This window comes from Python bivittatus, unplaced genomic scaffold (genome assembly GCF_059951505.1).
Source record: "Python bivittatus isolate LINGU-HERP-01145 unplaced genomic scaffold, Pbiv_v1 ctg000410_np1212, whole genome shotgun sequence".
NCBI lineage: Eukaryota > Metazoa > Chordata > Lepidosauria > Squamata > Pythonidae > Python > Python bivittatus.
Genome location: NW_028277067.1, coordinates 1099563 through 1351717, shown reverse-complemented (window position 1 = coordinate 1351717; position 252155 = coordinate 1099563). Strand labels below are relative to the sequence as shown.

Below are 252155 nucleotides of genomic sequence, written 5' to 3'. Positions count from 1 at the left end.
CCATATGCAGAAATAGGATATGATCGTGGAAAACAAAATATGCAAAGCCCCGAGCTTAGTGACTGGTGCTTCTTAATTCCAGTATGGAATGATTTGAAAATATCTGTCTTTAGCCATTTTCTCTCTACTTTTCTTCGTATGCTTTTCTTAACAACACTAGCAGTGAAAATTATAGTCTGTACTGGTTCTCAGACATTAACAACTAGGTAAGGGTCTCTGACTGATTTTTTAAAAAATAATAATATAAATAGACATAAACTTTGGACTTAGGATTCTTTCCAGCATGTGGGTGCAAAGTGAATGAAATGGAATAATATTTGAGATAATGGCACAGTTTAGGAACACAAAACTGCAATGTCTTAAACATGGTTGTTTTTTTATTTCAATAATTTGAGCAGGCTTAAAAAAAGATTTTTGTTAGAAATGGCTGAAAGTCCAACTAAGTCTTAATTATATGTACGCTACTTATATAGTTTCTTTCTTTTAAAGAAAAAAGATCAAACATAATGTGCTAATCTGTTCTCAGGGTTTATTGTCAACTTCGTAATTTTTTCTAAGTTAATTCTCAGCTCTATAGATTACCTTGGAATGTGAGCTGCATTTTTTATTTGCCAGATTGCTGTTTTCTTTTTCAAAGGAATGTCTGAAGAACTCTACTTTAAAATGTGAGAGGCATTGCATTCTGATTCACAGTCCAAATATCTAGTAGTTTGCATCTTCCCTTCCTTCACTTGTCCATAAAATAATCAGGAGCAGCAGAATTCCCATGCCCAGCGAGGAAAGGGCGTCCCAGGGGAAAAAGGGACATTTCCCAGGAGATGACGTGTGCCTCAGAAGTTGGACAGGCAGGAATCTGACAGATAGGTATGCCAACAAAACTTCCCTAATCGATTCTGTTGAGATTAGAGTACATCGTATATGCCAAGCAAAGTAGTATTGTGAACGTTTTATTCATTTTTAAAGCATTTGCACAAGAAGAGTTTCTCAACAGTTCATGCCTTCATCAATGTGGAATCAGCTTAAGAGAAATAAAACAGGAGAGAGAGTGTTCCTCAACTTCATTCTCCAGAGTGTCCCTTAATCAAACAGGATTCCTTTTTACTTGTCCCATTATTCAAATTTTGCCTTGATGGCAGCCATTGCTGCTTTCTGTTGGTAGCAGAATATTGATCATAATTCTACAAGTAATCTCTAGGTTTTATGTGAATTTAATCAAGCTTAACTAGAGGATGCTAGAAATCAACATTTAAATTAGCCATAATTTCATACCCTATAAAGGCAGTAAATGAAATCAGATAAATGACCTGGGATGTATCCAAATGGAAAAATGTAGTGGTTGCAAAAGGCATTGTCCATTTTCCTCTCTGTTACAGATATATGTACTATGAAAATAAAGGTAAGTCTGGAAAACATGAGAGGGTTATAAATGGAAGACAATGGCAATCATGGCCCCCAACACATTTTTCTAATTGAATAGCAGACATATATTATTAGATGTTCCTGGAATAGTCGAACCAGTTTAGACCTTATCTTTCCTGTTTTGGTTACCTTGTAATCCTTTCAGACCAACAGATCCCTTTCTTCTGTTAGTTTCAGCACAAACTAAGAGCACTTTTGTGCAAATGCTGTCTCACTTTGGGACTGACTCTGGGTCTTTTAAGTACTATAAAGTAATGATGGCTTTGTGCACTGGGAGGATTTCCTCATAATAACTGCTAAGATTTTTTGGTAAATCACTAGATAAATACCCAAGAAATGTACTAAGTATGTGGAGTAGGATGGAAGTACTAGCAAATTATCTCTGTTTTGAGTGAAGTGGGGTGGAGGGTATTTTTTTTTAAATTCCAGGAATTGTGGTAAGTAAGGAGCAGGGTACTGACTGGGAGACTTTTTAAAAAGGTAGAGGGAAAGAGGATGAGCGCTGATTGCTCTCTGCATTTTGAAGTCAGAAATGAAACCACTTGTGAATTGGTTTCAAATTGGTTTGTGAGAAATTGAGAAAGTGGAAACTGGTAGTTGGACATGCCTTAATTGTGCACAGTGCTGATTGTACTATTTACTGTAACATCATGATGATATCTCCTTACCTTCCTGAGAATCAATTTTTCAAGTTTTAAAATAACTCATTAAATCCCTCTAGAACTTTAATTGCTTTATATATTGCATTTGTTGAATCAGAATGTCTGCTTAGTTCTTTTTACTTGACTGAGTTTATACCAGACATTAGAATTGGGTTTCAGGTCTAAACCCTGATGAGCTTTGGTTCAAGTCTTAAACCTTTCAATCCATGGAGATCTATAATCTGAAATGCCAGTTAAAATTTAAATGAGATGGCCAAAGTTTTAAAAAATACAATTTTGCATTTTTGGAATCCCAAATTCTTTCTCAGCTTATCATCAGCAATTGCTGACCTTGGTTCAGTTTTGCACATGCCTTTGGGGATGAGAGAAAAATGCTGCTAATGGATACTTGGCTCATTGTTCCAGTTAAATTAATCTTTCTCTCTGTTAAAGGCAGTTTCTGACACACAGCCCCAAAGATCCCCCAGCTCTGATTTCCCCAGTCAGAAAGCACAATCCTTTAGGATAGCCTTTCTCAACCTGGTACCCATCGGTGGTGTTGTTCTCAGGCACAAGAGAGAGAAAAATCAGATGTACAAATGAAATGTATTCCATGTCAAATGAATGTTGAAACGGTCCTTTTGAGCGGAACACATCCAGTAACTATTCTTAGTAGCAAGTACTTCTTTCAACTGTTTTTTTACCTGTATCCTTGAGAAGAAAATTTGTTCTAAAGCGTGCAGAACTTGGAATGGATTTCATTTATTTTTTTAGGGCAGTGCCATCTCAGTTTTGTAGATTTTTCCTTTATGAAATAGTTCCCACACTTTGAAGCTATCCAGTAAAGGAGAGGTACTAGGTTGATGAAGGTTACATTATGGACTGAATTGAATTATATTTTATTATTATTATTGTAATAAAATAAATGTTAAAACAATGTGTTGTTATTATTTTGCAGAGGAGATTGCTGGGGGTTAACCTTGTGGTAAACTGCCCCAAGTCGTTTCACGAGATGGGTGGTGACAAATTTGATAAATAAATAAAAATAAAATAAAAACAAATACCCAGCACTCTAATGTTGGAAATTCTTCACTTTGCCAGTGGCAAAACTGAATTGTTAGTTGGAAGATTAGTTTTCAACTTCTGCTCAGGGCAAAGGGTGGGGGCATCCAGCAAATATATTATTTGAGATAGGCTTTCAGATTGCATTTACATACAAACAGCTGTGGGAAAAAGACTGTTCTCTTTCAAATGGACTCTGTTGCTTGTATATATAGATATACAGTATATATATGATATTCTATACTACAAAGAAAAGGCTTATTAGACAGCACAATATTTTCTTGTACATTTCTTAAAATAAACTTTGTAAATGAGTAATTACTACATTCAGAACTGTAGATCTGTTTTGTTACTAACGGTCCTCTCTCTCTCTCTTCCCTGTTTCTGTGTGCATATGCTTGTTTGTTTGTTTATTGTTCAAAATAAGCTGGGATAAATCAACCTTAAAAACAAGCCCTCTGATATGAATGTTCTGTTTCTCTCAGGAAGGTCACAGCTGTTTGCTCATACAAATCTCAAACACACTTTTTATTTATTTATGAGCACTCCATATTCTTATAATTTGTATTCAGCGGTAAATCCCACTTCCATAATTTCCATGCCCCTCAGTCTACCTTGGTCTCTGAAACACTGTGCTGTCATCTTTCCTATTTCCTTGAAATGGATGGATGGATGAATGGAGAAAAAAGGTTACTGATCTTGGAGATTATGGATCCTGGAACCCAAATAGACCTGTTGGATCTTACAAGGCCAAAAGTCATATATTGGGTTTCTTATCAAATGCTGGCTAGAGAAGGAAAAAAATCCTAAAGTTGGGGGCTTAATGTTCATCTACTGTATATTGGTGGTTTGAAAGGATCAGGCATCCCTACCCCAGTGCTTCAGGCAGGAGCATCACGTCTCCCTTTAGCTGGATAGATGTTAACATAAAAAAAGAGACACATTATATTATAATAAACGTGGGCTTAAAAATCTATAGTCAGTGAAATGTCACTAGGAAAATGGAATAGTATAATTAAGCAATAGAATACAAAAATTTGCTCTTCCCCATTCTCATGACTGAACTTACTGTATACAGGTAGTCCCCACTTAGTGACCACCATTGGAACTGACAACTCTGTCGCTAAGCTCCACAGTCACTAAACAGAAAACCATGTGACCACGATGGGCTTACGATGTCACTTCCTGTTCGTTCATTAAGCGAGACATCACATGGCCAATTTTACTTCTGTGTTCTCCATTAACTCTGCTTGTCAGAAGCCAGTTGTGAAACACACAAATGGTGATCATGTGACTGCAGGACACTGGACCAGTCATAAATACGAGGATTGATCACAAAGCTGGTTATTTTAACATTGTCGTAACTTTGAATGGTTGCTAAACGAGGCAGTCAGTAAGCGAGGACTAACTGTATTTGCACTGAGCTACCAATATAAATCCAATGGAACCATTCCCTGATATCAAAACTGTTCTAAGCCTTCTAATATTTTGCAATCTGTTTCTTTGCAAAAGTTAGGATATTATCAAAACAGTGCTATTTTTTTATCTACATCACATCATTTAGCATTGGTAGGGGAATCTTCAGCCTAATCCTCCTCTTTCCTTTGCATCTTGTAACACTTTATATTTAACTCATGGTTTTTCCCCTTGGCATATAAATTTAGATATGTCTTTTTGCCATTGTTTAAATGGTATATCCGTTGTCAAAAGGTATTGTCTGAAACAAAAACATTATTCTTGGCAAAATATTCATTTTTATCACAGAAATTCTCCCCAGCAGTGACAATTTTAATTTCTCCCATTTTAACATATCCTTCTTAATTTCAATCCATGTGTTAACATAATTATTTTGAAATATCATACGATTCATATTTAACATAGTAATACCCAAGTATTTTACTTTTTTCTCAATCTTAAAACCAGTTTTCTCCATCAGTTCTATTTGATCTTCTAATTTTATATTTTTTGTTAACATCTTTGTCTTTTGATTATTAATCTTGAATCCTTCTAATATACAAAAGTCCTTTAATTTTCCTATTAATGCTTCTACTCCCTCTAGTAGATCTTCTAAAATTAACACCAAATCTGAGGTTCAGCCCAAGAACCACCACAAGACAGTCCAGAATTCAGCTCAGCTTCTTTATTAGCCTGCAGATAATAGACAGAATCTCGCCAGACTAACTCTAATCCCGCAATGACAGCAACTATAACATCATGCCCTTAGGGAGGGGCCAGTCTCCTTCTCTTGACTTTCACACAGTCCAGCTGGGGGCTGAGGAGACACTTGCCCTGGAATGTCTCTCCCTCCTCCCTGTAACCTTGAAGCTCCATTCCAGAATCCTCCCCACTCATGCCTTCCATCACAAAATCATCCACAAATGTCCTTTACTTATAAGTTTCTTTTTTAATCTTAACTCCCATAATTCTCTGATCTTGTCTTATGTCTCTATTCAATACCTCAAGAACCAACATGAGCAAAAGTGGAGACAGTGGACATCCTTGTCTTGTCCCTTTTTCAAACTCACAAGGTTTGTTAGTTCTCCATTAACAAATATTTGTGCTTTCTGAAAAGTATAAATCAACCTTACCCATTTAATAAAATTATCTCCAAGGTTCATATGTTCCAGAACTCTAAACAAAAAATTCCAATTCAAATTGTCAAAGGTCTTCTCTGCATCTAATATCAATGTAGCTTGTTTTTCATTATGTTGCTCCAAGGATTCCAGAATATTCAAAACATTTCTAATATTATCTCGTAGTTGTCTTTTAGGTAAAAACCCTCATTAATCTTCATAAATAAAGTCCTGTAAAATTATTTTCAACCTTTCAGCCAAAATCATGGTAAACAGTTCATAATCATTATTCAATAAAGATATTGGTCAATAGTTTCTTGTTAAAATCAATTCTTGTCCCTCTTTAGATATTAATGTTATATTAGCCTCCTTCCAACTATCAGGAATCTTTCTATTCTGCAAAATAATATTCATCGCTTGTTGTAAAAGTTGTAAAAATTCATCTTCAAAACATTTATAGTAAGAGGCCAGCAACCCATCTGGACCAAGTACCTTTCTTGTTTTAGTCTTTTTGATAGTTTCACACAGCTCCCTTATTGTTATAGGTCCACTCGAAATTTGTCTCTGATTGTCTGTAATTTTCATTAAATTCTGTTTATCTATTCATCCACTTTTTATCCATTTATCTGTTTATTCTATTCATCCACTTTTTCCAAGGAAATTTCTTGACCTTTTTATAAAGTAGTATAATATTGATGAAACACTTTTCGCATATTCACACTTGTTATTACAGTATTCCCTTCTTGTAACTTTAATAGCACTTCTTTTTCTTTCTTTTTGCAACCGGTATGCCAACCATCTCCCTGGTTTATTTGCAAATTCAAAATTCCTTTGTTTTACATAGTTGATCTTTATTTCCATCTCTCACTGTTAACATAGATAATTGCCTCTGTAAAAGCTTAATTTGGTGAGTTACAGTTATCATCCCTAGAGATTTTTTATTCTTCCTTTTTTTTAACTCTCATCTAAAATAATTTGCATTTTCTCTTGCCTTTTCTTTTTAAATTCACTATTGTGTTGTATATATCCTCTTACAAAAGCTTTACTTGCATCTCAAACCATTCTTACTTCTGTACCTTTATTAAGATTATTCTCAAAAAATTCCTTTAACTTCTTTTTGCAGTCCTCCACCATCATTGCTTTTTGCAATAATATCTCATTCAATCTCCACCTAAAAGATCCATTTTTCCTTTTAAAAGTTAAAGTCACTGGATTATGATCTGAAAATGTTTTTGGTAATATCTCTACTTTATAGACATTATTAGCCAAAGTCTTAAAAACCCAAATCATATCTATTCTTGAAAAAAATCTGTCTTTCAGAAAAAATAAGTATATTCTTTTGAATCTCCATTTTTATGTCTCCACACATCAACAAGCTCCAAAATGTCCATTAAATAAATATATATATATGGTAATTTACCCTGCATTATTTTAATCTTTTTCTCAGAAGTTCTTTTTGTGGGGAAACCACTCCATTCTAATCTCCCAAGAGACACCAATTTTCATATGTAAAATCCAAAAGTTTATCCATAAGTCTTCTGTAAAATGCTGTTTTATCTTCATATGGGGCATAAATTCCCAATATCAAAGTTTTAGCCCCCTGTAGAGTAACTTCCACCCCAACATATCTGCCATAATCATCAGTCAATATAAGTTTTGGATACAGATGGGAGTTTATATACAAAACAACTCCATTTTTTTTCAATCCTGCTGAAATAAATTCCTCTCCCAGATTTTTGTGACTTAAATATTTTACATCTTTTTTCCTAATATGCGTTTCTTGTAGACAAATCATATCTTGTTTTAACTTTTTCAAATAGTGAAAAGCTTTTTCTCCTTTGAGAGGCATTTGCCCCATTTATATCCCACATTAAGCATTTACAATCCATAATTAGTCCAAGATTTTGAAAAGTCAATACCTGTAGCGCCCAATGTGGAATCTTCTTCAGGAATCTGTTGTGGTATTTATTTAGTCTCATCTGTCATTGTCATTTCCCTTTGTGTCTCCTCCAGTTCTTCTTTAATTTTTTTTTTCAAAAAATCTCTTGCTTTCTGCATGGAAGTCAAACTAAATCTCTGTTGTTAAAAGTAAAAATCACCCCTTCCAACTTGTCCCACCTAAATGGAATTTTCTTCTGTTTAAGTTTGTCTTTCAGAAAAAAGTACTCTTTTCTCTTGTGTAGTATTCTAATTGGGATTTCCTTAAGTACGATTACATCTGTATTATCAGTCCTCAGCCTAGTATTAAAATGCTGCTGTAGAACTTGGTCTCTTGTCTTCTTCCTGACAAAGCACACAAGGACATCCCTTGGAACATTTCTTAATTTTGCAAAACATGTATTGATCCTATAGACCTTATCAATCTCTGTATCAGTATCATCTTCCTCCCAATCCAGGAAATCACACAGAGACTTAACAATCTTTTCTCTGATAGTCTCTCCATGTCCTTCTGGAATTGCTCTAAATCTTAAGCAGAATTCTTTTTCTCTCTGTTCCAATAATAACAAATTGTCCAAATCCTTCTGCATCTCTCTATTTATAACTTCTATCTTGCTTTCCAAAACTTCCACTTTGTCAGTAATTTGTTTTAAATCTGCAGCCAGTTGCCCTATAGTTTCTTCAATTTTCTTAGCTTCTTCTTTCAGATCTTTTTTCATCCCTGCAAATCCTTCTTCCATTTTTTTAACTGTTGCAGTCATTTTTTTGCCAAATTCTTCAAACATTTTCTGCAATAAATCTAGTGAAATACTCTTCTCTGTCATTTGCTCTAGTGAACCTCTGCATCCTTCCCCCGGTTTGGCAGCTTTCCTTGTGGCTGCCATGGTGAAAAAATGGAAAGTATGTCAATTATTGCAGAGAAAGTAAAAGGCAGGCTTCTTTTTTGTTCGTTTGTTTTGTTTTGCTTCTCTTGATTTTTAACACTTTAGTCCCGATTGACTCTCTGTAGTCACAGTCATACAGACTGGCTCATATTACTCTTATCTTCTTGTTTTGTAAAATCCACCAATCATCTTTGTCCTTAAAAATAATCAACCTTCCCACAAAGGCCCAGTCTGTTAGTCTACTTAATTTAGTATTTTCAAAGGCACTTTCATCAGAAAAAAAAAAATTATTCCTTCTATTTTTTTAAGATGACTCTCGCCCTTGTCTGTTTGAAACTTTCTTATATCACAATCTTGTTAGGTTCTTTGCTTTTAAATTAAAATCCTTTAAGATAGCATTTTTGTCCTCTTAATTTCAAAAAGAAGGCACTCACCAAGAGTTTTTGATTTTGTTCTTTTTCTTTTTTTCTCATTTTATATTAGTTTATATTAGTTTTTATCTTCTTTTAAAAAAATATTTCATAAAATTATACCAAAAAAAAGAACTGGTAAGAAGCTAAAAGGTTGTAATGAGCAACAGTGACACCATTTTGCAGGGGAGGGCTAGCTCTGACATCATGGGTAAGTGAGCACATCACAAGAGTTGTGTATGGGAAAGATTAACGGATTAGGCATTGTGCTTAATTATAGGCACTGGCTCCATAGCCATTGTGGCTAACCACAGATAAGAGGGGAGGGGAACTTCATATGAGATGTCCATGCTCAGAAAGTATAAAGAGGTGAAGGGAATATATGATAGGTCAGTGCCTTACACCCACATCGTTAATGATTGGCTTAAACTTTTGAATTAGAAATCTATAAGAGAGGTGGTGAGGAATGGCCCAGTGTGGCTACCGCCTATCTCTGCATGCTTGCTGATTTGGATTCTACTGCAATAAACAATTTCCTGATCCCTCCACAAGTGTCTTCCTGCCTTTTATTGTAGCCTGGCTTAGGAATGAACTTCTTAACTTCTAACACCGCAAAGGTCATAAATGCGAGGATTATTTTTTCAGAGTTACTTTTTCATCACCATCGTAACTGCGAATGGTTGCTAAACAAGGACTACCTGTTGTGGCGATCCAAAATCTGCAGCCCAGAGGTGGCAGCCATACTGTGTAGATGCAGGTTGTCGATGCCTAAGTCTCTTCGTACTGACTCTGAATGTCCAACTGCTTCAGGGGATGGCAAGTGCGTACCCCAGGATGTGGCCAAGTTTACTGACTCACTTCTACCATGCACCATTCAGATCAAACCTTGTCCAGGGTGAAACTGAGCTATTCACTTGAGTCTATTTGCTTCCAATGTTGAGTTTATTTCTCACGTGGAGGGAAACTTTTGTATTATAAACATTTCACTTAATAGTTAAAGGACATTGTTTTACCTATTATCTGATTCTTATATTTTAGAATGGTATGAAGGGAAAAAGACCCTCCTATAAGACTGAACACTAGATCTTGGAAAGAAAAAGTCTGCTGATAAGGCAGCCAAGAAAAAGTTTGCTTTTCTATTAAGAGTAGCCCATCTTTCCATTCAGCCTCACATTTGGCTTCATTAGGTAAAACTCTTACCAGTCAAACAAAATGCCTCTGAAGGGCACCAGATTGGGAAAGCCTACTTTAAGGAGACTCCAGTCCAAATCACCTGCTTCTGGCCCCCCGTTCATAAATGTGCTGTCAGACCTAGCTCCATCCTCTGGAGAGGGATGTTTCAAAACCAAGCCTAGCATTCTTGGCTTCCTCACTGGAAGCAAGTCCCATCTAAGCAACTGCTTGCTACTCTCTATTATAAATTAATGTTAGCCAGTTGCTGAGACAAAAACCAATCTGGGAAAAATTACAGAGATTGGTCAAAGGGCAATTAATAGGCATCTGTTTTCCAGCAGTGTTCAACAAGATGCAATAAAAACAGTCAAAAGCACACACAGGAAACGCAATTAACAGTAAAAAAAGATTGTATTTCTTAATTTTAAAAAATTAAACTAATTCTTACCTATGAGAAAGAGCATTGCTAAAACTCATTCAAGATAATGTGGTATCTCCAGTTTCATTAAAAATCCATGATAATACCTTCATAGCAATCAAGTACAAAACAATCTTAGTCAATAGCCCATACATAGGCAAAATGTTCGCTATTTTCCAATGTAGCTTCGCAGGGTACTACATTATTTTTAAAACAAGCAGTGTAAAATCTCTTTCTATGAATATTCAGTGATGTCCTTTGTTTCCTAGTTTCAAGCTTTTTGCTAATACATCCATGATGTAATGTTTTCTTTATTAGTGGGAACGGTGTGTCCCTGTAGAACATTCATTCTGAATGTTCAAGAAATGTCCCATTAGAACAGAAAGTGCAGGCAACAGAGTAAGAGGGGGAGATTCATACAGTATATGATCTGATACAATACCTGTTTTTGCTGGCCCCAAGAAGTTAACATGAAACTCGATTCAGTGATGAATAGGGATGGATGATAAAAGGGCCATTTTTCTAGGTGTGTGGGTGGGTGTGCGTGCATGTCAAGCTGACCCTATAGCAGGCTGCCCTGATCAGCATCAGGTATGGGTAGGAGTTGCCTTACAGGGACAGGTTTATTTCTCCCTAATACAAATGCAGAGGCCCATCTAAACAGCTACAACTATGGGATGGCCATAGTAACAGACAGAAGGGAAGGAAAAGTACACCTTTCCACTCTGTGAATTTTGTGCAGGAGAAAACCTACATAAGCCACCACTTTGGAGCCTATAGAAAGAAAAAAATGGAATCTTTTCAATCCATCTGCCACAACATATGTGACAACTCTCTTTTATTTAAACACATTTTTAAATGATACCTGCATTCACAAAGAATAGCCAGACATTGAATTGGAGCCTCCATATTTCAGAGAGCCTGTTAGATGCAGGTTTTGCCCTTATCTCCTTTTGGGGAGTTTTCAGAAATATTTCTGGCTGCTTCTGACACCAGAGTGATGAGTTAGACACCACCCCCTGTCTGATTCAAGAGGTCTGTTTTTACGCTCACGAGTCCATCCAGTGTACGGTTGCTCGAGTGTGCCTAGCTGGTTGAATGCATTCACTATCACATTCAATTGTCAGCATGAATTCAATTAAACAAATGTAGATTTGCTCCAGGAAAAAAAGGCCTTTAAATGACTGAAATGGTTGCTATGTGTTCGCTATAATAAATTATTTTCAATTATTATACTCAATGGATGTTCTTCTTTTTACTGTTGCTTATGTTGCGATTCTTCTGTATACTGCTCTGGACTTTTTTTGAAAGGAACAGCAGGGTATAAATAAAATAAAAATATTCAAGGCACAATATCTACAACAAGAGAAATGGTGGCAAACCAGAACAACTTACTTCACTTTCCATGTGACACCCAGTTGCTAAGTGCAGCTCTTGCCAATGAAACTGCTCAGCTGAAGCACCCCTGCCCACATGACAGATTGCCCCCCGTTCAAAACCCACCCTTGCCCACAAGTCACCCAAGGGACTGCCCCTTGACAGCTGAATTTACATGGGCAGGAAACCAGAGCTCAGCCCAGGAGAGCCTCAGCACTTTCATTTTGTCAAAAGAAAGAAGAAATTGAGGGCCGGAGGTGTTTTCGCAAAGCTCTAATTAAACCCAATCCAAGATACATTCCTTTCATCTCAGCTTTTGACCAGCTATGGCAGCTTCTTCATTCCAGATTTGCAGGGACTTTGGGGCCGCACTGGGGCTCTTGCTTGTAGTCACAGGTATGGTTTCTTCCATCTCATCTCCTTCTTCAGCCAAATCTATTGATTAAGATGATTTAAAGTCCTAGGTAGTTTAATGATGTTCGTTGCCTTTTTGTCTATGTCTTCCCTCTCTCTCTCTCATGAGCCAATTTGATTGTCTTTTGGATAGAAGGGCAGGGCCTAAATAAGCAAATAAATAAAAGCTATTTTTATTGGCCTTTCGAAATTGATGCTCTCCAGATGCTACCACTAGAAGTCCCAGAATTTCCATACTGCCAAGTTGACTAAGAATTGTATTCCTAACACATGAAGAGGTTACCATGTTGAGAAGGCTGGTCTGTTTTCATAGTGGGCTGAGAGTTGGATCACAGGTGACGGGTTGTCTTATAAGAAACAAGGTGCACAACCTGAAACCCAGCTGGAAGAGACAGAGGGTGGCTTTCCAGTTATTCTGTGAGATTGCAGAAAAAGGTACCAAAAGAGAGGGGAGGGGAAAAAATAAAACCAGATTAAGAGAGGGATCAGCAGAAAATTCTGTTGAGAATTCAATGAGAAGCAATACTAAATGAGAGATAATGACATCCTCTGAGTTATTGAGCACTTTATTTTAGAAATGAAGTTTTAGAAAACTGCAACACCTGAAGCCACTCTTTAGAAAGACACCAGTACTCCAAAGGCTGTGCGGTCTTTTCTGGATGGTGGAGATACTAGTTGGGATCTTTGATAATCTGTGTGTAGGGGCTGGAAATGTCTAAGATGGAGCCCAGGACATTCTGCTCCAGGGAGGACCTTCTTCGGCCCCCTGCTACTCCCCCCCCCCCAAGTTGTTCAGGGTGAATTTCATAGAAACAGGAAAGAAAATTGTGTTCATTGGACTGTGTTACCAAAAAATACAACACTTCCTGTCCAGCTGCTTTGAATTTGGGGAGAAGAAGCTGACACGTTGGTGTTAGCTTTTTAAAACAAGAAACCTTCTGATTGAAGCTCACCAGAGAAAAGGAAAGCAATGAAGATGGGCTTTCACATACTCTCTCAGGCTGAATAAAAGGATAGTAGTACTGAGACTTCTTTATCCAGCTAGGATAGCCAGATGTAGTTGAGGGCAATTTAACTGTTGTATAAAAGAGGTTGTTTCAGCAAATGTGAGTGTAAAGTGGAATCATTTGAGCTTTTTAATTCCACAACTAATATATGGGTCCTGTCCTTTTCTCAAACTGCCCTCAGGGCTAAAATAGGGCTCTTCTCAATTTAAGACCAGGAGTACTATAGAAAAAAATTGCTCAGGTCTAAATGTTGTAAATCATATTTTTCTCTCATCCTACTTCTAAAGAGCTTAAGATGGCATGCACAGGAGCTCCACAGTTTTGTAGGGTAATAATGCAATACTAGGTATGTCTTCTCAGAAGTAAGTTTTATTAAGTGCTTTCTTCCAAGTAAGCTTTGCATTTCAGCCTTGAACTCAAGGTACCTGGCATCATAGATTGTACTTTTCAGCACACATGACTAGAACTGACAGCATTTCATCTTCCTAGGCAGAGATTAAGCATAACAGGAAGGGATTTTACCCCCATCTTATACTGAAAAAGTATGCCTAAAGCATGGTCAAAGGACAGGAAGTAAAAGGATGAACATTATTATATTGTTTCCTTTAATTATTTAAAAAATAGTTATTCTGTAGAGAGAATACATTGTTTTACTTTCAGGAAGGTTGCTAGATTCACACATCACACTCATGTTCTATTTAATCATGGATTATTGAACAAATCACAATTTGCTGGGTTCACTCAACACATTAAATCAAAGTCAAATAACATTGTGGCTTAGTATGATGCATGAACCCAGTCAATGGCTAGGTTTACAGACCATACTAAGCCATAACATAGTTGGTTTGATTTTGGCTTAACAAATGTGATGAATCCAACCAATTAAATCATGGTTAAGAAAACAAGATTTGCAAATGTACCACAGTGGGCGGCAGACACTGAGTCTTGAAAACATAGAAAACCAGGAGGATGTGGAATACAGTAGAAGCTCTCATACCCTCAACAGGTGTGAATACTCTACTCTGCAATACTTCCCTGCAGGTCCTAACTCCTGGATTAAGATCTCACTTAATCTCTTTCTGCCACTTGCTTTTCTCAGGGCAGCATATCCAGACAGCCAGTTTAACGTGCTGTCCTCAGTCCATGAGGTAGCACAAACTATGTCAATATCACACCATCCACATCAGGAACACAAAAGGGAGAATGATGAAGGGCAGGGCAAGTTAAGGTGCAGAGACTGGTGGGTTTTCTTACCCATGAGAAAAACATCCGATTGCCCTTATGGGGCTAGGAGAAGAGGCAGGTTCTGACAAATGGATTACAGTGATGGATTTAGCCATCTGTCAGAAGCTGATTGGGGGTTATTCAGTCAAGTAGGAGAGGCTCTCCTGTCCTGCTTTCCTTAAATCCTCTAGATACAACTAGGACTGTCACCTGATCCCATGTATTAGGTGCTGCAAGTGTCCATGGGATGGGTAAAAGCTGATGTGGGCTTGAGGTGTCAATAGGAAAATTGCCCTGTTGAGTGCCTTTGCTATTATGCACTGACTGTCAGTAGGGGCTGAGAGGCAGGGCGTTCGGCACAGTGCTTTTGTTGCTGGAACCTGCTTGTTTGCATGTGTGGCTAGGGCTCATAAGAAGGTCATTCAGCCCTATTGAGCCCCCACTGGTCAGCCCCTGCCCACTTTCTGGGTTCTGCAGCATCTGAGCTACACAGAAGACATCTCCCACATCCCCCACCTCTGCATACTTGCTGACCCACCTGCTGACATGGCGTGCAGAATATCTGGGAGTTCCCCGGCCCATGACAACAAAGGTGGGGGTAGCAAATACTGAAGTGGAAAATTCCGCCAGTTTCAGCCAGCACATCATTGTGTCTGACCTGCTGACAACTGATCTCCCACTTCAGCACCCACCATTGTGTGTGACCTGCCAATGGGGCTGCCAACACACCATGTAGGGAATCTGGGGTGGAAGAGGAACTATGACTTCCAGCAGACTCTCCCCACCATGCGACCTGCCTGTCAGCCACTTCAGAGAATGTGCCCACACTGCAGCCAAAAGTGGCCCATAGGAGCTGGATAGAGACCCTCATCCCGATTGTTGCAACATCATCTCAGTGATACCCAAGGTACAACATATCATGGCAAATAGCAAAGCTTATTTCAAGGAAGATGGAAAACACCACTTCAGCTTTGGTGGTTCAGAAAAACCCAAGGTCATCTAGCCTTGGCTATGGACTGGGATGAGAGGAAGGCCGTGACATGTAGAGAAGTCCTAAATAGCCAACCAGCCAGCCAGCCATCTTCAAGCTGAATTTAGGTGGACCTGTAGATATCAAGCCTGCCCTGGGCTTTTTATTAGAAAGCCCTGGCCCATCTCCATAAGCCCTCTCCCCCAATCAAATTTTGGATTTTAATGTTAAGATTTGTTCATCAAAATTTGTACTCTCATATCTGAATTGGAATTCAGCAACAACATTTTTAAAAATGTCTTATTGAATACTTGACTTTAAAATGACTACTTGCACATCTCAATTAAACAGTCAGTTACTGAGGGGTTACGTATCAGCAAGTGATAGATATTAGTGGCTGGGTCTACATATTGTACTAAGTCATAAATTATGGCTTGCCCATTACAGGGACTGGGCTTACACAACTCAGTATAAAACTTATTTGGCTTAGGGCTCATCCTCACATCCTCTTCATAGGCCCTGATGACAGCATTTATATGCAGTGTCCTCATGATATTTGCTTTCCTATCATTCTCCAGCTCACAGCTGAGGCAATTTAAGGCCATCTTCAGCTGTTCCAGTTTTAATGCAGGTTTTTCCCTCTTCTCCCAACTCAATATTTCCCATGGATCTGATCTTAGATGTAGCTGATGATACCGTCAGGGGTTGGTGGTCTGCCTAGAACCTCTTGGCCCTGTTAGGGTGCTACAGGCAGCCCTCCCCATTTCTAGTTGCTGTTCACTTCCATTTCCTTCATGACCATTTTGGCTTGGATGGCAGGAGATGCCAGACCCCCTGACTTCCACAGAGGCATCTGCACGCAGAAGGCCTGGCCATCACTTTCCACCTGTGGCCTGGTGTTGCCCCACAGCTCTGGCCCTTTGTACATGCATACAAATCATAGTGCATGTACAAAAGGATCATAGGGCTTTCATGGTGTTTCTGCTTTCACTGTTTTGCCCCCTCCCTTGTCCCCTCCACAGACACCACTATGGGGCTATACTTTCTATTGTTTTTATTACTTGTGGAGACACCATTTTACCTTCTCCACAGGCTGCCTCTGCATGCTGCCTATCACAGCCATTGCCATTCCCTTGCAGCGTGAGCTGAAGGTGGAGTTTGCTCATTATCAGTTATGCTTTCTTCTTCACCCTGCACACCTCCTCTGGGCCTAGGACCTATCTGATAGGCTGCTTTGGACATAGGCTTCATGCTTGACTTGGGCAACTTAAAAGGAAGGTAAACCCTCTCCCTCAGGTGTCCAGATACACTCACCCAACCCCACTATACCACACATTAAGGAGAGCAACTGGTGGTTGTTTTTTGGAACAGTAATAATGCTTGGTGATGGTAACAGAAGTGAAGCCAGGAGAATCCACGTATCAACCAATTTAACTTGTTCCGCATTAAAACTGTACAGAGAACATTCACCATCCTTGTTCCAGAGTCAGAATAGGGCTTGTCTGTGATGGCAGTGGAACTGATGCCAGTATATTTTTCTGCCAGCTCAAGGGCTGGAGGATACCATGTTAGCGTGGCTGCCTGGTTATGTCCCTTGGGAGATGCACTGGCTCCTTCTTGTCAGATCCTGCCAAACACCAGCTTCTGCCCACCATTGCAGCCTTTGTCAGATTGCATTGAACACTGATTAGAACTGCTGAATCTTTGGATGTAACATGCAAAACATCCAGCCTTCACCAAACATTGACACACCCAAAGACTATTCAGAGCATATCCACCATCCAAATTTAGAGTAGCAAATTTGGGGGAGGCAAATGTTGCTTGATTTTATTTTACATTTGTTTAGACCATCCTGCCTAAAGGCGTAGAAGACAGAAAGAAAATCAAACAGCACCAAACTATACAACCAATTTCAGTTCTAGTTGAATGGGTAAATTGGCCCTTTTTTCAGAGTGTTTTTCCTCTTCCCACAGGTATGACAATCACCAAAGCCTCTAGTGAAAGAAACACCACTTCTCAGAAACAAGGTATACGAGCACTTTCGAGATAATATTGTCTTCCAGTTCCTATTTCTGAAATTCCCTTGCAGAATCTTTTTTCCAAGGTTTTGTTACTTGTTACTTGTGAACAAATTGCTTGATTTGGGGCACAACCACACCTGTATGACTGCTATTTTTGGAACAATTTAGGGTCTGCAAAGCAATCCAATGTTCACATTTGTGTCAGGCCACTGGGTGCCTTAGAGACCTTTGGCCATCCCATCCTTGGACCAGTCCAATGGATTGTGTTTCCACTTTTATCTTGTTTGATTAAGAAGCCCTGTCAATAGCTTCTCTCCTCCACTTGGCCCGCTTTTCAGCCAGAGAGGACTCCATAAGAGGATGAGGCCTTCAAATCCCAAGAAGCCAGCCTGAACTGAGAAAGGACCAGCCAGTGCCTGACTCTATCCAGCTCCCTGCTCCACCTGTCAGGCCCACCCCAAGGGTGAAGACGAAGCAAACTAGGTTAGGAGCCCCAATCTATTATACTCTGGTAACAAATGAAGACACAAACAAAATATGTATCCCAATCAAAATTAGCCCTCCCCACCCTGGAACTCTGCAAGGGTGCTGGGAAACCTTCACCTATCACATAACTGTTTGTCATTAAGCTTTCAAGGGTACAAGGACCTTCCTAGAAAAGGCAGCTCCACACCTCCAATGAAGAAGAGTTGACAGCAGTCTGCCACTAGTCAGGAATTAGCTGGAACATGATACATGCTTCAATACCTTATTTAGAGAGACCTGCCTTCCTAGCCTGCAGCATTCCTGGAGGGGACCTGGCTGGGGAAGATTGATAGAAAGTCCAATAAAGATATTTACCCTTCTTTGCCATCCTGCTCTCCACTTTCTCTCTTCACTGTGGGCTTTTCTTCTTTTATACAGGTAACACTTTCCTGAACGTGATAAATACACGTTTTGTTGCTGCAAGATGGGGGGCCCGAATTTCCCTTAGCTGTTCTTTTGGTTCTCTGGCAAGTTGGCATAAAGAGACTGAGCAGGGCAAATATCAGGAGATTATGAACAGCTCCAGAGTCCAGGTGACCGGAAATACTTCAACAGTAATGATGCAGATCAACAAAATTCAGCATACTGACAATGGCATCTACTACTGTAAGATCAAGGACTCATTGAAGCAGTCCTGTGGCACTGAACTCAAAGTCATGGGTAAATCTTTAATCTTCTAAATATTCCCCTCTTTGACGTTGTATGCTTGGGCACTGTCATCTGTGGGCAATGCCTAAGCAAAACTCTGGATACCTGTTGTTCTTGGCCACAAGGCCATACATTTCATTCCCAGAGAAAATATACCAGCTAACATCTAGCATCTTAGCTAGATATATAGTGTTATACAAGCCAAGGATACTTAAGTACATGCAGGCAGTATCTGAACCACATCATGGGGTCTGAATTCTATCCTAGGTACAGAATTCCACTCCGTTTCAAAGAAAGAAATGAAAACGGTGACCAAAACTGATACTTCTGTCAATGTAGTTGTTCCAGGACAGTGGGGTTCACAATTGGTGGGAATATGACAGGGTGGCAGTCTACAGACAAAGCAGAGAAGTGAGGTGGGTTCTTCTTGTTTTTTGAAGGCATCAGCAGTTATGAGCAAGTACAGAGTCGGCACAACCTAAAAGATGCTATCATCTTAATCCAGACAATTCTTCTCGTCCTTTTTGTGAGCATACCTGTGTTCCTAACCCAGGGGAAGGTGAGTGAGTGGGACATTTGTAATAACAGTTCTGTTGGGGCCTTGACTGATCACTAGAATACAACAGTAATTCTTGATATGATTCCATGCGGGTGGCTTCTCCCAGAATGCTGATCCAAAGGGACTCTTTGGCATATTGAAGAGCTGCAGGAATATGGTTCAAGACTTGGATAACTATGGAACTGCTTTTTCAAGGTGGAATCTGGGGGGAGGCTTCCTGCAGACTCATCCCCCCAGGAAATGTCACTAACAAGGATCTGAGGGTGAGCCTTCTTATTCTCAACCCCCTTCTCTGGAACAGCTGACTCCAGATACAAGGGTGGCCTCTTCCTTATTTTCATTCTGGAGAGTTACTAAGATCTGGCTCCTCTGGAGGACCTTTGGGGAAGAGCTGACATTTAATGATAAGTAGCACCAGCATTATAATACATCTGGCATAATTTTGTTTCTTTTTTAATATTCTGCTGTGTTTATAAATGAGCAAATATAAAATATGGACAAATAAATGAGAGAACATTTGAAACAATAACAGAAAAAGCATACAAATATTTGAAGACTGTGGCCTCCAGAAGCAACAATCTGAACAAACTCAAAGGTCTGCTTCCAACAATGCAGGCTGAGAAGACTCCTGCTGTTGAGCTTATCCTAAGCTGTGGCTCCCCGCCCCCCCACTTCACCTCACCTATCCCTATGGATAGCACAGTCTTATCCCTGGCACCCTCCAGATTTATTAGACTACAATTCCCATCCTTCCAGACACTGGAATCCTCAAAATGGAAGCTGGGAGCAGTGAATGGGCTGAGGTAAGGTCAAGTGCTATTTTTTAGGATGAAAAATATATACTGTGAAAAGTACCCAGGTAAAGCCTAAGGAGGAAGATAGGAGAAAGTAAGGAGACCTTATAAAGCAGATGATAAACAGAGTATTTTCTTGGTTTTGCCTTTAATCAAATGGATTTCAGAAACAATCTCAAATATTTCAAAATCAGATGTGACCATAAAGTGTCCACAGAGAGACTAAGAAGCAATTCATCTTTCAAATCATCACCTTTCAGCTAAAAGGATCTTCTCCAGTTACTCAGCCTTCTCTCTGTTGTCCATCTATAGAGAATAAGATTTTCTAAATATGGCATTTTTAATAAAACATTAAGATTGCTTGGTAAGCAAGCCCAGCAACAAATAAAAGGAAAAGGATGAGGAATGCTTGGCCAAAGGATCTCAGGTGATTATCAGAGGAAATATCAAGCTAACTGACGTTTGATTATTCATCTCTTTTCCATTTTAGGGTGACAAAAAAGATGCCTCTGGGGAGGAACACACTTACGAGGTAAGCAACAGAATGAGAGATTCTTAGTGATAAAGCAGGAAAAGGGTATAAGACTGTAATCAGTTCACAGTCAAGATAGGGAACAAACAGAGTCTACCTGTAAGAGGAACAGGAAAGAATTTGCCTATTGAATTGTACTCAGTTTCTCATTTCCCAACCTCAGCTTCACATCCTCTTAATTCAATATCAATCTGCAAAAAAATTAACCACATGAAAATGTATGCTTTTCTCTTGATATTCCATACTGGGCTGTTGGCTACAATTCTCAGACCAGAGAATTGTAGCCAGAGCAGTTTGAGTTCAGTGGAGGAGTCTATATTTTATATGCAGAAAGACCCATGTTCAATTCCCCTCTTCTCCAGGCAGGGCTTAGAAAAGACATATCTGGAACTCTGGGGAGCCACTGCCAGTTAAAGATGGATCAAGGATCTGGTTCAGTACAAGTCAGCTTCTTCCATTCCTGTCTTCTGATTGAACATATTGTGAATCAAGAAGCTGGACTAGATGGGCCTTTTGTCTGATTAAGGAGGGTTCCTTTTATGTTCCTGTAGAGTATCTTTTGGCCAGTTCTTTTACTGGCATACAGAGAGGATCGAATTGAGTTGGAAAGCATGTTTCTACCCCCCAGAACAAAGTGCTTTCTTGCCCTGGCTGTCACACTTTCCATCCATAGGTTGATTCCATTTTTGTTCTTCAACAGGGGCTGATGGTTGAACTAGCTGATACGTATGAAGACATTGGTACTTACCAAGACAGAGTGGAGAAGTGGGATTTGGGGGAACATCCGTGTGAAGAATGAAAGGGCTTGCAGCTTGATATGCCACAGCTGACTTAACCAAAGGGGCACCAATTCCTGGGGCAACCAGGATCCACTATAAAAATTCCACTCTAGAGAAGCTTAGGAAAATTTGCTTATCTCTTGCTTTGCAGCTGAACTGCTAGAACCTACTAAAAAGCAGCATTCACGAGCTCCAGATTCCCTGGGGTTGTTGAATCAAAGGCATACAAATCAGGAAAAGGTAGAAGACAGGTGGACACAATTTGAGGTACACCATAAAAATGAAAACAAAAACAGCTGAGAAGAGAGATGAATTTGTGAGTAGATGGGTTTTCTGGCTTGAGTTTGCTCACACACTCTCTCTCCCAAATTTCATCTTCTTAACTGAATAGGTTTCTGGCCCTCACTCCCAACTGCTAGGCAATAAAGTATTGAATCTGATAAACTAATGTCTAACATCACATTAGTTCAGTTTCTTCAACCCGATACCCTCCAGATGCACTGGGACTACTACTCCCAGAATTCCTTGCCATGGTGGCCATGGGGAAAATATCTGGAATATACAAGATACAGGGCAAATTCTACTGACAATAAGAACTACAGTTTTGCAGTTAGGATTTTCCTTCCCAAGACTCATGTAAAAAAACTTTCTAGCGTCCTTATGAAAGAATTCCAAACGTATCTGCTGAACTTTTCAAAATAATAAAAAGTTTTAATACTTTAAAAAAAATTTAATTTCTCAAATTTTGAATTAGCATGTTACTTCTTTGTTTCAGGGGCATGAAAAAAAATATATGCAAGTGCTCAATTTCTACATTACGGAAATCTGAAGATGTAACATTTTTAGTCTAATATACGTGACCAATTTCTTAGGAACAGCATTTTCCGTCCAGACTGCTTTGCTAAGAGCCGCACAACCACTTGTGAATAATTGTGCAGTTTGGTCTGTGACAGCTCTCCCAACCAGGTACCCTCCAATTGTGTTGATTTCAATCAATCAGCATGGCCAATGGCCAGAGCTGGGTAAGGATCATGGGAGTTTAATTCCAACACATCTGGAAGGCACCAGGTTGGGAAGAGTGCTACATGGTAAAGACTACAGGGGTGTTTATTCCTGGGTGGACCCATCTGTCAACGAGGAGACCTACAGAGGTTACATTTTGAAAACAAAGAACTTTTGAACCAGGAGACCTGGTCACTGTTGGCAGGCACCGAGCTGGGAGAGATGATTCCTTTTCTAAAAACAACCTCTCAGAAATGGCCCAAGGTATTTTGCTGCCTAATATGATCTCATAGGCATCCATTCCTAACACAAAAATGGCAAAAGGTATGTTGTGAAATCGCAACACAAACTCTACCCTTTTGTACTAATATTGCACACATGAATATGTAAGGGGCAGAGCTTGTGTTGTGATGTTCTAATGCACGTTGCTCCATTTCTAAACCCTCCCCCAGAACACCTGCGTGTCACTTGTTCCCTCACCCAGCTCAAGTGTTTCCAGCCATTCTTGAGGCAGAAAATACCACAAAGCCTTTTTTCCACTGCTTGGCGAGAAAAAAACATAAGAAAAAACAACCAACCGTATATTGTCCTTTCATGGTATCCCAAAACAGCTTGTTAAGGTCACCCTGCCCACCAAGCGCTCTCCTCACCAAGAAAGTGGTCATTCAAAGCCACATTGCACATATAAAACATGTATACAATTATTATCAAGATACTGGTCCAAATGGCCTTTTATCTGTGACAGGGATGTTCTACTTCATGCCATTCTGAGCTTGTTTTTCTGCAAGTTACTGAATGGAACCATTTCCTTCCTGTTTTTTCACAAAACGAAGCTAAATACCTCCTCTTTTCACAGTTGGAAAATGGGTGTGGGAAGCAGGGGGCTGAGGGGAAGCAGCCTCACGCACAGACAAAAGCAGAAAGGAGAAAAGTTAATTTTCATAATTCAGTTTCAGTTCTGCCTACTGAGTCCCCTCTGCTCTGGTTCTACTTCTGAGGTGTCATCCATTCCAAACACTGTGTTTTATTTTTCTATTTAGAATGAATCTCAAAGATAGAATTCAAATTCAGCTGCATTTAAAAGTCAGTATCCCACTTCTTCTTTCCAGTTTGTAAGATTGTCAGAACTTGTTCTGAGCCAGCTAGACCCAGAGCCTGTTTTATGCAAACTGATTTTTTTTTCATTTCAAAATAAATTTATATTTATTTTATAAGGGAGCACAAGGCTATCAATGACCATTAGTCACGACAGTCATTGCAGAGGCAGTATTCTGGGGATCTCAGGTAGGAAGATGCTCCTCCCCGCCACCATTATTTTTGCCATCCTTTGTCTGAGTTCTACCATCCCCTACAATCCTCATTATTTACAGCAGGGACAAGGGATTGGCCAATTGTGATAGCTCTATGGAGAAATGGGAAGATTCAGAGCCACATCTTCCACTATGACACAGGTAAGCAACAGGCAGCACCTCAGCAACTATTTTGTGCCCCCGGGGCTTCTTCTGATTACTGCTTTTGAAAATTAAAACAGAAAACACATGGAAATTGAACTGTGCTACAACAAATAAGAAAAAAAAATGGAAGGAAGGCCCTCCAAATCATTCAAATCCCATTGCCCTGCCCACTGCAGCCCTTGAGCACCCCCGAAATATAAAGTGTGGTCGATCCATAGATAACAAAAGGTTATACAATGATTTCATTCGATCAGGTGCCAAGTTCTACCACAGAAACAGAGTTCTAAAGCTACGTCTTTATAAGCTCCAGCTGAAAGGAGCCCTTAAATGCTCGGCACTGTCCTTTGGGTCACTACTTAGGATCAGACCCGTGCATCGGCTGTTTTGTTTTGTTTTCCCCTCTCAGCCCGACAATAATAAAAGCTTTTTCACTGAGGTTGGCTCTGAAGTAGACTGCCACAAGATGTTCTGCTGCTATCTTGGTAACTTCCACAATCTCCCCAAACTTTTAAACTCATGCCCCATTACATATATGAGTGTGAGGAAATGGGCCATTTTGTGAACAGTAAGTATGCAGCGTGTCTCCTTCCTCTGGCTCTTCCATCCAGTAACTCCCTTCTGAGTTATAAGTAAGCAACCACAGACAAAGGCCCAATACAGAGTGAAATCACCAGTGTGAAGAAAAAACATACTGGGCTCATTCAGAGGTAGACTTGTATTATGTCCCACCTGACAAGGCTCAATCTAGCCTCCGAAATAAGGCACATGACTGCTTCCTGCTTAATCTGATTTTTATTTTAGTTATTTAAAACAATTTTATTCCATTCTTCATTGTTACCAAATATTTTGGGACAGGAATAATAAAGTGTCTCAGGACTAAATACAAAAAAAGAAAATGAGTTAGATATTGACTTAGTCATATTTAGAGCAGACCTATAAAATCAGTGAGATTTTAATGATTTTGTCTGATTAATCCAACCAGGTCTATTCTCTTGATTCTACAAAAAAGTTGCTAAGTTTTATTCAAGTCTTGACTCCTGATGGGCAGAGTCCATGATGGCGATTGGGACAGCATCTTGCCCTATTACCTAGGACTCCTTTTGACCTGTGAAAAAGTTCACTTTTTACTTTTTTTTCACTTGTGGGTTCAACCTATGCCCCTCTTGGCTCCTGCAGGGGGGCAGGAAAGGGCATGATGAACTGGATCTGGGAAGTTGTTGGTGCCTCCCTTCAGGAGAGGTTATGCAACAACCTTGAAGGAGGCTGTGGTGCACCACTCCTTAAGAGATGCTCTCAGAATCCAACTGTATTTGATAACTATCATGGATTAAATATAACCCTTTCTGTTCTGTTTGAGGGCTAGACATGGGACTAAGATGGCAATGGTCACTCTAGTGCAGTGTTTCTTAAACTTTTTTTCTCTCAGGACCCCTTCCCACTTTTAAAAGTTATGGAGGACCCCAAAAGAGCTTTTGTTTGCATGGGTTATAGTTACCTATATTTACCATATTAAAAATTAAAATTGACACATTTGCTGCCACTACTGCTTCTCACAATTGTTTGATGGGATTTTAATATTGTATTGTTTTTCAACATAAGGTGGCAAATAATTTTGATTTTGCAGACACCTGAGAGGGTCTTGGGGGATTCCCAGGGTCCTCAGACCACACTTTGAGAAACACTGCTCTAGTTGATGACCTTATCAGGACCAGGATAGGATAGTGTACCTCTCCTAGTCCTTTTGAACCTTTCAGCAGCCTTCAGTGTTATTAACTATGGTATCCTTCTGGACCACCTGCAGAAGTTGGGAGTTAGAGGCCCTGTTTTACAGTAGTTCTGTTCTTTCTTCAATGGGGAGTTCCCATCAGTGGTGGGGGGAGAGGAGAGGCTGACCGTATGGCCACAGTTACGTAGGGATGTGGTAGGGATCAATCTTCTTTCCCTTACCATTTAACATTTCCATTAAGCTGTTGGGAGAGGCCATTCAGAGGTTCCAGGTGAAGTATTATCACTATGTTCAATTTTATATCACCACTTTAGGCATGGCTACAGATGCCATGGAAGTCTTCTCTTGGTGCCTGGAGGCTGTTAGTGTCAGGGCTGTGTTAAATTATTTTGTTGTTGTTGTGTGAGCCTCCAAGAGTCATGAAGTGTGATGGTATACAGCTAGTCCCCAGGTTAAGAACACCCAGTTTGCAGACCTCCAGTTAACAGAGCCTATTGTAGCAAAATTCAAGTTAAATGATTCGTGTTAAATACACAATGATTCGAGTTAAATACAGAATGGTTTGAGTTAATTACGCAATAATACTTATACAATACTACACAATAATTCTGTTCTGGCTTACATACAAATTCGACTTACAGACAGATCTTGGGAATGGAACTCATTCTTAAACTGGGAACTACTTGTACAAAAATAACAAAACAAAACATAATAACAAAAATATAGCAAATAACCATTTCAATTATACTTTTGTAGAGTAATCACATGGTAGCTTTATTTTGCTGCCAGGAATATTGTAAACTAGAAATCATGCAGGGCAGCCCAGAGCTGGGGGTGGGAACCCACAGAAAAAGCCTCCTTTGTAATCATCTGTAGCACATTTCCAATAGCAATCTTGGAGCAGAGTCTCAGCAGAACATCTTAAGATATGGGCAGGCTGGCATGGGGAGAGTTATTCTTTACTTTATTCCCAAAGGTATTTATTGCTTTAACAGTAAGTAGAACCATCACTTTGAATTGGGCCCAAAAGCAAACAGACCACAAATATAATTGAAGGGGGTGGCTATTTGATGAGGAGGAAAACTATCACTTGAAAAGAAGGTACAGGTTCACATTAAATACCCCTGTGTAAATTTAGATGTACAGATACACATTCAGTAAGTGTTTCCACAGGGCTAGTTGTGTTAAACTTTTCCAGCAAAACCTGCACTGAAAAAGCACCTGATGAAGTGGACTGATCCACAAAAGCTTAAGTGAGAATAAACATGGTAGCCTTTATTTTTATTTTTTTATTTTATTTATTTACTTATTTTTGGTGCTTTTGAATCAGTTTTTGACTCCTGGCGACTGCCTGGACAAGTCAGTCCCTGCAGTTTTCTTGGCAAGATTTCAGAAGTGGTTTGCCATTGCCTCCTTCTTAGGGCTGAGGAGAGAGTGACTGGCCCAAGGTCACCCAATTACTTTTATGCCTAAGGCAGGACTAGAACTCATGGTCTCCTGGTTTCTAGCCTGATGCCTTAACCATTACACCAAACTGGCTCTATTAGTTTTTAAGATGATCACAAAACTGTAGAAATAATGGCTATATTGAAATATGTTGCCAGGTTCCGTGCAGCAGCGCTCAAAATTTATCAGTTGATGACCTGTGCTATAAACTAGATTTAACGAGCACCTAGTCTGCCTTATTCGAGTGCTTTGTAACTTGATTGATACAGTCTTCCTCATACAGTACTAACCTTTTATGCTCATCTATATCCATCTAATGCTTCTACCCCTTCTTTTAGATGCTTTTAGATTCTCGCTATATATATATTAATTTTTAATTCATATATCTTTTGTAGCTGCTAGCTTTTCATATTTTTAAGGTTTAGATTTTTATTCTTTATGATTTTTTAATGACTGTACCTCACCTTCCTTGTGATGGTCTATGACCGTAATAAAGATTTGATTTGATTTGGTACTTAATGCATCTCACCACAGTACAACGCCTTTGCAGTTTGCTGTCCAAAGGCTAAGTGCTAATGGAGAACACTGAAGCATTTCCCTTACCCATTTGATGCTCTTAGATGGCTCCTTTCCTGACACTGATACTTCTCTAAACCACACTGTCTTCCCCAGCCTAGTCCTCTCTACAAGCATTTAACTACAATTCCCAGCATCCCCAAAGAGCAAGCCACATAGTCCAATATATTGGAGGCTGTTAAGCTAGGAAACATTTCTTCAAAGAAATTGTGCTCCATTTTGTCTTTTGTGTAGTCTCCAGCTACGATGCAACTTCAAGAGGTGCAAGTGACCAGAATTTCATAAGGTATTCTAAATATGGTCATTATCCGAAATCAACTCAGAAGGAAAGGAAGAAAAAAACACACCCAGATGTTTCTGCCTCTTCAGTTACTAGACATCAAAACTAGATGGGACGCGCACTTCTTTCTTTCCCTCCCACAATGGCTTTCCTAGGAGATGACCTTTATATGATGTTATCATCATGCCCATATGAGCCAAAGCCCAGAGGGGTTTCTGAGAAGAGGCCCACAACTCACCTCCTAAATCGGTGTTTATTAATGGAGTGACATCAAACCTTTTCTCGAAATGTCACAGACTGGAAGATTCCTGGGCTGGGTTGCATAAGCTGATGTGGGTGTGTTACCAACAACTCAGCAACTGATGAGCAGACAATGCACTTGGCATCTAAAGATTAGCATACTCACCATCATGACCTAGGGAACAAAACTTTACCCTCAATTACTAAATCCTCCACATTCTGAACATTAAGTGTTTTATTTTATTTTCAAAAGAAAAAAAAAGTTTTTAGTCCTCAATGGGAGTAAAGCCTAAAAGTTTCATTCAAGTGTACAATGAGCTACATCAGTGCCATAATTGTGCCTAATGAAACATTATACAAATGGCAGTAGCTGTTACCGCTGTTTAGGATCCAATAGGGATTTTTTAAGGAATGGACTAAGAACTAAGTCTTCTCTACCACGCTGACAAAAATTGAGTATTAGCAACTTTTAAATTATGTTAAAGGTATTTTAAAGTTGTACACTTTATGTATTGAAACAATTTATATAGCCACCCAATCAACATGTGATTTAGGGCAGCACACAAATGGAAATAGCATATAATAACAAAACATACATTAAAAATAATAAAACATAGCATGATCAGCTTCATTCAACCAAGAACAAATCAGGATGGACACAAAACCTCCCAACCCAGTTACTAGGAGAAAAGTCAGGCCTTAAAATCCTCCTGAAAGACAGCAGAATCAGGGCCATCCACATTTCAAATTGTTCCATAAGGCAGACACGGCGATAGAGAAGCACGTCTCTGGGGTCCCACCAGATGAAACTGCTTAAGTGATGGGTCCTGGAGAGGTATATAGCATAATAGGCAGCATAAAGGATAACATTTTCAGGAAATGAATTCTTAGTACTTTTCTTATGTACTTGTTTTAAAGAACATTTAGCATGTAATTAGATGTAATTGCACAATTGTTCTTGTAAAAATGTTTTACAGTGTAAGGGTGCAAAGCTAACAAATGTATAGACTGGTTTTAGCATTAATTAAAATCAGTATAAAAATCAGCACAGCAGTAAATGGGGCCTTTTGGAAAGGCAAAGATGTGGCAGAGTTCATCCACTTGAATACGTAAGTCTTGTGTCAATACCAAAGAATCCACACACTGGGAGTTCCATTCCTTCTGAAGAGTTTGGAGTACCTGAAATATCAGAAACGATGGAAGACATGCAGAAATGACAAGAAGAAAGAATTCCCTTTCCCTACAGACTGAACCTTGGAATCAGTGCTACTTTCCCCTGGATTATGAAATAAAGAGATAGGCCTCTAATATTTTCAAATTCATACACACACGCGCATGTGCACACATACATACACATACATACACATTTTGTTCATAAAAATTTAATACACTAGCTTAAGATTCTATTGTCCATAGAAACTACTTTTTCACACGATAAGTGGCAAGAAGATGCATACATACAGACAGACATGACAACCTTTCCACTAGTCACCCTGCCACACATTCTTAAATAGACACCTGCACTATTCACCCACCTAAAATAAACCAGAAATCAGAAACATATACATACATGTTCTTTCCCTTGCACATATATTTTGAAAATATGATTTTTCCTTTTGCACATGTTCAGGTCCTCAGAATGTGGGAACCATGGCAGTGAGAATTCCTGACTTTTTGAAGTGTCTTCTTGACGGGATGGAGGTCACCCTTCTCTGCCATGAGAAAAACCATGTAAGCAGCTGGGATGAGCTAGAAAAGCAATAAAGAGCAGCAGAGAAGAATAAAATAATACAAACTACAAACTACAACATACCCCAAAATGCTGGGGGAACAAAATTAAAGTTCCCCATCCTGGATCTTTATGAAGATTCCTGTCCTGCTGTTGCTGTTCATCTCTTCCCCAGCATCCAGCTGATGGCTGATCAGCTAGATGAGGACTGGCGATTTGCGGGCCCACACGCAACTCCAAGAACCTCCTTTCCAGTCCCAGAACCCCTCCAAAGCTGGCAAGCCAAAATTGGAGGTCCTTTTAAAAGATTTGAGAGAGGGAGGTGGAAAGCCAACACGAGTGCTTTAAGCTACCCATTCCACACCTTAATAACTCTTTCATACATCCCCCAGAGAGCAGGTTTATTTTTCCCAGTTTGGAAGGAGGTTCATATGTCATCCCAACCTGTTAGCTACACCCAGGCAGAGCATAAAGGCTCTGAGGCTTCCAGGCAGAGCATAAAGGCAAAGCATAGCACCCCAGGGCAGAAACAGCTGCCCACTCCTGAAGTAGGATTTGGGAAGCGGGTGGGGCTCCCTAGTACCAGCGAGCCACACAAAGAGCGGCTTGAACTAGTGGCCACATGAAACCTGCAAGTGCCCTGTGATCTAATCATTTCCTAAGATTGCAAGCAGGGAAACTTTCTCATTCCCTGCCATTTGATCCTTTTAAATGGAGATGCCAAGGTATGGCTATGGGACCTTTTGCTGAAGTGTCACTCTTGGCCTAGACTGGTAGCCTAAGGCTCCTTAACACTACTTGTATGTCCAAGAGCATTTCCATAAATTCAGGGAAACTGCTGGGTAGGAAAATGGTTTGCACATGGGAAAAACAGGAGGGAGAGCTATTCTGCCACCTTGAGCTCCTGAATGAATGGTGGGCTATTAATATGATCAATCAATCAATATTTCCCCCATGCACAGTATTAAGCAAAAACATTCAGTTGAGAAAACCAGACGTATTAACAGTGCAAAGCAATCTGCTTGAGGCAGCATCATGTCAAGGAGATGGTTTAGGATGAAACTGGTGCCCAACTGGTATAATATATACCTTTTCACACATTTGAGGTCTGTTTTAGTTATCAAAAACAGATAACAGATAACAGACTGAAAATGGAGCCATGTTCTAATGCAAACCTTTGCTGGGCTGGACCTACAAAAATTATCATGCCAGTTCTTGCAGCAGTTACTGTTGGTTTGGTCAGTTTCTGAACACAGTTCAGTTCAAAGGACTGGTTCTGATCTACAAAACCCTAAAAACCAGTTTTTTTGAAAGAAGTCGTGATGAATGTCCCTGGGTGTGAAGACTAGTTCCTGTGGCCTTGTTCCTGGCCCAGCATTTGAAACAACATGGGTGATAATGGGAGACATGGCCTTTTGCTGCTATGGTACCTATCTCTGAAATTCCTTTTTCCATGGAACATACAGTTGCTCTCTTGGGCTTAATTTCAGCATCAAATTATTATTTTTTAATTGGCACCTTTTAAGGGGATGATTTATGTTGTCAGATTATTTTATTGCTCAACTATGGTATATTTTCTGTGGTGATCATTGTAATTTATTATTAATATGCCATCCGTGATTACAATCCTGCGATGGTGCTGCAACCAAAAACCCAGGGGGCCACAGCTGAGACAATTTCCCCATCAGATCCCTCCAAGTGATACAATCCAGGTTTCAACATTTACGTTTCATCAATTCACATGGTTTACTCCTCCATATACGCATCAGTGCATGTTGATGAGCTTCCAAAGATCAATAAACATATGTTCGTGTATAAAAACAGCTCAGAGGGGACAGGGGCAGCATCGACAAGAAAAGTGTTGAACACCTCCGTGATTTGCTAACAGGACATGGCTTCAGGTAAGCTTTTGCACATCAGTAGGGAGGCCGCTACTTTTTAAAAGACGGAGACCTGGAATCTTTAATAGCTGTAAAACCACCTGAACTCATTGGGTCCAGCTTTTACATTGAAAAAATGCTTATCTATTAATTTTCCATGTGATAGGTACCCGTCAATCATAATAGAGGTAGCAACCCTGGTTGTTATTAAATTTTGGGAACTAGCAGGGTGTATTTATTTTTATTTCCTTTATTGGTATTTTAAAAATTTATATTGGTGGGTTTCATGGGGACAGAAGCAACAGTGAGACCCAGCTGCCCCAAGGGAAAAACAAACAACAAAAAGACAATGCCACTAATTGTAGTTTACTTGGCACATCCAGGTATCTGAAAAAATTCTCAGCTAACAAACTGAGAAAACAGGAACCACAATATATATGAAACTGCTGCAATGGCAACTAACTTGTAAAGCCTCCTATTTATCAACTTATCTGGACACATTAAGATGCTCAGTTTGAAGAGAAAGAGGGTGCGGATGTACACATCATGCATCCTCTGTGGTCCGTATGTAGTAGTGCTTCTGTTTTACATGGGTTCCTTTTTGCTTCTGTTACCCAGAAAGTCAGTGGGTGCACTCAACTGAAGCATCAGCAGAGGTGGAGCCTTTGTGCATGCGTGTCTTTTGTATAGGTGTAAGCTTCCAGTCTTGCAAAAAACTTGGATTTAGTGCTTCACTATTTTAATTAATCTGCATTAGAGCTGAGGACTTACCAATAAGTCAGCTTTTAGTTAAGAAGCCAACCTCCTTCACCTTCTTCTGCAGAAACCAGTAGACCTTCTTCTTTGCTCATCATTGGTTTCTTTATCTTGGCTCTGCAATGGCCAGAAGGAGGAGCCTTCCCCACAATACCACTCTCCAGCCTGTTTGCCAATGCTGTACTAAGGGCTCAGCATCTTCATCTGCTTGCAACAGATACCTTCAAGGAATTTGTGAGTACTGTAGTAGCCCATGGCTTGGGACAGCTGAACATTGCATCATCGTTCCTTCTAATAGCAAGCTAGAGTGTTTAGCATTTTGGAAGCAAAATAGGTTCATCTAAACATAACTTAGGGAACTCTCTAGGCTTGCAGTATATATTGAAGCTAAAAAAGAAAAAGGTAACCCTCATCCAAAGCTTGTCAAGTAGCACTTTAATTTACTATCTGCTTGCTCTCCCAAGTAACATCAGTACTTGATTGCTTCTGATTTTAAGCATCTTTGCTCCAAGCTAATGACTTTTTAGATAATTTTGTGTAAAGCTCTGCTCACTGTCACCTTTTCCCCTTCTTTGTGAACTGTGGCATCTTATGAAACTTGTATAGGAGCGTTCCTACATCCCAGAAGACCAGCGATACTCCAACAAGAATTCTCAGTCTGCATTCTGTTACTCTGAAACTATCCCTGCACCCACAGGGAAAGATGATGCTCAACAAAAAACAGTAAGCTGTCTCCTATCATACTTTATTCCATGCAATAATTATTTTGATGCCCAAAATATATAATCTTGGGTTGCCTACGTTAAAACTTTCCACCCTCACAAAGTTCCCAGGAAGTATTCAACAAAGAGTAGTAAGGCTGTTCTAAACAGTGGAGGAGTGTCAGACAACCAGTCAGACACCCTGGTAGAAATTAAGGGCAATAGATGCTGCAGTCAACCATCTGCAGGGCTGATTCCTCATTCCTATGTTGCAGGATCTGATTCCTTGTGAGGACAGAGCATTAGAAACTCTTTAGCTTTATAACACTTGCAAATTTCAAATACCTTTGGCATAGATTCAGGCAAGGATGATCTAGACATAGGCTGTGCCTTTCTTGCATTTAACCATGGCACAGACATGTCCTGGCAACACCTTTTTTCTGATGTTTCCCTATGATGTTCCCTTTATTTTAGCTGCAACCCATGAGTAAGGCATGCTTAAGCCGTCCTTTATCTAGGCATACTATCCAGGCTGCACGAGTCAATTTTCTGTATCTGAGATAGAGATTCTGTACAGAGATACAGAAAACTCTCTGCCATCGTTTAATTATTTTTTAATTTATTTTTTAACCCCAGAGAGAATATGCCTGCTCTTAGCTGTATTGGTGTTTGTGTTTTCTCCTTAAGCCGATAGCATCCAATAGCCATAAGGTTGTGTAAAATCTGTCATGCTTCACCATCCATTCCATCAGAGGCAAAGTTAGGTGACCAGCAGTGAGTGGGATTAGAAAGGTGCTTGTTGACTGGTCCAGGATGATGCACACATGCCCTTCCCTTCAGTCCCTGGTCCAATTCCTCTGCTGATGTTCTGCTGTTGTCTCCCTTAAAGAATTTGACATAGCAGCACTTGGCAATGGTCTATCACAATTGCATGATAGGGCCAAACTGCTTAGCCAGCAGTATTATATAGCAGCATTGCAGTGGAATGGTGGGACCAACTCACCCCACACCCCCATTGTCTCCAGATAGAGCACAGAGGCATCTGGAAGTTGCCAATATAAAAAAAGGGGGTTGCAAGGGAGAGGAATGCTAAGCAAAAGTTTTGTTTCTAATTCAGTTCCCTTCATGGCTCCAATCTTTCTTTCTTTTTTTTTTTAATAAGAACTTTATTCAGCTTGGAAAGGCAACACAAGAAAGAGCCTAGAGATGCAACAGTTCTGAAATTATATCCATCCTCTTCTCGCTGCAGTGCTATGAGCACATAGTGTCTGCAGAGAAGGGGGTAAGGGGGTCAGGCTGACATCACAGCATCATGATGCAAGCCCCATGCCTTTTTGATGTTCACTGTGATGTCACACATGTCCCAAACAGGAGGAGCTTGCAGGGCAACAGCGTGAAGCTGCTGCACGATTAAATGTTTTTCCAACCACCCGGTGATGTGAAGAGGGAGGGCAACAAAGCCAGAAGACTAAACCAATCCTTTTGTTTTCATGAGCTATACTCATAATCAGGATAGCAGAGGCAGAATGAGGATCAGCATTGGAGGCAACAAATTTTATGCAAGTATAGTTTTCTGTCAATGCAGGGCTCCATGGATAGCATTTTAACTCAACACTGAGAAGGACCCAAAAGCTAAGGTCACATATTACACTAAGCCATAAATCACGCTTTACAAATTGCAAGGCTAGATTCATACAGCACACTGTTAAAACCAAACAATGTACATTATGGTTTTGTACAATGAATTCAGTTGTACTATGCCAATCCATAACAGAGCATGCTATTCTCCAAATGGTACACCTACAACTTTTCTCCCTATTGCTTCTTTCATTTAACCAAGCATTTCATACTTAAGCTAAGCAATAACGTGGTTTGTTTTGGGCTTAATTAGATGTCTGAAACCCATTTACCGTGGCTTCAAACAATTATTTCCTATATAGAGAAGTTTCCACATTAACCCAAAAAGAAATCAGATCCCATTACGGATTAGTTTTATGTGCTCACGTTTTCATTGGAGCAAGAGAGACATATTCTAGCTAGAAGTATCTAACAACCATCCAGGAAACATTTTTTATCTATTATTGTCCACAGATGTTCTTATGATAATGAAAAGTGCAACAAGAAACTAGGTTTAAGGCAAGCTTAAGGAACTGATCTGAAAAGAGATGGTCTGCACTGGCTGGAATGTTGCTTGTCTGTTGAACTTATATTCCCATCCATTTATCTTAAGATAGATAACAGAATGCTATTATCCTTGATCTCTTTCTTTGGGCTCTAAGAGGTCAGGGTAGAAAACAGAAGTTGCTTTTTAAATTGCTTTTTTTTAAAGTTTATCTATTTTTCTAGGACATGGAACTGCTGAGGTTTTCACTGATTCTCATTCAGTCCTGGCTAAGTCCTGTACGGTTTCTGAGCAGGGTGTTTACGAACAGCCTTGTGTTTGGGACTTCAGACAGAGTCTATGAAAAACTCCAGGACTTGGAAGAAGGTATCCAAGCTCTTATGAGGGTAAGCAGCTATTTTTAAATACTCTCACAGATTGAACTGTACCACCTGGCTAATGTTATTATGAAACTAGGAAAGATAGACATCTCTACTCATAAAACCAGAACAATCAATCCCAACCCGCAAAATCATTGTCTTCCAATGAGAAAGCCTTCTTATTATGGCTTCTTAACATTAGAAAAATGTAAAACTGTAATGTGAATGGGGGGATTGATAAAGGGTGGGGGAAAAAATTGATTTTGAGATTGTAACAGGTACGCATAAGGAATTAAGGTGTTCTGTAAAATTAAAAGAAAAATAACCCCCAAAATGAATCCACAAGGACCTCTATTCAGTGATCATGTAATCAATGAAGAGATTAGCCCTTCAAAGTTATAGTAGTCTTCTTCAACTCAGTGTCTTCCAGACACATTTAACTCTAACTCCCATTAATTGCAACCAGCACAGTCCTTGGCCCTCTACTCCAGAACTAAAAAAAATGCTAAAAAATATGGAACCCAAGCTATACACAGATGCTTTCCCAAGGTTGGGCAGTGGGAATTCTAACACTCTACAGATGTACCCTCACTCATGGATCAGGCTAGAATGGAGTTCAGAGGGTTACAATAATGCAGCTATGGATTCACTATCCCTTTTATGTACATATATGTGTATGTAGTATATCTTAGTATATTTATGAATATACAACATACATACACAATGATCAACAAAATATTCGTAACAAAAATATAGCCAAAAAAAGAGACAGAAAACAGAAACTACACATAAACACAAAAATACAATATAAGTAGCCCCTTATACTTAAGTAAATGCTAGGAAATTTTCAAAATCTGCCAAATTGAATGTGTGTTTGTGTGTGTGTGTGTGTTTAAGCGAAATGACCATGCTAAATGGTTTTGTGGTACTCTTTCCACTTACAACATATATTTCCAGGAGCTGGAGGATGGGAGCTCCCGGGGCCTTCAGCCGCTTACACCCACCTATGAAAAGTTTGAGGTCAATCTCCGGAATGAAGGCTCTTTGCTGAAAAACTACAGTCTCTTGTCCTGCTTCAAGAAAGACCTGCACAAAGTGGAGACCTACCTGAAAGTGATGAAATGCCGGCGCTTTGGAGAAATCAACTGTGCCATCTGAGGGCAGAAAAGACCTACCTATCCACTCCACTTTTCTTATGCAGTTTTCTAGGACCCGAGAAAGTGAATATGCTATCACTGCTCTAACTGCCCACATGCCTGAGTCAAAGAAAGAGCAACGCCTATTGCATTTTAAAGCCTATCGCATTTTATAGCCCTGCTGTTTGTGAGGACCCTCAATGCTCCTTTACATCTGTGTAAAAATAAATGCAGTTTTGCTGCTGAAGAATTAGCGCTATAAGCTGTCTGGCTCAATTAGGTCTGTCTCTTCAACTATAGAAACTGCAACCTTAAAGGCACTGACCTTATTTTACACAGGTTCACAAATCCATCAGAACAGCAATTCTGCTCAAAAAAGATATCTCTAAACCTATTTATAAATGTAATTTTCCTTCACTTTATGATTATGACAAACACATCCAAAGAAAAGATTACATAAAGAAGCTCATAAAAAATCTCAACTTATATAATCTTATTAACTTGTACTTTTTTTTTCATAATATGTTCTCCAGAATATGAGGAAAGCAAAAAGGAGGGGTTTTTTTTAATCACTCTCTCCTTGTTTTTTCCATTGAAAAGTCACACGAACACATTCTAACAATTTTGTCTTGCAGTAAACAGCCTTATCATATTCTAACATGCAACTTTCATGTTATGATTATTTGGGGATTATTTTCCAGACTATCAGAATTTAGGCCCATCCTGGCTGTGTAGCTGGCTTTTTCCAGCCTTGTAAATATATTATAAGGGGGGGAAGTAAGCGTTGGCACAATCCCAGTTCATAATGAAGGTAATTTCCCTTCCACTTATGCCAATTTCCACTTAAGGCAACAAAATTATCAACCAGCACTAGTGGGACTCAATAGGATCTAAAATATGTTTCCACCTTTATTTTTTTCACATCATATTCTTAGACAGTCTGCCTACTACCACCATTTTATGGCTTAGTCTATAAGGGAAGGTGGTTCACTTAAAGCCCATTGTGGCCAAGGGAAACTTCCACATTCAGAGGTAATGTAAGGGGACAAGTAACAGGCTTGTGATCATGCACAAGGTATTTGCTTGGCACAGCTGGAAACAGAATGTCAGACTAGAACAGTGTTTCTCAACCTTGGGAACTCTAAAATGTGTGAACTTCAACTCCCAGAATTCCCCAGCCAGTATGCTGACTGGGGAATTCTGGGAGTTGAAGTTCACACATCTTAAAGTTCCCAGGGTTGAGAAACACTGGACTAGAGGGATATTAAATCTAACACTCTTCCCCCCCCCCCCCGAAAAAACTAATATCTGGGGTAAGGGAGGTATGGCAGCTAACAGGGAGTCATCTGCTGCACACTGTGGTTAATAATGGAATGGGACATGAGCATTACTTGTAAAAAAAAAAAAAAGACGTTGCTACACATGGTCAAGCTTTCAGAATTAGAACACCTTTAATTTCTGGCTTTCATAGTGAATAGATGTTACACTTATTGAACAGTGTAAAAATGACTGTGTTCATTCTCAGATATATGCACCTCCTACAGCTCTTGCGGTATTGGAAAACCATGCCCTACATTAGTCCTAGGTTGGAAAAAATCTCCCTATACATGTCAAGGTAGTTCTCACATTATATGTAGTGGTAATGGGTTCTGCCACTGAAACCAACAAGGTCTAAGAACTGAACTGGGGTTGACTTACAACTGGACATCTCTTTCCCTGGCGACTTTGGTTACCTTGATCCTCTTCTGCTGAGTACTTCCTTCCTTCTGGCCAGTGCGGTGTTAATCGTAATTTATTAAATTTGGATGACATCCATCTCCCAACAACTCTGGATGATTTACAAATTGTTAAAAATATTTTTAAATGAGTAACATTCAAAAAACACAGAACAAAGATGGCAGAGAAAACAAACCTGGATGGGAACAAGGAGACGGAAGGAAAGGATGTCAATCGTCCTCACCAAAGATCTGCCCAAAAAGTCACGTCTTTGAGGCTCTCTGAAATACTGGGGGGGGGGGGGGGGGGAGGGGACATTCAAATCTTTTATGGACTAGGCCTACAGATTTCCATAATGGTATTTTCTTTCATGTGTCCCCCTTGTGCTGCAAAACATTCCTCAGAACACATTTTATATGCTAAAAGGCAATCAGGTCCAATTTATATATGTAGTTTTAAACTCAGATGCACATCTGAAACAAAAGCCCTTAAGATGTAGTGGCATCAATGAGGCAAAACCATATTGATATGGGAAAAATAATCACATTTAGTTTAGCTACCTAACTCTGTCAAATGTACATTTCATTTCTCGAATAAGCCACAAGTAGCTAAGTTTAGACTGCATGTTGTGTGAACTCAATCATATCATTTGTAATCCAAAAGGCTAACAAACTCAGTCAACCCTGGCTTAATTCATACACTGCTAACCATGGCTCAGCATACCATGTAAACCCAGCAGAAACATGAAGTCCTCTATTCTTTTAATTAAGTTAATGAGTTACCCTAAACTGTATTGTTGAACAAATTAGAGTTGGCTTGGGTACAAAGATCTATGATTTACAAACCACAATGCCTTGAATCACACAACCAACAGGTGGCTTAGCAAGATGCGGGAATCGATAGCTGAGTACTTTTTAAAAGCATTTCAGAGCCGATGCGTAGGTTAGATAGGATAAAAAAGAAAAATTACATATTATAAGTGAAGAGCCGCATCCAAGCAGAAAAATGGAATGCTTTTCTTACACAAATAAAGCAAACCCAGCCATTTGGTAGCGTTTGTATATGCGTTTCTGATTTCAATTCTAGGTAAAGACAAACGAGGGCTTCAGTACATATTGTCCTTCGTGTAGGAATCCTTTTTCCCCCTTCATCCTTGCTTTGTTTTGCTTCGCTTCCAAATTATTCCAGAAAATGCATTCTGCCATTTGCTGAGAGACCGCGCGCGCGCCGTAAAGCCTACGCCCTCTGACTCTTTAGGCTCGCTGCGTTGAAGCAGGCTTCCTCTTACGTCACGTGCGTTCATTTTCTCCCCCCAGCTCAGCGTGTTGCTGGCATCTCCGGGGCTGAAACCCGATGCGGCGCAGAACTACTGAAGTCCTCAATTCCATTCCCCACCTCAGTCCGCCAATAGGTCGCTCCCCGCGCGGCGCCTTTCCCTTCGCGCTCGTCCCTGGCATGGCTGAGATTCTGGAGTTCCGTGTCCCCCCTGGGAACGATCGGACTCTGCTCGTCTTGGGGCTGGAGTCAGATGCGTCGGAGGCAAGTAGCGAAGAAGCAGGGGGTGCCTTTTCCTCCAACCCGTTTCGACATCTTGTCAGAATTTCGGGGCGCTTTTTGAGTGAATTTGCGTAAGCCAGCAAAAGTCGCTATCCGTACCTCTGAGTTCGCTGCTTCGTGTTGGCATGTTTATTGCCGAGGAAATTCTTTGAGCCTGTTGGAACCGTGTTTGAAAAATGCAGTCTTCCCGCCTTAAGCGTTGGGGCCGTGGCAGCAACCCTGCCTTGTCTACGCGGGAGTGGCCAGTGTCTAGGCGGCATTTTGCTGGGTTGCCCCCGTGCGGACAGCGGGAGTGTTTTACCGTGGCGGGAGAGGGCCTCTTCAAGTGCGGTCGTGGTAAGACTGTACAGTATGCTTTGCGCAAGCACAGCACCTCTCTGCTGTTCGTTAAAACAGTTCATCTTTTTTCAGGCTTCAATTCATTGAAGTTATATTACTCCTATAACATATTTAGGTGCCTAAATTTTGCCTAAGCCAATTTTCAAAACGTGCAGAGCCCTAGTAATAATTCTGGAGTTCCATTTCCCTTTTAAATTACAGTATACAGGTCTGGCTCTTCTGATTTGTGCAGTCGGGCACCTGTTTCTGAAACAAGGCAGCATCTTGGAGCAAGGCTGACCCATATATTGTGGCTTAAATTTCCATGTCATCAAATTTATTCTATTGAAAATGAAAATAAATTTATAAAATTCATTCCAAACAAGTCAGCCACTGTCCAAAAACATGGGCTTTCATACATGTACAAGGCTTGATTTTTGTTGCATCACACTAAATGGCTACCTCTTTGTTATCTTCCTTTTTAACAAAGTTTATAACAAAACATTACATTCCTGTTAGAAACAAGTAGTGAAAACTATTGGGAAAATATCCTTAAGGAAGTAGACTCTGCTTGGAAGCAATGCTCAGGATCTGATTTATGGCAGGGACTTGCACATACAGTGGGGCAAAAAAGTATTTAGTCAGCCACCAATTGTGCAAGTTCTCCCACTTAAAAAGATGAGAGAGGCCTGTAATTTTCATCATAGGTATACCTCAACTATGAGAGACAAAATGAGGAAAAAAATCCAGAAAATCACATTGTCTGATTTTTAAAGAATTTATTTGCAAATCATGGTAGAAAATAAGTATTTGGCCAATATCAAAAGTTCATCTCAATACTTTGTTATATATCCTTTGTTGGCAATGACAGAGGTCAAACGTTTTCTGTAAGTCATCACAAGGTTTTCACACACTGTTGCTGGTATTTTGGCCCATTCCTCCATGCAGATCTCCTCTAGAGCAGTGATGTTTTGGGGCTGTTGCTGGGCAACACGGACTTTCAACTCCCTCCAAAGGTTTTCCATGGGGTTGAGATCTGGAGACTGGCTAGGCCACTCCAGGACCTTGAAATGCTTCTTATGAAGCCACTCCTTCATTGCCCGGGCGGTGTGTTTGGGATCATTGTCATGCTGAAAGACCCAGCCACGTTTCATCTTCAATGCCCTTGCTGATGGAAGGAGGTGTTCACTCAAAATTTCACGATACATGGCCCCATTCATTCTTTCCTTTACACGGATCGGTCGTCCTGGTCCCTTTGCAGAAAAACAGCCCCAAAGCATGATGTTTCCACCCCCATGCTTCACAGTAGGTATGGTGTTCTTTGGATGCAACTCAGCATTCTCTCTCCTCCAAACACGATGAGTTGAGTTTAGACCAAAACGTTCTACTTTGGTTTCATCTGACCATATGACATTCTCCCAATCCTCTTCTGGATCATCCAAATGCTTTCTAGCAAACTTCAGACGGGCCCAGACATGTACTGTCTTAAGCAGGGGGACACGTCTGGCACTGCAGGATTTGAGTCCCTGGCAGCGTAGTGTGTTACTGATGGTAGCCTTTGTTACTTTGGTCCCAGCTCTCTGCAGGTCATTCACTAGGTCCCCCCATGTAGTTCTGGGATTTTTGCTCACCATTCTTGTGATCATTTTGACCCCACAGGGTAAGATCTTGCATGGAGCCCCAGATCAAGGGAGATTATCAGTGGTCTTCTATGTCTTCCATTTTCTAATTATTGCTCCCACAGTTGATTTCTTCACACCAAGCTGCTTGCCTATTGCAGATTTAGTCTTCCCAGCCTGGTGCAGGTCTACAATTTTGTTTCTGGTGTCCTTCGACAGCTCTTTGGTCTTGGCCATAGTGGAGTTTGGAGTGTGACTGTTTGAGATTGTGGACAGGTGTCTTTTATACAGATAACAAGGTCAAACAGGTGCCATTACTACAGGTAACAAGTGGAGGACCGAGGAGCCTCTTAAAGAAGTAGTTACAGGTCTGTGAGAGGCAGACATCTTGCTTGTTTGTAGGTGACCAAATACTTATTTTCCACCATGATTTGCAAATAAATTCTTTAAAAATCAGACAATGTGATTTTCTGGATTTTTTTCCTCATTTTGTCTCTCATAGTTGAGGTATACCTATGATGAAAATTACAGGCCTCTCTCATCTTTTTAAGTGGGAGAACTTGCACAATTGGTGGCTGACTAAATACTTTTTTGCCCCACTGTACAGTACACCAAGCACCCCCTAGTTCCAGTGTTTTGTGAGCATTTGGTGGTACAGCATATACATTCTAGCTATGCGGAGACACTGATAGTTTTATCTGTTTTTATAAATGGCATGGTTCAAAAGAGACATTTTCCTAGGGCAGCTTACAACACAATATAAAAACAGGTCTAAAAGTTTAAATTAAAACAGTGTCTATCAATAAGCAAATAAGAATGTCTAAGTAATCCCCCCCCCAAAAAAGCAAGACTAAAACTAATTAAGAGGCTCCATTGGCATAACCAAGTTGTTGAAATGTTTACATGTTAAAAAACGGAAGAGAAGAAAAATACGAATTATTATATAGGCACCAGGCTTTCCCCACTTGGGAAGGATCCCAAAGCTAGGAGGCCACCATTGAGAAGATCCATAACTCAGTGGGGGAGCACATGGAGCAAAACCTCCAAAGATGACCTTAGGACAACTGTTCTCAAATCACAACCCCCTAAAGTGACAGATGAATTTGAGTGATCCTCCTCATGAATAAAATGATTTAAATGTGTTCATAGATAAGTAACTTTCATCACACTTTCTGGATTTAGGCTTATTTTATCAACACTGCCAGTAGATTGTTCCTCTTTACCATTTCTCTTCCCACCCAACAAAATCTTTTTGAAAAGCTAGATATGTTTTAAAAAAACATAAAAACAGTGAACTTCACTGACAAGTATACTTTTTGGAGTACCTTTAGAAATTTGGAGTACCTTTAGACTACAGATATGCACGTTGGAAGTCACCAGCCAGCATGAAACCAAATCACTACTACAGGTTTGCCTGGCAAAGCAAAAATGAGCCTTGACATTATTCTTCAGTTTGCCTCCTGTGCAAGCCTAATCAACTTTCAGGAGAATAGTGACCTCCCCCTCTACTTGCTCATAATCCACAATCTGAGACCCTCTGGGTACAATCATGTAGGACAATCATGAAAGACTTCATAGGTAAATACTGTTAATAGTATTCCTCTGCATTAGTTGTTGAGAAATTGAGCTATTTACTTTTACCTGTGTGTGCTTATATGTGTGTCTGAGTAAGAGGGATAAGTCTACACTTTTTATGGCATATATAAGGAAGGTGTTGATGGTAGAAGATTGAGAGACTTCTTTTATAGCAGTATCTTGTCCTGAACTTTATTACCGGTAAAGTAATTATAGTCAGATTTGTTAGTACTAAAAAGAAATGGACATTGTCCTATGAAAAAAGGTTTCCAGTGGGGCTGTGCAAAGTTTGAGGCAAAAAAGTGCTTCAAAGGTGCTCACCCAGGTAGCTTCTGTCTGCAACTCTTTAAAGCAGCTGCATCTTTTCCCTGGATTGTACAGCTGCTATCTGCAGCTTCAGAACAGTCCTGGGGAAAACATATTTTATATGTGCCCCTTTGCACCTCTTAACACCTTGCCATTGAATCTGAAGTGCTTATAGAGCACTTGTTTTTAAGGAGTATTCAGGATTTATTTGAGCTGAGGGCTCAAATAAGTCAAAGGTAAACAGGGTTGTGCCTCGGGACATTTATAGAGTGCCTTGCCTTCACAACTGAATTATGACACCCACCCCTTCATTCTTATAGAATTAAGAAGAAGAGCAATGTTTAGTAGGTATGATTTTTAAGAAAGATTTGAGCTGGGTCTCCAGGTTGATGATTGGAGTTGAAAATCCAAGCAGCACTTCCTTTCTCTCATAGAATGAATATGGAACATGATCCACCAGGAAGGTTCCTGAAAGAAGCTTAATTGACCTGAGCTAGAGCTGTATCATCATGCAATTGCCCTCTTGCACATCTGGGATTTGTAGTGGTGTTTGAGCAGGAAGTCTTCTAACAGATTCTGTCCCAAGGATCATAGATATTTGCCTCTCAGCCCTGCCATCATTACTACTATGCAGACTTCTCTGCAGCAGCAGCCTGACCTTGTCTGATGCTTTAATCCTTTATACTAGCCTTCCCCTAACTGGCCACTCCAGATGTGCTGGGCCTGCAACTCCCAGAGATTTCCAGCTAGCACCAGAGCAGATGGTAATTGTAGAGAATTGCAGTTTCAACACATTTCCCACCAGCTGGCTTTTTCACAAATATACCTGCTCATTGTCTTTTCTAATAGATGCCTTTCTTCCTTCCAGCATGCTCTGTATCTTGCCTTCTCTGCATTTGGGCCACTCTATTCTGTAAAACTGTACAGAAATGCTCTGGTTGCTGGGCCTGGCTATCACGCCTTTGTCAAGTTCTACTCTGCCCGAGATGCCAGCCGGGCACAACATGCTTGCAATCAGAGGTCACTGTTTCAGAAAACTGCTCTGAAGGTATGTCATTGCATAATCTAAGACCATGGAGTTCACAGCTCACACTGGTTTGCTTAACAGTGTTTTACACAATGAAATACAATTGACTGCAGTTTACAGATCTCAGCAGCTATGTTCATACAATACCCTAAGCTAAAACCTAAGAAACCACACTGTGGCCTAGTGCAGTATGTAACCAGACATCGCAGCTGAAAGCCTCACAAAGTAATGAGGTGCTGCATTGGGATAGCTTTTGGTGATTGGAAGCCTGGTTTTATCAGGATCCTGAATAGTTCTTAGCAGATAACCAAGAATGGGGTGCTAACTTTCTCCTTGGCAGGCAAATTGTTTAACCCTGCCAAGGGGTGAGGTGAACTTTCTTTGTAGTAAGTAAATGTCAAGGTCACTAAAGATATTCTCTGAGGCAAAGAAGAAAAGGGTGTTTCCCCCTTGTGTTCCATATACAAAGCAACCCTGTTAATGGTGGGTCTTATTTCAGTACTATTGATGGTGTAGCATCCTTTAGCCTTACGTGGTTGTCGGGGAAGAATTTCATCCTGTTGGCCCTGAAGAAGTGGATAGGAACCTTGAAGCTGTAAGCATGCCCACCTGTATTTTAGATTCATGCCCCTCATAGTTATGGCCTCACAGAAGGTGGTATATGGCTAAGTTCAAGCAATGGTGATGCTTCCTTGAGAAGGGATTGAGTCTGCCTGCACTTAAGGAGGCAGTGGTCCACCCCTCCCTCAAGAACCGGCTGCACTGGATAACTTTCAGCCTATCTCCAACCTTCCTTTTTAGGGATAGTTGTTGAGAAGGTGGTTGTGTTGCAGCTCCAAAGGGCTCTCATTTAAGCAGATTATCTGGATCCCCTTCAGTCAAGCTTCAGACTGAATGCCAGCATGAAGGTGGCATTGGTTGCACTTGTTGATGGCCCAGGATGCAGGTGGTACATCCATCCCGGCCCTCCTTGAGCTCTGGGTGGCCTTCAATACCACCTCTTTTTAAAGTCTCTGAAGTATCCTAGGATGCTGAATTGTGGACTATGGTCTGTTTAGGCAGTGCAGTTGCAGAATTTGGAAATACATACAGCCCTGGCACTGCAATGGTTAGCTGTCTTGGAATATTAAATGCTACAGTATCCAGATGTGTTAGCTAGAAATTATATGGGTTGAAGTTCGGCACATCTGAAGACAATCAGTTCAGGAAAGGGCGCGCTGTCCCATTCTACTGCTGTGTCATGGAATGAGGTTTTGTTTTTTCAGTTCCTATATTGCCAACAAACATGGTTTTCTTTCCCATTCCTACATATTTTATTGAAATATAAATGCTAAAATATACTTACGGAAAGCCTAAAAAACAGTCAAACGGTATAAACATTTCATGTCCATCTCTTTTTACCTATTTGTAGAAGAAGACGTGTGGGGTTTGGTGGTAGTTTCTTTCCTGTCAGGTTCTTAGCAGGGCTGAAATTCAGCTTTTGGTGGCTTGCATTTCCTCTAGGAGAAGAGAGGACTGCTTCTGTCTATCCCTCTAACGAGACGTGGGGTTCTTCTTTTTCAGGTTTGCCTTTGTACCAGACAACGGGCACCTACAAAGCAAACGTTAGCTTTGAACAGCCACAAATGCCAGGAATTAGCCAATCACTACCTTGGTTTCAATGGCTGGTCCAGTCGCATCATCACTGTAAGAATGACTTGTGGTTTTCCTTTTGTTTCTTATTGTTCTATTCTTTTCATAAGGATGCTAAAACGAAATCTGTCGTTCAAATGTCTTTGGCCGTTCTACAAAGACAAGAGAAAACGTTGCTCAGTAGTTGACCGCTTGTGGCAAAAGTGGCCCAGAACTTGCCAGTTGTTGACCACTTGCGTAAATTGGCTTACCTCAATCCAGTAACCTCCAGATGTGGCAGACAATTCCCATCTTCCCCATCCATGCTGGCTTAGAGGGTGAAAGATATTCTAGTCCAATGCATCTAGAGAACATCAGATTGAGGAAGGTCTAAGTAAATTGTAGGTGATATTTTGCTATACACGGGGAAGTGTTTTAACTGATTCTTTCTGATATATAATTTAAATTGTCCATTTTCTACTTACAGGACCATGATGTTCCAAGAAGGGTTTTGGGGGGAAAATTAATTCAGGCAAATCTATATTAGTTGTTGTACTTCTTTTTCTCTGGACGTTTATTTATTTTCTTGCTTACTGTAGCTTATGTTCCCTTGTAAGCCTTGAACACTGACTGAATTTGGCCTAAGCATCCATTTCTTTTTTTCTCACACTTCTGTCATTGCTTTTATCTAGTGTGGGCCCTTTAGTCCTTTTCTCTCCTGAGAAAATATTCTGAGGAAAGGGAGAGGCCATGTTCCCACTTTGTAGTGGGCTGGAGAATGCTCAGAAGCTATGCCAAAATCTATTTTTTGGAATGCCTTCAAACCCCAGTGAAAGTGATGGGTGAATACATTCAACTTCCCTTCCCTACCTTGAATTCCAGAGGGCAGGGGAGCAGTCTCCCACTTGTTCTAGCAGCTTCTGATCAGTTTCAGACTTTGTCTCAATGTGAGAGACCAAGTGCTTCTTTTTCCTTGAGTGTAGGGAGCCGCCAGGGATTCGAGGCAAAGCAAGAACTGTACCCATGGTGCAGAAGACTGGATAGAATGCAAATAATGTGCCATGGAATCAAGGGAAGGGGAATGAAGAAGAATCAACCTAGGATGGATAAAGGATGAACTCTTGCTTTCCCTTTCTGTATATTACTTGCATAATCCCTGCTGGAACAGCTGCAGAATATACCTGGTTTTGAAGATGATGAGAAAGAAGAAGGGGGAGCTTTGCCCAGGCACCATCATTCAAAGTATCTGTGTGTGCAAGAATTAAGCATCCCTGATTATGGAATTCATACCAGAGGGATTGGTGTGGCTGAACTTCATGTGAACCCCAGTCAAGGTACCATGGGAATAGAGAGTGTAGGGGAGGCTGGAGTGAAGTACCCACAGCAGTATAAAAGTAGTATTACCACTCACAATGCAGTTCCAAAATAGAGTTATTCCCTGCTTGGGTGGGGTTTTGCCCACCCATAAAGAGTCACATTTAGGGATGATTCTTGATCAAGGGCTGTTATTTAAAATGGGTAGCTCTGGCTACAAGGAGATTTCCATTCCAGTAAAAAGCACAACTGCCTTTGGTATATGTTTAGTTATTTATGTATAATCTTTTTCAAGAAAACCATCTCAAGATTCATGCTTCATTACCTTTTGTTTATCCATCACTAAAGCCAAATTTTTAAACCATGATTAGTTGTACCACCCATAGTGGTTTGGTTTGTACCTAACACTAAGCAGGAATTAGTGACTTCACACATGGTAAATCATCAGCAAAGAAATTACATAACAATTTAATGTTAAGCATGGTCTGAGCCTATGGGTTGGAGGGGTGGCCCCTGATGAATGGTTTTTGGAATCTGCAGCTGGTTAAAAAGGGGCTAAACGGTCTGACTGGGATTAGGTCACTACAGTAGCCTCCCTTAGCCCTATATCCTCCAGCTGTGTTGGGGGGCAATTGCCTGAGGTCCCATCTAGCAAGCTGCTTGGGAATTCTAGGAGTTGTAGAACATTGGAGAAGGTGAGGTTAGATCTACCCTGATTGTAGATAGATAGAAATGTGCTCCATTATATTTATTCTGCACTTCCTCTAAGGAGCTCAAAGTAGTTCCCACAATTAAAAAAATAGGCGATTGTGAGTTCTAGTCCTCCTTTAGGCATAAAAGCCAGCTCAGTGACTTTGGCCTAGTGACTCTCTCTCAGCCCAACCCACCTTACAGAGTTGTATGGAAAATAGGAGGCCAGAGCATTACATACACCACCTCGATGGGATATTATCACCATCATCATCATAATCTTGAAAGTAGGTTAAACTGAAGTGAAGACTGACCTAAAGTCTCTTGATTAAGATCATACATTGCACTATTCAACGATCCATGATAATAATAAGGCTTAGTTTAGCATAATGTACAAACTCAGTTATTGAGTTTCATAGCTATGTAGGGCTTGAATGCAGGTCTTTCGGCTCCAGACTTCGACTCATGATTAAATCTGCTACACTGGTAAAAGGCTGCTAAGCCAATGTTTTGCCACATAAAATGACTAGTGTAAATGAAATATTAGTAGACCAATTTTTATTAACCTTGTTTATTTCCGTATGTCAAATAAAGTTTTTAGATGTTAAAATTTGAATTAAATCTGACTGTTGGTTCAAAAATGTTCAGCAGTGCCTGTGCTGCCAGTAGATCTTGAACCAATCTGTTATTTTGCATTTCTGTTTTTCAGAGTTTCTCACGGCCACCCGCAACACTCAGAAGCTTGCAGTGCAACAGGCACTCTCAGATGCATTTCAGAAAATACTCTTCATAATCCTAGGCAAGGCCATTATGCTTCCTTTTAATTTCTTCTTCCATGGCACTTCCATACATTTCCCATCCAAGGAAATGATCAAATATTTGTGTAATTAAATACCAGGCACACCAAATTATTTATTGGCTCTAGGTCAGATTTTCCTTTTCTTTTTTCCCATTTGGCTTGTTTGAAATCTTAAGCACACTTGCTGGATTTATACTTTGCACTAACCCCTTATGTGGTTTGTTTGTAGCTTAACATACTACAGGAACTCAGTTTGGCTTATTCAATAAATAATGGTTATGTGGACCATGGCTTAGTGTAATTTGTGATCCTTTTGTCAGTTGAACAATAACAAATTGCAAGTAAGTAAAAACAGAAGTGTATTTCCATGAAGTGTGCCTGAAAGCCTTGCTGGAATAAGAAAGAGAAGCAAGAATGTGCAAAGCCAAGGCTTGTTGTATTCATACTCATCATGCTAAATTGCAGTGAAGCCGTCTCTGACTTCTGTTACATGCACTTTCTCTAAAACCTCTTTCCTCTGTCTCAGATTGTTCCTATCACCTAATCTAGCCCTTTTAACCTGGTGCCCTCTAGATGAGTTGGACCACAACTTCTATCATTGCAGTGAGCCATTGGCCCACTGGGGGGTTCAAGTTGAGTCTGACCTAATATATTTTTCTCATTGTTGTGATTACATTATTTGCTCTGCAGTTTGACTTTTTTCCTTCCAATGTATTCAGTTTCATGCTTCCATGTACCCTCTCTCTGTGCCTTATTGTCTTTCTATTTACCTTCACAGAGACTTTGTTTTTTTTAAGATCAATAATCATAAAATGACTTCCTCCATTCCCTGGCTCTTCCCTTTCTCTCATGTTTCCTGCATCAGTGGAACTCCTGAACTTCACCTGGTTCATTTTGTTGGTATATTTACATTGCTGATATTCATGCTCACACCAGTATTTTCCAGTTGATCTTTCCTTTTACTGAATGTGCCATTTCTGGGGCACATTACTGTTGATTGTTACTGAGGACCAACTTTAGTCATAACTCAGGAGATTTTATCAACAGATCTCCCATATCACATCTAAATTGATTTTAAATCTTACCTTCAAATAGATTATAAACTGATTATAGATTATAAATGCTCTGTAACACTTTAGAAATAATAAACAGTACTGTTAATTTTAGTTCAAAAATCCTAAATTGAAAATCTATAAAATCCTAAATAAATTTCAGAAATGTTTCAAAATATTTTATAAGTTTGTTTATCGTTGATTTGTTCACAGTTGGCCTTCTTTTTTATTGCTTGTTTCAGAGAATGGGAAGTTGGCAGTGGAGTACAGCTCTCCTGAGAAGGACCCCATTGATTGTTTATCAGAAGAGGAACTCAGGGGTCTCATTCAGGTGAACAGAAGCCTTTTTTAATGCATTTGCATATCCTCAAGTTGCTTTGAATTAGCATCCTTAGCTCTTGGGCATCATAAGTGTGTAGAAGCTGGAAGGAATTAATATAAGTAATTATCCCTCACAAGCATTTTAGATCATAGAATGCAATTGTTGCTGTGACATTTATATCAATTTATCAAACTTGGACCAAATACTGATGGTAGACAGGTGGGCTGGAAGACAGAGGTGCTGCAGTACATAACAGGTCATTCATCTGAAGGAAATCGACCCTTCTTAGCAGCTCAGATTGGCCCCCCAGCACTGCTGACTTCCCAGGCTTGAAGGATTATGAGTGGTGAATTCTTAGGAAGAATTGTCTCTAGTTTAATCAGCGTCCCTAGAGGCATAGGGTGCCTTCTATAGGCTTGCTTCTTCAACCCGTATTGCACTGCATAGGTCAACATAGAAGGACCCAAATGAAATGACTTAACTTTTGCAGTTCATTTTCTAAGGATGCCAAGAAATCCATTGACACGTGCAATCCTTGAAGTGTTCTTTGGCTGCCTCTCTTGTACACAGGGTCTGTATACATTTCAAATAGTGAGGATATGGCAAAGAATGTATGCATCTTTGACAAGCTGTGATCACTCTAAAGTGATGTTGGCAGTCCTCTTAGAAAACATATAGACCTGCAGATTGGAAATTCTGGAAATTGCAGCCCTAACGTATCTGAAAGGTGCCTGGTTGGGAAAGGCCATTTTAAGCAAAATCATAAAGCCATGATAGCTAACTATGGACCTTGCATATTTAGAGGAAAAATATCACTAAGCAACATTCACTGGAGACAAATGGATGAATGGGAACAGTTGTCACCATTAACATTCCTCAACCTGCAATCCTCCAGATGTGTAAGATTTCAATTCTGATAATGCTGGTAAAATGAGAACTGAAGTTCAATAGGGTGGACAGCCCAAGAGCAGAGAAGATTGATCTTCATCAAATCTGAGCTTCTTAAGGCATCTGTCCAGCCTTTCATGAAACTCTCTAGAATTAGGTGCTCCTTTGATCTGACCCCATAAGGCTATTTTTATTCCATTTCAAAGATAGGACTGTCCTTTTACCAGATCTAGCATTTTTTTTTCAGTTGAGAGTAGAAAAGGGCAAAGGAAGAAAGAACAAAAGAAATAGTGCATATATGCACACACACACACAAATATATCAAATCTAGTTGCTAAGCCAGCATGTAAGCATGATTCAGAATAACCAGTACAGCACAAGACAAAGCATATGGTGAAATGTACCCAGGAGATCAGCCTAGGCTATAATATTACTTCCTTAAGAGGAGAAAAATGAGACTAGCCTCCTACTTGTGAAGAGAGGACTCTTTGGAAAAGACCCTGATGCTGGGAAAGATTGAAGGCAAAAGGAGAAAGGAACGGCAGTGGGTGAGATGGTTAGATAGCATCACTGAAGCAATGAGCATGAAACTGAGCCAACTCCAGGAGGCAGTGAAGGACAGGAAGGCCTGGCACGATATGGTTCATGGGGTCATGAGGAGTCAGACATGACTTAACAACAACAACAACAAGCCTCATACTTGTGAGTAGGTAATTACTGTACTTATTGTCCAGATATTGTGGGATTTGTTGGAGCTAATCAGAGCAGAACATTCTAACAACAAGCAGTTAGTCTCTTTTAGAGGAGAATGTGTTTGCACTGTTAAACTATGACTTTTAGACAGGATTTGCAGATTGCACTAAGCCATGGTTTGTTTAGCTGTATGACTCAGCTACAGTTGGCTGGGTTCAGTGATCACATCTGCTACAGTTTATAAACTACAGTGGCTGGGTTCATACGTGCTAAGTGAACAAAAACAACTATAACTCTGCGATGTCTTAACCAGACCTTTACTTGAGAGATGGAGAACTTTGTGTTTCATTAGGTAACATCCTGTATCAATCCTAGAGGGAAAGACAGTTGCTGAGAAGAAGAATGAGATTGTATGTGGGAGGAACCCATTCTAGCAGTTTGTTCTGGGCTTCTATAAAAATATGCAGAGAACACCCAATACTGAGATTGGAATTTTTCAAAATGTATTCAAAATCTGTGAGATTTGAAGAACTCAGTCTGTGCAAAATAATTGTCAAGGTGCTCCTTCCCTCTCTTCCCAGGTGACCGAATTGCCACTTTCACAGCTGAACCCTGTAGAAGAAGAGGAGATCTTGTGTGATCTTAACATGGATGGAGAATAACAGTTGATTGGCACAGATTCTGTTTTCTTCTCGATCTGGAAGTATATCCTGTTCCCTCCTAAGCACGTTATCTGACCTGGAAGTTGGGTCTCCTTGTTTTTAGAGCATTTGGGTGATGAGGCTACCAAGTGAAAGCTACCAGTCAGAAGACAGAACTCTTCCAAGAAAATTCTAATTGCCTATTTATGTTTAGTGATGATTGGAAAGGCAGTATGATTTTTCTGATTTTTATATTTTTCTAATAAATGACTTAGTAATAGAAAAGGATTGGTTGGCTCTGTACATCTTTTTTCAAAGGCAGCAAATGTTTTCAATAAAATATCAGCTTTCTACCATATATACCCAACAGGATGATTATTTGCCCCCCCATCCCCAAATCATTATTTGTGAATTGAGGGAGTGGGTTGATAAGAATAGAATAAACAGTTGAAAAGAAAGGAAGAAACAAGAGTTGCAAATGCTGGCAAATACTGCTCTTGAAAAGTATGGATGCCCTTGAAAATTAGGCTTGGTAAGGTCAGTTTGTCTGGTGAAATTCCCTCTTCTGTAACATCTTTTCTCCCTTTCCCTTTCCAGTTGCTTTTTCCTTTCCCCACCCTGCTATCCAGTTTTTCCCCCCACCTTTCTCTCCAGTACAGCTGCTGCTAGTACTCACCCCATCCCATCCCTGTTCTGCTCTTGTTGGAAGTAAGGAGGAAATGTGTGGGGATGTTAGGCTCTGTCTGCTTGTGTTTCTGTGAGAGAGACAGAGGGAGTTTGTATATAAGGGAATGGTCAGTGGATATAGACAGGGATCAGTCAGTATTATAAATGGGGCATCCTATTTTACAGGCAAGTAATTTAAATTCGTTTTTAAATGAACTTATTTATTTTTATGCTGGCTCTTCCTATTCTTCAAGGATGGATTCTGGGAGGAGTGTGTGTATCAACAGCAGCCATAGCAAACCACTGTACCAAAATGATAAGTGTGTGATAATCTAATCATGCAAAAGCCACCTGCAATTATGCACGTGTATTAGGACATCTGATACAAGTATGTATGCCGTGGCACTTAATGCACATGCCATCATTTGTCCCCTCTCCCCCCATAGACATCCATGGTGTTTATCACATCCAGGTATGACACATGTGAAGCCAGGAAGCACTGCTTTTCAGTTCACCTGGTTCTTTGGAAGAGTCTTCCTGTGGAGATCAGGCTGATTTCTCCCAATTGCATTCAGGCAGATGTTAAAGACCAAGTTGTGCTGGAGAGCATTTTAACTCATTTGGGGTCATTTTTTTGTTGTGTTGTTGCTTTTTTTCCTGAGTTGTCATTTTTAGTATTCTCGAGATTGATTTTATGTTTTTGGATTTACCATGGATATTGTAAATTGTACCATTGATGTGATCATGTAAGCCACCAAGTGTTGGACTGGTTGCAGTGGGATACAAATGCAATAAACACCTACATTTTCTGAAAGCTGGATGTTGCACAGGGAATTTCTGTTTATAATTTATTTTTATGTACTCTTCTGAGGAGGATTATCTTCTTAAATTCAGGATCATCATCTTTTGAGGTAAATATGATATATTGTAAATAACACTGAATGGATAGATGCACTACCCTAAGCCATAATAAGATGACTGGATCCTAGGTATAGCAGCCAAGATATATGGCTTTCCAGCACTACCCTCCTTCCTCCACCCCTTACCCCCCTTATACACACACACTTTTTTATAGCCTTAAGTAATTTGCATTGACATATTTTAGTAGCTGGAGAATGATAGCCAGGCCTTACAATCTGATTTTCCAGTTGAAATATATGGCATTCCCCACTGTGGCTCTAATTGACTCATACAATCCAAAAATTAGGAGAATCACAGATGTCTGAGAGATCTCATGAAACCATCCCATTATCTATAAAAGAGGCAACTACCTATATTGTTGCCATGGTTCTGGCAATTCTATGATGCCAGGAATCATGGTAAAATGATGTCACAACCAAACGGAACCCTTGGAATGCACACACACAGAGGCTTACTGTGAAAAGGTTAAAAGATCAGGGAACCCAGACATGGGGTGGTGATGTGGTGGCCTTCTCCACCAGCCTCACTAGTGCAGCCTCCATATGGAGAGGCATGTGGATGTGGTTGCTTGGTAACCGCATGGAGTCACCTCCAGTGTTGGCTGCCATTTTCCAAGGCATCCTTTACTGGGGTCAAATGAGCAAGAGGGGAGCGGGGCCTGGAATCCGCTCTGTAGCATGGGACGTGTCGCCACCTCTGCTACCCATCTTTTCTTCCTTGGGATCCTATTGATGTCTTTTAAGAGGTTGGACGCAGCCATAGAGCCTTGCCCAGCCTCGTGCCGTTGTACCTTAGAAATCCTCAACTGCAGCAGGACCGCCAATCCTCCTGGTCTCCACCGTGTGCCTATTCCGGAGCCATTTGGTCATCCCTATGTTTTTGTCTTATTGTGAGTATTTAAGTCTTGGAGGCAACCACTCACTCCCATAAATTGGGGGGGGGGGCAAGGCCACTTTAAGGGAGGGACTTTTCTTACAATTGGGAGGAAGATGGGGTGTAACGTTCCCAGGTGCAGTAATCATATAGGTAGAAAGTTGTATATCTTCTGAAATGTGTAAGCCTTGTTCATAATGCTTTGGCACAATGTGGCTTGTTTTGTTTTATCAGCAATTTGGGTGAAGCTAGCCACTGGTTTGTAAGCTATGGTTTAGGATTTAAATGTGTCGTGAAATCAGCTGACCTTTTTTTTTCAGGTTTTGATTTGGGTTTTGTGCAATACAGGGATGCTATCATAGATAAGCTTTAAGCATTGCATAATGTAGATTGTGCTTCATTTGGCTCTGCGTGTTATGTGAACTCAACCATAGTAGCTGATAAACCTACAAATCTAGTTCATATATCATGTGTTACATGTGAACTCAGTCAATTCAATAAAACACTGTAAAAGCATGTTTTAATGTAATATGTGAATAAAGATGTAGGATACCACTGTGTCGTTAGATAATGTTCATCCAAAGGAGAAGGCCAAAGAAGTGAAGTGAAAAAAACCTGATATGCCTACATACCCAGTGGGTAGCATTGCATCTTCCTCTGTCAGGGATGCTGTAACTACACGTCGTTTCAGATAGTACTCTTCAAAGTTTAGCAACAAATATGCAAGGCTGGAATTCATAGTGCAGTCTTTCCCAGCCTGGTCACCTCCCTCCAACACACAACTGTTTGACCATAGCTCCAGCTTTGATGGACAATAAGGCTGTGCTGACTGCAGGTGATGAGACCCCCCCCCCAAAAAAACCAAGCAAATACTGGTTGTTCTCTCTGAGTAGCCTACATCCACAGTTGCCCACAGTTGTCTTAGTGATGTAGAAAATATACTTACACTCCTGTCTGGTTTAATAATTTTTTTTGCTATCCCCTTCCCTTATCCTTTGGCCAAAAGTGAAATCCAGAGGCCAGGATAATTTTTAATTTTTTAATTTATATAATTTAAAGGCCACCCTACTCTAAATGACTCTGGTGGTGTGACCTTGGGCCAGTCACTCTCTCTCAGCCCTAGGAAGGAAGTAATGGCAAACCACTTCCTAAATCCTGCCAAGAAAACTGCAAGGACTAGTCCAGGCGGTCACCAGGACTTGAATTAATGACTTGAAGGCATATACAAACAGAAGAGGTAGCAACCAGCTTGAATTTTTTTGTAACAATGGACAGTGGCAACATTATAATTTGTTGTTGCATTACAGCCTCAATCATCCCCATTTAGCATGGGCATGCTAGCTACAGATAAGGGGAAATGTGATCCAACAGCTCTGGAGGCATAATGGCTGTTGTAGTTCAACATATCTGGAGGGCATCTAGTCCAAAAATTATCTAAAACCAAAGTAGGTATTTATTCTGAACACTATAGGCAGGTGGGGGTAAAATAAAGCTTTGGATTCATTATTAACTTACTCAAAGGTTAAATTTCAGATTAAGCAAAGAGGTTTATTAGAAAGAAAAGCCCAGGGCCTTTTTTAAAAAAGTACTGCTCATCAAATAACAAAAACAGTTATCAAATTTGAAGAATTCTGTTCACAGAGAAACATCTGCATATTTGTATATGTAAAAATCATCCAGATAGATTCAGTGGGCAGTATCAATACATATTAGAAGGAGGTGACAAAATAATAAAACAGATCTTCATTCATTTTTATTACATAAAAGAGCCAGTTTGGTGTAATGGTTAAGGTGCTGTCCTAGAAACCAGGAGACTCTGAATTCTAGGCTCCCCTTAGGCATGAAAGCTGATTGGGTGACTTTGGGCCAGTCAGAAGAAAAAATCTATATAGAAGGGTTGTTAGGTTCTCAGTTTTCAATTTGGTTTTGTTTGGGTTTTAGCATAAATTGCCAAGGCAGCTCTTTGCACCAGTGTAGAGCCAAATCAGGAAATACCATAGGATCAATTTCTTCCTAATATCTCATTTTATAGTCTAGTTGTAGGCAACCTATGACCTTTCAGAGGTTAGTGAACTGCAACTGCCAGCATCCCTCACTGTTGTTTGTGCAGGTTAGAGCTGCCAAGAGTTGACAGGCCACAGATTCACCACTTCTGTGAATAACAAAGATGAGAATGTGTCTAAAGGGAAGCACACCTGAAGCTCCTTCCCTGCTCTTCTTTAAATAGCTGTGGCTGGTCCTGAGAAGGTTCTATGGTGGCTTGAGTTGTGTCCTCTTCAGATATTATCTCCATTTAGTGTGTCAGATTAATGTGGTTTGAAAATCAGAGATAGAACATGCTGTTTATTTCAAAACATTCTAGCCTGGGAGTATCCGCTTGAATCATATTCTCCTATATTCACTTTTCCCCTCCAGGGATTTCACCGAGAACGCAATTTCTTCCATTGGCAAACAGGTGTGGAGGGCCTATCCTTGGACTGAGTACTTGTGAGTATACTCTCATGTTCAGCCTCTTTCTTCAGGGAATGCTTTTCTTTGCCTTAGGTGGACCAGGAACAAAAAAAAAATTGGTAGCCAAAGAAGAGAGAAAGAATGTACAGTCTTTCTTTTAGGTTTAATTCATCAGTTGCTACCTTGAAAAACCATATCTACCCAAAGAACTCCAAAATTAGTTTTAACATCCCTCACTTTAATAATCATACTCTGTTACTGCCCCACTGTAGCCCGTGTTGACCCCCCCTTTTTTTTTTCCTAAATGTTGCTTAGCACTTTGTCAGGTAGCTCAGCTATGGTTGCAAATTCATTGAAACTTGAATGGTTGACCAAGGTCTTCACGGCCTTCAGCAACAGTGCAAGTTACCGTATTTTTCCGACTACAAGACGATACTTTTTTCTAAAATCCTTACGCTAAAAATTGAAGGGCGTCTTATTCAAGGAAGTCAGCCGAGGAGAGAACCGCGCGGTTGCAAAACTGCCCATACTTTGTCTCTGCAGACAGGCTTCCTCCTATTGCTAGCCTCCAATCACGAGTGAAATAGCTTGTCTCCCAAACAGATTTCCTCCAATCACAAGCCTTATGTAACTGACGTCAGCTGATGTTGAACAAACCAATTGGAGGAAGTCTGTTTGCAGAGACAAGCTATCGGCAGTTTCACTCGTGATTGAATGTAATCAGTTATGCAAAAGAGCATGGAAATAGAGCTGCAGAGAGACGGTTTGGACCTCCTCCCACCGAGTGTATCAGGTAAATGTTAACTAATTACTAAATAAAAATGTGTTCTGCACTATCTTTAAAATATTGATTTCTTAATTTTGGGTTGGAAAAGTGGGGGTCGTCTTGTACATGGGGGCATCTTATTGATGGAAAAATACAGTAATAAGGATGCATTTCATTAAAACCCAAAGCAGTGATAGCTCAAATCTAACAACAATGACAGATTATTTAGAAAGAAAATCCAGGTTTCCCAGAATTTTTTTTAAAATATTGGTTACATTACATAATGTCATAACTATTTTTCACATTTACCTTTTAGAATGTGATCAAAATGAGTGAGAATATTTAAACTAGTCTTTGCTAACTTGGCAGTTCCAGATGTGTTGGATTACAGTTTCATAATCCTTGGCATAACAATGCTGACTAGCATGATGGATGATAAAGCATCTGGAAGGTGTCAGATTTTTTAAAAGCTGGTTTATAATATCTACTTTGGTTTTCTTATTTTTTTCCCAGAGAAGGTCAGGGGATAAGGAATTCAGAATGCAAGGGGAAGCCTACATTTCCTGTTAGCGGTTAAGGCTATAAATGTGTCACTGTCAAGACTTTAAGAGTAGGAACTGGATGTAAAGAATAGATGTAGTCTACCAATGGTAACCCACTTGCTTAAACAACTTCTGTCCATGTAACTAATGTGGAAGGAATATGTGTTCCCATCCCATTCTTTACTGTGACCTGGGCTTAGGCCAGTGACGGTGAAACCTTTGGGCTCAGTGTGTCAAAAATTCAGGAAATGCCTAACTTGACTCTGCTGGCATTTCCCAAATTTCGGGCTCCCCCCCAAACAAAAGAGAAGCGATTCTTTACATATTCATTTATTAAAAAAAAAACAGTCCAATCATGTGTGGTGTTATGTATTATATAAAGAAACGTCAAATAATTACAAAAATGAAATACACGTAAAACAAACTCAGTTTCTTTGGTAACTCAAACAGGGAGAATAGTTGTTGTCATGTGTTGGTGAACACTGGTGTGTCACCCAAAACATTGTGGCGTGTCATCTTTGACACACGTGTCATAGGTTCACCATCACTGGTTTAGGCCATCCTTGAGCTAACTGGATGCAAAGGGGGAATGCTGCCTCCCAACTAGGGCCCCTGGTGGTTATGCATGACAAGTATCTCACCACTGAGTGAAAAGGACAGTGTGGTGACTATCTTCCACCATAGTTAAAGGCTATGATTTTGTCTGTGTGTTGTTCTAAATTTTCTTCTATCTCTTTAGGATTCTCAAGAACAATCACTTGAGCGGACTGAGCAATAAGTCTCTGGATGGCTTGCTTTCACTCACACACTTGTAAGTTTGTTTCTAGCAGTATCTTTCTTGCTATCTCCCATGGGGCTGTCCCACTTACAGCGAGTGAGACTTCTAATGATCAAGTTTCTAACAACTAGGGGCATGCAGTTTTAAAGTTCATACTTTATTCCTATTGTTTCTATGTGCTTGAATGTTTCCTTTTGAAGGAGTGATTGGCTTCCCTGCATTTGAAGCCTTATTCCTGGCTCCCATTTGAAGTGATTGTCTCATCCGGTCTCCTTGGTACTGAAATTGCACAGTAGGGTGGGCTGGCATTCTTAGGTAAAGAAGCAGAATTATTGGCATGCCCCCATGATGAGCACAGAAACATGGAGGAACATTAGACTTTTTAAAATTATTATTTTTCTGAGGAGGGAGAACCAGTGTGAATTGACCTTAGAAGGCAGGATGAGACACTGAGTATTGACCAGCGAATGGATGTTGGTTGGCTGAGAGTTCTCTGTGTTCAGCTACTGGCCAAAACAGGCCAACACTGATTAGCTCTTCTCTACAATCTCTATAATCTTATGTGCCTACAATCATGTCTTGGTGTTGAAAATAGTCAAAACAGTCCAAATCAGCCTTAGGCAAACTGGAATCAGAAAGGTTGGCAAAAAAAAGCTTGGTTGACTAGAAATGTCCTCAGCCTTCTAGAAAATTAACTAGAAAGTTAATTTGAACTGGGTCAGCATCTGCCAGCATTGCACATCTTTTGAAGTACAGATTCTTCAGTCAAGCTCTGTTCCAGGAAACGTCTGGGACATTGTGACTGCTTTGTAAATTGTGGAACAGCTTCACTCCTTGCTGCATAGACCACGTAAGAATTTGTAAGACCAAGTAAGAATCACACTCCATTAGCATTGGCTCCCATGGGGTCTGTTCCTCACATAACACTTTTTTTCATTATTGGAATTGGGGGGGGGCTTGAGGGCTACACCCTGGGTGAGAGCCTAAAGGAGAGTAGCCATCGTGGTTTGTTTGTGACTCAGTGCCTGGAAGAGGAAGGCAGCCATTTCTTCTGCTTCAAGTCATGAAGGGATCTGAGGATACTAGGGCAGCCAGAATGGACACATGTCCAAAGTTCTCGTAGCCTTTTTAAGATTTTGCTACACTGCCTCCTGGAGTTTCAGACAAAGACTGAAGAGACTTTTGGATAGAAAGTCTTGGCTATAATGGGAATTGTTTGGATTTTACAATGGTTTAAATGTTACAGAGGCTTTGACTTTCTAGTCCAGCCCTTGATGGCATTTGAAGGAGAACAGGACTTTGCCCTAGTTTTGGGGTGGTTGGCTATTGTTTTACCTTCAACTGCCTGGTAAGAGCAGGGGACTTGGGAGTGGGGTGGATGGTTAGGGGGTTGGGGGGAAAGGTGGTGTGGTTTGTGCTTAAAAATACTGAATGCCTGTCAAAAGCATCCTAGTACCAATCATCTGGCATGGGAGAGAATATATAACTTAGTCGTGTAAATAGGACCCTTAACCATGATGGAGAAGGGCAAGGGCCAAGGATGAGGAGAGAATGGGGGGTGGTTAGGGGCAGGTAGAAATATTGTGATGGTTATGGGCAATGAGATATAGGGCTGGAGCTGAGGAGTGGGCTACTCACAGAGAACACAGGCTCGATGTATTGTATTGGTTCTGGATCCTGACCCCCTGTGGCCATCCCTTTGGGTGGCTCTGGACTCTGGCCAGTGTTCTTGAATACCACGTTGGCCTCTAATAAAGCCCTAATCCTAACCCTCACTTAGGGTTTAATCCTAGCTGAGAGGGCCAACTTGGTGTGTATTACTAGGACCTGGCTGAGGATGGAGAGGGGATGTGGCACCAGCTGTGACCCAGGGCTACGCTGAGAGGGTTGCTATGGTTTTTTGGGAGACTGAGGGTTGTCAGTGGTGCTGCCCCATAGATAGCTGGATATGAGACCCTACTTAAGAGGTTGGACCTTAGGGATCAGTTGGGATTGCTGGTACCAAGTTCCCTGCTGTATAGCAGCCTCCTTGCCCATGCTGCTTGATGCCATATCTAAATTGGCAGTGAAGTTCTCCAGTCTTATGGTCCTGGGGGACTTCAACCTGCTCTGCTTGGCCATAGCATCAGAGGTGGATTGGGAGTTCATAGCCAGACATTACAGACTCAAACCACAGAAGGTTACATGCCGGCCCTGGTCTTTGTCTCGAGAGAACGGCAATGTGATCTGCCATTGGGTATATTACCATCAATCCCTTGTCATGAACAGATCATACCCTGTTAACCCTAAGTTTACTGCAGCATACCCCTTCTGTAGGAATGCTAGACCTATTCAAAAAATCTGCTCCAGGTACCTGATGGACCCAGTTGGGTTTCAGATGGAAGGGGATTGTCTCTGAGGCTTTGATACATGGAATGAGGCAGTGATGGTGGCCTTAAGTTGGATCGCACCTATGTGGACTCACTGTGTGCAGGCCCAAGTGTACTTAATGGTTTACTGAGAACCTCCGGAGGATGAAGCAGCAGAAGAGATACTTCTGCTGATTATACTTAATTGTATTTCTCTGCCCCTGCCACCTAAGTGAAGCTGTCGAGGTTCTGTCCCAGTTTCTAGACACTGTGGAGGTCTGGATGCTGAAGAACAGGCTTTGGCTCAAACCCTCTGAGAGGCTATAGATTTTGGGCCTACAGGTCCTGGAACTGGAGAAATTTCATCTTTGACTCTGGGCATGACTATCCTGCTTGAGTTCAGTATGCACTTTGGGAGTCCTCCTGGTCTCAAAGCTCCTGCTTGAAGAGCAGGTGGCAGCTGTGACCAGGAGGAACCTTTGCACAATTTCATCTTGTGCATTGACCCATTCCTGGATCATAGGGACCTGCTCATGGTCACTCATGCCTTAGTAACCACCCAATTGGATTATTGCAATGCCCTCTGCATCTGGCTCCCTTTGAAGAACATCCAGAAGCTTCAATTCAGAATGCATTGACATGGGTAATTATGAGTATTCCTTGTTGCACTCATGTAAAAGTTCTACTATGTGAACTGCACTGGTTCCCTGTAGGATTCCGGGTACAATTCTGAGTGTTATCACCTATAAAGCCTTGCATGGCATAGATCCGGGTTATTTGCAGGACCACCTCCCAAGGGTATCTGCCTATCCCATCCCACATGCTTCAACAGGGAGGGCACACTCTGGGTCCTTTCTCTGAAACAATTTCATCTTGTAGGATCAGGAGCCCTGTATATGTTGGCTCTGATTCTGCAGGCTTTTAGAAAGGCAATTAAGACCTGGCTCTTTCCCCAGGTGTTTGGGTCATGATGAGTGGAGTTCCTATTAGCAGAACTCCTATTTGGTAGGATACAACACATTTAATTCTGATCACCTTATATTTGTTTTTAGTGGCATATGCTGTTTTTCTTTGGTATTTTTAAGTTTTGTATACCACTCAGAATCATATTGAGTTGGGCAGCCATATAAATGTAATAAACAAACTAATTAACCCATTTGGTGGATTTGTTTATTTAGACCAGGGTTTAGAGCAGGATAGCTAATTGGCAGCTCAGGTGTCATAGCAATTTCTTGATAGCCCTGTCAAATTTTAATCACAATGATAAAAAGTTTGTAGATGCTCATATAAAAAGAAAAATGTTTTCAAGATATGTAAGAGTATCCTCTACTTCAGTGATAGATCTCTCTTGTTGATTCTGGATATAAGTAATTTTTCATATATATATTTATATATAAAATACTATGTTTTACTTATCAAAGTTGTATGCCACCACAATCATAGGACTCTTGGTGGCTAACAAGATACAAAAATACAATAAAGTATATAAAAAAATAAGCACAGAATAGATAAAACCTAAATAAAATATATACCATCAGTCCCCAAAAGCCCTCCAGAAATGCTCTAGTCTTCAGCCTTTTCCTTTTTTTTTTTTTGTCTATCATTTTTATTAAAACTTTTAAACAAGAAGATAAAACCTAATACAAACTAATATAAAGTAAGGAAGAAAAAAGAAAAAGGAAGAAATCAAAGAAAAAGCAAAAAGTGCAAGAAAAGGAAAGGAAAGGAAAACAGCTTGAAAAATAGGAAAGAAAGAAAAAAGATATGAAGAGGCGGCTTCTGATATTCTCCATAGCAGTTATGAGTACAAATATATTTTAACCTCTCTCTCTACAGTTACATCACATTACTCTTCTTTCTATAATCTATCCTATTTAATCAAAACCATAAATCACAAGTTCATTTTTTAAATTTTTATGCAAAAGGTCCATAAGAGGCTTCCAGTCACCAATAAATGTAGATAATGTCTTCTCTCTAATCAAAGAAGTCAATCTATCAATTTCAGCAAAATCTGTCAACTTCACCAACCATTCCTCCATAGTAGGTAGTCTTTCCATCTCTGTGTATATAGTAATCTCGCTGCAGTAATCATGTATTGAAATAATCTTCCATGGTTTTTTTCTAACTGTTTATCCATTAATCCTAAAAGGAAAAATTCTGGCTTAAGTTGAATATTAATCTTTAAAATCCTCTGTATCAGTGTGTTGTATTTGAATCCATTTTTTTTTAGCTTTTTTACATGTCCACCAAAAATATGATAAAATGTCCCTTCATGTTGTTTATATTTCCAATATATATTTGAAATGCCTTTATACATTCTAGATAAATTCTCTGGCATCATGTACCAACGATACATCATTTTATAAAAATTCTCTTTGAGATCATAACACAATGTAAATTTCAACCCTTTTAACCACATATTTTCCCGTTGATCCATCTGTATATTATAACCAAAATCCTTAGCCCACTTTATCATACTTTCTTTAACCTGTTCTTCATCTGTTTCAAATTTCAAAAAAGTTTGTACATTTTAGCAATTACATGTTCATCATCAGTACACAGTTGTATTTCAAATTCTGTCTTACTTTGCTCTACACTATAAGTCTTTTTATCCATTTTAAATTTTTCAAGTAATTGTACATGGGAAAACCATTGACAACTATATCCTTCTGCTATTAATTGCTCTCTTGATTTCATTTTAAATTCCCCTTGATAGTTTTCCAATAAGTCCCAGTATGTCAACCATTTATCTTTGTCTGCCAGTTCTCCTCTATAATATGCTTCTTGAGCTGAGATCCATAAAGATGTTTTCCAAAAGGGAGGCAATGTTGGAGACAGACAAATCTGCAATGTCTTAGTGCAACCTTCACCAACCTGGTACCCTCCAGATATGTTGGGGCTATAATTCTGAGTCTTGAACATTCTGTTTGGCTGCCATGACTAATACTGCTGCAAACATGAATTAAGTGTAAGGGGCTGGATGGAAAAACAATGGCACAAGGAAGCTTCCTATGTGTGAAGTACTGTGCAGATCTCATCAATGCACCACATGTTGGCTTGTTATCTTTTATTAAAGCTACATGTTATAGGCTAGTAAATAAATGAAAAACACATCAAGCAACTGTGAGAGGTGAAGATGGAGTTGGGCATCTTTTTCCATCTCCAACGTAATCAACTATGTGTGCTGTTTTAAACAGGGATGTCTCGTGTAATCAAATCCAGACCATTGACAGAAACGCATTTGAACCTGTTCCATTTCTGCAATTTATGTAAGTCATTAAACATAAAACAGTCTAAACCATGGTGGAAATTGGGAAAGGAGGCAATTCTCTGCTGTTGCCCTGTGGAATATTCTCCCCCCAGGGGTGAGGCAGGCCCCCATCCTCCTGGCTTTTTGGAAAGAACTGAAGACCTGGCTCTGCTGTCTCGCATGGGGCAAGAAGAGCCATAACCAACCCTGGGGGTGGCTGGCACCATGAGGATGCTCCCCGAGCCTAATCATTTTACCATCAATCTTGAAAGATGTTTATTATTTATAGGTCTATTGTTTTATTGTATTTTATTTAATATTTATCTCAGAGTGGATCAAGATTCAGTCCTAGGCTTGATTGTCAGTGCCAAACCTGAGTCCTCAGAAGTGGGAAAACACTAAAGTGCCTTTGTGGAGTTACAGGGCTTATTATGAGCCTGAAATTCCCAGAGTCAAGACTATATTGCTTGCAGGGTCTTCCAGCAGGTCTATATGCACACTTTTGCCCTTTGAATCATGAGTTCTGAACAGTCCTATTAAGTTATGGCACCCCAACCCAAAATATGCACTGGAGCTGCTGACTGGAGAACTAGTATGGTAATGGAGGGAGCCTGGAGTGTCCAGAAGGTCAGAGTGGTAGTATCCAGCTACTTCATTAGAAAAAGCAAGAAATCAGCCTCATATTTGGCTGCAGTGATTTCATGCAGCAATTCTCACATCCCCATTCAACAAGGAGAAAAAAAAGATCCTTTTTGGTCTGCCTTGTTTTGTGTGTTGTTTATTTTATACAATGGAAGATGCCCTACATAGCTCTCTTGTTTCTGTTTCCTTTCCAGCAATCTCAGTGGCAACCTTATTGAGCGGATAACGCAGGGGGCATTTCAGGCCTGGCACGGGATGCAGTTTCTATTCAAGCTGTAAGTGAAAGTGAGACTCTTTCAGATAGTGGGTGAGACAGCCCATTGCTAGCACCAGGGCACAAATTCTCCATTAATGCCTGCAGAAGATTAATAGGTTTGTTTGATGGATTTCAATCCCAAACACTATTCTTTTGAAAGATGAGGAGATACAATTTCTGAGAAGGGACCGCCAATAGGTCTCTAAGTTGGTCTCCAAGCCAGATGTCTTGATCTCCAAGCCCACCAGGACATATCTGGGATATTTTTTTTACAGTGTTGTTATGACCTCACATCCCACTTTTCCACTAACACTAGTTCTACCTATATTTATTCCACATTTGCTTTCTTGGGGTAAGAACAGACTAGCGTTTTGTGGTAAATTCTTACTTATATATACAAATATATAACAGCTAAACACAAGTGGAGACTCATGGCACTATTAGCATAGCCGAGATCCTTAAATTCATTGCTGCCACAATATATCCTTAAGACAGCTCCCCAAAATAGCTTCAGAGCTTTAAGGCAGCCCTCTGAGATGCGAAGCATTTCCTCAGAAACTCTTTTTTCACACAACGTTCACACAACTCATCCTTAGAGGAGGGAGGGAGGAAAAGATGCCTCCCTACCCCACTTTTTTTTAACCTTAGTTGTAACAAAAAGAAGGTACAAAGCGCTGTAGTAAATTATTAGCAAATTTAAACAAGCGAGCCTTAGGTAACCTATACTAACAGGAACCTCATTCTCAAAATCACTAAATGGGAAGGTGTTCCGTGAGAACATCTGGATTAATCTCTCAACCTTAGGTAGTATTAAGTTAACTGTTTAGTCTGTAAAATGTGAGAAAAATTTTTTGGTGGAATAGGATCATTTTGGGAGAAGACTGAAAAAAGAATTTAGGCACAGGTTCATGTTTGTCTTATGAACAAAAAGAGGCAATAGGGACGGGGCTGGTGAGTTTGTGGTGCTGAGCAGCTGCATTTAAGGAAAGCTGTTCACCTTATTGGGTGAAGCAGTGCTGTTTTTCTGGCTGGCTTGGCTGTGTATTTGTTTGTTGAGCACATGGTCTGATGGGAGGGGTTATGGCTGCAGCTGATTGTTGATCACATGATTGGCTTCTGGGTGGAATTAGTTCCTCAGCCAAGAGCTTAGTCCCAGGCTGCGCTCTTTGTAAACAGGAGAAACAGGTGGAAACTCACGTCCAGAGTGAACAGGAGGGCAAACAGGAAGAAGAGTTTTTGCAATTGAGTGGCCTTAGAAATTGAATAAGTTAAATAAATATACATAAATATGAGGGAGTGTAATGGGGAGGAGCACATGAGCTTCCTGCCTCCTGAGACTAAGTGTCAAGAGAAGTTTAGCAATTGCGCCAGAGCTCCAGACTCTACAGAAGTATAACATAGGAGCTATTTTGATTTGAGCAATTCCTAAATAACTCATAGAGTATGAAGGTAGAAAGCTGGCAGGTGAGATGGTGTTTTCCAGTTCATTGCATATAGAGCATAAAAAGTTTTAGTGTATTTTTAAGGTGAAATGAAATGCTTAGAGAACCAAAGAGGTATCTGGAGAAGACTTACATAGTGGGTTATGTTTGCCCTACTCCCATGATGACAGTTTTGTTGTCAGAAGAACAAGAGCCTTGGACAAGAAGGAAAATATTTTAAGGCTTAGTAAGAGCTGTGTTCTTTTAGAAAGGACTGAGCTCCTGGGTGATAAACCCACATCTTCTTGTACCACGAATGTGAGTGATTTGATAATTAGCAACACAGTTAGGCTAATATGAAATTGGTTTAATGGATGCAATGAATATCAGGAGATGAGAAGGAGACAAAAGGCTGTGAAAAGGGCTCACATCAAAAAGACCATGGGGTATAAGTGTTTCTGTACTAATGCTAGAAGCCTCCAAGTCAAGACGGAATTAAAATACTTGGTTTTAAAATGAGGACATAAATCTAGTAGATATGCTCATTCCTGGATCTGACCTTTATAAAAAGGACAGGAAAAGGTGCACTGGAGATTCTGTTGCTCTTTGTATCAAGGACAGCATAGTCCAATATGCTAGAAAGAAATGAAAGACCAGATTTCTCCATGGAATCACTATGGATGGAAATGTAAATTACTGTATATCCAGGGATATATTATCACCCATCTAATGAAAATGTTGATGGTAATATTGAGATGGTAAATGAAATAAGGAAGGCATGCAGAGGAGAAGTTGTAATCGTTAGCCTCTGAGATACTAGGTATTCATGCTCAGGCCATGACAAAGAAACCAAATTTCTAGATACCCTTAATGACTTTCCTTAGAATAATTGGCCTTGGAACCCACTAGAAGGAAGACTAATCAAGATTTAATCCTAAAAGATAGCTATAATCTAGCACAAGATGTTATGGAATGTGTAGGAAACAGTGGTCATAATCCAGTTATATTTAAAATACATGCAAATAAAAAAAATGCTAGCAGGCCCCAATGCAGTCATATATGACCACAAAGGAGACTGCTCAAAAATGAGGGGACGGATTAAAAAAGAGGCAAAGTTCCTTATCAAGGGCTTTTGAATAAACTTGGTGATAAGAGGAACCTGTTCATTAACTGAGTGAAAAACAGAAAGGGAAGAATAGGACCAAATGGGCAATAATCAGAAATAGATTTAGAACACATGAAAGATAGCATTTCATCTAGTGCAAAATAAACCTGTCAAATTCCTTACCATAAGATTTGCCAAGTACTAACTTGGACAGCTTTAAAGGGAAATGGAGGAAAGATCCATCAAAGGCTATTAGTCTTCAAGATTCAGTGAATGCTTGTAGAAAGAAGTGAAAGTTGATTGAGTAAAGTTGACTGGAAGTGAGAACTAGGTATGTCAGATAAATATAAAAAGTTGAATGCAGTGGGAATGGGTTCCTTAAGAAGTGTGTATACTTCTTGAAAAGAAAATATAAGGCCCATAATGAATTGATGATGAACGAACATGGATTAAACACAAAAGTGATTGGACAGTATGAAAGAGGTACAATAAGTTGAGATGGTTTGGTCATATAGGGAGACTGAATGAGGACTGAAATGCAAAGCAAATACATGAAGGAAAATTGAATGCACTGAGTGGAAAGGAAAGACTATGATTGGGTGGAGTTCATGAGGTCCTCAAAAGAGAGAAGTGACAAATTTAAAGGCAGCATATGGGCTAGGCATGAGCGTGATGGAAACAAGGATGCTTGGCAGGGTAGGAAGATATGGAGAGATATAGTAAATGGGGCTGATATAAACTAGATTTATGTTTTCTTTTCTCAGGTCTCCTGCCTATAATTTCTTTTGCTTACTACTTACTAGTAGGATTAGTAATTAGTAATGTTATTTAAGGTCAAAGACCAAAGGAAAACTTGAGTAACGTTGCTTTATACACTGCCTGAATTCTTCTTGTTTTGTTCTCCTACCCTCAACAATGCCAAACTGATAACCAGCTCTTTTGTCCTTCAGGGTTCTCAACCATAATCCACTGAGAGTCATTGAAGATTCCTGTTTCTACAAATTGCCCTCACTGAAATTCCTGTATGTGTGAAGTTGCTTTTAGCTGTATTAAGGGTTTGTTTGCTCTGGAAAAAGTCTTCAGTTTTTTTCCTGGGTTGGGTTGGGTTATTATGTCTGAAGATCAGTGTGGTCCTGGATTAGGGTCAGAAAGACCCAGGTCCAGATTTCTATTCAGCCATGAAATTCACAGCATAGCCATGAACCAGTCACTAACTCTCAGCCCTTTAAGATTGTCCAGATCAGGAAAAAGATTCCACAAGAAGACTGGAACTATGCTTTATTGAGACTCTCAGGTAAATTGCATTGAGCTTTCAAGGAAAAGATGGCATCTGTTCAATAAATAAATCCTTCAACGGTTATTTTTATGAGGAGAAAACAAAATGGGCATGAATTATATGTATTATATGTGTATATGTAAAGAAGAGGAAAAAAGAATAGGCAAACATTGTATATATTATATTTGCAGTTGGCAGCATTTGATTACATTAAAGACAGATTTTAATCCTGGATACTGGTTCTCATACCTAGGCTGGAATTTATGAATGAATACATGGAACTGCACGGAGTTGCTTTAATTCTATATTTGCTTTTGTGTCAGCACAGAACAAAGGGAATCATCCCTATATATTTTGTACCCACTGGAAGACTTTAGGCCAAGTTGATTTTTAAAGCAAAATTTTAAAATAAGCATTGGAGCTCAAGTCTTGATCAAAATCAACAGTATTTTTATTTAGTGTGTGCTTCTATCTAAGCATATTGCAAGACCTATTTATTCCCCTATGACAAAAGCCCTATGAGGTAGATGGGCTGAGAGTGAGTGACTGGCCCAAAGTCACCCAAGGAGTTTGGACAGCTGAGGGGAGACTAGAACGTGGGTCTCCCCACTCCCAGGCCAGCACCTTAACCACTGTATCTGATGCTCTTGATATGGAAGCCAGTGCCAACCATCTCAGTGATGGACTGTGATTATTTGATAGCAAGGAAAATCTCTGTGTGTACTTCTATTCTTTCTAAGGATTGCTTGATCTGTGGCAGGACTGATCTGGCATTTGAAACTCAGCTCCAGGGCTGTCATGGCAACTTTGCATTCCAACTCTGCGTGATATAGAATTGTACACAGTATTGTTCAGCAGCAACAATCCCTTTCTTACCTCATTACAGCAATTGGTCAAATCATTTTATTAATTTAAAAATTAATTTTACTTTTAAATTACCTTATTGTTATTTGTGTCCCATCCTTTCCTCAAGAAGCTCAGAGCAGTGGACATAATAATATTGATTCATTTTATATCTGAACAATCCAGTCAGATAAACTGGGTTTATAACACTTAACCTGGTTATTGAACATGAAAGATGGCTACTGAACATGTATTGGGTTTGCACAGTGCAATGAACCATAAACAGGCTGGAATCATACATCATGCTAAGCCACAAAAGCACAAAGTAAGATTTAAAATAACCTAATTTAGCAGATTCCGTGATTCTAGATGTTAGGTCTTTAACTGACCTAGTTAAGTGTGTTGTAAGCCCAGTCATGGACTAGGCCAAGAGATAACCAATGAGATGAGGTCCCCCACTCAACTTCATAAATTTATTCTCCCTCGCTCTGTTCTGCAAGTTGTCTATCTCTCCCTCTCTCTGGAAAAGTCTGCATGTCCTTTTTTGCAGGGACCTTGGTTCTACAGAAATATCCCCAGATATACTAGAGAATTTGCTCAAAATCTCCTTGAAGTTGAAAACTCTGTAAGTACCTCTGACCTTTTTCTGTAGCTTCCAAGGACAAAATGGGAAGAAGGCCATGTTATTGTTCTTCCCCCTTCTCTTCCTTCTTTTCCCTTTCATACTTCTGAAAATGGCAATGCAAGTATTGTCATTTTCTTCATGGGGAGCATTTGCTATGGACGTGGTGGTTGTCCCAGAACATTTCCTTTCCATATTGCTTCCCAAAATACGTTGGAGTTCCTTAGAAACCTACCAACTGAAGTTTATTAATGTCACATCAAAACAGGCAGCTAAGATTCCCTAGCTTGTACACTGTTGCCACATATGTACAATATGAATTGCAGGTAAGGGGGCAGAGACATCCAGGAATTGCTCCATTAATGTGCACTGATAGGGAGTTTAGGATTAAAAGTGCCATCAAATATTTGCAGTACGCATTGGCTTTGTGGCAGATGTGCTTAGAGGTCTGGAAAAGCCAGTTAATATGGTAAGTATTCCCTGAGAACAATAAATTTGCAAACCACAGTATGAGTCATGAATTCATAGAAATATAGAAAGCATAAAAATCTGTCTTAACTAAATGACCTACAATAGTACTGGCTATACCAGCTTTCCCTAATTTGGAGCCTTCCAGATATGTGTACTTCATATCTGGCTGGCTTATCAAACAGTTTCAGAGCTCACTAGGAGGGAAAAGTTGGTTTATATTGGTTGTGCTTGTAGGACATTGAATTACAGACAAGCCAATCATATTTTAGCCTAGTATGTTACACTTTAGAATTGACAACGAAGACGTTGAAGTGGTAGACAGCTCCTGCCTTTTAGGATCAACTATAAACAGTAAAGGAACTAGCTGTCAAGAAATATGCCACAGACGAGCACTTGGTGAGGGAGCAATTAAGGGCTTGGAAAAGATGTTCAGATGTTGTGATGTGTCTCCATCTACAAAGATCAAGTGAAAGTTGGACTTTGAAGAAACAAGGTAGAATATTGATGCTTTTGAACATTGATGTTGGAGAAGATTCCTGAGAATATCACAGATAGCCAAAAAAAGAAATGGATCATAGAACAAATCAATCCAGAATTCTCACTCAAGGCATAAATGACCACGCTCAAATTATATTTTGGATTCATTATGTGAAAACCCAGCTCCCTTGAGAAGTCCGTAATGCTGGGAAAAGTGGAGGGAAAGAGAAGAGAATGATCAGCAGGAAGATGAATAGACTAGATTACCGCAGTGATTGATGTATTGTTGGAAGACCTGAGGAGCCAGATAGGGACAGATCTTCCTGGAGAATAAGGTTGATAAGAGCTGACACCAACTTGATAGCAAATGATCAGTATTGTGCAAACCTAATCTGTGCAGTTGCTTTATGAGTCATGGTGTCATGTGAGCCCAGAAATTGATTTAATTAAGTCAACTCTGATTGAGTTTGCTGTGGAAGAATGTGCTGTGAACACAACCACTGACTGACAGTAGCTTTAAAGTTTTAAATGGGTCTTTCCCAACCCTACCTGAAATTATCAGGGATTTAATTGATGTGTACTTCTTTTTCCTTTTCATCTGTCACTACAAAGCACATTACAACTTCATCCTTTCCTCTCTACCCATTATGAACATTAAAAAAAGTTTCTTTGTGGAATTTCTGTTTTCTGACATAAAAATTTCAACATACAAAGCATATACTTTAGCCAAATGCTAAGTTCCTTTCTAGTTAAAAGGATCTCAAGAAGCAGGGCTGAAGAACTACTGCCAGTTAAAGTTAGGCAGAACTGGTGAGCTAGATGTACCAAGAATCTGATAAAGCCGGACTCCAGCAACATATTACCTCTGTTTCTGTAGCTGAATTCAAGAGCAGTCTCCAAGATGAAGTACCAGTCTGCATAAGTTTCTGGTGTGTGGAGAATCCCAGATACACAAGGCCCTAAGAAACTTTGGCCTCAATGCTTGTTTTCCTGCCTGAGCAAATTAACTCTAGTAATGAGGCCCTTCTCCTGATGGCATTTGTGTTAGCTATTTGCTTCTGGTCCTCTTGATTCTCTAATGCTACTTGGAAATGTAATATCTGACTAATCAGATATTCATACACTCCCATTCTGGGGTGCTCCTATCATCCTTGTTTGCTACTCTATCTTGACTCCTTATTACTTCAACCCAGTTCTGGGCCACATGGACAGAGAGATCTTTCCTTGTAATCCTGGAATCTGAAGGTCTAGAGCCTGATGACATTGACAAATGAAGAGGAAGCCAGCTTCCCATAGTCTCCAACAAGTAATGATTTAACCAAACCAAATACTTCCCTCATCACAAACTAGAATTACCTTGTAAAGCATGCGGGGGGGGGGGGGGCAGCAGAAAAGAGAGTTTTCATCAGGCAAAAGACTATCTGAAAAACCTAAAAGTCACCAATAGAAGTGAATATGCGTAGCTCAGGGTTGAACTGTGGAGTCCTTGGGGTTCTCTGAGCTTGGTTGTTTTCTTGCAAACGTTGCTAGCACTGAAGATGTTACCTAGCCAGGTACTGAAACGTTTGCAAGAAAACAACCAAGCTCAGAGAACCCCAAGGACTCCACACCTAAAAGTCAATTTCCCCAAACTGCTGCCTTCTAGAAGTGCTAAGCTACAATTCCCAACATAGTAGGGGAAGATTGTTCTAAATTGTGGCACCCAATTGAAAGGGCTAGATTGAACTTGGAAGTTACAGATCACTGTAGCTTGTAGAAGTAATAAAAGTTTATGAGGCCCTTGTCCTTTTTCATCCACAGTATCTTGCCTAGGAAGATGTCCTGCTGCCTTTGCAGAATTCAGGATGACATTGAAGTCTTGTGTGAGACTGTCAAATTGGATTGCACCAACAAGTGTGCCTCAAACATCACTCAGTGTGGTAGGCCAAAAGCAGTTTTCCAAAATATTTTATTTGTATCCATTCAGCCATTCCAATCCTTTCACAATCTGGATAGATTGCTTTAAAAAAAAAATCCAGTGATAAAACAGTGAGTGTGGGAGAAGTGAATGATTTATTTACAAATTAATGATTACATATTAAATGGGTGCATAAGTAAGCATTGGCATGCACCATAAAATTGACCTACAGCTGAAGCCAGAGAGTTGGTTTTTTTCCTTGAATTCTCTTGTCATTTCTGGCATCCAGTTCCAAATATCAACTCTTGGGGAAGTGATAAGCGCCTCCCATCTCTACTGAAAATATCTTAGATTGTGTCTTTGAGACTTGTCTCCTTGGAACCATTGGTCACTTAGTCCAGTACTCTGTTTCTCAGGCTAGGCAAAGTAGACTAGGGATCTCTCTCACTATTAGGCAGCTAAAGGCCTGGAATTCAGAATGCGTCTTCCTACTCCACCTTGTGACTTGTGATAACTGAGATGTCTCATTCTCAGGTTGTTGTTTTTTAACTTGAGTTAACAGAAAATAATAGAAACATAATTTAAAGGGCTTAATTTTTTATTTTAATCCATAGATTAGTGGTCTAGCCTTGCCCAGTCTGATGCCTTCTAGATAGACGTTAGCTAGGAATTCTGTAATCTGTAGTTCCAGTCTTATCTGAAAACACCACATTGGGGAAGGCTAACGTAATCTATGGATGAGACCTGAACTATTGGATCTATGTAATGACCATATACTGTCTGTAGGGAACTCTACTTTTTTAGTTAGAATTCCACCATGGGTAGCTATATGGTTCTAGTTTTCAAGCAGATTGTCACCACAATCTGTGTTGGGCCAAACAAGCCAGTTATATAGCATCTTCTCTTGGAGGCTGATGCCTATTTATCCAAATGTCAAGATGATCTCCTGTACTGATTACTCATTATTTAACATCCATTGTATAACCTGATACATGTCTACTTAAAAGTAATTGGAACCAATCCTGGGTAAATGGGTACAGGATTGAACTGCAAACCACATCTAACTCTAATTGGATAAGCTGATTTATACCCAACAAACTCAGTTATCTGTTTTACCCATACAATTTGCTACCTGTAGACATAGGTTAATTCTGATTTCTTTTTTTTTCCCCCTTTTCTTTTTCTTCTTTCTGAGCAGAGAAAGAGGAACTTTTGGGAAGTATGCAAGATGAAGTAATGAAAGTACTAGAAACCAGGAAACTGAATGCCAGCAGCATACTGAATATTGTGCCTGAAAAACTTTTACACCATAATGTTACTCTGTCACTCTTGGTGACCCACGGACACTCTCACTTAGGTATCCGTTTTCATAAACACAGCCCGCACCTTTTCAAATCAGTCAGTCGGTTAAGTAAACTAATACCTGATGAATATGTGGATGTGAAGTGGGCTGATAAAAATGAGCTGGAGAAGCTGTACAAGTTAGCCAATTTGCTACAGGTGGCTCTCAAAGCAAAAATAGCAGAAAATGAAGAGGAGACTCAAGAGATAGAGGTTCAGAAGGAATTGCCTATAGAAGTTTCGGAAGATTCTGGGGACATCATCCTGATGACTAAGAGCCATCTGAAAAGGATAAAGAGCCATCTGAAAAGGATAAAGCGAGATCGCTGGCTTGGAAAAACTCCAAGGGGAAAAGAGTCATTTCTTAGGTTGCACAGAAAAAGGCGAGAATTTGCAAAAGCCACCAGACAATTTGCAGGAGAGCAAGGAAAACTAGATTCACATATCATGGCTGAAAGATGGAGGAAGCTAGCAAGGGGACTAGAACCTCAGAGGTTTGCTTTGCCTAGCAGGCTTCATCAAGCAGCGCTTCATTCCCTACAGAAGCGCTCCATTTTCCATCTTCCAACTAAGCTGCCTCCCTTGACTGCTTCTGTCATAGTAGACGATGGTGCTGAGGACCTGGCAGGTAAAGTGGTCATTATTCTGAAAGCTGCCAACAGATCGGCAAAGCCCAGCAATGTAAAGCACAATCTGATCAGTGAGCAGGAGAGAGAGGAAGATACTCAGAATGAACAAAACACAGAGAATGTTTTGGTGAAAGGTCTAGAGCCTCAGGTATCAAGTAAGGAAAACCTGCTCAACCACTTAATAATTGGAGGGAGCAAATCTAGAATCCCTACTGATGACTCGGAAACTTTGAATGAACTCTCACCTGATATAACATTGTCCCATGAGACACATTGGGAGCATCATGAACAGACCACCTCTGCTCCCCCTTCACTTGATTTTTTGCCAGCCACTGATGACTATTTGCTTCAGGGTGATCTCTTTGAAGCTGAGTTGAACAAGCGGTTGGCATCCCTCATCCCAAATGAGCCTGTCAGGAACCTCATCTCCCATGTGATCCGTATCCTGAAAATGGACTGCACAGAACCCACTATCCAGATGGCTTGTGCTAAACTCATCTCTAGGACGGGCCTTCTCATGAAACTCTTCAGTGAGAGAGAAAACATCCAGGAGGCATCTGCTCTGTGGAAGTCCTACTTTTGGCCTGCTAAGAATGAAGCCAACATGACTACAGCAAGCTCCAGAAAAATGCAGAAACCTTCTGATGAGGTAAGGCCAAACCTAGATAAGCAGTCCTAGCACGTGTACTATTAGGAGCTTTACCAACATCTGGTTATCTGGATCTTTTTGTTTTTCCAGGAGACCAAGTTGGTGTAAATTAACTGCACATCCATTTCTGTAAAGGCAGTTACTGTTTTTGAGTAAAAGCTATATTGGGTCGGGCTGTTTATAGTAATGTGTATGTGTGAAGACCACTCCTATGCCTGACTCCTATGTCTATACTCAGGAAGGTGACATGTATGTATGTAAGGTTCTTACAGATGGTGATCACCATCTGGGGAGAATGGCATATAGCACAAAGCCAAAGTAACTGAAGAGTGAAAAGCAAAGAAAAAGAGGTTCATCAGAATTAAATGGGTTGTGATGGAGAAGAAACAATTCAGAGACTTCAGATACAATAATATGGTTTTAAGAAAACTGGATTGGTAGAACTATTGTTGCTTTTAAAGTGTTAGGTGGTCTGTGTCAGACAGGCCCAAATGCAATTTCTTTTTTTCTGGGAAGGAGAGCTTTTATATGGATTAGAAGAACCACAAGAGTCTACAATATTTCTTTTATAAAGATGATAGCTGGCCATTAAAGAAAGTGGATGCACTGAATGACAATAGTTTAGTCAAATGTTCCCTGCATTAAAATGATAATGATAATGATGTATCATTGTCTCTGGCCTAAATTATCAACTTAATTTCTGCTTTTCAAATTTGACAGGCTATTTTAAAGGAACAAAAGGGATATTGTAAGAAAGAATGTATATCTGAAGATTTTTTACACTAAATGTTGCAAAAACTTCCTAAACAATAGAGATGAAAATGAAATTTAGGCAATAATATCATACATATTATCTGCATTCACATAATACTAAATAAGATTTGCTTTAATCATGTTTTTTTTTAATAATCCAGACACAGTATTGCAGATAAAAAAAAGTAATCATTGCTTGTTTACCTAATTCCTGCTATTTCTTTTTTTAAATATATGGTATCTCCCATGTCCTAGCAACAATAAGATTTCCCCCATATATATTTATGGGACTACGTTTTGTCAATGATTTATGAAGATTCGGAAACTTCAAGCTATGGGTTCAGGTTGTAGTTGTTGCCAAAAATTGCATAGGTGGGGTGATATGGGCATTCAAATTAAGCAAACAAATTCTAGCTTAGCATTATCTGAGTATCTATAGCTACTAAAGGGCAATCTGGTATATATATATATATGAGAACAAGTTGTCCTCAATATTGTTTAGTCAGGATAGAGAAAATGTTAAAATACCTGAAGGCCCATCTTCCATTTTCCTTCCCTTTGTCCAACTTTGCAGATAGCAAGGCAGGGAATTCCACAATATGGGTATGGCAACAAGTTGCTGTTGGCTATTTCGGTGACAGCGGTGATAATGGTTATTATTGCAGTAATTTGTCTGATTGAGGTAAGCTGAATTTTGTTTAGAGATCCTTATCTTAATTTACTAACCTACTGTATCTCAAAGTCCAGTAATGAGAGTTGGTAAGCTAAAGAGCCTCGGGGCACCCAGCTTCCTTCCCAGCTATGGCTGGTAAGGACAGCAGATGCTCCCCGGTCTTGAGAATTGAGGGGCTTGGATATAGGGATGGGGGTGCTGTTGGGGGGATGGGGGTGGGCCAAAATGGGCATGGGGAGATATGGTGGGAGATGGGGAGCAGGCCATTCCTGGGGACTGGGGGGCCGTTGTTTGTTATCGGTCTTGCATTCTAGCTCCTCAGTCTCAGCCCTGGTACCCTGTGAGCAGACCTTCTGAGGCTGTGGTCTCCAGCTGCTGCTTCTAAATGCCAGGTCAGTCTGTAATAAGGCCTCCCTCATCAGTGATTTAATCTGACCTGGCATCCATCACTGAGACCTGGCTGGATTCAGAGGGGGGAGTAGCCCTCTCGGAGTTATGCCCAGCTGGGTTTCAAGTGTGGCATCAGCCAAGAGTCTGGGGCAGGGGTGGAGGTATGGCGATTGTCATCTGGGAATCTCTTACAGCCTTCAGGGGCGCTGCACCACAGGTCACCAGATGTGAGACCCTGTTCATTAAGTTGGGCTCTAGGGATCAGTTGGGACTGCTGTTGTTGTACCAGCCTCCCTGCTGCACAGCAGCTTCCCAGCCTAAGCTTCTTGATGCTGTTTCTGGGTTGGCAGTAGAGTTCCCCAGGCTTATGGTCTTGGGAGACTTCAACATGCCTTCTCTAGGGGTGGGGTCTGAGGTGGCTCGGGAGTTCATGGCCACCATGATGGCCATGGGCCTATCCCAAATCATTCATAGCCTGACACAGAACAGTGGTCATACACCGGATCTGGTGGTCCTGTCAGAGCAGTGGCTATGTGATATGAAATTGAGGGAGCTTTTGGTGTCCCTTGTCATGGTCACATCATGCCCTGATTGCAATGGGATTCTCTAGCACCACTATCCACTGTAGGAAAGCCGGACCCATTAGATCGGTCCACCCCCAGCAACTAATAGACTCTGATGGGTTCCAGAGGGAGCGGAGGATTGTTCCTGCTGGTCTGCTGCATAGTCAAAGCCTTGGTTGCTACTTGGAATAAAGGGGTGGCTGAGGATCAGATTGTGCCCATGTGACCTCTCTCCTCTTGGGGATCCCGGCACTCTCCATGGTTTACAGAAGTGCTAAGGGAGAGGAAGTGAGAAAAGAGATGTCTAGAGCATCACTAGCACTCGATGAAGGATAAACTCAACCAAACATGTGTTAGAGCTGCTATTCATGCCTACTTAGTGGCAATAAGGGCAGCGAAGCATCATTACTCCTCCACTCTTATTGCGTCCACAGATAGCCACCCCGCAGCCCTGTTTCGGGTGACACAAGCCCGCCTGGGTAACGATGGCTCGGAGAACCTTCTGCAGGGACGTGCAGAGGAATTTTCCTGGCATCTGTCAAATAAAATTGTTTGGATTTGTTCTCAGTTGGATGTTGGCTTTGCTGCAGGACCTGTGGAGATGCCTAGGGAGGAGTCTTGCCCTGTTATCTGGGAACAATTTGAATCTGTTGGACCTGAGGAAGTGGATGGGTTCCTTGAGGCTGTGAGCTCAGCCACCTGCTCTTTAGATCCATGCCCCTCCTGGCTGGTTAAAGCGGCCTGGAGGGTGTCATGTGAGTGGGTTCTAGTGATGCTTAATGCATCTTTGAGTGAGGGGGTTGTTCCATCTCCTCTTAAGGCCTTGGTTCACCCCTTCCTCAAGAGGCCATCGCTAGACCCCACTATACTGGACAATTTTCATCCAGTATCTAACCTCCCCTTTTTGGGGAAGGTGATTGAGAAGGTATTGCACAACAGCTTCAGAGGACCTTGGATGAAGCAGATTACCTGGATCCCTTTCAGTTGGGATTCAGGCCTGGGTATGGGATGAAAACAGCATTTGTCATGCTTTTGGATGATCTCTGGCAAGGACAGGATGAGGGCTGTGCATCCATTCTTACCCTCCTTGATCTCTCTGCAGCTTTCAATACCTTCGACCATGGTATCCTTCTGGATTGGCTCAGAGGATTGGGGGTGGGCAGCAATATGTTGTGCTGGTTCACCTTCTTCCTCCGAGGCCGATTCCAGTCAGTGGTGGTTGGGGAGGAGAGATCCCACCCTCAGACCTTGTTATGTGGGGTGCTGCAGGGTTCGGTGCTCTTCCCCCTCCTATTTAACATCTACATGAGGCCGCTGGGTGAGCTCATCGGTCACCATGGGGTGAGGTATCATCAGTATGCATCTCTGCCCCTGGCGAATTAAGCAATGCTGTGAATGTCTTATCCCGGTACCTGGAGACTGTGAGGGTCTGGATGGGGAACAACAGGCTTTAGCTGAACCCTGGCAAGACTGAGTGGCTCTGGGTTTTGGGGTCTTGTGGTGCTAGGGCTATGCCACCTTTGGTACTGAATGGGGTTGCACTGCCCCAGACAGACCCTGTGCGCAAGAGCAGGTGGCAGTCATGGCTAGGAGGGCCTTTGCACAGCTTCGTGTTGTGCGCCAGTTGCATCCATTCCTAGATCAGAGGGACCTAATCACTGTCACTCATCCCCTAGTCACCACCCATTTGGATTTCTGTAATGCGCTCTACATGGGGCTGCCCTTGAAGAGTATCAGGAAGCTTCAGCTGGTACAAAATGCAGTGCCCCAGGCAGTTATATGTGCCCCAGGGCGGTACATGTTACACCTCTGCTCTGCGAGCTTCATTGGTTGCCAATTTGCTTCCAGGTCCAATTTAAGGTGCTGATTTTGATCTTTAAAGCCCTTCATGGCATGGGGCCGGGTTACCTGAGGGACCGCCTCTCCCCGATTACATCTGTCCGTCCCATCAGGTCTGGCAGAGAAGGCATGCTGCGGGTCCCGTCTGCAAGAGAATTACATTTGATGGGTCCCAGGAGGCGGGCCTTCTCTGTTGTGGCCCCCGCCTTGTGGAATCTTCTCCCCCTAGAAGTTAGATTAGCTCCATCCCTCTTAACAGTCCGCAAGTCCCTCAAGACCTGGCTATGTGATCAGGCCTGGGGTCCCAGGGGACCGGGGAGATTTTCCAGTGGCTCCCTTGTGAATTTTATCCCCTCCTGTTCTGTGTGCATTTATAGTTTTTTATTTGTAATTGTTTTTTATGTATTTATTCCTTTTAATTGTTGTACACTGCCCAGAGTCACTTTGTGTGAGATGGAAGGCTATGTAGATAGATAGATAGATAGATAGATAGATAGATAGATAGATAGATAGATAGATAGATAGATAGATAGATAGATAGATAGACAGACAAACAAACAAACAAACAAACAAACAAACAAACAAACTGCTTCATGGGAAGAGCTAACATTTCCTTGAACACTGTAACTCAGGAGGGCCACATTATTGCAGCCAGGGTTTAATATAATATATTCAACCTCAAAGGCCACAGCAGATGTGGCAGTGATATAGTAACATCACAGGAAAGGGTGGGACTGATTTTTAAAAAATTCTTGGTGGGGGAGTTGGGCAAATAGGGGTAACTAAATGGGTATATTGAGTGTGGATTCATTCCACTTCCAATTCTGATAGGAAACCTCTGGCTGGTGAACTTGATTTGGTCCATAAGACCTTATGAGGCTTACCTAGACCTTGCTGGAGGCCACATACTTCTTTACAAACAGAAGATGAAAAGGAAGAGTTTCTTATTAAGAAGCAGAGAAAGAGACATTGTTCTCTGTGCCAGTCATTGATTCTACCCCACTGTGAAAAACCTTTGCATTTATTCCTCACAACCGCGCCTCTCTTTTCTGATTAAACAGATCTGCTCTCAACGATCTGCAAAAGGAAGGGAAGGAACCCCTCAGGAAAGACGGTAACTCTTGCCTGGAGATGCTTAGTTATTTGCAAGTCTCCTCTGAAAATCCTGTTCATAAAGGCCAATCTCAGGATTTGGTGCCAAGGAACCTATTAGTTTCACTTTTAAAAAGCAACATTTTAGTCCACAGGATGCTGCATGTAAAAGTTGAAAACTCTGAGAACGTTGCTCAATCCTCTGTTCTTTTGCTGGCTGAATTTGTATGTATAGCATTTGCTTCCAGCTACGTTCCTCAACTAATCCCATGTCCACTGTACCCCTAAAACTCTCCTCTTGGCAACCTTGAACCGTTTTCAGTGGTTAGGGCTCTTCTCTGAGCATACAGCAAACTTGAGATTGCCAGCAGCGCATGCATACCAACAAAGCCAAACCCAAGTAAAACCCTAAACAGATCTGTGGTTATGTGCAACATGCACTCCTAAAGCTTTGGAGGCAATTACAGGCGTGTGTTTCAGCAGAAGAGGGAATGAATCCTTCCATTGCCTGCACATTCCTTGTACATGCACAGAAGAGCCTTGTGACTGAAAAGGCCTTTTGAGTAGTCCATTTTGAGAAACAGAAATATATATCTTCCATTTAAATTATAAGAGTTTGTATACTCCCCCAGTACTGAAATGTGTGCCACAGTTGGTTTGAACACTATCAGAATGGTTCTACCCAGGCTAAGATCTCACTATTTTTCCTTTGTAATTGTCTCTTAAAGGACTTTTCTGGGTAGAAAGAAGAAAGGTACACCAGAGAAACAGGTATGTAAAGACAGAAGCAACCACTGGTGATCTGGCTATTCAATCTTGTTGGATCTGAAAAACATGGGCCCACATTTCCATTAGTATTACAGACTGGCTCAGACAAGCCTGAATTTCATTATCATCATCATCATCATCATCATCACCACCACCACCACCATCATCATCATCATCATCATCATCATACCATTTACAGTGTGTGACCTAACTAGATAAATCTAAGGATCGTTTGGTTCAACACGCCTCTAACAAGCCAAATGTCCTCCAGGAATAATAATCTACTATTGCCTGACCCTATTACTGTCACTAAACATTGAGGTTTCATTCTTTGCTATCACAAGTAGTAGCCATAGAAGAGAAAAAGCAAATAGGCTGTCAGAGCAGCATCAGAATATGGGGAGTGGGGTGCAGGGAAAAAAGCTGAAGTTGCTATCAACTATTTATTGGCTGATGAAGGTTGATATATTCCTGTCATCCTGGAGTATCATTAAACTCAGTGGGACTTACTTCTGAGTAAATATGCTTTAGGATTGGGCTGCAGTGTTTAATATAGATTAGCTTTTGCTTGATAACAGATGTCTCTAGCCATTTGTTGTGCTTTCTCTAAATATATCTTTTCCTGTTTTAAAGTCATCTAAGCCAGGTGGGATAATCACCCCATGTTGGCAATTCTATGGGTAAAGACAGCAGCTTCCCAGTGTTCCTCCTGAATTTGCCAGCTCCCCCTTCTCATCACTTGTACTGGATCCTCTAAGCCAACCAGCTGGCTTCAGGAATAGGAGATACCCTTGTCTTCCGCTAGTGTAGAAGTAATTCAACACCACTCTAGCTTCTCTGTATGGAATGGAAAGAAGGCAGTTCTAACAGCCAGCAGTCTTGAGTCTATCCTGTCCTGGACCTGTGATTTTTAGATGACTGACAATTTGAGATGGTCCAAATATCTACTGTAGCACTTAGAAAAAAGTAGTATTTGGAACCATTTTTAATAGACATTTAGTGACATAGTTCATAAAAATGTTCAATTCTTTATGGAATAAATCATAACTGGCTGGATTCATCAAACTTTAAGGCAAAATCTGACTAGTTTGTGATTTAACGTGTGATGCATATTGAGCCAAGTGTGTAAACCATGTCCTACAGTTTTGTGTGTTTGAACACAGCCAGTTGTGGCTTATTAAATATACCAAGCTTAACAAACATGGCTTTTTGTAAGTTGTGTACATGTTGTTGTTGTTCAGTCGTTAAGTTGTGTCCAACCCTTCGTGACCCCATGAACCATATCGCGCCAGGCCTTCCTGTCCTTCACTGCCTCCCTGAGTTTGCTCAGTTTCATGCTCATTGCTTCAGTGATGCTATCTAACCATCTCATTCTCTGCCGTCCTCTTCTCCTTTTGCCTTCAATCTTTCCCAGCATCAGGGTCTTTTCCAAAGAGTCCTCTCTTCGCATTAGGTGACCAAAGTATCTGAGCTTGAGCTTCATTATCAATCCTTCCAATGAGCAATCAGAGTTGATTTCCTTTAAGATTGACTGGTTTGACCTCCTAGCAGTCCAGGGGAGTCTTAAGAGTCTTCTCCAGCACCACAGTTCAAAGGCATCAATTCTTCGGCGCTCAGCCTTCTTTATGGTCCAGCTCTCATGGCCATACATTACTACTGGAAAAACCATAGCTTTGACTATGCGGATCTTTGTCAGCAAGGTGATGTCTCTGCTTTTTAATATGCTATCTAGGTTTGCCATAGCTTTCCTCCCAAGCAGCAAGCGTCTCTTAATTTCATGGCTGGAGCCCAGATAAATGAAGTCTGTTACTGCTTCCATTTCTACCCCTTCTATTTGCCAGGAATTGATGAGCCCAGATGCCATGATCTTAGTTTTTTTAACGTTGAGTTTCAAGCCATCTTTTGCACTCTCCTCTTTCACCCTCATCTAGAGGCTCTTTAGTTCTTCTTCACTTTCTGCCATTAGGGTGGTATCATCTGTATATCTGAGGTTGTTGATGATTCTCCCTGCAATCTTAATTCTGGCTTGTGATTCTTCCAGCCTGGCATTTCTCATGATGTACTCTGCATATAGGTTAAATAAGCAGGGTGACAGTATACAGCCTTGTCGTACTTCTTTCCCTATTTTGAACCAATCGGTTGTTCCATGACCAGTTCTAACTGTTGCTTCTTGGCCCACATTCAGATTTCTCAGGAGACAGGTAAGATGGTCTGGTACCCCCATCTCTTTAAGAATTTGCCACAGTTTGTTGTGATTCACACAATCAAAGGCTTTTGCATAGTCAATGAACCAGAAATAGATGTTTTTCTGGAACTCTCGTGCTTTCTCCATGATCCAGTGAATGTTGGTAATTTGATCTCTAGTTCCTCTGCCTCTTTGAAACCCAGTTTGTACATCTGGTAGTTCTCAGTTCACGTACTGCTGAAGCCTAGCTTGTAGGATTTTGAGCATAAACTTGCTAGCATGTGAAATGAGTGCAATTGTGCGATAGTTTGAGCATTCTTTGGCATTGCCCTTTTTTGGAATTGGAATGTAAACTGACCTTTTCCAATCCCGTGGCCACTGTTGCGTTTTCCAAACTTGCTGGCATATTGAGTGCAGCACTTTAACAGCATCATCTTTTAGTATTTTAAATAACTCAGCTGGAATACTGTCATCTCCACTAGCTTTGTTGTTAGTAATGCTTCCTAAGGCCCACTTGACTTCACTCTCTAGGATGTCTGGCTCAAGGTCAGTGACCACACCAGCATGGACATCAGGGACTTTAAGATCTTTCTTGTATAGTTCTTCTGTGTATTCTTCCCACCTCTTCTTAATCTCTTCTGCTTCTGTTAGGTCCCTGCCTTTTTTGTCCTTTATCATGCCCATCTTTGCACTAAACGTTCCTTTGATATCTCCAATTTTCTTGAAGAGATCTCTAGTCTTCCCCATTCTATTGTTTTCCTCGATTTCTTTGCATTGTTCATTTAAGAAGGCCTTCTTATCTTCACTGTGTACTCACAAGGAATATGATCTAAGTCATACCTGTGTGGTCTAGTGGTTTTCCCTACGTTCTTCAATTTAAGCCTAAATTTTGCAGTAAGAAGCTCATGATCTGAGCCACAGTCAGCTCCTGGTCTTGTTTTTGCTGTCTGTATAGAGCTTCTCCATCTTTGGCTGCAAAGTATATAATCAATCTGGTTTCGGTATTGACCATCTGGTGATGTCCCTTTGCCTTGCTTCATTTTGTACTCCAAGGCCAAACTTGTCTGTTATTTCGATTACTCCTTGACTTCCTACTTTAGCATTCCAATCCCCTATGATGAAAAGGACATCTGTTTTTGGTATTAGTTCTAGAAGGTGTTGTAGATCTTCATAGAAGCAGTCAACTTCAGCTTCTTCGGCATCAGTGGTTGGGGCATAGACTTGGATTACTGTGATGTTGAATGGTTTGCCTTGGATTCACACTGACATCATTCTGTCGTTTTTGAGGTTGTACCCCATTACTGCCTTTCCCATTCTCTTATTGACTATGAGTACTACTCAATTTTTTCTAAGGGTTTCTTGGCCACAGTAGTAGATATAATGGTCACCTGAATTAAATTCACCCATTCCCGTCCATTTCAATTCGCTGATTCCCAAGATGTCGATGTTCAATCTTGTCATCTCATGTTTGACCACATCCAGCTTGCCTTGGTTCATAGACCTTACATTCCAGGTACCTATACAATATTGTTCTTTACAGCATCGGACCTTCTTTTCGCTTCCAGATACGTCCATAGCTGAACATCCTTTTGGCTTTGGCCCAGCCGCTTCACTCTTTCTGGAGCTATTTGGAATTGCCCTCCGCTCTTCCCCCATAGCATATTGCACACCTTCCGACCTGAGGGCCTCATCTTCCGGCGTCATATCTTTTAGCCTTTTGACATTGTCCAGGGGTTTTCTTGGCAAGGATACTGGAGTGGGTTGCCATTTCCTTCTCCAGTGGACCACATTTTGTCAGAACTCTCTGCCATGACCTGTCTGTCTTGGGTGGCCCTGCACGGTATAGCTCATGGCTTCACTGAGTTATGCAAGCCCCTTCGCCACGACAAGGCAGTGATCCATGAAGGGGAAGTTGTGTACATAGCAAGTATCTTTTCCAACTTTTCAACTCTGTTCAAAAAGTGATGATGTACCCATCAATTTGGGAGATTGGGTGTGCATAGCAAGACTTCTCTTTTGAAAAGATCCCATAAGAATAATAGTGATTCACACAATTTATTTAAATCAGAGTTGTATCTATTAGACCAAGTGATAGAAGCCTGGTTCACATATAACATTAAGCCATACATTCAGTTCATTGATCATAATTGAATCCAAATTAAATAACATGTGTTAAACATACACCACATGCAGACTTTAGGAATGACAGGGCTGGAGGAATTTTCTAAGTGCAGCTATTAACTAGTAATGTTACTAGCTACTAACAGTAATGAGCAAAAGTGCAAAAATGTATTCCAGGATTCTTTGTCATAGGTAGAGAGGTAGCTAAAACTGGTTTGTTTTTTTTTCTAACTGGTGACCTAATTAGGAGTTAACAATCAAGCTTGCTCTAATTTGCATAGCCACATATTCCTTCAACTGGATCCTCCATTCCAGGATCTGTATTATTTGAGATACAAATAGAATGATAATGCACCATGAAAATTTAAGCCTCAGGCTGAAGTTTTGTGATCATTTCTCATACCCTTTCCTCATGCTCAGACTTCAGCATCTTCATTTGATAAGCCTCTTTGGCTCAAAGACATGTATCAGCCTCTGGATGAAATACGGAAAAAAGATATGATTGATAAATTACATGATGAAGAATCCTCAGAAGAGGAAGACATATTCAACTGGGCCAGTGCAAGGTATTTCTTTTCTTTCCTTTTCCTTTTCCACATATTTCAAGAAAGAAACTGAAAGGACTACAGAGGGAATAGCCCCATTTCACTAGTTAGAGGGCAGGATAAGCTGTTACATTTTTAATTACAAAATTCTTGGGACATACTTGGATTTGTCCAAATTTAGATTACTGTAATGCCCTCTACATGGGGCTGCCCTTGAAGACCACTTCAAGTGCCCTTGAAGACAACTCAGAAGCTACAAATGGTCCAGAATGCAGCAGTATACACAGTATTGGGAGTTCCTAGGTTCGCCTATGTTACACCTCTGTTGCATGAGCTGCACTGGCTCCCATTTAACTTCTGGGTGCAATTCAAGGTGCTGGTTATCACCTTTAAAGCCCTACATGGCACGGGACCAGGTTATTTACAGGACCACCTCTCCCTGAGAGTATCTGCCCATCTTACCAGATCTGATAAGGTAGGCATGCTCCAGATTCCTTCCCTGAAATCATACCATCTCATGGAACCTCAGAAGTGTGCCTTTTCCATGGCTGCCCCTAGCTTATAGAATACCCTCCCCCCCCTGCAATTCAGCAGCCCCCCACTCTTTTAGCCTTTCAGAAGGCCATCAAGATCTGGGATAGGATGAGGATATCTGGGGCTGGTAGTGGGGTATCCCAAAAGGATGATTGAGGTTCTGGGTTTTTGTTTTTGCTTCATGGTTTTATTATTTATGATTTTATAGTTAGTGGCTTTATTGTTGTGAGCCCCCCAGAGTTATGTTAAGATAAGCAGCCATACAAATCTTTTAAATAAATAAATTGAACAGAGGTAAAAGTGTGGCATTCTACAGAAATCCTTATTTTCTTCTTCCATTGACAGAAGCCACAACATGTGTGCGAGAATGAATAATGTGTGAAACTGCAGATGTTGCCCCTGCAGATGCTGACTGCAAAATTTGGGTGTTCTATTAATATGCCACTTGTATAGTTTGATGGGGATTCTAATTAGCTTTTCTAGCTGTGGCTATCTTCTCTGAACCATTAACAAAGTCTTGACCTTGGTATACACCGTTGCAAAGGCAATGTATGTAATATTGCTTTGAAAATAAAGTACAGTGTTTGTTTACAACCTTCATGCACAAGAGCTGTAGGTAAAGAACAAACTATACAAGCTACAAAAAAAAAAAATTCTCAGATCTGATTGTCATACAACAAACTCATTGTAATTTCTGCTCTTGGTTTATCAGGCCCCCAGAAGTCCCTGAGCCTCTTCCTGTGGAAATAGTGTAAGTAACTGCATGCACTACAAAAGGATTACTAATGTTGTTCTCCTACTTAAAAGTTAGAGCGCCATAGCAAGCCTTCTGCATTTTTGATGAGATAAAATGATTAGGTATTTCTTAGAGTGCTGCTTCCAAAAGGATTGAGCTATTGAGCAGAATTTGAAACCTTGTAACAATAGTTACGGTACTTCATTGAATTTTTAAATTTTCAGTATGTTAGCTATTTTTAGACTATGTTTATAGGGGCTTACCCTCTACAATAATGTATTTTATTTTTTAAAATGTATATGCATTTTCATCATATTTTAACAATCCAAAACCGGGGATACAATTCAATTAACATTTTAGGAATAGCTACAATTGATAGAGAGACAATTTGATGCAATGGTTAAGGCATCAGGCTAGAAACAGGGAGACAGTGAGTTCTAGTCCTGCCTTAGGCACAAAGCCAGCTGGGAGACCTTGGACCAGTCACTCTCTCTCAGCCCTAGGAAGCAGGCAATGGCAAACCACTTCCAAAATTTTTCCAAGAAAACTGCAGGGACTAGTCCAGGCAGTCACCAGGAGTCAACATTGATTTGAAGGCATGCACACATACAGTACAATGATGGATAAATACCTCCAAACATCTTCATTTAAATCTCTCAAAACTTTGTTAACTTATAGCAATGCCATCTGGATGGAAACATGGCAGAACCAATTGAACAAACACCTGGGCAAATAGATGTGCCTTTAACTGGTAGAAGCTTAAAAGGCTCAGCATCAGCCATTAAGGAACTGCAAAGAAATTGCAGACCTGGAAGGCTGGTATTGAGAATGATGTCTCATCACCTAACAAATTCCCGGTAATGAGAAGCATCACCAGACATCCCGTTCTTCAGCTGTTTAGGGCTTTGTATACTACAACAAATACCTAAAATGCTGCTCAGTAACATACTGGGGGTCAATGCAATTCTTTCAGGTCTGGTTTTCACAGCAGGTTGCCTGCTAATTATGGGATTTTACAATACTCTCAAGGGTAACCCCTCCCCCACTCCACAGACAGAGTAATTCAATCTTGAGATTACAAATACGTCAGGTTGCTCTGACCTGGTCATCCCTGATCATTCCTCCCCAACCATTCATTCCCTGATTATTTGGACCATGAACTGCCTGGAACTGGGAGCTGGGACTTCTACTGCAGCCATTGATAGTGATGCTTTAAGAGCATCACCACATAATCAGATGCAAACCTACAAGCCTCAGGAGCTGAAACCAATTCCACAAAATTGGCCTAGACAAGACATTTTAACATCTCACTGGAACTGCATTGCAAGTGGCATCAAAATCCGGAATTTTACCCGTAAAGTCCATTATGAAACAAGCATATCTATCTATCTATCTATCTATCTATCTATCTATCTATCTATCTATCTATCTATCTATCTATCGGCATTTTAGACTATGTTTATAAGGGCTTACCCTCTATAAAAGGGCATTCCATTTATAGAAGAGGTTTATATGTGTTCAGGAGCCCCTTTGCTCCTTTTTGGACTTTGACTTTGGCCCCAGTCAAAGCAAGCTTTTATTCCATCAGATCCAAATCTCACCCTCACTCCTCAGAAGTATACCCGGAACAGAAGGAAAAAAACTACACAGTTCTACAAGTTCTGTAGCTATATTCCTTTATGTTGGGATCAGAAGCAAAAACAAAACAAAAAAGAGCTTATTTTGTTCAACGACAAATACAAATCTCATATTGGCTAAAACGAGTTTGTTACTCTGTCCTATCCTATCCTGTGGGATTGTCTCTGTTGACGGTATAGAAGAGACATGAACCACTCGTGTTTTCAGAAAGCTAATCCACCTCTGCTGCTAAAGCCAGAGAAATGTTTGTTTATGTATTTATTTGTTGGATATATGTCTCACCATTTTTTCTGGGGGGCTCAAGGTGGCATACATGAGAGTCCCCCTCATTTTATCCCAACAGCAATAATCCTGAGGAAGTGACTGGCCCCAAAACACCCAGAGGAGTCCATGACATTTGTGGAGAGTTGAACCTGGTTCTCCCTCTGCCTGATCCAACACTTTAACTCTGTTATCCTTTGACTCACACCCTGAATTATGAATAAACAAGCAGAAGCAGAATAAGAATACATAAAAGGAATAAATGTATATAAGAATCAGAGGCTTGAAAAAAAAGGAAGAAGAGTTTCCTTGGGCATTTTGGAAAAGCAAGACTTGAAATTCCATGAAGTTAAGGCCATGGGTGCACACACGCATTCTCTAACATTCAGACAACACCTAGTTTTGCAGCAAAGCCACCTTGGGATGCTCACGAGCAACTATTTGTTGCTCTCTTTGAAGAGAATGTGAAATGCTGGGATCACATAAGGCAGTGTTGTCCAAACCTGGGCCACTTTAAGATGAGTGGACTTCAACTCCCAGAATTCCCCAGCCAGCCATGCTGTCTGGGGAATTCTGGGAGTTGAAGTCTACTCATCTTAAGGTGGCCAAGTTTGGACAACACTGACATAAGGAAACAGAAGATCACAACTGTGGTCTTTATTTATTAACCTTCTTAAACTTGGGTTAATCTCAGTTTCTGTTTTCTTTTCCTAGAGAGTCGCTGCTGCCGCTACCAGCTCCAGCTCCAGCTCCAGCTCCTGCTCCCGCTCCAGCTCCCGCTCCTGCTCCTGAGCCTGTTAAAAAGGCCAGTTCAAAGAAACTGTGAGTACCTGTAGAGTTATACGTGGGATATTATTTCTTTACTTGCAATCATAGATTCTAATTCATTCAATGTATGAATCATATCTATATAAAATGGTTGCACCTCATAGCTGCTACTCTAAGAATGGCCTCTCCAAATTCCCTGCCCTATCTATAGGCAAAGAAATTGGGGAGGAAGGATATTTCATTTAATTTCTCCAGGAGGAGAACTTCTCCGATAGATTGCAGCTCACAATAGCCATGTTCTGCATTTTCCCCTCATAAGGGTTTATTTTATTGCTGTTGCTACTGCTGGAAGTGATGGGCAATAACTGCTACATTGGCAACATGGGCACAGTTTTGAACCTTCCAGCATAATGTGGCATGAACGATTTACTCAACATTCCAGAGGGCAATCTACAGTCTGCCACAAAAAGGAAGTTGGAGAATACTCTGAGAAAATTCTTCAAAGATACTTCACGTGAGACAAAGGAAAATCTCAGATTTTTTTCTCAGAATAAATAGAATCTGCTATAGGGTCAGCTTTAAACTCTACAGCCGAATGTACTGCACGCCAGATAATTTAGACTTTTTTTGACTTACAGAACAGCCCCCCCCCACACACAAAACATTGCAGTTGGAAATTATCCAGGTCAAGTGGACAGACATTCTTTGTCCAATTCTTTTTCCCCATCCTTTCCCAATTTCCACCTTTTTTCCCCCTGCCAGTCAGCCTTCCATGCTTACTGAACAAGTCCAGTTCTGTAGTTTACTAGTGAAGGGGGGGGGGAATTTTCTTAGCTTGGCTCTTGCTCTCTCGCTTCTGTACTTTGCGCTTGCGCTAGGAAGACATCATTATCTTGAAGCAAGAAGGACATGAACACAGAAGACCTTGAGGGGAGGGCGCAGGGAAAAGGTCTTGAGGGTAAAGGGGAAACTGGTTCAGACTGCCTTAAACTGCCTTATGCGTTGCAATCTATGGTCCTTGCAAAGCTATAAAAACTGCGTTTGAAATTTTGTTGGGGTGGCGCCTCCTAGCACTTTCTGCCGCCTGTGTCTTGGGATTGCTGCCCACCCAGCTCCTTCACTTGGCCGAATAAAGGGCTGATTTTTTTATGAGCCTCCGCCTGAATTTTTGCCATCAGATTCCCTAAGATACAGGTCTACAAACCTTACACTAGCATATATGATGATTTCATGAAGGAGAAAAGATGCACAAATCTTACCAAAGGGCAGTCCTCTTTGGTTTTCTCTTTTGACTCTTCTCTTATCTGTTCATCTCTCCGCTCTTAAGATTCTCCCACCTTAACATGTCTTTTTAAACTTCATTCCATGTCTTAACATAATTATTTTGAAATAAGATACAATTCATATTTGTCGTGGTGATACCCAGGTATTTTACTTTCTTTTCAATCCATTTTATTCATCAATTCTGTTTGATCTTCTATTTTCATGTTTTTTGTTCACATCTTCGTCTTCTGTTTATTAATCTTGAAACCTGCTAATGCACCAAATTCTTTTAATTTGCCCATTAATATTTCAATTCCCTTTAAAAGATCTTCCAGAACCAACACCAAGCAATCTACAGGAGCTTATAAGTTTCTTTTTAAATCTTTCCTCCCACAATCCTCTCATCTTGTCTTATATGTCTATTCAGTATTTCAAGAATCAAAATAAACAAGAGAGGAGACAGTGGGCATCCCTGTCTTGTTCCTTTTTGTATTTCACACGGTTTTGTTAGATCTCCATTAACAATTTTTTGTGCTTTCTGTGAAGTGTAAATCAATCTTACCCATTTTAGAAAATTTTCTCCAAAATGCGTATCTTCTAAAACCTGAACAAGAAAACCCAGTTCAAATTGTCAAAGGCCTCTGCATCTAAGAAAATCAATGTGGCTTGTTTTTCATTAAGTTGCTCCAAATATTCCAAAATGTCCAACACATTTCTAATATTGTCCTTTAACTGTCTTTTAGGTAAAAACTGACATTGATCCTCATGAATAAACTCTTGCAAAATTATTTTCAGTATATCAGCTGGAATCGTTGTGAACAACTTGCAGTCGTTATTCAATAATGATATTGGCCTATAGTTTCTTGTTAAAGTCAAATCTTGTCCCTCTTTACGGATTAATGCTATATTGGCCTCTTTCCAACTCTCTGGCATCTTTCCTCCCTGTAGGATGGAGTTCATCATGTTTTGTAAAGGTTGTAAAAGTTCATCTTCAAAACATTTATAATAAGAACCTGATAATCCATCTGGTCCAGGCACCTTTCCTGGTTTAACCTTGTTATAGCTTCAGAAACTTCCCCTATTGTTATAGGTCCATTCATAACCTGTCTCTGTTCTGTAATCCTCGGTAAATTTTATTTCTTTAGATATTCATCTATTTTCTCTAGAGAGATGTCACTTTCTTTCTATAAATTGGAATGATATTGATGATATGCTTTTTGTTTGGCCGCATTGTTCATTAATACAGTATCTCCCTCGTGTAATTTCAATATCATATTATTTTCTTTTTCTTTTTGTAATGTATATGCTAGCCAATTCCCTGGTTTATTTGCAAACTCAATTTTTTTTTGCTTTACATAATTCATTTTTATTTATATTTCTCTTACTGTTAACATAAATAATTGTCATTGTAAAAGCTTAATTTATTGAGAAATACTTATGTTCCCTGGAAATTTCTTTAATTCTTCTTTTTATTTCATCCAAAACAGCTTGTGCTTTCTCTTGACTCTTCTTTTTAAGTTCACTATTATGTTGTATAAAATAACCTCTAACAAAAGCTTTACTTGCATCCCAAACCATTCTTAAATCAGTGCCTTTACCTACATTATTTTTTAAAAATTATTTTAATTTCTTTTTACAATCTTCCACTATTGCTTCTTTCAGTAGCCACATTTTCTTTAGCCTCCATCTAAAAGAATTAGATTTTCTTTCATAAGTCAAGCTCACAGGATTATGATCCAAAAAAGTCTTTGATGATATCTTTACTTCAGAAAACTTAGTAGCCAAGTTCTTTGAAATCCAAATCATGTCTATTCTTGAAAAGGATCTATGTCTTTCGGAAAAGTAGATATACTCTCTTGAATTGCCATTTTTCTGTCCCATATATCAACCAGCCCTGAATTGTCCATCAGATCAAAGAAAACTTTTGGTAATTTGCCTTGAGTGATTTTAATTTTTTTCCAAGAAGTTCCGTCCAGTTGTGGGGAGATCACTCTATCCAAATCCCCCATCAAACACCAATTTTCATAAGAGAAACCTACTAATCTCTTCATAAGTCATTTATAAAACAATACTTTATCCTCATCTGGGGCATAAATTTCCAGTATCAAAATCTTAATCCTGTGCAGATTAGCTTTCTTCCCAACAAATCTACCATGCTCATTGGTCAATACAAGTTCTGATTTTAGTTGGAGATTTATATACAAAACAACTCTTTCTTGTTTGTTTGTTTGTTTGCTTGTTTGTTTCTGTTAAAATAAATTCTTCACCTAAATTTTTATAAATCAAATATTTTATGTCCTTTTTTGTAATATGTGTTTCTTGTAGGCAAATTATATCTTGTTATAATTTTTTCAAATAATGAAATATTTTTATCTTTTTTGAGGAGCATTTGCTCCATTTATATTCCACATTAAGCATTTGTAATCCAGAATCAAGCCAAACATTTAAAAATCAATACCTGTAGTACCTAATTAGTATCATCCCTTTCAGTTTCCTGTTGTACCTGTTGGAGTTTTTGTGTAGTCTCCTCTGACACCTCCAACTGAATCTCCTCCAATTCCTCTTTATATTTTTCTAGAAATTCCCTGGCTTTCTGGACAGTATTTTATTGAACCCTCTGCTGTTTAAAAGTAAAAATCACACCTTCCAATTTGTCCCATCGAAATGGGATCTTTTTCTGCTTTAATCTCTCAGTCAAAAAAGAATATTCTTTTCTCGTATGCAAAATTCTAATAGGAATTTCTTTAAGAACAATTACATCTGTATCATCAATCTTCAGTCTTGTACTAAAATTCTGCTAAAAAAATTGATGCCTTGTCTTCTTCCTGACAAAGTGCACCAAAACATCCCTTGGAACATTTCTTATTCTTGCAGATCTTGTATTTATTCTATATACTTGATCAATTTCTGCCTCTGTATCCTCCTCATCCCAATCCAAAAAAATTGCTAAGACTTTACTAATCTTTTCTCCAATATATTTACCAGAATCCTCTGGGATTGCTTTAAGTCTCAAACAAAATTCCTTCTCTCTCAGTTCCAATAGAGTCAGATTATCTAGTTCTCTTTCCAACTCTCTTTCTATAATTTCTGTCTTACTCTCCAAAATTTCCACTTTGTCATTTATTTGTTTTATATCTGCAGACACTTGTTTTACATCTCCAGACATCTTCTTAACTTCTTTAATCTCCTCTTTCATCTTTACAAGTCTTTCATCCATTCTTTTTTCAAAAGCTGTCAATTTAGTATCAAGTGATTCAGCTAACTTACTGCCCAGTTGCTCAAACACTTTCTGAAGCAAATCTGGTGTAATTCCTCTCTTTGCAGGTTGCTCTAGCAATCCTCTCCTCCCCTCTACTGTTTTTTGCTGCTTTTCTGGTGGTTGCCATTATGATATTATAATCCAAAAATTAAAGTGTCTCAAACAAGGGAAAGAGAAAAGGCAAGTGGCCCCCCCCTTTTTCCTATTTTGTCTTCCTGTGCCCTTAATAGTTTTGTCTCAAATGGCACTCCATAATTACAGTCAGCATCACAGTCAACATCTCCATAGTTACAGTCAGCATTACAGTCTGGCTCATATTACTTTTATCTTTTGTTTTGTAAAATCCACCAGTTGTCTGCACTCTTTAACAGAAAACAGAAAACATTGCCACAAAGGTTCGGTTCGTGTGTCTATTTTAATTCCAATTTATTCAAAGGCACTTTCACCAAAAAGTCATCTTTCAAAATAACTGTCCCCTTTATCCATTTTAAACTTTCTTACATAGACTCCTTGTTAAGCTTTTTGCCAAAAGTTTTTAAGTCTTTGGAACCTTTTTTTCCCCTTTATTCCTTTGTAATCCAATAATAACTCACCAAGTGGACTTTTTATCCTGCCGTTCAGAAAATCTCTCTTCAGCTGTAAATTAGTTACATCCAAAAGTGGTTAAGAAATAAGGTTCGTGCAAACCTTCTGTCCATATAGGCTGCATTATGGCTGTGAGCTTGATTGAAATCCCCCGACTCCCAGCCACTCGACTCATGAGCAGACCGCAAAAGCCTCAGTTCCAGCAGTCTCCTCACAAGGAGTGGCTGTCCGGAGTGCAAGTGGGTGATCTCACGATCTCTCCTTTTTCCAGAGAGACTTTGTTGGCCAGACTTCACCATCTAGCCACCGCTCTGGCTGCAATGCCGTTCCTGCCCCTTCAGTCTAGTTTGCCATGAATCTTCACTGGAAGCTCATTGAACTGCTATTGCTAAATAAAAGTTAGTAGTCGGAAAAGGAGCTACCACCAGACTCCTCCTGACTTTTTGCCACTATAGACTAACGTGGCTGTCCTCCTACAACGTCTATAATTAGTAGCATATGGAAACCGCAGTTGTTTGAAAATCGGTTACAAAAACAGCTGGGAGGGAGGAAAAAACTCACCATACTTTGAATGAAAATATTATTAGCAGAAAGGATTGGAGCAGATTGCGTATATTCTTGAAGCCTTTCTTACGTGATGGGGAATAACGCATGTGTAGATCTGCCCTAGAGAGCCAGTTTGGCGTAGTGGTTGAGGCACCAGGCTGGAAACCGGGAGACCGGGAGTTCTAGTCCCGCCTTAGGCACGAAGCCGGCTGGGTGACCTTGGGCCAGTCACTCTCTCTCAGCCCTGGGAAGCAGGCAATGGCAAACCCCCTCTGAAATCCCGCCAAGAAAACTGCAGGGACTTCTCCAGGCAATTGCCAAGAGTCAAAACTGACTTGAAGGCACCAAAAAATAAAAAATAAAAACATCTGCCCTTGCTTCATTTGATATATGACAGACACCTGTGTATTGAATAGTGTATTGAATAGCTGTGTATTGAATAATGTAGTGAACAGCCTTATTGCAAATATTTCTTTGAAATATCTGATGAAGCAGAGGATTCCTGGGCCAAATGAATACATGCTCAGTTAAGACCTGGATTGTCTAAAGCAGTGTTTCTCAGAGCCTTTAAGATATGTGGACTTCAACTCCCAGAATTCCCTAGCCAGTCATGCTGGCTGGGGAAGTCTGGGAGTTGAAGTCCACATACCTTAAAGTTGCTGAGGTTAAGAAACACCAATCTAAAGCCTCCTTCAGTTTTAAGAGCTTTGAAAACAGATGAGCTATCAGCCTTCCCATCCTGAGAAGAAGACAAGCTTAGCTGCAGCAGATTTCTTTTTAACTTCTGTTCTGTTAAAACTTCTTTCTGTTCTTTGCCAGGACTTCTGAAAAAGAGACTCCCACTACAGCTACAGCTACTGAAACTACTACAAAGACTGAGTGAGTAGTACAGTCAATCAAGGGTTGTTTTGTCTTCTCTTTAACTTAGCTGTTTTCAAGATATTTCTAAGTAATGCATTTGTTTAAAATAACATCTAATTTACACAGTTACTATTGCAGTTTCATGGTTATTAAAATTAACATCCCTACACACCCAAGAGCCTACTCCCTTGCATATACAAACTAGATAGAGAATACACTGCATAGAATTGTAACACATTGATTTCTCCTGTTTAAAAAAAAAGGAATCTACTTTTATAAATAGGTGAAGGAATAAAATTGGAAAAGACAGAGTTAGCATGTTTTATATGAGTCTCTACCCCCTCCCCCTGTATTCTGATTGCATTCTGTAATGGTATGCAATCAGCTGGAAAAAATAAAAAGTCCATTTCCACTACCTGAACCTATTTCAGTTTTTAAGAGGATTCTGAAATAAAATATCCAGGTCAGGGAAGGCAGAAGGTCAGTCTGAGGATGCCTCCAAGTTCTAGCACTCTCTAACCTGATTGAAAGTACAAGGCAAAGAGCAGCATCATTTCCGGACCTCCAAAATCCAAATGAGAGTTTCTAGCTGAGTGCATGGAACCAACCAAGATCTTTTTGCTGCCCAGAATTGAGCAGCAGACAGTACCTCCCACCACCACCACCCAAGGAGGCCTAATTTATTTTGGCACCCATGGAAGAAGATCATATGAAAGCCTCTCTTTAACCTCTCTAGCTTTAATTGAGTTTAGTGAATGAGCCTATAAAATCTATTGCTTGGTGGCAGAATAGGGATGGAGAACTGCTTTGCAAAATGCTTTTGATGCTGGGCACAAAAGAGGATTGACCTCTTCTGCCAAATTCATTTACCTGCATAGCATGTTCCAAGTTGTGGCTTGGATAAGAATGCTTAAATATGAGGATGACTTTCCTCCAATTCCCAACAGTTGAGACCACATTATTGAGCCCACAACGTGAGATGAAAGAGTGCCTCCTTGCTGATGTCTCATTCATAAAGTCCTCATGACTGCAGTTTGAGGGGCAACAATTAGCAAGTGTAAAGGCAATAATATTTGGAAGGGAAGGACTAAAATGATAGATCCAACGCCTGGAGAAGCCATACAAGAGGAAACGACTTGGCCAAGCTGTCCAGGTAATGATAAAATATTCAACTGCTGTCTGAGCAAAACTGTACTTAAATTCTGCTTTTAATTTTTTACCAGGGCTTCAGGGACTGAAGAAGAGGGAACTGAAGGCACTTCAAAGAAAGTGTAAGTAGTTTCAGAGTGCAAGTCAGGATTATTTCTCTTTAAGGACTTCTGAAGTGGTTCAGAATGCATCTGCAGATCCACATTTACAGGATGCCTAATTTGTGAAATATCTCATAACTTGCTTATTTCATTGTTCAACAGTAGAAAGAAGTAGTTCTACTAGAAAATAAGAAAAGGAAGGAGAAGAACTAAGAAGAAAGAAAAGTAACCCTGGTATTAAAGGGTTGGCCATTTCAGAAAGAACTGTGGCACATTTTTGACAACATCAGATGGAATTTTTTTTCATTTAGGGCAGAAATTAAGGAACTAAGACAATATTTCTGTTTTCTTGAAGTTGGACCATAGCTTTTATTGTCCTCTGTTAAGGACTAGGATGATGGGAACTATAATCCAATGCATCTACTGGTTGTGGATTGGAGAAAGTTCCATACTTACTTCATAATATCTATATTTATCTCAGATGCTTTTTATCCTTTAATCTGACAGTTTTAATTCAATAGATTTTCAGTTACTGCCTTTTCCAGTTTTGTAACAGGAGTATCAAACACCTGTTACAAAATGGAACAAATGCTACTTTCACTGTACATTTATTATATGTTTCTGTTGCATCCTGTGGATGTAATTTGCTATAATTTTTTTATCTGTCTGATTCTAACAGATTGGAGGCTTTTTCAGTTTTGCTTTTGTGTTTAAATCGGGTCCCATATTTACTCTTTGAAGAACAGTCAGAAAACTTGCAGAAACCCATGGACAAATGGCTGTTATCAGAATCGGAAGTGCTTGGTAAATTAATAAAGCACTCTGCTAGAGCAGTATATAATTAATATAGCATTAAAACGAAAATAAAACATAAAAACAATAAAACATAAATGTTAAAAATCACATCAATTTGAGAGTGGCATTAAAATTAAAAGAATTCCCCTGAAGTCTTTACTGCCTTTATGGCCTAAAACAGTGTAAGGAAGAGGCGTGGGCGGAGAATTGCACAATCAGCCCGCTACCTCCAATCAAGTACTGCAGTGTCTTGACATGACCAGGGAGCTTCTGTAAATTATGGGATGCAGAAATGATTTTTCTTTCCAGATAACATGCATACATTTCTCCTCTGATCAAACAGGTTTTGCAAAGTTGTGTGTTATATTTACTTGTAAAACCTGCACGGCTGTGGACCAAAAAAAATAAGTGAAGCATATATAAATCATTAAAAGTAATAAACATTTTAATCTGTAAAAAAGAGCTATTATTCTTCTCTAGCTCAAATGGATAAAAATATAAAGAGGGAATGGGGATTTTTTTCTAAATGACTTTCTTTTGTGACTTCTTTGCTAGAATACAGGACATACAAAGCAAAGGTATATTTTTAAGTTTCCTATTTTGGTCAGACCTAGATCTCTTCAGAGAAAACATAAGTCCTTTCTGAAAAAATCTAGCCCAGCAACATTGCAATTCAGGGAGGGAGTGGGAGATTCTTCATATGTACATCCCAGACTTTCTTAATATATCCACAGTTTTTGGGATCATATTTTCCAATGTATGCTAAAATATATAATGATGTTTTCATATTAGCTTGATTTAACTGTATCTGGAGATGCAGATTTAGAAGTCTCTGTTTGCTTTCTGGCAAAGAAGCTAACTTCTTGCAACAGAATTAGCTGTACTACTCAGGACAGAAAGTACTGCAAGGTGCCTTGTGTAATATACGGAGAGACATAAACATGAGGAATGAGGCTGAGTTGGCAAACTAGAGAAAAAGATTGCAAGACTGTTGAGAAAGAATGAAAAACAAACAGAAACTCAAAGGACTCAAAGTTAAAATATCTCAGTAGGCAAGATAGTATTGTGTTCTGCCTGCTACAATTCTGATGTTTTGATACAAAAATATGCATCCTGATCTATATAACCAATTCACAGATAAACCCCAGAGATTACAGCGTGTTTTACTCCTAAGTAAATTTGCATTTGGATGCCTCAATAAGTCAGAATCCTTTCAAACACTGGTTTGCTAACGAACAGTACTCTGATATATGCTGTTCAGTCACATCCATTTTATTCCTCCTACCTATTGCAATAACTTTGGTGGTTTATTTAGCACAGATGTTTATTTACTGGGGCACAGGAATACTCTTACATTTCCTTCAGTCATGCCAAGGAAGAGAAGCCAGAGCAAAGTGGCTTTTTCCTCAGGCTTGTTGGAAGAGATTAAGCCAGAGTTCCCAATATGACGCCTCTGGAAGCTTGTTTAATGGCTCGCCTTAGGGTTTCAGTTCTCTCTTCTCCCTGCCCCTACCATAGTTAGAAAGTGTTGCTACTGGGCCTTGAAGCAGCTGCCATGACAGGATTCTATGGGTTGTCCTCTCCTCTTAGGGTGGCTGGTTGCCAGAGTGTTGCTGAAACTGCCACTCTGACTCTGCCTGTACTGTATTAGAATCCTCTTAGAGCAGCTTCTAGAATGGTTAATATTCTCAGGACCTGAACTGTCCTCTTAGCAACCACATTTAGGTTGGGTTCACATGAGATGCTAGGCCAAAATGCGGTTGGCTAGTTTATGGCTCCATGTGTTGTGCCAACCCAGGAAACTGGGCTAATTCAGTAAATGAGTTCACTTCCCATGAGGCACTGTGTTCTACAAATACAGCTCTTAGCAAGATCAGCGTCAGCAGTGCTGGTGGCAAAGCAAATAGTGGGAATGTTGCTGATTCTCTGATTTTTAGCAGAAGGTAAACAGCAACACGTCCATTCTACTCTTTGGACTTTCAGCTGGAAATATGGACAAAAACACCACTTGTGCTTCAAACTCTTGCCATCCTGCCTAGTTGTTCATAATCCCTTGATATTCTTTTCAAGCTCTCTCTGGCAGTGTCGTTGGTTCCTACATGAAACAGAAGAAAGGGATAGTGATTATCCTACCTTTAGCTGCTTGAGCAATTGAAAAAGCCAAGAAGGAGTAATCAGGAAGCAGAATGAAGTGTGACAGGCCTGTCTTAGGACTCTTTCGATCCCTTATGTGTAGTTGCTCTCTTCTGCTCTTTTCTGCATGGTAGCTACTCAGCATGGCAGAAATTCAACAGTTATGAAATACTGTATTAATTTCTTGCCCTGCTCAGAAAAATAATGGCACGACAATACATGGATATTACTTTAGAAGCATTTAGAATATATATATATATATTTAGAAGATCTACTATAAGTTGAGCAGACTAATTGGAAGAAAATCTAGTTTAATAAGTACATTGTAATGTAATCTTTTATTCCTTTTATATCTGCAGGAGTTCAGGAGAGGAAGAGGAGGAGGAGGAGGAAGACTGACCATACTTTTGTGAATACAGCTGTATATTATCTAGAGCACTGTACAAATTTCTATTGTTGTTTATACTGAATATTATTAAATACATTCTCTGACATGCACCTCTTTTATTGTTATCCTTATCCTAATAGTTAAAACATATCAGAACAGCCATTCTCCCATCTGGAGCCTTTCAACTGTGTTGGGCTAAGGTTCTTATTACTCCTGGCCATAGTGGCCACCATTGATGAGATTATAGGTTTCCTGGTGCCAGAAGGATGTTTTACAAAACACATTACATGTATTCACACGATATTTGTACAGTGCCAAGATTACTCTGGTATGTGTATGTATTCATTTATTTATTGCATCTCTATAAAATGTTCAATAATATTGTTTTCAGATTCTCAAATACAGAATACAATATCAGATCTGTATCTTATAAAACTATAAACTGTAACATAAAAAAGTAGCAGGGAATGAAATAAGTCAGTCTCACAGTGTGACTAAGAATCTACAACATTTGCAGTGCAAAATGAAAGCATAGCAGATCTTAAAAAGACTGGGGAATAAAAAATCTTCACTTGATGGCAAAATAACAAAATTAGCTGTATAAGACTAATCTCCCGTTTTAGTGAAAGCATTCTATTTTCCTCACTTCGCTTGGCAGGAGCACCTGAAAACATCCTTTCAGTAGGCTTTCGTGGTTCAAACAGAGAGATGTGAGAGTAAGCACTCTTTCTAAAATTTTGGTCCCAAGTCAAAAAGAATGCTCGATGTAGAGCCTAGAAGCATCCTGCGTAGCTGATGAAATACTGGAGTAGCATGGCCAAATTGTCTCCAAAAATCTTGTAGCATTATTTCAGGGCTCAACTGAAATTTCAGGGCTCTTTCCAAAGGCAGCCCTTTGAAAACAATACCCTGTGGTAGATTACCAGAGCATGAGTGTAGGCAGGTTGCCACCTCCACAAAAGTGGCAACTAGCTTATCAGCCAAAGCTGATGAAGAGATTTTATTTCTTGTCACAGAGCCTGCTCAAGCTTTTAGGGACAACGCTGGATCAGGAAGCTCTCTCAAAACAACTGACAACCCTATTCAGATCAGGATGAATACTTTAAACACCCACACACACCCATATTCTCTTCATGTCTGGTTAGTTTTCAGTTTCCTAACCCTTCTTCTGTCCATTACCACATAATTCTCTGTCTTTGTTGAGAAAAAGATAAAAATGTCGCCCACCCTTGGTGGTATTTCAAACGATCTCTGGATGATCTCTCTCAGTAGTTTCCTGTAAATAAAAATTAGGATGGAAGAAAGGAGGAAATTCTTTATGGGAGTCTGCTAATTCCACCCTCTGGAATTAACCATCCAAGCAAGAATGTGACAAGTTCAAGCCTAATCTCCAGTAACCAACTCGTATAGCCTGTCCAGAACAACAGAAGGGTTGATGGTATCAAAAGCTGCCATGATGTCAAAGTGGAATCTACAAGGGAACCTTGTCTGTTTCTGAGGCACTGCTGTGCTGCTGCTGCTCTTTTAAAAATGCAGCTATTGATCTAAAGGCACGTGCTAATGCATGGGGTCTGCAGTGGCGTCTGGGTTTATAATATGATAAAGAGCCATACCCCAACAAACATTCTTGCAGCTGTGGGAGAGTTGGAAAGACCATATGTATTTGCACTTCCTTTGTATTTATAGCAGAAGCCACAGACAAACTGAAGCAATTTTGTTATTTATTTTTACACTGCGCAAGGAGTAGACAAGGAAAATTAACATGATTGAAAGAGAACATTACCAATTACAATGAAAAATAATAAAACGCATATTAAAAATGAAGGCGGAAAGGCAACATTCACATAGTAAAGGCCTAGGAAAAGTGGTAAGTGTTCAGTAGATGCCTAAGAACCATGTCTGGGGATGTCTCATAGATATCAAGAGAGAGACCATTCCAGTTAAGGTAGAAGTGGGAGGTTACACAGTCATTTTGGCTTCCCTTTTTTAAAAAATCAAACCTACTTGGCAGGATTAGAGGTTAGTCAGGGATATGAAAAAAGTTAAAATGGCAGCCATAACCATGCAATCAAGTCCCTGCCTCCTGATTTTTTATGTTGGTTGGACTGGTTATGCATATTTGTGAAGAAGATAGACATTACTTGGCAGTATGCCCAGTCATTAGCTAAAGATTTGAAAAAAAAATATTTTAAACTGATGATAATGATAGAAGTGATATTGTCCATCATCACTTCATTGCCTGAAGACAGAGTTAAGCATCTAGAAAAACAGAAGTTCCATTAGAAAAGCCTCAGTGGTGGGTAGGATTTGAAATGTTTTCATTTACCCCAATAGTGTATGCAAACCATAGAAGGGAAGTGTATAAGATTTTGCAACTTCACAGATTTAGCAAGAGCATGTGCTTTATTAAAGCTTTTTGATTTATCCCCTTAGTGAAATCAAGACAGATGGATATTTTGTTCTACTTAGGATCTCATTCCAACCAAGATTTTGTCTAAATCTGTACAAAAACATCTTCACAGAAACTGAACAATAATATCTTTTCATAATGGGGATTTTGTTAATATGTTCAATTTCAGTTTTGAAAAATCAGCTAGCAGTGAAAGAACTCTAAAAACTTTTTTTATAAACTCTATCAGATTACTTGGATTAGGGATAGATTTTTCCTATGTAACTGAGAATCTGGAAAACGATTAAGATAATTCAAAACACTGTGACTAGCAAGTACTGTAATTTCCTGGGCCTCTCCAGGCTAAAAAGTTTGTCTTGGATCAGTTTAAGGGTATTATTAATCCCTGTAGTTAATGTTTGGAGAAAAGGGTTAGATTCTTGGATTGGCTTCAAAGCCTTTAGCAAAGAATATATGTTCATAAATTAGCTATCACATCATCTCCCATTTTTGGTCCCATGCATGGGGTTGATGCAGCTAATATTGGAGCTGCAGCAAAGCCTTTGTGGGCTCCAGGGAACATGATTGGAACATAATACTTGGCTACAATGAGATAGTATAATGTCAATTTCCTTAATTTATTGGCTTAATGAAATGTCCACACAGCACAGCATTTATATTTATTTATTCAGTTTAGAAGCTGCCCAATTCTACAAGAATCTGGGTAGCTTGTACACTACAGCAAAAGCAAACAAAACAAAACAATGAAAGCAAAGATCATAAGGGACACTTATTTGGGTAAAATTCCAGATAAAATTCCAGAGGGGTTTAATATCACTTTACCCCAAGCCCTGGGGGAACAGCCAAGTTTTCATGACATTTTTGAATGTCATGAAAAAGCCACATGGATCTCTGGGGAGAGGCTGTTCCAGACCACAGGTGCTGCAACAGTCAATCAATAATCTGGAGAGAAGAGAGAAATTACTGTTCACATTGCCTTCTCTAACCAGAAGTAAGTTTTTGTAAGCTTCAAGACTGGCACATATATCATTCACGGGTACAGGGAACTCTTAGTTAATTTTTAAAAGTCCTCTTTGCCATGGAAAATTCAGAAGTACAGAGCACAGCAGAGAAGGCACCATGTTTATTGCAACAATTATTGGGTGCCTGCTTTGCAAGAAAGAGGGATCCCCAAACAATGGAAAATCAAAGGTTTTTATAGTAGTTGAGGGCTGCAAGGTGGAAAATCCTAGGAATCTGATTTGCTGGCAACTTTGGGGGTCTGTGTCTTGTCTGTGTACTTAGGGTTATTTCTATTGTTAGGCAAAGCGACCCTTTCAGGGAGGCAGCAGAGGTCGGAAAGTCCATTGTTAAGGAGATGGAACCTTGAGGCAAGGAGGCTGATTGAAGATGGAAGTTTTTCACCTTAAGGGCTTTGTTTTGTTTTTGTGCATTCAAGTCAGTGTTGACTTCTGCTGACTGCCTGGAGAAGTGGTTTGCCCTTGCCTCCTTCCTAGGGCCGAGAGAGAGGGACTGGCCCAAGGTCACCCAGCTGGCTTTGTACCTAAGGCAGGACTAGAACTCATGGTCTGATGTCTTAACTGCTACACCAAACTGGCTCTCTTTTCACCTTGTTCTTATGTTGCAATTCCCTTCTTAGGGTCGTCCTTGACCTGGTAAGGAGGCTTCTATTCTTTGGTTTAGATGGAATTGCAGGGGGCTTTGTGTGGGGGGCAGGGAGGGTCAACAAAAAGAAAATCCAGGGTAAAGTGGTCCAAGAATCAATAGGATCACTTTCCCCTTTTTTTTTCTCCGTGGTAATCCAGCTACATCATTTCTGCCCTGAAACTAAGCCTGAATCCCAATCAAAGTAGATTATTAAAAGCCGATTAACTAAAAGGCAACTGGAGCTGGAGGTGACCGTGACTTTCTCATGCTTTCAATCATCTAGCCTAGTAGAGGATGGCAGTCCCCAACATTGTCTGCGTGAAGAGCAAAAATTCAGTACCTGGCACTCTTAGCCCACTTAGCAAGGCTGTAGTTGCCCCTCAGATCACTAGATACATCTTTTTGTAACCGGACTGGGTGGTTGCTGTCGTCTTGCTTTATAAATCAAGGACAGCATTCCTTCACTGTGCGTACCGTATTGCTGCCTGGCAGGTATCTTTTAAAAGCATAAGGATTCCCCGAAGAAAGAAGAAAAAAATTGTCGAAGCTGAGCTTCATTTTATAAAGCAAGACTGTCCTGCTAACTATTCTTTGACTTGGAAGCCTGTAACAGTGAGGAAGGGAAGACACTGCATCGTGAGCACCTTCTTGCTTCTTATTCGTATGTTCCAGGACCCAGATTGCAGCAACGACATTAAGAGCGTGTTCAGTTTCATCCAGGTCGAGTTTGGCCTCAGACTGAATCCCGCGCTCAGCATAGCTCAGCTCAGCTAATGTCATCTGATCTCTTTTGCTGAAAGCAGTTCTCAGGGCAGCTCTTGGAGCTGCCAGCTTTCTGAACGCGCCCAGGAATACTCTTTCGGAACAACAATTTCAAAGACGTGTGTCGAGACAGATCTCGTCCCCCGCGCCCCTATGTTTGAAACTCAATTTGGGGGGAATCGCGTAACTCCCGCACTCTCCTCCCCGAGTTGCGGGCTTGGTCGGTTTCTTCGCTCGTCACGAAGCTCATCCTCGCCACAAAAGGGGCGGGAAGAGGCGGGAGCGGGGAGGAGAGATTAGAACGCCCGGAAGCGAAGAACGTGCCCCGCTCAGCCAACAGCCGCGACCAAAGCCCTGCCCCTTTAGCGCCTCTGATCTCTGATAGGCTGTTATTTTTCCCCGCCCACCACTCCTTCTATGCACAGAGTTAAGAATTAGAGAGACACTCTCGTGGCTAGAGTGGGGCCCTAATCCCTTTTGATTAGCGGGTGCAGACCATCAGAAATAATGTCTAAGATGCCTCACAGAAAACGAGCTTTTTCTCCGTAAAGTATGACAAAGAAGTCCAGGACAGAATCAGAACTTTAATGGGGGGACCTAGTATAATCCTCTCTCCCGCCGCCTGAAAACCATCAAAGGGAGAAATTCCTGTTCATTCTAAATGGCTCTTCTGGGGAGGGCAGGAATGGGTTGATTTCCTCCTATAATTTGACCTTAAAAAAAAAAAAAAAACAGGCTAGTCAGTGCAAATCTCGCGTATGCCTATGAAAAGCGGCAAACGGGGCGGGAGCGCAATGGCACTTCTCACCTGCATTCCCCAGCAATAGATACTGAAAGGCAGACACGCCGCTTCGGTACTGAAGGTAATAGGAGCCATTGATAGCTGATCCTTTGTGAATTTGGCTAATCATGAATTTTTGTACCCATCGCTACGTTCCGTGGCATTGGTTGGCAGGACACTTCAGAATTCATACTGTATGCTGTATGAAGTAGTATTTTTTTTTTTTTGGTCTTCGACGGATCTAAGAAAGGAGGAAGCAAAATAACGCTACTGCCCAATTAAACTGAGATACAATTTCTCCACTGGAAGCTTCCGTTCTCGATCTCAGAGAAAGAAACAGCTGGTGAAAGTTAGGATTAGTTCACTCTATTCTTTTTCCGTTTTTGAAGCTCTAAGTGACACGGTGACGTTGGCAGGCGCGCTCCTGGTGAGCGCGGCCGCTGGTTCAGCTCACTTCCGGGTTTTCCCGTCGAGTTTCGTCGGGGTCGCGCCGCGGAGCTGGTGAGATTCTTTTCCCCCCTCCCCTGTTAAGGCCCCGCCCCCTGGTGGGGGGAACGAGTCGGTAGTGATATTTTGGGGGAAAGAAGGCGAGGTGGAGTTGAAGGGACGCCAGGGGGGAAAGCTTTGGGGAGCAAAACCGTACGGAAGGTGTGGGAAAGAAGGGTGAAAAGGTAGGTTGTGGGAGAGAAACGTTGCTTGGGACAAGATTTTTTTTTCCCCCCTCTGTCCCGAAATACAGCAGTGGGAAAAAGATCAAAACCTGGAGTGACGCTGTGTTAGTTAATTGGTGCGGTGCCGTGGAGTGGAGTGGGCTTTTACTCTTGGTGACGGTATGGACAAATGCTCGCTGTGTTGATTCGTTCCGATAATAACTGGCAGCTCTTCCAGGGACATTCCAGGAATCTGTTTGATCCTCTATGCACATTGTCCTCCCTGCGGTCTATTTAATCCCGCTTCGCTAAGTGCAGTCAGTTTTTCTAGTCCGTCATCCCCTTGAATCATGCCCAAAGTCTGTGAAATTGTTTGGTTTTTCTTGCAATTGGGAAGTGTTGTCTTCTTTCTCTCATTCTTTCTCCAGCTTTCATAGCCTACATTACTACTGGAAAGACCACTACTTTAACAAATCGATGTTGTCATTATTCTTATTCTTTAGGGTCTTGTCTAAGTTTGTGGTTGTGTTGCTTCCTAGGATTAATCTTCTATTTATTTCTCCTGTACATGCCTAGGCTTATCTATTTTTGAGCTCAAGAAATAAAATAACACCTTGACTTTTTCGCCATCAACTGCAAGTTCACTAAGTAAGCAGGTTGACTTCTTTTGTTGGTTTCATAATAATTAATATTAACTTAGATGTTTCACTTTCCATTTGTATTTTCATAATTATGTTTTCTAAGTCTTCGTTAAACTAACAAAGTGCTGTTGTCTGCGTATCTGTTTTAACACCCTATTTTGATTATGTCATCTCTTCCAGTCCTGACAGTCTTATAATATATTCACTGTGTAAATTAATCAGATATGAAGACAATATGATTCTTGTTTTTCTACCTTTTTTATTTCTCCAAATTCAGTTTTTATAATAGCTTCTAGTTCATGTAAAAAATCCTCAGAAGAATAATCAGATGTTCTGGGCTGCTGTCAGCCTCCATATGTTCCACCCTGGTGTAATTTACACAAAGGCCTTGCTCTTTTCAAATGAGGCAAAAATTTCTTTCTTCTCTTGCTATAGACAGAGAAGTAAACCACAGTGTTTGGCAGCACAAGTTAGAAGTAGGCAACACACCCGTAGCAGGTTTATCCACAAACACTTTGGGGCCTTAGAGTTTACACTCTGTGGTTTCTCCCATGCCAATGAATAATTGTTCATTTCTATGAGAAAAAGTAAAGCTCTGTTTGGGGGGACTTTTCTATCAGGACAATATTGTTCCTCCCATTGTAAGGGAAATTCTGCAAGCCTTCTCTATTTCACCCACAGCATCTCCCTTTTCTAAGGGCAGCAAAGAGACATGAAAAACTCTTTTGCTACCTTCTCATAATTATCTCAGTTCTAGCAGCCAAATCTGGTAGTTCTCCATTCCTTTCCTGAGTTGAAAACAGCTGCGACTATTTGTACTGAGTTAGGAAGAGAGAACAAATGTCAAATTTCCATCTCCAGAGTTGCAGGTCTCTTTTAGATATCAAAAAGAGAACTCTGATCTGACCTAAGGCTCCCGAGGCATTGCTTTAGGGACCATAAGATTGCATACTTAATCAAAATTGTATGAATTGAATGAATGGTTGTTTGATAGGTGTAGAATTCCCAACAGGAAATAAAAGGAAAAAAAGCATAGCTGAGGTACCCATGTGTCCCAGCAGGCTTTGGCTTTAAGAAATGGGGTTCTTTGAAAATAATACTTGCAATTGCAGTTTCAGAAAGCAAAGGAAAAGTATCATTGGGGTCAGGTTTAACTTTTGAGCCAGTTTGGTTGTAGGGAAGGTTTAAGAATTTGTCTATAGATAAGAGATGTGATATGGGATGAAGAGATTATTTGTTGTATTTTAAGAGAAAGCGATAAGTTGTTAGAATTGTTTATGCTTGTTGAGATGAAGGGGGAGGTTACTTCTGTCCATTTTTTTTCTGTTATATTCTTATTTTTTCTTTATTCTTTTATGTTCTTCTGTTTCTTTTTTCTTTTCTGCACTCTTTATTTTTTCTTTCTATTCTTTTATTTTTTGTAGTTTGTATTAGTTTTTATCTGTACTATATAACTGTAATACTTTATAAAAAAAAAATTTTTTTAAAAAAAAGATGCTGGCCTAGAAACCAGGAGACTGAATTCTGGGTCTTCCTTAGGCATGAAAGCTGACTGGGTGACTTTGGGCCAGTCGCTCTCTCTCAGACCAACTCACCTCACAGAGTGGTTGTTGTGGGGAGAATAGGAGGCAGGAGGATTGGTATGTTCGTGACCTTGAGTTTTATGTAAAAAAGGAAGAATGAAAATCTAAAAAACAAAACCTCTTGCAATTTTCATGGATGCATTCCTGAAGTTATTTCAGCAACAGTATGGGCGTAGTTTGTCACTGGCTTTGTCCAGGATGTTTTTCCAACTTCCCAGGTATTTCCTGGTGGTCTCCCATCCAAATACTGACCTGTGTAGCTTTTCAAGATCATTCAAAGTTGGCTTCCTTTTTGGGCTTTTATCAGTATGTGTATTTAAAACAGAAAGTAAACATACACTTCTTAATAGACACATAGGATTGTACTGTAATACATACTTATATAAAGTATTTATGTAAAAGTAATATCATGCTATAGTTTAACTCAATGTTTTTCAAACTTGGCAACTTTAAGGTGTGGCTGGGGAATTCTGGGAGTTGAAATCCATACATCTTAAAGTTGCCAAGTTCAAAAAACACTGGTTTAACTCTTTGTGTAGGGTTTTTTTTCCCCCTCACAAATGGTCAGGGTGGATATTGAAACAATGCAGGGAGGGGGGATTTAAAACTTTGGCTGGTGCCACAGTTCCAGTCAGAAGAGGCTTCCATGCTGGTTACTGGTAGCGGGAGCAATGGCTTGATTAGCAGCAGGGGCTTCAGAAGCAGGGGAGGTTATTCCAATTGGCAAAGCATATTTTGCAAACCCTCCTCCTGTCTTACTGCTTCTCCTAGGCCATCTTTTTGTGAAAAGACCCAAATAAGCTTGGAAGGGCAAAGTCTGTAGTAACATCATACCTACTTTGTTCCTGAGAAGCAGAACACACCTAGATTGGAGGGTTTTATTTCACTAATCTTGTATTACCGTTGCATCAATATGTCTTGAGTACTGCAAGCTGTTTCTTACCAAAGAGAATCAGATGTTCTACTTGAAATTGTAGTGCAAAAACACTTGTAAAGGTGAGTGATCACAGGAATTTTATTCTGCTCCCTGTTATTGGGTAGAAAAGTCAAGCTTCTGGGCATTTGAGGACACAGCTGCAAATGGGCACAAAACATCTTGCTTTCCACATCCCAAGTCAGATGACCCAGCCCTCCCCAACAGGATGCCACAGGGATGCAATGTGACATGCTGTTCCTAGTATATTAGCCATCTCTCCCCTCCCCATCTACTCCATCTATCTGGAAAGGCAGTTTGTAAATATTTAGGTGCCAATTTCTAATGCTCTGAAACACTTGAAGTCCTATTCGGGCTTGAATAGGATTCCGAAACATGTATAAGGAGCACAGGGCTATATGAAGTACTCCTCCTTCAACATTCCTACAACCTAATGTTTTTTGCTGGGTAGTCTGAAAGACTTTTCCACTGGTTTTTGCTTTAGACATGCCTCCTGTACAGACGAAAGTTAAGGACTATCTTTGGACAAATCCTTTGCAATATGTTGAGTCTCATAGAAAACACATCTCTTTGAATTCTTAAAGCAGCTGCATCTTTTTCCAGGGCAGCTGCTTTGTAAGATGCTTCTGTCAGTTGCTTACATGTACGTTTTTGAACAACTACTTTGCCTTGGGGGGGGGGTTCCCAGCAAAGCAATAAGGAGGAAAGTGCTTACGAAGCAGCCACAGAAGTCTGGAAGAAGATGCAGCTGCTTTAAGAGTTTAAAGAGAGGTGCTTTTTATGTGCTTGCAGAATTGGCACTATGCTCTCAGAGATTTAGAGGTTGGGACTGGAATACACAGAGATGTTGGAAGGAAGTCCTGCGATCTGACCAGTTCTCTGGTGAGTCATAAGGCCCAAACAGACTATTAGTGGCAGGATTTGCATCACACACTGCGACACAAACTAGATAATCACATCTTAGCTTAGCAAGTTGTGTAAATGAACCATTCTTTGTGGTTGGGTTATGGTTTGATGTGTCATACAGGCTCAGAAAATCAGATTTAGTTTAGTAAGCTATTGTTACTAAACATGTTGTAAACCTGGGTATGAACGCAACAAAGTGCTCAGGAAGTAAAACCCAGGATGGGGCAAGGCTGTGGAAATGAATGGTTGGATAGTCTGTTCCTAATTTTATGCTGTTTCAGCTTTTGATGTGTGTGCATATTTTTGAATGAATTGTTTGCTTGTTCCATGGATCTTGAGAGCATTTAAGTCATGGATTGTGGCCATGACTTATATTGAGGCAAAAAGATTTCCCCCCCATTTTAATGGGTCTAACAAGCCATCCTATGTTAAACAAGGAAATCACAGTGTGAGCTAGGAATTTGTGGATTCTGACATTGGCCACCTTCAGTCTCAGACACTCCAAGATAACAAATTGGGGATTTTTAGACAATCTCCTCTCATTAATGTGTGTGCAAGATACAAAGATTGTACAGCAAGCAATGTTAAAAAAAAATGGAGAAACAAAACTGCTGAATTGCTTCATTTCAAATTTTTCTCCCCTGCTCATCCCTGAAGAGACTAAACTTGATACTTTATTAAATGTCCATTTGCATTTTTGTATGTTTCTTTGTAATGAGAACTGTGAGGCCCCATACAGATTTGGGATCATGAGTTGGTTAATTTTTTTTTCTTTCACAGAATTTCTGATTAAAATCTCCCAGCCCAAAAGTTTGCCAGGAAGGAAGGAAGATATGCGATCTATCTGTTTTGGAAAAGGAATATCTTCTAATCAAAGGATGCAGCAATATGTGTTATTATGGCAGAGATTTTGTGATATCTTCCAATAATACCTTGTATTGTTCATATTATAGTAGTGAATTCATTGGTAAACCAGTGACTATTGATAAGTATAAAATGTAAGATTTTTTTTTCTTTTTAAAGAATAAAAGAATAAGAAAATTTATCTTTTAAAAAATATTCTTTAACTGTTAGGAAGGAAGGAAGGAAGGAAGGAAGGAAGGAAGGAAGGAAGGAAGGAAGGAAGGAAGGAAGGAAGGAAGGAAGGAAGGAGCCACTAATGTCATCCAGGTATAAGCATAGTTTTAATGATGATCTCTTTCTCCAGACTAGGGAGCTATTAGTTACTTATCTACTTCCCTCAGTGGTGTTGAATGTGTATGCAATATAGACCTGTTCTCTCTTAGGTGGGATGGGAGGTGCTGATGGTGAGAGCTTGTTGAGAACTGTTTAGTTCATCCTCATAACAGTGTTGGGAATTCAGTTTATGGGGAGAAAATTAGGTATTTAGGAAAGAATAAAAGAAGAACTAAATCATAGCTTTCCCATTAATGTCTTCCTTTTGACTCTTTCTTTAACTCACACTCACATGTTATTTTTTTCCATTATCTTCTGTTTGAGAAAGCTGTTTAAACTGAGGGGATGGAATGTAGTATTTCTGTCCTGTAATGAATGGATGGACAGGTTTGTCCATTTTCTTCCTCCTGTATTGCTCTCTGTCCTTTTCACCTCTGTGCATCCTGTGCACGGCAAAACATTTTTTTTAAGTGGGGAGATAATTTGACGTGCCAAAGGAAACAATACAACTCAGAATATATACAAGTATTCCATGGAAAATAAAGCTATCCATGTCTCCAAAACAGGATGGGCATAGATTAACTTCAGTATTGAAGCAGTATGCCTCTGAGTACCAATTGCTGTGGAACAGGAGTTACATGCATATCCTGCTTTTGAGCTTTCCTAGGAATGCTGGTCTAAACCTCAGATCTGATCTATCAGGGCTCTTATGTACATTGAACGGCTCTCTCTACATCACTTTTCCCTTTTCTGCATGACTGGATAAGAAATTTTGAAATAAATAGACCACAATCAGTGAAGCAGATTTCCTAAAAAATACAACTTTTCCAATTTAGAATTTACAAGCTGCTTGCAGTAGGCAGAACCATGCCATATACCAATGGGTCTTTACCACTAGCATGTGTTGAGACACTGCCTCCATTCATGCCTTAATGCCTTGCCTTCATAATTCACACCCACATGCCATAGTTTATGTGCCCACAAAATCCTCTAGCTGGCATGGGAATAGCTTATCTCTCTGTTTTCTTGCATAAGGGATCCTTTCAATGCAAAGAAGAACAAAAAGGTACTATTATATGCATGTACTCCTTGGGGATTTTCCACTAGTTGGCCATTGTAGGAATATAATGTGAGAGTAGAAGGGCCTTTCATCTGAACCATCACAGCTTTCCTTCTGTTTCCCATGCTAAGTGAGTTGTGTGAAGGGCTAAAAATGTTGAGTACTTTGTGGGATCTTGACCTGCCATTAGTGCAGTTTAGAGGAGGAAAGAGGCCATTTTTCTCAGAAAATGTATAGTTGGATCACTGCTTTGTGTAGCAGGGAAGATATCAGGAAATTTTCTCCAGAATTACTTCAGGTCCTATAGAGTTTATAACGAAAGCAAGCAAGGGCAGGTTTAGATACAGAATGCTACATTCAGGAGTCTTCTGAGTGTTGGATGCTGGTTTGTTTGTTTTTTTTTAATATTTTCTAAGTCTGTTGGCTCATGGTTGTGGAATCTTTTTTCCTTTCATAATAGTCTCCCTGGACAGGTGATGGAGAATAAGGTACCTGTCGCTTGCAGTGTTTAGAATATTTGTCACACTCTTTACTCTGTGGTAATCAAAATTGTCTGAAATGCAAAGCTATGAGCAACAACAACAAGCTGTCAATCCACTGTGACTGCTGTTCCCACCATAGATTCATTTCAGCAGAAAGCAGCTACAAAGGCTTTTCAGGTAGTAGGTACTTCACAAAGTTTTGGCCTAGCTGTGGTGTTTTAATAACATCAAAATTACTGTTGAAGTCTGAAATGAGTAAGTAAGAGTATGGGAGTAGGGAAGGTTCTGAATCAGTTGAAGAATGTCAAACTATTAATTTAGCTTGTAAATCTAAGTCTACCTAAGTCTAGGTAAATTCTAAGATATGTGTCACTGCTGTATGCTTGGGTGACCTTTGAAAATGCTTGGGAGAGGAAAAGTCTGTCTGAGATCAGTTTAAGCTCCGAAGCACTACATTACAATCATTACAAAGTTTTCCTGAAATGTATTTAATTTTCTGGAACAAATGTTAAGCCTTCTAAAATAGGGGTCTCCTGCCACTTGTATGCTAATTTTATTCTATTAGTAATAGTAGTAATAGTAGTTATTGTCCCCGAGCTTTCCAAGCTCCAACATGCTTAGAAACAATATTTAGGGAGAAAGATCTTTAAAAGAAAGGAAAGTAAAATGATCTCTAGACATCTGTTTAGAAGATGTCTCATGCAAAAATAAAGGAGTATTAGAAAGAAAGAACAGGAACCTTCAGTTTATCACTGGGATAATAGGCATGAGGGTTACCCAGTCAGTTTTCCATACTAAATGAAAAAAATATATATTTCTATTTAAATTATAATAATAGTTTCCATATCTGTATCTGGAAACACATGAGTGCATATTTGCATGCATGATTGCATGCACATTTTATGCAGATGGGTGGCCTGTTCTTTTTGATGGGTTAATACATGTGTTCTTTGGGTAAGCAGACTTAGTAGGAGATAAGAATTTGCTGTCGGTCTCATTTTGTGTAAAAAGATGGATTCTGCCAGAGGGATTTTTTTTATCCTCAGTGATTGAGTGGCTTGAAAAGGTTTTTTAAATTTTTCGCCATCATCATAGATAGGTCAAGCTCAGCACCTGGTAGATTTCATTGTTCAGCATTCTAAATCAAGACTTAAAATGCAAGGAGGCAGCATCAGTCAGGTGATGAGAAAAAGCCTTGTCATTCATGTTATGTGGAACAATACAACCATGCCTGGGAGATGGATGGCCTATAAGTTTCCAGGTTCTGAGTTAGTCACCGTGTGACTTGGCTCTAGTTGCCAAAGCTTTCTGTCCCAAGATGATGACTTGGTGTCTGTCATCTCCTCCTGTCTGCCTTTTCTTAAAACAGCTGATCCAAAGAAGGAGGAACTGGATCATCTTTGAGACTTGTTGTTTCAAAGAACTAACTTTGGGAGAGGACTAGTAGCCATAGCTAATGCTGTTCTGTAGTCTGTGAGGTTGCCTCACTGTTCATATCAAGGTAAATGGGTGGAATAATGTGACTACAGTTTGCTGCCATGCCAGAATCTCTGCTTGCAGTACAGGATCTGCAGGTCTAATTGTCCATACGTCGTACATTTGGGTGGGTTTTTTGCCTGTCATGTGTTTGGGCTATTTTATTTTTAAAGACTGCTCCAGTTTGCCTTTGAAGGTTTCTGCTTTTAAATCAGAGGATTGTGTCAGGTAAGTGCCAGCATTTTTATGCTCTCTGACACTGGTTTTATGCTAGCTGCTGAGATATAGGCAGGCTGAGGTTGAGGCAGGTGGCTTTGCTTCTCTTGGCCATTCCCCGTCCATTGTTGTTACTAGTGTACATTGAGATCCACATTTGCTGTTTGTTCCAGGGAACTGTGGCTCCATTGAGGTGGGAGCTTGCCCTGCTCTGTGCTTCAGTATTTGTGTGCTGCGCTGCTCTTCACCAAGATGTTTCTGCTCCCCCCTCCCCATTCCCAATAGGTTTTCTTCCAATGTTTGTTTACCAGGACATTTTAGGGAACTGTGCCTTGGAGCTGTTGCTCATGCTGGCACTTCGCCTGGTGTTTTTCAGAATTCTGTTATGAGAAGTGCAAGGCAACAGTAAGGGATTCCAGATTTGTCAATACAAGCAGCCGTTCTCAGGCAGCAAGTGTTTGTGTCAAGATCATGTCAACAGCATGTGTTTTCATCCTTGTATATGTGTAAACATGGGTATTCAAGAGGGGCCCCCACATGTTCCTGGAATGTGAAGGTAGGACCTAAATGCATCCTGAAAGCAAGCTTGTTAAGTGTGATAACATCTGTGAAATAATGAAGGAAAGTTGCTGGTTTGCTTATTGCTTTGTGTGTTTCAGGACAGAGTTTCTCATGCATAATAGATTTGTGTGTGTGTTTTATACCTGGATCATAAGTTATAAAACATAGTCTCTTTCAAATTGGGGTCTCAGGATCCATGTTGTTGGCAACAGTATGGAAATGGCTTACCAGATGCTTTATTCCGGGATGTTACCTCAACTTTCATGTCCAGTCTCAGTCTCTCATCCGAATATTAACTGAGTCTGACACACACACACACACACACACACACACACTCATGGGCATTCAGTGTCCTTTCTTCCAAATGGATTTGTTTGGGTTCTGGTCTTACGTTACAGTTGGCTACTTTATAGTAACGTAACATTAAATATAAGTATTCAGATTCAGCCCTTGAGAATAATAAAGAAAAAAAATTGTGTGTGTGTGTGTGTATGAGAGTGTGTGTATGTGAGAGAGAGAGAGTGAGTGAGTCCAGGAAAATATACATGGTGGAGACAATTTAACTCCACCATGGGTAAAATGAAAATGGTGGGGGGATGGAGGAATAAAATCATTCTGTATGCTCGCAAACCATTTATGATACAATTTTCCATATTAGAACTGAGACCTGGAAGTGAAAATAGAATTTGGAGCCATGTCATTAAGCACCAACCATAGGTTTCACTGCCTGTTTGAAAAGAGATGTGACTGTCTTTTGCTAGTGGTCTGTCTAAATCAGTGTTTCTCAACCTTGGCAACTTTAAGATGTGTAGACTTCAACTCCCAGAATTCCCCAGCCAGCCATGCTGTCTGTGAGCATGCTGGCTGGGGAATTCTGGGAGATGAAGTCCACACATCTTAAAGTTGCCACAGTTGAGAAACACTGATCTAGATCAATACTGGCTAGGTCTAGCTAGGCAGTTCCTGCCATTTAGTATAAATGACTCCCACATTCCCTTGCCATTGACCAGGCTGACTGGTTTGACAGGAGTTGAAATTTAAAATATCTGGAGATTGCCAAAGTGCTTATTTGTGCAGAAAATCTCCATTATGGCTGGAGATGCTAAGTATTGAACTCAAGGCTTTCTGTTTGCAAAGTAGTGTCCCAATTCTTCTCATAACTCCAGAAAATCAACCTTATCACCAATTAATTCTGCTATGAATATATTTTTAGGAAGAAGGGAATGTACTCCTAAAAGGCCACCCAGTGAATCTAAGCCAGGATAAGATTTTAATTTGGATTTATGAGGTCCCAGAGGTGTGATCACTGTACTATATTATTTCTTCATGCAAACATGAAGAGGTGAAGTTCCTCTCCATTGATAGGAAGTCAAAGTTTAAAGGAATGCACCTTGTAGTTGCTGTGCTCAGCTTTTAAAACTGCAGTGTTCAGAGTTCTGGAAGTCTTGTGACAAGCCCAGCCTCGAGATCAGGGGCTTATTTTCTCCATTCCACCCCTTCTCCAGAGTAGCAATGCAATTGTTGCCCTTGGTCTCCTGAGCCCCTGTGACCCTGTCCAGCCAATCCACCCACCTCAACGGAGCAGATGGGTGTTTGAGCATCAACGGTATCAGTTTGTGTTTTGCTTTATGGTGGGGAGGAATTGCTTACTTTCTGGGGCTCTAACTGCAGTGACTGGTAAATGGGCTTCAGAGGAAATGAGGGGAAGGAGGGATGGAAATTAATAATGTAATGTGACATTTAGAGCTTTGCTAAGTATTGTCGGAAGTCAAGTTCCCAGGAATTCTGGGGAATTCTGGGGAAGTATGTTTGTACATATCCAGATCTAGATGTGTGGTGAAGTTTGGATGGTGAAACAATGTTATCACTGGTTGGATTTGGGGTTAAGCTATATAAGGCAATGTTTACTTGCCTGAGTCACCTGGATCTGTTGCTTCATAAACGTGTTTCTGTGGCTGACTTTTTTTCTGCTTACAGAGTTGTGGCATCTGCATGTTTTTAGGCCAGTTTCTTTTGTTCTTCCTAAAGGAGAGGGGAATTATTACTGACCATTAGAGGCTGGATTAGATAGCCTTTTGGTTCTTTCTTAGGTTTTTTAGCCATTACCATCATGGAAAACATTTTTTTTATATCCCTCACGGATAAAGATGCTTTCGTCATCATTCAGCAAACCTAACTAGTGGGGATCAGGGGTAAGGAACATTGCTTGAAGGACAGTTGGAAAGATCTTGCCAGCTGTTCTCTCCCCCTCCATACTCAGATGTGTCTTCACTCGCCAATTTCTGCTTTTGAGTAAATAAATAAGAAAGTGACAGATAGCCCAGACTAGTTATCAGCAATTCTGCTTTGCTTATGTTGGGCTCTGCTAAAAGCTGTGCTCTGTGTTTATTTTTCTCCAGGTTATGTGATGTCAGTGCGAGACAGAAGCAAAGATAGACATGCATTCCAGCCACACAACTGGGAATGGCTGCCGAGCACAGGAAGTTACCCAGGTGAATACAGACTCCTGAACCGATATCTGGAATTAAGGTTGCATTGGCTTTGGGGACGCATATCCAGTAGCTGGAAAAAAGTTGTCAGATGAAAGGGCTGAGCTTAACATGGAAGTGGTATAATGCTTATGGATAGATGGTGTATAATTCCTTTCCACCCTGTCAGAAGATGCTGCTGTTTCAGTCAACTATAGACAACAGCATTCAGGTTTAAAGTCCTGCTCTGGGACTTCTTCTGGACACGGCACATAGGGTCACCTTCCTATTTTCAAAGCAAAGCACAACATTTTGGTAGTTGCTAGTGTTTCTTTCTTTATTTTTCTTACATTCCAATTAATGCCTTCATTTATTTTTCCTTTAAGAGTCCATCTTCATCATCTAAACCCACTTTACCCAACACTGTTATGTTATTGGGCTTCAATATTATGGTAGTGAAGAGCAACAGATTGAAGAAAACTGTTTTAAATTTGCAGCATATAGTTGGTATTAATTATTGATCACTGCAATATAATATCACAGTGTGAACAGAGGAAAATTAAGTACTGGTAAACTCTCAAATAAAATAATCTTTACGGCATGAAATAGCAGACATGAAAAGTATCTGTGATCAAGCTTAAAGCAAAACAGTTAGATCATGGTCAAGCGATGATTACAGAATTATGGAGTCCCCCCTCCCCTTTTTTTTCCACTGATTAGCTGTCAGTAAAAACAGATAACTGGTTTTCCACTAGCAGGAAATGAATGAATTGAACTGGAACTTTGGAAGGAAGGGGGAAGCTTTATAGTAAAAACATGTTGCTGAATAGGATATTTTAAAAGTTATTAAGTAAGGCAAATTGCATAGTTTAAAAGAGTAGATCTTGAAAATAGTGCTTTTGGGCAAGATCAGCCTTAAGATAATAAGAGCCAGGGATGCTTTGAGGGTTAATTATGAAATGTCTTTAATCAGCCTCCTGTCTTCTCCTTCAAGGGATAATTCATAATATAACAACTTTTAAAAAGTATTTTTATTATCTGAGACCAAAGTTTTGAATGTTTCCAAACAAGTGCTGCACCAACATAGGAGCAGATGGTCTATTTCAAACAACACAGTTTCTTTGCTGCATTATTATTTTTCATATCTTTTCCAACTTTTTAGCATCTTTCTTGAACTGCATTGCCCAGAACTTAATACAGTATTCACCAGTTGAGATCTGCCAGTGTTTACACAGCATTAATTTGGGAGTGGGGTAGTTTATATAATCTTGGTGCAACCTAAGACAGCCTGTGTCTATGTTACTTTAGTTAATCAAGAAACAGCTGGTGAACTCCATCAAGGCCCTGCAGAAGCATTACGTGACCTCTGATGCTCTTGTAACAAGTGATGATCGGGATGCTAATACACTTTGCTGTGTATTGGAGGCCGTGTTTGTGCATGGTTTGAAGACCAAGCACATCAAAGCAGAAGTTGGAGCAAAAGGGAGAAAACATGGGGGGCGCCTTCCCCAGCCAGTGTTCTGGGCCCTGCTAAAATCTGTCACGCACAGGTGAGACTGAGAGATGCTGCAATTTTGATTTGGGAAGTTACAATAGTGTTCAGTGTTTATTTACAGGGTGAGTATATGATGCAGGAATGAGGTTTTTTGGTGCAGAAAATCATCTGATGTATGAAATTCTAGAGAACTTGTCTCCTCTTATGCAAGTTCAGTAGATAGAGAAGCCCCATGGTACAATTATGTGTGGCTCACTTATCACCTGGTATTTTCACCAAAAGAGAATGCATCAAACCCAGCTTTTTCCAGTGGTCACATCCATTGGTAGCCTCCTTGCTTTCCATTGCTTTTTAGAGCTGTCCTTTTAATGGACGTTGTGTTCTCCCCTTCCTGGCTATTTCTCCTTTTCAGAAACATAATTTCTGAGCTGGAACAATTGGACTTCATCAATACAGATGTGGGGCGTTGCCGTGCATGGTTGAGGCTGGCTCTGAATGATGGCCTGATGGAGTGTTACCTAAAACTCTTGCTTCATGAAAAGGCTCAGCTCTCTGAATATTACCATTCACCTGCTCTTCTTCTGGACACTGAGGAGGTTGAATTTCTCCTCAGCTATCTGCAGGGCTTGTCTTCTCTGGCCTTTGACCTCTCCTATAAGTCAGCAGTTTTGAATGAGTGGACCATCACACCTTTATCCTTGTCAGGCCTTTGCCCTGCCTTGGAACTGTTGGACCCTCTTGTGGGGCTGGAACCTCGAAGAAAGGAATCGCTTAGTTCTCTCTCGCAGTCTTCTGGCTCTGATGAAGTTGAAGCTCACCCAGCCATCCTGCCTGTCCCTAAAAGTCAACAGGCAGATAAACTCACAGCTTCCAACCTGAGCATCAGCACAACAGGTTCCTCACAGCTCTCTTCCAGCCTTGGATCTGACAGTGTTCTCCCAGCCAATTCTGCCTGCACCCACAGCCCTGGCAGGGGTGAAGAGCCCATCTCCAATGACTCTGAACCTGACACAACAAAAGCAACAGCAGACCTGGACCGGTCCCTCCAAGAGTGAGTATGATGGTGAAAGCGATATACCATATTATATCTTAGCTCTGCAAGCATTAAAGCAGACTTTCAGTGGGATTCAGCATAACATTAAAATAACATTTATTGGGCTCTTAATAATGTGATTGGCTGATCAGTATGGGAAGTCAATCTGCATTTCTTTTCTGCCTTTTTTCCAAGCCTCAAATAGAATATTGCTTTTCCTATTATTAATCCTGTTTCTGAGATTTTTCTACCTCTTTGACTGTGTGTGAGGTTCTCCCTTGGTTAAACAGACTTTCCATTTTATTCATGACAATTGTTCTGATTTTCCTTTTGGCATTTACTGTATGTGACATTACAGCAGCATGGATTTGTTCACAGTATGTTACATTATCTACAAGCTTAAACATTGAATGTGTTTAATGTTTCATTATATATCTGACAGTCAGAGTTTATCAATTATAAGTTTGTCAGTGGTCCTATTTTTAGAGCTTGAGGAAGCTGTGGCTTTGTCTGAATGATTTACTCAGTAAATCCACAACTATGGAACAATTTGAACTCATGGCCAAGTTCCTATATATTATCCCTATGACTAGAAGCCTCACTTCACTCCCAAAATACTGTGTATGATGAACACTTAACTTCTCCATTCTAATCCTGTAGTCCAACTCAGTACATAGAATGCATCCATTCTATTCATGTGTTAAAGTACCTTATTTTGATCTTGAAATGACGAATTAACATTTATTCGATACATTGAATTATATGTAACTAACCTCAGTCATCTTTGATTACCTTATCACTGGACCCCATGTGGTACATTGAGAGATGGAATTACTGGAGACTTGTTGTTCTCTCTCTTGCAAATGTTTTAAACTTTTATTTTTCTTTCCAGGGTCTTAGCAGAATTTAGCAGAGCACAGAAAAATTTGGAATCTGTAGGAGTTCATGAAGCTTACATCCTCTCTCAGTCTTCCCCACCAGAGTACCCCTGCCCTGCCACCAGTTTCCGCACTGTGCACCTTCCTCGTACTGTAATGGCAAAATGCCCTGTTGATGTCACACCACCTGCAATGATGACAAATTCACAGCTTCCCAATTTACCCAAGACTGGAGAACCTATTAGTAGTACCAGTGTCCAGCAGGCTTCCATGCTAGCCACAATACCTGTGGCCAAAGAAGTTGTGGATATGTCCCAAACTCATCGCAACATCAAGAGAGGAGCTAAAGGCCGGACGAGTGAAGTCAGTAGTTATGAAGGGAGCCTTCCAGGGACAGACCAGCTTCTTTCACCAGTCTCACCAGTGGTCTGTCCTGTAAGAATTGCTTGTTTTGTTCTGTTCTGTTTTGTTTGTTTTTGCAGCCACTGGAGCTCTCTCTGGCCACATTGCCAAAAATTGGTAATAACATTGCCAAAAATGGTCAGCCTGGTTCCCCATTACTTTGAAGTGGGGAAAACATGGAAAACTTTAGTCTAACCCTAGAATAAGCTTAGCGTGGTTTAAAGAATTGTTAAACTTGATAAAGCAAAGGAAAATCCTGGCTCATTTTGTATCATTACCTCATCTGGAGAGGCCTTTGACCCTCCCCAAATAGTAAGGGTGGTCCCTGGCCACCCCTGGTATTTCTGCCACAGTTCAGCAACTTCTGGAGAGCTGTTTATGTAGCCAAAGTTTGGGCATCGTGCATGCAAAATAGGGCTTTAATTTTTAGTACCCCCCCCAAAAAAAAACCTTTAGGAAAAGCATTAATTTTTAAAAAATAATTTTTAAAATCTCCCTGAAACATCCCATTGGAGACTGAGCCTGCTATTCACTATGGGATGCTAACTCATTATTTGGAAACCTGAGGCCATCTTACCTGCCTTCATTTTTTCTTTTTAATTTGTTTTTATTGAATTATGATTAACAAACATTATCAAGTAACAAAATTAGCATAAACCCAAGATGCATAGAAAAAAAAGATATAGAAAATACAAACAAATCTACTAAAATGTAAATAGGCAGGTACTGTAATGGTATCCATACAATCCATAAACTCCATCCAGGATTGGGGAGTTAGGCTTACCTGCCTTCATATTCAATAGCTGGTGATTACCAGGGTTTTTTTTTTATAAAAATGAGAAGTGGCAAAGCCTGTCATGTTCACGAGTGAGGGGCCTCACAATGAATGAATGATATTGATGAAGCAGTTCCTTTGCACCTCCGGAAATGCTTTTCCTGCAGCTGCACCGAAACTTCCTGTCCTTGGCTTCATTTCCCTCTAGCTATAGTGCCTCATTCCTGGCTATGAGCCAGTCTGTGTTTCATACTCAGCAGGAAGTGATGTCACCTTGCCCAGATTGCTTTTCCCAAATATCAGCCATCTATTCCGCAGACATCCAGAAGAAAGACTATGGAATATCTCTGTAAGATATAGTGTCCAATGTTTTCCCAGCCATCCCCAAATTTCTATAAGAATGATTCATGATGATATGAAAATTAAAAAAACAGATTTCAATTTTGCTTATGTTTCTCCCTCTCTGTGTATGTATGTGTTTCGATTGTTCAAAATTAGTAGACATTTAAAAATTAAATGCTTGATTTGTCACAGGCTGCATTTCTTTTTACATCAGGATGTTTAAATTGGTTGACCATTTTTCTTGATGCTTCAAATGGTAGGCTTGAATCATAGTGCCTTTCAGATGATCAATCCTTCCAAATGCAGGTCATAATAATGACCTGTGTTTAGTGCTAGCTCTCAGCCCAAGAAGTTTAAAATAATACTCAACTACAAAATGGCTGCTCTGCTGGACACTTGCAGTAAAAGGCACTCAGAAGGATATTGCTATTATCGACCCTGAATTTTACTCCTGTTTAATCTAGTAAAGCTCAGAGTCATCCCATCAGTCCTTTCCCATTACTCACATTGTAGTCCTTCTTTTCACCTGTTCTTGCTCCCATCTCAGCCTTGGTTCCATCAAATCTGAGCTCTGTCAAAAGCTCATACATTTTGTACAGCACTTCCATGATAGCAACAACAGCAGGCTGTCCTGCTAAGGGCAATTTATTATTTTCTTGCATCAGCCCAGCTGTTTTGAATTCAGTAAACTCCAAGCCAGAAGAATAGCTTGTTTGGATAGTAGCACAAATATTATCTTGCTTCTTGTGTTATTTCCCAACAGAAAAGAAGCTGGATCACTGAGGATGATTTTTACCTTCCTTCCCCTCCTGAGGAAACAGGAAAAAGCCTCTCCAGTTCTCCCAGCACCTCACTAGAGAGGCTTGCCAGTGGCCAACCTGCCATGCTGTTGAGTGTCCCTGATCAAGGCGAGCTCTCTGTGTCCTCCGCAGAGCCCAGCAAACACAAACTGTCTCCTGGGAGGGAGCGGAAGGGCTTTAGTGTTGTTCATCGGAGACAAATAGGTAACTTGTGTTTTGCCTAAGGAAGAAAGATGAAGTGGAAGGGGAGGAAAAGATGTGTATGGTGGTTAGCAGAATTTATAGCAATGGAAGCATCATCCTCTTTGCTGTTTACAGAAACATCATTCATGCTAGAGAGTGCCCTAATACAACTATTCCTCTCTCTTCCCACCTGCAGGTCTTTCCAATCCATTTCGGGGTCTCCTGAAGTTGGGGACCCTGGAACGTCGAGGGGGTATGGGCATCTGGAAGCAGTTCTTCTGTGAGCTCTCCCCTCTAGAGCTGCGGCTATTTGTAGACTGTGAGGAGCGAGTATGTGTGGAAAACTGTTCCCTGTTGAGATGCGAGTCCTTAGGACGGTCTCACAGTGATGGCCGCTTTGACCTGGTCTTTTCCAACAAACGACTGTGCCTTCGGGCTGCCTCTCAGGATGAAGCAGAGGACTGGCTGGACCGGCTGCATGAGGCCCTGAAAAAGTATAGGCCACAACAGGATGAAGGGTGGGAAACTCTAGAGTGCCCTGAGGCTGTGGAGGATCCCGAGGATTTCTCAGCAGGTGGACGGCCCGGTGATTTGTCTTCCTTGGTGTATGGTGGAACTGGCCCAACTGAGTTGGACTGGTCATGTGCCTTGGCACCTGAGCTAGATGCAGTCAAGGAGTCTGTCCTGTACTTGGAGGCTGAAAAAGCATGGGTCCCTTTCGTATTCTCCTTGTCCTTAGAAGCCTTGAAATGCTTCAAAGCCAGAAATGATGAAAAGATTCTGAGCAACAGCTTTGGAATTGAGACCATCCAAGATATCCTGCCAGATGTGAGCCTGGGTGGACCCGCATTTTTCAAGATCATCACTTCAAAAGCAGTGCTGAAGCTGAGAGCTGAGAATGCAGAGGAGGCAGCTGATTGGCGAGACCTGGTCCGCCGGGTGCTCATGTCCTACCTGGAAATGGCTGAGGAGGCCCTCACACTTGGAGGCAACCTGGATGGCAATTCACAGGCAATCCTGAAGAATACAGTTAAGGAGAATGGATACTTGCTGCAGTATCTGGTTGCCATCCCCATGGAGAAGGGCCTGGACTGCCAAAGTTTCATATGTGCAGGTAAGAATGTGTGGGATGGCTGCAAAAAGAAAACTTAGTTCAAGCTTTTTTTTAATAAGTGAAAATATATTTCCTCTTCCAATTAAACAACTAAGATTGAGGGTTTTAGTTCTCCCTGTTTTCTTTTGTAGTTAAGGTGATTTTAGGATACAAGATGGTTGGTGGCCTTTGTCATTACAGTGCTAATTCTAACATAGTTCCACATTTAATCATGTGTTGAGGAAAGTCATTGGAATGTGCAAGTCTTAAACAAGTCATTATTAACTTAGGCCTCTATTTCAATGAATCTCTTCCAGGTATGACCAAATATCAGTTTCACTAATGGAGATAACAAATTCTTAAGCTGGAATGGCGGGGGGAGGCAGTCCTGAAATGTCTAATTGTTCTGTTTTTTGTAATTTATGCATTGTTTCATTTTATAAATGCCAAAACCACACTTTATTTTCAGGGCTATTTGCCAAAGAAGATGATAAAGTAAAACTTGAAAAACTTTAAAGGAGCATGCATAGAATATTGGAAGAAACTTTGTTTGGGGTTCTTTAATTAGCATGAACTCATCTCTGGCTCAGTGAAAAGCTGGTCTTTTTACAGTTCAGAGGTTGTGAGCACACAGGAAGAAGGATGTAGGAAGGGCAGACAATGTGTGATGGGCAGGTCTTATGTGTTGTGAAGCAAGCTGCTGCTATTGTTCTCTAGTTCATAATTTCACTGTCATCTCTAAATAGACCACAGATTAATCCAGCTGGTGGCTTGGCTGCACTTTTCTCTGTTTGCACGTACATTTGGCTTTTAGTTTCTCCTTGCTCCTATAGATACACATTGAACTACTCCTGTATCTGTAATTATTAGACTGAAATTCAGCAAATATCCAGTTTTTGCAGTTTGGATAAATCTGAAGAAGTAAACTGGCAGATGTCCAAGAATCCTTCAGTATAGGGCTCCAGAAACAAGATGGTGCCGATGAGCCTCTTACAATGAAGTGCAGGAATTTCAGAATACTTCCATTGACCAGAAAATCCGGGAATCCATTTTGCTCCTTGCCAGAGAAGTCCTAAGACATTTTAGCACACAAGAGAAAATCTAAATGTTATACTTTTAGTAGTAAATCTGATAATAAAGACAAGTGATTGATAGTGGGCTACCCTTTTATGAAAGGTCAGGCAACACTTCCTGATTTCTGAAGAGATTTATCTTACCTTCCAGCCATGGGGTGGGACGCATTATTATATTTTTACCCAGCTAAAATCAGAGTAACAAATAGGCTAATAATGTGTTCCAAAACATTCTTGGCCTTGGGTTTTCTTCATCTTAAAAATGAAGAAGTAACACAGAAGAAAGGAGGTTTCTTGCCTGGAGTATCTAGAGACTTCAACTCCCAGAATTCCCCAGCCAGTCCACACATCTTAAAGTTGCTAAGATTGAGAAACTTTGATCTAGAGGATAAGGCTGAGTGTTAGCTGCTTCTTAGCTTTCCCACCCAAGGCTCTTTGGGTATCTTGGACTTCAGCTCTAATATCCTCCTGTTAGTAAGGTCAGTGGCCAAGCAGGCAAATGAACTATGGGAGTTGAAGACTGACTTCTTCGACTCCCCCACTCCCAAACCCCACTCCATTCTAGAACTGAAGATGTTACCTAAGCCAGGTAATGAAGTGTTTGCAAGAAAACAACCAAGCTCAGAGAACCCCAAGGACTCCACTGACTTCTCTGGAGACCAGCAGCTGGGAGTAGGCTAGCTCAATGCAAAAGGTTCTCCAGTAGTCAGGGGTTAGATTCTGGCAGTCTGAGATGCCCTTACAGTTTGTGCTTTCCTTTCCAGGCTGCTCCAGACAGATTGGCTTTTCCTTTGTGAAGCCTAAGCTGTGTTCATTCACTGGCCTCTATTACTGTGACAATTGCCACCAGGATGAAGAGTCTGTGATCCCTTCACGTCTGATTCATAACTGGGATCTTTCCAGATATCCGGTATGCCCAGTAATGGTGGGAGGGGGGCATAGAGCACACAAGTCCTGTGTGTGAAATTGTCTCTCATGTCTCTTTTAAATCCCAAAATCAAGAGAAAGCTGCACAACTATGGTCACAAAATGAGTGTGGTCTTCATTATGAAAGAGAAAAGCTTGTGAATATCTTTAAGGATTTCCTTCCCTTGTGCCCTACCTGCATTGCAAGTTAGCTCAGTTAGGTGCGGATTTTACAAAACAGACTGGTTAAATGTGACTCCCTCCCTTCCTCCCTCCCTTCCTCCCTCCCTCAGCATTTCTCATCCTCAGCAACTTTAAGATGTGTGGATTTCAACTCCCAGAATTCCCCAGCCAGTGCTGGCTGGAGAATTCTAGGACCTGAAGTCCACACCTCTTAAAATTGTTAAGGTTGAGAAACACTGTTCTAGCTGGAGGTGGCAGGGACCCCAAAGTGTGAAATCTCCTAAGGGCAAGGTAGTGCTCTGGTTAGGATTTTTCAATTCATGAGCTGCTGCTCTGCTTTCTTTTTGTATTCCCTATGGCTGAGCTCAGTAAACAGAGAGAGTATAATTTCTCTTGAGATTGTCAGAACATAAACCCAGCCCCCAGTCCAAATTATAAGAAAATACTTACTAGGAAGTGAGCCGATGAGAATTGCACTATCTGGATTTCCTTTTGTAAATTACATAATTTTTTTGCATTGCTTTCCTAGATGTCACCCAGGGATTTTTACAAGAACATTCTCATCTTGTTGTATCTGTTAGATTTGTTGCCAGGCCCTGAAATTCCTAGCCCAAATTCGAAATCAACCCTTGATTGACCTGAAGCTGGTGAATGAAACCCTCTATGACCATGTAGACCAAATGAGTCAGATCTACAAGAGACGTGAGCAGCTGAAGCTGCTTGGAGACTACCTTGTCCTTTGTCGCAGTGGAGCTCTGAAGGAGATCAGCAAGAGGTGAGTCAGAGGCATAAGAGGCCCCTCTCCAAATCAATCTATTAAGTCTGAATTGACTCCAGCCCTCTGCCTGCTTCCAAGAGCTACAAATGATGCTGGCTAATCAGTCAGGGATTGTACGTGGGTATGGATGCACACAGCCACTTACAAATGCTTAGTGCACCACATTCATTCATCAGATAGACACAGCTGCCTCCACAGAAGTTGTTTTATGCGCACGTTCTCAGGCCCTCTTCACACACAGTTAGTCAGCAAGAGCAGCAGTACCCTTACTTTTGTTTCAGTGTTGGCTGTTTGGGACATAGAAGAGTTCTGGCCTTTAGCTATTCTTTTTTCTCTCTTTTTCTGTCTGAAGATTGGTCTGGCTCCAAATGGATCCCAGAAGCACTGAGAGAGAGAAAAAGGAGGAGGGCAAGGTTGTTTCCATCTCCCCATGTTGGGAGGGTAGGAGCCTTTGTTGGATATCACAGGAGACTTCTGGGGGTGTTGTTGTCTCTGCAGCTATCAGTTTCCTAATCCCAAACCTGTGCAGTCTGATATGTATAAAATGTGCATTTTCTACAATTCTCATTGTAGAAAAAATGTTGCTGGAAAATTTAAAAAAAAAATCGCAATGCATCAGTAACCAATTTGGCCATGGTTCAGTACCATCAGTGTGTTGTCTGTGATCCCTGAGAAATGGAGAGAAGCCAGCAAAAGGGTAGAGCAATGGTGTAAGAATCAGTTTTAACTGAGATCAAAAACCGTGGGTCAGGTAAAAAGTATCTTGTGTTACAGTGGTTTGATGGAAGCAGGGAGTGGGGAAGAGAGGCACGCAGTAAAAGAAGAATGGATGAAACAGCCAAGAGAGACCAGCTTGTGTGCAGAAATGGAGCAAGAAGCATTTAAGAGTCCTTGTTGTCTCATCAGGGTTGTATTTCTTCTATGTCCTATAAAACTCCTGGGATGCTGTGGACAACAAATTTTAATAAACTCTCACTAATGATTTTGTTCTTTGAAGGCTTGACCACCGGCACTACCTCCTGGAGTGTCCCCATAAATACAGTGTGGCTGACCTGAGGCAGGTAGGAGATCTAGCGAGAAGAAGCTTTTCAATTTTGAGGCAGGTGGAAATTCAGCTCAAGAAAATGTTACCCATCCCTTTGCCCTCTAAACCAGATTCCCCACAATCACAACTTAGCAAACCCCCATACAAATTATTTTACCCACCGTGAGATGTTGCAGCAGTCAGTGCAGAGCAGGAAGCAAAAAGCCCTTGAAAGTTGGTCTGTGCATGTTCAGAGGCAATGTTTTTCTTTGCCCTTTCTGAACAGTATTGCAAACAGACAGCTAAACTCTCCATGAATTCTCTACCCAATATGTATCCTGTGCGTCAGTTCTTTCTCCTAGTTCTGTGCGTTGCAAATTCTTTGTTACCTGCACTGGATCTGCATTAACACCTGCTGAAATGCTTAAACATAGGAATGCACAAAACGGAAAATCTAAGTTGTTTCAAACTCAGAACGAATTTTGCTGTGTTCCAGAAGTTCTGTCAAATCATTTTGGATCAGTTCAGCAGAAACAAAACCCAGCACTTTTTTTTAGTTCCTCTGGGGTTTGGATGAAACAAAATCTGGAGGGATGCCAAAATCTTTTACAGGACAAGAAGGGCACGTTCACCCTTCCTTTCTTCCTTAACTCTCAATATAGTATGTCCCACTGCCCTCAACCCCTCCCATCTTTCCAGCGCCTTCCCTTGCTTGCCTCCCCTGCTGCTGCTGCTGCTGCCAGTGTCCAAGCACAACATGTCTCACTGGTCTGCCCACCCACCCCCCGCCCATGATCCTTCCTGTACTTTCCCTTACCTCCCTCCTGTTGGCTGTCACTGCCAATGTAACGTATCTGTGCGCCTGTTTCTTATTGTGATAGTCTTAGCTGTAAGGAATAGTTATCTACCATGGCATATCCTGCCCACCCCCTCGCTGATCTTCTCAGCACCATCCCTTCCCTGCCAGCCATCAGTTGCTGCCAGTGTCCATTCCATATTCCTGTACCTAACCATCTCCAAACCACTTCTGCCCGGACACAACCATATACATTGCAAAGCAAGTCTATTTAATTTTGTGCATGAACCAAAACTTACGAAACACACGTATTCGGGTTTGGGCATCGATCAAACCTGGGTGCAAAACCAGCTGTTCCATGCTGAAGAGTTTTAAATCAGATTGGCATCACAGGGGCCTTGGCCTTTTTTTTGCTGAATGACAGAGGTTGTCATGCTGTTTTTAAATGCTGTTCCATATTTTGAGAATTCCTGTAAAAACAAAAGTAGAAGTACAGTAGTTTCCCTCCTCCCCACCAGCTGCTTATGGCCCTTCTCTCTTCTTAGATATCAGACGGTGTGTTTGAAGCTTTTCTCCAGTCACTGATCCAATTTGCCTCCCACCATGTCTACAGTTGTGACCTTTGTACTCAGAGGGGCTTCATCTGCCAAATATGCAACAAAAATGACATCATCTTTCCCTTTGAATTTGATACAACCACCAGGTGAGTATTACTTGCCCTATGTCTCTCTTCCTCTAGATTTGAATACACGTTTTAAAGAAAAAATAAATAAAATTGAGTTCTCCTGTATACAGTAGTGTGAAAAAGAAAGTACACCCTCTTTGAGTTCTGTGGTTTTACGTATCAGGACATAATAAAAATCATCTGGTCCTTAACAGTTCTAAGAGTAGGTAAATACAACCTCAGATGAACAACAACACATGACATTTTACACCATGTCATCAATTATTTTACAAAAAGAAAGCCAAAATGGAGAAGCCATGTGTGAAAAACTAAGTACAGTTTATGATTCAATAGCTTGTAGAACCACCTTTAGCAGCAATAACTTGAAGTAATCGTTTTTTGTATGACTTTATCAGTCTCTCACATCATTGTGGAGGAATTTTGGCCCTCTTTTCTTTGCAACATTGGTTCAGTTCATTGAGGTTTGTGGGCATTCATTTATGCACAGCTCTCTTGAGGTCCCGCCACAGCATTTCAATCGGATTGAGGTCTGGACTTTGACTGGGCCATTGCAACACCTTGATTCTTTTCTTTTTCAGCCATTCTGTTGTAGATTTGCTGGTGTGCTTGGGATCATTGTCCTGTTGCATGACCCAGTGTCGGCCAAGCTTTAGTTGTCAGACAGATGGCCTCAGATTTGACTCTAGAATACTTTGGTATACAGAGGAGTTCATGGTCAACTCAATGACTGCAAGGTGCCCAGGCCCTGTGGCTGCAAAACAAGTCCAAATCATCACCCCTCCACCACCGTGTTTGACGGTTGATATGAGATGTTTGTGCTGATATGCTGTGTTTGGTTTTCGCCAAACGTGGCGCTTTGCATTATGGCCAAACATCTCCACTTTGGTCTCGTCTGTCCAAAGGACAGTGTTCCAGAAGTCTTGTGATTTGTTCAGATGCAACTTTGCAAACCTAAGCCGTGCTGCCATGTTGTTTTTAGAAAGAAGAAGCTTTCTCCTGGCAGCTCTTCCAAACAAACCATACTTGTTCAGTCTTTTTCTAATTGTACTGTCATGAACTTTAACATTTAACATGCTAACTGAAGCCTGCAGAGTCTGAGATGTAACTCTTGGATTTTTTGCAATTTCTCTGAGCATTGCACGGTCTCACCTTGGAATGAATTTGCTGGGACGTCCACGCCTGGGAAGATTGGCAAATGTCTTGAATGTTTTCCACTTGTGAAGAATCTTCCTCACTGTAGAATGATGGACTTTAAATTGTTTGGAAATGGCCTTATAACCCTTCCCAGATTGATGGGCAGCAACAATTGCTTCTCTAAGATCATTACTGATGTCTTTACTCTTTGGCATTGTGTTAACACACACCTCAATGCTTGAGACCAGCAAACTCCTAAAATTTTGGCTTTTATAGAGGTAGTCATACTTGCTGATGATAATTGATCAAGGACATTTGATTAGCAGCACCTGGCTGCTACCTAGCTTATTCATACCTATGGGAGAAGTAAGGGTGTACTTAGTTTTTCACACATGGCTTCTCCATTTTGGCTTGCTTTTTGTAAAATAAATGATGACATGGTGTAATATGTCATGTGGTGTTGTTCATCTGAGGTTGTATTTACCTACTCTTAGAATTGCTAAGGACCAGATGATTTTTATTATGTCCTGATACGTAAAACCTGATATGCAGAACTCAAAGAGGGTGTACTTTCTTTTTCACACAACTGTATATTCACCATATCTTGGAGCTCACCATGATAGAACATAAGGAGGTGGCTTTCAATCCTAGGGTTTGCACAGGACTGGGTTATCTGTGGCACTGCATCTCCCTAAGGAGAGCTGCCTGTTCCACTTGTTCTAATAGGGTAGGCACACATTGGGACCCCTCTTTGAAGCTGTGCCATCTGATGGGGCCTAGATGGCATGCCTTCTTAGTAGCAGTGCCTGGCCTTTGGTATGATCTCTCCCCCAACCCCCTGCCTCACAGGATGTTCAGTTGGCCCTAATCCTGATGGCCTTTAGGAAGACTTTAAAAACATGGTCATTTCATTGGGCCAGGGTGTGTATGTTCCCATCGGAAGAGGGTACAAATGTGAGCCAGGTTGCATACTACCAATTATTGCTGTTCATTGTGGTTTTATTTTAGTTGAGTTTTTTTTTTTTTTTTGTAAGCCTCACAGAGTTGCATTGTCCGAGGTGGGCAGCCATATAAATTCTTTAAATAAATAAATCCATCCATCCATCCTTTCATTCATTTATGTAGCACAGTCAGATCTAGTCTAGGTAGGACCCAGGATAATTAATTGAAATTTTAATGAAGTCCTTGAAACTTACCATAATGATAAGTAACAGAATGCTTGTAAATATATAAATGTCCTTCTTAGAAAAGGTTTCTTTGTTCTAGTGGGGGCCAGGCCCTTTGACAGAGAGATTATTGAGGAAATATGAAAAGTTAGGAGTCATAGAGTAGCCTTAGTCCACCGTGTTTTTTCCAGGTCTGTGACTGTAGGACATCCTTTTCCAGCTTGGCAAGACTTTGGCCCACTAGCTTAAGATTATGTAAGCAGTAACATAGCACATCCAGAGGGTGTCCAAGTTGGGGAAGGCAATCAGAAGAAGGCTGAGAAAGGCACATCACAGTGCCATAGAGATCCGCCTTCTATGAGACAGGATCCTAAAAAGATTTCAGTCACCGGCTCTGCCTTTGTAGCCTTTACATATAATTGTTCATCCCCCAAAGCTATAGCAATGCAACCACACACATGCCTATCACAAACATTGCCAACGTTTCCTTTTTGCTGTGTATCAGAGCAGGAAGAGTGCCTCCAAGCTCAGACGAACTGACTTCCTGCTGCCTGAGTCAGGCAATTTACCCTGTGAAACAGGATGTGCCTGGAAGTCTCCTGACAGTAGCTCTAGGGAGTTTTCTGATTCTGGCAGCAGCAGCGGCAGGCACTTCCTGAATCATCATCCTGCCCAGGTGGCAGCCAGGGATCATTTGCTTGTGCACACCTAGCCAGCCACCGAGACACCCACATACAGTGGCCAGCAAAGTCAAGCAAGAGTATTCACCATCATTTGAGGTGTAGCCTCTGGAATGACAGGCAGTGATGATCTGTTGCCTTAATAAACAGAAGCTTCAACCCAGGAAGTAATCTCAAAACCCCTTCTTAGCTGTCAGGCAGAGGAAGAAGTCCCAGAGGCAAAAAAGCTAAAGCAACATGCAAGCCTATATAAGTCTAAACATGAAGAAAGAGACAGATGTAGAACAACCTAACTTCTAACCCTCTGTCTGTAAACTAGCTTTAAAAGTTGCCTTATAGCTAGTGAAATTACTTAACCACCTAATCCACTGCTTTTCAAACTTGGCAACTTTAAGGTGTGTGGACTTCAACTCCCAGCATTTTGGCCGGGGAGTTCTAGGAATTGAAGTCCACACATATTAAAGTTGCCAAGTTTGAAAAACACTGACCTAATCCAAACCAGGAGGGTGCAACTTTCTGTGCTCCCAAAAATAACCAAAATTAAATGCCATCACGTTTTATTTCCATGTCTAATGTAATTAAAATGAATTCTAACTAATGTAGTGAATCTCCAGTTACCTACTTAATATCTTTCCCCTTATGCCATGTTAAAAAATGCAATTTGATAACTTTGGAGGCCTCAGCATCATACCCAAGGCTTTGGCAGGCTGTCTACAATCCTAGACCCTGCCTTTTCTGCTTTGACCTGCTCCTTAGGGCCTCTTTCCAATTATCTGCTCTCTGGTTCCTTTGGAACTGATGATGGCTGGGACAGAATCTGGGACCAGTATGTGCAATGTATGTTGTACATACAGCTCTCTGCCCTCTCCTGAGGAATGATCTCTGAGTACCTAGGGAGAAAAGCACAGTTCTTCAGCCTTTTTTGTCCTGGTAGAGAATTGGAATCTGTGAATGGAAAGTTGTTTCCAAGAGTCCCATTGAGGAGGACTGGCAGCAGGGACACAACCACTTTACTTGTAGTTCCAGTTGCTATATTTCATGCTTGACATACAAAGATATTCCAAGAGGGAGGCTGGCCCTTGGAGCCAACAGCGCTGGATGAGAATATCTAATGCCTTCCAGCTGTATTGGACTACAACTCCAACTTGGCTATTGAGCACTAATGTGACCTTCTCAAGTAGCTTACTGCTCACAGATGATGGCTTGCTTCTAGAATTGATCTGCCTATTTCTCTTACAGGTGTAGTGAGTGCAAGACCGTCTTCCACAGTGGTTGCCAGGCAAATACCAGTTTCTGTCCTCGTTGTGTCCGCCGGCAGAAATACCACCAGCAACTGCAAGAATCCCTTTAGAAATGGTCTCAGCTGTATCAGTCCTCTGGATAAGAGTCTGGAGTTGGATAAGATTTTGGGGTACTCCAGAAGGCAATTGGGAAAAGGGCTTAATGGGCAGACGCTTAGGAGCAGTGGAAGGGCACTGCCAGCCACAGACTTTCTTCCATCTGGGTTGTAGCCCTACAGCAACCAGTACAACCTCGCCGTCAGCTCTGGGGAAGGAACCCACAGAGATGCTTCCTTGAACTGACCTATTGCTGCCATTAATCTTCATTCACTCTTGCCTTCCCAGCAAATTCATCCTTGTCCTTAAATTTGGTGAATACTGGATATATTAAAGAGATGTGTAGCAAGGACTCCCAAGGAGACCGAATTGTAGTGGATGCATCTTGATTTACATTGCCAGAGAAAGGGAGTTTTGTTTTGTTTTTAACTGATGCACTTTGCAGCAGAATTCTCGTGCCTTCTGCACTTTACAGACTACTATTGAAATGTCCTGTGCCAAAATGGCTGCTGCATTCTTTAGAAATGCATTCCATCCTGGGTGTCCTCCTCAAGCAAAGTGACCTTCTTATAAATAAGCTACCATTCTTCTGTTCCTTTTTTTTAATGCTAAGTCCGTGTATTCCAAATGTGATTTTTAATTCTTTTCTTTAATTCTCCTATGCAGATAATTAACTTTATTTAATAAATAACTGATTTCTTTTATGAGTCTGTTACTTCTGCACAACAGCTTATTTGCATACTGACTGTTGACTTCTTGTAGGTTTATGTTCACAGAGAGATAAATAACATGGTGTATTCAGGAAGATGTTCCACAGAATATCTTAATAACACTGAGGAGGAAAAGTTGAAGCCTGTAACTGGGAGGAGCCTTCATTCATTCATTCATTCATTCATTCATTCATTCATTCATTCATTCATTCATTCATTTTGTATAGCTGCCCATCTCAACATTGACTCTGGGTGGTAAACAAAATTCAAATAAAAACAATTACAACAATGCAAAAATTAAAATACATAGCAGCTGAGAAATATACCCCATAATCACTAGCATGACCAAGAAAACAGGTCCCTGCACGTGCTCAGAGCCCCAGGCAGATGGTGGTGTTCATTCCCAGCAGGGAATGCATTCTCTTAGAGGGGGATTGTAGTAAAACAGATGGACAAAGATTTCCAGAGGTATAAGGCACATATTTTGCCTCTTAAAATCTGTGAATCTGGAAGAATTGATGGGTTATTTGTGATGAGAAATGTACTTAAAGCCTTAACAAAGCCTGAAAACATTGGCCATGCCCATTCCAACGGGTCTCTAAAGGCAACAAAAGTAGCAACCTGTGATGAAATGAAAATGAAGTCACGATGTAATGACTCAAAAGCTGTGATTATGTACTTGCATCAGAACATCTGACACAAGTACATCATTTTCAGCATTTGCATGATGGCATCATCATGGACATAACAAAATTTCTGCTCTTTCCCCCGTGATCACCCATGTAATTTTAAAAGATGCAATGTAATTTAAAAAGATATGTATTTCTATAAACTTCCCTTTTTCCATAAAGCAAAGCTAATTACATAACTTCAGTCAAGAAACAGGGAATGCCATCTGATACATGACCACATGATACAAGTCGGGGTTCCAGTTCAGTGTTGCACTATCAACATCTTGTTCTTGGAGTACAATTTTCTCAAAATAGGATCCTTAAGACACAAAATAATCAATTTACTGTATTAACTTTAATTTTGAGTCAAAGGAAACAGCAGAGAAAAAGATACTTTTCCACAGATGTTCCTATGTACAAGACACTCAAGTTACTTGTTCCACTCCCGTAGTTAGATCATGTGTTTAAATTTAGTTCCAAAGTTGCTTTTACTGTTGTATTGCAGAGTTAATTGTTGGGACAAATTTTCCAGTTCTTCCAGGAAAGAGAGAGGAAGATACATTGAGAATTGAGCAGTCAATTATTTTATATCAATATTTTAGTTGACTTTCTATGAAAAGGACTCCCAAATGGAGTATGGATGTCAAAATTGATTAGTATATGTTGCCAATCTGCACCAATAATTAAATTATATCCCAAAACAGTAAAAAGAATCAGTTTTTCTAAAGCAGTGCAGGTTGTCCCTGGGTTAAGAATGCCCAGTTCACAGACAACCCATAGTTAAGAATGGAGTCTATTGTAGCAAAATTCGAGTTAAATACACAATGATTCAAGTTAAATGCACAATGGTTCGAGTTCATTACACAATACGACTTATACAGTATTATACAGTAATACTGTTCCGGCTTACATACAAATTTGACTTAAGGACAGACTTTGGGAATGGAACTTGTTCTTAAACTGGGGACTGCTTGTATTAGGTAATCCACAGGCTGCACATCACACGCCCCAAATTCATTGGTGAGAAACTGCTCTAATAATGACTCTCTTGTTATTTGGCTCTTGTTCCTTTTTTTCCCACCAAAAGGTTTTTGCTGGCTGGTGAGTTTTGGCCACTTATTTTGGTCATTATGTACTGATGCCATAACTCACAAGAAGGGTATCTTTGAATGCATTCTACATGACATCTGTGCAATATTTATGTGACTGAGTGGTTGGTTAATAAAAGTTTGCAAAACCTGAATGTGTGAATTTATCTGCTGTCAGGAAAAAACTATTTGGATGTCATTTTATCACTAGTGGCAGGCAAAACAGGAACAACATTCTGCTATTTTGTTTTGTTTCAATAAAGGGGATGTATGTTTGGGGCAAGGGGTTTGATTGTTCACTTATTCCCATCAATACTTGCCCACAATTCTTTTCCTGCCACATCTCTTTCATCCCCTAGATTGCCACTCAACAGCAAAGTGGCCCTTGCCTCACAAAAGCTTGCCCACCCTGCTCTATCTGCAAAAGTGGTTGATCTGCTTACAACTTCAGTTTTTAAACTGAAATTGCATCAGAGAGTTAATTGGGACAGGCAATCAAATAGACCCATTGCATAGGTCAGTGTTTCCCTTAGGTTACAGTTAGCAACTTTAAGACGTGTGGACCTCCAAGCATGCTGGCTGGGGAATTCTGGGAGTTGAAGTCCACACATCTTAAAGTTGCTGAGACTGAGAAACACTGCAGGGGGGAGGGTGATCCTTGTATATGTGGATAAGACTCAATATTACCTAGTTAGGAAGAAGTCTCCAAAGTAGCCTGTGAAATTATGGAACACACAGGGGAAAAAATTAGACTTTGTGATAAAAGCTAAAATCTGAGAAATATTGCATGCTAGATAATGTCCCTGGGAAGTGACAGCAAATTTCAGGGACAGCAAAGATAATTTGTCTGTTAAAGTGGCAGTATCTAGCTGACTTCAGCTGGTTTGAAAAGCTAAGCAGAGCTGGACCTGCATGGGAGACTGCTAAAAATACCAGGACTGTAGACTAGACAGAGAAGTTGGGAGAAAAAAGCTCAGAAAGCAGGCAGTGACAAACCACTTCCATGGCATTGCTTGAAAACAATGTGGGCGCATCCATGACGGCACTAGAAGTTGAGCTCAGTTTGAAGGCAACTGCACTTTTAGCAGTTCCGTGTTACTGTCATGACAGCAAGTCTACTTTTAACAGAGAGATACCCAAATAAGCATTTGGAAAATGCCACATTTTTGCTATTAAATAATATGAAGAGTTTGGGGAATACAAAGAAGCATTTATTAATATTGGCTTCATACAGCATTGTGTTAGCTGGCAAGATGATGTGGTTTTAATGACAACACCTGCCAAACAAATATAGACAGGAAGTGAAGTTTGTGGGTGCAGACTGGAGGAAATGCCTCTTAAGGCTGGGCTGGAACTTTTTATTGCTGTACTGAAAATGGTATGCAGGCTAAAACTGGAAACTGGAGATTAGATCCATCTGGCTGGGAATCAGTGAACCTGTAATATCGGGAGGCTACCAGGTTGAAGAAGGCTACAGAGTCCTAGCTGCAAGTGTACTACAAGCAGAGAACAAGCAAGTCTTTCAGAGATGAGCCAGCCCTGTTCCCAGGGTGCAAGCAAAGCACCATAAACTGGCTAGAACGAAGATTTCCTCTGTGACTCTTCACATGGCTGCCAATAAAAACCTGAGCACAAACTGCATTCTCCACCCAACCGTTTCAAGGCAACGTCCCTGGAGACATTTCACAGCCAGCATTACAGTTTGATGCTATGAGACACAGCAGAGGATATACAGTACAAAATGCAGGCTGAATGTACTATAAAAGCCTTGTTGGGAAACTTCCTTTCACCTGAAATGGAATCGTTTCCAGCATTGCTTTTATCCTGCTGCTTGTTTATTATCAAATGGTTTGAGCTTGATTTTTGTAGGTGATTCTGGAACTGACATATTCCTCACAATTCCATTTAATCTGCCTTCAGTTTGTTTCTCTTATGCTATTTATTTAATTTAAATTCCACCCTCCAGTGTTATATATCTCCTTCCCAGCATGCTTCCAAAGACTGCTAGAGTAGGCCACAACGTCTCAGTTGCAAACATTTAAATAGCCAATAGATGGCTGCAAAGAGATATACAGAACTTAACTTCCTGCAGCTCAGATAAGGTAGCCTAATCTAATACAGGAACACTCTGTCTTCAACAGACTTAGTAGAGATGTTGCCTTCAGGGAGTTTGGATTTTAACTTTTCATGGTTTCTGTCAACTAGCATTCCCCTGCCGGCAGGGCCATTACTGTGAAGGCTGGGTTAGATGCCCAAGGTGGGAAAGGCTGTCGTATACATTCATTCTTTTTGTATGTAAATTGCTTTACATGTTCATGGAGCAAAGAGGAGCAGTTAAGGGGGGGAAAAGACTGAAGAAATACATAAATACAAAACTTCCCAGTGTACAGCCATAGCCCGTTCCACACATCCACTGTCTTGGCCACTGCTGAGAAAATGGGGGTGGAAAAATCTCTAGCCTTTGCTACCAGAACAGGACCGCTTTTTGCATCATGTGTAAAAATCCACCCTGCACATGCTCTTGTTTTCCAAAAGCACCGGTGGACTGTCCTGTAACAATAACAAGCACGAGAGGCAGCCGGTTGCCTTCCTTTCGTTTCTGGCTAAGCAAATAGTCATCTGGATGTGGAAAAGCTGCATGACCCCAGTACAGTTCATTCCATGCTGGGATCCCGTGACTCGAGGCAGGCTAGGTTAGGGAAGGTGAAATACTGAGGCGGATGGAAATCGTGCACATGCAGACAGACAATCTCCGTGTGTGAGTCACTGCCCACTAAACAGTGCCTCCCCCCGCCCCACCGCTGCCTAGAGGAGACTTCCTCTGAGTAGGAAAGCTTCCTTCCTCCATCCAGTGCAGTCTGATGGGAACACCCAACTCACTCTGCGTGCTTTCTCAGGCACTCAACCTCTTCATGACTGCGAGAGGCACAGGGAAGAAGGGGAACTAGCTGAGGTATTTGTGGGAGAAACCCGTTGCCCGGCTTGGGCTTGAATGCAAGGGGTCTAAATCTGTGGGGCTGTAAACACCTGTGTCGGCTGGATGTGACCTGAATGAAACAGGCAGCCCAGAGCAGGGCGTGGTGAGCTCGGAGTGCCTTGATGTTTCTTTTCCCTCAGCAGTGTTTTTCTGACTCTGTCACGCTGGACTAACATCAGTGCTTCCCTCGGAGCCCAGAGTGATGCTCCGGACAGGATGGCTACTTTCGATCCTCCCACGGGCCCCGCGCCTCAGGATGCTTGCAACAGGGAAGGACTGAGGGGAGAGCGTCTTGCCTGAGCGTTTTTCCACAAAGCTTCTGCTGTTTTCTTAACTTGCAATCTCTTCTCGTGAGGAAGTCAAGAGGAGCGATTGCTTTGAGATTTTCCTCCCCACCGATCCTCACAGAGTTTAATGTGGGGGAGGAGGACCAGAGGCAGGTTCAGACCAAACACACAAGTCCAGGCGGGTTGATGCGGCTCCTGACACAATCAACAAGGAAGAGCCAGGCCACACCTGAAGAGGCAGGACAGAGTGTGTGGCCAGAGACAGGAGAGAAATCTGGCAAGATGTGAACCAGCAGGTAAAACCAGGGACACAGGTGGGGTCCCAGCGGGGCAGGCCAAGGGGAGGCCAGCTGAGGTGGGAATTTGGCAGCATGGGAGACTGATCCTGGAGTCTCCTCTTCCAAAACATTGCTCTAACAGCTGGAATCTTAGCTGTAGCTTCTGAGTGCTTGGTTCCAGGCTTCAGTGCGTGTCTGGGCAGGCCTGTCTTGTGGGTTGGAGAAATCGAATTTTGCCCAGTGCGTGAAATGCACTGCAAAGGTTGGGAAACTGCTTGCCCACAGCTTTCTGCTAATCTCTGCCATCAGGAGAGCCCCCAGCGCATTCAGCTGATATGCTAGAGTAGATAAAGGGCGCCTTCTTTGAAAGTCTGGCCTCTTTGACCCGCAAGGCCTGTCCAATCAATCCCTGGAGTGTCAGGGATTCACCCTGTGGGGTGAAGGGCAACGAAACCATGATTCAGATTCCAGCTGAGCCACAAGGTTGCCCTGAGGCCTTGGGAGATTTGCCAGGCTTCCTTTTTCCTTGTCTCTAAACTATTAGGATCAATGAGGCTGCCGCCCTACTGCAGGTGTAAAATACGATAAACAACAATCTGCTCTTTGGAAGCACGAAATAAAATGTAGGGGCACCTGTTGATCCGAGCACAGTCCCTCAAGCTCTGTGGTGAGGCAACAATTGCAACCACAGCAGGGTAGAAAACCAAAGACCTTCCCAGGAAGTTTCTCCCCAAAGTCTAGAAAGAAAAGACATTTTGGTAATTCCTCTCCAAGCCCTCTTGTCTAGCAGCCACTGATACTTTTGCACTTGATTGACTAAATCAGTGTTTCTTGACCTTTTTTCGCCCATGGCCCCTTTTTGACGTTTTTCTCCTAGGGCCCCCTGTTCAGTTCCCATTGCCAGTGATAAGGATTGCCACTTGCACACTGTGTAAATAGAATATATGTTTCTATTTATAATAAAGATAGTATTTGCAGCATAATACATTTTGCTTTTCTGTGGTCCCCTTGGCACATGCCATGGCCCCCCAGTTACATGTTTTTCACCTGTGACTCCCTTGAAATATCCTAGGGCCCCAAAGGAGCCATATGGCCCCTAGTTCAGAACTGCTGAACTAAATAATAAATCTGTTTTGGTGGCATGGGCAATAATTGCTGGTCTTTGATTTAATAATACCTCATCATATTTTTCATCATGTCAGGGGAAGCATGTTCCTGAATACCAAACCTTGTACTCAGGCAAGGCCTCTCTGTACTACTTGTTCTTTTACTCTGAGCAACAGACATTATTCTGGGCCAAGTGCAGTAGCTGTAGTGAAATAGGCTGTATTGCTGTTCAAGTACTGAGTATAAACCTGACTTTGCACCAGCAGTTAGCCAGATACATTTTTAACATTCCAGCCTTCCAGGGGTGTGTCTTTGTACATGTGCAGAGAACCTTTTCCTCCTCACTGAATAAGTGAGGAGCCCAGACATGTGGTTAATTGCTTAGGTTTTCCTGGGAAATAATGGGTTCACACAAATAATGGGGAAACGTTACTGTGTGGGGATCAAGACCATCTTTCCTCTGGATAAATGATCCAGGATAGATAGAAGCTGTGTTTTCCAGTACCGAAGTTGCGAGGTTTTCGACTAGGAAAGAAAAGCATTTTTTCCAGGAGATACTCAAATCGAGTATCAGGAATCAGTCAGTGTTTCTCAACCTTGGCAACTGGGCTGGGGAATTCTGGGAGTTGAAGTCCACACGTCTTCAAGTTGCCAAGGTTGAGAAATACTTGATGTAGACAATAAAGCAAGGGAATAAATTCCTTGTGAGCAACAATGCATAACTGGTGGTATCCATTGTATGTACTTTAAGCACTTTTCTTATAAATCTGGCTGTTAGATAAGTGCTTAAAGAGTTATTTTTGTATATGACTGTACATTTTCTGTAACTTTCAAGCCTGAGTATGTTTACTAATTTATTTTTACCCCAGCAATACAGAACTATTTCTTTCTTTAATTTCCCCATTTGAAGGCATGTGTTTTCTGTCTCCACATTAGGCAATTTCACTTCATTATTTGATGAAACTAACAAAGCAATACAAGGAAAGCAGTGTTTGCTATCAGTAACCTTCCCCTATGGCAGGGTTTCTCAACCTTATCAATTTTAATATGTGTGGACTTCAACTCTAGAATTCCCCAGCCAGCATGCATGCAGACATCATGGCTGGCTGGGGAATTCTGGGAGTTGAAGTCCGTATATCTTAAAGCTACTGAGGTTGAGAAACCCTGCTCTATGGAGAAGTGATTAATACTTCTGCTTCTACTTCTAACTTCAATGTTACACATTGATCTCAAAGAAGTTCACAGATTTGTAACTTAAGTACAACAGCAGAATAATAAACTTTTATTAACTTTTTGTTCAAAATGTTTATTTCAACGTTTTACATTGTTGGGGAAAAAGTAGTGAAAGAAAAAGAAAAGTATTTTTCTGGGATATTTTATTATTTCTATTTTGTTTCTCCTCCTGAATGAAGAATTTTTATTGCAGTCATCCATAAAACACTTTATATACATAAAAGTGATATTGATTCACCAATAAGATAAATAGATCAATCAAACTGCTGCACATCTTACATGTTAAATGACAAAATTTGGGCACACTTATGGAAACAGAATCATTTGAATCTGAAAGTAAATGTTTTAAATAAAACTGATCTGAATGATCAGGATATTTAGGTGTGAGGTTAACAACTCACAGCAATTATCAACATGAAATGCAAAGTATATAATAATATGTCTTTGGCATTTTTGATACACAGCTATAATTGAAGGGCATATTTACTACTGTGGACATGACAAGAAAGACTATGTGGTGACTGTAGATTCTGTAGTTAAAAATGCACAGTAGATTTGCAATCCTAAACTCTGTTTTAAAAATAAATGGAAAAACTAAGGGAGTTCATTATCTTGCTTGTGAATGTCCACTGGCATCTAGTCAGCCAGAGTTTAAAACAAACTTCTGGGTCAGATGGAACTTGGTTCTATTCTGGCATGCAAGACCATAGAGGAAGACTCAACCCAGCCAATGTCAGAAACCCCTGCTCCAGATGGTGGTGAAAAAGAGATTCCAAAAGAAATTAATTTTAAGCACCACAGAATATTATGGCTGGATGATCAGAAAATCTATATGGAAGGAATTCCAACTCCTGCTTACTGACATTTGTTATTTTTGCCACTGTAATGTATGTCTTAGATTACACTCTATTGTAAGGATTTTATTTCTTATCTCTTTACAAGCCAGCTAGAGATCTAAAAGACTATTCCAAAACAGCTTCAATAAATGAATGAATAACACCAAGAAAAGGGAAGGGTCTTCTAGGCATTGGAAGTAGCTTGGTAGTAGAAAGTACAAGCAGAAGAACAAGTTAAGCAAGGGAGGGAGAAGTCTGAAATGCTAGGAGGGAAGAAAGTAAACAGATTGGGCTACTTTCACCTATTTTAAAGGTGAAAACAAAACAACTTCAGGGCAGACCAGAAATATTTTGCTGTGTGAAGAGGACAAAATGGCATCTCTGACCCCCTACTCACATACATCTGAGGTGGCCAGTAACATAAGGAATATAGAGCAGCCGTGGAGCAACCAGCGATTTCTTCTCTAGTACTTCCTTACCTACAACCCATTCAGCCTCTGCTGCCTGAGAGAACCATCTCAGTCTATCCTGTCTGCCTGTAGACATTACAAGTATGGTGGAAGTGGTTTGAACCCACATGCTTTGCCCTGAAAGCACAAATGTGTCAGAACTATCTGCATCATCCTCAGCAGTATTTTGCAGAGATAGCCCTATGCATCTGCAGCCACAAAGATATGTCTTGGTTAAAAGGCAGGAAAAGAAAGCAACCCTGGCAGAAAACAAAATGATAGAGGCACCCTGAGATCACATTGCGAAAGAGAGGGAGTCTGCATAGAACACAATATTAGTTCTGAAGCACAATGTGGAGTAGCAAGTTCTCATGGAACAATAACAAACAGCTAGTTACTGATTAATTGCAATTATGCTTATGCCAATTCAATTATAATGCTCATCCACACTTACCATTAAGGCACAAGAAGGCATCAACAAGCTGTGGTTTGGCAATTGCCCCCAGATTCATCTCTGAACCAGATCAGTGAAAGGCAATTTCTTGTTTCAATGACAGCAGAGAACAAACTGTTCATGCCAACCTGATCCTTCACAAATGTGTAGTCACCCTGTAATGCTGGCATTGTTTGAAGCTGAAAATTAACTATCCCACTATGCATTGTGTAGCTTGCAACTGAACATTAGAACAAATTATTAATGGGAACTGTAGATCTGAAGAGAATTAGGTTAGGGAAAGCGCGTCAAGGATGAGCAGAATAATGATGTAAAAATAAGTGAATGTGTATCACTTATTTGGACAGCAAAATTCTATCACAAAAACAAACTCTATCTTTCCTCCTCAAATTAAGTATGCACAGGCCTGTGTAAAGTCATGCTTGACAATATTTTTCTTCTTCTTTCAGAGGGAAATAAATAGTCCACTGGAAGCCACTTTGGGACACTAAAGATGGAGTCAACAGGCAGAGAGGAGGAGACATACGTGTTGGTGGAATATGCCTTTGAATACACCTCCAAGGATGGCCAGCTTATCACAATCAAACCCAATGAGAGATATATGCTTTTAAGGCGAACCAATGACCATTGGTGGCATGTTAGGAAGAGCAAAAATTCCCGGCCTTTTTACATCCCAGCTAAATATGTCAGAGAGCTGAGCCCCTTCACGCCTTCTGAGAAGCCACCTTCCACCACACGGCTGGAGACTACCAATTTAGGGACCTCCATTGGAGTTGGCAGTGATCAATTGCCAGAGTATGAATATCGATTTGTGACAGCTGTTCAAGAATGCAAAACAGATACCTCACAGCAGTGTTCCAGCTCCTTAGGGATGGAAACAGTGGTGTCTCCTGAGGATAATGGGAAGATTCTACCCACTTCTGGAGCAGTGAGAGGCACACGGCCCCCTCTCAGTGCCTCATACGGTTCCCTTAAGCCTCCTTACCCAACAGACTCTAATCTTCCTCTGGCAGGTCATGGCCATTCTGCTGACCACATGAGGCCTGCTGTATCCCTGGATGACTTGGCAAGGTTCACAGCTCCCAGCCTGGCAGGTGTGGGGAACTCTGGATTGTACAAAGCTGCCTCATGGGCTCACCCTCACCCGCTTCTGAAGAACAGCTCTGAAAACATCTCCAAACTGATGAAAGACCGAGTGAAACAGGACATGCAGGAACACTGTGCCAAAGAGGTACTCTGACAATTTCTTATCATAGGTCTGTGTTTCCTATGTCCTGGATGTGTTAGACTACATATCCCTTTTGTTCCAAGACAGGGGGCTATGGGAATTGTAATCTAATAGATTCTGGAACATATTCGTGTCGGGAGGGCTTTTATACCCAGAACCCTCCAGAGCTCACTGAACTACAATTTCTATGATTCCTGACACCATGTCTATAGTGTGGAGTGATGGGAATTTTAGATTAATTGGATCTGACAATGTCACATTGAGGAAGGCTGTCAAATGTGAGACTAGAAATGACAGTTGCTTAAAAACCATACTGGGGCAGCTCTAGCCATGTTGAGGACAACTCATTTTTAATTTCTGGTCTTGTCTCTGGCCTATTATTTAACCTTACCACCTGCAGGTTTCCCCAGAGTTCACTGTTCTGCAGTCGAGTTGGTTGAATCCCTGCTAAGGGTTTGTTGAAATCCCCAGTTTTCCTTATTGGTGATGGGATGACATTTCTTCCTTACTGACATTCTGATCTCAGTTTTACTTCCAGATAATTTTGCCAAACTTCATTCTTTCTCTGCAATTGATATTCCCAGTTTGCTAAAATACCTTAGCATAGTTTGTCTCAGATTCTGCCATTTCAGACTGGAGATCTTAAAGTGGAATACTCCCAGGTTAAAGCCCCTAATGTCTGATACTGGAAAATATAATATTAAGGCAAAGTCTTGCTACAAGCATTCAGTTATGTGTGTATCCGCATACATTCTGACATAAAATCATTCACTTACTCTCCAAAGTGGTATTATCTGAAAAAGGTAACCAACTATGATTATTTACAACAAACATAAATGACAGTTCAACTTTCACCTTTGATACACACAAGCTGGCTCCACACAATGCGCTGGGCTAGGGTAAAGTGTGGTAGGCTAGTTTATGGCTCAGTATGTTGCACAAATGCCAGCAATTATATTGATTCAATAACTCAAAACATGGGTTCACATCTTGGGCAAAATACAGCCTTTGCCTGGTGGTGGTAGATGAAAGGGAGGGATTCTACACCTTAGAATCTGATGGTTTGTCAGAATGATGAAATGAGTGTCCAACATCACGATGCAAACTCCAACTCTTACATATGGGTGTGCAATGTCAGAACACATAAACATACATACATACTGAACAACATACTAGGTGGCCACATTTCAGCCTAATGAATCCATCCAAACAATACATCAAGGAACAGTTTAGCAGTTTTGGAGATAATCCCAGTAGTACAGACAAATAAGAATGCTCCTTTCAGAATATGTAACAACTTGTCAGGCAGAAGAAACAAAGGGTTTTCCACATAAATCTATCACTTTGGGACAAATACTAAAAGTAAATCAAGGAGCTGTTGACCTAATCAAGGAGCTGGTTCTCATGGTTAGCATTCTTGGGAGTGTGATTTGAATAACTTTCAATTCCCATTTTCTATGCAGAGACAAGCAGACAAACAGGAAAAGGCAGAGATGTCTCAGTTCTGCACAGTGCAAGAGAGACATGAGCTGGGCACTTGAGGTTCACATAATAAATGATGTGTAACTTCAAATGAAACTCCTGACAGCTTTAGTTTCACAGCTCTACTTCCAGCCCTTGGCAACTTGACCTACAGTCCAGCTTGGCCGACAGATACCTTGAGCTGCAGATTCCTGCTGATCAAACTGCAGTTTGAAGACACATGAGCCAACCAGATCGTTCCTCTAGTTAACTATCAATCCTTACTGCTACTGAAAATCTTTACTTTTTCTTAGCATACAGTACATGTAAAGCTACGCTAGCCTGTATTTGGTTCTTCTAGGCTTAGTATATATGTGAACTCCCCCATTAGCGCTTACTATTATATATGAGCCAGGCTCCCTTGTTCAACAGCCCAAGGTTTAAAAAATGCTAGCTTAGCATCTGAACCACACCACAGCATTGGAGAGGATCCAGTGCAGTGTTTCTCAACTTTGGCAACTTTAAGATATGTGGACTTCAACTCCCAGAATTCCCCAACCAGCTATCCCACGCATCTTAAAGTTGCCAAGATTGAGAAACACTGATCCAGTGACATCCACAGAAGCTTGCCGCTTTGAGACATGCTTGTGATGTCATGACACATGTAGAAAAAGGTCGGGCTTGTATCATGACACTGCCGATGTCAGTCTGACACACACTCACCCCCAGCTGATGCCATTGAGGAGATCTTAATAGACTAAGAGTGTGCAACTTCTATAGGGCTTTTGAGAGGCAGCTCTAGAGACACCCTCCAAAAATGGGTGGGAAGAAGTCAAAAAATTAGATTGGTTATACTTATGGACTAGATCCTGTGCAGTGCTCCTGATTCAATTCCAGAAAGGTATTTCAGAGCACGAATGTTACTGTCTGCCACTCTTTAAAGCAGCCACATCTTTTCCTGACTATTGCCATGAAATTCAGAGAATCAATATGGTTGCTTTAAAGAATGGCAGACAAGAGTGTTACAATTGTGTCCTTTTTTTTTTTTTATCTGCGCTCAGTCGTTACCGACTGCAGTGACTGCTTGGACAAGTCCTTACAATTTTCAAGGCAAGTGTTTCGGAAGTGGTTTGCCAGAGCCTCCTTCCTGATACCTACAACCTTCCCTCCCTCCTTCCCGTGATATGGGGATGAGGTAGAAAGAGCTGGGGGGGAAACAGGGAAATGATTGGTAGGAAACAAGGCACATGCTGTTTATACTCTGTAAGCCATCCAGCTCTTTTTCTAATGCAGGGAAGTCACTGAAACTTGGCTCCTGAAGGCTGAAAATTATGTTCAACACAATTATTTTCACAACAACGCAACAATTATTTTCAATGGAGAAAAAAGATCATGATAGTGAACAATGCTGGATTGCATAGGTTGGTTAGAAAATGTCAACCAATTTAATTGCTACTGGCTCTCTGACTAGCATGAAATTGGATGTTATCAGAACACTTTTAGCAAGTCAAGGTGCATGCTCAGGAAATGCAAAATAAAAAGTGAGTGCCATAAACAGTTCTGACTTGGTGGAAGATTGCTTTTTAGTCATCAGTCAAGTCACAAGTCAGATTATGAACCTGAATATTTCAGTTTCACTGTGTGGTGATGTGGCAGAAATATTACTGGAGTCAAATTTTAAATATACAGATTAAATACACACACACATATACATACATCCCTTGTTGGCGTATTTGTATCACACTATATTCCCAGCTCAAGCAGCAGTGCTAACACTGCCTTGGTAAATTTTGAAAAGTTAAAGGGTCCTAATTAGTTCTTGGATGGAGAATCACCAGGTAACACATCAGCTGTAAACTAAACTAGGAAGTTAAAAAAAAAAATCCTAGGAGATAGCAGTGGCAAATCCCTTCTCCATTATTCCCATAGTTCATGTAGTCCCCAGGAGTTATGTTCACCTTGAGGAAATCTTTACCTTTTTACCTCACCACATAAGATCCATCTACTCTTACAGTAGAAAAGAAAAATGATTGAATTGTCTTAGTTGACTAAATTGAAACATAATTTCTATACACTGGCTAAAATGAACAATTATGTATGGCTTACCCCTTGTAAATTAATTTCCTATCTCTGATTCAGTAAGCTTTTTTGAACTACCATCATTCCTCTAACTCACTTTTCCTTTATAGCCTTTACTGCTTTTTTGGTGTAGCTAAATATAAGCATGCATAAATTACAGTACAATGATCCATATTTTGGTCCAGATGAGCCATGAGTTGTTTTTTTTTAAGATCATATCCCATATTTTATAAGTACGTAGAAATGTAGCAGGCATAGAGTACACTATTTCTTTACCACGGTGAGGCATGTTGGATTGCCACATCAAACAGAACTAGAAAAATATTGTTTAAAGCAACCTGGCCCCTTCCAGATATATTGGAACTAAAATTCCCCAGCAGCAGAGTGAAAGCTCCAGAAAAATGGAGTACCGTACCTGTGCTAAAATGCATGGAGTATTACTGTACTGTATTTCCTACCACTTAAGCCCCAGTAGGGGGTAGTATTTCCCTAATGCTTGGTCTGTAATGGGGCAGAAGGAAGGGATAAGAAATGCATAACAAAACAGTGTACCATTTTCTAATGTTCCCCTACATTAAACATGCGCAGTTCCCGGCCAACAGAATACTAGCTCATTGTGAAAAACAGCTGATTTCACTATCAATCTCCTATACTAGTTTAGCATTTGGAGTGAGTGAGTTTTAGATTTGTATGAGTGTTTTCACTCTGCGATGTTTTGTTCCTCCCATTTGCATTGAGAAGTGAAGGATTCCCCCCTACCTTATTTATTTATTAATTAAATTTATAGACCACCCCAATCTATACAATTTAAGCTGCCCAGAATGCAATAGTAAAAACAATTAAAAAGCAGAAATATAATCTAAAAGAAAGGAGAGAAAAACAACCATCAATTAAACAAATGAAAGATCTCACAAAGGGGGCTACTGCCCATTTTAACCCAGGGCCTGGGGATAGAGCCAGGTTTTAAGGGCTCCCATAAACAGGGTCAGGGTAGGGATCATACAAATCTCATCTGGGGTGGTGTTTAATCAGTGGGATCCAGAACATGGCAATTTTGTTAGACCATATGGGACAAGCAGAAACTACAGGAGATTGGTGGTCCCTCACATAACAGGCCCTATGCCACAAAGGGCTTTTTAGCACCTTGAATTGCACCTGGTAGTTTACTGGTAACCAGTGCAGCTCACAGAGCAGAGGTTTACATGGGCCCATCACTGCCTATTCCACCACATTCTGGACCAGCTATAACTTCTGAGTGGTCTTCAAGGGCAGCCCCATGTCAAGTGCATTGCAATAGTTTAATTGCAAGATGACCAAAGCATGATTAGCTGTCTTAAAGGCCTCCCAGGCTAGATATGGGCGTGACTGGCACAGCTGCCAACTGCTGCTCAACAGACCTGTCCATTTCTCATTTTAATCAAAAACTTAAGGTAGCACCAAAAAAAAAAAAAAAAAAAAAAAGCACCTAGCCAGGATGCTAGGCAGCTACCAAGCAGGGCTCTAACCTGACCCTCTAGTATGTAATTAAGGAGTCCAGACTTCATCTCATTTGAACCTGGGCTGCCTGAAATCTACCTTGGAACTCCGGCAAAGAGAAAGGAGCGCTAGAATTCTGAACATTCACATTTTGCATCCCATATTGTATAAGGCCAGAGAAGCCACACTAACATTTAAAGAAGAGGCTTCAGTGCCAGCAGTTCTGAAGTTTCTAGGGTTTTTTCCCTGCAAATAAAAACAAAAGACATAGATCTTCAGGCATAGATCCTTGCTTTGATTCAGAGTGTGTGTGTGTGTGTGTGTGTGTAAATATATATATATATATATATTAAAAAAATCCCCTCTCACCCCTATGGGTGGTATGTGTCTTCCTCAATCTCGGGTCCTCTACCAGAGGCCTGGGAGTTTGAGCATTCTGCACAGTATCTTCACTGTTCCTAGCACTGCACTCTTCTGGACAGAGAGCTCTGATGTTGTTCCTGGGATCTGTTGGAGCAACTCTCCCAGCTTAGGAGTCACAGCCCCGAGTGCTCCTACCACCACTGGGACCATTTTGGGCTTTACTTTCCACATCCTCTGTAGTTCTTCCTTCAGGCCCTGGTACTTCTCCAGCTTCTCATGCTCCTTATTCCTGATGTTGCTGTCACTTGGCACTACTACATCTATCACTACCGCTATCTTCTGGTCTTTGTCTACTACCACGATGTCTGGTTGATTGGCCAGTACCTGCCTGTCCGTCTGGATCTGGAAGTCCCACAGGATCTTAGCCTGTTATTCTCCACGACCTTCTGTGGAATCTCCCATCTGGACTTGGGAGGGTGTAGCCCGTACACTGTGCAGATGTTCGTGTACACAATGCCAGCTACTTGGTTGTGCCATTCAGTATATGCTGTTCCTGCCTGCATCTTACATCCTGCTACTATGTGTTGGACTGTCTCTGAAGCTTCCCTGCACAATCTGCACCTTGGGTCCTATCTAGTCTGGTAGGCCCCTGCTTCTATGGATCTGGTGCTTAGTACTTGTTCTTGTGCTGCTATGATCAGTGCCTCAGTGCTGTCTTTTAGTCCAGCCCTAGATAGATAGATAGATAGATAGATAGATAGATAGATAGATAGATAGATAGATAGAGTGTGTGTGTGTGTGTGTGTGTGTATACATACATACATGTGTATATACTTCATTCATTCATTCATTCATTCATTCATAAAACTTCTGGCAAAATTCTTGCATTATTCACAGCAATGTGTTAGGCAGAAATTTAGCAGGAAACACATCTCCTACTAAGGAAATGCTTATGGGGAATGAAGTTGGCACTTTTCTTTTCTTTTTCCCACTGCCTGTCATGTAGCTTTTCAAACAGCTTAGGAGTCCTGCCAAAAATAAGCCCCATGTCCTCACGAAGGTAGGTACATTCCACTGTCTTTAGTCATTCTCCTGTTGAGGTGTACTATTTCCAGCTTAATCTACTTGGCTGTACTATAAATAGGAGGGTGGAGAAGAATGCATACCAGAGACCACACCCTGAAGGGACAGTGGCCCTGGCTGAAATAATTGGCAGCAACTGGTAAATGCCAAATTAATCTCCTCTCAGGTGACTGCCCTTGTGATGTAGCTCTGGATCCAAAAGGCCACAAGAACTGCATGAGAGGAATGGACTGTATTTCTTTTGCAGATGAATATTTGGGTTGAGAGGATTTGCATTTAATTACCATATTTCTTTCAGCTTCCAAAGGTTCAGGATAGATTTTTGAATTGTTAAAGAAACAAAGCACAAATTTAAAAATTAGCCAAGCAACTTAATGGGCCAGGGTGTTTGACATAATTTCCTGAGGAAATTTCTGAAAAGAGATAAGAAAAAGTTGATACGGTCTTGTTTGAATGATCTGATAGGTTCATGGACATATCCATTACGTTTTCTTACCAACAGCATAGGAGTGATTTCCCATTGCCTTCTTCCAGGTAGCAGAAGGTAACGTATCTATATGCCAGTCCCAAACACAGAAAAATGGGGATGGTTAATCCCCTGCTGAAGGATCATAAAATGAGGCATGAATCTACAGAACCATGAGACAGAAATGTTTGCTTAATAATGCTACCACATCAGGAGTTTCAGCTGGTGCATTGGCACTGTTAGATAACCAAGAACAGGGTACCAATGAAAAGTTAGCTGGTCAAGATGAACAATGGAAAATTCTCAACCCAAAGAAAAAGTTGACACTAGTCGCTGGAATGTCCATACTGGCTTAAGTGCTGACCAGCTGAAAGAAATCACTGCATTTCAGAATATCGATAACTACATTATCTAAACTGTGACTGCCCATCTTAGGCAACATGTGAATCAATGTTCTAGACCAGTGCTTCTCAACCTTGGCAACTTTAAGATGTGTGGACTTCAGTTCTCAGAATTTCCCAGCCAACAGTGAAAAGCAATAATATTATATTACTCAGGAGCTGTCCAGGACACAAAAGGCATTGGTTTCATGTGGACCAAAGGGTTTTCCAATCTATTTTGAGTCAACCTGCTGTGTTCACATTATAAGAAACTATTCAAATGCACTTGATCATTGTCTATGCACTGACAAGGTGAGTGCAGATGAAGCAATTCCCAGCTCCAAGCTTCCTTGGACTCCCTACCACACAGCAATATGATAATCACTGCAGGAGACCTGAATGCCTGTGTTAGAGTATATCAGCAAGAATGGGAAAAGACACTTGGAAATTCTGACCAGAGAGTACTAAGTGATACAGATGCACATCTATTACCATTTGCAGCAGAAAATGGGCTTATTATTGGAAACAGCATATTCCAATACCCTACACAACACTGATTTACATGGTGCACTCTGTGGAAAGGATACTGTGGACCTGGACTACTTTATAATAACCAGTTGATTCAGGACCTCATTTAAAGACATTCATGCACTACAGGGAGCAGACTTTGGGCCTCAACACCATCTTGTACTGTACATGCAACTGTACAGATCCAGTTGAAAAGACCCACACCCAAGGGAAACCTCTCACGCCCTAGAGAATAGTCTCAACAGGCACCCCTATCTTTAAGCAACCATTTCAACTGGCCCTATCCAACTGCTTTGCAATGCTTGCAGAACCAGAAAATATTGAGATGCTGCAATTCCGTTTACAACAACTGTAAGTGAATGAGCTAAATCTCTTTGCCTTGTGCCCTGTAAACACAACCAGGTCTGAATGTCAGATGAAAATGTGGACATGATAGACCAAAGGAAGAGAAGTAAATTAGTTCATGCATCTCAATACCAACAACTCCAAAGTGCTATCTACCATCATCTGTAATTGGACAAAGACAGCATTGAGATAATATTGCTGATGAATTGCAAGAAGTTGCACACTAACAAGAATCCTGGACACTGGACACCATATTGTGATATCTTGGAGTTCATACATATACAGTCAGGTCCAGAAATATTGGGACATCGACACAATTCTAACATCTTTGGCTCTGTACACCACCACAATGGATTTGGAATGAAACAAACACAATGTGCGTTAACTGCAGACTGTCAGCTTTAATTTGAGGGTATGTACATCCAACTCAGGTGAACGGTGTAGGAATTACAACAGTCTGCATATGTGCCTCCCGCTTGGTAAGGGACCAAAAGTAATGGGACAATTGGCTTCTCAGCTGTTCCATGGCCAGGTGTGTGATATCCCCTCAGTACCCCAATTACAATGTGCAGATAAAAGGCCCAGAGTTCATTTCAAGTGTGCTATTTGCATGTGGAATCTGTTGCTGTCAACTCTCAAGATGAGATCCAAAGAGCTGTCACTATCAGTGAAGCAAGCCATCATTAGGCTGAAGAAACAAAACAAACCCATCAGAGAGATAGCAAGAACATTAGGCGTGGCCAAAACAACTGTTTGGAACATTCTCAAAAAGAAGGAACACACCGGTGAGCTCAGCAACACCAAAAGACCCGGGAGACAATGGAAAACAACTGTGGTGGATGACCGAAGAATTCGTTCCCTGGTGAAGAAAACACCCTTCACAACAATTGGCCAGATCAAGAACACTCTCCAGGAGGTAGGTGTATGTGTGTCAAAGTCAACAATCAAAAGAAGACTTCACCAGAGTGAATACAGAGGGTTCACCACAAGATGTAAACCATTGGTGAGCCTCAAAAACAGGAAGGCCAGATTAGAGTTTGCCAAACGACATCTAAAAATGCCTTCACAGTTCTGGAACAACATCCTATGGACAGATGAGACCAAGATCAACTTATACCAGAGTGATGGGAAGAGAAGAGTATGGAGAAGGAAAGGAACTGCTCATGATCCTAAGCATACCACCTCATCAGTGAAGCATGGTGGTGGTAGTGTCATGGCGTGGGCATGTATGGCTGCCAATGGAAGTGGTTCCCTTGTATTTATTGATGATGTGACTGCTGACAAAAGCAGCAGGATGAATTCTGCAGTGTTTCGGGCAATATTATCTGCTCACATTCAGCCAAATGCTGCAGAACTCATTGGACGGCGCTTCACAGTACAGATGGACAATGACCCAAAGCATACTGCAAAAGCAACCAAAGAGTTTTTGAAGGGACAGAAGTGGAATGTTATGCAATGGCCAAGTCAATCACCTGACCTGAATCCCATTGAGCATGCATTTCACTTGCTGAAGACAAAACTGAAGGGAAAATGCCCCAAGAACAAGCAGGAACTGAAGACAGTTGCAGTAGAGGCCTGGCAGAGCATCACCAGGGATGAAACCCAGCAACTGGTGATGTCTATGCGTTCCAGACTTCAGGCTGTGATTGACTGCAACAGATTTGCAACCAAGTATTAAAAAGGAAAAGTTTGATGTATGATTATTATTCTGTCCCATTACTTTTGGTCCCTTAACAAGTGGGAGGCACATATGCAAACTGTTGTAATTCCCACACCGTTCACCTGAGTTGGATGTACATACCCTCAAATTAAAGCTGACAGTCTGCAGTTAACGCACATTGTGTTTGTTTCATTCCAAATCCATTGTGGTGGTGTATAGAGCCAAAGATGTTAGAATTGTGCCGATGTCCCAATATTTCTGGACCTGACTGTAGCATCATCAGTGACAACAATCTTAGCAGCAGTGGTATCTTTGTACCAGGATTGATTTCTTGAACCAATGGAAAGAATATTTTCACCACTATACAACCACCAATAACCCAATATACCATCTGCAGAATCACTCCAAAAGTTAGGCCCTCATGATGAACCAGTACTAAACGAGGTGCCAAGCACTGGAGAGATCAAAGAGGCTATAAAACAACTAAAGCAAGGCAAAACTGCTGGATGCAATGAGGTCAAAGCAGAAGCACTGACATCAGGAGATAACCCTTTGCTATGACACTGCACTCACTAATTCAGTTGATCTGGATATCTGGAGAACAAATATCAAACACATGGAGGCAAGCCATCATAGTCCCCATTTTTAAAAAGGAGACAGTCATATGTGTGAAAACTGCTATGGGATTAGTCTGCTCCCCATAGTTGATAAAATATTCATGCAGATAATCCAACTCTGAGCATAAGAACAAAGAGAACAAGAAGTTCACAAAGAACAGCCTGGTTTCCATCCAAAATGAGGCTGTTGTTATCAGATATTTATACTACAACAAGTCATGGAAGAACAAATCTGATGTGTCAAACAACTGATCATAGTATTGACTGATTTTGCAGATGTCTTTTATTATGCTTCATCCCACTGTTTGGAAAGCAGTTGCCCCTGAGGGAATGCCAGGTAAGATCATACAGTTCCTATAGCAGGCTTATGATGGCTCAACCTACAGGAGTCATATCAAAGGTGAGCTGTCAGAGGGCTTCCCAGTCTGCTCTGGGGGACTCCAGGGATGCGTCCTATCTCCATTTCAATTCAATACTACAGCAGACATCATTATGAGAAACATTTTCACAAATAGGTGTGGAATTGAATTTGGACAGGGTCAGTTCAACACTGAACTCGTGTGAACAAATGGCACTGCAATTTTTGCTGATAGCCACTGATACTGTACTCTGTAGTGACACTGGGGATGCAGCCCAATCATTTCCATTGGTGATCAGGGTGGGAAAAAAAATACGGACCACCGATAGCTCACCAGTAGTCATGCACCTAAATGGAGGGCAATTAGAACAAGTACAAAAATTCAAATACCTCATCTCCATAGTATAGGAAAAGCAGGTTGTCTCAACAGCTGAAATGAACACTGAGTTGGTGTCACCACTGTAGCTTTTGGTTCATTCATCTGGTGCTTATGGCAGAAGCCTAACATTACCATTTACACCAAAATACAAATGCTTTGGTAACTGATACTACCAGAGCTACTATATGAGTTGAATCATGGATACTTCTACAGACAGAGATCCAAAATCTGGAAACTTTCCAAATGTGCTGTCTCCATAGGATCATTAACATCACACTGATAGACTGCATAAGAAATGAAACCATCTGTCAGCAATACTGCAACCAGCCAACAATAGCCAATGAAAACCAAAAACAGCAGCTAAGATGGTTTAGCTTTTCACAGAATGGATCCAGTTCATTACCACACAAGCTATAAGAATGATTTGTGCTATGAGCTATGCTTTTTGTAGGCTTGATATGCCTCACATGGTTCCTTCAAAAAGCATGGGAGGATGAAGGGATAGATCAGAGGTGGTCATGCTGTCTGCCTTAAAGGAGATGGTGGTGTACCACCTTTATGAAAAGGTCCTTCCTAAATTTGGCCAATCTTGACCATTATTACCCAACTTCTGGGGCTCCAGCTACAGACTGGCATATAAGCAAATTATCAGGACAAATTCTAGTCAGGATTCAGATCTGTGCATGGTTATCCTGGTGAATAATCTATGGTTCAGACTTGGAGAAGTGTTCCCTCCCATGTCCTTTTAGACCTCTTGGTAGGTTTTTATACCATTAACTATGGTGCCTGTACTATCTGAGCAAGTTGGAAGTTGAAGGCCATGGTTCTACTCCTTCTTGAGTAAGTAGTACAATCAGTGGTAGTAATGGAGGGAAGGTTATCCAAGCAGCTGCTTATTCATGGAGTGCCTGAGGGATCATCTCTCTTTACTGCTTAATAATCTCTATTATTTAGCATAATCATGAAGCTGTTTGGGGAAGTTAATTGTTAGTTTCGGGTGCAATAATGTCAGTATGCTGATGATACCTAATTATACATCACTGCTTCATGTGACACTGAGATGTGGTAGAACTTCTGATGGATTGTCTGGAGGCTGTTGGAGTCTGGATAGGCCAAAACAAGCTTAAGTTGAAGATGGAGGTGCTGTTTGTTCAGTAACAATTTGGCATTTTGCCTGATCTGATAAAAATTGAATAGAGAGGCACTCCTCCTAAAGCAGGGGTGGCTGGGGAATTCTGGGAGTTGAAGTCCACACATCTTCAAGTTGCCAAGGTTGAGAAACAAAGCCCAAAAGGAAGAAATCTGAGGAAGCAGCAATCTGGGAGTCCTCCTAGACTCATTGCTACTGCTAAATAGGCAGGTAGAGGGTATGGCTATGGGGTCCTTTGTCCAACTTCAGCTGGTGCGTCAGTTGCAGGCTTTTCTGAAGCATGATACTGGCATGGTGGAAAACATACCTGAATAAATGCCAGCAACTGGAGAGGATCCAACAGTCATTTTATTTTCTGAAGTTAGCAGATTATAGTGATTCACTGATCTCTTGCACCCAGACAAGCCAAGAGCAAGAGCCCCAAAGGTTACATAGGTCTTATATAGAATGTTGATGAAAGACAGTTTTGAGCATGCATGTACACTAGTAGAAGACCCCAAAGACATAAAAAGTTGATTTACAACTAATAAGAATAAAGGAGAACAGACACACTCTTTGAAATGTAACATAGCAGCTTTGATATATGTGCGGTGCCAAGGCTCTAATTGTTATTTTAACAATTCAACGTATGTGTGTGCATATAAAAACACACAAACATCATTTAAAGTGAAAAGAACCTATTCAGTATACAACATTCTTATATCAAATACAACAAGCTCTTGTGAAAAAAATAGTGGAAGAGAACTTGGAATTTGAACTTAGCTCTTTTTATTGTATATAATTATTTTAAACTCTGTTTCAGAAAAACACCAGGAACTAACTATAAAACAATTCATACATAATTACAACTCCTTAAAATTGCATTCTAACAGTCTATCTAGATTTCCAGGGTTGTAATTATATTGGCACATATTAACTTTTGAAGTGTCAATGCCCTTTTTAATTCATTGCTGTTGAAAATTTTAAGGACATTGGAAAAACACAAAAGTGCTTAATAATGAACCTTATGATAGCTTTATTGTCCATTTTCTCCTGGGCATATAAAATGGTGGAAAACAATTCAACTTTTGTTGTTAGCTGCCAGGTTTATATTTTTTTTAAAAAGCTAGGAAAATAAAAACACATTTCTTTGGTTCAATAGCATTTAAAAGTACAGGAAAGAGCATTGGCTGAAAGATTAACACAGCACAAAGATGCTTGAAGAATCCTTTAATTAAAGATTGTTTAGTTCATATTTCATTTTTATTTTTAATTATACCAGAAAGTCATTCTTAATTAAAACTATCTGTAGTTTTCTATAGTAAGTCTGTGTAATTTAATAAGCCTGTAAAAATAATTGCCACCAGATATTTTAATAGTTATAGGCACAAACAACTACAAAGGAGGGATAGTATTGATTTTTTTCCTGAATAACCATAGCAGCCTTGAGTAGTTAGGAGTAGTGGCAAAATTTTATGAGGACACCGTCCTGCTTATGAGATTCCCTGAAGCAACTGGGAGACCACAGTGAGTAGAAGGGGAAGCATGGGGAAAGACTGGCCTGAGCCAGGATGGCAATGCTTTATTCTTACAAATCTTACAACCTCAAGAGAGACCTTGCAGATGTGCAAATTAGCAGAAAATGTCAAGCAGTGTTGCTGTGTAATTTGGTGAATGCAAACTTTGTCAGGTTGGGCAAGCTACTATTTGCAAACCCTTTCGAAGTGTTGTCTTTGGGCAGTAACCATGTTTTCTCAGAAAAAGAGGAAAATATGTTTATATAACACTAAACCATAGTTTGTTTATTGAATAAACTGTAATTTGCTACATCTAGACAAACTAAACCATAAAACTGTATTTATAAAGTACAATGGCTCCATTTGCACAAGGCACTAAGCCATAAGCAAGCAAACCATTATATACCTTAATAAATTGTACAAATGCTGTCAGATCTGGCCTGCAAAAAAACCAGATGGCCATTAAAGGGCAGCAAAGTTAGATTTGTTTCTGTACATCTCTTTTCTGCCATCCCTGGTCATCTGGCATTTCTGTAGCCCAGATTCAGTAGCCCCAAATTTTTAAAAAAAAGCTCCTTCGGGGTTAAATCTTGCAAACACATTTTCCTCCAGCCATTCTTTCAGCTAATTTTTAATTTGTAATGTGATTGAAAATTTCTGGGGATCCTGCCTGGCTAGCAACAACCACCTTGGGTTTGAAAAACCCATTCTCTTATTCCTAGATTTGTGGTTGGTAGCCTAGGAAGGCATTGTGCTACAGCCTCATATTCTGCTTTTTCTCTCCAAAGCCAACCATGTCCTCTTTTCTTGTGGTAGTCTTGCTTCCTAGCCACAATTTACAGAAATGATTCATTAGCAAAAAAAGGAGCTGGTGGAGCATGAGGCATCGAAAGGGTTAAGCTAAGGAGGCCTCACCCCCTTCCTTCCCTTATGCAAATGGACGGTTTGCTTCACCTGTCCCAAGAGGTAGAGGGGGGAAAAGCTCAAGGGCAGGGTAGAGCTGTTGGCTAGGAAAAAAAAGTCCAACTAATGAGATAGCCAGGAGTGAAGAAGTAACTTGTTTTTGCTCCTTGGGTAAGTAATAGTCTGGATATTAAATACCTGTGAAATACTTGTTGAAGGCTTGGAGAAGGCTGAGCAGCGGGCGGCTGGGTGCAGGGAGTCAAGGTTACTTTCCTCTTGCTGAAAAGGAGTCCGGGGATAGCCGATTACTTCATTGCACGCAGTGCTCTGGGAGGGTTCCTCGCAAGATGTTCCAGGATTTTTGAGCTTTCTCACGTAAGACTTAAATGTGGTTAACTGTCTGCAGTCTCAGTTTTGGTAAGCCTCAGTCCTTCACAAACTTTTGGTTGTACGTTAGTTTGTGGCAGAGCAGCTAAGATAGAAACTTGATAGTATCAAATAAGGTAATTGCCCATGTCTGACTATCTTGCTGAAAAGAACTTTATTTGCACTGGAATAGAATGATAAACGTGGAAGTTTCCATCGTTGCACTTTGTAGCTGCACTGTATGCTGTTCCTAAGAAAGCCTGATTGAAGCTTCCTACGGGGAGCATCTGGAGTATGTTCAAAGCCCTTTGCATATTTACTAGGAGTTATTCTTAGTAATTCCTTGATACTTTCAATACATCTGCATTTAATTTTTGTATACTATGCTAAGCCAGAAATGTTAAATGTTCATTTGTTAAGCAAACGTAATAGCCTAGTTTGTATAAAACGCTACACCATAATGCTTGGGTTCTCATATCACATCGAACCAGAAGCAAAGCACATTATTTTAGATTTGCAAAGAGCCTCCTATGAAGTGGGCCATGCCTTCTTAAAGGAGGCAATTAAGACAAGTGTCTGCCTCTCACACATTTGTTAAAATAAGACAGTAGTCCTTGCTCCTTTTGAGCTAGTAAGGACATTTTGAAAGTGTGTTGTGGGAACTTGCACAAAATGGCTGCTGTGGAATAATTTGCCATTAAGATTATACAATAATATGTAGGATATATCCATATCCATTTCCCAAAAGGCAAAGTGATGAGGCTGAAGGAAATGTAATTTCCTAAGAAACATAAGGGCAAAGCAGTACAGGTGGTCCTTGCTTAACGACCACTCATTCAGCAACTGTTTGAAATTACAACGGTTCTGAAAGAGCGGTACCTATGACCGGTCCTCATATTTACGTTGGTTGCAGCGTTACCGGCGTCATGCAATCATGATCCAGGTGCTTGGTGCCCAGCTCACAATTTTTTTTTTTTTTTTTTATCTGCGCTCAGTCATTACTGACTCTGCAGTGATTGCTTGGACGAGTCCTTGCAGTTTTCAAGGCAAGGTGTTTCGGAAGTGGTTTGCCAGTGACTCCTTCCTAGAGCAGAGCCCAGCTGGTGAGCGCAGGAGGCGGGGTTTCCGTTGCTTCGCGCCCTTTTCAGGTGCGTGCGGTTTTTTGCGCTTACCGGCAACTGCTCCCGACTCCTTTTGCAAGGCACCACCAGATTTTTCCTCCCACCGGAGTGAGAGTCCCCATTTATCTACTCACGTGAGTTTTCGAACTGTTGGGTTGACAGGAACTGGGGAGGAAACGAGCTCACCCTGTTAACATGAAGGCTGGACTCGAACCACTGAAGCGTCTACCATTTCTGGCTGGCAACTTTCAGCATCATTAAGCCGCTGCGCCACCGCGTCCCCCTAGCTCACAATTACAACGTTGCAATGTCCTGCAGCCACATAATCGCCATTTGCAACCTCCTTTGCTGGCTTGCTATAAGCAAAGTCAATGGGGAAGCTGGCAGGAAGTAGCAAATGGTGACCACATGATATTCTTGCTTAGCGACCTGTGGTGATTTGCTTAACAACAGGAACCAGAAGCGCCAGATTTTCCATCACTAAGTGGTGCAGTCATGTGACATTGTACTTTACGGCTGCATTGCTTAGTGACTGAAATTCCAGTCCCAATTACTGTCATTAAGTGAGGACTATCTGTAGTGGCAAAAAAAGTGGAACAAGTCAATGAATTTGTGTTCCTTAATAGCATGCTGACTGAAGATGGAAAATAGATGGACAAATTTTAAGAAACATAGAAAAATAATGAGTGATATATGGTTTGCTGTGAGGAATAAATGTTTGTCAGGAGAAGCTAAAATTGTGTATAAGAGTGTGCTTCTGTCCACTTTGCTATATGGGAGTGAGAATTGGATCAGATAAGAGATAGGGTCAAAAATGGATGGAAATGGATTTGTGAATAAAAACAAGGGACTTATAAAAGAAATAGGTTGGGATGGATTGGTGATAAACACTGAATGAAGATCAAATCATAGAACAGGAATATGAAGGAAGGAAGAAAGAAAGAATAGACTGAGAAGATCGAGAAAGTAATGGCTAGATGGAGTTTATGAGTTCCTCAAAAGGAGAGGTGCAAGAAACATAAAGAGCAACAGGCAATGCCTGAAGCAGTATGTGAATATGTTGATAGAGACAAGGATGGCTGAGAAGGTATGAAGAGGCATAGTAATGGTGTTGCTGTAAATTAGGTTTAGCTACATTTTTTCTTATCTCAGGTTTTTAATTTCTCTTGTTATTTCTTGCGCCTTTTCTGCGCTTTGCATATAATTGCTTATCCCAAAGGCAATGGTATGGTGGATATGCATGTATGTATGTACGTATGTATGTATGGAAACCAATGGTGCTTTGTGGCCTTCTTTAAATTAAAGCTGCCGGTTTACATTGATGCTTTGTAGCATGCCCATTAATACTTTTTTTTTTTTTAAGTCAGGGAAGGGAAAGTTGCTTGGCAGATGCAAGAGTCCATGGCACCACTTTGGGGACCTCAGAGAGTATTTTGACCTAGAGGCAATAAAGGGACAGGCTATTTGTCTTAAAGTGGAAATTGTAATTATTCTACAGTCATGTGAAAAAGTAAGTAGACCCCGTGTAAAGTTTTTTTCCCTTTTTTAACATATGTGGACATATTAATATTTTATCTTCCTTTGAACAATATAGAAAGATAAAGGTGATGTAATTGGACAAAATTATGAAAAAATGATTTTGCAATAATTTATTCAACGAAAAGTTAATAGATACGCCATTTCCTTCTGTGGAAAAAGTAAGTATGCCCTTGGCTCTAATACCTGGTATTGCCTCCTTTGGCAGAAATAACCTCGAGTAGGCATTTATTATAACTGTCTAACAGTCTCTGACATCGACTGGGTGGAATTTTTTCCCACTTGTCCATGCAGAAAATTTTCAGCTATGTGATGTTTGAGGGGTTTCTTGCATGTATTTCAAATCACCCCACAGCATCTTGATGGGATTTAGATCTCGGTTTGACTTGGCCATTCTAGAACCCTCCATTTCTTTTTTTTTTAGCCATCCCTTGGTGGATTTATTGGAACGTTTAGAGTCATTGTCATGTTGCAAGGTCCACTTTCAGTTGAGCTTTACTCTTCTGACAGATGATTTCACATTATCCTTAAGCACCCTGTGGTACAATGAAGAATTAATAGTGGATTCTGTGATGGTGACCTGCCCAGATCCTGATGCAGCAAAGCAGCCCCAAACCATAACATTTCCATCACCTTGCTTTTCAGTTTGTACCAGGTTCTTCTGATGAAATTATTGTTGTTCTTGGTTGTTATTTTATCCCACCTTTTTTATATATAACCCAAGGTGGCAAACATACCTAATGCTCCTGCCTCCTATTTTTCCCTTCAACAACAACCCTGTGAGGTAGGTTGGGCTGACAGAGAGTGACTGGCCCAAAGTCACTCAGCCAGCTTTCATGCCTGAAGAAAGCCTAGAACTCACAGTCTCCTGGTTTCTAGGCCAGCACTTTAAATAAAGAAATGCTGTCTTTGGTCTTTTTCTAAATATGTCTTCTGGTACTGTGGCCAAACAACTCTATTTTTACCTCGTTTGTCTAGAGCACATTGTTCCAGAAGTCCTGGTCTTTGCCTAGGTGTTTATGGGCAAACTTTAGTCTTGCCCTTATGGTCTTTCTGGACAGCAAAGGTTTTCTCCTGGCGCACCTTTCATGTAGATCTAATTTATGCAGCTTCTCTCTAATGGTAGACTCATGCACTTTGACATCAATACGGGTAGTCCTTGCTTAAAGATCACAATTGGGACCAGAATTTAGGTTGCTAAGCAGTGTGGTTGTTAAGCAAAACATCATGTGACCAGACCTGATTTTATGACCTTTTTTGCAGTGGATGTTAAGTGAACAACATGGTTGTTAAATGAATCACATGGTTCCCCTTTGATTTTGCTTGCCGGAAGCTGGCTGGGAAGGTCGCAAATGGCAATCACGTGACCCCAGGATGCTGCAACCACCATGTGAGCTGGTTGCCACACGCCAGGATCACAGTCACATGACTGCAGGGGTGCTGCAATGGTCATAGTTCTAAATCACTTTTTTAGCACCATTGTAACTTCAAACAGTCACTAAACAAACAGTTGTTAAGTGAGGGCTACCTATAGCATTGAGAGCTACCTGTAGGTCACATGAAATTCTGGGGTTCTTAGAGACTTCTTTCAACATCTTGCGTTCTGCTCTTGAGCTGAACTTACTGGGACGGCCTGTCCTGGGCAAGTTGGCAGTTGTTGGAAATAATCTCAGCTTGTGGAATTATTGATGTCCAATTGTTTGGTGATCTTTTTAAATCCCTACCCAGGCTTATAGGCATCTATAACCTTCTTTCTGAAGGCCTCACAGAGCTCTTTTGATCTAGGCATGGCAATACCACCCACTTCAACAACAAAGAGCAAATCAAACTAAAAGTCTGAGGTTTAAATAAGGCAGGTTCCTCCCAGTTCCTCTGTAACAATGTTCTAATTATTTGCACCTGATCTGGTGCACCTGATTCTAATTTCAGGTATTTGAGGTACCTGTAGTGATAAATGTATGGGTATACTTTTTCCACATGCAAAATTTGCATTTATGTTTATTTAAATTACACAATGGACTACCAGATGTAAATGGTGCATGATATTTGTTATATCCCCTTTATCAGTATTGTTGAAATGAAAGTCAAATATCTGTTGAGAAAGTAAAAAAACAAAAAGTGGGGTGCACTTTTTCACATGATTGTGAAGCAGAGCCACACTTACCTTGTCCAGCCTGTGGCTACAGCTGAGCTTCTAGGAAGATCCCCCTGTTCCGTGACTTCATTTCTTGTACGTATTGTACTGCCTTGTAAACCACACCCGTGTGATTGAATGCTACTGTAGTTTCTGTACCCAGGTCAAGGCCAACAGTAATGCAACAGAAGATGTTTATTTCTCTGGCTGCTCTTTAAAGTTTCTCGTTTGATTTATCTTTGTGTGTGTGTGCATCTGTGTATATTATTCAGAGTTGATTACATCAAAAGTGACGTGTCCTTTCCTTCCTTCAGTATTAGAATGTGATTTTGCTATTGGATTGCTTCTACCTAAGATTTGCAGTGGAGGAATGAATGGGGAGAGAGAGCACAACAAAGATGCCTGAATTAAGACATTTTTGTTCTTTGAACAGTTGCTTACATATCAGATCCTCCCCAACAAGGCAAGCATATTTGTTATTTTGATATTTGGTGGTCATCATCTCAGAATTTTCTCCTTTTTCTGTGCCCTAAAGCAACAACCCCAGTTTGCCTGTGGGAAGAACTAGCCTTGTCTTATCATCCAGCCACAACAGAAAAGTACATTTGGCCAACATCTCTCTTCCCTTCAGCTCTTAAAGCCTGATGAGACACCTCTGGATTGCTACCAAGTTCTTGTGTCTTAAGAACTGTATCATCTATAGTTGTCCCTTAGTCCTCTTCCTTGCCGCCTCTTTATATCCTGGAAAATAATTTTCCTCTTGGTTTTTGGAAGGTAAAAAAAAATAAATCTCAAAGCCTACATAGGCTGCTTTGCCTGCTTCATTGAATAATTGCAACCAGCCTTCATTCAATTAGAATTTAGGCAAAGGGCTCCCTCATTAAAAAGTGTTAGGTTTTTGGTGTTCTGACACATGGGTAAGCCTTTCTTTTATTTCTACTAAGGTAGAGAAGGAGGAAGAGATTTTAGTGAGTTAGAACGAAACACTAAAAAAAGAACATTAGCTAGGACTCATTACCACACTAACTATTTTATCCCACAAACCCCAACAGGAAGCATGTGAAAGGCGAAGGGCTGAGTTCTTGTTTTGCACTTTATGTTGTGTTGCTTTCTGTCTCTTGATTGGCCTGTGGTTGAGAAAGCAACATTTTTTCTCCACTCTGCCATTTTCCTTCCGTTAAGGCACTGCTTCTAAGCTTTAGTCGAATCTACTTGGGTTGTGTTAGCAATGGGTGACTGGGTTCCTAGATCACTTTCCTGGCATAAATCATCCCGGACGTCAGACTCATCTAAGGTATGGCAATGGGAAGGGTGGGAGTTTGCCCTTTAAGTCAAAAGACTGCTAAGCTTTGCCCGAAGACTGTCCAGAACCTGTTGAGAGGCCTGGACCAGAAATGGATGAATAGATTCAGGCCAATTCTTAGTGAAGAGACATCACGCTGCTTTTCAGAGTGCAGGAACCTAGCAAAAAACCTGCAAGAGTGGCTCTCAGTTTAATTCCTCAGGAAAGCTCCTCTATCCTGTACTAATATACCTACTCAATTTCTGCCTATCACCTTTGTTATCCAAAAAGCTGAATTTTTGCTTGTCAGATAGTTGTAGAAAGTGCTCTATAAAAAATGGGGAAAAACCTTTAACTACAACTAAGTATGCTGTGTAATAATTGTAATGTTGATGAATTTACATGCTGCCTTTGAATATTTTGGTTCCATATGTTCTTTGTAATAGCTAGTCATCAAAGGAGGTATGTTGCCTCTTAAAGCCATCTAATAAATGGCTGTCACCACATCTTGGTGGCAGCAAAGTCCATATATTAATTATGCACTGTGTAAATACGCGCTCTCTTTGGCATACTAGAGTGTTTAGAAATACAGTAGCTCATGATAAAGAGTTGTAAATAGATGAGCAACATGCAAACTGGTCTTGTGTAATGGACTGTTAGAATAACCTTGGGAGACAGGAGGAAAAGCCACAGCCTAGACAGTCTGAAAAACAAAATCTGAATCTAAAGGAGGAATGAGGGGTGGAATAAGCATCTCAGAAGGGACACCCCCCCCCCAGCTCTGGAAAGTAAAGGCAGGAGAGGGGGCAAGTGCTTTCAGACTTGCAAGATTCTGTTACTGTACTCTTACAATAAAGGTAGTATTAGTACTCATGGTTTTGGTATCCTGTCTGGACTATCTCGAAGGGCTGACATCTCCAGATGTTTTGGATTGTAATTCTCCAGTTTCTTGTCTTTGCTATGCCCTATATCCAGAAGGTGTTCAGGTAGGAATGGTTGCTCTTAACTGTGTCTTTCTATAATGCACAAATTGGAATATAGCATGATTTATCCTTATCGCCAAACCCCACATGAAACCAAAAAACCAAAATAGAAATTGCTTGAACAGGATAGTCAATCTGTGATGTCCTTTAGATGTTTTGAATAATCCTCTGTGATTTCTAGTTAGGGTGACCACTGGTCAAAGATTATTAGTTTAAAACATCTAGAAGGTGCCAGATTGTGTGCTCCCTTACCTGATCATTGCAAACTGTGCTTGAAGAATAGTGGCAAAAAGGAAATTGGCATGCAAAAGGTAAAAAAGAAGGAATAGCTTGAGAGCTTGATCATCCTTACAGGAAGTAAGAGAAGAAGCAAGCCAGTTATTTTGGGCTGTCACTCTATGCAAATGAAGAAAAATGAACTCAAGGGGACTTACTTTTTGAACAAATATACATCAGAGTCTCTTTTCAGGTCTGCCTCTCCTGCATAAAATCTGGTGCCTTCATGTCTTTCCTTTCTCTGAACTGTTTTTTTCCAGGACACAGCTTTTGATGGTAACTCTGGGGGAGAGAAATACTGGCTATGAGCATGTGCAGAAAGAAAAGGAGGGAAAAGAATAAGATCAGAATGTAGGAATTCCTCCTTTTACCACATGATCAGGTCTTTAAAGGTGTGCAAAAACAATTGTAATACATGTAGTCCTCAGCAAATTACAGCTGGTCCAGATTGGGTTTAAGTAGGGGAGGTTGTAATTGAGAATACTGTCTTACCTGACTCTATGACTGAAAACACATAACCCACATGGAGGGTTTAGTGTATTAACAGTTGGGTTGCCACATGTCCAAATTTCCTTGAATGTGTTTTCTTTTTGCCGTATCATGCTCTTTCAGGCCAGGAAGAAAAACTATCCCCTGAAATTTGAGCAGAAGCAGCAGGTGGCATGTAGGATTTGGGGAAAGGATGCTACTGTATACAATATGCTAAGATAATGATTGAGTTGCCACAGCAAGCTGTACTACAAACTATGACATTGTGCAAACCCAGCCTATCTTTGAATGAATTTATGTTCAAAAAGACACAGGATATCCCCAGGTTGTAGCATGTTCGGCTGGTGTACTAAATATAAATCTGCAGACTTCGCATTTAGAGCTTCTGGTTTTCTCCAAAGCATGCTCTTCTCTGAGCCTGGTCCTGGTTATTGACATTATATACTCCTTTTTATTCCCCAAGTAAAAACTACATACAGTGGGTGGAGGTATAAATATATATTTGTACTTTCAAGTCAGTGTTGACTCCTGGCAACTGCCTGGACAAGTCCCTGCAGTTTTCTTGGCAAGATTTCAGAAGTAGTTTACCATTGCCTCCTTTCTAGGGCTGACAGGGAGTGACTGGCCCAAGGTCACCCAGTTGGCTTCGTGCCTAGGGCATGACTAGAACTCACAGTCTCCCGGTTTCTAGCCTGATGCCTTAATCACTACACCAAACTGGCTTTTCATACAGTGGATGGCCAGGGTTAATGTAAATGTCTGCCACATATCAAACAAATGTAACAATCATATGATTTGTAATTTATCTTCTGTCCATGTCCACCTCTGGAATGTGATCCTCTCTAATAGATTTTGATGGAAGGAATAGGAAGTAAATGTTTCTCTGCTACCCTCTCTTATAACTTTGGCTGTGTATGGTGAGTCACAGCATCATGAATATCCATGAGCTATGGAGTTGAGCATTCTGCTTCAGTATGACAGATTTTCCTTTGGCCGGCAGTTCTGTCTTGGTAGCACTTCTGCATTGAATTGTTGAGCAACTTGGATCTGTTTTTGTCTCCAAACCCCAGTACTTACATGCCCTAGAATAAATCAGTAACTTCCCCATTCAGAGATAGTCCAGAATCCGTTGGCTTGCTTGTTGCCCTTGAGAGTAATTTGTGTGTCCGCTCTGTGTGCCAACACATAGAATCATGTTAGTTCTCTTTCCATGTCACCCATTTCTAAGCCTTACCTCTCCAATGTCCGTGACTTTGTGGCTCCACTTTGTTAATCTTGATTCACCACTTTCTTTTTGTTGGACTTGTCCTCCCTGGTATCTTTATTTCTAAAGACTTTTCCTACTTGGTACTCTCCAAAAATGCTAGATTACAATTCTCCTCATCCTCTGCCAGTAGGGCAAATTACCATGCTGAGTGAAGATGGTAGGAGCAGAGCCCACCAGTTCAAAAAGACATTAGGCTGAGGAAGACTACTCAAGATTGTAAGCAAGGTCTGATCTATGTCATAGCCCTGAACAATTTTAGACACTTTAGAAGTAGGTAATCATCAGATTAATTCTCACCAAACTAAATTCCAGAGGATTGAATCTGACCAATATTTTTTTGGTCTTAATTCTAATCCAATCCAAAAGTTAAATCTTGATTTCAATTAAACTTCATCTGGGTGGCGTGGTTTATTTTTCTTGTCATAGTCCAAATGGTAGAAAAAAAATTGAAGGGGTTAAAAAAAAAAAAAACCTCTTCATGTAACCAGTCAAGTGCTTTCTCACTTCTGACCAGGAAAATAAAATCATCTAAATTTCTAGTTTCTCTTCTGTGTCTCTCTTATATAGTGGCTTAGAATTATGGGAATTGGAGTCCAACCTATCTAAGAACCGGATTTGGCAAGGTTACCATAACACTGCATTTAGTGTAGAAATATTGCACTTAGCACATACATATGTAAGACAGAGCAATACAGATTCCAATGACAGCATCGAAAGTGAACTAAAATCACTTTGAAAGGAAGGAGTGATGATCAGAATTAAAAAGCAGAATCCAGAGAAAAGCCTTTTTGGTCCAAGTTTTCCCCTTTATTTGGATTCCAAACTTATTCAGTTTCTTTGTTCCAGATCTCAGAAATACAAAGTCTTATATATATTTCTGATTGCTGAGATAAATCTTGGGATTGCAGTATATTTAATATATAACTAATATTTACTGGAGTTTTATTTTGTCAGTTTGGCTATTTAATAGAGTTAAATAGCAAGAAAAAACTGGCTTAAGCTGAAAATGATGCATCTTTTTTGGCAAAACAATTATGCATGTTCATTGCTAATTGATGCACACATGGCTACGATTAAAGGACACAAGTTCACAGGTGAGAACAGAGGGGTTGGATGGAAGACAGCCCAACTTTGTGGAGTATGTTAACTGTCAACTTAAAGATCAGCTAAGACTAGGTCAGTTGACAGGGTGAAAACAAAGGAAGGTGGAAGATGTAAGCTGTTCTGTAAATATTACTTTGTTTTTGAAATATTAGGTAGGGTACCAATAAAAAATGTAATGAGTCATCAAAAGGAACAGTGACAGGCTTGAGGGATACATTGCAGGTTTGATTTATTTTTGAGTAAACAGCACAACACATTTGTGTGGGTGTGGGAATGTTTAATGAACTGTTTGCTTATTAATATAAAATGTCAGGCCATTGCGAGCAAGCAGCACTACATCTCAAAATAATTGTAGTCCTGGTATTTTTGCCAAGGCTGTTTTCCACACTTTAAAATACATTTATTTATGCACAAAGAGCCTTGAAGATTCCTTTAATTTGTATAGTCTTTCTCTATACAAATGTCTTCTGGAACAGAAATATTGAATATGGAATAGTTAAAACTTTGTATCTCTCCTTAAATTGTGTATTATCTGATTTCTTTTACTCCTTCTTAAACTGTTATTTTTTAAATGGAATTTGTTAGAGGTATTAATTATTAATTTTTAAATGTGATTTTTCAATCCTGGCTCCTTAGCAGCTAGCTAGGAATTATAGAAGTTTAAGCCATTCAGAGGGTTGGTTAAGGGAAGGGTCTCATATTATGATGTGCCTGGATGACTTTTCTTTATTGTTTTCACAGTCGCTTGAAGAAGTGGCCACAGATCCAGTATATGTGAACCTACGAGAACTTCGGTTGGAGCACAGTACTGCCACTGCGAACAATGCCCAATCCTCGTTCCGACCGTGCCTTAGCAACCCCTTGAACCCCTGGGAAACTCACACTGACACTGAAAGTGGTCGCTTGTTCTATTACAATTCTGTGACTGGTCAGACAACATGGGAATCTCCCTTTGAGGCTTCCTTGAATAGCGTGAGTCCTTCCCATTCTCACTCTCCCAGCCCTGCCACACCTGCTGAGTGGAACCAATATGTAGATGAGGCCAGTGGGCAGATATTCTTCTATAACGCAGCCACGGGTGAGACATCGTGGGATGCACCCCAGGTGAATGAGATTCTCAATCCTTCAGAGATGCAGCCTGCATTTACTCCTTACAACTCTCTGGATCAGAGGGTAAGTGGATGGGAGGGGATTCCTAGATGTTGAGTGAAGTCTTGTTGGCATTGGCAAGCCATGGAAGGCGCATTCAATTAGTGGTAACAGAGGATGGCTCGCACCCCAAGACAGTGAGAGGCCACATTCTGATGACCAAGTTAATGCAGCTTTTTTCCAGTCCATAAAGTAGCATAAAAATATGCTGGCATAATTTGTTCTGTCTGTAATTTGCTCTGCCTGTATGAGGGTTGAGAGGGGTACTGTCCTAATTGATTGCAGGGCAAGTTAAAGTTCAGTAATTGGTGGATTTACCTGCTTGTGGGAAAAACATCCAGCAATATCTCTCCCTGGTATAGTTGGGGGTTGAAGGTGAGTTTTAACAAGTGCTAGAACAGCAGACTGACCTGTGTGACAGAACCTTTAAATACAAAGAATCTTCTAGCTGCAGCACCCCACAAAGCACCCTGCGTGTCAATTGGGCCATTTTTTTCCTACATGGGCCACTTTAGAAAGGTCCTGATCTGCTGTTTTCTATAGTGAACTTGGAGCTGCTAGTTCTCTTTTGGTGTTAAATCAGTCCAGCAGCACAAACAAAAATGGTCATGTAGGGAAGTTGGCAGTGGCCAGAGAGGAGGGGCATGTCTGCAGCAGCCAAGAGGAGTTGGGCTGTTTCCATCCCCTGCCACTTCATCACTGTGGTCACCACCCATGTGAGCTGGCTTTGGCTGTAGGCTGGGGTTGAGAGCAAGACCACATCATGCATACGTGTTAGGAAACAATTAGCAAGGTGTCTTTGAGCCAAAGTTAGGGTGAGCTATAGATGTATCCTGTGACTCAGGAAGCTTAGTGAGCATTGCCATGTTAAAGACCAATAATAGGTTGTCTAGGATGACTACATAATGGAGAAAGAGATTTTTGTGGTTGTCCATGTGCCCTATCTAGCAGTTCCCATTCTCAAATAAATAAATAAATCTGGATTTAATTAAAAATAATTGACAGAATAGTGGCTTGACTTCACAATTATCTTTCTGGCACAGAAAATAAGCTAAATGCTGGGACATACCACAAAGTATTTTAAATAGGAACCTAACTTTATTGCTAACAGTCATCTGTTCCTGGAATAGTTGTCCTCAGCTTAGTGGTTGCTTACAGATGAATTCAATTATATGTCTGATCATCCTTATACAGTGTGGCCAAGCAAAAGGTATAGGGATGATGGGAGCTAGAGTTGTGCTTATCTGGAGAGCCTTGGGGAAGGCTGCTACAGAGAGTTGGGCTAGATCAATGGATGCTACCACATCCATCTTCTAAGGAAAAGACTCAACAAGCCTGGAAAACAGCAGGAAATGGATTTATAGCCCTTTCAGGTATACTATGTAGCTCTTTTAGGTGGTTTTTTGTTTGTTTGTTTGTTTGTTTGTTTGTTCATTCAGTTTATATGGCCACCCACTCACCAAGTGACTTAGGGTATCTAAGAGGGGTTAAAAACATCAAATACAAAGGAAAATGATAAAAAAATAAAAATACTGCGGGGAGGATCAGGCCCACAACTCATATAATTATAACCGGGCCAGTACCTGGGGAAGAAATAGGCCTCCAGGACCTTCTTAAAGGTCAGCAGGGCTGGGGCCAACTGAATTTTGGGGTGGAGGGGTTGTTCCATGGGGCAGACACTGTTCTCCAACCTTGGGGGAATAGACCTCTAAGTCAGAATCCCCTGAATTGTTTGGGGAGGAGGAAAAGTTGTTTGTGTATTGTTGACCTCTTTACTGGAATTTTTTTTCAGCCACCAACTCCAGAAACTGACTACTCCAACCTTTCTCCTGATGAACTTGAACACTACCCAGAGGAAGATTATTCTCCAGTTGGATCCTACAAGCAATTTGACTATACTGGTATTCCTTCAGGATACCAGGGCTGGACTTCCCATGGCAACCAGGAAGGACCAATGTTTGATGGCAGCCATTATGTCTCAGACATGGTAAGGATAGCTTGGAAAGACTGGGAGTGGGAGCACACATGGAGATCCAAGTTCAAAATAAGGAGGATTTCCAGACCATGAGAGCTATTAAGCAGTGGACCAATGTTCCTCCTGAAGTCATGGATGCTTCATCACTGGAGGTTTTCAAACAAAAGTTGGGCAGCCATTTGTTTGGGAAGATCTAAGAATTGCTGCCCTGGGCAGCAGGTTGGGCTAGAAGACCTCCAAGGTCCCTTCCAACCCTAGGATTCTATGAGTACAAGGTTAATTTTACTATGAGGCTGAGTGAGGCATTCTAGTGGCAGAATCAGAGCCCTGTTAAAATAAAATGTCAATTATGTAATCACATAGAACAAGGGATTTACTCTACTATGTCCTAATTTATTCAATAAACCATGGTTAAGCAAAACAGCATTTAGTGCAGTGTATGATCCCAGTCACTGAAGGAGATGGACACAGTGAAAATGCCAGCCTGTAAATCAGACTTTTAAAACTTAGTCGATTGGCATACAAGTTCATCATCTCCAAGCAGACACTTAAGACAGGCTGCTATAAAGAGTAATGCATTTTCCAACTCCCAACAGCATTTGTTTATGGTTCTGAAAGCGGATGCTGTAGCTAGGTGCAAATCTTAGCATTTTCCTTTTCTGTGGCAATTCCCATTTTTCCCCTCCTTTCTCTAGGGAACCCAAGTTGGAGATATTAAACTGGACCTTCTTCTAGGTAGTAGGTATATCTTGGCTGGTAATAACAGTCATTTACCACACACTATAGAAAAAATATCTTTGGGGTTTTAATGATTATTCAGAAAAATGAGTCAATTGTCACTGAGTGTCAACATATATAAATAATATTTGAAGGAAAAAATAAAAGCATTTGTAAAAATAAGGTTGTTTCTTAGAATCCTATACCTATTCAATATTTCTCAAGGCTGGCTTTGAGATCAAGCTTTGAGAAAAGGGTGGGGGAGGGGTGTAGTTGAAATTCTGCCTTTTTTATTAGAAACAATTTAAAAGTGGCATGGGGCCATCTGCTGAAAGTCACAGGAGGTAAATGGGTAAATACCTATTGATAGGTATAAATACTGTACAAACTTGAGTGGGTCAATATAGTAGATCAGGATACAGGAGAACTGTGGTATGCATGCCTCCATGTTGTTTACTGCTGATGAAGTTATTCTGCTTAGGTGACCACATCTGGCCATCACCAGAGTACCAGTAGTGGATCTAGTTTGGGCAGCAGCCCTTTTGCAAGCTGGTCCCCCAGCCTGTCAGCTCATCCTGGCTCAAAAGAGGAGCAGGTAAGGAAAAAGGGTCTCAGCCTGCTGATGGAGGACCTGAAGTAGGGTTTTTATAAATGAATTAAAGGGAGAGGCAAATTAGCACCTGGATCCCTTGCATAGTTTGAACCCTGAGGACCTTTTGGAAAGATGGAGGGAATCATGGGAACAGGATGGCAAACCAAGCACCAAACGGGCTGCCACTTCCGAACAGCCAATTAACTCCTGCAGCTACATCTTCCGCTTCCTGACCTCTTTTTCCTTAAATTGTCACTGAGAGCCCAGGCCTGTCAATGTACAGTCAGGTCCAGAAATATTGGGACATCGACACAATTCTAACATCTTTGGCTCTATACACCACCACAATGGATTTGGAATGAAACAAACACAATGTGCTTTAACTGCACACTGTCAGCTTTAATTTGAGGGTATGTACATCCAACTCAGGTGAACGGTGTAGGAATTACAACAGTTTGCATATGTGCCCCCCCACTTGTTAAGGGACCAAAAGTAATGGGAAAATTGACTTCTCAGCTGTTCCATGGCCAGGTGTGTGATATTCTCTCAGTACCCCAATTACAATGTGCAGATAAAAGGCCCAGAGTTCATTTCAAGTGTGCTATTTGCATTTGGAATCTGTTGCTGTCAACTCTCAAGATGAGATCCAAAGAGCTGTCACTATCAGTGAAGCAAGCCATCATTAGGCTGAAGAAACAAAACAAACCCATCAGAGAGATAGCAAGAACATTAGGCGTGGCCAAAACAACTGTTTGGAACATTCTCAAAAAGAAGGAACACACCGGTGAGCTCAGCAACACCAAAAGACCCGGGAGACAATGGAAAACAACTGTGGTGGATGACCGAAGAATCCTTTCCCTGGTGAAGAAAACACCCTTCACAACAGTTGGCCAGATCAAGAACACTCTCCAGGAGGTAGGTGTATGTGTGTCAAAGTCAACAATCAAAAGAAGACTTCACCAGAGTGAATACAGAGGGTTCACCACAGGATGTAAACCACTGGTGAGCCTCAAAAACAGGAAGGCCAGATTAGAGTTTGCCAAACGACATCTAAAAAAGCCTTCACAGTTCTGGAACAACATCCTATGGACAGATGAGACCAAGATCAACTTGTACCAGAGTGATGGGAAGAGAAGAGTATGGAGAAGGAAAGGAACTGCTCATGATCCTAAGCATACCACCTCATCAGTGAAGCATGGTGGTGGTAGTGTCATGGCGTGGGCATGTATGGCTGCCAATGGAACTGGTTCTCTTGTATTTATTGATGATGTGACTGCTGACAAAAGCAGCAGGATGAATTCTGCAGTGTTTCGGGCAATATTATCTGCTCACATTCAGCCAAATGCTGCAGAACTCACTGGACGGCGCTTCACAGTACAGATGGACAATGACCCAAAGCATACTGCAAAAGCAACCAAAGAGTTTTTGAAGGGACAGAAGTGGAATGTTATGCAATGGCCAAGTCAATCACCTGACCTGAATCCCATTGAGCATGCATTTCACTTGCTGAAGACAAAACTGAAGGGAAAATGCCCCAAGAACAAGCAGGAACTGAAGACAGTTGCAGTAGAGGCCTGGCAGAGCATCACCAGGGATGAAACCCAGCGTCTCGTGATGTCTATGCGTTCTAGGCTTCAGGCTGTGATTGACTTCAATGGATTTGCAACCAAGTATTAAAAAGGGAAAGTTTGATGTATGATTATTATTCTGTCCCATTACTTTTGGTCCCTTAACAAGTGGGAGGCACATATGCAAACTGTTGTAATTCCTACACCGTTCACCTGAGTTGGATGTACATACCCTCAAATTAAAGCTGACAGTCTGCAGTTAAAGCACATTGTGTTTGTTTCATTCCAAATCCAGTGTGGTGGTGTATAGAGCCAAAGATGTTAGAATTGTGTCGATGTCCCAATATTTCTGGACCTGACTGTATATGGAAGTTTGTTGGGTAAGAGTACGAAACAGCATGCTCTTGATTTGAGCTTTATGCTGGCGCAAAATGGGAGACTTAACCCATGCTGGCTGGGGAATTCTGGGAGTTGAAGTCCACCCGTCTGAAAGCTGCCAAGGTTGAGAAACACTGCTGTAGAATCATTTTCACTCTAGGGAAGGTGAAAAAGAGCTCCTATTTCAATCAGCTTGATAATGCAAATATAAAACGTCTACTAACTAGGCTCCCCATTTTCAGTATCTTTCCTATACTCTGGACTAAATTAAGACAGTCAATACCTGAAGTGTTGTATTGGCTTAATTCCTAGATTTATTTCCTCTATCAGAAACTTACAGTGGCCTAATCCAGATCAAGACCACCATGCTTGGGAAGTGAGGAGAGCCTTCCCCTCCTCCCAGGGACTTTGGATTTGTTAAAAACAACAACCTCCAACGGCCTGAGGTTGGAGCTGCTCAGCTGCTGACACTACCTAAGAGCAGGGCCATCCTTTCCTCTGATGATGGGGTTTTCCCCAGCAACCAGGGCAAGTTTAAATCACCATTTTTTTTTCTCTACCTCCCCAGCTGAAAACTCTTGAGAAAGCTGGGATGCTCTTTCGGACAAAAACTGCTGATAAAGGGAAACGCCTGAGGTAAGAGTGGCCTGCTTTGCATGTCTTGGGGACTTCCATCACCTTCCTCATAATTATCCCTGCACTGACTTATTTCAGTGTTTCTGACATAGGAAGAAGTAGGAGGGCAGTTTGGAAGAGTACTTTTTTCTTGCTTGAAACGGAAGGTACTCTTTACTCTGACAGTTAAAAACATGTTGGTTTTTCTAGAACAGTGGGCACAATTTTCCTTGTAGTTATGGAGTAGATCACTTGAGGAGGTCCTGCTTCCTCCTTGTCCAGCATTCAAGGCACAAGATGGCATCTCCTTCTCTGGTCAGTGGTGCTACTAGTGGGAATTCCTCAGGCTGCTCAACAGCAGCCTCGGTGACAGAGGATACTTAGGCATTTTTACTCCCTGCCTCTAGATTGGCAGAGGCCTTAAGCCACTGATGGAAATGGAGCCATGTTCCTGAGTCATTGCTTACAGGGAAAGTAGTCATAGCCATTACTTTTTTCCCCCAAGAAATCCTCCTCAAACATATCAGTGCCACCACTGCAGCCAGAGGCAAGGCTCTAACCAAAGGTGGGTAGTGGGCACCATAATTCTGTAAGGATTATTTGAAACATGCTGGTTCAGTCAAGGTAGAACATCATTCCAAGGACTCAAGAAAGCATATTTTGGGGAGGGAGTACTTCTATAAATTACCACTAATTAAGTAAAAACAAGCAAGGGTTAATTTAAATAAAGCAAGTGATCAGGAAAATTAAGAGTTGCTTTAAGCCATGCTGAAGGGGAAGGTGTTTGCCAATTGACAGCTGCCTTCCTTGGCACATTTTTTAGAACTGAATGGGTCTGCATTCCTCTGAATAAATATACTTATGGTAGGATACTTATATACTTCTCAGCTTTTCTGCCTGCTCCTTTCTGGCTTACTTGTGAGCTCTTCTTTGGAACTGAATTATTGGCCTCCTGATTGTGCCTCCCTCTCATTCTTCAGCTAAATATTGTCTGTCTGTCTTCATCACATACTATTTTGAGCCTGTTTCCTCCTCATAACTGGATTGATCATTCAGAGAGACATGGTGCACTCTTTTTGTGTGATGATAATCAAGAGCAGTGTGTGTTGAAAAGTGATGAGAGAGAGAAGGGAGGAATATGGATGACTATATTTGGATAGTTACACCATTTTTCTCCAAACTGAAACCCGTCCCTTACTCTTCATTTTATGCCAACCCAATTAATGTTGTTATGTGAATGATATATCCTTTCTTTACGTTCTCTTAGGAAGAACTGGAGTTGTGCATGGACAGTCTTGGAAGGTGGTGTCTTAATATTTTTCAAGGACTCCAAGCATTCATCTTCCAGCAGCGTGGTAAGTCTTCAGCCTTAGTTTGCTGCTCGGAGATAGACACACCAGTTGATATTCCAAGAGGACAGGGAGTTGGGGAAGAAATTCAAATTTACAAGTACAGTTAATTTAAAAACCATCTTTCCTCATATGAAGCTGCTCACTTATTAAGGTCTCCTAAAGAGTCTCTCCTTCTCATCTCACAGATAGTTGCATTTGGTTAGGAAAAATAAATTTCCAGACTTTGAAATCACTTCCCATATGTGTTTTTGTGTGTGTCTGAATAAAATTTCTGTTAGGTTCATCTAATTTTTATAAATTAAGGTTATTTTTTTTAAATATTACTGCTCAGAAAAAAATCATCTATAACTGTGTTAATAATATGATACAACATTAAAAGTAAAGCAAAACTGGGATGAAGAAGACTTGGACAATTACACTGTATATAAAATAACTAAAATCATTTTACCAAATTGTTTTAGCGTTCTCTTTCTTGCCCCTTTATTGGATAAGATTAGTCAGATGTTGATAAACTTCCCATATGAATCAACCTGATGTGGAATTTCAGAAGAAACCCTTTCCTTCCCCCCCCCCCCCGCCCCCTGGTTCATTGTTTTTTCTCTTTTGGGAAAGTCTACAGTTTTTTAGTACACTTAACCACTTTGCTGCTGAAATTTATTTGATGTTTTAAATGATGGTTGTCCTTTTCTGTCTTTAAGTCTGTTCCTTAGGCAGTTTGATGGGACAATAGGATAAATGTTTTTCATAAATTATGCCAAAAAAACCCACTGTCCCGTAACTCCTCTCTTATAAAATCAATAGGCTTGTTGGATGCAGCTTTTCAGCATCATTTTCAACCGTACTGCCATTGTTAATGTTAGCTGTGTGAAGTTTTATTTTAACACTTCTGGAGGACGCTATGATGAAGAAGGTTGCCTCTGTGAGCTTTCATCTCTAAGAGCTATACCTTACTTTAAGTTAGAAACTTTTCTGTTTTCATTTATATTCATACCAGTTGATTAGGAATATGTGTGCATAACTAAAGCTTACTCACACGTATATACTTTGGCCAGAAATCTTGGCATCTGTGGAGGCAAGATACATTTATCAGTGATGTTAGAATAAACAGAAATTTGTAATATAATTTATATAGTGGATGGATATAATTTGATGGAGGAAGGTGGGGGGTCAGTGAGTAATGGCCCAGTCTGGACATTTGTGTGGCTTCTACTTCTTTTCCTCTTTTCACATTTAGAAACATCCCTCTGTGTTAAGTAGCCCAGAGTATACAGTGGATCTTCTTGGGGCATGTCTTTCCTGGGCCCCCAAAGACAAATCAAGCAAAAAGAATGTCTTGGAGGTAAGAAATTGTGGCCATTGTTGCCAAGTATGCCAGAGTTTAGGGAGAAGGAAAGAAATGACCCTCTTCACTGGACCATCTCTGCTACATGTAGCAAAATTAAAAGGCATTTCTCTTATTGCCACAATCACTTTAGGAAATGTATCTTACATTGCTTGGAGAAAAATGAGGTACTTTTTGTCAAAGGATAATAGGCAGCCTACTCCTGTGGATGAAGTTATGATGGGGGGTTCTCCAGAGCACCCTATCCTATAAGGATTGTGATAGCTAGCCTGCTGTTAAAGAGTCAATTTAGTTATTTTTTGATATGGATTACTGTTATGGGAATGCAGTGTGTTTTATCCTGTGTCTCTCATAAAATAATTCTAAAAACCTATGAAGACTTGCAAGTGCAGTCCTGTATACCACTCTGGAAATGGCACCACACTTGTGCGATTCTGTGCCATTGTTCTCTTTGCCAGCTGAGCCGGGTTATTTCTGACTCAACTGCAGTGCACCTCTCATCACAGTTGAAGTGATTTTCGCCCTTGAGATGTCTGTTTTTCCACTGGTGGAAACTCTCACATCATCTTGCTTTCTCCCCCGCCCCGTAAAAATTCTGCCACTGTAGCATCCTGGCAAGTTGCTATTATTTTACAGGAGTTTAAAATGCAACAGGAAGATAGTCCCTTGACAGTTTACACCTCACCTATATAGCAAACATTCTGATTTCTGGGGTGGGGGGAATCATCATATATCTACAAAACATGAAATTAAATTTTGGATGGGAAAACAGGCACTGGCGCTGCTGCTTTTTTTATTCTCCAGCTGGTCATCTGAAAGAAGGCTGTTGGCTCATGGCTTCATCATGATGGGGCCCGCCTCAGCTGCAAAACTGTTTATGAGGAAGTAAGAAATGGAAATGTAGATCTTCTGGAAATGCCCTATGTTTGTATACTGTATGGTACTCTGATGTGGATGGATTCAGTTGTTCCTGAAGCCAGGAAATTATTTGATCTAATAAGTCTTAGTTACAGAAAAGCCTTCACACTAGCACAATGTGCCTTATTCCTGGTCTTGACTTGAGTACAACTAGTGGGAGTTTTAATCCACAGGGCTAAACCTCTGACTGAAGGCAGGAATACTTTTCTGAGACTGGCATATTCTTTATGGTGAACACTGGTGTGCGGTGTTACAGGCATGATCAATATAATGGTTCCCGAAGTGTAAGGTTGCATACCAAATGAAAAGCAAAAAAACCCCCAAACCATACAGTACTGTTGACAAGGGACACAGTTGATTTGGAAGCATGGAGTTTGTTGTTTTTGGAGGGGGGCGGGGGAGCTACCTATAACAGCCGCAAGAAAATGTAATCCAGTAGTAGCCAGTATCTCTCTCCGTGTCTATATAAAAGGAAGTTTCATTCAGAAAAAGTCGTTTTCTATACACACTGAATGCTTCCTATTTGCAAGTTCCTCTTATTTTATTTCTTTCATATCATAAAATTAGAAGGAAATTGCTTCTTGTTTACTTAGCTTCTGTTACTCACAGAGTGAATAGAATATTATATTGTTTCTTTCAATGTAGCAAAACAGCTGATTTCACTACTACAGGAAGAAGAGGTGAAAAAATAAAAATAAACTTTTAATTTAATACATCCCTTTTCCCAAGGAAAAGGGTTAACTTATGCTTGTGATCACGAAAGCACTGATCTGAATTTGCAGATTGAAACTTTCAGTTTAAAAAGAAAGTTACCCTAAATTCATCAGTACCTCCATGTTGAATAGGCTGATCCTGCAATTCGATTTTTTTTTAAGTTTGTATAAAAAATGGAGGATGATATGGAAATACTAAAAACAATAATTCAGCAATGATGTTTTATGGATTTCCTATAAAATGTGAGTAAAGGAAGGACAGCAGTCCATAATGTGAAAGCAGCTTTTATTTCAGCATCACAGTGTCACATTGGAAAGAACATAAACTGAATAAATTATTTGTTGCAGGATGTGGGTATTCTTTGAAAAGTGACATTTCACAGAAAAACTCAGTTGAACACATATACGACATATCACCAATATTTTATGCTAAGTGTTAAGAGGGAGTTCCAAACCCAGAGTTTAAAAAAAATATTGAGTGTGTGTGCATTTGAGCAAGTCTAAATGCTTTTTTTTCACTCCACCTGGGGTTAGGTTGATAGGCCAACTTTTCTTCTGTACTTTTTCTGGAAAAAAATTGGGGCTTCTTATGACTATAGGGCATGTGGCCAGCGATATGAAGACATTCTTAAAACAAGTGACATGTTTAGTCCTTTATATTTTTACAGGTGGGATTTTTTAAAATACAAAATGAATTTTCAGTACTGTGATTTTGGGAGGGGGGTCTTTTTTAGTATTAAAGACTTAAAATATGTTGGAGGCTTAACATACCAATGTTAAAAAACAACAACACAGCATTGACAACTCAGTTTGACTCTGAATTTCAGCAGCATAATATTGAGAGACTCTGGCAGCCACCAAACTGCATGGAAGGGAAATATATATTTCAGTTTACAGGACAGAATTGCCTGGGCAAAGATGAGGCTTACAGGGTAGTTTAAAGTCTGATACTTTTCATCTTAGAAATGTAGTAGTACTAGGATATGCTAAATAATTGATACTCCATACATTCTTACAATTGGTCCTGAATTAGAGTACTTTTCAATGTTCTTTTGATTGTGGGGAACAACTTTCACCCAGGCATCACATGCAAATGCTTGTTCTGTTGTAGCTGAAGACACGGGATGGCTCAGAGTATTTGATCCAACATGATTCGGAGTCCATTGTCAGCATGTGGCACAATGCAATTAGTAACAGCATTAGCAGACTGGTAGGTCTCTCGTTGCTGAATCTATGCTACACCAAATGAAAGGGGGAGCTTTTTCATACATATAACAGGGTGGGAGTCATCCAAATGATACAGTCCACCTTCCCTTAAACTTTCAGAGCAGAGAGATACAGATATTATATCATGTCATGCTCCCATGTATGGGGCTTTAGCCTTTTCAGAGGTTACTGAACTACAGCACTTCTCACCACTGGCTGTGCTGGCTGGCATTGCTGGGAGTAGCAGTGTCTGGAAGCAGTGTCTGGAAGGGTATAGATTTCTTATTCCTACCATACAGCATGGTAAAGTTAAAATCTTTAGGTTATTTTTTACACTTTGTTTCCTGAATGTAAGTCAATTCACATCCAGATCAGGGGCGTTTAGGAGTATTGGAAGGAGGTTTTTTTAATTTAAAGTTTCTTTATGCCATTTCAAGCATATCCTTTCTGCTAGGAAATCTTTTTTTTTTTAACAGCATAACAGTTTTGAACACTCTGGGGGGAAAAATACAACAAACTTTTTCAGTGCTAACCTAAGCATGTTTACTCAGAAGTAATAGCACTTGATATGAGGCTTCTGTGCCAGTTTGCAAACAGCCCTGGACCTCGGTATATTCTTGGCATCTGTAGTTTTGGAGAGCTGAGGTGATACTTTCCTGGCGCAGCTGCAGACGGTGTAGTGGAAACAATGGTAACACTATTTGTGGCTCCTCTCTCTCTTGGGGGTATTTGCTGAGCTTTAGGTCCTGCAAGCGTAATGTTATTTTAAGAGCTTTTTCCTTCATGAGCTCAGATAAAAGGAGAAGGATGCAACTGGTAAAGAGTTTTGTTGATTTCTCCTTCTTTTCAGCAGTGAACAAGCTGGAATGACATAAATGTATGCAAAACGTACCACTGAACTTCACATGCACTCAGTTAGGCAACCCGTTTGTGGTTTTTGATTTCCTGTTCAAATAAATGGAAGAAAACCACACACTGAGCATGCTTCCAGGCAATGCTTTTTTTCTGCAGTTGCTCTGCCTCCTTCATGGGATTTTATAGGAGCATCCAGATGATGCTCACTTTCATTTGTAAACCTCCCATATTTGTTACTACGGTACCACTACTGTTGTTGTCTGCCCCAAAAAAGGAAAATAAAGGAGGGAAAGGTTTACTGATTTTGGGAGAGACTGGCGATACTAGGATTCCATAGTTCTTCCAGCATGGGGAAGGCATCCTGGCAGACATAACAATTGCTCTGTATTTCTTTCAGCCTACAGATTTCCCTTTGGAAGAGAGCGAGGATAATTTAGCAGATCTGAAATCCAAGGAACAAGTAGGAGGGAACAAAGAAAAAGAAAGTGAGAAGAAGAATCCAGGTCTGTGCTCTGTTCATTGGCAAAGTTATGTTGACAGCAGTGGTATAGTTTTTGATGAAAACTAAAATGGAAACATCACACATTTGCAGATTAACAAGTTCAGTGAATACCATGGACATATTTTATCCACAGATACATACTAGACCTCAGTATTCAAGACTTCTTAATCCTTCGTTTATCTAAGATCCTTAAAGAGGATTTAGTAACCGGGATCTTTAATTAGGACTTCAAGTAACTATAAAATTAAGGTTCGCTACTGAGTTAAAATTTGTCTGACAATTTTCTCAACAGGTTGGACCTTTGTTTTTGTTCTGAGTTCAGCAATGAAACACTGAAATGCAGGCTGTTTCTTTGTTTTGCTTCATTTTAAGAGATTCAGCAAAGAAATGGTGAAATGCTGGCCATTTCTGTGATCCTTTTTTTTACCTGAGTGGAACTGACAAAGAGTTTAGTCATGTTTCCTTTTCCAGCCCAAGTGATAGGAAGAACTGTTGTAAAACTTTTTTTCCAGCAGTCTTCAGAAGACATGCCAATAAAAAGGAGAGCAATTGGCACTTGCTTTCCTGGCATGGGTGGGAAGGAAAAAGAAGTAGGGGACAGAACACCTGACTATCCGTGTGGCCAAGGGGGAGGACCTGGTTGAAATCCAGAAAGGAATTTCATAAGGCAGTTTAATTTTCAGCTAGTTTACGCACAGATCAGCAGCTGGAGGCTGCAGTGTGGAAAACCCCAAGGAGGAGGCAACCCCAAGGCTGTAGCATGCAGAGTCAAATACATTGAAAGAGGGTGTGTTTCTTTACAAGTTGTGAAACAGGTTTCAATATGAATTAAAGAGAAATAATCCTGGAATATGAGGATTAAAATTAAAATATAACAGGGCAAATTCTGTTATATTTCCAACCTATTTTCCTCCAAATGGGTGGGATGTTACGGAAGGTTTAGTTCTACACCCCCAAAAGGCATCAGGTTGAGGGAGAGTGCCTTACCAGATTGCAAGCTGTATCTTCGAGATAGTCTGGATCCTTACAAGCTTTTGACTGCTCTGCTTGATCAGGAAAGGAAGGGTGCTTACACAGAAGATCCCCATATTGATAAAGCTCCTGTCATTCCGGAGGAAGAGTGGTGTATAACTAAAATAAATATGACTACTGCTATTTGTAATATAGTAGTAATGATAGTATTTTTAAAAATAGTAATTGTCCATGCATGATAGTAGAATCCCCTTTATTCTCTTTCCTATGCTGTTTATGTATTGATGTTTGAATAGTTGTAAAGGTGAAGTCTCCTTCAAGTTGAGCTTGATTTCTAGTGATTTCATGAATGTGTCTATATAAGTACTCTTGGCAGCAGTACAGAATAGAAACCAGCAGAAAGCCATTTGTGAATTGATTTTACTCTTTCAGCTAAAACACTATACATCCTTCCAAAAGACCTTTTTTTCCCAAAACAAATGAACTTCTAGCATCACCTTGATGGAGAAGTTTAAATTTCCTCTTTTTTGCTGCTTTTTTTTTTCCTGAAAGACAAGGGCATATTCAAGTTTCCGTATACCTTTAAAGCAATGCTCCCACTCCCCACATGGGTACTCTAATGCCAATTGTCCCCTTGCAGCTTTCTGGCACCCATCCAGCTCTCTCAACTCGGACAATGACTCCAACAAAGTCCGCAACAAGCTCCGGAAATTTCTGTTGAAGCGTCCACCTCTGCAGTACCTGCGAGAGCGAGGCTACATTAAAGGTATATTCCCAGGAGAGAGACAACACTGTTCAAAAAATGGCTTTGGAGAGTCACTCCAGCCCACAGTTGGCGTGCCATGTCATTTGTAGCTATTTTAAATACTTTTAACATTTAACTTATGGGGCTCAACCATCACTTTCCAGGGCAGTACTAAAATCTAAACAGAAGGATATTAATTTGGAAAATGATGTGATCCATCTTTCTTGCCGGATTTGATGTGCTTTTTTGTTTCTGTTTAAATTCAGATCAGGTGTTTGGATGTGCTCTCCAAGTTCTGTGTGACCGTGAGAAGAGCACAGTGCCTCAGTTCGTCAGGCAGTGCATCTCCACTGTGGAGAAAAGAGGTATGCGATGCTCCACATCTCACCTAAGGTGAAAATCTGAGCCCAGGCGATCCACATCTTCAGTTTTATGATGTGCATGCATTATGCATCTTGATCAGAATTTCTATAACATTTACATTTTGTGTCACGCATTCTGGTTTTGTGACTCATAAAAAGCTCTGTTAAGTTGCTTTTTATACTGAAGCAAAAGAAGTGAAAGTGTGAGAAAAGACCCTTACTTTACACCTTTTTTTCTGTTGTGGAGATATGGATAATAGCTGCCATTTCTCTCCCTCTCAGGCTTGGATATTGATGGACTTTATCGGATAAATGGTAACCTGGCTACAATACAGAAATTGCGCTACAAAGTTGACCGTGGTAAGCCACTGTGACTTGTAAGTGGGATAGTTTAGTGAGGCATAATGCCCATTGCCTGTAGAAGATCTCAGGGTCATCCATTCCTGTGGATACATTTGAGATGTATATAGCAGGCTTCCTGAAACCTGGACACTGTCCAGATGTTGGTATCAACTTCTTTGTCTGATCCCCAATGCACTGCTGAGGCACTCTGAAGCTAGTAAAAGATATTCCAGCAAGAAAGAAATGTTTCTCATCCTACTGTCCGTATGCCACATGGACATACTAGGATGCATGGAGGAGCCCTCAAGGGGTCAGGAATCAGCACCAACTGACCCAACTTCAAGCCTGAAGCCATTTTGCCATGCAGTGCTTTGCCTCACGCACTAGACGAAGCAAGGTGAGGAATATCTAGCTCAGTGTTTTTCAACTGTGGCAACTTTAAGATGTGTGGACTTCAACTCCCAGAATTCCCCAGCCAGCATGCTGGAAGTTGTAATCCACACATCTTAAAGTTGCCAAGGTTGAAAAACTTTGATCTACCTCAACAGAACTTTTTTAACACTAACTAGTCCCACTCTTAGGATTATAGCTCCAAGTTGCTCTCCAGTGGAGCTGAATTTACTCTCTTCCAGAAGCTAAGTGCACTCTGCTCACTTCTGAGGTGATTGAAGGAGGTCACCTTCTCTTCTTTAGCATGATTCTGGAGCAAATCTTAGGTTGTTCTCTGGTCCAAGAATTGTGAATAAAGGCTGATCCAAGAATCAGTTATGGCTGCAATGCTATCATTACCTTTTTCTTCAGTGCTGTGGATGGGATTTTATAGCCTGATGTCTTGTCATTAATTTTGCAGATGAGCACCTGGATCTTGATGATGGCCGTTGGGATGATGTTCACGTCATCACTGGGGCACTCAAACTCTTCTTCCGTGAGCTGCCTGAGCCACTCTTCCCCTTCAGCCATTTCGACAAATTTATTGCTGCCATTAGTAAGACAATGTTGTACTCTTGGGAAGGATAAGAGGAGTATTTAGAGGCTAAGCTGAATATAAGTATCAAAGCCTTAGCTTTTTTGGCTGAATGGCATTACCTCCTATAGCTTAGGTGTGGGCAGACTTCAAAATCTACATCGTTTTTATGTTTGTTTGTTTTTTGTTTTGTTTTTACTGAACACCTGAGATCCACAAATTGTAATAGGGCAAAATGTGGGTGTGTGTGCGCCTTCGAGTCAGTCTTGAGTCCTGGTGACTGCCTGGATTAATCCATGAAGTTTTGTTGGCAATATTTTCAAAAGTAGCTTGCTAGTTCCTTCTTCCTAGAGAGTAACTACCCCAAAGTCACCCAGCTGGCTTCATGCCCAAGGCTGAACTAGAACTTCTTTAGAATTCTTTATAAGAATTATGAGCTCAGAAATCTGCTTTAATATCCTGCATATAAAAATCAATTACTGCTTCCCCAAGTTTTCTGTATTTCAATTGTTTCTCTTGTTGAAACAATTGAGAGTTAGAAATTGTGCTAATCTTGCAAATTACCTAGAGATCTATCACTAGATACAGGTCTATTCTTTATTCTGCCCATTCTGTGCTGTTGCTTATTTATCATTTAAAGCAGAGATGAAGAATCTTGTAGCAGTTGAGGATCACACTTGCTTTTTTTTTTTGCAATAATTTTTATTAAATATTACAATTAGAAAAAATAAAAACTATTGCAAACTACAAAAATATAAGAATAAAAAGAAAAAAGAAAAAGTGTAGAAAAGGGAAAAAAGAAAAAGAAAAAAAAGCAAGTATATAAAGAAGTAACTTCCCCTTTCGTCACAACAAGTATAAACAATTTTAGTAACTTATCACCATCTCTTAAAATACAACAAATACTCTCTTCATCCCATATCTCGTCTGTTAACTATAAACAAAATCCAAAAGCCTCATCATTCATTCCTTATCAGCAAAAGTCCATTAAAGGCTGCCAAAAATAACTACTTACCTATTTTAACCTTGATCAAATAAGCCAATTCTGTATTCCTTCCCTGTACTTTTAACAATCTTGGCTTTTAATCCCTTCAAATAATGTCCTAGAACTTGATTTCTCTTCTCTTCTCTTCTCTTCTCTTCTCTTCTCTTCTCTTCTCTTCTCTTCTCTTCTCTTCTCTTCTATTCTATTCTATTCTATTCTATTCTATTCTCTATTGTCCTTTCTCAGAGAGTCCTTCAAGACTTTAGCAGATCTCTTTTGTACGTACAGTAAGAAAAGGTTATCCAAATCACTCTTCTGGTTTAATACTTGTATATCATCTTTAAGTATTAAGACATCACCTGGTTTCATTTGTATGTCCAATATATCATCTTGTTCCATATTGTTCTTGTAACTTGTCATATTTAAACTCACATTCAAATCAATTTCAGTCTAACTGGTATAGCTTGTTCTTCTTCTGTGACATCATTAACACACCATCTATGATATCAGACATTCTTAAAATCAATTTCTGAGTCCATCATTCCAAAATATCCTTCAAAGGATCCACTATTAAAGTATTTTGGTCCATTCTTTGTTAACAAGTCAAATTTAAGTATTCTTCTTCCTTAAGTATAATCTTTATTTTCTTCTAGTTCCCTCTAGTGCCCAACCTTCAAAGTCTCCTCCTATCATGTTTTTTTCTTCCAAAGAATCCGAACCACCACAGTTTCCATGGGAAAGATTTTTATAATTAATTTCAAATTTTTATTCCAAGTCCATCTGCACCCTTAATCCACTTTTTAACTTTCCAAAATCAACACTCTAAGCATCCTTTTGCTGTTTATTCCAAAAAATAATATTTTTCTGTCAGCCCTCCCAGGTAAACTATTAGATGACCTAATTCTACTTTATTGCAAAGCTACATTAATAGAATCTTGCAAGTCTGAAGGTACAAATCTCCTGCATCCCTATTTACTGCCTGCGTAGTTAGGGCGGGTCCTTCCTAAGTTTCATTCTCTGGCTGTTACTCTGTTGCGGATTCCCTTCTCTTTTATCTGTTGGTCCCCTAGGCGGCATCTCTTCACCCCATCTTCCAAGGTCACTCTCAGATTCCATCACATTTTCCGAGTCCTTAAAATCATATTTAAAACCTTTTTTGTTAAGGAAAAGGAGACTCACCCAGTGAATGTAATAAAAACTTGGCTATTCTGAAGGGTCTTTGCAGAGCAATAAAAATAATTCCAAAGGTCATCAAGAAATGAGGCTCGGCCAAGCTTTTTGTCCATAAAAGGCTGTGTTATGACTGTGAGCTTAGATGGTATCCCTTAACTCCCAGCTGCTCAACTCATAAGCCGACTGCAAAACCTTGGTTCTTGTAGTCTACTCACAAGGAGTAGCTGTCCTGAGTGCATGTGGGCAATCTCACAATCTCTCCTTTCTCTGGAAAGATTTTGCTGGCCAGGATCCAGCATCCAGCCATCAATCTCTGCCATCAAGGACATCTAGCTTGCCATGGTGCTCACCAGAAGTCTCTCCATGCTTACTCTTTTTTAATTGTGGTTAAATTTTTGACAGACAGATAGTAACATTAAATCTGGACATAGCCTAGGGCAAAACAAAACGAACTAAAATTAAATCGAATATTTTTCTATGGATTTAAAGGAGTTAAGGCTGCCCTCAAATAACAGTGATACAAATCCAAAAGTGCCTCTTTACCAGCAAATTGCAATGAGGAGGTGGCTAATAAGATCGCATTAGAGCACTGTGTGGGAAAAGTCACGCAGATTGCCTTCTCCTGCTTTAAAACGTTTGGGACAGTTCAGTACAGGAAATCATCATCATCATCATCATCATCATTCTGCGATGATACCTTTACCATCAAACAACAACATCTGCCTATCCCAGGTTCTTGGGAAGGACTCAATAGGTGGATAAAAATGCCAAATCCAGTCTAAACATCTGGCTATGTGACCAACAATAATAATAATGTTTTTATTGAACTAATAAAGCTGCGAGACAAAAAAAAAATACAGAGTTGAAAACATGGACACAAGCAAAAGCAAAAAAAGAGAATAAGCACTTCAGAATATGCACACACAGACACATGAATAGTATGTAAAGTATAAATTCTCTTCGGGAATCAGAAGAGGCATAGCATCTAGCATTTAGACTAGGCTTGGCATAGCCTCTCTTTGTCACATCAAATTAGAAGAATGTGTCTAATGGTCTAATATACACCTTTCCCCTTGCTCTTGACTGCTGGAAAGAACAGGGTGGCAAGAAAGTGCATTATCCATAGCAGAAAAAATAACAGTGAAAGGACAAGGATCTAGACAGGCTGCTGTTATTTCTTAGGACCACTGGTATAAAGAATAAAATGAGTGAAATCTCCTTTTTTGGGGATTGCAGAAATTACGGACCCTACAAAGCGAAGCCACCGCTTACGGGAACTTGTGCATTCTCTACCTCCTGCTAATCGCAATACCATGAGGGTACTTTTCCAGCATCTTTGCAGGTAAGCAGCTCCATCTTTCAGACCTTTCAGTTGGTTTGGGCTGCAAAGTGGTAATTCTGCAGTAAAAGTCCTGTGGCCATAGATGCAGTGTGAATTTCTTGCCTCAACCACAGTCTCCTCCCAGCTAGTCAACCCTTGTGATACTTTTCTCTGCCTTTTGGCCTTCCTACCTTTAAATTCCTGCTAGAAGGCAGAGCCCACTTCATTCCCTCATCCCACCAAGACTGCCTGCCTGCCTACCTAAATATTGCATCACTCTTTGAATTTAGTGGGTGACACTTTTAATTGCTATGCAACTTGAAAGAAATAATATTCAATGGCACTTCTGCAGCCAGATGGGCAGGGAAGGGGCAGACAGGTGGCTAACAAATAATCTTTACAGAAGTGTACACTTCATAAAAGTAAATGATAAAATTAAACCCCAACCAAAAGAGGATTGGAACTCGAGTCCTCCTACTTCTGATGGCATCTCAGAGTTGTTCTTGTGGCTTCAAGGTGTCCTTCCTTTCTTTTTTCCAGGGTTATAGAGTTCCAGGAGGAGAACCGCATGTCTCTGCAGAGTGTTGCAATTGTCTTTGGGCCAACATTATTGAAGCCAGAGGCAGAAGAAGGGAATATGGCTATGTACATGGTTTTCCAGAATCAGATTGTGGAGCAAATCCTTAATCAGTTCAATTATATATTCCCAGAGAGCTAGACACAGCTGTATAATGGAGTGCCTTCAGTATGAGAGCAGGTCCTGTTGCTGTAAGGAAAGAGGTGTCGCTGGTTAGGGCCACAACAGAGACAATGAAGCTGGGAGAGAAATATTTGGCAAGCAATCAAATCATCTCTGCTGGATTCAGAAAGCTTGTTTGTGGAAAGGGGGAGGCTTTGTGGGTGAATCTAAAGAATTACTTTTCAATTGAAGTAATTATTTTTCAAGCAACATGGCTTATGAAGGAGTTGAGGGAAATTGTATTGCTACGGATATACTCTGAATCTTCAGTTCTTTTGAATGAACGAAGTATTGTTGAAAATGTGAGATGGAGATGGATTTGAAGAGGATCAGACATTCATTTGGTGAATACTGGTTAATCTGACTCCACTTCTTTGACTGCAAGATATAAAATGGCAGAATACTAATACATGATCATAGTATTGGCATAACAGCATTATAATACAGAATTCAGATTTGTAATATTAATTTCTGTGTATCAGTTGCTTGTTCCAATGTATGTATGAATTATCTGTGGTAGGATAACTTGCACTTTGAGATTGGTAAAGTGGAATTCAGCTTATCTATGTACCTGATCCTTGGGTAACCCTGAGTTCAATATAATCAAATACATGTTTACAGTGGTAGAGGGCATCCCATGAGCTGTAGAACCTGACAGTTGTGTCACCAAAATTGGTTGGCAAAATGGCCAGAAGATGTGCCCTTTCAAGAAGATTGGGAGGCTGAGTTTGCAGCACCTTATCTCTCAAACATTGCATACCCCCGGTTTAGAAGCTACCCAGAGAGCTTGGTATACCTGGACCTTTTTTTTTTCCCTGCTAAAAACAAAGTGGGGAAAGAATGGAGAGCCTGATTTATGGATTTCTTTCCAAAACCTTAATAATAGCTCTGCTCTCAGTTACTTGACGGGGGGGCTAGGATGCAGGAGTTGCCCACATTCCAAGCTCCTTCCTGATGGCTTCTCCCACAGGGATGCCCTGGGGAAATTTATCTGGACTTTTTTTTCTCTACCATTTCCAAGCTGGCCCATTTTCAGACTGACTTTTGCACCTCTTGTTCTATTCAGGTTTCAGAGAGTTATTCTGCTGAAAGGCAGAGACAGTGGTGGTTCAAGGGTATATGGTGCCCCTAGGCCACATTGACTGATGGCACCACCTGCTGATGTGAAGATTTGTCCTTTAGAATGATTTGGAAGGGGAGGGGCAGCATTGGTGCCCTAGGCTAGTTCCTACTCAGTACCAACCCTAAGCTTTGGTGCGCAAGGCCAGTACCTACAGAGCCAGCCTAAAGCCAGCCCTGGACAGAAAGAATTCCAACCTCCTTTATATGATTTCTTTCAACATTCCATTGGGTTGAAAAGAAGATCAAGGTAGCAAATGAATGCAGAAAGTTATTCTGCTGGCAGATGGGGTCACTTCAAATAATGTTTTCCAACAGTGCATTGAGCTGAAAATAAAGTATTCACCCATGTGACCCCCATTTTTTTCAGAGTTAATGTCTGAATGGATAATGACCATCAAGCCCTGAAGCCTTTGAGGTTTTATCCTTCTGAGGAAAGATAATTTTCATAATTTCCATTCTGTAGGGAAACATTTAACACAGGGGGAAAAAATCTGAAACTACTACCATGAAAATACAGTAGTTGGGCCAGGACCGTTTAGTGTTGTTCTGAAGCTGTAGGAGAGGACATCATGAAAACAACCCATTCTTCCTTCTCTTTGTACTATTGGTAAATCCAGAGTTCAGGAATTGGTGTGGCGAATCATCCTTCCAAACTGGCACTTTATACATGAACTTGCCGCTGAATCACTTTCATTTGTTCTGAACAAACTCTGGGTACAGGAGAGATCAATGTGCAAATCTGAGGTGTGTAGAATGTTTCACACACACCCCTGAAAAGCCATAAACAACTGCTTCTGTAGGTTTTTTTTGTTTTTTTTTAATAAAATGGTACTTTTTCAGTCTACCTTAATGGAGGGAGGAAGGTACTGCATCTAGGCTTTTTAGTGGACAATGAAGCTGGAAGAGCCAGTGTGTTATCCAGGCACAGTACATCTTCTGTGTCTTTATCCTTCATCTTTATTTACAGCTACAACTACCCAGCATTCTTCTACAGAATTCAGAAGATTTGAAAAGCCATACTAAGCCCTCTACTACTATGCCTGTCATATGAGACAGCTGTCTAACTCTACTATGAAAATGTTGGAGAGCTAAAATCTGCTTTTTTTAACATTCTGGTTTGATATTCTCTACTTTGAAGGCTCTGCACTAGCCTAAGATTGATGGTGCAATTAATTTTGTGGCAGGGGGAGGGTATATGTGTGTAGTACTAATTTATGGTATAATGCAGACAACTGGGCTTCTGGTAAACGTCAGCAAATATAGTTTGATACTTACCCTGAAATAGTTCAATTCCAAATATTTCTCCAGAAGCTAAAATGTGAGATTCAGGTGCCTTAACTAAATCATAAAAATTAGTGAATGCGGTACTTATTTCATCTCCTATATGAAACATGTTTTTAAAACAATTATTACATCTGGAAGTTTTTTGCTCCACTGTGGCTGCACCTAAAGGAAACGGATATTCAGACAATAATGACCCTTCAATAAAACATGCTGGCTGGGGAATTCTGGGAGTTGAAGTCCACAGGTCTTAAAGTTGCCAAGTTTGAGAGAGACTAAGAGCCTTAAAATGAGTAAAGTGGCATCGGACGGGATGACGCCTCATCAACTTGGCAATTTCTTCTGCTGTGGACTGCTTATGGCAGCGTTCTCCAAACTGGCGCACGCGCAAGAAAACTGATCAGACTTGAGCAAAGGGGGAGCACGGTCAAACCTCATTCTAGCCTTTGCTCCTCACTTTGCCAAGCAAAACAGCAGTGGGCAGTTGTACAACAAAGTTTGAGAACCCCTGTGAGATAAAGATTAAAAATTACCGATTAAAGGTGGCGTTTGTATCTCTTGTCCAACCCCATCATCAGTGAAATCATTATTCATGAGGGAATCACACACATTCATTTTAGGGGGTCATGATATGGAAAAGTGAGAATCGCTGGTTTATAGTATTTATTAGAGACTACAATACAATTTACTCTTGGATATACCGCAGACATTTTCTTCTGCAAGGAAGGGTGAACACCGTATCTCAGCTGAAGGCACCCCCACCCCAAATCCCCCATGCATGGCCAGCCCACTTTCAAATCTCGCCTCTGTCCATCTGGCATCTGTTCAGTTTTATCTTGCTCAGGAATGCAGGCAGGACCTAACAAGAAGGCTAAAAGAGTTACGCTGGCAGACAAGGGGGCCCTTCTTAGCGTAGAAGAAACTTGCTTGCAGGGGCTCTTGGCAAGTGGAACGCTGTGGCCTCCTCCAGTACAGTATTCCCAGGTAAAGAGAAGAACTATTTTAGTGTTCACCCCCATTGCCTCTAGATGAAGCATTTTTGCTAGGTGGGGGGTGTCTCCAGCTACATTTGGGTGCATTTCCATTTACTTTTGGTAAAAGATTTGAGAAGAGGCAAGATTTTTTATTCTTTTGTTTCAGGAGTAAGAAATGTTCAGAGTTCAGGGATTAATCCTCTTTAAAAAAAAAAACAAACCAGACATTCTGCTTCAGAGAAAGCCACTGTTATGAGGGAGCTGTTGCCAGGGCAAAATTCCTAAGCAAGGAGGAGGAATTGTTTCCTTCCTGCCATGTTTCATCTCTCTCTTTAATGTTAGGACCTCTCTAAAGGGGCTGTGTTGACAGTGGGTTTAGTAATTTCCGGGAAGCTTTTCTGATAATAGTGAAGTTGTGCTTGTGTTGAAAGAGTACAACAGAAACCCTTGGAAAACAGTGAAAAGAAACTAAGACTTTGTATTGTTCTTTGTTTTTAAATGTTTTTAACAATTGTAAACCACCCAGAATCTCTGGGAGTCGAGCAGCATATATTATTATTAATTATTATTATCATTACTGCTATAGGTTCCTCAATTATACTCTGCAAATGTGGATCAGATAGAGAATTAAGCAGCCTTAAAAGCTAATACCTTTCATGTTGTGGAATGGGGCGGGGGGAGGGAGACTACATTCCTATATTAGGCCATAAAGAGAGGAAAGGTATGGCTGAGTAAGACTTCCAGTGAGAAACTATCCCATTATATCCACTGTGAGGAGGACAAATTGTTCAAGATAGAGATCTGCTTTGTTGTTTAATAGTGCAAGGTTTATATAAGCAGTAGAATTTAAGTTCAGTACAGTCCTACTTTTGAATGTTCTACCAAACATAAATCCTATCAGTGGACATCATGCCCCTCTGGTTTTGCACTGTAACTGCAAAGTATGCCAACCTCCTGCTCCATAGGGAAGGCTCATGCCATCCCTTTTGTTCCATGAAAAACCAATTGAACGGCGTCTAGCGTCTGCGAGGCCAAAAATGATCCCAAGGAAGTTTTCCTTTTCTCCCATGTGTTCTTGCGCTATTTGCTGTGGGCTGGGATGACGGGGTAAAGGTCACAAGCACCGCTGCTATTTGCTCAGTTGCTTTCTTCACGCTAATGTTCCGGTGGCAGCGGCTGATGCTGTGTTCCTACAGAGACCAGGTGAGAATTTTTTTTTAAAAAAAACCTGTTGTTTCCATAGTTCAGTTCGTTAGGATTCTACAGCAGAACCCCGGTTTCCCACTTCTGCACTGTAGGTACAATATAAACTAACCAAAACACAACCATCTCTCAGTTGATTGCTTTAGCAACTTAGAAGTGAAGGCCTTTCAACCAAGTTGTTGTTGTTTGGGTTGAGGTGTAGCAGTTACTAAAATCCAGCCAGACTTTAATTGGTAATTTGCATATCTGCTAACTTTTTAAATCTCCAAAGAAATGAGGTATCAGTTTCACTCTTTAACACTATTACTTGACCTTTAAAAAGTAAATCTGAAGGGAAAGCAATTTGTTTACATTCATTCAGATGTGACCTTTTCCCTCCAGACTCTTACTCTGTGATCCAATCATGATACAGAGGGTTTTTTGAGTTATATATGATTTCTAGTTATTAAAGATGCTCCAGAAATATGACACTGGTAATAATAACTAATCAGACAAAAATTACTTCCTCTGCTCTTGAGTCTTCAGTGGCAACTTGCTTTTTATAGTTGATTAGTCATAACCTGCAACGACAAGATTTGTTTTAACCAAAGTTTAGTTTACAAATTTTAATGGCCTGGTATACACATAATGCTGAATTATTAATTAAGATATCCTGTACAAACTAAAATGACTGGCTTTACACAGTATGTTTCACCATAATTGCTTACTACAACATGTAAATCTGTATCTGAAATATCAGTATTGTTCAATCCTTAAAATATTTCAGAACTTGGCAATCCTTCATTCAAGCGTTACCCATAAAACATGCAGTAAAAGAAGATTCTTCAGCCTGGTCTGCTTGAAGGACAAAGTAGTAAGTCATTCCATGCACCCTTGAAATGCTGACCTAGGCAGGGCTCTCATCTGCCAGAAGTGTTTAAATGTATAATGTTCCCAGAACTGCCTAATTTGTGAAGTGGAAACCATGGCAACAGGGGCAAGTCTGCTTTGAAAGTTGAAAGAAGTGGGGTAGTTTGGCAAACCTCATGCTGATAAACTAGCCAATTACGTGCCCATCAAAGATCCCAGTTTCCATTTTTGGCATTTCCAGTTGAAGGATTTTGTATCTCAGCACATAAAAAAGGAGAACATCTGGGCTGTACAGTTACTTGGGTAGGAGATATTTGTTGGCATAGTGTTGGTACTGGAGAAGGTGATAGCTTTCAAATCTACTGAAAAAGCATGTGAAAAAAGTGTTTTAGGACAGAGACTCTTGGATACACACACATCGTTCATTTGACTAGGGCCCTCCTTCAGTTAAGTCTACCAGGATGATGGTGGATACTGTTCAAAGAACAGGACAATTGGGGGACAGTCTTGGTTTGTTCCCCATATACATACTCTTAAGCTGCCTCCTCACTATTCCAAAACACTTTAAAGCCAATGTGTTCATATTCACTTCTGCTAACTTTGAAATGCTGAGAATATGAAAACTGCACCATGGCCAATCCATGCTCATCTGCAGCTTTCCAATAGGAGAGTTTGAGGAAAAGCATTATTTAAAAGGCTCAGGTGAAATGCTATGATGAAGTAATAGCATGCTGGCAATTTCTAATGAGACACTTTTCCCAATAATTCTGTCTATGGTTGCATGCCGCTACAATGGCTAGAGTAGAGGGGTCAGGGAAATGGGTTTTAAACAATGCCTACTGACTGACATAAGAATAGGGTGTTGAAACTCAGAGCCAGGAGATGAGATGAAGCAAGAAAAACAATCCAGCAGTGAAGATCGGCTTTAGATAAACTAGCATAAAATCAAGGAGGGAAAAAGACTCAGCTCTCAAACACCAGTGATACAGTGGGAAACTGTGGGAACACTAGGCTTTGGAGCTCATTCTAAACTGGCACAATGTGGCTGGGCAGAAGTGCCCTAAAGCAATGAAAACAATACAGTAGGAAGACATTAGATTGCAATCTGCCAAAGAATGTTTGACCACTCTTTGGTTGAACAGTCTATCACATTTTGACTGCAAAACATGATGTATCAGATGGGCCATGATTTCATTTTGCCAAGCACATAATCAAGACGGCATACTCGGGATCATTGACAGTAGTTATGCTTTAATTGTTGAAAACATCTGGCCAAGGTACATAATACTTCACTTAATCATAAGGATACTCAAAGAGGTGAGCAGAACATTTGAGAGAGGCTGGCTCATTCCAAGAATAAGTGAGGATGGGCAAAAAATAGATATGGATATATGAGTAGATCTCTGAATGATTTCAACACATTAGCAAGGATTTCTAACTCCCTATTGTTTAAAAATAGTGGCAACGTTATAATGCCTGAGAGAAAAGTTAGTATAATCAGTGTTACTGTTTGGAAGGACTTGAATTCAGTACTGATATTCAGATTGCTTGACATAGAACTGTTCCATTGTCTTTTGAATTAAGCTTCACTCTTAAGTCTCACTTTTTTGTTTTTGTTTTTAAAAAAGACTCTGAAAGCCAAAAGTTTCATTATTTCTGGTGTGTGTCACCACCAGGACTCCACTTTGTTCAGTTTTAATCCAGGTAGAAGTGTTTCTGAAGAAGTCTTGCTCTTGAACTGTCCATTCACCCCCGAGTGTACCACAGGGCATCAATGGAGACTGTTGTGATTGTAGCCATTGGGGTATTGGCAACCATCTTCCTGGCTTCTTTTGTGGCCCTGGTTGTGGTGTGTAGACAACGTTACTGCCGACCCAAGGACTTCTTGAGTCACTATGATACCAGGTGAGGTGATTTTTCAACTGTTAAGATTCTGGCAATACATCCTCTTATCTGGAATGTTTTGGGATAGCAATTTCCAGCATTTGAAGTCAGGATGGCCAAAACTATGGATTTTAGGCACCACAGGCACAGCACATCTCAAGGATTCCAAGATGGGAATGTCTAATCTACAACTTTGGTTGTTGTTAATAATAAGAAATGACAGCCAATTAAAGATTCTATAAGTAAAATTTGAACTCAAAATAGTTCAGGTGCCTAAGCCAGCTGGTGACTGAAAAGGAATTCTGCACATATTTAGTGGCATTATCTGCTTCCATTTTCAAACAAAGCTTGTGTGATACTTGTAAAAGACTTTGCAAGACTATTCTACAATCTGAAGAGAACCCAGAGTATTTCTTTATACAATTACTGAATATAATCTTTTATAAAATGTTCTCATCTGTTCCATGGCTGATATTTTAAAAATAGGTTCCAGAGCTATGATCTGAATTGTTTCTGATGAAATTGCTCTTTCTGTGGAAATATTCAGGGCCTTAAACCACTGCTGTGGATAAGAAGGAGGTGGCATACCAGCCTTAAATCTGCCTCCTCCTACAAATCAGGAAAGCTAGAACCATAATGGGAAGCTATTATAAGAAATTAAACACAATCTCCATTATTTCTTTTTTTTATTTATTTGTGTTGGGGTTATCAAAGCATAGGTTCTGGCTCCTTTGCTGTTAATAGCAATTTGATTTTAGATCGCTAGCAGCAACTGACGGTGTTTACCATCTCTTGGGCTCAAAAAAGCTTCATATGCTGATTTCTGCAAACTGAGTTGTTAAAAGCATAATATCACACTCAAGTTTTTTTTTTCCTGGCTGGTTAATAAGTGTACTTAATTTGGGATACCAAAGCTTACTGAATTTATTGGTCAAAAGTATGCTTAATTAGGGCTGTTTTGACACACACACACACATCCAACAACAGCCATGACTTGGATCCCTTTTGTGCTTCCTCCCAGGCCTATTGTTGACTTAACTGGCACCATGGAGACACAGTCAGAACCCTCTGAACTGGAGATGGATGATGTGGTCATAACAAACCCACATATTGAAGCAATCCTGGCAAACGAGGAATGGATTGATGATGCTTCGTAAGTTGGGCAGCACTGCCTTTTGGGCTTTGTTTTCCTTCTGCTGCTGCAATTTGAGACAAAACAGGACCAGAGAATAAAGCACCAAGACCTCTCCAAATCCTCTCTTTAAATGCTTAGCACAGAAGCGCTACACTGGAAAGAATTAATAGTCAGTCAAACGCTGCAGGGCCAAACCCATAATTTTTCACCAGAGTTTTTACTGGTGTTGGTGGGAGGTAGAAAGAGTATTAGGATAAATAGTTAGCTTTTAAAAATATCCTTGCTACACAATAGCATTCTGCTCCTAGCTTAATGGTACTTTCTTTTCACTATGACCACCATTGGTCTTAAATACCCATTTTGCCTCCAGATTAGAACTCTCTGCAGTCCCTGTTGTTCATCTCATCTGCCACATAGCTTGTTTCTTGCTTCTCTTCAAAATCCTCTAGAAGTGGTTGCTCTCTCCATCCTTCCATGCTAATATCTTTCATGGACATATCTCATCTAATACCCTTTCCTCCTTTCTGAGAATGCTGGCAGTTGCAGGCCCTGTACTTCCAGTGCTCCTTATCTTTGCATTACTAATTTAAATGAAATGACAGAAAGTGTATGGGGTGAAAGACAGAGAGTCAATCCTAGTTCTAACTCATTAGTCATTTGTGCAGTGTTGGCATGAGTTGTATTATTGTTAAAAAGGACAGGCAATGCCTTTGAGCCTTACACATGTGGATTTTTCTGCAGTCAGTGCCTCCTTATAGAATAGGAAATCATTGCTTCATGTCTTTTCCTTTTCACTCTTCATATCACTGGCTGCAGAATGCTCACTGATGTTATGATTACTCAATTCTCAAGGGGAAACGTGTCAACAACTTGGGTGACAAGAGCCAAACTCATCAGGTTAGCTGAGAACAAAATGTCCTACGGAACCCTAGGAAATAGATCTTCAGCAGGGAAGCTGAAGGCCAGAAAACTGAATCATGGAAGAGTCCAAATGCAAGAGACTTTTGGTGAAGTGCTTCTCTAATTTGCTGCTCCCATTTTCTCTTTCCTTAGGGGCCTGGTCTCTCACTGCATTGCTATCCTAAAGGTAAATCCCTATTTTTTCGAAAATCACAATGGGAGGATACCCTGCACCAGAGAAGGTGCACAGTCCATAGGAAGTGCATATAAGACAAATGCAGTTAAGGAGCAGTTGAACTCCTACCCCACGCAACGCTGACTTTTCTTACTCTCTGAACAGATCTGCCACACTCTCACTGAGAAGCTTGTTGCCATGACAATGGGGTCAGGGGCCCAAATGAAGTCCCCAGCAAGCCTGAGTGACATTATTGTGGTGGCCAAACGGATCAGCCCAAGGTGAGTTGTAAACAACTTATGGGGAGTACGACTCTGGGTGGCCTGGAGAGGAAAAGTCCATTTTAGCCTGAACAAAAGATGGGATATAAGCCAAATGAGTAATTAGGTGGGAGGACAAACAAAACACTGTCCTGGGATTATTGTTTAAATGATTTACTTCCTTGAATGAAAAGTATTGTTTCAACTGGTTACACTTTGGATGGGGACTCCTCCATGATTGGGGCAGCTGTCCTTGTTGCTCCCTGCCCTTTTTTTCTAAATGGATTGGATGAGCCTAAGGGTGAATTAATGGCTTTTCCATTAAGGAAGGAGGATTTGACATCTGCCTGAGGCATGAGGTCTACCCCCTACATGGAAGTGGGCTGAGTTGATCATGTATGTCCTCATTGACAGCAGAACAACTTCCAGTGCACTTTGTTACACTAAACTAACATAGGGAATGCATGAAAGACATGAAGAGGAACAGCTCAGACTGTTCAAGAAGAGCATCAGGGAGGAAGCTGTGCTGCTCCCCTGCCACCCACTTACTTATACTAATCAGGGTGTATACTAGAATCAGTTAGATGTAGGTATCATACAGACAACCTAGGAAAAATAAGTGAGGGTGGAACTGATCACTTCCATCTGTATTTGCTTTTGTAGACCCTTTCCTAACACGTTTTTTCAGATGTGTTAGATTACACCCCATTCTCTCCCATTGCAACTCCCAAATTTGGGGAAGACTATATTAGGACAGAAGGAGGGACGGAGGGACAGACAGACAGACGCATAGCAGTCTGTTTCTATTTCACTTCCTTAATTTGTCCTTAATTTATACATTAATTACAAACAGCCATCTGTTTTTTTCCTCATAGGGTAGACGATGTGGTTCGATCTATGTACCCACCACTGGACCCCAAACTGTTGGATGCCAGGTGAGTAGGCATTGCTTAGGGAGGTAGGATACCTGTACATTGTCCTTAAAGAACAGAGGACCTCTGTTTGCATTGCATAATCAAGCTTCCCACGCCAACTTCCTCTTTATGACAAATTTAAATTTTAATTCTGTTTTGAGCAAGAAAGGAAGCAAGGAGGGAGAAGGAACATGCTATTTTCTCTGAACAGGCCTACAACTCAGGCTTATTTCTGAACTGATTGTTCATGAGAAAAATGATAAATGTCTGCCTTCACATTCCAATAAGCTTCTCTTAAAAATAATATATTTCCTTGGAGGAATCTTCCCTTGCTTTCACTCCCACATTTTGAGGTGTCTGCACATGTGGTCCCTTTTGAGTTCTTCATCGAGTCCCTTCTGGTGTTTATTTCAACATTTCTCATCACCTTTAGAAAGGTTTCCCTTAGAACAGTGTTATCTTTATATATACTGTATATATATAAAGATTTTATTGAAAGTTTTAAAAACAAGAGTAAAAATTAACATAAACTAAAATAAAGTAAGAAGGAAAAAAGAAAAAGGAAGAAATAAAAGAGAAAGCTAAAGTGCAAAAAGAAAAAAAAAAGAAAAAAGTTGAAGAAAAATAGAAAGAAAAAAGATATAAAGAAGTGGCTTCCAATCTTCTTTGCAGCAGTTATAAGTACAATTGTAGATTTACCTCTTTCTCTAAAGTTGCTTCTTTCTATAATCTATCTAATCATCAAAACCATAGATCATAAGTTCATTTTTTCTGTTTTACACAAAAAGTCCATAAGGGGTTTCCAGTCAGCAATAAACATAGATATTGTCTTTTCTCTGATCAAAGAAGTCAATTTGGCCATCTCAGCAAGTTCTATCATCTTCACCAACCATTCCTCCATTGTAGGTATTGCCAAATCTTTCCATCTTTGTGCATACAATAATCTTGCTGTGGTTATCATATATAAAACAAAGTTTCATGACTTTTTTCCGACTGTTTATCCATCAGTCCCAAGAGGAAAAGTTCTGGTTTCAGTTGTGTATTAATCTTTAAAATCCTCTGAATTACTGTACGCATCTGAACCCAAAGTCTTCAAGCACGTCTGCCAAGCATCGTAAAACGACCCTTCTTGTTGTTCACATTTCCAACATAGATTTGAAGTACCGTTATACATTCTAGATAATGTGTCTGGTGTCATATACCAACGGTATATCATGTTATAAAAGTTCCTTTAAGATTATTAACATAGTGTAAATTTTAATCCTTTCAACCACATATTTTCCCATTGTTCCATATGTATACTATAACCAAAATTTTAACCCACTTTATCATACATTCTTTCTCTTGTTCTTCTGTTTTAAATTTCAATTGTTTCAAAGTCAGTCTTAGAATATTCAATACCATAAATTATTTTGTCTACTTTGAATCTTTCTGATAACCGTAAATAGGAAAACCATTGACAATTATGTCCCTCTGCCATCAGTTGTTCTCTTGATTTTATTTTTGTATTCCCTTTGACAGACTTCTAGTATCTCATGGTATGTTTAACCATTTGTGTTTGCCTATTTTTTCTCATCTATAAAATGCTTCTTGTGCTGAGAGCCACAAAGTTGTTTTTGGGCACAACCTGGATTTGTATCTATTCCATATTCTCAATATGGCACATCTAACAGAGTGATTTTTAAAATCTACATTAACCTTATTTTTTCATACCACAAATATCCATACCATCCAAATCGCAGATCATTTTCTTCTAACTCTAAAAGTCTTTTATTTCTCAGCAACACCCAATTTTTCCATCCAAACCAAACAGTAAGCTGCAAAATACAATTTCAAATCAGGTAAACCTCCTCTTTCCTTTGCATCTTGCAATACCTTATATTTAACTCATGGTTTTTTCCTTTGGCATACAATGTGACTTGCTTTTCATTATGTTGCTCCAAATATTCCAAAATGTCCAACACATTTCTACTGTTGTCCTTTAACTGTCTGTTAGGTAAAAACCTACGTTGATCCTTATGAATAAATTCCTGCAAAATTATTTTCAACCTCTCAACCAAAATCGTTGTAAACAATTTATAGTCATTATTCAATAATTATATCGGCTGATAGTTTCTTGTTAAAATCAAATCTTGTCCCTCCTTAGGTATTAATGCTATATTAGCCTCTTTCCAGCTCTCTGGCATCTTTCCCCTCTGTAAAATAGAATTCATCATATTTTGTAAAGGTTGAAAAAGTTCATCCTCAAAGCATTTATAGTAACCCACCTGATCCAGGTACCTTCCCTGTTTTAGTCTTTTTTATAGCTTCGCAATCTTCCTTTATTTTTATGGGCCCATTCATAACCTGTTTCTGTTTCTCTGCAATCTTCAGTAAATTTTGTTTCTTTAAATATTCACCTATTTTCTCCAGGGAAATTTCTTGTCCTTTATATAAAATAGAGTAACATTGAAGAAATATGTTTTGCATAACCACATCATCTGTTATTACAGTATCTCCCTCTTATAATTTCAGTATCATTTTCTTTTCTTTTTGTAATTTGTATGCCAACCACTTCCCTGGTTTATTTGCAAACTTTTTTTTTTGCATATTTCATTTTTATTTCCATTTCTTTTAGATAATTGTGGCTGTAGAAATTTAATTTGTTGAGAAATATTTATCTTCTCTGGAAACTTTAATTCTTCTTCTTTTCTTATCTCATCCAAACTAGCTTGTGTTTTCTCTTGCCTCTTCTTTTTGCGTTCACTATTCTATTGTATAAAGAAACCTCTCATGATTACGATTATTGTCAAAAAAACTCCCTTCCTTTTACAGTCCTCCATTATTGGCAATTCCATTCACAATTCTTCAAAATCTCAGGTTTAAAATAACGAAGTATGTTAGGAAAAAATCCCTGCCCTGGAAAAAACTGTATCTTCCACCCACACAAACACGCACGCACGTCTCCCCCACAGAGAAGATAGCGGGAAAAGACTTCTTGGCGGTGGAGCTGGAGGGGCGGGGATTGGTTGATCAGCCCCGCCCCGCCCCCTTTCTTTTGCAGGACGACGGCGCTGCTGCTCTCGGTGAGCCACTTGGTGCTGATCACCCGGCATGCCTGCCACTCTCCCGGCCGCATGGACTGGATCGACCAATCCTTGTCCGCGGCGGAGGAGCACGTGAGCGTGCTGCGCGAGGCAGCGCTGGCTTCGGAAGCCGAGCGGGCTGGTCCTGGCGCGGAAGGCTTTCTGCAGGAGCAGTCCACAATTTGAGAGCGAGGGGGGGAGAGAGAGCGAGAGAACTCGTGTCATACACGGCTATCTGCCCTCGCCTCTTTTCTATCGTTCATGTAGCATCGCTGATGGTTTGGCTTAATGAAAGTTATCTTCAGGATGACAGAACTGCACCTCGACTCTGCTGCCACTTTGTTCTGGTCTTGCATGAGGATTAGTGACCCTGAGACAGAGACGGGCTGGAGCGGGGTGGGGTGGGGAGGAGGACATTGCGTTGTTAGCACTTTTTCTCTGCAATCAGAAATATTTTGGCTATGGCATTTTTTCTTTTGTAGTTAAGGCCAGGAAAAAAGGGTTTTCAGTTTTGTATACTGAAAATCATGTGGATAGTTAAGAGCTATTTGACAGTGGTCCAGGATTTGAGCACATAACCACCGGCCTTTGGAGTCTTCAGGAGTGGTTCCCCCAGCCATTATCAGCTGCCTGATTCTGAAACTTTTTCCAGCTTCTGCAAAACCAAGAGTATAGTTCTTTGGATTCTAACTTCTATCCTCTTTCTACATAAAAAACTACGTACAGCATAAATTGGAGATTGTAGAGGAATGGACAGTTGATTGTTCCAGTAGATTCCTCTTGAGCAATCACAGATTGAACTTGAAACCATTCAGATGTAACCGGAGGAGTTTTTTGCCCATTCAGACTGCTATAATAAGTGGTTCTCTCCATGGATTCAATATCTTTGGTTGCTAATATTAATGTATAACAGCAAACCTCTTTTCTTATGGAAGATATATCTGAATATCTACTGTTCGCCCAATTATTTTCAGATGGGGTCCTTTCCTGGTTTCTCCTTTGCACAGATTTTTGTTTACACACTCCTGTACTACCCATTGCCACTACCACCATCATGTGAATGTAATAAAAATTATAGCCTCCACCATTTCAATTTGGACTTGAAGAGGAAGTATTTGTTGAGCAAATTGAGTCTTCCTTGCTCAGGCTATTCACAGTAGTCAGCAGTATCACTGAAAGAAATAGACATACAATGTAGATACAGTAATGGAATCATTGTCCAGTTCTGACAAGAAACCTGCCTTCCCTAACCTGAATGGTCTCCAGATGTACAGTACTGAGCTACAACTTCCATAGCTGTAGGTCCTAATTCTGCTTCACTACAAGGATTACTAGAATAATGGCAGCATATTCTTATAGTAAACGATGTAAAATAAGGCATTGCAGAATGCATAATTGCAGACTGTTTTTCCATTGAAAACAGTCAAATTTCCTGCCATGCACAAGCTTATACTGCTTAGATATTATTTTCCCATAACTTTCATATGTTGGAACAAGCTGTGCTCTGAATTATTAGGAGAGTTCACAATTGCATTGTTCTCCCAAGGAATATTGTTGAAAGTTGAAATCTCACTCCTATTTATAGAATCTGGTAACACTGTGGGCCTTTCCCTACTTTTGAGACCATTCAGCAGTCTCTCAGAATAGACACAAAGGCAGGGTAGGGATCAGCATGGGGTTAGCAAATGTAAGGTAGGTAGTGAGATCCCTATGTAATTTATTAATGGCCACTTCAGTTTCACAAATGGAAAAGATAATTTAGAGTATCTTAATGGACATTGAACTATTCTTACATATATCTAAATCAAATGTTGCACTACATGTGTTATCTGAGTATAACAATATGTTCTTGTTAGAATTTGCATTTAAATGTATCTGCTATAAACCAATAATAACCTCAATTCTGTTGTTGTTTTTGTTTCACTACACCATTCCCTCCTTCCACAGAATTGACTTAGTGGGATGGTCCAGTAGCTTCAATGATGTGACTGTGAGGCTGGTGAGAACATAAATGCCTGCTAGGGTCACTCTTGCTGGTAAGGTCAAAAAAGGAAGGGTGATAGAGGTATCCAAAAGTGAGAGTGAAAACAGGTGAAGCTGTGCAGGTATGAGTGAAGTCAAACTTACCTAAGAGAAGGAACTCCAGAATCAAACCCTGAAGAAAATAATGGCATATTATTGCTCTGTTTTTGCCAAGAAAACTGGACTGTTGTAACACTTAGATGAATCTGGGTGGGAAGTCACGGAATGCTCCTCTAGGTATTAAGGAAAAGCATTAAACTTTCCTAGGTAGATCTTGAGGGAATGAAATGACCAGACCAAAGTTGCAAGCAAGTCTGGTCAGTAATGGTGTCAATATTGTCATCCATTTCAGGGTTCTGTGGACATGATCTCTCCCCTCCTGTCTGCAGTCAGTCTTGATTGCCACCACATTGCTTTTGACTCCTAAAGCAGGGTTCCTCAATCTTGGCAACTTTAAGATGCATGGACTTCAACTCCCAAAATTCCCCAGCCAGCAAGGGAGCTGAAGTCCACCCATCTTAAAGTTGCCAAGGTTGAGGAACCCTGCTCTAAAGAGCTGTGCACTGCAGCACTGTATTGGTAGTCCTTCAGATTTGTACAAGATGGATAGAGCTGAATCTTTCAGTGTGGAGTTTCCCTCTATGTTACTCTGGCAACCCTGCACCAGCTGTGTGCAAACAGTTCCCTGTCACAAGCACACATGGGTATATCACCATTTGGGACATCCTCTGTGGAAGAATCATTGGCCAGTGAAAAAACGGTGGTCAATCAAAATCGTGCAATAGCACCAGACTGCTCAGTCAGCAATACTGTGACTGCTTTAATTCTACAGCTGTTAATGGTTTTTAACACAAGGCTGAAACAGTACATTGGTGGACAGACAGGACAGACATCCCCTCCTTTCCATCTCCTCCAGAGGAAGGCATGTTTCCTGCATGAAGGAAAAAAAGGAAGGGGAGGAAAACCCTAAACACGCAACTTGGATTCTATCTCCCTTCATGACTCTGATCTATTTCCTGATTGTGATACTACAGTTATAATTTATTTTATACAGCAGATGCTGTCAAAATGGAGGCTAGGAGGAGGGAACAGGCAGAAGACCAGAGATAAGGGAGCCCCGCAATCAGACCCACCCCTGGCCCTAAATCAGCGTGCTGCTTCACCCTGATTCCGATCTATTTCATGATTGTGATCATGATGGTGATGTTGATGAATTTTATGCAGCAGATGCGGTCAAAATCGGGCTTAGGAGAGAGCAGGCAGGAGACCAGAGAGAAGGGAGCCCTGGAATCAGACCCACCCCGTTCCTGCTGAAGTGCCACGATCGGTGGACATTTTCCCAGCCACCTGGTGGGGGACCGAAGGCACAAAGCGATCAAGCCACCGCAACGCCCTCCGCTTTGCTTATCCTGCAGTTCTGAAGAGCCGCCGCCTCCGGACGGACGCAGAGGGAGCCGGGTCGTCTGAAAAGAAAAGGAGGAGGACCTCGGGGAATGCTCTTTTCCTTCCTGCGCTGGTGATTGCTTTGCAATTCACCCAGAGAGTCGTTTTTACGACTTCACATGGACAACTTAACACGCCCCTAAGAAAGCCCAGTTCATGCATGTAAACACTGCAAGCGCTAAATCGCAGTCCGGAGGAAAGAGGATTGTTTCCTTTCGTTCTTCAGTTCGGACCAAAATAATGTCGCCCCGCTGCCGCCTCCCGCCCAGGGCAATTTGCTACGGAGATGCGGCGGCGGAGGCGATTCACCTAGCGGGCGCCTTTCCGTCCCCCGGCCTTTGCCAGCCCAGAGAAAGCGGCGAGGAGGCGGAGAGGACAAGAAGCGCGGTGTTGAGGGATTAATTATTTCCACTGTTTAGGAAGGAGGCCCGATCGGAGGCCGTAAAGCCCTTAGAATTGTATGCACGTCTCAGATCTCCGGAGAGTCCTGTTAGGCGACTTGTACACATTAGCTCTACGCGGCGTACGCAAAGCTGTTGCTTCGTCCCTAAATGTTCCACAAGATGGTTTCTGCGATATTCCTAAATTCTAGTCGGTGGGCATTACTGCTTGCTGTGGATTTTAAATTAAGTATTGAAAAAAAGAAAAGAAAAAAAGCGAACAGGGGGCACCCGGATTTGAACCAGGGACCTCTTGATCTGCAGTCAAATGCTCTACCACTGAGCTATACCCCCTCTTCCGCCTTTGAGGTTGCTACATATTTCTTTCAAGGAAAAGAAGTGAAATCAGAGACTCCATTTTACAATGAGATTGTAATGAATCCTGTCAATTAGTTATTCGGGAATAGTTCATTTTAAAATTAACATAAACAATTTAACAGTGAAACTTATTCTGGCAGTTTCACTATCTGCCTGAAAAACCCTTGCCTTTTCTCAGATCACAGATATATAGAGCTTTTTGCTTAGTGATGATAGGAAAGATCCATATATCACAGGATTTTACATTATATCATTTTGACCCAAGGCTGTATATTGTCTCCTTATTTATTCAACTTATATGCTGAATATACATTGAGAGAATCTGGACTGGAAGAAGATGAGCATGATTTTAAAAGTGGAAGAAATATTAATAACCTGCACTATGCTTGTGACACTTCTTTGATAGCTCAAAATGCAAATGATCCACAAGTTCTAATAATGAAATAAAAAATGGGATAAGGTTAAATATAATGAAGATGACTAATGGTAACCAGCCTTAGAACTGACAATGAAAATACTGAAGTGGTGGAGAGCTTCTGCTTTTTAGGCTGTCAATAAGTAAAGGAACCAGCAGTCAAGAGATAGACCACAGACTAGACCCAGAAGAACAGCAATGAAAGCCTTGGAAAAAATATTCAGATATCCTGTCTACAAAGATCAGAATCATGCAGACAATAGTTTTCCCTGTGAAACTTTATGGAAGCAAAATTTGGACTTTGAATGATCAGGATAGAAAGTGTATTGACATTTTTGAACTTTGCTATTGGAGAAGACTCCTGGGAATACCATGGATACCCAAGAAAACAAACAAATGGATCATTGGAAGACCTGCGGGAACAGGCTGGGGACAGATCACCCTGGAGAAAATGTTTGTGGTCATGAAGAATCAACACCAACTTGATGGCACATAATCAATCAATCCATCAGTTTGACTATTTAGGAAGGGCAGTCATTTAAAATATAACATCCCAAGATTGAACTTGAAAACTGGGAATGGATGTTGGATTGAAAATCTCATTACATATCCTGTAATGAATGCATAGGATTTCCTATAGGATTCTATAGGATTGGGCATTACATTGTAAAAACTGTCTGCAGCCTGGTGCTCTGAAGAAGCGTTGGCTATCAGTCCCCTGCCAGCATGGCAAATGAATGTGGTGGGTGGGTATCGTGGGAATTGTAGTCCAACACACATGGAAAGCATGGATTCTGGCAAGTAACAGCCTTCTGACATCTTAACGAATAACCCACTAATTACCACTGACATTTTCATTGGTCATGATCCACCTTGGATCCTTCAAGTGTAGTCCTGAGAAGAGAATTATATTTGTTGTTGTTCAGTCGTGTCCGACTCTTTGTGACCCCATGAACCATATCGCGCCAGGCCTTCCTATCCTCCACTGCCTCCCTGAGTTTGCTCAGTTTCATGCTCATTGCTTCAGTGATGCTATCTAACCATCTCATCCTCTGCTGTCCCCTTCTCCTTTACACACACACAGCTATTGTTGGGGTGGAGGAAGAAAATGAGGAAAATAATAGAACAGATAATGAGATGATGAAAATTATTGTACAACTGCATTTTCATAGTTTTTATACACATTCACCCTGGTTGATTAGTTTATGGTTCAATATGTCAAGTCAACACTGAGCTGAATAAACCATGTTCAATTGATCATGGGTAAGCACACTAATACAACCTACCTGTGTTAGCTTACAATCCATTTCAATGAAACGATGTTATCATACCTAAACTGCTGTTTAATTTTTGGTCAGTCAGTACCTAAGGTAATCCTTTCTCATTTCACCATTTATTTCCCTTGTCTCTCTTCCCAGATGTGTATTAAATCTTGTACTACTTGCACTGTTGATCTTCAAGCTATCATAGAATTTGCTGTACATGTTGCAAAAAACTAATTACGTACTATTCTGTAAACTATAAATACTCAGTACTGTATTCCAGTAACTGGAAATTGACATCATCTATGATAGATAACCTTATTTGTTGCTGCACCAAAATGCCACTTTTGTTCCCTCATATTCAATAAGAAACCAAGGATTGTTGTAGCTCATGGAATAACCTACAATTGATTTAGGGCCATTTAATAGAGTGGAATGAAGACCTTCAGCAGCTCTTCCTCAACCTGGTGCATTTTCATACTACTGTTTTGTAAGATCACCCAATCATGTGTCGTAATACTTCTACACTAATGAAAACAGAGTTTACTCATCACAGCAATAACCAGTAATTTTGTGAATTGTTAGAGCAGAAATGCTCCTCATACAGTTCAGAACATCACTAATTGGCCATTCTGGGTGGAATTAATGCAATCATGATCCAGGCCAACAATCTGAGAAAAACTATACCAGAATATTTTCCTCTTCTTCTACCTCGTCCTTACTCACTACCATTCTTTATAGTGCAGTGAGATCATCTTGGGAATTATTTTTTTTGTAAAAGATATGCAGAAACTATTTTATTTTTGTGTGTTTTTCAAATGCCTCTCTACTCTGTGTGCACTTGAGGTAATGTGCAAATCAAAACAAAAATATAATACAAAATGAAAGCAAGCAATCAACACAACCAGATCAGAGGAAAATGGCCCCCACTCTTTAGAGTTCAATTAAACTATGTTGCTTTAACTAGCCACCAAAAAGGCAATAGAATCACCATCCCACTGCAAGGAGGAAGTTTCACAACCAGCAGCTGAGGGCTTGGAAGAGATCTTCTTTTGCATAACCCAGATTCTGAGCAGATTATAGGCAGATGGACAAGAATCTTCCCTTGCTTTCACCTCATTAAGAGTTAGGCAACTTCCTTTTGAGATATCTGCACCGGAGGTCCCTCCTGAGTTCTTTATCAAGTCCCTTTTTTGCGTTTCTGCCCAATGCTCCCATCGCCATTCAAAAGGCTGCTCTTAGAACAGCATTGTCGGCCTTTTCTTGAGCCAAGCGCTGCTGCAGCTTGAATGGCACGTGGAAGGCTGCACTGCAGAACTGCTAGCGCTGCACAGAAAGATGTCATAAGGTTAATTACAGTGACTAAATATTAATATTCCTTTCAATTAACATATTTAACTGTTAAATTTTAAAATACATATACTTTGATCACATCCTTCCATCTTCTCAATTTTGCTTGATCCTTTAACACCTTCTCAGGTTTAAAATAATTATGTTAGGAAAACAGCCCCCCCACAGCCATATCTCATAATTACGGGGGGGACAGACAGGAGGAGGATATAAGGCCGCTTGGCGGTGGAGCTGGAGGGGCGGGGATTGGTTGATCAGCCCCGCCCCGCCCCCTTTCTTTTGCAGGACGACGGCGCTGCTGCTCTCGGTGAGCCACTTGGTGCTGATCACCCGGCATGCCTGCCACTCTCCCGGCCGCATGGACTGGATCGACCAATCCTTGTCCGCGGCGGAGGAGCACGTGAGCGTGCTGCGCGAGGCAGCGCTGGCTTCGGAAGCCGAGCGGGCTGGTCCTGGTGCGGAAGGCTTTCTGCAGGAGCCGTCCGCAATAGTGTTTCTCAACCTGAGTAACTTTAAGGCCATGCTAACTGGGGAATTCTGGGAGCTGAAGTCCACACGTCTTAAAGTTGCTCAGGTTGAGAAACACCAGTGTACAATTTGAGAGAGAGGAAGAGAGATGGAAAGAGCTCGTGTCGTACACGGCTCTCTGCCGTCCCCTATTCTCTGCTTTTCATGTAGCATCCCTGTTTGTTTGGCTTAATGTATTTTATCCTCAAGATGACAGAACTGCACCGACTCTCTTGCATCTGGATTAGTGATATTGAGACATACATGCTGGCGTGGGGTCGTGATTTGTAAATTTTAAATTGTAAATTTAAAATGATTTATAAGTGATTTGTCGCTCTAAAGCACCTAGAGCTGTATGTACGACACAGATCTCCCGAGATTCCTGTTAGGCAACTTGTATACGTTAGCTCCATGGAGGTTACATGAAGATGTTACTGCCTCCTTAAATATATCATGAGGTGGTTTCCGCGTTATTCCTAAATTCTGGTCGGTGAATATTACCGCTTGATATGAATTTGGAATGGAAAGAAAAATAAAAACACCTGCAGGGGGCACCCGGATTTGAACCAGGGACCTCTTGATCTGCAGTCAAATGCTCTACCACTGAGCTATACCCCCTCTCCTGCTTTTTGTGTTGATACAGATCTCTTTCAAGGGAAGGAAGCAAAGACACAAACCCCATTTTGCAATGGAATTGTTATAAATCTTGTTAATTAGTGCTTTGGATGCAATCCACAAATTAATATAAACTTTTTAACAGTGGAGTTTATTTGGCAGTTGAATTTTTTGTCTGAACAACCCTTGCTTTCCATCCGGTTACAAATATATAGAGCTGATTTTTTGCTTAGTGATGATAGGAAAAATTCATATATCACAGTATTTTAAATATCTATGATTTTGACCATTCAGAAAAGGCAACCATTAAAAGTGTAACTTCTCAAGACTGAACCTGAGAACTGGGATTGGATGTTGGATTGAAAAGTTCATTACACAGCCTGTGAGAAGGATGTGGGATTCCTTATAGGATTCTGTAGAATGGGCATTACATTGTAAAAATCATCTGCAGCCTGGTGTTCTGAAGACGTGTTGGCTGTAAGTGTCCCCTGCCAGCATAGCAAATGGACATGATGAGTGGGGATGGTGGGAACTGTAGCCCAGTACACATGGAAGTTATGAATTCTGGCAACAGTCTTCTGACACCTTAACAAATAATGCAGTTATTACCACTGACATTTTCATTGGTCATGCTCCACCTCATGTTCTTCAAGTGTAGGACTGAGAGGATAATATTATATATATGTACAGCTATTGTTGGGGTGGAGGAAGAAAAAGAGGAAAATAATAGAACAGATAGTGGAATGGTGAAAATTATTGTACAGCTGCATTTTCATAACATACTGAACCATAAATTACTCACTCACATGTAGCCTAGTTTGTTATACAAATTCATCCTGATTCGTTAGTTTATGGTTCAATATGTCAAGTCAACCCAAGAGTCTGAGCTGAGTAATCCGTGTTCAGTTAATCATGGGAAAACATGCTAATACAATTTAAATGCGCTAGGCAGCAATTCATTTCAATGTAAGGATGCTATCACGCCTAAACTGTTTAAAATTTGGTCTTAAACAGCTACTCCTCATTTCTTCCTTTAACCATTCTTTCGTTTCCCTCATCTCCCTTTCTAAATATGTATTAAATCTTGTACAACAATCACACTGTTGATCTTCAAGCTGTCATAGTTTGCCGTTTTGCAAAAGATTGACTTAGCTACTCTTTTTGAGACTATAAATAGTAACTGGACGTTAATTCCACACATGCTTAAGAGCACTTTTATTAGGATTCGAATCATAATTAAGATCAATTTTTTAAAAAATGACCGACTCATTTTGGATATGCTTTTTTAAATAAACTTAAGCTCGGTTACTCGGGAATATGCCCCATTTAAATCAGTGGGACGTTCCTTTGAGTGAGCATGTACCGAATTGAACTGTAGTAATTCAACAAAGTCTGAAAGTTAATAAAAAAATCCCTAAGGTCCCTCTTCAATTAAATTCCCCTTTAACACGAATTCGTTCTATTACTACTAGTTTAGGCATTTTTTTAAAGATGGGGATTATTTTATATCCGGTTTCCGGAGAGTCTCACGTGACATGGGTGCTTGGAAACGTATTAGTTGTCCCGGCAAGCTTTGCGCTTTCTTTTTTTTCCGCCTCCTGTCCAAAATGTCTAAGCGAGGTAAGGCCTGTTGAAGCGCGAGAAGGTCTGGGAGGGAATCCTCTTCCATCGCTCTAGTTTGGAAGATATTAGGGTCGCTCTAATCGAGCATTATTGATGAGTGAAGCTTAGCTATCTGTCGAGCTGGATATTTCCGAATACATAGCTAAAAAAAAATGTTTTTTGATTGTGGGGTTTGACGAAAGCGTTGCGGAGGGCAGGAAGGAGAGAAGTTGATTGGAACGCAGTAAACGTGTAACTTAGTTTAGCTGCGTTAGCACGATTCTACTATATTGTATCTGCAACATAACAGACGGTGCGCTCCAGAGGTGACTGTCATCATTCCCTTACATAGTATAGTAGTTGGAGGTCTGCCGTAATAATAGCAGACTAAGTCTTTTCTATGTAGTGACTTTAGCAATCAGGCTGCTGTTTCAAAAAGTTATAATCTATATAAAATGCACTCATATTTACATATTAGCTGTTTTATATTTTGGTTATTTTCTTTTGGTTTTGTGTGGGGGGGGTATTTTTTATTACAGTTCCTTAGGTTAGTATTTCTCAACTTTGGCAACTTTAAGATGTGTGGATTTCAACTCGCAGAATTCCCCAGCCAGTATGTTGGCTGGGGAATTCTGGGAGTTGAAATCCACACATCTTAAAGTTGCCAAGGTTGAGAAATACTGCCTTAGATCTTCGAAAGGACAAAATGAGTGATTTCTTCCTGCTGTGCCCATTTGAGTGATGATTGATATGCAACTTTACCACCTCCACCCCCTTTTTTTAGAACCACAGTGTGGAGATTGCATAGGCTTCATGGATCAATGGAGTTGTTGCATAGCTAATACAGTTTTTCAAACTGTTAGAACAGCAAATGTGAGTGTGAAAGATGAATACGTATGTGGGGAACAGTGATTTCCTAGTAGATGAAGGAAATGTTTACCTGATTTTAAGACTCAAACATCAAAACAGGTGTAGATGTTGCATATTTTGATTGCTTTAACAAAACTCTTCTTCATCCTTGACCTTTATAATAGGACGTGGTGGTTCATCTGGCGCGAAATTTCGCATTTCACTTGGTCTCCCCGTGGGAGCTGTTATCAACTGTGCAGATAATACAGGTATATCTTAATTGGGGACATTTGAAAAAAATAATTCTGGACAAGCAAGTCTTGGGGTTTTCTTAAAGCATTTTTACACTGCTCTTTAGCCAGAAGGGCTCCAAAGAGCAGCTTACAAGTGATTCAGGTGGTGTGAGAAAGGTAGGTGGGAAAATGCTAGTTCTAACATTAGTCTCCTGAATGCTGGGTGGGTAAATATTTAAGCTTTGTGGATAGCTGCAACATTTATGGAAGGAGATAAGACTTAATGTTTCCTCTACTTTTGGATTATAGAAGATATTTCTGGAATTGGATGTGGGAGCTTCTGTTTCTCCACCAAGAAATACCCTAGGTGGTAAACAATGTACTGTATAAATTAAGAAACGTCCTTTAGTTCAATTAGTTACTGCAAAATCTAGGTCAATAAACATCTTATTCTTAGATTGAAGTAAGTTTTTGTAGATTATTTTTACTTTCCATAGAATGGAAATATTTCAGAATGTGGTTGAATTTGAGCTGGGTGATGTTTGGGTGGCTTATTTTAGCGGAAGTGGAAAATATACAAGTTAATACTTGTGAGAGTTACTTCTTAGTCTCAGTATCAGTTATCAAAACAGCAAATGTGTAAACTGCCCTCTTCTACACAAGAGTTGGGCAGCCAGCCCTCTGCATAGAAAGAGTAAGAAACTTTTGTTTGTGACAGTTTAGAAATGTGACAAATAAAGCAGACAAGTTTTGCCATTTTAAAATTGCCCATATATAGGTGTTTCATTTGAAAGTAGCATGCTTGCTGGAATTCTTGTAACTTTTACCTACCTTCTAATATGTAATAGAGTTTTTCATTCTCTGGATTAATTTACTACTAGGAGAGAAATCTGACATTACCCCTGTCCAATTCAGCTGGAAAGAACAATCCTAATAAATCCAGTTTGGAGCCATAGCAGTCATGCTAAAAGAACAAGTGACTCAAACTAAAAACAATGGGCTTTCCCTTCAAAAAGCACTTGTTGGGTCTGTTTTCTAGTGGCCCAGGGAGTTGTCGTGGAAGGGTAAAAAAATAGCATTACTCTTGGGTGAGGTGACAGCTTGTGCTGTTATGCCTCAATCGGTGATGCAACAAAAAATTGGAGAGAAAGTCTTTTTAACTTTGGCACAAAGTATTTATTAATAGTGATGATTTCTTTATTTCACAGGGGCCAAGAATCTGTATATAATCTCAGTGAAAGGAATTAAGGGGCGTTTGAATAGGCTGCCAGCTGCTGGTGTGGGGGACATGGTAATGGCTACTGTCAAGAAAGGCAAGCCGGAGCTGAGAAAGAAGGGTGAGCGATGAAAGAAACTGGATGTATTGATTCACAGCCTTGTTTATATTACTTTGGGACTACAAGTTAGAGAAAAGCAGTTGGAAGAAACTGCTGTTAAGATCTTCTATTCATTATTTATATCTAACAATTTCAGTATTAAAAGTAATTAGAGGTAGAGGGTTGGATGCAGACCCAGTGATCATTGGAGTAAATCCATTGATGGGATCTAAATTAGTCATGACTTAACTATAAAGTGTTTTTGCCCTATGTGATTAACCTCAGATGGAATTTAGTTTGGGTTTATTTTAAATTAAATCATTAAATCATTGACTCAAATTGTGTTTCCATCTTCTGAATTCAGATATTCTGCAAAAACAGATAGTTAGTTTTCCTTTGGGAAAATCAACCTAGGCTAATATATCTGTGTTTGTTTTAGGAGAATAGATTAATTTATGCCAGAATAAGGGAATATAATTTATGAGAGCTACACTCTATTCAGTGATGCATATGTATTCTATCTTCTTCAGACTACAACTCCCAGAGTTCCCAGCAGTATGGGAGCCAGCTGAATTGTAGTCCATAATGAAGGTACCAGGCAAGGAAAGACTATTCTGTTTTCCAAGTTGCACCAAAAAAAGCTGAATAGTGTTTGTAATAAAATAAAACCATATACTATACCATAAAGTTCTGCCTTTTAGAAATCTTGTTTGAGCACCAAAACCATGGCTAGAGGCTTGAGAGATGATCTCTCCAGAGTTGAATATTGTTTAAATTCTGTTAATTAAATGGCACGTGTAAGCATATACTTAATCACTGCTGATATTAGTAAAGCATATAAAATTTAACACTATCTGGAGCGTGGTTTTTTAAAATTTTCTGTGATATGTAACCATTTTAAAGATTTTACCTTTTATATTCTATGCTGCCATGGCATGTATCTTGATAAGGCAGACCTGATTGTTTTTTAGCTGCAGCATGTCCTTCTTTATAACTGAACTCTAAGGAAACTGATACTTGATTTCAAATCCAGGTGTTGCATACTTAACTACCGATTCTGAACTCTTTTTCATAGTGCATCCAGCAGTAGTGATTCGTCAACGGAAATCATACAGGAGAAAAGATGGGGTATTCTTGTATTTTGAAGACAATGCAGGAGTGATAGTAAACAACAAAGGAGAAATGAAAGGTATTGTTGCTGAGATGGACCAAAAATTTAAAAAATAACATATATTTTGCTTCTAGCTAAAATCTTCACTGCCTGTGTCAGTAGCTTATCCCAGTGAGCTAGAGAATTGTAATTCACAGGATAGTTATTTATCAGTCCTTAATAGTCACAACTATAGAGAATCTAGATGAAATGAACTAGCTGGATCTCTTCCAATCTGGATTCATGCCAGGACATGGGATAGAAGCAGCATTTGTTGTTCTAATGTACAACCTGCTTAGGGACTTGGAGGGTGACAGTATGTCCTTCTTGGTTGACTTTTCAGTCTTTTTTGATCATCATTGACCATGGTATGTTACCTTAGTCATTAGTAATGGAAAATAAACAGTTAAGCCTGTGGTTGCTCCAACATGAGACGTCTCACGGCTCAACTCTTACCTGTTTCTATTAAGCTTCTGTAGGAAGCTGGGAGAGGTCATCCATTGGTTTGGGATGAGGTATCATCTGTATGTGGATGATACTCATTTATACATGACTATTCAGATTACTGAAGATGCTGTAGAAATACTGATCCTGTGTCTGGAGATTATAAGGGTCTGGATGGGCCCAAACAAGCTTAAGCTGAATCCCAACAGACACAGTTACTCTTTGTCCAGAAATATTCTGGCTTATTGACAGTTCTAGCTGTTGCTCAGGATGGAGTTGCCCTCCCTCTGAAAGAACAGGTGTGCAACTTGGTGGTCTTCCTGGACTTGGAGCTTTGCTGGAGAGCAGGCAGGAGCCATGGCAGTCTTTGTCAAGCTGGTGTGTTAGTTGCAGCCCTTCCTGGACTGCAGTATGGTATACATGTCCCTGTCTCTGGAGACAACCTGGAGACAAGATGGTACATAATACAGTAGCCAGGATCCTAGTGAATGAGTGTCACTACAGCAATGTAATGCTGATTTTCTGGTCACTACATTGGCTGCCAGGAAATTTCAAATTGCTGGGTTTGGTCTATATGTCAGAATCTGCATGCTCAATTCCCAAGACCAGTAAATCCTCTGGACTCTATTTGTTTCCAGCAAAGATTTCTTTATTGAGAAGCAGCATACAGCATCCATAGATAATTTGCTGAGACTGACCCTCCCCGGCCAGGGCTCTCTTTTTTAACCCCCCTCTATTCTACTTTTCCTGCTTGAATTCTTCACGCCTATTCCCGGGTCTCATTCGTTCGACCTTGCTGGCACCTCTAGCCGAGATAACGGTTGCACCTGGCATTTGTTGTTTATTATTCTCCCTCCCTCTGACTTTTATGGCAGGAACCAGCAAGCGGGTATACAAATCATGGTTCTTGTCTTAACTAACATTTTAACCTATTAGCTATTCATCACAATTCTACATTTTAAGCATACTTTCTAACAGCCTTTAAATGGTAGCTTGCGCAGGTCCTGACACTATAAAGCTCCGCATGGCTTGACTCAATACATCTGAAAACTGTCTTCCAGATAACATTTGCTTGGTCCATGTGTGTAAGCTAGGAGGAGATATAAGCTATCAAAAGGATGTGGATGTGAAGGCAGTCCTTCTCTGAAGTGGTCCCGTTGCTATGGAATGACTTATTGAAATGTGCTGGGCACTCTCCTTAATCGCTTTCCTTAGCGCTATAAAAATAACTTTTTTTTTCCAGCAGACATTTAGTGATTGATCTTTAGTACTGTTTTTATGATGGTGTTGGGCTGCCGCTAAGTAATAGTTTTGATTTTTCTTTATTTTTTCCAGGCTCTGCTATCACAGGCCCTGTCGCCAAGGAGTGTGCAGATCTGTGGCCCAGAATTGCTTCCAATGCTGGCAGTATCGCATAAATATATTTTGTTCTTTGTAAAAATCAAATAAAAATGGTTGGCTCAAACTTCTGTAATGTTAATATTTTTCATATTATAGGGAAGGAAGGAAATAGGCATTCTGAATTGGTTTGGATACTATTAACCACAGAATATTGAATCAGAAAAACTCACACACTGCTTGATATGCTGATTGAATAAACCTTGGTGCAAATCTGTTTTGATAGATTTTGTAGTTTACTGAGTATCCTTGGGCTCGGATACATACTTTCAACGTAACAAGATGTTGTAAGGTTAGAAATAGGTGAAGGAGAACCATATTTGTGTAATCTTACTGTTCAAAAGAAAGGAGAGGTAAACCATGACAATCTATGCCCAAAAGAGGGAGTCACAACAATGTTGTCTGGCGATGCGCTGCTTCTGGATATGCATTTTTTAATTGACTGTAATAAAATATAAAGTTCTATAGAATTCTATTAAGTCATTTCCATTATTTTATGTGTATGTCAGTAACACTATTGCTGTGATCCACTAAAGACAGGTTGCAACCCAGCTATGAATCCTGACTCCCCAGGTGAATAAATACATTTTTGCAGAAGGCATATCCCCAGGTTGTACAGTACAGGCAATGACAGTGCTGGCTGGGCTGCCTTTTCACCTGTGTCAAATGTGTTTATTGCAGAAGAACGTTGTTAAATACTGAATAAAGTAATTCAAATTGTATCATTTGAGCAAACTAAATGAAAGGAAGTTTAACATAGTTGTACCCACATGATCTTTTTTTAAAATATTGAGCAGCTAACCAGTATAGGATAATAAAATTATAAATTGGTCTTTATTCACTAGAGACTATCAACACTAATCCTGGATTGATACTATATATATATAGTATCAATATAGTATATATATTAGTATATAGTATCTAATAATATTATATATATAGTATCAATATATAGTATATAATAGTGTATATATATAGTATCAATCAATATATAGTATCAATCCAGGATTAGTGTTGATAGTCTCTAGTGAATAAAGACCAATTTATAATTTTATTATCCTATACTGGTTAGCTGCTCAATATTTTAAAATATATATACACACACACTGTGTGTATATATATATGCCCCTGTTCACAATGCATTGATTATTATAGTGTACAGTATATAATCATTGAAGTGTTTTAAATTAAAGGAGAAAGAAATACCTAATTCAAATTGCAGTCAAACATTAGTAAAATGTATAAAATTAATCTGGCAATAATTCAGAGGGGTATATTGCACTTCTTTCTATGCACCATTTACACTATTCAGTTATTCAGATGGGATCTTACCAAGTCTTCCAGTCTGACTCCTAGTGATTTCACAGACATACACATCCATGTATGAAATCCATGAAATATAGAACTGGTTTGTTACTCGTTTCTTTTAGACTACAGTACTACTTTTGAATGTTCCACAAATATATATAAAAGGATTGTGCTCTCGCACAAGGAAGAGTAGAAGAATTGTGAAGTGCACAGGAAGAAGTTCTCAAAGGGCAGAAGGGCAGGTTGTATGAAAGAAACATTTCTGAAGTGTAGGAATGTTACTTAAATTTTGGTTAGCAACGTTTTTTGAAATTTCTATTCTGCAGGAACTATGGTAGGTTCATTAATACAAATGTAAAACTAAGGATAAGCTATACCAAAGTAAGCTACTGCGTGAATGAAGAAACTTCATGTATGCCAACTTCTGGTTGTTAGGGAACAATTGTCTCTTGATAACATCACAGAGACTCTAGTAATGCAATAATAAGAGTTGCTAGGAGAGAGGTAGGAGATATATATAGGTGTGTTGTGAAGGAGACTAGTGCAGTGTAGCATGCCAGTCAGTTTTTTCTCTTCTGCTAATCATGGCCTTTATTACCCGGAGATGCCTACAAAAGCAGAAGGAATTCATCCTGGATGGTGTGGCAGTGGACACCATTGGTAGCAGCTATGCCCACATCCTGCCCAAGTTGTGGTCTGCATTGCCACCTTATAATGCTCAGTTGGATATCCATGCTGCTAGCTATTTCTCATCTCCAGTGGTCAAATCAGTGTTAAAAAGGACGGACCAGGTAATGGCATTTGCAGATTGAAATGGAAATCAATGGAACAGATGAGCAGGAGAGCTAGGAGGTATAACTTAATGTCTTAATGTCATGCTAGACAGTAGTCCAGGTGCACACGACTCATAGACAACAGGATATTCCCAAACTTTTTTTTTTTTTTTTGCAGCTTGGGGCCCTCCAGAACAGCAAATTGCTGAAATCAATTTTCTGATACATTCCTGTGGGAAATAGATCAAATAAAGTTGCATATTTGAATAGCTTAATATATCTAAAGTAGAACTCTGCCTAGCACAGAGTACCTAAAAGCCAATACTAAATCTCTGAAAATATAGCTCCACCAGCTTGTATATTTTTGCCTTGGCTGCCAAAAATAAGAATTAAAAGAAATATGGTTCTGACTGCAAAAACCTGGTCTGTCACTCTGATAATTCATAGAGTGGTGCATCCCTTTTTTTCAATGAAAAAAAAATCTTCCCAGGTAATTTATTTAGGTCTCTAAAATAACTAAATAGCATCCAGTCTAATTCTAGTCTGTTCAGAACATAGAAAAGACAACTTATATTAAATATGGGGAAAGTATATTTACAGCCGTTAAAAACAGTTTGTAATGCTTCCAAATTATCCTCAGAAGCTGACTCTTCCTAAATTATAGAACAGCTACAGAATATTCCTCTCTATGTGCTCCTGCAAACGGCTCCTGGATTTTTAGAAGAGAGATGGGAAATTGTGGGCAACAATGACCTGTTCCTTGGATAGAGATTGGGCCCAAATTGGTAACTGGTTCATCATACACGCTTTAGGAAGCCAGTAAATACTTTACTGTTTCCAATATTTAGATTTTCTTTTCTTGGAATGTTTGGTCTTCACTGCTTGATGTCACAGCTCTCTCTATGATCTCACTGTAGACACTACCCATTGCATCACATTTAGGAAAAGAAGAAAATATTCCATGATGATAACAATTAAAACCTGTCTTCTCTCCCTCATATTCTCAATATCTGCCTCCACTGCATATTTATTTTTAAACTGAATTAATTGGGTTTTTGTGGGGTTTTTTGCTTGACAGACTCGTGGTGGGACTTCTAGGGATGGGTGGATAGTGGACTATTTCCATATCTATGGGCCAGGCCAGAGATATTTGAACAGGAGAAACTGGGCAGGAGCAGGTGAGTGAAATATTGTATCCATCTCTTCGGCTGCCTTTCATTTCACCAGCGATTGTTGATCTTCTAAACTCTTAAAGTGATTTAGGAACTGTCACAATAGCTGTGTTGAAGCTATATTCGGTGTATAGGTAATTGTTTCACATCTCCATCTCCCACACCATTCCATTGGTCCAGTACTCTGGCTCCAAAGCCGGAAAAGTGTCCTTTGAATTAGCTCAACTTCTGGGACTCCATGGACACATCCATGCACTTTTACTGCAGACAGAGTGTTTGTTTTAATTAATTTTTACTAAAGAAGTCTTTTACAAGTTAAAAATAATGCAAATTTAAAGAAAAAAGAAAGAGTAAAAGAAAAGTGATAAGTAAATAGGAAAGAAAGAAAAAAGGCAAAGAAAGAAAAAAGATATTAAAAAGTGGCTTTCGATCTTCCTTACAGCAGTTAAAATGCATTTATAGTTTATCCTCTCTCTCTAAGATTATATCATGACTCCCTTCTTTCCATATTCTATCCTGTCTAATAATCAAATCCATAAATCATGAATTCATTTTTTTTTCCATTTTCAGCAAAAAGTCCATAAGAGGTTTCTAGTCACTGGCAAATGTAGTTGTTGCCTTTTCTCTAATTAAGCAAGTCAATTTTGCCATCTCTGCAAATTCTGTCATCTTTATCAACCATTCCTCCATTGTGGGTATTTCAGCCTTTCCATCTTGCAGATAGTGTGTGTGTGTGCGTGCGTGTGCGCGCCTTTGAGTCAGTGTTGACTCCTGATGATTGCCTGGACTACTCCCTGCAGTTTTCTCAGCAAGATTTCAGAAGTGGTTTGCCATTGCCCTCCTTCTAGGGCTGAGAGGGAAGGAGTGGCCCAGCTGGCTTTGTGCCTAAGGAGGCACTACGACTCACAGTCTCCCAGTTTGTAGCCTGGTGCTTTAACCATTACATTAAACCGTCTCTCTTGCCAATAGTACTAAAGTATTCTGCTACTGTCTTCTCTGGGATGTCTTGTTCCTCCCCAGGCTCACTTACAGCTCTGATTTTCCAGGTGACTCCCATTCAAGTACTAGCAAGCAGCAATCCTGCTTAGGTTTTTGAGATCACCCAAGGTCAGTTCTTTGGGGAGGTTGGCGAATGTAACTTGGTGTGCCTTGCCTCCTTTAGACAAATACTTTGCACATAAAGACAGAATGGGTTCTTCTGAAAGTAGATCATGCTTGCTTTTTCACACTCAAAACCAACTGGGGAAACAGTGTTCCTTCAGGTGATTCTAATAACAGTTCTAAGTATCTTCCATAATTGTCTATGCCGGATGGAGTGGCAGGTCCAATGACATCTGAAGTTTAGGTTTCCCTCTTCTGCTCTATTGAAAGTTATAAAATAAATAGCATTTCACAGCTGAAATGGGCGATCCTAGGTCTTTTTGTAGGTTCCCTGCATACAAATTAGATTTCCCCCCCTAAGCTGAACTATAGTGCTAGCATGATTTAGGATGGGTGTGTCTAGCAAAAGAATTAAACCAGTGTTTCTCAACCTCAGCCACTTTAAGATGGGTGGACTTCACCTCCCAGAATTCCCCAGTCAGCATGGCTGGCTGAGATTGAGAAACCCTGAATTAGACACTGTAAGTCATCCCTTCTGCATAACAACTAATAGCCCACATGAAAGGTTTGTCTCATTTGGAACCAGCTCTGGATGTATGTTGGGTCAAGCACAATATTGCTGCTTGAGCTTTTTTTTTCCTGGCTCTGCTACAGTTTATTTGAAACTTAAGCAAAGCTGCAGGGAGGGTCCTTCCCATTTAGTGGCTTTGTTGAGTTTGTAGGTAGCCTTTTTCTCTCAGTGCTGGAAAGCTGCAGTTTATCTTGGCTCCTGGAGGAGCTTCAGAATCCTGTTTTGTTTTGTTTGTTTAGAAAATATTAGAAAGTCATGGCTGAAACTAATAGAGAAAGTTCCTGGTGGCAAGTAAAGCAAATTACGATGCTTTCCCTGTCACAGCTCATATGGGTTCTTAAATATAATGGAACACAGGTGACTTGAAGGCTTGTTAGCTCTCCCCCTTAGTACCTCTGATTTTATTTTATGTTATTTATCTGCTTTGCATATAGGGAGCCAAATCCACAGAGCATGAAATTAAAATGTGAATTGAAGAGTATGCTGGCAATATACTTACTGTTTTATGTGGATCAGGGTGAGGAGATTTGTTATAATATGGGAACTGTGGTGGCTGAGTAGGGCACTGAGCAACGTTTTTTGCGTTTTGGTTGGCTGGAGAGGAACACTGATTGGCTCATAATCAGCTCTGCTTGTTCTCCTACTGAAGTCCACAGAAGTGAAATTAGTACTTTGGAGGGATTATAGAGTGGAAATTGTGTGGGTAGGTGGTAGAAATTTAGGAAAAAAGTATTGCATTGCTGCTAGGGGTAGTTAGGCGATGCAAGACCAAGAAAAAAAAAAGGCAGGTATTGAGGAAAAAGTGTCAAGAGACAAATAGTGTAAGGAAAATGGTGTGCATTTGGGTATGGGTTGTATTTTGCAAACACATGCTTCAACATACTTTGGATGGATAATAATTAGTATTTATTTCTATACAGGTCACTCTCCAGAGCAGGTGGCTGGTCACCATCTGTACCTGATAGATGCAAAACCAGCAACAGGTTGGAATGGGCGATACGGCTATCGCCGCAACACTCCTGATCTTCGCACTCGCTCTTCTTGCTTTGGTGAAGTAACATGGCTCCCCATCCACTGAAGAACACCAAATTATATCAGTCTGTCCCTTCTAACTAAATGCTCTTGATATGTTTTGTTTGTTCTTGATTTTTCAAAAATAATAAAATACTTTTAATTTTCTTATCCTAACAGTTTGTTCCTTGTGGGGATGGGAAATTATGGCAGGAGATTACATTAGGACAGCTTTTTCCTAACGGGATACTGCTAGCCATGATGCCTTGGGGAGGATGAAAGCTGTAGTCCAAGTTGGGGAAGGGCAAAGTGGTAAACCAAAATTCTGCATGTGATGAAAGTGGCTTAATTGTATATTTTGTGTTCTGAGACATCTGTTTTTAGGGCAGAAAATGTGTTTGAGATTAACTGTATTTTAAGCATATGACTGTATACTGCTTTGGGCTTCAAGGAGCAGTCAACAGCAAATCTGCTGAATCTGTTTAATTAGCTATCTAAACCGTTTCTCATTCCTGTCACCTCTCTTCCTTGTATATGTACTCGGACAGAAAAATGTATCTATGCTAGGGTGTCCAGGCAATAGTGATTCAGAAATACAGCAATGCCTTATTGAGGCAGGGACAGATGTGTGACTTGCCTATGAGTACAATTTGAGGCATATTTTCTTGGGGTTAAGATCTGCTTAGTACATAAAGGAAAATTGTATGCATCAAGCAAGCACACTGCAAATGAATCATACAGTATTACATTAGAAGTCATGGCCAATTAAACTTCATGGGACACAAATTAAGTTATGTTGATATTAAAGTTGCAGACACAGGGAATCATTCCCAAAATTATAAACAGCAAATCTACCAGCTATATCTCTAGTATTAATAGCAACATCACAAACATTAGGGCAGCTTGGTAATCCCAATGCAAGAGAGCCATGGACAGAGACAAGCAATTCACAGTAGCTGTGTTCACATGACATACTGAACTCTAAATCTAACCACAAAGAAATTGTCAGAAGGATGGGACTTCTTCCTTTTCTCTGTTTGTTCCCAAGGCAGGAATTTAAGAGAAATCATCAGACAATCAGTCAAAATATGTTTATTCATGCAAAGTTGTCAAATTGCTTTGGATGGGTGGCTGCAAAGCGGATAGCTTCTCCATCCTTTTTATAGGTCTTTTAATTTAAAATTTAGCCAATCATTATTAATAGAATGAAATGTGCCAGCTTATTACAACAGTTTCTGTTCTATCAGCATGAACATATTCCTCCTAGCATGAACATTTTCCTTTCACATTCTGTTAAAACAGATGTTTCCTTAAAGTTTCAGTAAACTTTCTTATTTATGGTTAAGCAGAAGTCTCTTTATCTAAAGCTAAACAATGGACACTTTAACTTTCCTATGCATGTGTTTTTCTATACATAAGATATATATTTTCCTTTACATAGCTTTTGCTACATGATATATTCACTTGTTTATACTGACAGGAACCAACTATTGTCTGTTCTTATTGTAAAGATATTAAAAAAACAACAACACTATGAACCACATTTTAGCCTGTTGCAGTCGGACATAGTCCAGATGGTTAGTTTATACTTCTATCTGTTGTGTTTTTGTAGAAAAATGTAAGTCAGCACTATTAGGAAATAAGCACAGTGCTACTATACTAAAGCAAGCATGTAGATATAAGGCCAAAGAAATGGGTTATGTACAAAGCAAAGGACAAAGGAGAGATTAACTAAATCAATACATCTATAACTTGTCATTTGTCATTTTTTTGATGCCTACATTCTATGTAATGTGAACACTTTAGCCAATCACTATACAACATGAGTCTCGTCGTATTGCACATGTGTTAAAGTTAATAAAAGACTGCTTACTGAGGCACTGGGAGTTGTCCCTGTGGCAGAGATCCAGCATTTGGTGTTAAGTTTTTAATAAAAGTTTCTCTTTATTTGTTGGTTTATTTTAACTGGGTAAATAAATACTTTTTCCATAACAATGTGAACTCAGAAAATATAACTGAGTAAACCATGGATGAGTTAGCCATGAGTAAGCATGTCATGAGTACTCAGCCAATGAAGTGATTGCCTTGTTTCTCCAGGCACAGCATTGTGGACACCACCTCTCCCACTGCAGCTTGTCTAGTCTTATTTAGATTATGATTCCCATCCTGATCATTATGGTGGGAATGACAAAAGTTTACTCTAACACACACTGCTATTGTGTCAGGGCTATAAAGCTTCAATTAGCCATGACAGAAAAAGGTAGTCTTTATATTCAAAGGCAATGCACTGTAAAAAGAGAGAGAGAGGGAATGCTACTACCTTTACTCTTTTTTCATGGGCCTCTTCATGGTGAATTAAAGGACTAGTAGCATGATCCAAAACAACTCTTCTGACTTCATGCTGTCCTTCCCAAATTACCTCCCCAGTTGTTGAACTACTGGTTGGGATGATGGAAGATGTAGTTCAAAATAGTTTCTGGAAGGACTGAACTGTCACAGCGATTGAACTGAATCAAAGATGGGGTCAAAGGCAAGAGACCTCCCTCCTCACACGTTTAAAATGTATATACAGGCAATATAAATAAGAAATTATGCACACGATCTTCCCCAACCTGCCCCCTCCAGATGTTACAGTTCACATCATCGCCACTTAGTGTGAGTGTGATAGTTGAGCCTGGGATGAAGGGAGTTGCAGTCCGACACATCAGAATTATAATTAATAACAATAGTTTTTCCCACAAGAGATATATTGCAGCTTCGACAGAGGAAGCTGTATATATCTAGATGTTCTTAAATCAATCGCTTCCGCTCTGAGAGGACCGTCTCATGGAACGGGAACAATACGTTACGTCATCACTCCGCGCCGGTCTGAGCCCAGTAGCCGAGAAATAGAGAACTTGCGGAGCGGCCGCTCCAAACGAGATCCTTTGAGCCGTCGCCATGGGGGGAGGCGATCTGGTGAGGAAAAGGGAAGGGATGGAGAAAAGCCGAGGGGGGGAGGGGGCAGTCCGAATCGTCTTGGATTTGAGTTAATCGAAACTAAGGGCAGGCTTCTTGTCTCCCTCCGGGAGCAGGTTGCTATGTACATATTTGGATGAAAATACAGGGATATATCGCATAATGTAACTATATACTGTATTATATAACTGAAATATAGGGACGTATTGAAGGAGTGGAGAGACTTGAGCTGGGGTGGGGGAAAGTCTCTTACACAATTGGAATTCAGTGTTATGGAAAGGAGATTAGGAGAATGGGGTAGAGACAGCGACATGCTTTATATAATTGAAGCACTTGTTAGAGGTAAGGAGCCTCTTTATAGCAACCTGACTGGTATATCACTAAGTCAAAATCTAGTTTGTTTACTTTAGTTTATCAAGGTGTGATAGCTTAGCTATTGTTTCAGCTCATAATCTGGTTTGTTTACTTTGCTTTAGCAAGTTGTGATAGTTTAGCCACTGTTTGCAAGCCATGATTTATGGTTTAGTGTATGTGGTGAGCCCAGTTAACTGTGGTGTATTCAACCATTTTTAAGAAAAACATGACTTTGTATGATGTGTGAATCTAGCCAATGAGTATAGGGCCTCCATCATATTCTTAATGTACAAATTAACGGATGATGGAAGCCTCATTTGGAGTGGAGGAAACAAATTGAATAGCCCCACTACAATTCAAAACTTGTAACATGTGCTACTTGGGCTTAATAAGTCAAAGATAGGAAGCTGACTGTTGAAGCAAGTTGTATGTGATGTGGAGTGGATAGCTGCCATTCCATTATAAGACAAATAAACTACAAAATGAGGGAACTATTTGGGTAGCAATACAAACATGGAGCAAGGACTCCTATGCTTTGTATGTACTCAGTTTTAGTACACTGAGGCTTGCTTTTCAGCTATCGTCATTAATTGTTGTTATTTGGTATAGCTTTTGTAGGGGGAATTTGTCAGGTTAAATCAAAGTGTTAATCTTGTCTGTAGAATCTAAAAAAAAGTTGGCACCCACAAACCCTACGTAATGTGGAAAAAGTTTGGAAAGCGGAACAAAAACATGAAGCTGAGCGGAAGAAAATTGAAGAGCTGCAACGGGAATTGCATGAAGAGCGAGCACGAGAAGAAATGCAGCGTTATGCAGAAGATGTAGGCGCTGTCAAGTATGTTGAGCTGGATTTTATTGGTCTGCAACCATAGAATTGTAAAATAAGAATGAGTTATCTAGGCTATCAATTCTCTACAGTGATTCAAATTAAAGTATCCTTGACAGAGGCTGTTTGGCTTCCACTTAAAGAATTGTAGCAAAGGGAAACCCATCACATCTCTGGATAATTGATTCCACTGTTGAACTGGACTTACTGTTATTTTGAATGTTTGGTCAGAATCTGCCTTCTGTAACTTAAATCCATTATTTTGTGACCTGCACTCTGGAACAAGAGAGAACAATGCCTTCTTCTGGGTGACAACCTTTAAGGAATTTGAAGAGGGCTATCATATTGCTCCTTGGTGTTCTGTTGTAAACATTCCCTGTTCTTTCAGTCTCTCCTAATAGGACTTGGTGTGAATCTTCTGATTGTTTCCTTCACCTCTGCATTTAAGATATTAATAATCATTTTGAAGAGCACAGGATCCAGGGCAGTTTCATGTGGTGCCCCATTTAATACCTCCTCCAACTGATGATATGAGTTTTGATTCAGCTGTGTAATCCATTTAACTGTCTTCCCATCATCCCACATTTAACTATATTTAACAGAATGCTATGGAGTACTTTGTCAACTGCTTTGTTGAAATAAAAAAATACTACGTCTCCAGCATTCCCATAATGTTTAGTGAAAGCTATCTAATCCCAAAATGAAATATTATTCAGACAAGATTTGTTCTTGATATTTCCATGCTAACTTCTAGTAATTGTTTTCAAGTGCTTACAAATTACTGTCTGTTACCTGCTCTATAATCTTCCTGGTCACACTGACCAGATCTGCTTTTTACCTTTTTAAAGATGATAATAACACTTCCTGTCCTCTAGTTATGTAGCACTTCACCAGTTCCCCAGGATTTCTTAGTGAAAATATAATTAAAGATTTAGCCAAACCACCCTAAAATTCAGTTCATTTAGATCTGGAGATTTAACTGATTAAAAGTTAATAGGATTTGTGCCTGCAGGGTCAGTTCTGCCCCTTCATTCTGTTCCTCACAATTGCCTGATGGAACATTTATCTTCTGATTAGGGATGATTGAGTGTAGAATAACTTTGCCTTTCTATTGTTACCTCTTAATATTTTGCCATCACCATTGAGCAGCTGATATACCAATTATGTCTTCCTTATAGTTTGAACATAATCTAAGGCAGTGTTTCTCAACCTTGGCAACTTGAAGGTATGTGGACTTCAACTCCAACTTCAGCATTCTGGGAGTTGAAGTCTACACATCTTCAGGTTGCCAAGGTTGAGAAACATTGATCTAAGGAAGACTATTTTTAGCAGCCTTCATTCACCTCAACTCATTCTGAGCTTTAGCTTTCCTAACACCATCTCTGTACTTGTGAGTTACCTATCTGCACCCTTCTTTGATAACTTGGCTCTCTTTCCATCTCCTGTGTGTCTTCCTCTTTGGATCTTCATTAAGCTTTTTGTGCAACTATACTGGTTTCATAAGTTGTTATACATAAAACTTAAAGTGCACCTCGGCTAAGAAAAGTAATTATTATAGTACCAAAAGAAATGCAAGGCAGGTAGTATTTCCTATTGGACATACTCAGTTTATGTCATTTTTAGTCTCCTTCAAGCTATTTGCTGTTTATTTTCCCCTTATGGAAATTGCCACCATCTTCAAGTGTCTTTAAGTGTCTATATGTAGCTGATGTTTGCATAATACTCTGGTCTGCAAGTGACCTTAGCACAAGTCCTTCTAGACCTGAACTCTAGAATGTAAAGTAATTAAAGGTGATACTGCTGTGTATATGCCAAATGCATTTTCTTTGTCATTTCCATCATCCAATAGATATTGTCCCAACTTATATTTTAGGACTGAAATTTGAAAGGGTGAGAGTGAAACTTCAGTGAAGCTTCAATTTATCTCTCCTTAGTTCAGAGATTTAAACACTGACCTTATTACCCAATCATAGTACTTAAAATTTGATAGCATTTGACCTCTTAGCAATTGAATTGATGAATTTCTCTAATTCAAGAATTAAAAAATAGATAGTTACAGGAATAAAATTCTCAATACTTAGATGTGGAAATCTTATGCTTCTTGATAAAGCTTTCTTCAATCCAGTTCAGAAGAAATATATTTTAATTAATAATATATTTCCCTTGATAAAAGTATGGAGATCATTGGAATGTAAAAGAAAATTAAAATGTACCCTCTCCTCTAGCAATTATATTTCACTACTACTGGCTCTGGATAAATTGTGATCTTAATAAGGATCACTAATGTGTGCATTTGCAGAGGTTTTTATTTTGCCCCATCCAGGAATTCAAGATTCTATTTCTTGCAGTTAAAAAAATCCCACAACCCATCCCAAGTAATAGACTTGTCCACATGTGTAATGTATTCTCATCCTCTTTGTAATCCCAGACCCCAAAAAATGTTAAGTGCTGCTGAAGGTTGCCTACCTATTATAATCATCCTTTGTTTTAATTTTTTTAATTTGCTTTGTCTTCTTCTCTTCTGACCCTGAGTTGAAATGAAAGTTCTCATTTTATATCTTTTCCCCCAAATGAATTAGAAAAAAAGATGAGAAGTTGGAATGGATGTATCAAGGACCAGGGGGCATGGTGAACAGAGATGAATACCTTATGGGGCGTCCAGTTGACAAGTATGTCTTTGAGACAGCGGAGGACAAGGAGGCAGGCTGTTCTTCTGAGACTGGCCTTCTGCCAGGCTCTATCTTTGCCTCCTCAGGTGCCAACTCTGCCTTGGATATGGCTAGCAAAATCCGAGAAGACCCACTTTTTATGATAAGGTAATTGGGATTGTTTTCAGTATTAAAAAGAGGGGCAGAAAGTGTATAAATAAAATAAATAATAAATGATGGACTTATAGGTAAATCAGGTGTTGGCCAGGATGATTTATAAAATGAAAGAGTTGAAGTATCTTTAATATGAATATTAAAATTATCTTAATTATTCCCATTAATGTCCACAGTGCTTCACTTTTACATTTTTGTGCTAGATTCAATCAGAGGGGCTAATCCTGTAGACTGAGTATTGAGAATCTATGATTCTTCATATACTAGACTTATAACTATTTCTATTTATTTAGAAACCTATATGATCATTTGTCTTATACAAGGTAATCCTAATCCGGTTATAATCAGTAAAAGCAAAATAAATAAAACCAACCACGTTTTGATAGAGGTTAAAATCCAACAGCTTCTGGAAGACCACAAGTGTCCCCCTCTAATCATAAATTTAATTACAGAAGTGGAATAGGCTATCTCAGAATTTCATGTGAACATTATTTAAATATTCTTTTGTCTATATAGGAAGAGGGAAGAAGAGAAGAAACGTGAAGTTCTGAACAATCCTGTAAAAATGAAGAAGATTAAAGAACTGGTATGTGAATGTATGCTTGTGAAAGCATACAACAGAATGATGTTGAATTCCATGGCGGCAGTCCTATGTATTCTGAGTAAAAATTCAATGGGGCTTTTTTCCAAGTAAATGCACTTAGGATTGGTATAAGTTATCAGTATCAAATTATTATGAAAAGAATTGACATTTGGAGTATCTTTTGTTGAGCTGGGGAAACAGTAATCCCAAGGCCACAGCTTGGAAGGTTTAGGTATGTAAACAATGTGAAGTCTGACTTAGTTTCTGCTGATCTCGGTTTAGAAAGAAAGAGAATAATGTATGGAATAGGGGCTCAACCAAGTGTTAAACAGTTGCCAATCCAAAGTCTTTTAACTGTTGCTGTGTTTACAACAAAAATTGTTAGAGACTAATGCAAACTGGAATGTAATTTTTCCCTACTACTACTGTGCACAATTATAGTTGGAGTAAGTATTCCAACTGGCACTAATTCAGCACTGGTTACTGAAGATATGGAATTATCCCAGATATAACTAATGTAGAATAATTGCTATAAATCCTCAGTCTTCAGTATGGCAGCCATAGGTTCTAAAATGTCCATCAACGTCTTCCTGAAAAGTGCCAGAAAAAATACAAACGTGAGGTAAGTGACATACAAAGAGAGTACAAGAATGTTGAAGAATGGTGTTTTGTGACTGGCTCTTCTACTATGGTAGCCATTTTGTGAACATGCTTATAAATATGTTCTCAAAATTGTAAAAAGTGCCCAAAGGGATTGGGACTCTACTCCAAACTCTGGTACTTATTATGAAGCTAATACTTCCCTTTTTCAAATGTTCTAGTTGCAAAGCAGTTTGGAGAAGAAGAAGAGAAAAAAAAAAGAGAAGAAGAAGAAGCACAAGAAACACAGGCGCCATAACTCCAGTGGCAGTGAAGATGAACAGATTAAAACTAAGTATGCATGTGTGTGTGTATACACAGTGTACATTCATTCATTCATTCATTACATGCTTTTAATTACAAAATTGTTTACAGTCTTATATCAGTCTTATGAGACAGGGCCATTTTAGAGGTTGGGTTTGAGTACTGTTCATAATTGCAGAAAAAGGAGTGGAACTGAGTCCCCACACAAACACATGCTACTGTGTTACAGTGGCTCTTGATGTTAAAAGGTGATATAGGTAGTCCTTGGTTAACAACCACTTATTCAGTGACCATTTGAAATTACAATGGTGCTGAACTAGTGGTACTTACAACTGATCCTCAAAGTTCCGGCCATCCCAGAACCCCCGCAGTCACATGATAATGATCCAGGTGCTTGGCAACCAGCTCGCACTTACAACAGTTGCAGTGTCCTATGTCACATGATTACCATTTGTGACCTTCCCTGCTGGCTTCCCACAAGCAAAGTCAATGGAGAAGCCAGCAGGGAAGGTTGCAAGTCACTCCTGTAAGTCATCCCCACCACTTTTTCTCCCAAGGAACCTGGCTACAGAATATGAGATCCCAGGGATCTCGTACTGTGTAGCACCCACGCACTTGCAGCATCCCCCCACCCTCACTCTGTAATGCATGCCTGCCTGGCTGTACTCATGCTGCAGCAGGCACCTGTGTGCCCTCCCACACTCCGCAGCAGCCAACCCCCACCTGGGGGTTAACTTAACTTAACCCGCCCATTGGCCTGCTTGCAAGCCGCCTGGGACTTGCAACTTCCTGCTGGCTTCCCCATTGACTTTGCTTGTTGGAAGCTGGCAGGAAGTCACAAGGAGGTCCTTGCTTAACAAGCCACGATCCTCGCTTAACTATTGCAATGGGGACTCCTGGGATTGCTATTACTAAGCAATGTGGTCACGTGACGTCATGCTTTACAACCTCATTGCTTAGTGACAGAAATTCCAATATCAATTACCATAATTAAGCTAGGACTACCTGTGGTGTGGATGGGCAGTGTAGCTTGACAGGCACAGTGGTAGAGGAGCCACCATGATATATTTCTCCCCATCCTTGAGCGAATCTCTGTATACATGCTGGGTTTCTATTCATATGGGCTGGAATTGGCATGTACATAACCTATATGTTTAAAATAACCTATCACGCTGACAAAATGATAGAATTTAATTTTCTTTTGCTTTAGGTCACAGGAGAAAGTAGAACATCTTCATACCAAAAAAACAGGATATGGATTGCAAGTATGTACTGTGGTCTGTAGTATTTACTATACAGTATAATATAGAGATGCTATTTATTGGGGCCAGCCTGACTTAGAATGTCCAGTCTTGAAGTGGCACTTATGCTTTAAGCATGTGAACTCACACATTATCATTAAATTCCTTACTGGTGTAGCTGCCAATAACTTCACAATCACTATTTGGGGCATCTGTGTGCAGTCAATCAAATATAGCAACATTTGTTCCATGCTTAAATACTTTCAGCAAATAGCATTTTTTTCTTAATGTTAGGTTCGTGATAGTGGCCATGAAAGGATGCTGTCCCATAAACTCCAACAGAGTTTTGGATCAGAGAGTCAAAGCCATTCTCCAGAGAAGCATGGGGGCAAGAAGACTACAAATCAAGAATCAAGCAGGCATAAGAGATCAAGATCGCCTCGAGACAGTAAACAGTAAGCAAGAATAGGACAGCCAATTCTCTTTTTCTGTAATAGATGTTATTTTAATTGCTGTGGAATTATTCAGATTTTAATTAGGTGTTTTTTGCATACACTAGGGTACATGGATTGAGTATATTTGGAAGGTCATCATTCTGGCCTCTACCCATTGTAATTTTTAATGTGACAAGAATGGAAATGTTTTAAGAACATGTGCAGTAATTATACTCATTGTTTAAAATTAAGTGATAATTTAATTTTTGAATCTCCCTCCCAGTCTTAGTTATGATTTTGGGGTGTTGCTCCTCTTACGTCATTCAAAAGGCAAATGCAGCCATTGGGTTGAAAAACATTGTGCATCCTGGTAGTATATGATGAAGAATTAGCAGCAGAACAGTTTAGACCAAAAAGTTATTAATAATGAATTACTATTTTCATGGAGGAAAGAAAACTTCTGAATTGCAGGCACAATGGCATGGAACAGAAGACAAAAACAGAATGTAGGAATTTTCGTAAGGAACAAGACTATAGAAGAACACAGGCTTCAAGGTATGTGGAAGGGCATGATATTGGTGGATTTTAAGTGGGTTGTAGCATAACTGTATAATGTATTTTAGGCAGAATATTTTGAAAAAACATATGCATGCAGAAAACTTGGCAATTAAATGAAAAGGTCTGTAAAAATAGACTCAACAACTTTCTCTTATTTTTTTTCAATCATTATCATTATTGCCCATTATTTAAAGACCCCAAATGTCCAACTTTACAAGATCAACCTCCTCGAATTTGATGGGTGAGAGATCTAATTTACTAAGGATACAACTGAGCTTCAGTCTCTGCACTTGCTTTCTGCTGGTTTCCAAGCACTTTGGAAAGCTGTAAATAGTTTTAATGCTCTGCATATGGTCAGTGACTAAGGTACATTAGATTTAAGGTATACATTTGTTTAAGATTCACATGGTGCAGGAGTATAAAGAAGGTAGAGCCCATTCTAGCTTGAACTGAGCCCTTATTCTTTGCTTAAGTAATATTCTGGCAATTGGTGTATTCTGGATATTGAGTAATCAATCCCAGTTCCCCGCTTATCTTAATCATAGCACTAGAGAACCCTATTTCCTCTGTTTACAATAGCCAAGAGAAGGATTTACTCCATAAGTTGGTGATGAAATTGGAATTTGATTTGAAAAGCCACTATTATGCTGCCTAAAATCATGTTAATCTATTTTAAGCAGAAAATTATCAGCAGAAGAGCTGGAGAAAAGACGGAAGGAAATGATGGAGAATGCCAAATGGCGGGAAGAAGAAAGAAAGAACAATGTAAACAAACATAAAAAAGAAGAAGAAAGAGAACAAGCTCTGGAAAAACTTCGCCACTGCAATGGGAAGTTCATATAGTGAGTATCCTCTTCCTTTTAAAATTAGGAAGAAGTTGTAGCTCAATCAGAACAGAATACATTGTATACGGAAGGTCCCGGCTCAGTCTTCATTAAAACAATCAGATGATCACTACACTTGATATAAAGCAGCAGCATCCTAAATTATCTGTTTGAAAGCCATCTTGGGATACATCCTTGTTTCACATACTAATATTGTGAGATCTAAATCTAATTTAGATTTAAAGAGGATATGTTTTCCTGAACTTTTCTCAAAGTGTTAAAGCAGCCACTTCTTTTGGGATTTTCGGCTGTAGTTCAAAGGCTGTCCCTGACTGTGTGTGTGTACTTACACAGACAATGCTTCTACTGGAAGTGCCAGTGAAGTGATGCTATGCATATGCAGACTGCTGGATCCAGCCTTCAAAGCAGTTCTGTGAACTTTCCAAAGGGTGTGGTTGCTTTAACACTTTGAGGAGGGGTGCTTCACTTTCGGTAAAACCCCTTTTAAATGCTTTGCACAAGCCTAATAATTTCCTCAGCCTTTTACAGGGTGCGCTTTCCCTGTAGAAATTACAGTCTAAACATATTAGAGCAGGAACTCTGATATAATTAGTTTTTGTAAATTGCTTTAGGAAAATGCAGTCTTGCTAAGGATTCTGGGTGTGAAGGAGGAATTACAAAAGCATAGAATTATCTTGAATAGGAAGAGGAAAGCTCTTTCATGTATAAAGAGTGATGCAGAAAATCATGCATGATTTAATGACTACAGAAAAGAGTGAAGACTAGATAGATTTTCCTTTCTAGACTTGAGAGATTCCATGTTTTATATTTTCCCTGGCCCCCAGATATTATGCAGAAGGGCATCTCTCTCTCTCTCTTTCCCTCCCTCCCCCTCCCCCTCCCCCTCCCCCTCCCCCTCCCCCTCTCCCTCTCCCTCTCCCTCCCCTATATATCCTCTCTGTGTGTGTTTGCTATATATCCTGGTTACTGTCTCCTTATTTTTTCTGTTTCTTATCTGTCACCTTCTAGTGAAAAATAAATGTTATGTAGGGCAAAATGTCTGCTTTTCTAATTCTTAATGCCCTTCCTTATTTCTTTTGCCTGCAGTAACATAAAATTGGAGAGTGCATCCACCTCCTCTCTTGAAGATAGGGTGAAAAGAAACATTCACTCTATCCAAAGGACACCAGCAGCCCTGGAAAAAAACTTCATGCGTCGATGAAATTGTTTTGTGTTCTATCACTGGCGCGCTAAGGACTTGCATATTTTTCTCTGAGGAGCGACTGACCATTCAGGAAATCTTCACAGGCCAGGCTATCTTTTTCCTTTGTCCGGAGAGCACAAGGGAGTTCGCTGTGATATTCCATTACAATGTGTGTGTTTTTTTTAATTAAGGTATTTTAAATGTCTGCAATTTGATGTACTCCTTGCAAGCCAATTTGTTAGAAAGCTCTGCCCTTTCTTTGATATTTTATAATAATATAGCACTATAAAAGGGTTATAAGAGTTTGGCCTCTATTCCCAGTGAGCCCCAAAGAAAACATGAAATCAAAACAGGCTGTTCTCTTATTTTTAATGGTATTATAAAGAGAAGGATTATTACAGAAGCTTTCATTGTCTGATAATAGTTCCTCTGCCTTTCATGTTCTTAAGAATGTGATATACCTGGGTCCAGACTAACTGGGCTTATACTTCTGTTTTGCAGAGTTTTATCTCCTTCCTCTCCAGAATGTGTCACAACATTTTTATTTGATGCAAGATATAACACTTGCAGTAGAGAGAGAAGTCCCTTTCCTAAAAGGAGAGAATAATTCTATTCATTGTTTTTTTTACTGGAGACATGCACATTCTGTGCACAAAACAGCTTCTGTAATGAGCAAATTTTCTTAATGAAAAGGAAAAAGGGAACAGACAAACCTTTAGAACTGCAGCCTTTCACATTTTATGACATGTAAATACTGAACTTTGTATATCTAGCTGGCATTTAATATATGTATACCTCTTTATGTAGTTTTTTAGCATTTTTGTAGTATTTTTAAATATTCTGAAAATGTATATAGATTTTCTACATTTTACATTCTACATTTTATATTAATGGCTCTGGATAGCTTACAGGGTACAGTAAAAAACGTTAATAACATTCATTTAAACGTTTAAGGAATAACAGATAAACAGGGCCATTAAAAGGCCTAGGAAAATATTGCCAGCTTGCTTCTAAACTGTAGTAAGGAAATGGCTTGCTTAAATTTGGATAGCAATTTATTGCATAATATGACCATGCTCTAGAGAAAGTCGGATGGGTTGTTAATCAACAGGTTGTTAATCAAAAACAATTCCTGTGGAAAGACTTGCAAAAGATGCCCCTTTAATGACTAAGAGTGCAGTGCTGAATGGAATAGATGGGACTATAAGTAGCATGGGCCTAAGCCATATACAATTTAATATACTGTTGCAAGCACCTTGAACTGGGCTTGAATTAGCAAAGTTGCTTTAGCATGAGAGTAATGTAGGACCCCAAGAAGGCCCCATTCACCACTAATAAAAACAATTCTAGGTCAGTTGTGGTAAAGGCTGCCCCACAAGGAATACTTTGCAGTAGTCCCTCTATGAGGTTACCAGTACATGAGTCAGCAAAGCAAGGTCTCATTCATATAGAAATGCACCTGTTGCATCAGCCAAAGCTGATAAAAAGGTCTTGCAACTGATGCTACATGTCTGTGTTGGATCCAGGACAATCTCATATTGTAAACCTATTTCTTAAGAATAAACAAACATCCAAAGCAGGTATAGCTCCCAAATCTTGAAGCCCACCTTCCAGCTTCAGTTCATTCTTCCACACCCAATCCCTTACAGCCTGGAGATGTACAGAGGCTCTGGTGACATCTGTTTCCAAGGGTGCAGGAAAGGAGAAATGTGAGTATTATCAGCATATGCTACTAGCATACAGGTAGTCATCACTTAACTACCACAATTGGAATGGCAACTGTATCTCAAAGCAGTGTGATCATTAAGCGAGACGTGATCACAGTGGATTTATGATCTCACTTCCACTGTGTTCATTAAGCGAGACGACATATGATAGCAACTTGTGATTTTACTGCTGGCTTCTCCATTGTCAGAAGCTGGCTATGAAGTGCACAAATGGCGATCACATGATTGAGGGATGCTGCAAAGGTTATAAGTGTGAGAACCGGTCGTAAAGTTACTTTTTCAACACCATCGTAATTTTGAATGGTCACTAAACAGGGCAGTCATTAAGCGAGGACTACCTGTATTGCTGACAGTTTGACTCCAAATCACAAATGATCCTTCACAGTGGCTTCATCCAGATATTAAATAACATGGAAGACAAGATGGAACCTTGTGGAACCTCCATTCATGACCATTTCAAAGTCAAGCAAAAGTTGCAATATTGTTTTTTAGTTGTGTCCAAAAAAATAGGAGCAGAAACAACATAGAAATATCTCCAAATCCCTGATTTCCTCAAATGGTCCAATGAGATACCATGGTCAATGGTATCAAAAACTGCAGAGAAATCTAGCAGTAATAACAGGATAGTGTTCCCCCTGTCTGTCTCACTACAGATCATCCAACAGGTCAGTCAAGGCAGCATCTTAAATCTCGGAATAAAACCCACATTGGAAAAGATCAAGATAATCCATTTCATCTAAAAGCTCTTGGAGCTGTAAGTGCTATCAACTTTTTCCTGGTAGTTCCACTAAAAACAGAATATTGCATACTGGCAGGTAGTTATTAAAATCAGGTGGATGTAGTGATGGCTTCTTAATCAATTGCCTCTTTAAGGGGAATTATGCATGCAAAAGAGAAGTAGTGGTCTAAGTGATAATTGGCAGGACTGAATTCTTCGTGGCCTTCAGAAGCCGAACTGGATAGGTATCTAATGAAAAAAGTGGCACAATCAAAAACCCTTCTTTTTTCCTCAGGATACCAGCTATAAAACTGATTGGACTGGTAATCAGTAGATGGTGCACATCCTAAATAACCACTGCTCCAAAATGACATGAAGCACAAAAAACTGAGTAATCTTACTTGCTCATAATGAAACTCAGGAGATGTAGGAATGCCAGACTGAACGTTAAAGATTAGAACATCTGTCAGGTTTAGCCCAAAGAACTCCAAGAGACGATGTAAATTCAGTTCTACTGTGTTTATTAGCTACGACCTCTAGACAGAAAATCTCCCCAGACTGAAACCTAGCTCCCAAGCCAGCCAGCCAGAACACTGTGAATTCCTCAGGGAGGTGCCAGCCTCATCCTCTTGGACTTCCCACGCTTCTCCGGTGAACTAAGAACACGCTTATCTCCCTGAGCCTGGCCTTCATAATTCCATTCCATCACACATCTGTCCACAAGAGATTTGGATGGTTTTCTGCAGATGCAATCAGGGAGGATATCATTGTTTTTTTCCTTCTTCCTAATTGCCCTGGCACAGGCTTTATGATTATGCCTCCATCATGTCCAGTCGTGTCTATGGATCTTCACAATAGTCTCATCCCTTCATATTTCATCACCTGCAGTTGCTTCATAGAATGTACCACAGAATGTTTCAAGCTCTCATAGAGAATAATTAAGGACTTGGAGAACTGATATTCCACATGCCAATCAAATTACTGATAGACCAGGTTCCTAGAGCAGATTTGAATCCAACAACATTCATTAGCCTCCAAAAGCAGACTGCTACTAATAATTTATTAAACTTGTATGCTGTCTGACTCTCAACGACTCTGGGTGGCTCACAACAATCAAATTACAATAAAATCAATAAAACATAAAAAATAAAGATAAAAAATAGCAAGCACAGTGAAGTGAGAGGTCTCACTCTCCTTCACCAAAGGCCTGGGTGAAGACCCAGGTCTTCACAGCTCTTCTAAACAACAACAGAGGGGGGGCCATCTGGGTCTCGGGGGGAACCTTGTTCCAGAGGGCAGGCAGTGCTACAGAGAAGGCACACTTCCAGGGTCCTAAGAGATGGCATTATTTAATTGAAGGAACCCGGAGCACGCCAACCCTGCAGGATGAAATCAGCTGGGCAGATGTTATAGAAGACAGGCAGTCCCCCAAGTAACCAGACCCCATGCCATGTTTACCTTTATAGGTAACAGCCAGCACCTTGAATCGCACCTGGAAGCAAACCAGCAACCAGTACAGCTCACAAAGCAGAGGTGTTACATGGGCATATCAAGGCATGCCCATAATCTCTATATTTGATTATATATAATCTAATCTGGTACTAATCTCTGTGGAGGGGAATAGAATGAGTCAAATCCTTGCTACTTAATGGTCAGTCCATAGCAAGACCATCACTTCTAGGACCTGGGTATGAGCCCCTCGCCTCTAGGATGAAAACCAGATATGACAAAGCATATGACTTTCTCAGGGATATCTTCTGAAGGCATGAAATCCTGAGCTGTACCTATTCAAGGCAGCCTCAATATGAACATTGGCCCCCCAAACCCCAAAAGTCTTGAGGTTTCCCGTACTCATGGATTCTGCCAGGCAGCAGGCCAGCTGCCATTGGTATTTCAAAGGAGTTCCTGATTTCACCCCTCACATCTGTTCAGAATAAGATACTTGCTTGAGAAAGTCATGCAGTTCCAGCTAAGTGGCCTGGAAAGGGAGATGGTATCTTGATAGACGATTACAACCCATCTCCCTGACTGCATTACTCCTGTATGGAATAAAGTGCTGGCAACAAATGAATCCAAACTTGCCCCCCTACTAGGAATATGCAGTTATTCAGACCAAAAGCAGAATGAATGAATGAATGAATGAATGAATGAATGAATGAATGAATGAATGAATGAATGAATCTATCTATCTATCTATCTATCTATCTATCTATCTATCTATCTATCTATATCTCAGAGCGGGATGGATCTGATCACTGAACTTCTCAGTGCCACCTTAAAGAAGCTGCATCTTTTCTTGGGCTTGCGCTATGGCTGTGTGAGTTCAGGAACGTACTCTTCATTAAGGTGGTGGTGAAAGAGTGCAATGACCTCTTATTAAGGCATATTTTCCTGGGACCATGTAGCTATAGCACTGGAGGGGCTTGACTTTACCATTGGTGGATGCTTGGCCTGACTTCCCAGATACACAGAATCATAGAATTGGAAGGAGCCATTTAGGCATAAATTTCAACCACTTCCAGTAATTAAAATGTCAGCATCCCTATCAGATGGCTGTCCAACTTTCACCTGAACACATCCAATAAAGAGGAGCCTACTACCTTTTGTGATAATTGGTATTATTATCAATGTCTCTTACTGTTGTAGGAAGTTCTTTTTAAGCATTCAGTTGATATCCGCTTACTGATAACTTAAATCCTTTATTCCACATCCTGCCCTCCAGGACAGAATAGGTCTTGGTTTTCTGCTATATAACATTCCTTCAGGTATTTGAAGAATGATATCATAGACCGACTCAGTTTTCTTTTCTCATAGCTAAACATGCCCACCTTCTTCATTCTCTCTTGGTGGGACTTAATTCTAGTCCTCTGTTCATCCTTATTGCCATTCTCTGAACCTATACTAGTTGCTTTATATCCTTCTCAGTGTGATGCCCAGAAAAAAATATAGTGGAGTCTGATCAAGATAGAATAAAATAGAACAATTACTTCCAATGATTTGAAAATTATACTTGAGACAACCTAAAAATTGGCAGTCATGTCTACATTGTTGGCTCAGTTTACAATAAATATTCCAAGAGCTTTTTCATGAGTACTATTATTAAGCCTAGCACCCCGTCTTATACTTGTACATTTGATTTTTGTTTCCTAAGTAAAGCAGTAGATCTCTTTATGATCTGCTGTGGGAACTTCTCAGGTATCAAGGTCAGCCTGACTGATCTGTAGTTGGCAGAACATTCCTCTTTTTTGAAGATAAGGACATTTGCCCTCCTCCACGTTTCACTTTACCATTTATCCAGGATTTCTTAAAGATAATATATGTAGGTTCAGCCAACCATCAGTTAGCTCCTTCCAAATGATAGGATACAGTTCATCTGGCCCTGAAGATTTAAACTCATTCAAGAGGTTTTGGCTGATTTTGTTGCTTTTAATTTCAAGGTTCAGTTGTACTTCTTCATACTATTATCCATAATTTCCTAGTCAAGTATATAAGAGGCTTTTTTTTTATGGAGAAGAGTGAACCAAACTAGGGGTTGAATGGCTTTGCCTTTTTTTTTGCTACTTTCTAACATTTTCCCATCTCAATTGAGGAATGGGTGTATTGATTCTTTTCCACTTATTTTGAACTTATCAAAGAAATCTTTTTAAACTGTTCTTAGAATCCTTTTTTAACCTCAGCTCATTCTCAGCTTTCGCCTCCTGACACCATCTCTCTATGTAGTTCAGGCTATCCACATTTCCTATGTGTCCTTTTTTCTTTCAGATTTTCACTAAGCTTTTTGTGTAGTAACCACATTGACTTCTACTACTATACTGTCCTCCCTTTTCTTTTTATTGGAATTGTTTGCAACTGTTTTTTGTATCTCTTTCTTTTGCAACTCCTGCCCATCTTGAGTTCATTTTCCCATTAGCTTTTCTGCTATTACTCTAGTAGGCAGAAGAGGAGGAAGATATAAATATATGTAATATATATAATATATAACAGCCTGGAGAACTGTGTGGGTTTCCTGATAAAATACAGAGAAATGTAGTGTAGCAATAGCTTCTTAAATCTATTTTCAATGGCAGCCACTCTCCTCACCCCAATGCTCTCTGGGAGATACAGAATCAATATTTCTAAAAGTAATGTGACTCTGTTCCCTCCTTCTCTGTTCCCCAAGTCGAGGCACTTAGAAAGAAGCATCAGATGTTTTGACATCTATTTGCTTTTCATGGTAGAAAAAAGTAATTTTTAATAGAGGAGTTATGAAAAGCATTTTGCTGTTTTCATGTAGTTAACTTTTTAATGGTGAAAAGGTTATTTCCCTTAAAATGATAACAATGCAGATAATCCTCATTTAGCAACCACAATTGAGACCGGCAACTTGGTAATTAATCAAAGTGGTTGCTAAGTGAAACCACAACTGTGCTTTCAATCTGACTTCAGTTTTCCTTTGCCTTACAAACCTGTGAAGGTTGTAAGAGCAAGGATTGGTCACAAATTTACTTTTTCATCACTGTCATAACTGTGAACAGCTGCTAAATGAGGCAGTCGCTAAATGAGGACTACCCGTAGCATGACGCATGTTTGATGGAAGTGAAATTCTAGTATTCTGGAATAACATTCACATGCCCACTTTATAGTTTTTTGAGAATGAATTATTTTCCTGAGCTGCATATGAAGTTTCTGTGCAGCTTCTTCTTTAATTTCATGTCTTTTATCCTCATGTTCTTCCTCTGCATTATGCCACTAATTCACAATCTCCTACCTGCTTTTCCTTCCCTTTTTATCAGCTATATGTGCCCTGCCCAGTGAAGCCATTGGCATTTCCTTCTCCACCCAACTCATTCCATTTAGCCACTACCACATAATACAGGCTTCCCTTGCTTTATGTTAGAATTATGTTCCCCCTAGATCTTCCATAAGATGAATTCATATAAAGCAAGATACAGGTACTGAACAGTGTCCGGTGGAAAACAGGGGAGGCAGGGTTTGGTGTCAAATTTTATAACCCAAATGCATTGACAAATGTACTCATAAATTTTCAGAGCCTTATTCTTAAGTAATTGATTGATTATGTGCCATCAGGTTGTTGTTGCCTTAAGTGACCACAAAGGTTTTCTCCATGATGATCTATCCCTAACCTGGTCTTTCAAGTCTTCCAATGGTGTACACATCACCATTGTAACTGAGCCATCCACCTTGCTGCTCGTCTTCCTCTTCTCTTCCACCTTTCCCAGCATTAGAGCCTTTTCCAGAGAGCTAGGTTTTTGCATAATGTGTCCAAAGTAGGATAATTTGAGCCTGGTCACTTGTGCCTCTAGTGAGAACTCTGGGTTGATTTGTTTGACGATCCATTTGTTTGTTTTCATGGCTATCCACGGTATTCTCAGGAGTCTTCTTCAACACCAAAGTTCAAAAGCTTCAATACTCTTTCTATCCTGCTTCTTCAAAGTCTAGCTTTCGCTTCCATAGAGTGTCAGGGAATACCATGGTTTGCATGATTCTGATCTTAGTAGGTATAAACACATCCCTTACTCGAGCATGTCTTCTTCCTTTTCTCATGTTCTATGTATAGTGGAAACATTTTTCCCATCTTTTGTACAGCTGGATTTCTAATGCGTGTGGTTATCAGGGCAAACAAAGAGGTAGAATGCATCATAACGCTATGAATTTTATTAGCTTTCTTTGTTATGTTGTGGACAGTACATTCATCCAGATTAAAGCTTGTCCCAGAGCTGAGGATTCTTCACCAGTTTCAGCACAATGTAGTATGTCCAACTTTGTTTCTAGTGCTACAGAAGTTCTTTGCTTTTTCATTTTGGGTAATGGGGTTGGACAAGATGCTGATAGCCATTTTGACCTCCATAATAAGAGTAATAGCTATTGTGGGTACGGAATTCAGCGGAAGGCAGGCCACGCATTTTGTAACGGATATTCAAATATAATCCTCTAGTGTTTAAATTGTTCAAAATTGGGTATATGTACCAGTTTTCTAATGGTTGTATAATACTGCACAAGAGCCCTTAGGGTGAAAGATGGATCCTTTTAAACCCCCTTCCCTCCCTTCTTCGTAGGAGTTTAAAGTCACAAAGAAGTTTGGGGAGGGGGAAGAGACTTGCTTCTTCCTAGTTCCGTTGCCGGAAGCGGTTCCCGCAATGTAAGGGGTCATTTAATTTCAACTCTTGTTTAGGAGACCTAAGTCTCCTATCCCCCCCGCTTGAGTCGAGAGCATGTCCTGAAATCCAATTTTTTCTCCCATAATTAT

The 252155-nt window shown here is 40.3% G+C and overlaps 10 protein-coding genes and 3 non-coding genes across 30 annotated transcripts; 11 read left to right on the top strand and 2 right to left on the bottom strand.

The window, feature by feature from the left end:
• Positions 1-12118: 12118 nt before the first annotated feature.
• On the top strand, positions 12119-22052 carry CD79B (CD79b molecule). The gene is made up of 6 exons (XM_007424840.4): positions 12119-12291; positions 17484-17537; positions 18435-18716; positions 19145-19263; positions 20548-20589; positions 21290-22052. The coding sequence occupies exons 1-6, from the start codon at positions 12222-12224 to the stop codon at positions 21386-21388; spliced, it is 666 nt and encodes a 221-aa protein (XP_007424902.1). The 5' UTR covers positions 12119-12221; the 3' UTR covers positions 21389-22052.
• A 10453-nt stretch (positions 22053-32505) lies between these two features.
• Positions 32506-37062, top strand: LOC103053760 (somatotropin). Its single transcript, XM_015887500.3, is given in 5 exon segments — positions 32506-32657; positions 32659-32691; positions 33064-33180; positions 35505-35666; positions 36597-37062. Coding segments are annotated over 5 exon segments (591 nt in total). The 5' UTR covers positions 32506-32579; the 3' UTR covers positions 36798-37062.
• Positions 37063-39769: 2707 nt separating this feature from the next.
• RDM1 (RAD52 motif containing 1) lies at positions 39770-54297 on the top strand. Its single transcript, XM_025164530.2, has 7 exons — positions 39770-40030; positions 44735-44914; positions 46457-46579; positions 47673-47838; positions 49218-49307; positions 50602-50690; positions 52844-54297. The coding sequence occupies exons 1-7, from the start codon at positions 39845-39847 to the stop codon at positions 52922-52924; spliced, it is 915 nt and encodes a 304-aa protein (XP_025020298.2). The 5' UTR covers positions 39770-39844; the 3' UTR covers positions 52925-54297.
• Positions 54298-54941: 644 nt separating this feature from the next.
• LOC112540267 (leucine-rich repeat-containing protein 37A2-like) lies at positions 54942-98529 on the top strand. The gene is made up of 15 exons (XM_088143281.1): positions 54942-55379; positions 57779-57850; positions 59862-59933; positions 65446-65517; positions 66335-66415; positions 69873-69944; positions 71592-71666; positions 74412-74541; positions 75709-77127; positions 78455-78562; positions 82407-82459; positions 83166-83208; positions 87932-88077; positions 91940-92047; positions 98466-98529. The coding sequence occupies exons 1-15, from the start codon at positions 55168-55170 to the stop codon at positions 98527-98529; spliced, it is 2727 nt and encodes a 908-aa protein (XP_087999407.1). The 5' UTR covers positions 54942-55167.
• A 10200-nt stretch (positions 98530-108729) lies between these two features.
• On the top strand, positions 108730-138291 carry PLEKHM1 (pleckstrin homology and RUN domain containing M1). Of its 12 annotated transcripts, none has more exons than XM_088143337.1 (12): positions 108730-108755; positions 120758-120850; positions 122135-122376; positions 122734-123372; positions 124247-124667; positions 126515-126755; positions 126931-127848; positions 129665-129810; positions 130571-130764; positions 131765-131828; positions 133133-133290; positions 137492-138291. In XM_088143337.1, exons 2-12 carry the CDS (start codon positions 120797-120799, stop codon positions 137601-137603), a joined length of 3189 nt encoding a protein of 1062 aa, XP_087999463.1. In that variant the 5' UTR covers positions 108730-108755; positions 120758-120796; the 3' UTR covers positions 137604-138291. The 12 variants fall into 12 exon arrangements, 11 of the variants coding, with proteins under 11 accessions (XP_087999463.1, XP_087999465.1, XP_007429896.1 ...); XM_007429834.3 differs by lacking the exon at positions 108730-108755 and adding an exon at positions 109086-109174; XM_007429835.3 differs by lacking the exon at positions 108730-108755 and adding an exon at positions 109222-109344.
• A 4611-nt stretch (positions 138292-142902) lies between these two features.
• Positions 142903-198639, top strand: ARHGAP27 (Rho GTPase activating protein 27). 2 transcript variants are annotated; one of them, XM_007429836.4, is made up of 16 exons: positions 142903-143618; positions 148129-148910; positions 174951-175382; positions 177151-177345; positions 178532-178645; positions 181157-181224; positions 182471-182558; positions 183790-183894; positions 186640-186738; positions 187987-188092; positions 189704-189829; positions 190075-190173; positions 190453-190530; positions 191363-191497; positions 194871-194976; positions 195496-198639. In XM_007429836.4, the coding sequence occupies exons 2-16, from the start codon at positions 148173-148175 to the stop codon at positions 195671-195673; spliced, it is 2667 nt and encodes an 888-aa protein (XP_007429898.2). In that variant the 5' UTR covers positions 142903-143618; positions 148129-148172; the 3' UTR covers positions 195674-198639. The 2 variants fall into 2 exon arrangements, with proteins under 2 accessions (XP_007429898.2, XP_087999456.1); XM_088143330.1 differs by having other exon boundaries at positions 142906-143011.
• A 286-nt stretch (positions 198640-198925) lies between these two features.
• TMEM98 (transmembrane protein 98) lies at positions 198926-210549 on the top strand. Of its 5 annotated transcripts, none has more exons than XM_088143333.1 (8): positions 198926-199081; positions 201041-201127; positions 202817-203028; positions 204029-204160; positions 205196-205229; positions 205383-205498; positions 206353-206412; positions 209435-210549. In XM_088143333.1, the coding sequence occupies exons 3-8, from the start codon at positions 202898-202900 to the stop codon at positions 209640-209642; spliced, it is 681 nt and encodes a 226-aa protein (XP_087999459.1). In that variant the 5' UTR covers positions 198926-199081; positions 201041-201127; positions 202817-202897; the 3' UTR covers positions 209643-210549. The 5 variants fall into 5 exon arrangements, with proteins under 5 accessions (XP_087999459.1, XP_087999457.1, XP_087999460.1 ...); XM_088143331.1 differs by having other exon boundaries at positions 202800-203028; XM_088143332.1 differs by lacking the exon at positions 198926-199081 and adding an exon at positions 199100-200274 and having other exon boundaries at positions 202800-203028.
• A 3034-nt stretch (positions 210550-213583) lies between these two features.
• Positions 213584-213655, bottom strand: TRNAC-GCA (transfer RNA cysteine (anticodon GCA)). The gene has a single exon. It is a non-coding gene; the product is annotated as a tRNA-Cys (tRNA).
• A 4104-nt stretch (positions 213656-217759) lies between these two features.
• TRNAC-GCA (transfer RNA cysteine (anticodon GCA)) lies at positions 217760-217831 on the bottom strand. Its single transcript has one exon. It is a non-coding gene; the product is annotated as a tRNA-Cys (tRNA).
• A 1537-nt stretch (positions 217832-219368) lies between these two features.
• RPL23 (ribosomal protein L23) lies at positions 219369-224887 on the top strand. The gene is made up of 5 exons (XM_007429840.3): positions 219369-219448; positions 220465-220548; positions 221721-221849; positions 222904-223017; positions 224758-224887. Exons 1-5 carry the CDS (start codon positions 219436-219438, stop codon positions 224838-224840), a joined length of 423 nt encoding a protein of 140 aa, XP_007429902.1. The 5' UTR covers positions 219369-219435; the 3' UTR covers positions 224841-224887.
• LOC112540828 (small nucleolar RNA SNORA21) lies at positions 221516-221649 on the top strand. Its single transcript, XR_003084889.1, has one exon. It is a non-coding gene; the product is annotated as a small nucleolar RNA SNORA21 (small nucleolar RNA).
• Positions 224888-226712: 1825 nt separating the features above from the next.
• On the top strand, positions 226713-231836 carry SPMAP1 (sperm microtubule associated protein 1). Its single transcript, XM_007429850.2, has 3 exons — positions 226713-226919; positions 227980-228079; positions 230666-231836. The coding sequence occupies exons 1-3, from the start codon at positions 226713-226715 to the stop codon at positions 230821-230823; spliced, it is 465 nt and encodes a 154-aa protein (XP_007429912.1). The 3' UTR covers positions 230824-231836.
• A 1789-nt stretch (positions 231837-233625) lies between these two features.
• CWC25 (CWC25 spliceosome associated protein) lies at positions 233626-244269 on the top strand. Of its 2 annotated transcripts, none has more exons than XM_007429842.3 (10): positions 233626-233714; positions 234731-234903; positions 237474-237710; positions 238233-238302; positions 239121-239233; positions 240413-240467; positions 240738-240898; positions 241349-241432; positions 242116-242277; positions 243367-244269. In XM_007429842.3, the coding sequence occupies exons 1-10, from the start codon at positions 233697-233699 to the stop codon at positions 243479-243481; spliced, it is 1188 nt and encodes a 395-aa protein (XP_007429904.2). In that variant the 5' UTR covers positions 233626-233696; the 3' UTR covers positions 243482-244269. The 2 variants fall into 2 exon arrangements, with proteins under 2 accessions (XP_007429904.2, XP_007429903.2); XM_007429841.3 differs by having other exon boundaries at positions 242113-242277.
• Positions 244270-252155: the final 7886 nt, after the last annotated feature.

Excerpts from the sequence above, each read along its gene's own strand:
- SPMAP1 (XM_007429850.2), top strand. The coding sequence starts at position 226,713 with ATGGCCTTTATTACCCGGAGATGCCTACAAAAGCAGAAGGAATTCATC. Across the intron at positions 226,920-227,979 it reads TGTTAAAAAGGACGGACCAG|ACTCGTGGTGGGACTTCTAG; the intron begins GTAATGGCATTT and ends TTTGCTTGACAG. Across the intron at positions 228,080-230,665 it reads GAGAAACTGGGCAGGAGCAG|GTCACTCTCCAGAGCAGGTG; the intron begins GTGAGTGAAATA and ends ATTTCTATACAG.
- ARHGAP27 (XM_007429836.4), top strand. The coding sequence starts at position 148,173 with ATGGAGTCAACAGGCAGAGAGGAGGAGACATACGTGTTGGTGGAATAT. Across the intron at positions 148,911-174,950 it reads AGGAACACTGTGCCAAAGAG|TCGCTTGAAGAAGTGGCCAC; the intron begins GTACTCTGACAA and ends TTGTTTTCACAG. Across the intron at positions 190,531-191,362 it reads GCGCTACAAAGTTGACCGTG|ATGAGCACCTGGATCTTGAT; the intron begins GTAAGCCACTGT and ends TTAATTTTGCAG.
- CD79B (XM_007424840.4), top strand. The coding sequence starts at position 12,222 with ATGGCAGCTTCTTCATTCCAGATTTGCAGGGACTTTGGGGCCGCACTG. Across the intron at positions 12,292-17,483 it reads GCTCTTGCTTGTAGTCACAG|GTATGACAATCACCAAAGCC; the intron begins GTATGGTTTCTT and ends CTCTTCCCACAG. Across the intron at positions 18,717-19,144 it reads CACTGAACTCAAAGTCATGG|GCATCAGCAGTTATGAGCAA; the intron begins GTAAATCTTTAA and ends TGTTTTTTGAAG.
- TMEM98 (XM_088143333.1), top strand. The coding sequence starts at position 202,898 with ATGGAGACTGTTGTGATTGTAGCCATTGGGGTATTGGCAACCATCTTC. Across the intron at positions 203,029-204,028 it reads TTGAGTCACTATGATACCAG|GCCTATTGTTGACTTAACTG; the intron begins GTGAGGTGATTT and ends GCTTCCTCCCAG. Across the intron at positions 204,161-205,195 it reads GAATGGATTGATGATGCTTC|GGGCCTGGTCTCTCACTGCA; the intron begins GTAAGTTGGGCA and ends CTCTTTCCTTAG.
- RDM1 (XM_025164530.2), top strand. The coding sequence starts at position 39,845 with ATGCGGCGCAGAACTACTGAAGTCCTCAATTCCATTCCCCACCTCAGT. Across the intron at positions 40,031-44,734 it reads TGGAGTCAGATGCGTCGGAG|CATGCTCTGTATCTTGCCTT; the intron begins GCAAGTAGCGAA and ends TCTTCCTTCCAG. Across the intron at positions 50,691-52,843 it reads AACTCAGGGGTCTCATTCAG|GTGACCGAATTGCCACTTTC; the intron begins GTGAACAGAAGC and ends CTCTCTTCCCAG.
- RPL23 (XM_007429840.3), top strand. Across the intron at positions 221,850-222,903 it reads GCCGGAGCTGAGAAAGAAGG|TGCATCCAGCAGTAGTGATT; the intron begins GTGAGCGATGAA and ends TCTTTTTCATAG. Across the intron at positions 223,018-224,757 it reads CAACAAAGGAGAAATGAAAG|GCTCTGCTATCACAGGCCCT; the intron begins GTATTGTTGCTG and ends TATTTTTTCCAG.
- LOC112540267 (XM_088143281.1), top strand. The coding sequence starts at position 55,168 with ATGGGACGTGTCGCCACCTCTGCTACCCATCTTTTCTTCCTTGGGATC. Across the intron at positions 82,460-83,165 it reads GGAACCCCTCAGGAAAGACG|GACTTTTCTGGGTAGAAAGA; the intron begins GTAACTCTTGCC and ends TGTCTCTTAAAG. Across the intron at positions 83,209-87,931 it reads AAGGTACACCAGAGAAACAG|ACTTCAGCATCTTCATTTGA; the intron begins GTATGTAAAGAC and ends CCTCATGCTCAG.
- PLEKHM1 (XM_088143337.1), top strand. The coding sequence starts at position 120,797 with ATGCATTCCAGCCACACAACTGGGAATGGCTGCCGAGCACAGGAAGTT. Across the intron at positions 130,765-131,764 it reads CTGAAGGAGATCAGCAAGAG|GCTTGACCACCGGCACTACC; the intron begins GTGAGTCAGAGG and ends TGTTCTTTGAAG. Across the intron at positions 131,829-133,132 it reads GTGTGGCTGACCTGAGGCAG|ATATCAGACGGTGTGTTTGA; the intron begins GTAGGAGATCTA and ends CTCTCTTCTTAG.
- CWC25 (XM_007429841.3), top strand. Across the intron at positions 240,468-240,737 it reads AAACAGGATATGGATTGCAA|GTTCGTGATAGTGGCCATGA; the intron begins GTATGTACTGTG and ends TCTTAATGTTAG. Across the intron at positions 242,278-243,366 it reads TGCAATGGGAAGTTCATATA|TAACATAAAATTGGAGAGTG; the intron begins GTGAGTATCCTC and ends TTTTGCCTGCAG.